This window comes from Cucurbita pepo, chromosome 2 (assembly GCF_057944985.1).
Source record: "Cucurbita pepo subsp. pepo isolate OVF chromosome 2, ASM5794498v1, whole genome shotgun sequence".
Lineage (NCBI taxonomy): Eukaryota > Viridiplantae > Streptophyta > Magnoliopsida > Cucurbitales > Cucurbitaceae > Cucurbita > Cucurbita pepo.
In genome coordinates, this window is record NC_141799.1 from 10,689,270 (window position 1) to 10,977,627 (window position 288,358).

At 37.8% G+C, this 288,358-nt stretch overlaps 17 protein-coding genes, 9 non-coding genes and 9 pseudogenes across 46 annotated transcripts in view; 22 read left to right on the forward strand and 13 right to left on the reverse strand.

The window, feature by feature from the left end:
• Positions 1-7,544, forward strand: part of ATWHY2 (WHIRLY 2) — a 16,264-nt gene extending 8,720 nt beyond the window's left edge. For both annotated transcript variants that reach the window (XM_023668077.2, XM_087121390.1), the window contains one exon: positions 7,207-7,544. In XM_023668077.2, the coding sequence (XP_023523845.2) occupies positions 7,207-7,326 (120 nt within the window). In that variant the 3' untranslated portion in view covers positions 7,327-7,544. The remainder of the gene's footprint in view (positions 1-7,206) is intronic.
• A 468-nt stretch (positions 7,545-8,012) lies between these two features.
• LOC111787969 (RING-H2 finger protein ATL7) lies at positions 8,013-9,903 on the reverse strand. The gene is made up of 3 exons (XM_023668086.2): positions 9,175-9,903; positions 8,997-9,079; positions 8,013-8,659 (listed from the first exon to the last, which is right to left on the reverse strand). The coding sequence occupies exons 1-3, from the start codon at positions 9,412-9,414 to the stop codon at positions 8,389-8,391; spliced, it is 594 nt and encodes a 197-aa protein (XP_023523854.2). The 5' UTR covers positions 9,415-9,903; the 3' UTR covers positions 8,013-8,388.
• Positions 9,904-32,105: 22,202 nt separating this feature from the next.
• LOC111787958 (putative carboxylesterase 18) lies at positions 32,106-33,421 on the reverse strand. Its single transcript, XM_023668071.2, has one exon. It carries the CDS (start codon positions 33,264-33,266, stop codon positions 32,238-32,240), a length of 1,029 nt encoding a protein of 342 aa, XP_023523839.2. The 5' UTR covers positions 33,267-33,421; the 3' UTR covers positions 32,106-32,237.
• A 5,982-nt stretch (positions 33,422-39,403) lies between these two features.
• LOC111787934 (dynamin-2A) lies at positions 39,404-51,754 on the forward strand. 2 transcript variants are annotated; one of them, XM_087121465.1, is made up of 22 exons: positions 39,404-39,884; positions 40,796-40,846; positions 40,964-41,084; positions 41,341-41,433; positions 42,505-42,566; positions 42,779-42,896; positions 43,185-43,527; positions 43,893-44,040; positions 45,014-45,115; positions 45,193-45,312; positions 45,761-45,844; positions 46,087-46,214; positions 46,562-46,646; positions 46,728-46,866; positions 48,032-48,108; positions 48,586-48,642; positions 48,973-49,123; positions 49,244-49,404; positions 49,709-49,822; positions 49,937-50,004; positions 50,171-50,337; positions 51,113-51,754. In XM_087121465.1, exons 1-22 carry the CDS (start codon positions 39,732-39,734, stop codon positions 51,343-51,345), a joined length of 2,775 nt encoding a protein of 924 aa, XP_086977591.1. In that variant the 5' UTR covers positions 39,404-39,731; the 3' UTR covers positions 51,346-51,754. The 2 variants fall into 2 exon arrangements, with proteins under 2 accessions (XP_086977591.1, XP_086977592.1); XM_087121466.1 differs by lacking the exons at positions 39,404-39,884; positions 40,796-40,846; positions 40,964-41,084 and having other exon boundaries at positions 41,346-41,433; positions 42,784-42,896.
• Positions 51,755-52,696: 942 nt separating this feature from the next.
• Positions 52,697-56,872, reverse strand: LOC111787947 (SUN domain-containing protein 3). 3 transcript variants are annotated; one of them, XM_023668056.2, is made up of 5 exons: positions 56,770-56,872; positions 55,859-56,073; positions 53,619-54,892; positions 53,455-53,540; positions 52,697-53,129 (listed from the first exon to the last, which is right to left on the reverse strand). In XM_023668056.2, the coding sequence occupies exons 2-5, from the start codon at positions 56,019-56,021 to the stop codon at positions 52,898-52,900; spliced, it is 1,755 nt and encodes a 584-aa protein (XP_023523824.2). In that variant the 5' UTR covers positions 56,022-56,073; positions 56,770-56,872; the 3' UTR covers positions 52,697-52,897. The 3 variants fall into 3 exon arrangements, with proteins under 3 accessions (XP_023523824.2, XP_023523826.2, XP_023523822.2); XM_023668058.2 differs by lacking the exon at positions 56,770-56,872 and adding an exon at positions 56,430-56,681; XM_023668054.2 differs by lacking the exon at positions 56,770-56,872 and having other exon boundaries at positions 55,859-56,681.
• Positions 56,873-57,876: 1,004 nt separating this feature from the next.
• LOC111787946 (pentatricopeptide repeat-containing protein At2g21090 pseudogene) lies at positions 57,877-60,426 on the reverse strand (annotated as a pseudogene). 2 transcript variants are annotated; one of them, XR_015419759.1, is made up of 2 exons: positions 58,428-60,426; positions 57,877-58,200 (listed from the first exon to the last, which is right to left on the reverse strand). The product of XR_015419759.1 is annotated as a pentatricopeptide repeat-containing protein At2g21090 pseudogene, transcript variant X2 (transcript). The 2 variants fall into 2 exon arrangements; XR_015419758.1 differs by having other exon boundaries at positions 57,877-58,204.
• A 5,881-nt stretch (positions 60,427-66,307) lies between these two features.
• LOC111787950 (putative nucleoredoxin 1) lies at positions 66,308-68,771 on the forward strand. The gene is made up of 4 exons (XM_023668061.2): positions 66,308-66,552; positions 66,763-67,242; positions 67,316-67,795; positions 67,919-68,771. Exons 1-4 carry the CDS (start codon positions 66,469-66,471, stop codon positions 68,561-68,563), a joined length of 1,689 nt encoding a protein of 562 aa, XP_023523829.2. The 5' UTR covers positions 66,308-66,468; the 3' UTR covers positions 68,564-68,771.
• Positions 68,772-70,393: 1,622 nt separating this feature from the next.
• LOC111787951 (putative nucleoredoxin 1) lies at positions 70,394-73,429 on the forward strand. Its single transcript, XM_023668062.2, has 4 exons — positions 70,394-70,701; positions 70,937-71,416; positions 71,890-72,369; positions 72,493-73,429. The coding sequence occupies exons 1-4, from the start codon at positions 70,618-70,620 to the stop codon at positions 73,132-73,134; spliced, it is 1,686 nt and encodes a 561-aa protein (XP_023523830.2). The 5' UTR covers positions 70,394-70,617; the 3' UTR covers positions 73,135-73,429.
• Positions 73,430-74,823: 1,394 nt separating this feature from the next.
• Positions 74,824-87,318, forward strand: LOC111788424 (TMV resistance protein N). Its single transcript, XM_087121372.1, has 5 exons — positions 74,824-75,495; positions 75,606-76,689; positions 76,783-77,058; positions 77,154-78,254; positions 85,973-87,318. Exons 1-5 carry the CDS (start codon positions 74,975-74,977, stop codon positions 87,299-87,301), a joined length of 4,311 nt encoding a protein of 1,436 aa, XP_086977498.1. The 5' UTR covers positions 74,824-74,974; the 3' UTR covers positions 87,302-87,318.
• LOC147793646 (putative L-type lectin-domain containing receptor kinase VI.1 pseudogene) lies at positions 80,571-82,907 on the forward strand (annotated as a pseudogene).
• Positions 87,319-88,145: 827 nt separating the features above from the next.
• On the reverse strand, positions 88,146-93,385 carry LOC111787967 (uncharacterized). Of its 4 annotated transcripts, XR_015419798.1 has the most exons (6): positions 93,230-93,385; positions 92,301-92,512; positions 91,471-91,544; positions 91,370-91,401; positions 88,766-88,944; positions 88,146-88,444 (listed from the first exon to the last, which is right to left on the reverse strand). XR_015419798.1 is itself a non-coding variant. In XM_023668085.2 (5 exons), the coding sequence occupies exons 1-5, from the start codon at positions 93,264-93,266 to the stop codon at positions 91,069-91,071; spliced, it is 537 nt and encodes a 178-aa protein (XP_023523853.2). In that variant the 5' UTR covers positions 93,267-93,385; the 3' UTR covers positions 90,751-91,068. The 4 variants fall into 4 exon arrangements, 2 of the variants coding, with proteins under 2 accessions (XP_023523853.2, XP_023523852.2); XR_015419797.1 differs by having other exon boundaries at positions 91,370-91,544; XM_023668085.2 differs by lacking the exons at positions 88,146-88,444; positions 88,766-88,944 and adding an exon at positions 90,751-91,250.
• Positions 93,386-97,266: 3,881 nt separating this feature from the next.
• On the reverse strand, positions 97,267-100,097 carry LOC111787952 (endoglucanase 9). The gene is made up of 6 exons (XM_023668063.2): positions 99,752-100,097; positions 99,024-99,527; positions 98,774-98,923; positions 98,161-98,272; positions 97,909-98,072; positions 97,267-97,804 (listed from the first exon to the last, which is right to left on the reverse strand). Exons 1-6 carry the CDS (start codon positions 99,965-99,967, stop codon positions 97,475-97,477), a joined length of 1,476 nt encoding a protein of 491 aa, XP_023523831.2. The 5' UTR covers positions 99,968-100,097; the 3' UTR covers positions 97,267-97,474.
• A 4,705-nt stretch (positions 100,098-104,802) lies between these two features.
• On the forward strand, positions 104,803-111,544 carry LOC111787935 (Tetratricopeptide repeat (TPR)-like superfamily protein). Of its 5 annotated transcripts, XM_087121197.1 has the most exons (5): positions 104,853-104,987; positions 107,916-107,934; positions 108,530-108,571; positions 108,667-109,811; positions 110,219-111,544. In XM_087121197.1, exons 3-5 carry the CDS (start codon positions 108,566-108,568, stop codon positions 110,967-110,969), a joined length of 1,902 nt encoding a protein of 633 aa, XP_086977323.1. In that variant the 5' UTR covers positions 104,853-104,987; positions 107,916-107,934; positions 108,530-108,565; the 3' UTR covers positions 110,970-111,544. The 5 variants fall into 5 exon arrangements, with proteins under 5 accessions (XP_086977322.1, XP_023523804.2, XP_023523806.2 ...); XM_087121198.1 differs by lacking the exon at positions 107,916-107,934 and having other exon boundaries at positions 104,899-104,987; XM_087121196.1 differs by lacking the exon at positions 107,916-107,934 and having other exon boundaries at positions 104,803-104,987; positions 108,530-109,811.
• Positions 111,545-112,469: 925 nt separating this feature from the next.
• LOC111789029 (SCY1-like protein 2 A) lies at positions 112,470-131,031 on the reverse strand. 7 transcript variants are annotated; one of them, XM_023669641.2, is made up of 16 exons: positions 130,364-130,498; positions 126,541-126,655; positions 125,969-126,004; positions 124,538-124,642; positions 123,963-124,073; positions 123,330-123,512; positions 121,750-121,876; positions 121,351-121,412; positions 121,142-121,228; positions 120,180-120,266; positions 118,691-118,804; positions 115,108-115,236; positions 114,731-114,793; positions 114,103-114,264; positions 113,880-113,998; positions 112,470-113,746 (listed from the first exon to the last, which is right to left on the reverse strand). In XM_023669641.2, exons 2-16 carry the CDS (start codon positions 126,589-126,591, stop codon positions 112,795-112,797), a joined length of 2,388 nt encoding a protein of 795 aa, XP_023525409.2. In that variant the 5' UTR covers positions 126,592-126,655; positions 130,364-130,498; the 3' UTR covers positions 112,470-112,794. The 7 variants fall into 7 exon arrangements, with proteins under 7 accessions (XP_023525409.2, XP_086977555.1, XP_086977553.1 ...); XM_087121429.1 differs by lacking the exon at positions 126,541-126,655 and adding an exon at positions 125,463-125,599 and having other exon boundaries at positions 130,364-130,466; XM_087121427.1 differs by lacking the exon at positions 130,364-130,498 and adding an exon at positions 127,724-127,746.
• A 5,559-nt stretch (positions 131,032-136,590) lies between these two features.
• CNX7 (co-factor for nitrate, reductase and xanthine dehydrogenase 7) lies at positions 136,591-139,393 on the forward strand. The gene is made up of 2 exons (XM_023666714.2): positions 136,591-136,737; positions 138,794-139,393. The coding sequence occupies exon 2, from the start codon at positions 138,849-138,851 to the stop codon at positions 139,155-139,157; it is 309 nt and encodes a 102-aa protein (XP_023522482.1). The 5' UTR covers positions 136,591-136,737; positions 138,794-138,848; the 3' UTR covers positions 139,158-139,393.
• Positions 139,394-141,993: 2,600 nt separating this feature from the next.
• LOC111789066 (uncharacterized) lies at positions 141,994-144,648 on the reverse strand. 2 transcript variants are annotated; one of them, XM_023669707.2, is made up of 3 exons: positions 144,316-144,648; positions 143,310-144,199; positions 141,994-142,397 (listed from the first exon to the last, which is right to left on the reverse strand). In XM_023669707.2, the coding sequence occupies exons 2-3, from the start codon at positions 144,162-144,164 to the stop codon at positions 142,266-142,268; spliced, it is 987 nt and encodes a 328-aa protein (XP_023525475.2). In that variant the 5' UTR covers positions 144,165-144,199; positions 144,316-144,648; the 3' UTR covers positions 141,994-142,265. The 2 variants fall into 2 exon arrangements, with proteins under 2 accessions (XP_023525475.2, XP_023525474.2); XM_023669706.2 differs by having other exon boundaries at positions 144,312-144,648.
• Positions 144,649-148,263: 3,615 nt separating this feature from the next.
• On the forward strand, positions 148,264-150,802 carry LOC111788791 (uncharacterized). The gene is made up of 4 exons (XR_015419851.1): positions 148,264-148,496; positions 148,544-148,597; positions 148,867-148,918; positions 150,509-150,802. It is a non-coding gene; the product is annotated as an uncharacterized LOC111788791 (transcript).
• A 785-nt stretch (positions 150,803-151,587) lies between these two features.
• Positions 151,588-157,201, forward strand: LOC111788790 (uncharacterized). Its single transcript, XM_023669293.2, has 7 exons — positions 151,588-152,169; positions 154,505-154,557; positions 155,465-155,557; positions 155,641-155,864; positions 155,947-156,013; positions 156,154-156,267; positions 157,019-157,201. The coding sequence occupies exons 1-7, from the start codon at positions 151,746-151,748 to the stop codon at positions 157,040-157,042; spliced, it is 999 nt and encodes a 332-aa protein (XP_023525061.1). The 5' UTR covers positions 151,588-151,745; the 3' UTR covers positions 157,043-157,201.
• On the reverse strand, positions 157,106-157,900 carry LOC111788792 (succinate dehydrogenase assembly factor 1, mitochondrial). Its single transcript, XM_023669296.2, has 2 exons — positions 157,489-157,900; positions 157,106-157,387 (listed from the first exon to the last, which is right to left on the reverse strand). The coding sequence occupies exon 1, from the start codon at positions 157,865-157,867 to the stop codon at positions 157,493-157,495; it is 375 nt and encodes a 124-aa protein (XP_023525064.2). The 5' UTR covers positions 157,868-157,900; the 3' UTR covers positions 157,106-157,387; positions 157,489-157,492.
• Positions 157,901-168,667: 10,767 nt separating this feature from the next.
• Positions 168,668-169,334, forward strand: LOC147793647 (pectinesterase inhibitor pseudogene; annotated as a pseudogene).
• Positions 169,335-175,536: 6,202 nt separating this feature from the next.
• Positions 175,537-176,149, forward strand: LOC147793648 (pectinesterase inhibitor-like). Its single transcript, XM_087121764.1, has one exon. It carries the CDS (start codon positions 175,585-175,587, stop codon positions 176,059-176,061), a length of 477 nt encoding a protein of 158 aa, XP_086977890.1. The 5' UTR covers positions 175,537-175,584; the 3' UTR covers positions 176,062-176,149.
• A 6,247-nt stretch (positions 176,150-182,396) lies between these two features.
• Positions 182,397-182,492, reverse strand: TRNAY-GUA (transfer RNA tyrosine (anticodon GUA)). Its single transcript has 2 exons — positions 182,456-182,492; positions 182,397-182,432 (listed from the first exon to the last, which is right to left on the reverse strand). It is a non-coding gene; the product is annotated as a tRNA-Tyr (tRNA).
• Positions 182,493-184,287: 1,795 nt separating this feature from the next.
• Positions 184,288-184,361, forward strand: TRNAN-GUU (transfer RNA asparagine (anticodon GUU)). Its single transcript has one exon. It is a non-coding gene; the product is annotated as a tRNA-Asn (tRNA).
• A 7,212-nt stretch (positions 184,362-191,573) lies between these two features.
• LOC147793651 (pectinesterase inhibitor pseudogene) lies at positions 191,574-192,227 on the forward strand (annotated as a pseudogene).
• Positions 192,228-214,286: 22,059 nt separating this feature from the next.
• On the forward strand, positions 214,287-214,360 carry TRNAN-AUU (transfer RNA asparagine (anticodon AUU)). Its single transcript has one exon. It is a non-coding gene; the product is annotated as a tRNA-Asn (tRNA).
• A 5,428-nt stretch (positions 214,361-219,788) lies between these two features.
• LOC147793653 (pectinesterase inhibitor pseudogene) lies at positions 219,789-220,387 on the forward strand (annotated as a pseudogene).
• Positions 220,388-226,521: 6,134 nt separating this feature from the next.
• TRNAY-GUA (transfer RNA tyrosine (anticodon GUA)) lies at positions 226,522-226,615 on the reverse strand. Its single transcript has 2 exons — positions 226,579-226,615; positions 226,522-226,557 (listed from the first exon to the last, which is right to left on the reverse strand). It is a non-coding gene; the product is annotated as a tRNA-Tyr (tRNA).
• Positions 226,616-228,410: 1,795 nt separating this feature from the next.
• TRNAN-GUU (transfer RNA asparagine (anticodon GUU)) lies at positions 228,411-228,484 on the forward strand. The gene has a single exon. It is a non-coding gene; the product is annotated as a tRNA-Asn (tRNA).
• A 7,675-nt stretch (positions 228,485-236,159) lies between these two features.
• LOC147793656 (pectinesterase inhibitor pseudogene) lies at positions 236,160-236,471 on the forward strand (annotated as a pseudogene).
• A 12,852-nt stretch (positions 236,472-249,323) lies between these two features.
• LOC147793657 (pectinesterase inhibitor pseudogene) lies at positions 249,324-249,863 on the forward strand (annotated as a pseudogene).
• An 8,848-nt stretch (positions 249,864-258,711) lies between these two features.
• TRNAN-AUU (transfer RNA asparagine (anticodon AUU)) lies at positions 258,712-258,785 on the forward strand. The gene has a single exon. It is a non-coding gene; the product is annotated as a tRNA-Asn (tRNA).
• A 5,428-nt stretch (positions 258,786-264,213) lies between these two features.
• On the forward strand, positions 264,214-264,812 carry LOC147793659 (pectinesterase inhibitor pseudogene; annotated as a pseudogene).
• Positions 264,813-271,015: 6,203 nt separating this feature from the next.
• Positions 271,016-271,109, reverse strand: TRNAY-GUA (transfer RNA tyrosine (anticodon GUA)). The gene is made up of 2 exons: positions 271,073-271,109; positions 271,016-271,051 (listed from the first exon to the last, which is right to left on the reverse strand). It is a non-coding gene; the product is annotated as a tRNA-Tyr (tRNA).
• Positions 271,110-280,643: 9,534 nt separating this feature from the next.
• On the forward strand, positions 280,644-281,300 carry LOC147793661 (pectinesterase inhibitor pseudogene; annotated as a pseudogene).
• A 6,354-nt stretch (positions 281,301-287,654) lies between these two features.
• On the reverse strand, positions 287,655-287,748 carry TRNAY-GUA (transfer RNA tyrosine (anticodon GUA)). The gene is made up of 2 exons: positions 287,712-287,748; positions 287,655-287,690 (listed from the first exon to the last, which is right to left on the reverse strand). It is a non-coding gene; the product is annotated as a tRNA-Tyr (tRNA).
• Between the last annotated feature and the right edge of the window lie 610 nt (positions 287,749-288,358).

Below are 288,358 nucleotides of genomic sequence, written 5' to 3' on the forward strand. Positions count from 1 at the left end.
GATGATCTAGCCACCTCATTTTGCTTCTCCATGTTATTAAATTACCTCCAAGAAAAGTACAATACCCCGTAGCAAATCTTCTGTCCACTATTGAATCATCATAGGTAGCATCAGAGTAAACTTCCAATGCAAGAGAATTGTTCGATTTGAATAAAATTTCTTTTCTTCAAGTTCTTTTTCCATTTGAACAATATTTTTATAGTGTTCATCTTCACAACTTGGACAAATGTCTCTTGGTAATCTATATCGTAAGTTTGAGTGTATCCTTTAGCTACTAACCTTGCATTGTACCTTTCTAATCTTTCATCAACCTTGTACCGTAAAAAGTCACCTACACCTAACTATATTTTTTTCTTTGAGCCTATCTGCAACCTCCCTCATGTTATTCTTTTCTAGAGCATGCAGTTCTTCTTTCATGGTATCCTACCACTCTTTTGGATAAAGCCTCAGGAACTGTGTTAGGTAGAACTGAATTTAGACTCACCATAAAACTCTTGTGTGATGGAGATAGTCTTTCTCAAGAGAGATATAGTTTGATAGGGAGTAAAAGTGTTGTTTTGTGCGTTCTTTAGTAGCTTTTCGAAAAGCTGGGTCTATCATCTATTGGTACTTGTGTTACATCCTCATTTTGAGTAGAGTTGGTTGTTTGGACTTATGTCAATTCGAGAATATACTTGAGAGAACAAGGGATTTGGCAATGGAGGTGGAGTGTATGGTTCAGTTGGTAACTTTGCAGTGGTAGGATTTGACTTATAATTAGAATCAATAGTAGGCATGGACTCAATAATAACTCATTTAGTGTATCCAGGGGTTCAATAGTTCCGCAAGGAGGACTCTCTTCAATCTCCATGTTCTACATCTGAAGAGAGACCTTAGAGAAGAATATCACATCAATTTAAGGGTAAACTTTCTAGATGTAGGGTTTTTACATTAGTTCCCCTTTGTGGTTGAAGACTATCCTAGAAACACATTTTATTGCTCTCAGATCAAGTTTTTACCTCTCTGAGTGTTATGAACATAAACAAAGTTGGTGCACCCAAATATACGGGGTGTGAGACCATCTGATGTTTGAAAGTAAGGATGAAATTGGTTAAGAAATTATTTTGGGCTTAGATTATTCAGGACACGAGATGGGAGGCGATTAATCAAGTGAGTTGTAGTAAGAACTACCACTCCTCTGTAAGTTGTTGGCATGTTTTCGTGGTCAGTTAGTGTTTAAAAGGTGTCCATTTTTCCTGTCAGCCACTCCATTTTGTTGCGGTGTAATAACACAAGAAAAATCATGAATAATGCCTTATTCTTGAGATTGGAAATATGGGGATAAAGTTGGATTGAGATTGACTCCAAATTGAGTCTGAATCATTGAGTGGAAGGTAGGAATAATATTACTAACCTTTGATTTTTGTTTGAGAAGAAATAGTCATGTGACTAGAGTATAATCATCATTAATGTGAGAAACCAACGAGCCCCATAAATACTTGGAACAGTTAGGGTTCCCATATTGGATCTATGAATCAAATGGATTCCCATATTGATCTATGAATCAAATGGATAGAGTTTTTATTTTGGCTTATGGGAAAAGATATACGAGTATATTTGGTGAATTCACATGTATCACATTGAAAACTAGAGACTTGGATTCTTTGAAAGGAATTTAGAAACATAATTCTCAAAACTTTAAATAGGATGACCGTGCAAAAGTGATGTAACCAAATCACATTTTTATTAGAGGAACCATGAAATGACATAGGTGTAGGGTGTCACGGTCGTGCATTTTTCAACCGTGGCATCGTGACCTTGACACTTACGACCAGCCTTGGAACTCAAGTCCCACATTCATTTTTTGCCTGGATTTGTGGCTTCGTTGGACCTTTAGGCGAGGTTTGTCTTCGCCAACCAAACACAACTTGTGTGGAATCCAAGCTTGTTCAGCCACACACCTTGCTCGTACGTACATGTTCAGTTGTCTGTGACTCTAGTCGACTTGCCTCTACAGTAGGCCAAGTCATTCGGCTCGACCTTGCCTCTACTTGGGGCCGAAGTCTCTCAACACAACATCGCATCTCAATGTCATCTCAATTCACAATTAGCATGGCCCACATGTCTTGACGCCATCGTAATTCATGGGGTGTCGACCATCATAGCTTGCTTAGTTATGCCATCAAGAAAGGGTCCATGTGTCGTTCATAATATCAAGACATTCCTAACATCCATCCATCCAGGTTCTATGGAGGTATTGAACCTTTCCATGTCCATGCCATATCCTTTACGAATTCCGTACCGGATAGCAGTTGTATGATCCAACCTCCGACACATGGGCTGGGGTGCAATGTCGGCACATTTGTGATGTCGAACACTGTCCTTAAAAAACCCATTTTAAAGAAAGGTATTCAAGATACTCGTCTCACAATGCTCTCCCTCACTGTGACACACGAATGTGCCTCATGGTAGCTTGTTTAGACCACAGCGCGCCTAGGGGTAGTGGAGAGCTGACCTTCCCCTAAGGTACATTTTGAGGCATTTTGATATGAACCACGACCAAGGAATTTCTATACCTCAAGGTCTAATTATAAGGACGAGAGCCAAGAAGCTACAACAAACCTTTTTCACTTATATTCAAGCTATGGTGAGCTCATCAAAGGAAAATCTAGAAGACGTTGGAGACCTTCATTATTTGTTCTGCAAAGTTGAACTTCAAGAAAGAGTTCATTAAATGCACTTTGCATTTAATGAACTCAATTAAATTTATGAAACTAGTCTAAAGATAACTAATAAGTACATCTTATTTATTGCACTATTTAATTATAATTTAAATATTTGTTTGTTTTTCATATAGGAGGTATATTGTAACTATTAACTAGCCATTTTAATATGGAGGTTATGGATATTTCTCATTTACTAGCCAATTTAATTTGGGAGTTATGTGTCATATAGGTTAAAGTTGTAAAGGCTATATAAAGCCTTCTTTTCTTTGACTATGGGAGTTATGTGTCATATCGGTTAAAGTTGCAAAGGCTATACAAAGCCTTCCTTTCTTTGACTATTCTTTTCTTTGACTATTTAATTTGGGAGTTGTGTCATATAGGTTAAAGTTGTAAAGGTTATATAAAGCCTTCTTTTCTTTGACTAGAGACATCACATTTTGGAATTAGAGAAGAATAAAGAATAGAATTTCTATTTTTTTTAGCTGTGTTGAGAGCTAAAATTTTCTTTACAAATTCTTGTGTGTAGAACTTGCATGCTAGAGTCATTCAAGTGGTATTGATCAAACCTCTTGTGGAGTGATTTGAATCATGAGTTTTCTTTACTCTTGACCTTGATCTTGATCATCAAGGTAATCCGTTCCATACTTTCCCTTGGGTTGATTCCATATCATTTGAGTAACATATCAGAGTTACATATAACAATCAAGAGGAAAAAAAGAAGACATTTAACCGTAAGTTTTTTTTTTTTTTTTTCCTTTTTTTCTCTTCCTTTCTTCGGTTTACCAACAAGAAAATTGATTTAGAAGATAAGGAAGAACAAAGTGTTGATAAAAGATCCAGATCTAACACTTTATAAAATATGTTAACATGAAGCACAAAAATAATGTTTTTTTTTTTTGCTATATAATTTTTTAGTCAGAATGTCAACATGCTACAGAAACTGAAAACAAAAATATATATAGATGAGAATCAAAAGAGACAGACGCAAGAAAACATATATCCGATCTTGAGCTTAAAACTCTGATACCAAATGATATGGAATCAATCCAAGGAAAAGTATGGAACAGATTATCTTGATGATCAAGAGTAAAGAAAACTTATTTCTAAACTCGTGATTCGAATCACTCCACAAGAGGTTTGATCAATACCACTTGAATGACTCTAGCATGCAAGTTCTAAACACAAGAATTTGTAAAGAAAATTTTAGCTCTCAACACAGCTAAAAAAAATAGAAATTCTATTCTTTATTCTTTAATTCCAAAATGTGATGTCTCTAGTCAAAAAAAAAAAAGAATTTATATAGCCTTTACAAGCTTAACCTATATCACAGATAACTTCCAAATTAAATTGGCTAGTAAATTAGAAATACTCATAACCTCCTTACAATAGCTAGTTAATGGTGGAATATGGTAACTTATGAAAAACAAACAAATATTTAAATTATAATTAAATAGTGCAATGAATGAAATGTGCTTGTTAGTCATTCTTGGACTAGTTCCATAAATTTAGCTGAGTTCATCAAATGCAACTTAAAGTGCATTTAATGCATCTCTTTCTTGAAGCTCAACTTTGCACACCATATAATAGAGGTCTCCAATGTCTTCTAAAATTTTCTTTGATGAGCTCACCATAGCTTGAATATAAGTGTACAAGGTTTGTTGTAGCTTCTTGGCTCTCGTCTTTGTAATTGGATCTTAAGGTATGGAAATTCCTGGTCGTGGTTCATATCACATTACTGTCTTGTCTTGACCCTCGCGTGGCCTATTGGGCGCCTCTTTGTGTTGCCACATTGTCATGATTGCACGTGAGAGTCATAAATTACTTTTTTCATAGTATGGTTGGGACATTCTGCCCCACTTAAACTAGTCATCGTCTTTGATGACTCTCTCGTGGCACAATCACTCCATGGATTGTGACACTCTCCCCCACTTAATCTCGACATCGAGGACGATGACAATCCGAACTTTGGATTGGCTGTCAACTTGACCCACTGGAACTGATCATGCTACAAGCATATGACTACTCTTTTATCAAAATGCTTATCTTACTAATGCCTTGTGGTCAGCTTGGGGACAACCTTGCCCCAACTTCAACATTGGCACTTCTCGTAAACAGTACACATATTCTCTCTGAGCAGTTGAACGGTACACCCCTCAGGGTGAGTCTCACAAGCCAACCACAAAATTCCTCTTTGTGGCACCAACTCTTACAAAAGCAGAGTCTAGATTGCTGCTAATTGACTTGTTGGGAAATCGTCGTACATCAGAACAAATATGGGACTTGCACACTACTTATGGACTTCCACTAATAGACCTTCCCTCGATCTCCAAAAGTCGCAGCATAAGCACGACAAAACAACTTGCCAAATGGTTTGTGAGCTATCCCACTTGAGGCCTCCTTCACCTTTCTCTCGGACTCAGCCGATGGCAAAACTAACTAGCGTCGGCATATCCTCACATGAGCTAGGGAGCGCGCCCCAAATAGGGCCACCTTGGCCTCACCCTCACTTAGAAGCAAAGTCAGAGCGTTTCACACAGCCTTTGTTGGCACTGCACTTTAGCCAACTCTCACTAGCCACCTTCATGTAGCAACGCTACCTTGACACTTCTCTGGTCTCACTAGCCACCTTCATGTAGCAATGCTACCTTGACACTTCTCTGGTCTTGCTCATCTCTATATGTCCACGTCTGCTCGCTGGTCTAGACCCTCTTGTGAAGTCAAATCTTTGCAACTCACAAGGTCCTAACCTCCATCTCACAATCTCCCCAGAATGCATGTTACCTAGGCATGCTCTTAGACCATGTTTTATACCCAAAAAAGAAAAAACAACACGCTCACAACAAACATATGATGCATAACTCAGATAACCCAAGGATACATCATGCTATCATCACACAACCATAGTACAATATTACACAATTCATCATGCTCAACATAAACATAACAAATCATGGAGAGATATATCTTTCGCTTGATATAGTAAACAAGAAAAGGAGTGTTCTAAATGAAACCTTACCATCCAATCCTTACCAAGTTATAGGTGATTGTTAGAAGTGCCCAAGCAACATACCAAGAGCATCCGAGGATTAGAAAACGATCTCAAGTGCTTAAAATTAAGTTCAGTACGGCTTGAACAGAACTTTACTGCCTTAAACTTACCCAGAACGGATTCAATCCCTCGCTGAAAGGCGTTTTAGAGTGTTCAAATTGATCTGAAACTGCAATTAAAATGCTCTCGGAGCTGAAAAGACTAAACCACACACTTAAAGAGGATCCAAAAGTGTCCAAGGAGTATCAACACTTATCAAACCTCTAAAACAGAATTGAATATGTGCTGGCTAGTGCTTTTGGAGTTTGATTATGCGAACCCGAGCCTTACTGATCACTGGTACTTCGATTGAAGCCTAAATGGAGCGTGCATCATTAAACTAAGGTGATTCAAGACCTGATATCAAGTGGGGCTTGCTGGAAATAGTGATTTTGGCCACAACCAATGCGAATCTAGGTTCAAGTGTCAAAGAAATCGCATGCTGTAGGTGTGGTCAGAATGGTGCCAGCAAGTGCTTCTAGTAGGAATAAGTGGCAAGAAACTCGCTAGTCTCAGTTATTGTTATTCTTAAGGGAAGCTCAAACTTAAGACATGTAGCATTACAAAATTCTTTTAACCCCGAACTCTCTCTAATGGTTTAGAATTAGAACATGCTTTGAAAACTAATATTTGGTGTGTCATCCTTGAAATCACTCATTTCCATCTATACCTAACAAATTAAAACAAAAGGCAAGGCTAAAGAAAAACGCATAACCAAGAAACCAATGCAAAAAGAGTAGTCACTGATGCCGGGTCTGAGAAAATTAGAATTGTTAGTGGTCACTATCAATACCGGTGTTGGGGAAGATAGAAACCAAGAAAGGGCAGAGCGACAGTCAACTGAACGACACTGTGAGTGCCACAACAGTGGGGTAGAGCGACTGAGAGGAGCAGCTTGGTGAGTTAGAGGGTGATTTTGAGACATGAGCAAGCGCGACGTAGCAATGGCCGAGAGGTAGACCAGCAACCTAAACCTAACTACTTAAAGATATGTTGAGCTTAAAAATAATGAGCTGCTGGGCACAAAATAGAAAATAAAATGGCATTGGGTTGGTTTGGTTCGACTTGATATTTAAGGCCCTCAACCCGAGTACTGAACCGACCTCCTCGGGTTTACAAGAAAGAAAAAAAAAAAAATCAAACCAAACCATATTTTTGAACACCCCAGAACTGAGGTTGACTTTCCTTTTTTCCTTTTTTTGTTTTCTCTACTCAAATAAACTCTCAATTAAAAGCCCAATTAAAATTCTAAAATCAAACTCGTGTTATCTTGGCTGTGTTCATCAAATTGCTACTAGATTTGAGTGTACATGTCTTCTTTGTTAGATATTTTCTTCCGTCTGTGCTAATCATCATTTGGGTTTAATTCATTTGATAACTTATTTCTGTTTTATTGTTTTGACGTTTTCATAGTTTGCCCTGCCTCACATTCTTGGTTGGGATCGGCTGACAAAACCCAGTCTTGGCATGGAAAAGGGTTTTCAACCAAACAAGGTGAATCGTGAAGGATTGAGTTTAGAGTGGAAAAGATGAATCTTCATAGAAGATGTGCTGAATACTGATGATGTTATTTGCTTTTAGAAATTTATTTGATTACGTTACACTCTTCACAATCCATCCATGGATTCTCGGAGCTAGAATTGGTTACACAAATCCATTCATTTTGTTGGCTCCCTACTATCACAAGTGATGGATGTGTTCGTACAATCTCCCTTTCGAATCAGAAACACTAGTTCGTGTTGAATACTAAATTGTTGTTGGTATAAGTATCTAAGAGGAACTTTGTATTTCCAAAAAGCATGACTTGAGTATCAATCGCACAAATTTGAGTATTTGGTTACGGTTCATTCAGTTTATACCTACATAGGACAGGAACACGCAAATCAACTATTCACACGAGCGTTATATACTTCGTGAATAGGTCATAACCATTGTTCTAAATGGACTCTATGTATGCTAATCTAAACCTGAAGTCAAATGGATAACATTATGATAATATGAACTTCCAAGTCTAAAAGTCTCCATCAGTTCATGGGCGGGCAGTAAGGCAATGACAAGCCCATTATTTAATCTGTTGATATCTTAAAAGATATATTAGCCACACCAACAAGGAAACTTCTTCATCCAATTACCAGATATGCCTCCAAAAATAATAATAACTTACAAAAAAAACATCTTTCTGTAGTGACAAAGACAGTTCCAAACAACACCAAGACAAATAGTCAAATGAAACCTTATCACAATCTGGAAATTATTTATATATTATGAATACATAGATTACATGTCTGGTCTTGTAGGGTCTGTTCTGCCAGGTTGGTCCCAATGAGCTCAAAAACAAAGAATTGATTTAACCATTTTTCTAAATGGTGTTGCTAAGAACAACAAGAGCTTCCTGCTCTGTTTGGATATGGAACGAAGTACTTTGAAGTTGTCATGGTCCTAAAAAGAGGGTCGATGGCATTGATAATTTGCAATCGAACAGCTATTTACGTACCAAGTTTTCCCTCGGGTCGTCTCCTCTCGATGAATTATCCAATGATGCATATCCCTTTTTAATGCAGCAATGAATGATTCTTCCCCCTCTCCAATGTAGTCTTACACCGGAGATGTTGTATGTTGACAAGCTTGATTACTGTCTGGGGGAGTTGCTTCTTCGTGTTGTTGTTCATTCGATGACTCGAGTCCCATATCGATCTGAACATGTGGTGTTTGAGGCAACGGAGAAAGGACGGAGTGGCGACAGAGCGGGCAAGTAGTGTGGTTGGATAGCCAATGATCAATGCATTCAAGGTGAAATACATGCCCACATGATGGTATCTTCTGAAGCTTATCTTCTGTTTTGTATTCCCCTAAACAGACTGAACATCTGCAGCAACACACAAACACAAAAACAATATCCCTTTAATTATCATCAACACCAAACTCTCTTCATTATTCCAAACTCAAACAGCACATTTTCATAATCTTGTGATTTTCAAATTCTCCTTTGAAAGCAGATCAACATTTTTACTATACGACACGAAACCTAAACGAATCAACGACCGATTTAGAAACTGAAGTGATACTATCCATTTAAAAAGAAACTAGTGCTGGTTCCCTTGCTCTTCAATTCATTCTAAGTTCACAAACAAGACATATCAGAAGAATAAGGACAACAAACAACCAGAATACAGAAACCAGACATAAGAAAAAAAGCCACTCACTGTGTGTCAGTGACAAAGAATGACTCATTGTACACAATAATGGGAAGCATCTCCCTGAATTCCTTCTTCAACCCAACTTCAGCCTGCTCCAACAACAAGGGAAAGATCAAAATCATTAATAATTAAGAACAAAGCAAAGAACACACACAAAAAAAAAAAAAAAAAAAAAAGACCATACTGTTGAGATGTCATTGTTGTTGACTGCAGTAGAGGTTCGCATTCGGATGGAGCTCCAATCAGCCCTTCGGCGACGAAGGTAAAGGAGATAGAACAGGAGGAGAATAATGAAAGTGACAACAATTGGAATACAGAAAACAAAGAACTGATAGATCTTCATTTCAGATGCAGGCTTTGAAGCTGGACCTGGCCCAGAAGCAACTGAATAGCCTTTTGATGGATCCAAATGGTCGTAAGCCATGTTCACAAAAAAGAAAGGCCCAATGTGCTAGATCTCACAAACCCAGAAATAATTTACAGATTTGGAAAAAACCCAGAAGCCAGAACAGAAAATTTCAGCTATATTATCGATAATCAGCAATACCCAGATCCAGAAAAACAAAAAGAAACCCTAATAAAATGTGCTCAACAGCGAAATCAAGAGATCAAAGCAAGAACAATGGAGACATTAGCAAATCTGGAGGAATTTAAGGATTTCAACGAGGGAAATTACAAATTAGATGAACCCAAATAAGAACAAAATCAGTAGAAGAAGTAGAACAGAGAGTGAGGAAAATAAAGAAACGAGAAATGAGTATGCGGCGAAGGGGCAGCGTTGGGTTTGAACGGCCGCAAAGGTGTAAAGGGCGAAATGGGGAAGGAAGTTAGGTGGGAAAGAGCAAAAGGATTTGGAATGGAAAAATGAGAAGGCTAACGAAGGCTTATAAGTAAAGGATTTTGTATAATATTATAATGAAAATGAAGGGGTTGAAGATAAACATCATTTCTTTCTCCTTTTAATACTAAACCAAATAATATCCGACATGGTTGAATATCTTTTTGGAAGTCTTGCTAAATGGAACATGGAAATGGTTTTAAATATTTTCAATGGAAGAATTTGTCATTTTCTTTGAGCAAATGACAACAAAAATGGAATATCTAATCGCAATAAGAACATGCTTAGTTGGCCTTTCTTCAATGAACAACACATTCATAGCTAACAGTCCATTTATATTCATTTCCTTAGCGGCATGGTTTGTGCTTAATTAGCCTTTCAGTTTGGCCTTTGAAAGAGAGTGAGATCTTTGGGTATATGCTTTTAATCGTTTATAAGTGCCGCATGCCTTGTGCTGAAAGATAATAATATGTATTTTTGGGCATTTTAATAAAATGAAAAAACCTTTTTTTCCTAATATATGACGGACAACAATGCCGTATATTATTGTCATCTCCGTTCTCAACAACACAACTCATACATCGTGATGTCGTCCCATGTCTCGGAACACATCGATCATCTTGACTTGCTCGAACACATCTGTTGGGAACTGGTCCATATGTCGATCATCTCATTGGGACATCCCGAACGTTCATCCATCTGGGTTCTCTTGAGTATCAGACTCACACATGTCCATGCTAAACTATTTACGACATATGTTTCATATAGCGGGTGCATAATTCAACATCTGGCACGTGGGTTGGAGCGCAATATCGGCACACATGTGTCGTTCAATACTGTCCTTGAAAAACTCATTTCAAAGGAAGTCGTCTGAGATACTCGTCTCACTATGACACACGCATGTGCTACAAGGTAGCTTGTTTGGGCCATCATACATCATGAATTTAGAGTATAAATTCATACTTTAAAAGTACAACTACCCTATGTTTGTGTCATAGTCTCGAATTGCGATGTCGTTGTTAACCGCACAGGGATGCCTTGCATTTACTGGAAATAGAAGTAGCACATGGCTTGACTCGGTAAGTGACCACCTACCGGGGTTAAATGTGACCACATGCAAATCATGAGTTTGATCTATCATATCAGTCTATTTTCCTACAACGGCTATCCTAAACAGGTAATTGAATTTGTACTTAATTTTCCTACACACGGTTCACACGTGCGAATATGGACCCACCAGCCGGTTCACACACCTCCTAGACTCCTTTCTGGTCAAGCGAGCATTCTTTAGTAGCTATTGATGTCAGACACTCATTAGGAATAGCAATCATCTTGGCATCATTATGGTAAACATAACGATCATTTTCCTACCTCGTAGCGTACCCGTCCGTACTATCGTGAAAGGAGAAGGGGTATCCCCCAATGCATAAACACACAATAATGCATAAGGTCCCAACATTTTTCCATTTTCATTATCATATACTACAACCCCACTAGCATATTGCTCCATATTATATCATTTTTATCATATCTTCCATGTGTGTATCAGAATTGTATTTCATGTCAATCATATCATATATCATTCATGTTGCACATATCTCATATCATAACATTTTCATGTCCTTGCACGTAACAATTCACATCATGCACATATCATATCATATCATATACCGTAACAGTCACATAACATAACTCGAGCATGCCTTCAACATATCATATCAAAACATATCAATTTATCGCATACATCATAAAATTCACGTAACATCTCATATACATATCATTTCATAACAGTTTACATATACGTCATATGACACATCCACAGACACATATCATCATTCAGTACACAATTATAACCAAACAACGATAGGGTCACTTATTTGATTAGCCTTGGCCAATACTACTATGACCCCTTGACGTTATCTTAACACTGATCTCTAAATTTTAATTCTACAAACCAGTACAACAATCATAAATTAAAATTACACAGTAGAAATTGGGATAAAATAGTTTAAACTTACTTCAATTTAAAAGTTAATGAAATAATATGAAAAGTTGAAGGGCGTTGGAAACTAAAGGGTCAAATTAGAAGGTAGAAAAATAAAGAAAGAAGAAGATAGTATGCGGCGAAGGGGCAGAGTTCTTAAGGGCCAAATATGGAAGGAACATGAAGAACATTAAGGCATTGAAGATAAACATTGTTTATTTATTTATTTATTTATTTATTTTCCTTCCTTGATTATTATTAAATCAATATTATGTGATATTGTTGACTATGTTTTTCAGGGTCTTCCTAAATGAAATGTGGAAATGGTTTTAATATTTAGAATGGACCAATTCTTTAGCCATTAATTAAATATCTAATCTAAACACCAACTTAGCTGCCTTCTCTCTCCTCCTTTAAATCTTATTATATTTTCTAATCTTAACTAATAATCCATCCATTGAGTTTACAAATCTTATATAGCTTAGTCGGCTCCTTTAAATTTAGTCTGTGTGTGAGCTTGGAGAAATCTTTTAGGCTAATTCGAAAGTTTGGGTTAGTTGAATGGGTGACTCGAACAACGCGAATATATTTCACAACTCAACCCAAACCAGTCTTTTTGAGTTCTAAAATCTCATAAAATTCAGATATAAACATTTATAAGTCACAATGCATCACTAACATCGATTATAAATGTCAAATATTATTATTTTTCATAATAATCTTAAAAGTCGAGTAAGGATGAATTATAACTCTATTTTCAGGTTAGTCGGGTTGACCTAATAAACAAATGTCATATGTGAATGACCCAAATTTTTTGTTTGCCTAAAATTCAATTCAATCGAACTTTTATGATTTAGGTTGAGTAGTCTGATCGAAACGGTGTTAAAATTTAATCAAATAGATTGGATAGTTGAATAAGTTATTAAATAGTTTGAAAAGGTTTAGTACGTGTTAAGATACAACCTCGATAATTTAAAATGAAACGTGTATTATTATGGAGGGTATTTTTTTAATAGGAAAAAAAGAGAGGGAAGCAACAAAACATTATACCTACTGGCAAATTATATTAATTTCCCAAGTTATAAGCATGGTTTATGCATAAAGCCTTTGCAATTTGACATTTGAAAGGCATAGGGAAGAAGATAATGAGATCTTTGGGTATATGCTTTCAATACTCATAAAATCTTTTTTTTTTTTTCTTTTCTTTTCTTTTCTATGTTGGGTTGAATATTGCAATGTGGCATGTCCATATATAGAAAGATAATGATTTATATATGGAGGACCTTGTTATTAAAATAAACATTAGAAGATAATTTTGACTTACAATCCCACCTAATTTTGTCCCGAAAACAATATGACCTTTCCAACGTTTGCTACGTGTTTTTGTCATTCTAAAATGTGTTGATTAAAATATGAAACTCGAACATTATGCCCAATCCCTAGTTTTTATGGTCTGCTAAAGCTCTCCAATCAATTTCGAGGTTTTTGTTGTAAGTTGTCTTGAAGATGTATTGTCATAATTCTCATTTAATTCATAACCCTTTTGATTCATATTCTTATTTATTTTGGTCCATAACCCTTTTGATTCATATTCTCATTCGATAGATGAATCATCTTGATTCATGTATGATAATTAACCTTGTTATGTTTATATAAAGGCTTGTTTAGCATTATTTTGAAGTGTGGAGTCATTGTCATTTTGTATTTGTCTGGAGGCAACTGAGAGAAACTTTGTAGTATGAGGTGTGATACATCCACTATGTAAACACTTTGGTTATAGTGATTGGCTACCACTCGTGGATGTAGGAGAATTTCTTCTCTCCGAACCACGTAAATCTTCATGTCTCTCTTTTAATTTCTATTTGTCGGTGTGTGAGTGTGATCGATGTTGCTTTCGCTTCCTCTTTCTTTATAAGATGTAGTTCAGAGACGAACGAAAGCAGAACCTAGTGGATATGCAACATCCGAAAAATTAAGTGTTTCCTCATTATATTGTATTGGAGTGAGATAAGTTATTTGGGAGTAATTTGTAAAGTGGGTTGTTTGAAGTGAAAGGCAGCCAAGTTTAGACAAACACCACACCACGTAACATCCTTAAACGCACAACCAGACAGAGGATGGTTGCTTGGAGACTTATGTCCATTGTTTTTGTCATGAGAAGGTAGCCTCGTAAATTGAGTTGTTGTTTAACTGTGGGCGGAGTATTGGTAGTTTACTTCATTCCATTCCACCTCTCCAATCCAATCCAATTCTATGGGCGCCAACGTACGTAAATCTCGGTGTCTCTCTTTTAATTTCTTGAAGGTTCGAAATTTCAAAATTTTATTGAGAATTTTAAAGACCGACTTTCAATAGGGTGTAAACGAGGAGAATGGTCCTTTCGACTCCCTTTCCTAATGAAGGGCGTGTGAAGGGCGGAAATTAGATTTTAAGGAGGAAGAAAAAGAAAAGGAGGAGATATAGTTAGGGTTTGAGAGAGAAAAATTTAAAACAGATAACCGTTGGAGAGCTCTTGGTCCTCTTGGTCCGACAAAACCTTCTCGAAACCTTTTGAAGATCTAGTTTGGACACTTGAATCATTCAAAATCATATTGAACCGGGGAAGAACAAGAGGTAAGTTTAGAATTTTTTTCGTCATCGATTTTTTCTAGACATTAGAGATTGAAGAGGAATTGCGTTCTCAAATTTTGATATGTTATTCTTGTAAGAATTTCACACAACTTTCATGAAAAAAGTTAGAGTAGAATCAAACTATTGTTTTGGTCGGAAGAATTGTTTTGTGTATGACAGTGCCAGTAGCCCCTACATATATCATACGTGTGATATACCTTGATATTTGATGTTATGTATATTCTGCTGTATGATATGCCAAATAATATTATAATATAATCGAAATGGCATGCTATATAACGATAAGTTATGTTATATTATGACATGTCATGATATGTTAGGTTATGCTATGACATGTCATGATATGGTTTGAAATAAGGAAATCTATTATGCACAACTTCCCTATGTCATAACATATAAAAATTATGTACGCACAATTACTGGATTTAATATGTCATGCAAGAATGGAGGTTGAAATACACATTTTATTATGCCATGATGGAAAGTATGGGAACCTCATGCATAACTGTTCATGTGCATTAGCATACTTCTCCGTTATGTTATGTTAGTATGGATGCATACCTTCGATTTTATGTTCTTCATGATATCATGTAATTCAAAGTCAACGAACAAATATGTCATTTAGCCCCTCTAACCATTATGGGGTCCTTGAAGCCCTAGCACAATACGTGAAAAAAAAAATTAAAAACAAAAAGTGAGAGAAATGTTGAGAGAAGGAGTCAAGTTCTGAAATCTTGATATGTTCATCTATGAGGAATTCTCCACACGATTTGTGAAGAAACCTAGCCGAAATCTTGATTCGAAGGTGGAGTTCCTCAAAATCGTTCCAAGAAAGGTAATAAAAGGTAGTGAACCGACTTTTGACGCTCGTAACTCCATCAATATTTCACAATTGAATACAAGAAAAATATTAGGACATATCCAGAACTATGAAGTATAATTGTTGAGATATATTATTTATAGAATATATCTTAGATATTGTATCTTAATATTCTTTCCTTTATGATTTGATTTAGAGTATATTTTATTTTATTCTCAATATTTAATTAGTTTATATTTTCCTTGGAGTTTGTATCATATTTAAAGGATATCAATATCAACAAGAATACACACCTTCTCAATTGTATTTTTATTTCTATTTCTCATTCTTAACAATAATATTTTAGAAGTAAATATTTCGAGCTAAAAATCTAAAATTATGAAAATGAGAAAACGAAGAAAAATTGATCGGGTAATAGAGTTTCCTCAGTTAGGAGGAGAGAGAAAACATCGGCATGTCACGTGTCAACCAGTGAGAGGCTCTGCACACACCACTAGACGGAGGACACGCGTCAGGCGTTGGGTGGAGCAACGCGATTCCAGCCAGATCACGACCACGATCTCTGCAGCCCTATACCGACCCGATTTGACCCACTACCCATTAACCTGCGGTCCACCCGAGCCAACCCAAACTGCTACTCAAACTGGAACATGACCTGTGACTGCAGATTTTTGAATCACACGTGAAAGTCGTGAGTAAGTCTTCCCTCGGTGCGTGGAAGCACGTGTCGACGCGTGTAAGTGAGTTTACGATCCGTTCGACTCCTGTTTACTCGATTGTCATCCCAATTCCAATTCTAACCATATTTTTATTTAATTTAGGACGTAACCGAAGAAAATCACACTTTTTAGACACTCTATTTGTGTAGAAACGATAAATGAAGGGCACGCTTCAATCATGTAAGTCACCCCAACAAGATTTAGAAAGCAAATTTGTTGGATTCGTTGCATGCATGCAAGTTCATTTACCTTACGTGGTTAGCTTTTCCATGAAATGAGTTTAGATAATATGTATATCAAGTGTATGGACGCATAATATGAAGTAGTTTAGATAATCTGTTGTATATGTATGTGTTTAATTCATGCTGAATTTGTGAATCTGCGCTTCGGGTGTTTGATGGATGTTATCGTCCTATTGAACATGTATATTTAATTTACCGAGAACTTTCCTCATTAATTGAATTCCCTCAGCTGCAATGCTTTGAATTCTGATTTGTCGTACTCTCCTCCATTGTCAAACCTTAGGCATTTGATCTTCAAGCCGATCTTATTTTCAACTTCAACTTTTCACTTCTTGAAGGTGGCAAACACATCGACTTGTGTTTCAGGAAATAAATCCATATCATCCTGCTGAAATCATTAATGAAGGTGATGTAGAACTCCTCCATTATCAGATCTTAGGCATTTGATCTTCAAGCCGATCTTATTTTCAACTTCAACTTTCCACTTCTTGAAGGTGGTAAACACATCTGAATGTTTCAAGAAATAAATTCATACCTTCCTGCTGAAATCATTAATGAAGGTGACATAGAACTCCTCCATTGTCAGACCTTAGGCATTTGATGTTCAAGTCGATTTTATTTTCAACTTCAACTTTCCCCTTATTGAAGGTGGCAAACACATCTGACTTGTGTTTCAGGAAATAAATTTGTACCTTCCTGCTGAAATCATCAATGAAGGTGACGTAGAACTTTGATCTGCGAAGTAATGGAATTGGAGATGGTCCTCAAACATCTGTATGGACTATTTCCAACTGAACTCTTCAATTTTCTGGCATTCTTTGTGAAGTTGACTCGTTTCTGTTTGCTCATAACACAGTTCTCACGATGACTCATATCAACAGTTTCAGACCTTCCAAAACTCTTTTCGCACCCAACATCTTCATTCATTCGACACTCATATGTCCAAGTCTATTATGTCATAGACTTAAATTTGAAGCACTCTAAGCAACAACAGTCATGTTCATACACCCTGTGGTGTATAAGGTTCCAGATATTGTGTCACATTTTACACCCTGCAAGCACAACTGGATCTCCGCATCGTAGATGCCTCGTTCTTTTATATGTCCCTTCAAAGCCAAGCCTGATTTTCGTCTCAGAACTCAAGCCACAGGAAAACTGATGGTGGTGGTGTTAATATAACACATGTGGAATCAATTTGGATCTTAGGCACTTTTAGAACATCAATTATAGTAAATAACTAGCATGTTCATAAGTATTAAAACTCAAGGTGTTTGAGAACTAACCTTTTGTACTTCAAATTCTTTTTTTCTCACGAACCGGTTTCGAACCACCACTAATGTCTTCTCCACTATTCTCCGGCCTTAGAACGGGATTGTGGAATCCGGTGAGTGACTAAACTTGGGAGGGATTTAGTATACATGAAAAGAGAGTTTATGAGAGTTTTTTTTCAAGATTTTTCCAAGGGAGAGGTTCCCTGACACTCAAAATTCCACTCAAATGTTTGGGATTATGTGGCAAACATGCAAGTTTGAGTTAACTAAATGTTGACACTCAAAATTTCACTCAAATTTGTGCGGTTTATTTGATAAGCATGCAAGTTTGGTTAAACCAAATTTTGACACCTCAAAATTCCACTAACTCAAACATGGATTTTTCCATGAAGTCAATATTTTAACTTTCTTCATTTTAATTCAACAATTAATTTTAATAATTAGTTTCAAATTAAAGTAATATTAAATGATTAATCTAATTATTTAATTAATATTTAATATTAATTCAAATGTCAATCCCAATCAATTCCGACACATATTTGATTAAAATATTTAAATCTTATTTAAATATCTCAAATTCTCTCTTTTTGTTTAAGTCGTAAATAAAACAAAAATGTAGTTAAATATATCGTATATATGTAGCGCATATTCCCTAATATGAATTTGAACACTTCGAACTCACTCGTCACATTGTTCTATGGTTTAGTCCGATATGAGCTAGTAGATGGACCTAATGGACCTATAGATCATGGGCTCCAACGATCCAAGATTAACCGATTAAACTCATTAACCTTGTTAACCAACACTCGTTAACTACTAGGACACTCCACTATAGCCTAGTATTTGCACTCCCCTCACTATAGATATATTTCTGTCCATTTGATATAACCATGATTAGTAAGTCGATCCTTCACAAGTTGTTCGTAACTAGAGCTGGGTCAATTAACCGTTTTACCCCTAAAGTTACTTCTTGTACCTTATGTCCCACTGATTCTCTAATGAACAATTGGTTTGTGGTCCAACCAGTAAACTGAATCCCTCTCAGGCCAATGAGAGGGTGGGGCCCCTTGTTCAAGACCTGGAATCAATACTTAAGGGAACTACCTCTCTTCTATCCCTAAAAGTGGGTAGGAGCGAATTCCATCTTGCACCCCACGTCCCCAGCCATTCACCTAGTCTTACCCCTGAAATGGGAGGCCTATTGAGTCGGCGAACTCGAGCCACTCTCACCCATGCAAATCTAAGGATAATTTCGAATAAACCGGAGTTCATGGTTAGCTCAGGATTAAGATCGAGTTACCTAGGTCATCGAATGAAAAGAAAATCAGTCTCAACAGTAAACGACATTATAAAGTGAGAGTGATTTTCTTCATGGTCCGATCTTATGCAATACTCATTGCATAGGACGCCCCCACTCACATGCCTCTGCTTGTACAATTTAGTGATCATATTGTTTATGTCATATACAAAAGTGGGTCGTATCCATAGTGTCCCCAGGATAAGGTACTCGGCCTTATCCCAGATCATTTTGACTATATACTTGAACTTGCCACTCTTATGTCTCTACATATAGTTCAAGTAATCATACTATAGTCAGAGTATTCTTAGTTTATTGGATTTAGATTAACGATCATAAAATTCACTTTATTCAATAACAATCTTTACTGAATAAACATCAATAATAACTTTATTGAAAATAGAATATGTTTTTATTTATAAACTATGAGTTTTAGGACACAAAACCTAACCGATGGAAGACCCTCACTACCAGCTCTTTACCTGCTTAAAAGCAGCTCTCCTTTGGGACAGAGAAAGAGATGACAGTCGTGGTGCATTGCCTGAAGATGTGGAGGCACTACTTGCTAAGAGTCTTTTTTAGTCTTCTTTCCCTTTTTATTACCTCTTTCTATCATCAGAGAAGAAAGCGTTTTAAGTGACCAGATATGAACAGAAAGCGGGGAATGAAAGACTCGAAAAGGATCAGGTTTCTCATATCATATATAAAAACATTGATTCTAGCTCCTCACCCATGGGGAATCTGGGCGAAAGAAGAAAGTAGAGAATAGTAGGTAGGGTAACTAGTTTCGTTCTTTTGACTATTCCAAGGCCGGCCAAGCCAGTTCATTTTAGATTGGATTACGCTTTGAGGTGTAGCACCTAGTTAAGACAAACCGAGTCTTCGTCACAATAAAAATGGAATTCAAATGAGAGATATAGAAGAGAAACCAAGACGCGGTGCTCTATGGTTCTTGATTTAGCCTGGTAATCACTATAGGCATTTATCAAAAGGATCTCTTCTATATTCTATGAGAGTCTTCTATAGATATAGCTTGTCTAGTATTCTAATCTTTATAAGTTCATTTCATTACGTCCCTCTCTTGGCACTAGTTTCATTCCCGGGGATACGAAAGCCCGATTTCATAAATGCTTTCTTTAGACATGGGATTCCCGAACCCGACTTCAAGTGAACGTCTTTCTGCTTTATTCCTCCCGCTCAACGCCCTTCCATGCTCTAGGGGTGATTTTTCTTATATCATCCGACCTTCCGCTATCTACTTTTGTTCTTTTTAAAGTCAGAAAAGGACTTAGACCATCCACAAACCGGCACCAGCCTGCCCAAAACGGAACCGCTGGGGATACTCATTTGAAATCTGACTCAGATAGCTTTCACTGTCAACTAAAGTACTGTGCAGTACATGGGCAATCTCGGTAATAACCTCTTTCGTTTCGAGTGTCTAAGCTCTATAATTGAGATGATTTAGGTAGGAGAGTCGATTGATAAAGACTACCGCAACAACATATATAGTTCTTTTCTCTTTACAAGGAAGATAATTTATTAAAACTTTTTCCCGCTCGGTAAGAATATAGCCTACTGTCCTACGGGAGTGCAAGAGAATTCCCTAAGAGACCCAGAGCCGACAGAAGGAAGCAAGCATCTGACTTTCTCGCCCACGTATCAAAGGTAGTAGAAAAAAATGCCTTTATCGATAGAACAGAATCGGATTCGTCTTTCCCGTTCTTCTGTCCAAAGGGAGGTTTTTTTTAACAGCTGTGTACCAAAGGATTTGATTTGCATTTTTCAACCCGGGACAAAAACTAGACAGTCGACTGATCTTCGGGAGGGGAATCCATCTTCTTTCTTTATAATGTACCCGCTATGGAATGGTAATTGCTTAACGCACAACTGGGTAAAGGCCATCTTCTTTCTTTGCTTCACTTATGGGCAAACCCTTTCTCTTGACGGACCACAGGGCAGGGGTAGCGAAGCTAAGAAGGCTAGAAGCCGGAGGCAAAGGAGGCATATACACTCACTAGACTGGAAGATTATTCCACTTCAACCAAGCTCCCTTTTTTGTCGCCTACCTCTGCTAAAAAGCAATAGAAAGAAAAGGCATTAGTTAATCTTAGCTATTCATATTCCATCAACTATATACTTTTGGAATTCCAACGAGGATTGAAGTTTTCTTATCATCCCACAATCTTCCACGAACTCTTCTTAAACTCTGTTGCATAACCTGTGCTATCCAACTAACTAATAGAGATCAGGTTCGTGCTATCCAACTAACTAATAGAGATTAGGTTCTTCTTGAGACCAAGAATATATCTGACATTTTTTAATGTCCACTGATTTCCTGATGGAGTTTTTATGCAAACATCCCCATTTCCTTCAATCTCCAAGGTTTTGTTGTCATCAAGATTCGCCTTCTTAAAATTTTCAGACTTGAAATTCCGGAACAGCTCTTTATTTGGAGAAGAATGAGTAGATGTACCTGAATCTAAAATCTAGGAATTAACCAGACTGTCCACACTAAGGATTAGAGCATCCTGAATGTCTTCTGCTGAATTTAATGAATCATCATTATCTTCAGATTTGTGATCCTGCTTCCTCTTTGGTTTGTGATTCTACTTCCTCTTCGGTCTAGTACAATCTGTTGGAAAGTGACATTTTTCTCCACAATTCCAACACATTAAGCTTGGCCTATTTGGATAATTTTTAAGGTTCTTTGATTTTGGTCGACCTTGCTTAGCCCCTTCCATTTACTTCTTCCCTTTTTTCAACATTGAGAACACCACAAGATGAATCTCCAAGTTCTCGTTTGCAAATACTATCGTTGAGAACTACATCTCAAATTCATCGAACTTCAGCTTCTCAATCCTCGAGAACTGTTGATCGCGGCAACAACAATATCCCACGAATCAGGTAAAGATGACATCAAAATCAGTGCCTCAATTTCATCTTCGAAATTAATTTCCACCAAACTCAGTTGACTTACAATCATATTGAATTCATTTATATGATCCGCAACAGATCCACCTTTAGACATTTGTAGATTAAACAACATCTGCATCAAATACACTTTGTTCATAGCTGACGATTTTTCATACATATTCGACAACGCCTTCAATAGGTTCGACGTCGTCTTCGCCTTGATGATGTTGAACAATACGTTTAAGGACAACGTTAACCGATCAACCCTATGGCCTAATGATCCTTAAGCTTCCACTGCTCTGTAGTATGGTATCTGGCTTCACCACCAACAGAGGTTCGTGAAGATCTTTGTACAGATAATCTTCAATTTGCATCTTCTAGAAACCGAAATCGGATTCATCTAACTTCTCAATTGCAATATTTGAACTTTACATCTTCACAGATGGTGAATTTCTCCTAGCTCTCATACTAGTTCTTAGGATCGCACAACAACGCATACGCTCGATCAAGATGAACACAAAGAAATAGGAGAGACAAAATGCAAACAGGAATATTGGCTAAAGGCTATATTGATAACTTCAGATATGTACACCAATAGAGAATAAAGAAAGTACATATTGAAAGCACTGTCTAGTAGGATATATATATATATATATATATATATATATATATATATATGGTTTCAGTTTACTAAATATAGCTTTAACAAATTTAACCACCTATTAAATATCTACCGTATATATCTCTCCCAGATTTTTTTAATTATAAATAGTCATCAAGCTCCATATCCCTACAGTGGGATCCCAAAAGATATTGTCTCCAGACTCTAAGGCAATGGATGATGGCAAGTATTTCCTTTTCGAAGGTAGTGTACCTTCTTTCTGCATCGGTCAGCTTCCAACTTCCATAGGTGATGGGGTGCACTTATTGGATAAGGACACAACCAAGAGCAAAGTCAGATGCATCTATCTCTATTTCAAAGGGCTTCGAAATGTCTACCAAGCTGAGGACAGGGCCTCTCATCATGGTTGTCTTCAAATCTTCAAAGGCCCTTTGACATTCATTTTACCACGAGCAAGGGTGGTCTTTCTTTAAGATTTCTGTTAATGGGGTGGCTCTTCGTAAAAACCCTTCAACGAACTGCTTATAGTAGTTTGCCAATCAAGGATCGTATACCGGATACTGAAGTAGGAGTTTTTCAATCTTGGATAGCTTTTATCTTATCATTATCCATGCTGATTTGTCTACATCTAATGACATGTTCGAGGAAATTTATGCATGTTTGTGTGAATGCACATTTTTCTTTCTTGACATATAACTGATTCTGTCGTAGCTTGTCACACACTAGCTTCAGATGCAACTTGTGTTCTTCTAGTATTGCGTTGTATACAACTAATGTCATTGAGGTATACAACAATGAATTAATCTAGATACTGGTGGAAACACTAGTTTATCAACGTACAAAATGTAGTTGGGGCGTTCATCAGGTCGAAGGGAATTACTAAAAACTTAAAGAGCTCATATCTTGTTACGCACGTGGTTTTGGGCTCATCTCCCTCAGCAATGCGTACTTTTATAGTACCTTGATCGTAAGTCCAACTTCGTGAAGTATTTGGCACTGTGAAGATAGTTAACAGGATGGATATTATCGGCAGGGGGTACTTGTTACGTACAATCACCTTGTTTTAAGCTCTATAGTCTATGCACAGACGTAATGACTCATCCTTCGTCTTTTAAAATAGTACGGGGAGGACGGAAGGTGCCTTTGCGGGGAAGATGAATCTTGCAGCCAACAACTCGTCTAGTTGCTTCCTCAGTTAGGCTAGCTCTGGGGGAGCCATCTCATATGCATTCTTCACTCCAACATAACTATCTAGGACATCCCTAACTTCACTCGAAATAGTTTCGGCAGTGGTCACATCTTCCATCAAAGGTATAGCCATAAATGTGGGCTCCTCTCGTGTGAGCCCTCATTTCACCTGCATAGCAGAGATCATTCAAAGATTAACTGGTTGTTTGATGCTCGCAGGGATTACTGTGGGATTGCGATCGATAATCACTAGGCATTTCGCTAATGAAATTGGGATGACTTTGTGTTACAGAAGAAAGTCCATTATGTTGTTTTTCGACAATCGGCAAGGGAAATCCCTTTTCACAATTGGTGTGAGAGAAAATCGTTTGATGGGAAGAGAGAGGAAAGTTGTTAGAAGAAAATAAAAACGCCTAAAACTAAGAGAGAAAGAGAGAGAAAGAGAATTGCACTTTGACTTTTCTTAAAAAGAGGTGATTTTTTTTCTTTCTCAACAGATTCACCTATTTAAATAATTAACTTATCCTAAAAATGGCCCGAGAATGGCCAACTAAATCTGTGTCATTTCCTTCAAAAATGGCCACCTAAAAAGTTAGTAATCCATTCGACATGTTTGTCAAATGGTCAAAGGAAGATATTCAATCAACTAATTAAAACGTGTAAAGCAAAATAAGAAAACCTCACGCTTTTATCTAACAATCTCCTCCTAAAACCTGTGGTATATCTACCTTATTATTTGAACTCCGATCTTTGAACGTAGTTCCTCAAATTTTACCCATGCTAGAGACTTGGTGAAGATGTCTCCAAGCTGTTCCTCTGTTCGGATGAAGTCAATCTTGATAAGCCCCCGATCTGTACACTCCCGAATGTAATGGAACCTGATCCCTATGTGCTTGCTTCGGTCGTGGAAAACCAAATTTTTTATCAGGGAGATCGTAGCTTTGTTGTCCACATAAAGCATTGGTGGATCGTCTTCTTTTCCGATGAATTCCTCCATCAGTCGCACAAGCCAGACCCCCTCTGTTGCTACCGTCGAAGCGGCAATGTACTCTGCTTCGCAAGAAGATAAAGAAACTATCTTTTGCTTAGTTGATTGCCAGCAAATCGCGCCACCTGAGAGGAAGTAAATCATCCCACTCGTGCTCTTACGATCATCAACGTCACCGGCCATGTCACTATCACTGTAGCCGACCAGCTCAAGCTTCTCCTTTCCTCTCCCTGCGCAGTATCTTACACCCAGCCTCTGGTTCCGGCTACATAGCGTAGGATGCGCTTGACAACCACTAGATGCTTCTCCCTAGGTGCTTCCATAAACCTACTCACGTATCCAACGGAATAAGCAAGATCAGGGCGAGTGAATACCAGATAGCTCCGACTCCTGACAATGTTGCGGTAATTGGTGGAGTCGACAGCCGTCGTAGTGCCGGCCTTCCTCAGCTGGAGTTGAGCCTCCTTTGACGTCCTTGTAGGGTTACTATCTGCTAGCCCAGCAGTATCCAACAGTTTCTTTGCGTACGCACTTTGACAGATGGTGATGCCGGCAGTACTCTGTTGCACTTCGATGCCGAGGTAGTAGCTGAGTACGCCGAGATCGCTCATCTTGAAGTTCTTTGACATCTCCCTCTTGAATCTACCAAGGACTTCCATGTCGCCTCCAGTGATTCTGAGGTCGTCGATGTACACTCCCACAATCAGTCGCTGCTCGCCGTGGCCGTGCGAGTACATGCCATGCTCAAAGGCACAACACTTGAACTTCAATGAAAGTAGGGTACTGTCGAACTTCGTGTTCCAGGCTCGTGGTGCTTGCCGAAGCCCGTAGAGTGCCTTGTGCAGACGTAGTACCTTACCAGGGTTGTCGTTGTCTAGAAAGCCAGGTGGTTGTCGGACGTAGACGATCTTCTTCAGCTCTCCGTTAAGGAAAACGGACTTCACGTCCATGTGGTGGACCTCCCAAGAGCAATGTGCCTCGATTGCCAGCAAAAGGTGGACGGATTCTAACCTTGCCACCGGCGCAAATACCTCTTCGAAGTCCACACCTTGCTTCTAGACGTAGCCCTTTGCCACCAGACGGGCGTTGTGCTTCATAACTTTTCACTTTTCAATGCGCTTCAGTTTGAAGACCCATTTGAGCCCTATGGCTCGGTGTCCCAGTGGCATATCCTCTAGACTCCATGTCTGGTTCTTGGTGATGGATGTCATCTCCTCCTGTATTGCCTTCAGCCAGCACGGGTTCCTTTCTACTTCGACGAAGGTGTTCGGTTCATCTGCGCTGATGGCATGTAGTTTGGCCACCTCTTGTTCGAGTTCGTGCGGCACTAGTCAAGGTGGTTCACCTCCTCCCACTAGGTCTTCCATCTTCTGATACCTGGCCACCAGATCATCATCGTGATCGACATCCAACGTCGAATCCGCAGTCCATGGTGTTGCGAACTCCACTGGTTCAGGGGGTGCAGCTGCTAGCGGCAGTGACGGTTCCTGATGCTGGGCTCCTCCTTCTTGCCGCTCGGTGACGAGATACTCCGCCGTGAATTGATTTGGGTTGTGGTCTCCCTCGATCACGTCGTTCCACTGCCAGAAGGTGCTTTCGTTGAAGATGACGTCGCGAGACACGTGAGCTCGCCCTCCGCAGGATCATAGAGTCTGTACGTCTTGCTCCGGGGTTCATAGCCAATGAAGACAACTTTCTACCCCCTGGGATCGAGCTTGGCGAGGTGGGGACGCGCTACCTTCATGTATGCAACGTAGTCGAACACTCGGAGATGGTGTATCGCTGGCTTCTTGTCGTACCAGGCCTCGTGTGGCGTCTTTCCGTCGAGGCTTCGTGTTGGCGAAACATTGAGGAGGTAGACTGCCGTCATTACCGCCTCTCCCCAGAATCTCCTAGGCATCCCGGCCGTCATCAGCAAAGACCTTGCTATCCCAACGATGGTCTAATTTTGGCGCTCCACCACTCCGTTCTGTTGGGGGGAGTAGGGCGCCGTTAGGTGCAGTTGTATGTAGAATTCGTCGCAGTACTTACCGAAACTTGTCGAGGTGAATTCTCCACCTCGGTCTGTGCGCAGCACTCGTATCTACTTCCCGCATTCGGCTTCTGCTCGCGCTTGCAATAGGATCAGCGAAGTGGCTTTTGTCATCGACCAGCAGGAGGACGAGGGTCTTACTGCCTGGGGTCGCCGGCTTGATGGGCCTGCAGATATCGTCGTGCACGAGCTCCAATGGCTCATCGACGCGATAGGATGCCTGAGATGGAAATGGGGTGCGACTCTATTTGCCCATGAGGCACCCGTCGCACAACTTGTTCACGCCTTTGATTGCCGGCAAACCTTGCACCATCTCCTCCTTGTGTAATTTTTGTAGAGCAGGAAAGTTTAAGTGCCCGTACCTTCCGTGCCACCTCCAAGATACCTCTACAGTCTTGGCCGAGAGGCTGACGGGTTGCTCTATCTCCAACTCCAGGATGTAAAGACGGTTTGTTGTGCACCAAACTTGCATGAGCAGCCATCGTTGATCATCACAGATTTTGAGTAGCCCGCGCTCGATGGAAATGAAGCAGCCGGCCTCATCGAGTTGACCCAGGCTCACAAGGTTAGCCTTGAGCCTCAAGATGAAGTAGACATCGGTCAGCTTGCAGTGCTCGCCTCCCTTGTTGATGAATAGGATGGTGTCGCACCCTTCGATCTCGACAACATAGTCGTCGCCGAATTTTACCGTCCCGTAAATTCCCGAGTTGAGCTCGAAGAACGTAAATCTAGCCCCGGTCATATGGTTTGTTGTCCCTGTGTCGAGGACCCATCGTTGGTGCTCATGCAGCTCGTCCCTCTCGCCGATTTGAGCGAACACTCGCTCCTCCTTTAGTTGAATTGGCTCCCCAGCTGGTGCCTTTGCTACGCCCAGCTGGAGCTCTTCCTCAAGTTCAACGCTCACCAGAGGAGCAGTTACATCGTCATTACCTCCACCTCCGTGGATTTGGAATCAAAACTGGGGACGTCGAATAAGACTGGATGCACTTACCATGAAGAGAGTTGGCTCGTCCTCCTCGGATTGAGCCACATGGGCCTTCTCGGCCTTCTTCTTGTTCCTGAGCTTGCTCCAGCAATTCGTGCTCAGGTGATCTCTCTTCTCACAATTCGAGCACTATTCTTACTCAGGTGACCTCTCTTCCCACAATTCGAGCACTCGATCGGCCTGCCATCGATCGACTCCTTTTTTTTATCACCATCTAGCCCCGGTCATATGGTTTGTTGTCCCTGTGTCGAGGACCCATCGTCGGTGCTCATGCTGCTCGTTCCTCTCACCGATCTGAGCGAACACTCGCTCCTCCTTCAGTTGAATTGGCTCCCCAGCTGGTGCCTTTGCTACGCCCAGTTGGAGCTCTTCCTCGGGTTCGACGCTCACGAGAGAAGTAGTTACGTCGTCATTACCTCTACCTCCGTGGATTTGGAATCAAAACTGGGGACATCGAATAAGACCGGATGCACTTACTATGAAGAGAGCTGGCTCGTCCTCCTTGGATTGAGCCACATGGGCCTTCTCGGACTTCTTCTTGTTCCTAAGCTTGCTCCAGCAATTCATGCTCAGGTGACCTCTCTTCCCACAATTTGAGCACTATTCTTGCTCAGGTGACCTCCCTCCCCACAATTCGAGCACTGGATCGGCCTGTCATCGGTCGACTCCTTTTTTTTATCACCATCTTTCCCGCGCGTGCACCCGTGAGATTTCTATGGCTTCTTACTGCCTTTGCAGCTGGAAGGCCCATTGCTCTCGCCAGTGTTGTTGCGGAGCTTTAGGCGTGCAAGTCATTCCCTCTCTTCCAACAATTCGAGCACTGGATCGGCCTGCCATCGATCGACTCCTTTTTTTTATCACCATCTTTCCCGCGCGTGCGCCCGTGAGATTTCCATGGCTTCTCACTGCCTTTGCGGCTGGGCGCGAAAAGATCAGTGAAAGCAAGAAGGTGTAGGCCCATTGCTCTCGCTGGTGTTGTCGCGGAGCTTTGGCGTGCAAGCCATTCCTCCTCAGTGAGGAGTAGACGACCCCTCCTTGTTGACAGCTGAAGCGGTATTTTTCTTCCGATGATCGACGTTACGCAGTCTTCCGATCACCTCTTCCATCGTTAAGTCATTCACGTCAAGCAATGTCTCGATTGAAATCACGACTTGCTCGAGGTGATTGGGGATGACCTGCAGCATCTTCTTCACGATTTATGTCTCACTGATGCTCCCACGAGAGTGGTGATGCTGTAGGCGAGCCCCGTGATCCGCATTGAAAAATCATCAACCCCTCCGAGGTCGATTGCTTCGAGCACTGGATCGGTCTACCATCGACCGACACTATAAGCGGTATTTTTCTTCTGCTGCTCGACGTTACGCAGTCTTCCGATCATCTCTTCCACCGTTAGGTCATTCACGTCAACCAATGTCTCGATTGAAATCACGACTTGCTCGAGGTGATTGGAGACGACCTGCAACATCTTCTTCACAATTTATGTCTCGCTGATGCTTCCACGAGAGTGGTGATGCTATTGGTGAGTCCCGTGATCCGCATTGAAAAATCATCAACCTCTCCCAGGCCGATTGCTTGGAGTACTGGATTAGTCCCAATCTTCGAACTTCTTAGTCAACAATGAAATTATGAGTCGCGCCTGAGTCTATCAATGTGCTCTTGCTCGGTCACGAGTTTTTTGTCGCATCTATGAACATCAACCCCTTCTCTATTACTTTCTTCGGGTCAACCTTCCTTTGAATGGCTAACAGGAACTTAAGCGCACCCATTCTCGGGTTGTCTTGGTCTTTCCTTTTTTCTATTGCTAGCTCCACTCTCGTGTCTTTGCTCCCTTGTATGGACACTTAGAATGCACAAAGGGACGCTCGATGAAAGCAGTAGGACAATTTGTAGGGGTCTTTACACAACAGATACTGTAATGGCGCCGAGTTCAAGTTCTACAACTCTTTCGATCGTTCGTCGAATAGTTCTTTTAAGGATAGGGTTTTCAAGATGGTCCAACATTAGTATTCTGAGGAGGTCTATCCATTTCCCCATTTGATCTGTCATTGCCTCCATTTGATCTATGGGACCTTCATTCCACTGTCTTGGTGGCTTATACGATTTGTTCTCGGTGCTTGTGGTTTGTTTATTCTTTTTTTGAAAACCAGTTTCTCCCCAAAGTCTGGGAGTCTTTTTGCACCGACGATTGCAGTGGCTAAGTATTCAACCTTTTGTTCATATTTTTTTTTTTTTTTTTTTGTCTTGGCCCATGGTTGCAATCCGTCTCTAAAGTAGAATATTTTATCTTTTTTTGACATATAGCTAATATCTAGCATTAAAGTGAACGGTTTAACGTAGTCCCTTATGCCTCCAGTCTGTCTCAGTTCTCGCAGTTTTCCTTTTGATATGAATTCAACATTTTCGGGGAAGAATTGAGTCTACAACTCTTTCTTGAGCTCTTCCTATGAGTCGATGGTGCATAACTCATTTTGGATATCGTTCAGCTTCAAACACCACCAAAGTTTTGCATTGTCTACAAGATGTATTGTGGCTACCGTAACTTTTATGTTTTCGATGCAAGCTCTTGTAGCTTTGAAGTACTATTCTACGTCAAAGATAAAGTTTCCAATTCTTTGGCATCTCGATTCCTTTTAAAGGCTCTTGGAACCAGGAACTTCAGTTTGTTAAGTCTTGCATGAGTTTGCCCTGGGTGAAATTCTCCACGACCCTCATTGTCATACTCATTCGGGTGTTCATATCAGCCATCTCTCCCTTGATGTAATCGACCGTTGTTCTGAATTCATCAGCTAATTCATTGAACAACATCATCATGGTCTTTTGTTACTTATCGAGCTCTTTGCCACGTCCTTCCTTGTGTGCGACAGAGTTGTCAAGGCTACCAACAGGTCTTGAGCTACTTTGTTGGGTGACTCTTTCTTCTAGCATGTCCACCCTAAACATCAGTTCTTTTATCGGCACCCATCCAGGTGATTGCCCATTGCATTGATTCTCTCGAATTTTTCATTCAATTTTGTCACTCGTCGTTCCATGAAGCGGGTAGTATTAGGGACTCCTTTGAGGAACAACATTTCCTCCTCTATCAAGATAAGTTGGTCGGCTTGTGATTTGGGTGTCGATTTTTTCGTCGACATTGTTTTGGTCTCAATGCGTCAAGAAACTAACAAAGCTCTAATACAACTTGTCACAATCTCAATTTTCTTGGAAGCGAACTTTGCGATTGTGCAACACTCACTCCCAACACCAAGCGATTCAAGCCAATTTGTATCTGTGTCGCCTACGGTCGGGTAATGTATGCTCAAGCCTATGACCCCGTTTGAAAAGAAGATTTTAGAAACGAGGGCATAGAGATATTTGAAAGCGAGTTTGAAAGTAAGAATGAGAGAAGATTTGAAAACAATGTTATATAACTATAAGTAAAAGGCAACACACTGGCTTAGCTAGCATATAACTTTTTGGGTAAGAAGAATTTGACAACCAGTCACATCATTGTAGTACATTTTGAAGTGATTCACTTCTGGCAGGCCTAGACGTGATTTCGCTGAACCCTCATACAAAATTAGGGGATGAGTTGAGAACTAGTCACACCCTCATACAAAATCAGGGGATTTTGAGGTGATTTAGGTCTAACATGCTTAGACATGAATTCGCTGAGAAGTCATACATACAAAAAATACAATAGTAAGGCAATACAACATGAAATTAAATAAAGAATTCGAAGTGACATGAGATGCGCCTATGAGCAACACGCCCTGGACAAGCATGACCTTGACACTCATTACGCAACACATAACATTCGCTCGTTTGCTCCTCAGAGCCTTGCTACATGCATTCGAATCCTTGCAGACATAATTCCTCACAATTTTTATTATGTCGACACGGTCGTCGCTAGTACCCGACGCGTACATCCCCGCCCCACCTAACACATGTCCACAACTTCGCCTGACGCATTCATTCCTGCCCTATCTGGTGCGTGTCACATACTTTTTTGAGTTTCATGAATTATTTCATGTGTTTCCTAATTTCTTCCAATGTTTGTATCCTTTTAGATGTAATTCAATTTAACTCAATTGGTTCACCAAAACTGAAGCTTTAATCTAGATTTCCAACAAATCATAACTCACCATTCTTGAGGTTCAATTGGAACTTCGATTTTTAATGAGTTTCACTTCTAGATTTCTTCACAAAAGTAGTACGAAAATACTTTCTAAAATATTTTAATCTAATTTCAAGATCTAATTCATCAACAAACTCATGAACCTAGAGAAAAACCATGAAATGAAAAATGATAGATATACAACTTTGATTATTTAATAAAAAGAAATCATAAAATAAAAAACATAATAAATATACAAATAAAAAGGTAACAACTAATAACTCCACGTTTATCTTGCATTATATGCAAGATTGTCAACAATACTTTTCATGTAATAAATAACGTTAAATTGTAAACATAATAATTATGAAAATTAAAGTTTTAAACGTAAATGTCAACATCAATTATACCATGTGAGCCCTAATTTGAATCACAAAAGTATACAATAATTTTTAAAATCTAATATATTAATTAAATACTGAAAAAAAAAAATAAAAAAAAATGGAGATATAATTGAGAGGATCCACCAATATTATAGATCAAAGAGAAAGTAATAATAATAATAAATTAAAATAAAATAGGAATAACGTGCACTGACAGTAATGCGACGACACATGAAATTTATTAAATTACGAGTCCTTCCTTTTTACAGTTTTGCCATTGGGCGGCGATGAAGTCCCTCACCGCCTGAATCATGGAGGAATATTCCGGCAGATCGGGGAAGCAAAAGAAGCCATGAATGGCGTTTGGAAGCTCCACCATCTTCACTTCCTTTCCCATTCTCTTCAGCCCCTCGTAATACCTCCTCTGCCCATCCTGCAGCAAATCAAACCCTCCCACTAGCACCACCGTCGCCGGAAACCTCTCCACTCCCGAAATGTCCCTTCCGTTCGGCCCGAAAACATTCGCCGCCGCGTGATCTCGATCTGACCCAACTGGCAAAAACGCCTTCCAAAACCAATCTGTAAGTTTCAGACTCAACGGCGGCTGATTGCATAGCCTAATCTCCGACTCTGTTCTTTCCTCTGCTCCGAAGAACGGCTGCGTCGCTATAAACCCAATTAATTTCACTTTCTTGAATGCGTACTCGCTCGCTCTCACTGCCACGTGGTGCCCCAGATTCCCCCCGGCGCTTTCCCCCAAAATGAAGCTACGCCCCAAATCTGCACTCGCCGGTAATGTCCCATCATCGATTTCGTCTATGAATTTCAATGCGTCGAATCCGTCATCGTATTGACACGGGAATCGGAACTCCGGAGCGAGGCGGTAGTTAACGGAGATCACGACGGCGCGTAGTTGTTTGGCGAATTGGTGAGCGGTGGTGTGGTAAAGAGATGAATCAGCGTAAGAGAAAGCGAAGCCGCCGCCATGGTAATAGAAAATCACCGGGAGGGATTGAACATCGTCGATGGGGGTGAAGATTCGAACCCAAAGGTTGTGGGATTTGTCGATGAGGAGATCGTAAGAGGAAACGCCGTCTATTGGTATGGAGGAGGGGGGGCTTCTCCGGTCAAGGATTCCGGTGAGCCAACGGTTGATGGTGAAATCGGATCGGCAAAAGGTGTTGGTGGCTATAGTACCGAGACGGAGAATTAGACGGTGCTTCCATGGAAGACGGAGCGTTGAGGTTGGAATTTCAGGGGAAGACGACATTTTGGTTTGTTTTAGGCTATGAGTGTATTTGTGTGTTATAAAGGGAATTCATTCATGTGGGTCGTGCCAACCATTTTGACTACCAGACAAACTCTTTTGGAAGAATGATCGTAGGTGGATGATCAAAGATTGATGTGGTCGGGAGACAAGTGTGGTAGTCGATCACTCTAACAAAGTGCTTACAAGTGTATCTCTCACTTCAAAATCTCTCTTACAACTTTTCTCCCAATTGGGTCTGTACTAATTCAAAATGATAATACTTCACATTTCAAAATAATATTAAACAAATCTCACCATCTTTGAGTATCTTTCAGTGGAGTTGATGGTTTTTTATGATTCTGGTACTAAAGAATTTTTTTTGAGAAAATCTACCAGTGGAGTTATGGTTGATTGGAACGAGAACAAGCCCATAAATGCAAAGAAAACGAATTCAAAATCTAAAAAATACATGCATTGGAGTTGGAGGTTGAAGATGATGACGTGACTAGTTCAATTGAATCAGTTTCATGTTTGAGTATTTTGGTCTAATTTGAGTTATTTTAAGTTGATTTTTCAGCCAATTTAGACTATTAAGCTATGAATAGAAATTTTTACTATGAATTTGACTTATATGGATTGAAATTGATTAACCAATGATTCGAGTTGTTAATGAATAGTTTAGGACCGACCATGCTATGATAGAGCAAAACGAATTATAGTAAGGATGGTTTTACTAGATACCGTGTAAAATTAGGTGATTTGTGAACGTGAAAGTTGATGGGTTATCCAAATTGCTATACTTTGCTTTGTGCTACTCGATTGTATCATAAAATGAGATGCTTTGAGATACTCACCGCCATGTGGTCTCGATCTTCGTCATCTAATCTGACATTCTCCTGCATTCCATGCGACATAATCTTGTTACTTACTTCTCACTTCTAAGGGTAGAACTATCCTCACAGACCAACATGGATCCTTTTCACATACATCTTAAGTAAAGATCCAAGAGGTCACCCAACATAGAAATTCACACTTAACTCTAGAGTTCTTATGATTAGGTCACCGAAAAAGAAAGTACACCTTATTGGTATAGACAACGTTTAATAATTTAAAATTTTTTATTAGGCATCCTAAAATCAAGTAAAATTATAATGATGGATTGAAGCTTTTAGAAGAACGGGATATAATAATAGATGGTGAGACTCACATGACACGTGCAATCTTTTTCTTTCATGACAATGCTTTTGCTCGTAGAATAAGATCGTCATGCACGTCATTTAAAAAATAATTCATATAATAATAATAGTATCATAGAAATAATATAGTTAAAGACCGAAAATATAACATCATTCTTCAAAGTTTCGAAAGTGATGTTATTGATGTGTTCTAACATAAGAACTATAACTTAAATTAATGCGGAAATCTAACCATCATAACTTTGTTTCCATAGCATCCTCAGCCGACGTTATCATCCATACATGTGAGCCTTACAAGCAATTACATGCAATCATAGTTCACGGGGGAATCTATTTTTCATGACTATTCCTTGGGCTCTACTTTCTTTTATGGACGGGTTGAATGCATAATATTCTCTACACACAGTTCACGCACATGAACTCACTAGGAGGGAATGTATACGTACCCCTAAGCCTGATCATGGACTAGAGCACGCTTACACTGCGGGAAACTAAAAAAGAAAGGAGAGTGTTTCATATCACGTACATAACATACTGAGAAAGTATCTCATGCTCGTGACATACATCATGCATGAGATCCCACATTTTCAAATCATGACATACATCATGCATGAGATCCCACATTTTCAAATCATGACATACGGTTATGATGCCTATCATACTTCTATTACTTTTCATAACATAACTCTCCTATGAGACATGCACACGTGTACACGATATATCTTTCATCAATATCATACATCACTCATCAATATCTCATAGGCATGATGTGTATATGGTACAATGACATACGGGAAGTGCATGCATCACATATCAATTCATAGCGATGTTTGTCTCAAGTCTTGCAAAAAAACGAGTCGGTATACGGGTTTTTCAACTTTGTAAGAAATTTATTGTTTGGCACGACATTATTCATATCTTTCGGTACAATTATCTTCTTTGGTAGAGTTGATAATGGTGTCATTATTGTTCATCTACCTACGTTTTGCATGTAACAACCTCATTTTCTATGCACACTATTTATTTTTCCTAGATCTTATAATAATGTTCCTCCAAACTTCGACCATTGTACAACACTACAGCTTGATAATGTTATTTTTCTTCTCATTTTGATGCCTCGATTTTACTAGGCATTGTGTCGAAAGGTCAACTTGATACCGACTACTCCCACTTGTACCTCTATTTCTTGGTTGAAGGGGTTAGACTCTGAAATATTTCATTTTGCATGAGTTAGACGATTAGTTGATTTGTTGGCTACCATTGAAAGTAATTGTGTTGTTATGATTCTACGTGACAATAAAAATTGAATTAGTAGTTTAACTAGAAGTCAAAGTGTTCGTAGGTTGTTAACCATTCCTCCATCCATAACGGATTCAAGTATGGATTATTTTGACCTTGTCCATTTTGAATTTTCCCTACATAGCATATAGATACATGATTTAATGGACTCGAACCATTTACCGATATTGTCTTTTAACATATTCATCCGTTAATATGTTCATCGCATTGGGCTATACTGTTCTAGTTTTCTTGTGGTCACTTAGAAGCTATCATCATCATTCACAAATTCTATAAGATCAAAGGCGAATGAACAAAATACAAACCAATACAAACCAATACATCCTCAAAAAGATCAAAGGCGGACAAATGACTCAAGTAGACAAGCCATCTATGGTCATGCAGCTCCCGACCACTCTCCATCTCAACTAGCTACGTAGGTATCACCTACAAGAAAAAGTAATAACTAAGGTACATATAAAAATACTCCGTAAGTAACTTACTTGTAAACTTGTAATGGCATCTTGAACCTAACTACCTACCACAGGCTTAGTTCTAAGCTCTAAGAAGTTCAGACCTAGGTTTTACAGTTTAGCTAAGCTTCTGGTAGATCATGAAGTTCCTAAGACATAGTTCTCATGCATGTAATAAACCCAATCAAGCTTCGTGGATAGTTCATCTAAGTTGTTGCCACATGATCTCGCGAACAGCCTAAATGAGTTATGGAGTGAGCTAATATTTATGTTCATAGCTTGCTTACATTATCTTGGAAGTGAATCCTTAGTATCTATGAATCTGAGAGGTGACCTCATAAAAGTTCCAGCACATGAAGGACAATATGGTATCGTGAATGGGTATTGAGCATCATCTCTGAAAGGTTATCTTGACCCCTAGAGAGCAACCCCGCGTGCCAATTAACTAGTTGAGTTTGTTTGTGTGATCCTTTACCCCTTTCAATGCGAATTTATGGAATGGAAGCCCCATTAAGATGCTTCTAACTATTTTCACACACGATAATAAAACTAAATGGTACTCTTTCATAGGCGTACCGTTTGGGATAAGGGTTCTACTAGATCTAATCGATGTTCCTAATAGTTCTAATAACATACTAGAGGAAATAGAAAGTGGTCTTGGCTCTAGTGATATCATTCACAATTCCTAGTAGACATGTTACGTTATCTTAGGTTTTTCTTAGTATCGTAGTGGTAAACTAGGTTCCTGAGAGAGATCATTGAGTTCTTGTTTCCAGAGTTTTTTAGACTAGCTCCCGGGCTAATCTTGTTGAGAGTACTAAAATTCAGTCTTGTAATCATATCTCATGATTCATGAGTGTTGGGTTCACTAGAAACATCATGATATGGTAATCGTGAAATCGTTCATAGTTTTTTGTTCCATAAACTTACTTGTCATAGATCTCATCAACTTTCTTTTAAAGGGATTTAAATTTAGATCATTGATGCTATTAGACAAATTAATTAAGCCCTTTAAGATTGAATTGGATTATAAGGAATAGATTTGGACTAGCACTAGAAATAATTAGTAAGTCCAACTTAAGTCGACCAAGTAAGTTTAAGTAATCAATGTTATGAGGCGAATTAAGCCCTCTAATGTGTTCTTACCCGAAGTCGTGGCCCATATAGATTGATATGCTTGATTGGATGAATAGAATGAAGTATGAATGACACGTGCTATGTGACCCTCCATGTGCTATATTTTATGATTGTTTGACATATATATTTGTTATGTTACGTTGCAAGTTATGCTATGAGATGTTTTTGTCATGGTATCGAACTAGTTATGACTTACATGTTGTATGATACATAGTACCTCTATATGATATGACATGCACAGTAGGTTAGCATGATCACTTCTAGATTATGCAATATTATTAAGCCAAGTATGTATTCATGAACGTTATATTTATGAAAGAACGAATGTATGTCTTACATTATATGTTGATGTCATGATTTAAAGTTATGGGGGTTTCATGCATTTTTTTAATGTCATGTTCATCCGGATATTTTTTCGTTATAATGAGTACAAAATGGGTACATTACGATATCTATGTTCGCCATGATATTATGAGGGCTCTTTCCCTTCGTGGCTCGACACATGAGCATGCATTAGTTGAAGGGCTGACCCAAGGGGCATGTATACTCCCGCCTGGTGGGTCTATGTGTGGTACGTGAATCGTGAATCGTGTATAACGACATAAAGTTATAATTAATTAAAATTTTCAATCAATCAATTTTATTCCTTAACTATAGGTCACTATAGACGTATAGTTGCACTCTTATGTACTATTGGATAAATTGTGTCAATGAATATCATCATTATAGGCAACTTAATCAAAAAGTTTGATGCCCATATGAATACATCTTATACCTTAAATGTCACTGATTGTCTAATGAATGATTTTTTATGATCCAATTATAAACTAAGTCTCTATCGGACGAGTGAGAGGGTGATGCCCCTTGTTCAAGTACCAAAATTAGTATTTAAGAGAACTGCTCATCTACTAACCTATTTACGAGAATTAGAGAATCTCTTCTCGTAAAGTTATGTTCTTTAGTTTCTTGTTTGGTCAAATTTCCAAAATGGTAGACATGTTGAATTGATTCAAAGCTAACGACAAATTCTCCCAAAGACAGTAATTCATAACTCATTTAAGATTAAGATTAAGTTACATATGATCATCTTATAAAATATTAAACTTCTCGGTCACCGAATTTAGAAGAAGAGATTAAATATTTTATAGTATAAGCTTATATAAACTGGTTGTGTTAGATCCTGCTCATATGTTGGTATTGGTACTATCTAAATAATAACCATCTCCATTTTTACCCCATATAAAACAACCATTTATTTTATTAATAAATTGAAAATATCTAATAGCAATTTAGTAACACCAACACTTCAGGCCAAATCCTAAATCAAGCTAAAAAGCGCTATGCCTAGTATTAGGTCCTTGGTCAGGTAAAGGCTAACCAAGTCGATGATTTTCTCCATATTCTGATCTCACTAGGGAAACAAGCTAGGGTTTGAGAATTAAAGCATGAGCATCTGCAACTAAGAGGAAGTCGTAGATCGTCGATTGAAGAGCTAGGTCAGTCAGTAAACTTCTATTGATGAAAGATTATAGGTCAGAGGCTCCTAGCAACAAACTTGTATGAAGGACCTCGATGGAGACACAGAAGATGTAGGAACCACCAACGGGATCAACCCAACAATAATAGCCCAGGATAAAGTGACTTCGCTCCTTCACCTCTCCAACTTAGTAAATTAAAAACGTCTCAATTTGATCGACCAAGCCTCGGGTGGAAATTACAATCAACTACCTTGCCCACTAACTCTCGGACAAAGACTCCTTTCCATATAAAACAATGTATTCACAAAAAAGAAAAAACTCGAGTAAAACAGTACTAAACTACAAGCTTCTCCCTCACTTCTTACCCCGACAAGAAGTCAATCATACAAGACTTTCACCCGGGCCGGAACAACTAAAAAAAGTTAAAATTTTGAATTCAAAAAAAAAAAAAAAAAAAAATCAAAGTGGGAGAGCACCCACCGCCGAAATAACTACACAAAAACTTTATTTAAAAATATAAAAAAGAAAAGAAAAAAGAAAATTCAAATATGACGTCAGAGCAAAGAAGGCTAAGTAAATCAGTTTCAATTACCATTTCAAAACGCACAGAACAGTGACGGTGAGAGAGAGAGAGACAGAGTCTTTTAGAGAGAGAAAGGGGAACTTTCTTCCTCTTCTCCTTCGTTCTTGTAACCCTCGTCTTCTCAAACATTCAACTTCACAGCTTCTTTGTTCCTTCAACTTCAAGAATCTTTCACACAGACACATCTACCTTCTCCTACATCTCTCTTCAACTGTTCTCTAATCGATCTCTTTGTCTACCTCCACTTTCAATTTCTACTCTCATCTCTTTGCTCCCGATTACTTCACTTCGCTTTTTCCGTGTTTTAGATCCTTGATCTTTGCTAGCTTTCTATAGATTCAATGGACGCGATCGAGGAGTTGGGTGAGTTGTCCGAATCGATGCGCCAAGCGGCTGCTTTGCTTGCCGATGAAGATGTTGACGACAATTCTACCTCTGGCGGTTCTTCTCGTAGGGCTACGACTTTTCTCAACGTTGTTGCGTTGGGCAATGTTGTGAGTTAGCCGTTTCTTTCTTTTTCTGTATTTCTTACTTGGCTTTTAATGTTGGATCGGTTTTGTTCTGTGTGTTTTGTCTTGGAGACGTGTTTCTAGATTTAAGTTTTTGAACTGTTAGTCTTAGGCGGCAGATCTTTGTGTCTATTTGAGTCTCCCAACTTGTTGGAACATTCTAGAAATGGAAAGATGTGAAAACATTTTGAATTTTTAGTTGCAGTAGAAGAAAATTACGAAGCTCCCTTGTGATGGGACACGTTGCTGAATTAATTCTTTTGCTAATTAGCAAATTGTTGTTGCGCGATTTGGAAGGCGTGTTTCATGGATTGACCGTTGTAACTAAGACTTACTGCTTGTAGTGTGACAGTAATATCTGGAGTACGGTGCGATGGATTATTTATTTAGATCTGTCCTGAGAGTTGCAAGAGTTTGGTTGGCTGTGAAAACTCTACAGTATGATCAAACTTGTACAATTTGGGTTTTTTTTTATTAATCATGGTTTGCAGTGGAGTTGAATTTCACGAAAAACTTAAGCTTTTTTTCAGCCGATAATTCTGTATTGGTTGTGGTATTCAGTTTGTATTGATCGTCTGCTTCACAATTCACTGAGTTCTTATTTCTTTCCGAATCTGAAATCTGGACAAAAGCCTCAAGCTCTTGCCAATTATGATGGAAATTCTTTTGGCTAAGTTTACATTTTATGAATGCAGTTCTCAAATAAAGTGTGAATGTAGATGAGTATAGAATTTTGAAGTACATATGCTCGTAAATCATGACTAGCTGCTTGAAAATTTACCTTGATTGGAAAAGTGCAATCCATCTGCCCTAGTTATTTATTTGTTTCTTCTTATTGTAGATGTGCTTATTTTATGAAGATATCATAATTTTATTTCTTTGATAAAATATCTCAGGGTGCCGGCAAGTCTGCAGCTTTGAATAGTTTAATTGGGCATCCTGTTCTGGTAAGTTGAATTTTACTTGGTTATCTCTTTCCTTCTTTCCTTCTCTCTTTGGATCTACAGAACAATTGTATGAATACCCTATTCTTTTGTGTAATTTGTTTTCTATTCTATGCTCAGCCAACTGGTGAAAATGGTGCTACACGAGCTCCAATTAGCATTGATTTGCAGAGGGATGGTTCTTTGAGTAGTAAATCAATTATTCTGCAGATTGATAATAAATCTCAGCAAGTTTCTGCAAGTTAGTAACTTTACTAAATGCCCTTGTGTTTTAAATCATGCTGTACATTTTTTTTCCGCTCTGTATGAGAACTTTACATGTGTGGATCTTCCCTTGGTTGTAGAATGGCTTTTACCACGTTTTCTTTTGTATGCTTTTGGTTATATATGACCTATGCTATACTTTTAGTGTAAGAGGTGATAATGTTTCAGATATTAATGGTTATTTAGCTAAACTCCTGTATTAAATGTCAGCACTAATTCCAATTGTTCTTTAGGTGCTTTGCGACATTCTCTACAGGACAGGTTGAGCAAGGGTTCTTCAGGAAAGGGCCGAGATGAAATATATCTAAAGCTTCGCACAAGTACAGGTTAGTTCGTTCATTTGGCCTTTGTAGTATGGAGTAAAAATCTTAATTTTTTCTTATAAATAGTTTATAATTTAATATGTAATCCTTCAATATAACTCTTTTAAAAGTGTAACTTCTGAAGATTTTGAAATGTGTGCACTGCGTGTGTTATTGGTGGTAAAAACTGTTATTGGAATAGCTTATATCTAGTATTTTTTAATCAAGTATTTTTTTCATTCTTTTTTATGCTTCATCCCTTTGCATAAACGAAGATCTCATAATTAAATATTTATTGTACATATTGTGTGAATTGGTTAATCTCGTATGTAATTATCTGGTAGCTTCTTAATGCACTTTTCCTACTTCTAGCTTCCACATGTGAAGTTCTTTTTGTTTTAGCTCACTGGGATCACTTCATGGTTAGTGTTCTTCTAATAGTGGAGTGGGAAATTTTCTTCCTTTCAGTTCTTAATTGTATTAATGTTTTTCTAATAAGTATATATATCGTACTGTTTATCATTTATTTGCATATGGAAAAAAAGCATGTTGATGTTAGTTATTTTAAAACTAATCTTGTTCTTACATTGAAACACTGAAACGTTGATAATCTAACCAACATAGAATCTTGTAAAATGAAATGTTTTGAAGATTGATAAATACGATTATCCAGGAATATATAGGGAATGCCAGTATTACACATTCTTTTTCTGGTCGATAATAAAGAAAGTCTTGTATTTGCTCTAGAAAAATGATATTGGGTGTTAGTTAATTTGCATGTCCATTGGATGCTCTGTAATTCAATTTGTCATTACTCAGCTACTATAAGTTGTTTAGGCGAATAACTGCTGTGCAAGGAAATCTTTAGTCTGTAAAGGCAATGAATGAAGCCAGTTCACTAAAATGTATTCAAAGCATGTCCAAGACAAAAAAAAAACTAAAACCTGCTGCTCCCTATATAGATAGGATTTTATGTCAGGTTCTTACAACATCGATCTTTTTCTTTATAAAAATTAATTATCAGCTAATTTTATCTATTTCATTCAGTTATTTGTTATTGTTTCTTAGATTTTCATTTAAAAATTTTCATTTCAGCACCTCCACTGAAGTTGATTGATTTACCTGGGCTTGATCAACGGGCAATGGATGATTCTGTGGTAAGTAGCTGTTCATGGACTGGCTCATATACTTGATTAAAAGATTTATGAATTAGCGTTTCTTTTTTGGATGAATGCTTTTAGACAATATCTGAATCCATTATCCATATAGATGGTTTGTGTATTTTTTTCTTAACCAAATGATAGTCTGGTATTGTTTATAAACTGTTATTAATGGTATAAGTAATTATATTTTGATGGTTTTTGCATAGGTTAGTGAATATGCTGAACACAATGATGCAATTTTGCTAGTTATTGTACCAGCTGTTCAGGCTCCTGAAATTGCTTCATCTCGAGCCCTACGAACTGCGAAGGAATTTGATGCAGATGGTAATTTGTTTCACAGTCATCGTCACATTTCTATTTTAAGTTTGGTGTAATGTTATTTGTAAACCTGGGGAATAAGTTCTAATTACTGGGTTTTGTCTTTTATGTTCACCACCACTATCATTTATCATGGATTCTTGTTTCTTCTTTCATGTTTTGCTTTGTTAAGTTTATAGGGATAATTTTCAATGCTGAAATTTCAATTTTATGTTAGATTTCGAATTATGCATTTTCTATTCTTTCTTTTCAACTGCATTAGGTGATTAAATTTGAAAATTATCCTCAACATAGGTACCAGAACCATTGGTGTAATTAGCAAAATTGACCAAGCTTCTTCAGACCAGAAGTCTCTTGCTGCAGTGCAAGCTCTCCTGTTAAATCAAGGGCCAGCACGAGCCTCAGATATCCCATGGGTTGCTATAATTGGTCAATCGGTTTCGATAGTTACTGCACAGTCTGGATCTGTTGGCTCCGAGAATTCCATGGAGACTGCATGGAGAGCAGAGAGTGAAAGTTTAAAAACTATACTACCTGGTGCCCCTCAAAGTAAGCTAGGTAGGCTAGCTTTAGTTGATGCATTGTCCCAACAGATCCGCAAACGAATGAAAGTCCGGCTTCCTAATCTTCTCTCCGGGTAACTGTTTTCCCAAATTTTACAAGAAACCTTTATTTACAAATTGCTGTGCTTTTTTTTTTTTTTTTTGCCCCCAGTAATTTCTATTGTACTCAGGGAAAGTTTTTGTATTAACAAATAGATAACCTATTTCTCACAATATATATCCTATGTAAAAAAATCATGGAAGACTAGTCTTAGGTGATCGATGTTGAATTCTATTTTTGAGTTGAATGAGGGTCTGTTGACAAGAATGGAGTCTGCCATATTTGTGGTTTCTGAGTGGCAGATTTATCTGACAGGATTTTAAATGGATAAAATATGTATTTTTAATACGTGGGAGGAAATTAACATCTTATTGATTTTTATATTTTACTTTATTAAAGGTTACAAGGGAAGTCGCAAATAGTTCAGGATGAGTTAGTTAGGCTTGGTGAGCAAATGGTCAATGGTGTCGAGGGGACTAGAGCTCTAGCTTTGGAACTTTGCCGTGAGTTTGAAGATAAGTTTCTCCAGCACATAGGCTCTGGTGAGGTAGGTCTTCTATTTTATTTATATACTTTTTTCATGGTTCTTTTCCTGCACGACAAGTTGGTATCCTTTGTTTTTAAAGTTGCCACAGTATTTATTCTGTAATCTTTCTACATAAAATTGTGTTAAGCAGGATAGAGTTTTCTTCTGTGCATATATAAAAAGAAATTCTAATAATTTAAGTTTTATTATTATTATTATTATTTTTGTTAATCCCCCCTCTGTTTTCTCTTGTATTTCTTATTTTTCTATTTTCTGTTTTTTAAACTCACTTTGAAGGTGATTAGCACTTGTAGAGCATGTAGTTTTCTTCCTAAGGAGAACATAAAGTCCCAATAGTTTATATATATATAATATATAAACAAGCATAATTGCTTAGCTCAGGAATCGAACTCAAGCTGTTTGAGAATACAGCCGCACAGGTGGCAATTCGGCTGGGAGAGTCTTTCAAGTCCTGATTGTAAAAATTGATTTCTTTTGTGTTTGTATGTTTGATGATCCTGGCTAATTTCCTTTTGAAGGATGATACAAAACAATTTGTACGAACTGTGAAATCTTCGTTAGCAAGGAGTTCTCTTGATATGCATGGAAAATACTTGGATAAGTTAGAAAGATGATTATAATGAACCTCTTGGTGTAAATTGTCAAATCTCTTTGCTTCATATAGTTATCCCTCCCTATTAACCAACTGGAAAAGCTTTTTTGTAATATTCATGGACTATGCATCCTTTTTGCAAATTCCATACATCCATGAAATTGTTTCTTACATAAAAAAAAAAAAAAAAATCAATATTGATGATATGAATTGATAATGAAATAATTTTTCTCCTCAATACTTATCTAGTCAGACTTTATTTTGAGCATTTCTGCAGTCAGAAAAAACTAACCCGTGGACAAAATCTGAGTTTATTGATAATTTAATTGCAGTGAGGGTTTTGATTTCCAAGTCTTTAACATTTCTTACCTCGCAAATCAGGGTGCAGGCTGGAAAATTGTTGCTAGCTTTGAGGGTAGTTTTCCAAATCGAATTAAGCAATTGCCTTTAGACAGACACTTCGATATTAATAATGTGAAGAGGGTATGTTTAACTTCTTTTTTTTTTAGTAGTTTATGTTTTATTAGGCTGTAGATTCATTCTTGACTTCGTTGTAACAGATTGTATTAGAAGCTGATGGTTATCAGCCTTATCTTATATCACCTGAGAAGGGTTTGAGATCTTTAATAAAAGGTGTTTTGGAGCTTGCAAAGGAACCATCACGTCTCTGTGTTGATGAGGTAAAGATAAGCATAAGGGCATGAAATGTTCAGCTTCTTAAATTTTGGAGCACTAAATTCATCATGGAATATTTTTTTTTGTTTTTTTTGAGATCTCTTTTAGAATTTGAGCCTTAGCTTATCAGTTTAGTTTGTTTTGCTTAAATTTTGTTACCACAGAAAAATGGAAAAGATGTGTCATCCTCATATACTTCAAAACCAGAAGTGATTTTGAAGAGGCTCTTCAATCTAAATTATTAGGCAAAATAGGGAATAATTACAAAAAGTGAAATTAATAGTCCGAGGAGACCATTTAGAAGGCCAAAAGTATAGAATTTGGGATAACAAAAATATTTTTACTCTTAGCCTCATAATTTCTCAAACTCCTTAAACAAGCAGAAGGATCGTTTAATTTTTTTCTTTTTATTGTTAATGAAATCATGTTGTTTCTGGTTTGACAAAAATATAGGTGCACAGAGTTTTGATAGATATTGTTTCTGCTGCTGCTAATGGCACCCCAGGTCTTGGAAGATATCCACCATTCAAAAGAGAGGTGAGTGGCTTTTTACTTTTTTCTTGATTACATCGTTTATCCTTTTAGCTTTTCATAGTTTACAACTTTATTTTGTTTTCTTTTGTAGTTTGCATCTTAACTTTTTTTTTTTCCTGCTTAAGTTTTTATATTATAAGCTGTAGTTCTTCGAAAAGGTTTTCTTGTTCTTTCAAAAATAATGTTTCTTGTAAGGGAGCTCTAAATAGCTGTTTCCAACCCTCTAAAACCGATTATTTTTCTAGGTTGTGGCCATTGCAAGTGCTGCCCTGGATGGGTTTAAAAATGAATCAAAAAAGATGGTTGTGGCGTTAGTTGATATGGAGCGAGCATTTGTCCCACCACAACACTTTATACGTCTTGTACAAAGAAGGTAAGCTTAGGAAAATCTTCTACTGCTATGCCTTTTGGGGTATGAAATTGGCTGCTGTGAGAGGGGGGGGGGGGGGGGGTGGATCCTACACGCATGATGAAATTTGATATTGCTAATGTGTGTTTACTTTTTCTGCGGCGTGTCCTTTTGGAGCCTATTGCTGTATTAATTATTGTGTCTGTGTGAAATTGTAAGATCTTGAATGTCCTGTACATTCCAATAAAAATCCTCCCACACCCACACACCACCCATGCATAATTATACTATACAATTTTTGGTCCCAAAAATTTTAAATTTCAATAGTAAAATTGGTTGTATATGAGATCACTTTCTCCTTCTCAACTTAGGATGGAAAGACAACGCCGGGAAGAGGAAGTGAAAACTAAATCATCAAAAAAAGGGCAAGAGGCTGAACAAGCGGTGTCGAACAGGGTGAGTCATTTGAGTTAATGCAGGGCTGCTGACTCTCATTTTTGTTTGACTTTCTCACTTGCATAGTTTTTGTCCCCCTAGGCAAGTAGTCCTCAAACAAATAGTCAGCAAGCTGGGGGAAGCTTGAAATCAATGAAAGAAAAACCTAGTAAAGAAGATAAGGAAGTGCAGGAGGGTTCGGGTTTGAAGACAGCAGGTGCTGATGGAGAGATAACAGCTGGTATGCACGCAATATTATTTTATTTATAAAAAAAGGGAATGCTGTTACTGGGTTTTAACTTTCAGCTGTTTATGAAGGCATTTTAAAATTTGTTTTAGAAGACTCTTTCTTGCCTTTTAAATTAATATGAGACCCTTAATCATCTGTCGCTATTTTCTCTCTCTCAAATCTGGTGTTGAATGAATTGTGTAGAGATTTGTAAACTTGGTTCTGATTTGTTTGGAGTTAGTATTCTGGTAAGTCCCCCAAGCTGAAACGTGTTCAGACTCTTGAATATACAGCATCCAATAATGCACATGCAACACAATTAGTCCGTTACATGTGAATGGCAGTTTTATTTTGGGTGTCATCCACGAGCTTGGCAGTTGTTGAGCTTTGGATCAAGTTGGACACTCAAACTATATTCTTGACTCTTCTGTAACTTTGTTTTTTTGACACTTAGTGATGCTTGGACACCCGGATTGAAAAGGAAAAAAAAGAACCTAAATCAATGATTAGCTTTGGACTAGGCCAATGGAATAATTGTTATGCATATAATTGAAGACACATTTGGTTTTTGGATTTTGTTTTTAACCCTTTGTTATTATTTATAATATATTGATCCGTTTACATATGTTTATTGGTTTGGAAGTCCGTTTAATGCTGAGTCATTTTGAACATGTAGAAAGACTGAACATTTAATATAATGTTACTCTACTATACATTTTATTATAATTTTTTGAAGAAACCATCAGACTAAATTCAAAGAAAGGAAAGGAAAGTCATCAGGGCTGGGGAAGAGAGAACCCCCACCCAAAGAGCTACTTACAAAAGGCCTTCCAATCATTAACAATCAGAGAGAAAGGGAAGTTACGAAAGAATTTGCTATTGAAAGTTATGACTCCACCACGAAGCATTAAGCTGTTTGTATTTGTACGTTTTATGTTTTTCAATTTCAATGATTATTTGTCCGCACATCCATGCTGCATTGTACTCATGTCAAACTGTCTGTATCTATCTCTGCAATTTTAAAGCTGACTACTGTTATAAAGTTGGAAGTCTGTATGATGGCTTACATCGTAGTTTGAGTTCAATGGTTACAAAGTAAAGCAATTTGTTTTGAAGTAAACTTTAAGGAGACTATTAAACTTACAGGTTTATTTTTGAAATTTTGTTCATTTTGTAGGTTTCTTGTTAAAGAAAAGTGCAAAAACTAATGGATGGAGCAGGCGATGGTTTGTTTTGAATGCGAAGACTGGAAAGGTATGTAAAATTTTGTGGAATTCTACTCTAATGGTCAATAGAAATGGGTGGTTCCTGATCCCTCAGTACGTAGTCAGTTAGATGGTATACCATTTGTTCTTTTCTCGTGCGTTTCAGCCTATCATCCCTCAGTATTAGTTTCCTATATTGAGAAAGAAAAATCTGAGTAGGTTATAGGCATATTTCTGGTGATTATTAATTCATGCTTGGTGATCATATACCCATTACATAACTGCCGAGTATCTCATAGTAGCTTCACTGTTCTTTGAGCATATAAGACGTGTATGTTAATATTACATCTGAAGGTTGGGTAAATAAGTTCACTTAAGCATTTCAGCCATGCCATCTTCATGCGTTGACCTGGGGAGATGTTTGTACATTCTGGTTTCATTTGTCTCTATTTACCTATATTTTTATTTGTATTAGGCAACATGTGTCGATACCTTTATTTACTTCTATTCTATCCTCGTTGTGCAGCTTGGATACACCAAGAAGCAAGAAGAGAGACACTTTCGTGGTGTCATTACTTTAGAGGTAGAGCATTATGTTTTTCCTGATCTCAGTATGGGGACAACTCCCCACAACGTCTTTTTGTAATTATGAGCTTCATCTGTTTCTGTGGTTACGTTCCAACTCTTTCTGTTGATGCTTGTTCATGAAAGCGCAGTTTCTTACAAAAAGGAAAACAAAAAATCACATATAATTATTGGTTTTTCTTTTTCAAGTTTTTTTCCGTATATTCTCAAGAACAATCATTTAAGACAATAAGATGTACTGGAATCGTCTTGAAATTTAACAATGATTCTGTCATATATTCCTGTTGGTTATCTGAATGGCCACATTGACTTCTGAATACATTTACAGGATTGTAATATTGAAGAAGCTACAGATGAGGAAGAGTCTCCACCTCCAAAGAGTTCAAAGGATAAAAAGGCTAATGGGCCCGATTCTGGAAAAGGATCAAGTCTTGTGTTTAAGATTACCAGCAAGGTTCCATATAAAACCGTTTTAAAAGGTAAGGTTACATAAGGTTTTTGATCTTTTAAATGTCGTAGTATTAGTTTATAAATGTTCCAAATTTGATACCTCCATGTTGAAAACCTGTTTGCTAACTCAATTGTGCCATGTTCTTCAGTTCATAGTGCTGTTGTCTTGAAGGCGGAGAGTGCTGCGGACAAGGTGGAATGGATAAACAAGATACGCAATGTCATTCAACCGTCCAAAGGAGGACAGATGAGAGGTGTATCCTCCGAAGGTGGTCTTACTATGCGGCAGAGTCTATCTGATGGTTCTCTAGTATGTCATTGAAACCTATTATTGTCTTGCTTTTTTCTAATTTTGACATACACTCACATTTAGATAATTGGTCTACATTCATGGGGATTTGTGTTTACTGGTTGGAATGTGCATAGGATACATCTATGCCCTCTTTTCTTGTAGCTTTATTTTACAGTTCCATTTGTTTCTAAAATTTTAACGAAGCTAGTTTCTTTGTGAGAATGTGTCTAAACTAACCACTTCTCATGCACTTCAAATTTCTTTTACTTGTTTTTTATTGTGGTTTGCAATTAACATTAAAGAATTTATCCACCTTTATTAGGATACTATGGCTCGAAAACCTGCTGATCCTGAAGAAGAGCTGCGGTGGATGTCTCAAGAGGTTCGTGGTTATGTTGAAGCAGTGTTGAATAGTTTGGCTGCAAATGTTCCCAAGGTAAGTTTTGAATTGTTTGGCTAGGTTGAAGATTGCGTTCTAATTATTATCCCATCTAGTTTATATCATTCTCTCCAACAAGTTTATTTCATTAGTGAGTTGTTCATTATGCAGGCTGTTGTACTTTGTCAAGTTGAGAAGGCGAAGGAAGACATGCTAAATCAATTATATAGCTCGATCAGGTAGAGTTTAGCTTCCATGTTGGTATGGGCTTGCTTTGTTGGTATTGTCTTTTTAGAAATATTTTCATTAATGTGTCGACCGTTGATTGAAAGATCTGTATCAATAAGGTTTGAAAAAAAGTTACTTTGGTAGAAATCCAACTTATTATATGCTCATGCTGAACAGTGCCCAAAGCTCTGCAAAGATTGAGGAGCTTCTTCAGGAGGATCATAATGTAAAACGGAGGCGAGAACGTTATCAAAAACAATCCTCTCTCCTTTCCAAACTGACACGCCAGCTCAGCATTCATGATAATCAAGCATCTGCTGCTAGTTGGTCCGATGGTAGTCCAGGTAATCTTAGTCATTAGTTCCTGCTTTCACTATTTGTATGCATGTTCTGCTGCCCACCGTTGGACTAGGTTTCGTTGTTAGGTTTGATGTTGATCTGTCTTAATTTATGTAGAACTGGTAAAGAAACAACATTATTTTGTTTCTCCTGATTAGGCAACTTAATCATAGGGTGTTGTTGATTCATTCTAGTCAAGCTCTAAGAAATGAAGTTTCTTCTAGCATTCAGCCCACACAACTTTTTGTTCAATGTTGTACGTCATGGAAAAATCTTAGAGGGTGATCTTCTAGTCAATTTAACAACATCAGTAGCCAACCCACGCAATTTTGGTACCGGAAGAGTCATTCATAGGGCGACTCTTCTCGTTGAAGTTTAACAAAGAAAATTTGCCAAAAATTCAACCAGACAGTTCTTTACGCAGGAAGATTCTTAAATGATTCCTTCTGGTCAACGTTTAACTAAGAAAATTTCTTCCTGCATTCATTCACCCAGACATCTCTGCCGAAAATTATTGGAGTTGAATGCTACAAGAACCACTTTCTCTAAGTACTTTCATGTATTGGCTGTACGCCTGAACCCAGCCAAATGATTGAAGAATGAGTACACATCCATTCATTTGTTAGCAAATAGCTGAATAAATTAATTTGGCGTTCCCATTTCCTTGGTCATTCGGTGATTTTAAAGTTGGTTGTTTGATAGTCTGCCACTTCTCAATGTTATGAAAGAAATTCATTTCCCCATTTTCTTGACGTTTTGTAATATTTTAAACCCTTGCAGAAAGCAGTCCCAAAACTAGCGGACCACCTGGAGGAGATGACTGGAGATCTGCATTTGATGCTGCTTCTAATGGCCGGGCTGACTACAGAAGATCTTCTTCCAATGGTTACAGTAGATCTATCGATCCCGCACAGAACGGTGACATAAACTCAGGTTCCAACTCTAGCAGCCGTCGCACTCCTATCCGGCTGCCACCAGCACCTCCGCAGTCTTCTGGTTCCAGATACTTCTAGCATGGCAGCAGATATTACTTGATGATTTAGTCTCTGCAACATTGGGTTGATATTAAGGTACACTTGATGGTTCATTTAGCGATCTCTTCAAGTTCATATTTCTACTACAAACTTATAAGTGGAGAAAGAGGTTTGTGTATATACAACATTTCTCAGTGCCAGGTTATACTGCTTTCTTCATCAATATAACACTAGATTCGAGGTATTCTTGATATCCTTTGTTTTTCCTCCCCTTTTTAAGGTTTTGTTCTACCATTGGCCCCATTCTTTTTTGGACAAGAAAAATGTATTTGCATGTATTAGTTCTGATCTTGTATGTGCTATATCATCCATCATCCATCGTCCATCTCTGATGGGTATGTATAATATTCAGTTATTTCTAGCGGAGAGTTTTGGATTGTCATTTGAATGGTGATCTGTTTTTGCTTCTCTTCATTGTTAGTTTTCTGTTTAAGTATTTGGGGTGTAATTTTTTGCTTGAACCTATTTTAATATTTAATTATCAAATACAATAAATATATGTTTCTCTTTTTATGTTTAATACATTTTGATATATTAAATATTCATTTGAAATATATATTAAATATACTAATTTGAATACTTCAAGCTAATTATATTTTTCTCTAGTTACATTTAATATGTTTAATATTAGTTAAACAATTCAAACTAAATATATTTTATCCTTTATATTTAATATATTTAAGATATTAAATATTAATTTTAACACTTCAATTTTTTTAACTATATTGAACATTTTAGGAGCTGGGAACTTGTGAACTTTCAGATTGTAATCTCTAATCATACAAAATTTATTATAATCTCTAATAATATGATTATAATAATACAAAATTATTATAATCTCTAATAATACAAAATTAATTAACTTATCGATTATAAGCTCCAATGATATAAAGTTAATCAACTTATATACTATAAATTTCAATGGTACAAAACTAATTAATACCTATAGGGGTCACTTCACTATACATCTAAAATATACATCTAAAATTGCACTCTTGTACATTCGTACCAATTCTACCATAAGTATGGAGTTGCACTCTTATGCATTGTAAGTTAAATTGTGTCAATTGATATAATTATTATAAACAAATCTAATCATTCCCAAATTGATATAATTATTATAAACAAATCTAATCATTCCCAAGTGGTTTGTAATACAACTAATTTGAATTTTTTTTTACAGCAAATTGAAGTAGAGTATTCAACCTTCGTCAGTGAGTTTATGGGTTTAGAGAGGAGAATTTCGAAGAGAAATAAATTTAAGAGGGATAAATTTTAGAAGGAAAAGTGGTAGAGAAATGGACAGAACATTTGGGGAGAAAAAAAAAAGTAAACAGAAAGAGTTTATTTTGAATGAAACATCAGAAACTCAAAAATGGAATCTTTATTTTGAATGATGGGGGAGTGGAAAAGGAGAGGGTGTTTTGTGATGTCCGTCATCAAGTGAATCCCAAAGCCTGAATGATGAACACAACACCTCATTTATTTAAACTAAATATATATCTGGGATGAAGATCGTCCTTTATGATTATTAAAGCGACTCTATGAAAACAATAATGCAGCAGCTGAAGAGTAATAGATACCAGGAAGGGCTTACGCAACAAAATTTCCTGCAATTATTTGTTCTCTCATATACACTAAGAACAATCTGTAAACATAGCCTAACTGTAGCAAATGATGTAAATATGAGGCACGCAACAAAAACAACTATTCCTTTGTTTTCCAGACAACTCTGATTCTTCTGAACCCTTTCAATCTCAGATCTGCATCATAATACCAAAACGGAAGCTTTTTAGCTTTTTCACCACTTTTCACCTTTTTTTTTTTTTTTTTTTTTGAAGTAACTTCTACACAACAACATTGCTATCTAAGCTTTAATCTTTCTCCCTTTCTTCTCCAAACGAAGTTTTTGATAAATAAAAAGGTGTTGGTCAGATCAATGAACAAGTAGGATTTATACTAGAAATAGGATTTAAGGAGAAAAACAAAGCTTCTCACTCCATTTCTCTTCCTTTTTTTTTTTTTTTTTTTTTTTTTCCCTTTTGCTAGTGCTAGTGCGTGTGGGTGTGGGTGGAGAAAAGTCAAAACCTGAGAACAGCGTTATGCCTTTGCAGACCATCCAACTGCATGGAAGCAATGGACTTCCAAGAAATGAGATCACGAACATCTTTATCCTGCATTCACAACAAACCAGTGTTAATAGCCATTGTTATAGATAGGAGATGAATTGAAAGAACAAGTGTATGACGTACTGCGCTGTCCTGGATTTTAAGAATATTTCTTATATCCTCTCGGGTTTTCACAATGAGTAGATGATTATTTCCTATATCTTCGTCTAATCCTTCGAGTATATTGCCATATTTGGAAGTCAATTCCTCCAGATACCGCTCCAAAACAGATAAACTTAGGTCTAATGAACGAACTTTCTGAGTCAGAATTTTGAGAACAGTATCACCAGGCATTCTGCCAGGTTGTTGATGGTGCTGTTCTTCGACTGGATCGATTATATTACTATTTGAAGGTTCTAAAATCACATCATCATCACTTTCATCAGTGGCTAGAGATTGCAACTCTCTACCATGTTGTCTTTCATCATTGGATCCGGACTGGGAGGGAATTGCTCTCTTATCATTAGTAGCTTCATCTGATATAACAGAAGGTTTATGTTGAGCTATTAAATCCTCCAGCATCATCTCAACTGCATCCATTCCATAAACTTCAACCCTGCTGAGCGTGCAATAAAATTCTGAACCATAATGAGTAAGAAGGTTCAACTTTAAATATCTCACCCATTTTGGGTCCTTGAGAACGAACTTATGTGCCTGCTTTGCATTTGGAGCGGTGAAATTCCCAAGCTTGAACCAAACATCCGTTGGATAAACCAAACTTCCATGTAGCTCAAATTCTTTTAAGTTAGAGGAATGGAGCTCGAAATTAGCAATTTCAATTGTAACTACTAAGGTTTCTTCTGACAGTTCTATGAGAACAAATTTCTCTTCAGCAGAACATGGATTTCTGAGGTATTTATCTTTGTCCCTCCCTAAAATATTAGAAGCTCCCTTTGCTTCCTTGTTGAAAGCCAATACCTTTGCTCCCTTTGAAGCTGAAGCGTAATTGTACTTTGCACCACCAGGCTCTACTCTATGGATACTATTCCCAGTCTGCCCAGTTTCGGACTTGCTTCTGGATATGAAGGCTCTGCTTTTGAATTCTTCAAGGCCCAACAGAACGGTATCGGATGAGATACCTTCCTTCAGAGGTTTGCTTTCCGATTTCACTCCAGTGCTAGAGCTCCCAGCTTCAGGAAACCCCGTAGCAGTTCGTATATGACTACTACTTTCTTCACGTGAAAGTTCTTCATTGTTAGAACCATGGCTTGTAGCATCAATTGAGCACGAATCCTTCAGATGACTGGGACAATCGTTTTCCCCCTTTGGAGGAACATGTAAAAGATCAGAGTCCTCGTTATTTTCCAATTTAGATTCATTTGAAGTAGATACACCAGCAGGTAGTACAACAGATCCTTCTGAAACCCAAAGAAAAGAAGGGCATAGATAATCAGTAATATTATCTTGTCTGGTATTAAGTCAATGAATTGGTGTAGAAAACAAAGATGGTGTAAGACAAATTAATTCATTCTATTAATGTAGAAAATCCTTTTCTAATATTTAATTTTAGCCATTTTGGTGGTTAATAACAAAGCCAGACCAATTCAACAGTTTAAAACTTAAGATAAAACAAAATAAACAAAATAAACAAACTAAGCAAAGGAAGCCTACTACTTCGGGTACTCCATTGGAGTGCCAACTAAGAAGCGTTCATATAAATATAATTTCAGGGAACAGAGTACTCTATTATATCCTTTCAACTCAAGGAAGTGGTACAGCTTATTAAATAAATCATGTTCAAGTCAGTTCATTACTACGCTTACTCTATTATTTCCACGCATAATGAGCTTGATTTCATCATGCACGAACTTCGTTCGTTAGAGAAGGATTGCACAGCATTTGACCAATTATGATTTATTGTTTTCTGTGATAAATAACTACAATAAAAATCAATCAAATGATTGTATTTCCCTCTGATTTTACCCTGATAGCAATTTTAATGAAGTGTTCAAGCATGAAAACACAATTTTTGTTGTTTCCTTTTCTCTAATGTAAGAGTACAGAACATCATATGTAAAGTTGAAATATAAATCAATTAAAATCTTGAAACTGTCAGCGTTAAGAATATTCACAGCCACCAGAATGTTCGTTGCATTTCAAGGGAAACAAATTTGAATCTTATAAAACCAACAAATTGAAAAATAAAAGAAGGGTTGATAGAATAGGAAACACAGAAGCAGCGAACAGATAAAAACCAATTGAAAACAGCTCGGTCAGAGATCACAAGAGAATGGTGTAATGAAATGGAGCAATCAGTTTGATTACACTTCTAAATTCAAATAAATATTCACTTAAGAAATCAAAATGATATGATCAAAGCATACCTTGGCAGCCATCCCCACGGCTGAACAATAAGCTAAAGAGGAAGGTAAATCCCCACAGAATAAAAGCCAAAGACAGAGAAACTCTATACAAGTGATTCCTTCCACTAATAGGCAGTTCAGCAGTTCTTCTATCACGCAGAAGAGCTCCGATACGCCACCGCATTGCACATCAATTCGAACCACTGATTGATCGACAACTCGAAATTGATGCCTCCCTGCATCAGAAAAAGGAGGGGCAAACCTTCATCACGACCAAATTCCAAAAACCAAAACAAAAACAATAATTCATATTAAGAAAGAGTAATTTCCGGTTTCATACAAATCAGAGCCCCAAATTCCCACCCAGAGAAAAGGAAAAGAGAGCAAACAAAGCAGCAGATCTCACTGAAAACGATTGAAATCTCCACTCAAGTACCTAAAACCAGATCCATTTAAAACTAGAGGAAAAACATATATACAGCAATGCCGAGAATGTAAATCAAAGACATGTATCCAATAACAAGGAATCAAAATGAAAGAAAGAAACAGAGTTTCAAAATCAGTCCGAAGCAATTATATGTGAAACAACAACCAGAGAATTTTGCAGATAGAGAAGGAAGAAGCAGATTAAGTTTTCCAAAGAAATAACAAAATGATAATAAATGGAAGAAGCAGATTCAGGGTGAAGTGCAATGAAATGACGCAGTTTGAGGCAAAATTCCGCATCGTTGCCTCAACATTGAGGAATGGTCAACCATTAGAATACTGTTTCCTCCTTTGTCGCAAATTTCGAAATTAAATTAAACAGTGTTCGTTTCATCCGACGAATGTCTGCTTCCTTTAATTACACTTTGATGCTATTTAGACAAAGAAATGAGGATTTAACGCTTCGGAGTTCAACATTAATGCAGAGAGAGAGAGAGAGAGAGTACCTTTGGATGAAACTCGAGAGAGTGTTCTTCCTTCGTGGAGCGTTGAGATTTGGGATCTCCGAATTCTGATCTCTGAATCTGTTTGGATGCTTTACAATGCGGACGATCAATAACTATGAAAGCTTATGAATTCAAAATTATTGAAATCAAACTATAATTAATTAATTAATTAATTAATAATCCGCTTACATTATGACTTAATTATTATTATTATTATTATTATTATTATTATTATTATTATTATTATTATTATTATTATTATTATTCTTGTTTAGTCAATAAAGTTAAAATCTCAAATTACAAAAAATTAAAAATAAAAAATAATAATAACAATAATGTATTCTAAATTTAGTCAAAATTCAAATTCAAAATTGACGGGAAAAATTCAGTTTAAACGTTTTTTTTATTAGTAAAGTTAATAGTATTTAATTTTAAATTAGTTATGTTAAAACATATTTAATCTACGGATTACTGATATTTTAAATAAAAAAAATATTTTATATTCAATATACACCTTGTCATATAAAATATTTGTTTTTATTTTCTATGCAATCCTTTTTTTCTTTTTTTTTTTTTTTTTAATCCCATTATTTCCCCAGGATAGAAGTTCCCTTTAATTTTTATCTATAAACTTTTTATATTTTTATATTTAAAATATATATATATATTTATATCAAATAAATTTTCTATTTTTTTTATTAAAAATATAAAACATCCTAATAAATCCAATAATATGCTATAAACAAAAATATAATCCTACTAACTTCATTTATAAAAAAAATTAAATTTAAATGTTACTATATAGTATTCTAACTTTAAGAACGATATTTTTATTTATAAATATGTAATAGGTTAGTTTTGTGTATTAGCTCTTTTATATATATATATATATATATATATATATATATATATATATATATATATATATATATATATATATATATATATATATATATATATAAATAAGTAGAGGTAATAGAGAGATTTCTGTTAATTATATAGAATTCTCATTCTCCGCACTACATTGTCTCTTGTCTGCCCATGGATTCAGTAGCAGTTTACTACATTGTCTCTTGTCTGCCCATGAATTCAGTAGCAGTTTACTACATTGTCTCTTGTCTGCCCATGGATTCAGTATTGTCTCTTGTCTGCCCATGGATTCAGTATTGTCTCTTGTCTGCCCATGGATTCAGTATTGTCTCTTGTCTGCCCATGGATTCAGTAGCAGTTTAAAAAGTTGACCTATTCTGTAGCAGTTCAACTCCCATATATATATATATATATATATAAGGATTCTGCTAAGTTAATATAGAAAAATCTCTTTCGTCCTCTACTTCTTTGTTTAGGTTATTGGCATCTCTACTTTACGTTGCTGACGAAGGTACGAGCAAAAGCATTTTGAGGTACTGACACCCTTAGCGACTTTTCCCTCTTGCTTCAATCATGGAAATATAGGTCAAAGGCCAAATTTTATAGCACAAACTAAACACGAAAAATGAACTCAAAAACTAACTCGGGCCATAATTATTGATTAATAGCGAGATAATAAACAAATTATATGGATTAAGACCCAAAGGTTCAATATGGAGCATTTTATCATCCTATATGTAAGATCACTTGTGTGAAATATCCCAACAAAAATAACAATAATAATGTACCTTAACAACCTCTTTTCAATGATTGAAAATTGTTCTTCTGTATGGGATGTGCCTATCTTCCTTCAATGAATGTGATCTGCAATGAAAGAATGTACCTTATTTTCAATGTCATACCAACTAATTGCACGCTCCTTCTTCACCAATCTCTCTTCCAGTTCTTCCCTCACCTTTTCTACTGACTCCCATTTCCCTAGAAAAGCATACAAACTTGCAAGAGATTCACGAGCTGCACAAGATTGATGATCCACCTCCATTACATGCTCACCCACTTTTCTTCCTAGCACCATACTACCATGCATTCTACACACACCAAGTAACGCATTCCATACTCGATCATCCGGCTTACATGACATCTTCTCTAGCTCGTTTACCAACTCGTTAAAACATCCCGCTCGACCCAAGAGCTCAATTAACCATGCATAGTGTTCTTGATCAGGGAGAACGCTGTGATCATACGTCATGGCCTTGAAAAACCGATGTCCCTCTCGCACGAGCCCTGAATGACTACACACGCTAAGGATCACGATGAACGTGATCCTATCAGGCTTCAATCCTGATTTAACCATGTCATTGAACATCTGCATTGCTTTCTCCCCATAACCATGTTGAGCTAGGGAAGATATCATTGTATTCCACAATACAACATCCTGCTTATTTCCCATAAGGTGAAAAACACGGTAGCCTGCTTCTAACATGCCACACTTTGAATACATGTCAATGAGAGAGCTGACGACTATTGTGTTGCATCTGAAGTTCGTTCTTATCAAATACGCATGTACTTGTTTACCATGCTTCAGTGCAGCAATACCGGCACATGCGCAGAGACAACTACTAAATGTATATTGGTCGGGATGAATTCGAAACATCATCATTTTTGTGAAGTAATCGAGTGCGTCGTGCCCCAAACCGTTCCTTGCATAGCCTGATATTAAAGCTGTCCAGGAGACAGGATTCTTTTCAGGCATTTGGTGAAACAATTCGCTAGCCAAATTCATATCACCCCCTTTAGCATATCCAGATACCATAGTAGTCCACGCGAGGATATCTTTCACAAGCATTTCATCAAACAATTTCCGCGCACATCCCATCTCTCCACATTTTGCATATGCATCAACTATTGAACTAGAAAGCACTACATTAGACAAAAATCCAACAACCAATACCTGCCCATGAACCTGCTTCGTGAGCTGCAATTCCCTCAGCTTCACACAAAGAATCAAAACACCAGCAAAACTAAACTCATTGAGACCCATCTCCAGTCTCCTGAAGTCTCTGTATAACCCAACAACTTCACTGAAACACCCTTTCTTAGCATAAGCAAGAATCATTGTATTCCAAGAAACAACATCCTTCTCCGTCATTCCATCAAACAACTTCCTAGCTTGATATACATTCCCCAACTTAGCATACCCAGCAAGCATATGATTCCAAGAGTACAAATTCCTCACAGACATTTTATCAAACACCTTACGTGCATCAATCTCATGGCCACATTGGAAGTACATACCAATCAAATGGTTGGCTACAATAGTCGTGGGGCGTTTAAACCCCGTATGTTTCAAATGCAGATGAATACATTTACCACCTTTGAGAGACTTGGCTTTGGCACAGAGTCGCAAGAGGTGGACGAAAGCGCTAGAGGGCAAGCGTATGCCTCTTTGGGCCAATGGGTCGAGGTAAGAAAGGGCCTCCGAGAGGTTCCCTCGAGAAGAGAGGCTGAAAAGGGACTGAACGACACATGGGCGAGTGGAATCTGGGCATTGCTTGGATTTGGGGCGAACCAAACCAGGTTTTCTGAGAGGTTGAGAAGAGAAAGAAGGCATTTTAGAGCGGCGCCATGTGAGATAGAAAAGCCATTCAGCAATAGAGGGCTAGCAGCAGCGGCAGCGGCGGCGGCGGCGGTGGGGGCAGCGTTGAAGCAGCTCATCGCAGCCTCCGAAAAGAGAATTCGGGTAAGATCCAGAGATCGTAGTCATTTGAGTTGGGGGAGACGGATCCGGGTCGTTAATAGTGAGCCATGTCATCTTAGTAGAAGCCACTGAGAACTTGCCATGTCAGCACTAGATAGTGGGACCCTAAAGTTTTGTTTAAAATGGAATAAAATTTTTGGTATCTATTACATTAAAAATTAAAAATATTATTAATAATATTTTTTTACAATTTTATTATTTTACTTAATTATAAATAATAATTAATTGTGTTACCTATTTTATTTCTTTTAAGTTAAATTATTAAAATAAATTTAAATATTTAAAATTTTAAAATTTAGGTTATTATGGAATTTATTAAGGAATGTTTTCTTTATTAATTATCCTAAAATAAATAATTATAATAAAATTATTTAACAAAAAAAAAAATGGATGAAATTAAAATTTTAGAACAGAAAATGACGTTCCTCATTAAGTTCATAAAATTATTGACACGAACATTACTTTTAGTGGCAATCGTAACTATTTCATACCAAAATTGAGATGTTTTTCAAAAACTTTTAAATCACTTATCTAATGTTTCTAAAATAGATGAATTATTGATTTACCCATTACATTATTGGGTGATATGATGGGTCGTAAGTTTTTTGTAGTTGTAATATAATTATACTCGTTATATACGCGGTGATTCTAATCCTTCTTGGGAAGCTCACGTAAAAAAAGTGAGATAACTTCGGACGCCAGATTCGGCTAAAATCATTCCATTCCTGTTTCCTCCTGTATGGGTCTTCTCTACTGTAGCTTGTATCATCGCCTCAATCTCCATCTTTACGAGAGGCTTCTCCATGGAGACCACTGAGCGAGAATAGTCTAACTCTTCAATAGGAGATTCATAAGCGAATCACTTTCGAGACCTCTCGGGTTGTCCATTCATGAAATAAGGTGCAGGAGTTCTTTACATCCGTAGAGGAGGCTCATCCATAATTGGGAATCGGAATGTGGGTACTTGACTGGATGTCCCTCTCGTGATCTTGGCTTGCTTCATTGCATTCATTCATTTTTTGTTTGATTCTTAGGGCTTCTGGCCTATTAATGGTAATATTTTTTTTTCCTTTTTTGGTTTTTATATAAAGTTGATTTGACTCATTCTATGATATCAAGTTTCGATGTTGGCGGCTTTTAGAAAGTATAGCGTTAATGTAGAAACCGTACCCATGTTCATTTCAAAAGTATCGTTTAAGTATAAATATTAGTAAATCAACATCACTCAAGAGATTATTATCGAAAACCTTAAGATTTTACCAAGTTGATTAGAGTGTTGATGATGTTTATGTCATAGATATCATTGACTCGATATTATGATTTTTTTTTTTACGAAACACTCTAAATTAACGATATTTAATCAAAATAATTGTTTTTAATACGCTGCCTATTTAATCTTTTGTTTTGGGTAATCAAATGATTAATATTCTCTTTTTATCAATTTTATAGGCTAAATTAATAAAAATTAACCCGCAAACTCTTAAAAAAGTTTCAAAACTACTTTTATTTTTATTTTTATTATTATTATTTCTTTTTTTTTTGCAAAAATACATTAAATGTTTTAAAAATACTCTTTAATTTTAAAAAGTTTTATTAATACCCTTCAACTTTTCTAAAAAAAATAAAAATATATATATTATTAATGGATAATTTATGGACGAAAATAGTCTACTATCTCATTGATTATCTATAAATTTTTTTATTTTTTATTAAGCGTTTAAGGGTATTATTGTTATTTTTTTGAATTTTTTTAAAATTTAAGAGGATATTTTAAAGTTTAAAGATATTTTTGAAAATAAAAATATCCACCCATTTAAAAAATCAATTCTTTTTTTAAATTTGTTTTTGAAAATATAGATTAAAGTGGTAACAAAAATCAGCTCCAAAATTTACGCACATTTTAAGGAGATAATGAAATACCAAAATTGCCCCTAAATTGAAGAACACAAATCGATCTTTCTTCTCTCGATTTTACGGTCTCCCTCGACTCGAGCGGCTTCTCAGCCTCAACAATGTAGTATCTTCAATGGACTCTTTTCTCTCGTTTCTCTTGATCGCTTCCCTGGTTTTTCAGGTACTTCTTCTTTTATGTTCGTGTTTTGAGTTTTCTGTTTTCGATTTGTGTAATTTCGTTTCGATTTGTGGAATTTCGTTTCGATTTGTGGAATTGGTTCTGTGAAACAGATGATTGAATAAATTAATTTCAGTTTTTTCTAAACGATTATTTTCCTCAATTCTCAAGTTCTGTGAATATATATTCGAAATAGAGAGCAGAGAGTGTGAGCGATTTATAATACTTCCTTTTGTTCTTCTCTACCATGGATCCTGTAGGCGCTCGGGTGTCTCCTTTGTTTTCGCTTGATCTCTATATTTTCTGAGAGTTTTTTTTTTTTTTTTTCTGATTTCCTTTCAATTTACATGATCGAAAAAAATTGAAAGAACACAAAATGTCTGTGAGTCTAAAATTTCTTGTGAATTCTTTTGATAGAACATCAAAGTATTTCCATATTTCTCTAATTTCTTCATTTTTCCTGTTTTGAGGTCTGTTTCTAAAATTTCTTGTGAATTCTTTTTGGTTTTGTAGTGTTCTTAACTCTAAAATTCCATGATCTGTTTCTTTGTTGGGATTTTTGATTACTTGGAATGGTCTGGGATTTATGTTCTGTTTGAGTTTTTTAAGTTAGATTAATGGAGTTGGGAGTGATGCAACAACAAATCTACTTTGAGTTGTCTACCGTGAATCGGTTTTTCTAAAAGATCTCGTATCAACAAAGATAGCTTCCTTACTTATATACCTATAATCCTCTTCCTATTAATTATGTAGGAATATAAACTGTAGTTCCCTCGAATCATGACGACTCCTTTTATGGAGTCTTTGAACAATGTATATTATTGAGTCTCTCCTTAAAATCTCCTTAAAATCTCACCTAACAAGGTATATTATTGAGCCTCCCCTTAAATAGTCACCTATCATCCGACCCTATTCTTGACGACTCCTCTTCTCTAGAGCACATTGCTAATTCAATGTTATTTGTGCTGTCCACATCGTGCATTTGTGCTGCATATTAAATGTGTTTGTCTTGGACGTGTTATTTGTGGCTGCCTACTCGTTCTAGTAAAGTGTTGTCTGCCATGAGTTCTCCTTGCAAATCGTGAAACTCGATGTCTTACCGTTAGGCTCGTCACCAAAATCATCATCTTTATACTTGAGAGGAAGAAACAACGACCATTTGCTCATGTGGAACCATTTGTATAACACGACTCCTCTTCTCAATGTATATCATCAAGACTCATAAATTCTTTGTTCGACACCTGAGTAACATTATAACTATACTCTTGAGGCTCATAACGTTTTTGTTCGACATTTAAGGATTCTATTGTCATGGCTAAGTTAAGACTTACCTTTGATACCACAAATAGGAACAACAAATTTCCATAATGATATAATATTGTCAACTTTGAGTATAAGCTCGGGTGAATTTGCTTTTGGTTATCTCAAAAGATCTCATATCAATAGAGATAATGTTACTTATATACCCACGAGGGTTACAAACCTACTCTCTTCCTAGTATGGTTGTGATATTCTCGTCCGCTTAAACTAGTCATTGTCCTCGATAACTTTTTCGGGGCACAACCAAATTCTACTCTCTTCTTAGTATGATTGTGATATTCTTGCCCGCTTGAACTACTCATTGTCATCGATAACTTTTTCGGGGCACAACCAAATTCTACTCTCTTCTTAGTATGATTGTGATATTCTCGCCCGCTTGAACTACTCATTGTCCTCAATAACTTTTTCGGGGCACAACCTAACTCTACTCTGTTCTTAGTATGATTGTGATATTCTCGCCCGCTTGAACTACTCATTGTCCTCAATAACTTTTTCGGGGCACAACCTAACTCTACTCTGTTCTTAGTATGATTGTGATATTCTCGCCCGCTTGAACTACTCATTGTCCTCAATAACTTTTTCGGGGCACAACCTAACTCTACTCTGTTCTTAGTATGATTGTGATATTCTCGCCCGCTTGAACTACTCATTGTCCTCAATAACTTTTTCGGGGCACAACCTAACTCTACTCTGTTCTTAGTATGATTGTGATATTCTCGCCTGCTTGAACTAGTCATTGTCCTCGATAACTTTCTCAGGGCACAACCAAATTCTACTCTCTTCTTAGTATGATTGAGATATTCTCGCCCGTTTAAACTAGTCATTGTCCTCGATAACTTTCTCGGGGCACAACCAAATTTCACGCTTCTTCCCGTGTGCTCTTTCTTTAGAATTTTGCAATTGTTTTCATAATGAAATATTTATTTTCTTTCTCATTTTTGTGTTACCCATTATTTTTGGGCTTCATATTCTAGTAACTCTGCCACAGTTGTGACAACTAATTTCGGATAACCATAGCTGTCATTGCAAACTAGCTGTCTCAATGTATTATTATATTCAAAATAAATAAATACAACACGTTTATCTTACATTAAATAACAAATCAATTACAACTAAAAAAAAAAGTTAATAATTATTATATTATATAATATAACGAGATCTAATATTGTAACGAGACTTTTCACACACATACAGGTCAACCGATTCTCAAAACTTTCGATTTTCTAATTTAGAATAAAATCATGCTTTAGGTATTTTTTTTAAAAAAAAATATATATATATTTAGAACGTATGCAATTTGATCAAATAGTTCTTGCAGTTCAAAAGTACCATTGTTTCAATGACATAGTCAAGGTTGTAGAATAACGAGTAGAGAATTAGTCGAACACACCGCACCAAAGAATTGTTGTCATCACCCTAAGGTAATTATGGTGGCAATTACAAAATCACTAACGTGTAAGCACCACCAAATCGGTATAATCCCTAAAGGTGACTTTGATGTAATTATGAAAAAATCAATGTGCAATCACTCGTAAATCGTTATCATTATTCGACTATGGTGGTAATTGTTAGACGAACACGACTCTCTACAATGGTATGATATTGTCCACTTTGAGCATAAATTCTCGTGCTTTGCTTTTGTTAGTATTCCTCACTTATAAACGTTCATTTCCTAAATTAGCCGACAGACTTTCATCATCCAAACAGTTATTACAAAACAAATAACTACCAAATCTTTATCATTATCCTACGCTCTACTGTGATAATTACAAAATAACCAATGTACAATCATCAAAAAAAATTATTAGTTGCATAGCAACAATCATATCACATATAAAATAAGTCCCAAAACATTTTATAAATATGTTTTATAACATATCATAGTTCATATTTGACTTATTTTAAAATCTGATACAAGTCGAACAAGTTGAAGTGGATGCATATCTAATTATTTTAAAATAATAAAAAAAAAACATTTAGATCCAATAGAAAGGTCTCTTATTAGTGGGTGTGGCTTTCCTTAGCAATCTCCTTCTATGGTCCACACCACAACAACGAGGGGTGAGTGGACCATAACAGCGAGGGGTGAGTCCGACTAGACGACACTAGCAGATAATCAGGATGAATGTCCTGAACTTTTCCTACGTGCTACATGAGAAGAAGAAGGCTCGATGGCTACAACAATTGAACTTTTCCTACGTGCTACATGACTGTGAGGAGAGGGGCTAGATTCTATTGGATGAATGTCCCATGTCGGCTAATTTAGAGAATGATCATGAGTTTATAATCAAAGAATATTCTCTTCATTGGTACGAGACTTTTTAGGGAAGCACAAAAAAAAGTATGAGAGCTTATACTAAAAGTGGGCAATATCATAATATTGTGGAGAGTCGTGTTAAATCACTTAAAAAATAATATAAAAAAATGAAATGTGAAAGAGGCAGGAGGACAGGACAAAATTACTTGACTACATTTAACATGGTCGGTTCTATAAATAAAAACTAAATTAAAACAAGCGAAGACTTCAGGACGACTAGAATGATTCCTTATCATCGAGAATTTGCTTGCTGCCTAAGCTTCTGATTTCTATATATTATCACCAATTTCTTTGATTTTTATGCATCCATCGTTGCTAATTTCCTTCAACAGCACAACAGTAATCAAGGATTTCTGAAGGATTATGGCTTCTCCCGCTGTGCACGATCTGAACTCCATTATTTCGTCTGAGGGGAGGGACTTTCTCATCCGCAACAATGGCGATCAGGTACGTATTGTTTCTCAATGATATTGCTTCAGTAGGACGATGATGTTAAATTCATAGTTTAATTTCATTTCAATCTGTTGATTTCGTGTTAGATTACTGAATGATTAACTTACCCTAGGAAGATTTGAACTGTTGTTTGAAGATTTGGGAATCTGTTGAAGGAAATTAGTGAAATCCTCTTATCGGTTGTCAGTTTCGGTTTTTGAACAGGTCAAGATCAGTTCCTTAATCGGAAAGAACGTGGGATTGTATTTCTCGGCATCATGGTGCCCTCCCTGTCGTCGTTTCACCCCGATTTTTGCTGGGGTTTATGAGAAACTAGCATCTAAGGGCGATTTTGAAGTCATCTTCGTTTCTTCTGATAGAGATGATAACTCATTCAAGGATTACTTCTCTAAAATGCCCTGGTTGTCGATTCCATTTTCCGATTCGGACACCATAAAACGCTTGAAGGAACTCTTCAAAGTGAGGGGAATTCCTAACCTTGTTGTTCTTGATGCCAACGGGAAGGTTTCAACTGATCAAGGAGTGAGAATGGTGAGCGATCATGGTGTTGATGCCTATCCTTTTACTTCTGAACAGATCCAACTCCTGAAGGAGAGAGAGGAGGAAGCGAAAAGGAACCAGACCATAAGTTCCATTTTGGTTTCGAACTCGCGCAATTATTTGATCTCGAATGATGGAAATCAGGTATAATTTCTTCAACCTTTTGTTTGTAGATTATTTTCTGGATTAATGTGATAACTATAATCTTATGCTGTAGATTCCTGTCTCTGAGCTTGAAGGGAAAGTGATTGGTCTGTACTTCTCAGTGTATGGCCATGGAGCGTGTGACGAATTTACGCCTATTTTGGTTGATGCTTACAAGAAACTGAAAGAAAAGGGACAGAACTTTGAGATTGTGTTGATCTCTTTCAATGATGAAGATGAGGAATTCAAAGAAGCATTAAAATCAATGCCTTGGTTGGCATTGCCATTAAAGGATGAGAAATGTAAAGAACTCATTCAATATTTTGAGCTTAGTGAGATTCCTACTCTTGTCATAATTGGGCAGGACGGCAAGACTTTGCACCTGAATGCAGTGGAACTCGTCGAAGAGCATGGTTCTGATGCCTACCCTTTCACTCCCGAACAACTTGAGAAACTTGCTGAGATTCAGAAGGCAAAGCTCGAGTCGCAGACTCTGGAGTCTCTTTTAGTTCATGGAGAAAATGATTTTGTTATTGAGAAAAGTGGTGCACAGGTAAAGTTTCCTGTTGCTACTTCTCAGCATAATCTAATGAGTTAAGCCACCATGTGCTGTGTTATACTCTTGAGCTGTTTCTGTATGTTTATGTTTGTGTTTGATTGCCTTTCGTTTGAGCAGATCCCAGTATCTGAACTTGTTGGCAAGAACATTTTGCTCTACTTCTCAGCACATTGGTGCCCTCCATGCCGTGCATTCTTGCCTAAGCTTACCAAGGCATACAACGAAATTAAGCAAAAGGACAAAGAGTTCGAAGTCGTTTTCATCTCAAGTGATCGAGACCAAGATTCGTTTCAAGAATTCTTTTCAGGAATGCCATGGTTAGCCCTGCCATTTGGGGATGAAAGGAAGAAGTTACTGAATCGCAGGTTCAAAATCCAAGGCATTCCTGCACTTGTAGCGCTTAACCAAAGCGGTCGCACAGTCTCGACAGAAGCCCGGAAGCTGATTTCAGCTCATGGTGCAGATGCGTATCCGTTTACAGATGAACGTCTGAAGCAATTGGAGGAGGAGCTAGAAGAAGAGGCAAAGGGGTGGCCTGAGAAACTGAAACATGAACTACATGAAGCTCATGAACTTGTTAAAACACGTCGTTCATATGTTTGTGATGGGTGCGATGGAGTGGGATCTGGTTGGTCCTTTCACTGTGCGGAATGTGACTTTGATTTGCACCCAAAATGTGGTTTGAAAAAGAAAGAGGAAAGCAAGGAGGAGGGGAAAGAAGGGTGGGTTTGCGAGGGAGACGTGTGCCGCCGTAAAGCGTAAGTGTTTGTTCATATTTAGAAAGCAAATAAAATGGAAGCTTATGATGGTATGTGCTTAGCTTGGTTTGCAGTATGTGACCTGTTGTGTTCTGCAGCTATCGTGTTGGTTCAAGCCATCGTCTGTAATGGTTTTCTTGGATATTGTAATTTGAGATAGCCTGAGCTATATCCCTCTCTTGGTCTTTAATAAAATCTTTTTTACCTTGTAATTTTTATTTTACAATGACATAATTTGATCGAGCCCCGCGACATTCATCTCTTATCTCTGACCGAAGATAGAGACTGCTTCATGTAGTTTCAACATTTTCTTTAATGGGTCTTTTTTTCATAACCCCCTTTGAAAAACGCTTTGGCTTTCGCCCTCCTAGCGTTCACCAGATTGCTTTTGCTTTAGCTTTAGCACTTAGGTGAAGGTGTGAATGATGATATGAGTAATGAGAAATTCCATGAAAAACACAATCACTAGCCAGTGGAAGGCCAGCTGTGATGGAGCGGGATGGGACGAAAACAAATAATTTTCATTCCCATTTATTTCACGAGAAGAAATCTCTCTCCATTTAGACAGAGATTCTCCTCTCAATTTGAGGTGGAATTCTGATCCTGTAGGATAAATTAATATTTACCAGAGATTCTCCTTTCTATTTGAGGTGGAATTCTAATCCTGTAGGATAAATTAATATTTACCAGAGAAATTTTTTAGTTCCAAGTGAAAATGGATCGAATCTTTCACTGATATGAGATGGAAAACTATGGCCTCGAATTAGTGCATTTGCATCACGTGATTAACTTATTTAATTGTGCTGTGGAAGCAAATTAACACATTCCATGTTAGTACAGTTTTCTTTGGAGGGGTTGTAAACGAAGCTTCGATAGTTTGTATTTATTTGTTCGATAAGACTTAAATCCTTAAATTTTTACTAACTTTCTATTTTATATATTCAATATAAGTTCGAATTTTTTTAATAGAAATCTAACTTATCAAATACTCTTGTAAAAATGTGAGATTTTTTGACGTTATCGTTTCTCTTAAACCCATCTTTGTCGACGATGTTATTACACATTCTTAAAACCATACTAAACTCGTTGAGTTCGCCCTCATCTTTCCAGACTAATGATCATGTTAATCTTCTGCATGTTTGCTCGTATTTCGTTTGCTAGATCGAAGGTCTCTGTTTCGCCAGCTTTGATGTCCGACGAGACAAAACCGTTCGTCTTCCATCATTTTCTCTCATCATTTCGTGTTCCATTTCCTCACAGGTGAAGTTTGAGGGTTTGCTGAAGTGTAGAACTTCAGGTATAATCCTGGGTTCATTGGAGGTGCGGGTTCTCCTACCCTTCGCGAATTTTCTCATTCTTGGTCTCTATTCACACTGACACATCATATGCTTGTGTGGATATCTACTGAGGCACGCAACTCTTTATAGATTCGGAGCATGAACTTGGTGGTTGGTGGTGTCCATTCATTCAATTAACATCAGTACAGGGCACGGCGACGCGCTCGGGACAAGATTGATAAGCATACATACCTAGCTCAGCCATTAGAGTACCCGCGTTTTTTCGGTGACTACGAAAAAATATATTTTTTTTAATCCTTACACAACATAGTTAATTTTGATTTTTTTAATTACTAAGTTAAGAAGGGCAAAAATTAATGATAAAACATTATTAAATAACTCCAAAAGAAAAAAGAAAAAAAAAACGTTTTAATTCAATATTTTAGCATGTCAAGAAAGTTGACTACTTTTTACCTAAAGGAAGTCCTGGCGGCTAGGAAGGGCAATATGGTAATTCCAGACCCTCAAAAAGCCGTAAGAACGCAAGGGAGATGGCGGTGAGGAATTTTGTTGTGAACGAATATCTTTACAACCGAGTCGAATTCGATGCTTTTTTCCCTCGTCCACTTCCAAGTCTTCGTGTTAGCAATTTTTATAATTTCCATGTTACTTGCTCCCGAAGCTTCTGATTCGCTTTATTAAGGCCATTTCTTTGATTTTGATCTCATTCTTCATTGTTCATCACTGTTAATTACGCACAATCTTGGATTATCCAACACTTATGGCTTCTGATGCTGTGCACGATCTCAGTTCCCTCTTCTCCTCTGAGGGGAGGGACTTTCTCATCCGGAATAATGGCGATCAGGTATGTATGTATCTTTGCTCAATTAGTATATTCAGACGCTAACTGTTCATGCAACTGTAATTTCATAATTTTAATTTTGTTGTTTTTGTGTTGTGTTGCTGGATATTTAACTAGCCGTAGAGAAATCTGAAATGGTGTTTTCTGTTTTTTCACACTTTTCGGAGAAATTTTGGGAATCTGTTTTAGGAAATTAATGAAATCCTCTTATCGGCCATTGATTTGGGGTTTTGGACAGGTGAAGATCAGTTCCTTAATTGGAAAGATTGTCGGATTGTATTTCTCGGCGTCATGGTGCCCTCCCTGTCACCGCTTCACTCCGATATTTGCAGGGGTTTATGAGGAATTAGCTTCTAAGGGTGATTTTGAAGTTGTCTTTGTTTCTGCTGATAGCGATGACGAATCTTTCGAGGATTACTTCTCTAAAATGCCATGGTTGTCCATTCCATTTTCTGATTCGGCTACCAAAGAACGTTTGAATGAACTTTTTGAAGTGAGGGGAATTCCTCATCTTGTTGTTCTCGACGCCGAGGGGAAGGTTTCGACTGATGATGGAGTGAGATTAGTCAGTGAATATGGGGCTAATGCTTATCCTTTTACTTCGGAACAGATCCAACTTCTGAAGGATAGAGAGGAGGAAGCTAAAAGGAACCAAACCATTAGTTCCATTTTGGTTTCGAACTCGCGTAATTATGTGATCTCGAATAATGGTAATCAGGTATAGTCATCATTCCATTTCTTATAATACTGAACTTTTCATTGGAATTGGGAGGTCTCACATAGGCTGGAGAGGAAAACGAAGCATGTCTTATAAGGGTGTGGAAACCTCTCCCTAATAAATGTGTTTTAAAAACCTTGAGGGGAAGCTCGAAAAGGAAAGTCTAAAGAGGACAATATCTGCTACGGTGGGCTTGAGCTCTTACAAATGGTATCAGAGCAAGACACCGGATAGTGTGCTAGTGAGGACGTTGGCCCCCAAGGGAGGTGGATTGTGTGATGCCATATTGGCTGGAAAGGGGAACAAAGCATGCTTTATAAGGATGTGGAAACCTCTCCCTAATAGATGCGTTTTAAAAATCTTGAGGGGAAGCTTGAAAGAGAAAGCCCAAAGAAGACAATATCAGCTAGCGGTGGATTTGGGCTGTTACATGAATGATGTGATAACACAATGTTTGTTTGTTTGTGCTGCAGATTCCTGTCTCTGAGCTAGAAGGGAAGGTGATTGGGCTCTACTTCTCAGTGTATGGCCATGAAACTTGTGATGATTTTACACCTCTTTTGGTTGATGCTTACAAGAAACTGAAAGAGGGGAAACAGAACTTTGAGATTGTGTTGATCTCTTTAGACGATGAGGATGATGACTTCAATGAAGCATTCAAAACCATACCATGGTTGGCATTGCCGTTCAAGGATGAGAAATGTCAAAAACTCATTCGATATTTTGAGCTTAGTGATATTCCTACTCTTGTCATAATTGGGCAGGACGGCAAGACTTTGCACCCGAATGCAGCGGAACTCATCGAAGAGCATGGTACTGATGCCTACCCTTTCAATCCCGAAAAACTCGAGAAACTTGCTGAGATTCAGAAGGCAAAGCTCGAGTCACAGACTCTGGAGTCTCTTTTAGTTCGTGGAGAAAATAATTTTGTTATTGGAAAAAATGGTGCAAAGGTAAAGTTTCTTGTTGCTACTTCTCAGCATAATCTAATGAGTTAGGCCACCATGTGCTGCGTTATACTCTTGAGCTGTTTCTGTATGTTTATGTTTGTGTTTGATTGCCTTTCGTTTGACCAGATTCCAGTATCTGAACTTGTTGGCAAGAACATTTTGCTCTACTTCTCAGCACACTGGTGCCCTCCATGCCGTGCATTCTTGCCTAAGCTTATCGAGGCATACAACGAAATTAAGCAAAAGGACAAAGAGTTCGAAGTCGTTTTCATTTCAAGTGATAGCGATCAAGATTCATTTGAGGAATTCTTTTCAGGGATGCCATGGTTAGCTCTGCCATTTGGGGATGAAAGGAAGAAGTTCCTAAATCGTAGGTTCAAAATAGAAGGCATTCCTGCACTCGTAGCCCTTGATCGAAGTGGTCGTACTGTCTCAACAGACGCTCGGAATCTCATATCATCTCATGGAGCAGATGCGTATCCGTTCACAAAGGAACGTCTGGAGGAATTAGAGAAGCAGCTGGAAGAAGAGGCAAAGGGGTGGCCTGAGAAACTGAAGCATGAACTACATGAAGAACACGAACTGGTTCGAACACATCGAGCTGCGTATAATTGTGATGCCTGTGATGAATTGGGATACGGTTGGTCGTTTTACTGTGAGGAATGTGACTTTGATATGCACCCAAAATGTGGTTTGAAAAAGAACGAGGGAGCTGAGGAGCAAAAAGAAGAGTGGATATGCGAGGGAGACGTGTGCCGTAGAGCCTAAGAAGACATATTCAGAACTGCAAAGAATATGAAAGCTTGTGATCATGGTATGTCGGTTGCCTGTTGCCTTCTATGATGCTCTGGTGTGTGCTATGTCCTGCAGCTATGTTGTTTCAAATCATCTAGTCTGTGATGTGATTTCTTTTCTAGTCCAAATAAATTAAAAGAAGTCTGTAGTTTCAAGCATTTTATGCCTGCCTTTTTTTGGGCATTGTAATTTGATAGCCTTAGTTAGTTCTCCCTGCTATCTCCCCCTCTTTAATAAATAGAATTCACACCTCTAGCAACTTCAACTATATCTACCTCTCTAGTCTCATCTATACGATTTATCTCTCTATACACGTAAGATTTCTTATCTTAATCATATACTCACCTTGGTAGAGAATGACCAGAAACGTCCACCTCTATCGATTGCAAGGGTATTTCTGTATCCGACTCCTGGTTGCTTGCCTCTAATTTTTGGTGTCATGGTAGGGAGAGCATTGGCATGACCTCGGTGTTACAATTTCACTCTTGGAGACAATGGTTGTGCGGTACTTATTCAAACCTAACGAACAAATCTCAGACTTCGCAGATAATATCGACATATGATTGACCCTTGTGTCACATTTGAGAAAAATGTTTGAAAATAATTTTAAAGAAATCAATGTTATAAGCTAAAAGCAAGTAAGTAACAACAACGGCTTTGATAGTATATAACTCGAATAGGAAGAATTGATAACTTGGGGGCATTTTAACTTTGGCGGGTGTAAACATAATTTTGGTGACTGGTCATATAGACACGACAGGAAATAGTAAAAACATATCTAACATGAAAGCAGGTAAAAGGGAGTTTGGAATGAGCATGCGACTATAGACAACATGTCATGAACAAGCATGACCAAGACATCTGACATACGGCTACAAGCAACACTCCTTGGACAAACATGACCATGACATCCTCCCCCACTCAATTGGTTGAGGTCTCTGTTAATCGACCCTTGACGAACTCAACGATGTAGGGTGAGGCCAACTTCAGATATTTGCACGTGCTTCCAAGTGATCATAGCATTGATGTAGGGTGAGGCTAACTAGTTGGAGTCTCTTCCAAGCAGGGCAATTGTTCTTCCTTTGCCTCTGCATTGTCATGTCTCTTGTCCCCCACCAGCATGCTTCCTCAAACTCTGCATCTATCTCGACATCATTTACTTATATATTCATGAATTTAAAAAATATTATATTTATTTTACGAGTAAGTTATTTTTGGCCGATTTTTTTTTTTTTTTTTTTTTTTGTAATTCTTAAAAATTTATTTTGTGAATTTTTTTAAAAAAATTGTAAACAAAAGTTAAACAAGGAAAGAGAGAGAAAGAAAGAATAATTAAAAAAAATAACAATTATTACTGTAACGAATATTAAAATTAAAATAAAAAATATTGAAATTAGTCAATACCATGGTTAGGTTTAAGAAACACTAAACCCAACCTATCAAATAAACAATTCCTTAATTATTTTTTAAAAAAAAAATTGGTCTAAAATAAATTACAAAAAGACGTATTCGAATAGAGACAAGAAATCTGTTCTATTTTTATTATTTGTTTCAAACTACATTGTTTGTTTGTTTAATTATTTTATATAATAAAAAATAATAAAATAATAAAATAATAAAAAGAATATTTAAGAAAAAGAAAAAAGAAAAATGGTCAGCACTTCAAACTTCAATCGTCAGTCGTCTGATAGAGCGGAACGGTGGAAAAAGTTTCTGAAAATCAATGGAAAGTCCAGATTTCGTAGCATTTTCCATCTACTTCGAATGCTTCTCTTCCTTCTAATCCTTCTCCGGCACGGCGATCAGGTTGTGAATGGCTGCTTCTTCTTCTTCTTCTTCTTCTTCTTCTTCTTCTTCTTCTTCTTCTTCTTCTTCTTCTCCTAGATGGTCGTATGACGTTTTTCTGAGCTTCAGAGGCGAGGACACTCGCAAGACCATTACCAACCATCTTTACGAAGCTCTCAGGCGACAAGGCATTGTGGTTTTCAGAGATGACGATGAGCTCGAGAGAGGGAAGGCCATTGCCGACGTGCTGATCAAAGCGATTGAGGAGTCACGCTCCACCATTGTTATTCTATCTCAACGCTATGCGGATTCCAAGTGGTGCTTGAGGGAATTGGCTAAGATCGTCCACTGCAAGAACACATTAGGTCAAACAGTTCTCGTGGTTTTCCACAAAATTAATTCCTTCGATGTCATCAGTCCTACTGGAATTTATGAAAATTTCTTTATTGACCACGAGAGTAACATCAAGGAGAATTTCGAAGAGGTTCAGAGCTGGAGGTATGCCATGAGACAAGTTGGAGGGCTCTTTGGATGGCATGTAAATGACGAGTATGATTCCTTGCTCCTTCTCTCTTATACATCAGTATCAAAGTTCTCATGTCCCTTGGAAATTGAATTTAGAACTTGAAATTGAATTTAGGTGGTTGTATTATGAACAGGACCGAAACAGAGAAAGTCCAAGAAATTGTTAAGCATGTTTTCAATCATCTGCGTCCTGATTTACTTAGCAATGATGAAAATTTGGTTGGCATGAACTTGAGGTTAAGCAGAATAAATATACTTTTGGGCATGGGGCTGGATGATGTGCGCTTTATTGGGATATGGGGGATGGGTGGAATAGGCAAAACAACTATTGCCAGAGCTCTTTACAAAATTGTTGCCCGTGAATTTCATGGAAGTTGCATTCTGCGGAATGTTAGGCAAGCTTTAAAGAATGTTGGAGGCTTGGTATCCTTGCAGGAGAAACTTCTTTCCATGACTCTATTAAAAGGAAAAGTTCGCATTAAAGACGGTGATGGAGCTGCAATGATAAAGGAAAACCTACAAAATCGAAAAGTTTTTGTTGTTCTTGACGATGTTGATCGTGTGAGCCAGGTGAAAGAACTGATAGGAGGAGAAGAATGTCTTGGTTTTGGAAGTAGAGTCATCATTACAACTAGAGATGAAGGTTTGCTTGTTTCTCTTGGAGTTGATAGGCGATACAATGTTGAGAGTTTTAATGATGAAGAGGCTCTTCAGCTCTTCTGTCATGAAGCATTTGGGGTCAAGTCTTTTAAGAAAGGTTATTTGGATCTTTGTATGCAATTTATAAAACATGCTGAGGGCCTCCCATCAGAAATTAAGGTTCTTGGGTCTTCATTGCACGGTAGATTGGTTCCGTCATGGGAAGATGCCGTAAAAAATTTAAATGTTTCTTTAAACAGGGAAGTCTATGAAAACTTGAAAATTAGTTATGATGCACTTGAAATTCAAGAGAGGAGAATGTTTTTGGATATTGCTTGTTTTCTTACAGGAAGGAGCAAAGACCAAGTCATTGACACGTTCAAGAGTTTTGGAATTGATGCTGCTGACGGACTAAAAATTTTGCAGGAGAAATCCCTCGTAACCGTGCACGGTAACAAAGTACAGGTGCATAATTTACTGAAAAAATTAGGTCAAGAAATTTTTCTTGAGGAGTCGTCAGGAAAATGCTGTAGGCTGTGGCGTCGAAAGGATGTCAACCATGCTTTGAGGCATAGTCAGGTAAAGCTTCAATAAAGAATGTAAGCAATGTTACTCTTAGTTCAGAAACAAGCGTTTTTTGAACTTTGAATTCACCTCCGTGCATATTCTTAGGGAGTAGAAGACATTGAATCCATAGTCTTGGACTTGGACGAGCATGGAGAGTCACACTTAAATGCCAAGTTCTTTTCGACAATGACCGGCCTGAAAGTGTTGCTTGTTCATAATGTGTTCCTTTCTGGAGATCTTGAGTATCTCTCAGATAAGTTGAGACTTCTTAGTTGGCATGGATATCCTTTAAGACATTTACCGTCACGTTTCCAGCCGAGTGAACTATTGGAACTCAGTTTACCGAATAGCTGCCTTGAAAATCTTTGGAAGGGAGCAAAGGTACGTCACTTTTATCAATAGCATTGTTTAATTTTCTTCAACGGTTGAATTGATAATATCATGACATTCTTGTAGCCATGTCCTTTTTTTAACAGAGGTTAGATAAATTGAAGATAATAAACCTTAGTAATTCTGAGTTCTTGATCAAGACCCCTAATTTGTCAATGGTGCCAAATCTTGAGAGGTTGGTCTTGAATGGTTGTATAAGACTGCAGGAGCTTCATCAATCTGTCGGTGCTCTGAAACATCTCATCTTATTGGATCTTAAGGATTGCAAATCTCTCAAAAGAATCCCTTTTAATATTTGTTTCGAATCACTAAAGATTCTCGTTCTTTCTGGTTGTTCAAGACTTGAAAATTTTCCAGAGATCGTGGAAAACATGAAACTTATGACAGAGCTTCATTTAGATGGCACTGCTATTCGAGAATTGCATCAGTCGATTGGAAAACCCACTGGCCTCGAATTGTTGGATCTTAGACACTGCAAAAATCTTCTTACACTCCCAGACTCGATTGGTTGCATGACATCGCTTAAACATCTTGCATTGGGTGGCTGCTCAAAGCTTGATCAAATTCCAGACAGCTTGGGAAACATTTCTTGTTTAAAGAAGCTTGATGTGAGTGGTACTTCTATTAGTCATGTCCCATTGTCTCTACGACTTCTGGCGAACCTCGAAGTATTCAACTGCGAAGGCCTGTCCCGAAAATTCTGCTATTCGTTCTTCCCATTTTGGGATACACCAAGGAATTATAATTCACATTCATTTGGTTTGAAGTTGATGACTTGCCTATCGAATTTTCATTCTGTAAAAGTTCTGATTTTTAGTGATTGCAAGCTGGTAGATGGAGACCTACCCAACAACCTCAGCTGTCTGTCTTCATTGCAGTTTCTGGATCTAAGCAGGAACTTTTTCGCCAACCTGCCTAATACTTTGTGTCAGCTTATCAATCTCAGATGCCTTGTCTTGGACAACTGCAGTAGGCTCCAGTCATTACCGAAGCTCCCGCTCGGTTTACGTTATGTACTTGCTAGGAATTGTGTGTCACTGAAAGAACACTATAACCAAGAAGATCACAGGCCTATAAGTGAAACAGAAGTAATGATTCTTAGTTACCCCACATCAGCTGAACACCAGAACTCCAAAATGGCTAACTTAATGCAGTCAAAAATATACACAGCTTGGGAGAATGGGCGTTGAAGATAGTATGAGGTACTTTTCCTTTTTCCTTCTCACGTGTTAATTTCCTTTATGATACACTCACCACACCAAATTAGAGTAAAGATAGCTCTTGATGATAACATTTAATACAAAAAGTTATTAAAACAAAAGAGAAGCGGGAAAAAATCAGTGCCTAAAATATTCCCACCTTATGAACGTTTTGTTTTCTTCTTTTCTTTGATTCGCTGGTTAAGCAAGTTGACCCTCGCTGTTTTCTTTTGATATCTTGACTGAGATTCGTGGCTTTGGTTTATATTCTATCTGGTCCATGCATTTGCGTTGAACTATGTTGACCCTTCTGTGAAATTGATTCTTGCTGGTCCATGCTTTACCAGGTTCGAGAACTTGTACTGAGAGCTGGTATTCTATGTGCTGAACCTCAGTAGAAACTGTTGTATATAATGTTCATTCTCTTCTAAGACCCAACATGTCAAATTTAAATGAAATATCCTTTTGGGATATTGTTCTGTTCTGAACAATGATGATTGTATCTACCAAATGAATCTAACCTCAAGATGTATCCAATAAACTTCTTAAATTTGGCCTTTTCAATTTGTTCATGTCGATGAATTAAGTTTATTAGGTCTGAAACTTAATTCTCTTCCATCTTTCATAGAGGCACTAGGCTTCGTAAAGATATTAGCTACTTGGTCTTCCCTTTTCACATGCACTAGCTCTATCTCCTTTTCCTTCATATGCTCTCGAATAAAATGGAACTTCAGATCAGTATGCTTGCTTCTTTCATTGTGAACCGGATTCTTCGCCAATTCGATAGCAGATGTGCTATCCAAATAAATTTGGGTAGCCTTCTATCGGTTATTTCTTTGAAAGTCACGTAAATACTGTGTCCCCCAAAAAGAACATGAATCCTAATGTACTCTTCCGATCATCCACATCGCTACACCAATCACTATCAGAATATCCATCTAGCATGAACTTTAGTGTTGAATAACCCGAAGGATTCAGTCCCCCAAATATACCGTAAGATTTTCTTCATAACTTTTAGGTGCATGTAGATGATCGGAATACCCTTTCTGCATCGTACATATTTAACAAGTTGGGCAATGCCATCACATTCGTTGCATCTTGTAGGGCATACTTGACATTCTGTCGAGATTTCTTAGTGTGGTGCTAGGCTTTGGCAATCTCATTTGAAGTACTTTTTCCAATACCTCTTGAAGTCTTCGTCTCCTCGTACAACACATTAATCCCTGTGCTACCCACGGTTGCACTCTCGTAGAACTTGTTCCAGTACCCATAGTTAGTGCAACGCAAAGATGTTGCATGCATGAAGTGGTTAAGCAGCCTGTCAGTAAATTATATGGCGCATACACACCTAACATGCAAAAGGAAACATTCAAACAGTGGCGGCTTCGTGGTGGCTTTCAAGTGGTTGAAATCTTATATAAAGAGAGGAGTTTGCTTCGATATTAAGGGGACTTGCGGAACATAATATTAGAGAGCGTTTAGTTTGAATAAGAACGCAACTCCAATCCTAATGACCACAAAGTTGGAAAATTAGAGCCAATGCTCGAAAAACTCACTTTGAAAAGTCTCATTGGTTTCCTATTGTTGTGACCAATCTTCCAATTAATGACTTCATCTTTTCTATTGAAGTTTTATGCACAAATTTAGTTCAGCTAGACCTACATGAACTCAACCTAGAAACGGGATGAAGAAACAATGAATTTAACACCAGCATAGTACTTAATCATACACACTGTGTGACGCGTGAATCAATTAGGATTTTGTGAAAGGTGGGATACGAACTAGGATTTAGTGAGCATATCTTGTTGTGATGTCCCACATTGGTTGGGGAGGAGAACAAAACACCCTTATAAGGGTGTGGAGACCTTTCCCTAGCAGACGTGTTTTAAAGCCTTGAGGGGAAACTCGAAAGGGCTGCCCAAAGAGGACAATATCTGCTAGGGGTGGATCTGGGCCATTACACTTGTAGGCGCATTCTTCCATGATATATAGGATAGAAATACGGTTTCAAGTGTGCACTTTCGAGGATAGACTTGACTTAGGCTAGCATGGTTAGCACGACTCAACTCGACTTGCCTAACCCAGTTTGACAAACTTGGCTCAATTAGTTCAACTCAATTGACTTGTTTTGATGTTGACATCTCACTGATAACAAGAAAACAATCTCTTGAATTTTTCAAAAAGACTTTTCAGAATCTCTTATTTCTACGTCAGTTTTTCCAAACAACCGAGAAAATTCACAAGTTCATTTACTTTTGTGTATTATTCAGAAATTAATGTGTGGTATTAGTTTTTGTTTCTTAGAAGAAGATTCATTTGGGTCTGAAGCTTTGAAATTTCAGTAACTTCCTCATCAAACCATTCAGTGTTCACACGGCTCTCCCATCCCCATCAGTGGTCCATATAAGTCTGGCTTCCAATTGCGACCAATTCAAAGCTCCCTTCATTTATATTAACAACGGTGTTCATTCATATGGATAGCCATGTTTTTTTCTTTCTTTTCTGGAGCTGATTAGAGCTTTCTTCCAAAGGCACATGGCTCTTCCAAATCCTTTAGCTTTTCTTTTCATCTTCTTGCATATAGCAGCTTTCTCTGCAGAATCTTCTTTATTATACAATGGATTTAGCCAAGGAAAAAGATTGGTTCGCGATGGAGCCGCAGTTGTGATGCCATCTGGTGCATTGAGGCTCACCAACACTTCACAAAATGTCATAGGCCATGCATTCTACCCTGATGCCATTCACCTGATTAATAACACTTCTCTTTCATCTTTCTCCACAACTTTTGTGTTTGCCATTAAACCATCCAGCCCCGGCCATGGCGGCCACGTCTTTGCATTCACCTTGGCTCCATCAACCAAGTTTGAAGGTGCTGAAAGTGGGCACTTCCTTGGATTATTCAATCGTTCTAACGATGGAAGCGTATCCAACCATATATTTGCTGTTGAATTTGACACTGTTAAAGGACATGATGAGCTCAAGAACTCCAGAGGAAACGATGTTGGGATTAACATCAATGGTGTTGTATCTGTTTCCTCCCAACATGCTTCTTATTCCTATTTTAATGATACCATTTTGGACCATATCTTGATTGATTCCGGTGACCCAATTGCTGTTTGGATTGAATATGATGGTTCCAGAAAAAGTGCGAGTGTTTATATAGGCCTTTTGACAGATCAAAAACCAGAGAAGCCACTCCTTTCCTGTCCCATTGATTTAACTCCTGTTCTAAAGGAAAAAATGTACGTTGGCTTCGCTGCGTCAACCGGAATCGAAACAAGCTCTCATTACATTCTGGGATGGAGTTTCGCCGTGAATGCACCGGCACGGCCGCTGAGGTACTCTCTCCTTCCCATAGAACCAGAACGGCAGAGCCATCCTCGTGCATCCAATCCCCAGTTTATGGTTATTGTATTAGTTTCATCGATTCTGGTCATTGTGGGAATTGTTGTCTTAGCCTTCTTGTTTAGAAAAATGAGGAAAGCTGAGAGCTTAGAGGACTGGGAAAAAGATTGCCCTCACAGATTCAGTTACAAAGACCTCTACACAGCAACAAATGGATTTAAAGACAGCCAGCAAATCGGAATCGGAGGATTCGGGTCGGTATATAAAGGCTCGTTACGTTCAACTGGAGCTGAGATTGCTGTAAAGCGAGTAAAAAGAAACTCGAGCCAAGGATTGAAGGAATTCGCAGCGGAAATCGAAAGCTTGGGAAGATTAAGACACAAGAACTTGGTTAATCTTCAAGGATGGTGCAAGAAAAACAACGATCTTCTCATAGTTTACGATTATATCTCAAATGGGAGCCTTCATTCTCTTTTGTATCATCCAATTCAAAACTTCGTTTTGAATTGGGAGCAAAGATTGAACATCCTCAAAGGCATTGCTGCAGGATTACTATATCTCCATGAAGATTGGGAGCAAGTGGTAATCCACCGAGATGTAAAGCCGAGCAATGTTCTAATAGACGACGACATGAATGCTCGATTGAGCGATTTCGGTTTGTCGAGGCAATACGACCACGACCAAGTATCGCACACGACGAAAGTTGTCGGGACAATCGGCTACATACCGCCGGAGTTGTTTCGAACGGGGAAGGCATCGAAGAGCGCGGATGTGTATGCGTATGGAGTAGTGGTGCTGGAAGTGGCATGTGGAAGAAAGCCTCTGGGATCAGGGCAGTTTGTATTGGTGGATTGGGTGATGAAGTTGTATGAAACGGGTAATGTTGTTCATGTGGCTGATCCGAAGTTGGGTTCGGATTATAAGGTGGAGGAGATGGAGATGGTGCTCAAACTTGGGCTTCTCTGTACTCAGTGGAACCCAGAAGCTCGCCCCTGCATAAGGCAAGTCACGAGGTTCCTTAATGGAGAAGACCCACTGCCAGCACTGGAGCCATGGGCTGGCTATCAAGCTCTGTTCGAGTCTAGTTCAAGATCCATGGCGAAGGAGGTTTCAACAATGTGGAACAGTTCTTCGTCCATGTCGGTCGGCCCCATCTCTTCTGCCTCCATAAATATAGGAAGATAGTTCGTTTCTGTCTTTATTTTAGAACCCATACTTCATGATGTTATAACAATTTTCATTATTTTATTTGTAATTAAATATTATCGAATATATAAAGAAATAGGTTCATCGGTATCTATGGAAATATTATGTAACGAGAATATTATGTAATGAGTTTGTATAACACTAGATCAATAAATATTTTATCTCTTTATAAATTAACTGATTTGTAACATTAATATTTTACGGAATAATTATAGGACTTGATTTTAATTATTATTGAATTATGAACTTTGAATGCTTGTTCTCTTTGTTGTATGGGTGAAAATGGCTTTTGTAGCCGATTTTATGTGTCAAACATTAAGATGCTTAACCAATAAGAAACGGAATTCACTCCTATGATGATAGTTTAAGTGTCAATTTTATGATTTAAATAAATTATTGGTTAGAAAATTGATTGTATTTAAGGTGTGATAGGGTAGGGATAAAATGGACTTTTGATTCATCTGTAATTAAAAATAATTCACGAAATGATCGACTTACTTGTAATAATTATACAAATATGCACTAGTTGTTATAAAGTACATAAGAGTGTGGCTCTAGGTTTACACGGGAGTGACTTAAAATTAACAAACGAAAATTGATTAATTAAAGAAATTAGAAAAAGAATATAACTTTTCAAAACTACTCTAAAATATGAACAAAAAGTCGTTGATGGTACCCCCGATGTTGAACGAAATGAAAATTGGTCGAGAGCAAAAACAATTTTTGGTGTTGGTTGCTAATCACGTATCAAAACCATCATATTTAAACGTTATTTACAGTGGAAGATTTGAAAAAATATCGACCGTAACTCAAGGTTTTCACCGTGTTCTTCAAAGGCCCAATTATGGCTTCCAAATTTGAGTTTCGGTTTTAAGCGCCTGTCTATAGTGTTATAGGCTCCGATTCTTCTAAACTCAAGTCCTAATATTGTTTCCTATGAAGATGGTTGAAATATTAGAAAAAGAAAGTAACTTTTTAGAACTAACCTAAAGCACGAACAAAATGTCGTCGATAGTATCCTAACATTGAATGAACCGAAAATTCGCAAGAGCAACAAAAATTTGTAGTGTGTGTTGTCGATCATACGTGTCAAAACCATCAAATTTGAACATTTCTCATAGTAGTGTCGAAAACTATCTAGTTTTTCACCATGTTCTTCAAAGGCCTAATTAGGGTTTTCAAATTTGAGTTTCGATTTTAAGCACCAATATATACTGTAATAAGCTCATTTTCTTCGTTAGTATTTCGTAGGGAAATTGTTGGGATATTAGAAAGAGAAAGTATCTTTTCCAAATCACCCTAAAACACGAACAAAAAGTCGTTGATGGTATCCCGACGTTAAACGAACCGAAAATTCTCCAAACTTGAAATTCCATCATGAAGCTGTGCGGGCTATGATGGAAATCAAAACAATGAAATGAGATATAACATTGCATTTGAAGGACATGAGCCTAGAGAAGAGGCAAGGTTGAACCATAAGACTTGGTCTATGGTAGAGACAAGACAACTAGAGTCGCGAGCACATGAACATGCATGCACGGGGAGCGTGCATGACCGAACAAAGTTTAGTTTCCCCATGAGTTGTATTCAATCGACGAAAGAGAACATAGCCTGAAGTCTGATGAAGCTGGAAAGCCGGATGAAAAAACTATAATGGAACTTGAGTTTTCCTTAAGGCTTATCATAATTGTGTTACGATCATGACGTAGCAAGATTCGAAAAGTACGACCGTGACACTATGCATAGAACGACAATTTATTTCAAGATTAACATCACCGACTATCATATTTGAATTAAGCCAAAGGACAACAAGGCACAAACAAATAGAAGGGGACACCACCTAAAACCAAACATTAAAAATTTAAAATAAACTTACTAAAAAAAAATAGTGTGAAACCAACATTAAATGTATTTAAAATTAATTATAATTAAATAACGAGCTAAAAACAATTGTCCTAAAAAAACTCTCAAACAAGTTTTTAAATATTAGGAACAATAAAGGAAAGAGTTAAATTAAAACGTGAGAATAGAGTTTTTAGGATATTATTGAAACTTTAAGTTTAAAAGTTTTTTTGTTTTAACCTAACAATGATTGTGCCCCGACGTAAGTCATTGAGGACGGGGGAGAATGTCACAACCTAACTATGAAGAGAGTAGATTGTGACTATCACGTTGCAACAAGAGAAGCAGCGACCCTCAAGTGGCGTCCATCCGGTCACATGAGGGCCTAGACGAGTGTCATGATGCCACCAAAGAAAACAGTGCATCATCTAACACACCACACACATAAAATAGTATTTTTGTTAATTGAGCGGACACAAAATTTGACCTAAAATATAATGTAAACATAAAAGAATTGTGTTTAGTGGATGATGAATGGATCCCAGCTCCCAAGTTGTTGTCTTTTTTAAGAGTGCATACATCACAAAGTATCTTCCATGGGAAGCAAACCAACACATAAGGCGTAGAGGGAGAGAAAGGAGACTACGAGGGCAGCCGGAGTGGACGAGGATAAACCGTTTCGATAAATCGAGGTACTCGTGAACAAGATCGAAAACTCTGGTAAGATCTCTCTCGACCTTGACATCAAGGACTATACGTAACAGTCGAGTAAAGAAATAAGAAGGGTATTCTTAAGTTGACGTAATTGACATCGATTATGTTCCATTTGTTTCTTAATGGTTTCAGGTTGCTGCTAAATCGTATTGTTGAAGTCCTTAAAGGTTTTGGAGTATGAACCAATTTAAGTACGAGAGATCAGAAAATGACTTAGAACATTGGCTCCCAACGGAGGTGAGATATTTGAAATGGGATAGATTTCCCTTGGAATTTCTGCCCTTGAGTTCTCAACATAAGCTTAAGCTCTCATGGGATAGATTTCCCTTGGAATTTCTGCCCTTGGAATTTCTGCTCTTATTAGTTAAATGTGTTAGACGAACACGACTCTCCACAATAGTATGATATTGTCCACTTTAAGCTTAAGCTCTCATGGCTTTACATTGGGTTTTCTCAAAAGGCCTCGTACCAATAGAGAGTGTATTCTTTAATTATAAACTCATGATCATTCCCTAAATTAACCGTTGTGGGACACTTTCATCCAACAAAATGGACATCTCGAGCTATTATCGAACTATTATTATGTGATCAATTTGTGACAGCATCTGAAGAACTTGAAGTATATCAATCTAAACCACTCTAAGAACTTGACAAACACTCCAGATTTCGAAGAAATTCCAAATCTCGAGAGATTGGAGCTCGAAGGCTGCACCAGTTTGATCATCATTCATCCATCCATTTTCGCTGCAAAAAACCTTATTTTTCTGAATCTGAAAGATTGCATCAATCTCACCAATCTTCCAACCAAAATTAACATCAAATCCCTTCAAGTACTGATTCTTTCGGGCTGTTCAAAGCTCAAGAACATCCCACAATTTTCCGGCAACACAAATGCATTACTCCAACTCTGTTTCGACCACACCTCCATAACAGAGCATGAACAGAGCCGATGTGATATCATGACACGCCTGTTCCTTTGTCTTTGCAGAGCTTCAATGGCCGATGATTCTCCAATTGGGGTCCCGTTATTGGCCACTCTGTTCTCTCTGACCAAACTGAATCTCAGCTACTGCAACCTCAAATCCATTCCAGAAGGGATTGAGTGTTTGGTTTCATTAACAGAGCTGAATTTGAGTGGCAATAAATTCAGTCAGCTTCCGACAACAATCTCTCAGCTGAAAAACCTGAAAAGATTGAATTTGAATCGATGCAAGAAGCTTTTGTGCATCCCCGAGCTGCCACCGAGAATTTTAAGGATCTTGTCGAAGGATTGCGGCTCGCTTGTATCCATTCCAGAGATGTTAAAAACAGAGCAATTGTATTTCATGACAGAGTTGAATCTTATGAACTGCTATCAATTGGGTGGCAATAAAAAGCTTCAGACATTGATCGTTTCCTGGATGCAGAGCATGTTGTTTCGAAATGGTGCATTCAATGTCGTGATTCCGGGAAGTGAGATTCCTGATTGGTTCACCACAAAAATGGGGTCTTCGATTACCGTCGAATGGGATCCGACCGCGCCGAATTCTAATTTGATTCGCTTTGCTCTATGTGTCGTGTGTGGCGGCGGCGACGGCGGGGGTGATGTTTCCGGCTCCATTATTGCTTCTGTCGCCGGAAGGAGCCCAGATGAGGGGAATTTGAAGAAGGGAGATGTTATTGTTAATGGGTTGACGATTTCTGGGATGAGGAAAATGGATCATATTTGGTTGTTTGTTTTGGCTCGAACCCAGTTGCTGAGGAGGAAGATGAAGGGATTTAGAGAGATTGAATTTCGGTTCTTGTTACAAGTTAACTATGGCGGATCTGTTTCGAGGAACATTGAATTGAAAAGGTGTGGAGTTGGGTTCATAAATATGGAGGAAGAGGAGGAAGCCATGAAGCGTTATGCGGCTTGTATTATCTTGAAGAACAAGATGAGGATGTGAAGAACCCATAATTTTGTACGTTTACTTGTCTCCACATGAGCGATCTAAATCAAATCATTTGTAACTATTACAAATTAAGTTATATATTAAAGTATCTAACCAGATATAATGTAATACATATCATTTAATATGATCTTCTTATATGTTAATTATATATTGTTGAAAATTATATTAATGACTTTATATATTAATAATGGACAAGGTTAAGTTGCTAATAAATTAAGCAAAATTATTATTAAAAAATTAAATAATCAATTACTAGGTTTTATGAAATAAATCTTAGCAATCTCCCACTTACACTACCGTTAGTGAGACATGTGTCTTTAGGTATACTCTATATCCAATATATTCTCGGCTCATTTTCTCTAGAGAAGATCCCGAGACATGTGTCATAGTGTTTGACATTTTAGGTGATGCTCAAATACTTTGTCCTAAAAGTTTTTATACAGATCAAAACGATTGACATTAAAGCAATCTTGATCACTACCACGATTGATTTCCCCTTTAATATAAGTCCCTGTACATTAAGCCTTTGCACCACTATTATCATATTATCATAACAAATAGAGATAGACTAAATTATACTTCAAACACGAGCTACACAAGTTTTTTTTTTTTTTTAATTATTTCTTTTAAAAATAAAAGTTTTCTAAGTTTAAATAGTATTTTTACACAAACTTGAATGCATATTTAAATTTTAAATTCTGTGTCCCATCATGAATAGAAATCTCGAAAAGCTGGTCAATACATTTTAAGTCTAGGCATCATTTATAAAATTATTTAACATAACTTCTTACATATATTGGACATCATACATATAGTAGCGTCTCTAATTATTAAAAAAAAAAAAAACAGGATTTTAATAGAATTGTTGCATATAATTTCAATAAAAAATTTACATTTAGATAAGAAAGTTCTAAAAAGTATTTTTTTTTTTTAAAAATAAATAAATAAATGTTTAATAGGCTAATTGAATGGGTTACCTCAAATCGGACCCAAACTTGATGTAATGAGACAAGTCCAAGAGGTAGGCCATGTGATTGCGATTGAAAGTAGACCCTCAATCCGAGCCCAAAGTGTCTTGCGCCAGCTAGACTTGGACTTGGACTTGGACTTGGACTTGGACTTGTACAAACCTTAAACCTACAAGTTTAAGATCATGTCAAGTCAAAGCTAACCCAAAAGTCAACTTCCTTCAAAAGCCAAAGAAACTTATCCCCCTAATGAATGCATCTCTGACATTTGAAGCTTCAAATCTCATTCCTTATATTTATTGTATTAAGAAAACCCAAACTTTGAATCTAACCTAATTTTCAACATTTTATCCCAACAAATGGAAATAAGAGACCAACTATTCATTGTCTCAAGAGTTAACCTTCATTCAAATGCTACTTGCTCATATAAATTGAAATACATGATTTCCATTAAAAAAAGAAAACGTATGATTAATAAATCATAAATTACCCATATGCTTTGCTTTACATTCCATTGTACTCTTCACAAATAGTTTGTATCTCAGCTTTCTAAGCTTCTGCTCATGCCCGTGACCAATCCGAACAAGCTTCTTCAACCATACCTATGACCAATATAAGCTCGAGATTTTCTTTGTAATCATCCAACGAGCACAACCCTCCTGTTGCTGCCTTTGAAGTTGGATGGTTAACAAAGAAAAACAATTCTAAATACAATTATAGAGAAGATGCCAGAAATGTAATCCTTTCGGACAGAAAACCACGGCTTACCCACTGTCTTGCCTAATGAGCTATATGCTATACTAATTACAGTTGAAGGGGCACCTCTCCTTCAATTCAAATTCTATGTGATTGCACAAAATCAAATACAAAACAAAACGCCTTATTCCACCACAAAAGCAATCAAATTAGCCTATTTGCTTCAATCTCGCCATCCATCTTCCATATTCTCTGTTCTTTCACCATCCTTTCCAAGCTCCATATTTCCGTCAGATTACCACCATTCTCCAACTTTATTGACAAGGCATCATATATAAATTCAAAACTAAAAATATATGCCTCTAGAAGCAAACTTAAGCACTAGGATTCAAACCTATACCACCAAAGGTTTAGAAGGCCTTTAGGATGTACTATCCATTGGGACGTGGATGCTTTTCATTACACTTCCACTTCTTGTTTGAAAAAGCAAATGCAAATCCTTAGACAGCACTTAATCGATGTACTTTTCTCTACTAGTGCTTCATACAAAAGGATTTCACTCAAAAACACTACATGCTAACTAAAGCTATATGACTGCATCAAACTTATCCAAAATCTTACAACGCAGCCAAAGAAAGATCATTTATAATACCCATACAAACAAACGTATTACACATCAAATAAAGATTTCACAACCAACAAAACGGGAAGAAATGAGGAAATGCACAAATTCATATTATAAAGAATGGAAAATTAATGGGCAACTCCACACAAGAACTTTGGGCCCAAATAAGAGGAGCCATTTAGATTCTTGAATGTTGATAGAAACCACTATTGATCCTCGGATAGAGCTGCCACTAACCTGATCACCAAATGTTTTATCTACTATCGAATAACGAATGGCTCTCAAGACTAGTACAAACCTATGTTTCTCAAAAAACTAATTCTTCAAACATTAAATCTTTTCAAAAAGCTATTACGTCAAGAAATTTTCAAGCATGCCATACATATTTTTCAGATTACGCAGCACTTTAGAATATAAGAATCAGAAGTCTAAAAAGATAAGAGGACTAGACAAACAAAAGGTTACCAGACATCGAATTTTCTTCTGCTTCCAAAATTATGCTTGTTACAAACAATGAGCATGCTTTAATTAACTATCGGAAATGTTTCCAAAAAGTTAAAGCAGCGCTAAATAGTTTTCAGATTTCATTTTTCAATTTTTTTCAGAATTCTAGCATGTTCTAAACTGAAACACTAAACAATGAAATTATAGATAAACAAACGTAAATCTGAAAAATATATATTCAAACAAGGATGCTATGAACTAGGTCTACAAAATGCAACAAAAGCAGTCATATCAATTCTCATTTTGGAGCTTGGCTTTTCCTTCTTCCCAGAAGGAAGTGAACTTTTCTAGGTTCTCTTGTGCATTATAGTGAGGGGGGCAGGTCAAAGCTAGATCATGCCACCTTACAATTTAACCTACCAAGTATTAGAGTACTGGCATACCCAGAGGCAGAAATGACAATAAACACAAACAAAAATGCCAAGGATAACAAGTAGTTTAGCTTCCACTTCACTGAAAAGTAAACCAGTCTGGTCGACAATTTTTCCCATTGTCTTTAAATAAAATTAACCAATTCTAAAAGGGCGACATGATAAAGCCACCACCAATAAGTATAAACATTAGTAACATTCACACATTGGATCAAGTAAAACACTTCAAAGAAAAATAAATATTCAATATACACAAAACAAAAAAATAAATATTCAATATACACAAAACAAAAGGCTATTCCTTGCAGTCACCATGAAAAATATCATTTATACTCCCATTACATTAAACTGGAGTTGAAGAAAATCTGACTATTTAATCAAATAGATTACAATACTTTAATTAGAGCATCAACTATAACAACACAGCTAAATCATACAAATACATACACCTACAAAATGACAATATATTGAACCAGAATGCCCATAGCAAATACCATGTCATTTCTACTAAACCTTCTGCATCCAACTAAGAGATCCAACTTATCCTAAGACTTAGGACACCATTAAGATTAACCAAAATGGTATGCGCTAGCTGCCTTAGTTCAAAAGTTCATAAGGAGGATAGTGTACTGGATAACTCGTATCATGGCGGCGTGATTTAGGATGGTTAAAGCTATCCAAATTTGTCCCAGAATATCTCTGACTGTATTGGTTATTGTGGTGATCCGAATTTGATCCATACCCATTAGATTGGTTAACTAACCCAGGGTAAGGAGGCGCTGAATAAAAGAAATACAGATTCGTTGAACCAATGTAGGAAAGGCACGTGAAAGCATACACAACTTCTTAGCAAACTAACAAAACAAAGACAAAAATAAAGGAAAATCAGGAAAATCACCTTCTAGATGGTTCTCTGGGTATGCAGAAAACCTGCACGAGTTTGACAAGCGATTGGAATATGAAGATATTTCATTAGAATAACCTGGAACAATCTGCGACCTTGATTTATGAGATATATTTGATGATGAAGTGATTGCACTACTACTAGGTGAAGGCTTGTCTTGCCCAGATACCTGTTTGCACGTCAAAAATTATGCATCATTCCCATAACTTTAAAACTCACCACACAATCAAAACTGATGCAAGAAGATTGCACAGTCGTCTGATTACAAAATTGGAATACGAGACAGCACAGTATATAATTGTGTATAAAAAAATATCATCTATTAAAATATAAAAGAAAAGGAAACTTTATATCACTATGTTCCCCTTCATTGTTGTTTATATTGCTACTATTCTGTCCAAAATAAGACTTAAAAGATACAACTTTATAGAAAACTAATAGATATCATTTTAATAAATGAAATTATATGTTCAAACTTGTTTTTGGTTTTTCAAGAACGTTTTAGTTTGTCACTTAAACTTGTGGTGATATAAACTAAACTGGATTAAGTCTATCACTGTTAGATAAACTATGACGTTTGATCCATGAATTATCTTGGTTCTTCCCATTGATTAATTATGATGACACAAGGTTGTTTCTAAATGCAAACTATGATTTGGAAATAACTAGAACAAATAGGTATAATTGGAATGTGGTTCTAAAACTTCAGAAAAGTTAGGCAATATGCCACATAAGGTATATGAATGAATACAATTTTTAGATTATTTTAAATTGTTACAAAGATAACTTCACCAATTAATATATACTTAGTACATGAAACTTTAATATAAAAACAAAACATGTATAAGTTAGGAAACAAATTTGATCAAGAAAAACCAAGATAACAGAAAAAATTGCGTTGAGAATGAAAAAATTAATAACATACTGCAAACTTTAGGGTACGATTATGTAGAGTCACGAGACCAGAGAAAAGCTTAACAGCATAGTTGGTAATCTCCTCATTTTCATATTCTGCAAAAGCATAACCCCTGGGCCTGCCGGATTCCTTGTCCCGAGGAATGTGCAAGTCCACTACCCGCCCAGCTTGAATTAGAATGTCATACAGAACTCTATCACTTACCCTTTCATCCAAATTACCTATAGAAGGTGGAGAGTAACAAAATCAGACTCAGAAGAAGGTGTAGCATCTAAACCGTAAGAGGATGGCTGCATCCTTAAAATTTAATGTATGATACTATATCAGAAGATAAGAGGGGGGAATAAAATTTCCCCGGAAGAATACATGCGCAGAGTATCCAGTTATTAGAGAATAAGAGGAAAATCTACATAGAAGCAGATCAAAGACGGTGGGCAAAGTGAAATCGACATTGAACTAGTTAAGCATAAATGAAATTTAACTAAGAGATGTAAGTGAAACAAACACAAAATAAGGCCAACTTCCAATCTTCTTCACCCCACAAGCAGCAAATCAAGTATGCTTTTTAGCTTTATCAAATCAAGCATGCTATAAACAGGAATCAAATACATTTAAAAGAGAGCAAAAAAGTTGAGGAAGAAATCCAGCACACGATCCAATCCTTTCTGTTCAACCACCAAAGAAAATCAAAGCAGAGCTTTGTAAGAGAATCGATAAATATGTCATTATGTCCTATACATCCATTGGTAGCACATAATAGATGGAAATAAACACAATTCTTAGGAAAATCCAGCACCGAAAGGCCTAATTTACATACGGAAGTTCACGGAAGGAAGGAAGTAAAAACATAGCTTAAAACGCAAACAACAGAATCCTGATGAAAGGAAAACGAAAGAGTTAAAACGAAAGATGAAAGAGAGAGATAACAAGGAACAAACCTATGTAAATAGTGCAACCATTTGATCTTCCTGACATGATTGTTCTGCGAGTTCAGATGCAAAACCCTAACCCTAAGTTTCAGAAAGCAAGCAAAAATAAATTGAGTAAAGGATAAACAAGAGAGAGAAACGACAGCTAAGTCAGTGTGGCGATTGACCTGTATTTCTTATGGCTTCCATTTGCCACGTCGATTTCTATTTTCTTATTCCACTCTTTATTTGAACCGTACACGTGGAATGATGGAAATTAATCATTTTATTGCTTTTTATTTCACTTAGATATTTTATAGGTCTCGATTGTATGTCTTATAGATATTTTATAGATCTCGATTATATATATTACCCGCTTGGTGTTTAAATAGATTTGTTAATTTAAATTATGAATTTTTCGACAAAAATTTAAAATTTTAAGGATCTATCGAGAACTAATCACTTATTAAACAATTTTAAAGGTTTAAAAATTAATTGCCTTTTACTTGTTAAATATGCAAAAACACACCGTGCATCAAAGCTCTCTCTCAATTTTGAAGGATATCGTCTAGCTATGATCAATTTTTGTGAATTTTTATCGACTCTCTTCCATTTGTTTCATGTCATTGTCACATACAGACTTATTGAATGTCGTTTGAAGGCCGAACAGCTCATTAAGGAACGAATCGTCACAGGCTAAGGTAGATATTTGTTGATCTCCCTTGAGTTCAAGATCGATTTAGGGTCCATTCGAGAATTTTCTATAATTTTAGGCCAATTTAAGGATTTTCTTATGCTATTGGTCCAAATTGGTCTAGCTCACACCATTATAGGTTGGTTTCCTTCTATTTTAGTGGGTTCAATAGTTTTTATTGTCGTAGGTTCAAGGTTATTTTAGCTTTTCTAACATGATCGATTAGTTACGCCTGCAGCCACGCGACCCGCGAGCTGACCCGAAACCACGTCTCGACCTGAGAAGCAACGACGTCATGTCGTTTCCCCTGAGCGACACGTGTAGACCTATAGCAAACAGAAGCCCTAGGCTTCACGCAATCCCTTGGCTTAAAAACGTCGGAGGCGGCTCGATTTAGCAAACTGGACCTCATTCCCTATGTTTTTTTATCCTTTCAAAGCTGATTTTGACCCCGATTAAGGTAATTGAGATCATTTTAATGTCGTATTTCACAAATGTCAATTGAAATTATTATTATTTGTGAAATACTAATGAAAGGTGATGAACTATCTAATAGAAAACGAACTCCAACGATGATTAGAGCAACTTTGGAGGAACGAGAGCTAACGTTATAAATTTATGGAGGACGCCAGCTAAGGCCAACCAAGTAAATGGTCTTACTATCGGACAGACTTGAAACTTGTATGAATTATGATGTATGATATATGAGCTATGACGTAGAATGTCGTGTGATGACGTATATTAATTATGTGATGATGTATGATGATGAGTTACAACGCATGATGATGTATATGAGCTATATGATGATGTATGTTAATACTTGATGATTATGATGTATTTGATGGCATTATGATGATGAGTTATGATGATTATGATGCATGACGTTGTTACCTCAATATGATGATGTTTTCCATATTAAGCATGTTGTATGTGATGAATGTCATGTTGCATCATGTCGAGAAATCGGCCTAGGACACAACCCTAAAGAGCCTGAATAACGATATTAACATAAATATCTAATGAGCATGTATTACTAAAAATAAGATAGAGATAAGATTAGGGTTGTATCAAAAAGATATTTTAAGATGAAAAATAGAGAGACCTCATGCATGTTGTGTGTACATAAGCATCGGGATACTTCCCCTTTTATGATGATGAGTGCGGACGCACATGTTATGATGATGATGACGGTGATCATGTTGAGCATGACACCCAGGGGTTTGCTGACCTTCAGACGTCGCTATAGACAACTTGCTTGACGATGATGGGTCAAGGGAGGGTGCGACCCACCTAGAGATTCACACTCGCACGTGGGTGTCGTGTGTATGAAAGTATTACACATCCAAAGTTACTTCGGACAAGAAGCCACCACTAGGATGAGTTAAGAATAGGTCCCTAGAGCATGTTTGCATATGTTTGCATTTTTGCATGACCCCTATAGTTGGGTCACTTATTAAGTATTTTTCGAAATACTCAGGCCGTGTGTCACATCATTTTTCAGGTAAAGGTAAGCCGCCCATATACAGATGTGGCAGCATCACAAGCAGAGACCATAACACGTAAGACTATAACGGTGTTTTTCAAAGATGAAGTTGTTTTAATTTCTTCGAAATTCATGTTATCAATGTTGTGTTTTTAAGAGTTGTATTTCGGCATATAAGCTTAGCATGAGACGTTAGTAGCAATTTTGAGTAAAAATTTAAGGTCATTACATGCAGTTTACCTATATGTATGCACGAGAACTATCAACTACTCATCTCATGTGCTATGACCCTCGAGTTTGCCATCTTTTGACGTAAATTATGCATATTTTCCCGAGTATTTTCAATATTTAGCCTTTCTAAAAAAAATTGAGGTAAGAGCAAGGTGTGTATAGGTCCTGACCGGAGATATTGTTAGGGAGACTATCATCGTGCTTTTGAACAGATATTTGATAATGAAATCGAGTTAGATCTAAGATTTTAAAAGTCGAGGGTGAATGATTAAATATTATAATATTCTCTTTTTTTTTTTCAGGTAATTAATGATGGATTTTGTATAGTGAAATACTTGAAATTTTAAAATAAAAATAATAATAATAATAAAAAAAAAGTAATACAAAAAAACAAAGGTCCTCGAATAAATTCTAGAGTGGTCTCAAATCAAACCTTCCACTTTTCTAAAGCAACAAATCTGATATTTAAGTAATAAAATTAGACATTTTTTTAATGAAAAATAATGTCGGTCCATAATTATCACATGCCGGGTGGAGAAAATTTTCTATTTATTTTTATAGATATTGAAGCCGAGATTTCAATAATTTGTATGAATGAGATTCACGAGATTTTTCTTTTTCCACTTTTTTTTATATTCTTTTTAATTAATTTTTTTGTGGACCAAACCATGGGAAGGTTTTGATTCCAAATGATATGGAAATCACTACAAGATAAGTAAGATTCGGATTATCTTGTTGATCGAATATCTCAAGACAAGAACACTTGTTTGAGATTCGAATCACTCCACAAGCAAGATCGATCATGTCTAGCTTGAATGATTCTTTTAAATCAAATATCTCAAGACAAGAACACTTGTTTGAGATTTGAATCACTCTACAAGCAAGATTGATCATGTCGAACTTGAATAATTCTACATGCAACCTAAATTACGTAGAATTGCAAAGAAATTTAGTCATTGGCTAAATGAAAGCACAAATGCTTCTTTTACCACATTTTACAAGTCTACTTACAAATACAACATACATGACTTTATATAGCCTCTAAATGACCCTGTTAAAGGCATTCCAAGAGTGGTAACATTCATAGTTTATGACAATAATTAACCTGATGTAAATGTAACCTAAAGTAAATAAGAAGTCTTAAAATACATTAATAAAATACAATAACTCTAAATTGTAATCCATCCACAATTTTAAACCATGAATCTCCATTCTTCTGAGAGGTATGAATTGAAATATCTTTTGACAATTTCAACAACATTTTCTTCACATCTTTATTGAAATATATTGTATGATTGATGTCTCTCAGTTCATATCAGTAATCTTCGTCTCCGTCGTTATTTTATTACCCGAGAGTTCCCTATCCCGTTTGAAGTAGGTCTCCATGGAGCCCCAACCCTACGATAATTGATCCTTATCTAGTTAGTTGGGAGGGTAGATAAATATTTAATTTTAAGTATATAATATAACAGGTCTTAATCATAATTATATTTTAATTGACTTTTTAAGTAAATAATAGACGCCTTATTCATGTAATTATATTTTATAAGTGTATCATAAATAAATACAATTTTATGTAAACGTAGGTAACTAATTGACTTGACTTAATTTTTTTTTTAGGTCGAGTTAGTTATAGTGGATAAGTTGAGACAGTCATAATAGACAATTATACATACATTTTGATTTGATTTGAATTTCTTAAGAAAAGCTTCGAAGTTTTAATTCAATTCGTCACTTTATCACCATATTTTTTTGGTGGTATGACAAGCTACGAACACATTTAGAAAAAGAAAAGAGCTATTTTATCCGCACGTTCGGGGATCAATCTAGCTATATTCACGTAGTTATAACATAAGATCTTATCGAATCATTTAGTCTTGCCAGAGAAGAAGGCAAGGGGGCCAACAAGGGCGGCGTTGATGTACGTGGCGGGCTCGGAGTGGCTGTAATCAGAGCGGTCGTCGGGAAAGCCATCGTTCTGATTGGGGCCACCAACGACGGCGCCGGTTAAGATGTTGGGGTTGGGGTTGTAGGAGTAGAAAAAGGGCTGAAAACCGCCGTCGCAGCCGATGGCCTGAGGGTGGCTGGCCTTGGACGGCAGCGAAGAGCCTCTGTGGTGGATTCTTTTGGGGAAGGTTTTGCCAAACCCCACCATGTATGACATCTTCAATGGGTTCACTCCCAATATATAATCAACCTGAATTGCATTATCAATTTGAATTAATTTATTTAAATTGTTAAATTAATTAAAAAGTGTTGTTAAATTGAGCCCAAAAACGACGGCGTTTGGTAGTTAGTTACCTGTTGCTTTGCTAGATTCTTGAGGGATGTCGGAGTGACAAGAACGCCGCCGCAGTTGAAGGTGTGCTTGGCGGCGGACATGTACTTGGAATATGTAGTCAGCAAAAATGTTATGGATGTCACATATTGGAGGTTACTTTGTGGCAACTTGAACATCAATCCCCCTACACAAATCCAAAGCTTTTTAATTCTCGAGCTTAAATTATGAACCACGGATTGAATTATGCTTAAACCGGACGGAAAATAGCATACCTTGTGTGTATTGAGTGCTGGAATAGGGAGAATTAGGTAGAATCCGACACATGAATGACTCAGCTTCTTGTTGGTAGGAATCAAAGTTCTTGTCATTGTTCAGTAATGCTCGCTGCACCAATAGAAACCAACCATTTAACACGAGTGGATGTACACAAGTTGGGTTGGAGAAATCTTTTGAACCATCCCGAAAATTCAAGTTAGTGACTCGAACAACCAAGTAGTGTTCCATCTATTTTAACCAGTTCAAGAGTTGTAAGTCCAAGGGTTGGGTCGTCCTATTGTTCTTTTTTTAATTACTTAAAAAAAAATTCCACTTTTCTACAATACACGTGACATTAATAACTAAAATACCATAAAACTCAAATATCAAACGTAAAACATTTTTAATTTTCATAATAATATTAAAATTATGGTATGTTTGAATTGGGTTACAACTCATTTTTCGATTGATCCGACCAATAAAATGTCAACCGACAAACCAACTCAAAATTTTCAATTTTTCAAAAATTGAACGGAACCCAACTCAACCCGAACGATTTTTATGAATTGGGTTGGATAATTCAAATTACTCGGATTCTCGAGGCGTTAGAGAGGGAAGAACGATATTTACCCGGGAGAGAAGAACATGAGCACCAGCATATTTGTTGTCCCAACTAAAGATGTCAGGGACATCGTCGCCGCCCAATGACTTCAACAAATTGAAGTATCGAACATCATTTGTTGCTCTTAGTAGCCATGTCGCTCCCCACACAAGCTCATCCTATTTTTCATATAAAAAAAATATTTAATATCATAAATTTTTTAATTATTCAATTTAATTCAAAAAAAAAAAAAAAAAAAAAAAGATTCCGAATCTTTACCTTATACCCAGAATAAGAGCAATAAAACGGACAAACAGCCGATCCAAGCGAATCACTGTACGACCCTCGATGCTCAACGGCAAACTGAAACACCTTCTTCGCCGTCGCCAATAGCAGTCCGGAGTACTTTCTGTCTACCCGCCGGAACACCAACGACGCGGCGGCGAGAGCGGCGGCTGTCTCGCCGGCCACGTCAGACCCGGGGTTTGCGGCAGAGACAGAGTAGACAGTCCTAACTGTATCCATGTCCTCCGGTCGTTCCCAGCATTTGTGGTCCACGTTGGGGTCGCCGACGCCGACGTAGAGCTTGCCGGGTGTGGCGGTTGCGCACTTGAGAAGGTAGTCCGTGGCCCAACGGATGGCGGCGCGTGTGTTGGGTAACTCCGATCCCATACGCGCTCCGTACTCGAGTGCTCCCCATGAAAGCATTGTGGTTGTGAATGCCATCGGTAAGTTGAATTTGACATTGTCGCCGGCGTCGTAGTACCCGCCGGTTAAATCCACCTGAGAATTGCCCAACGATTCGATTTTGGTAAAGTTCGAATTTTTTAAGGAAAAAAAAAAACAAAACAGTAATAATTTAATTTAATTCCATTTTTTTCTCTTTTTCTTTTAAAATATATTAATAAAAATTTTGAAAATGGTAAAAAATTAAAACATTGGTTATATTATTTAAAAAAATTTAAACGGTAAAAAAGCAAGAACATGTCAAAACTTTTAAGACATACATGAGCGAGTTCACCGTCATAGAGACCAGAGTTGGACCTCCAAGCGATTTGTTGACCATTTGGGATTCTACCAGAGCGTTGTCCTTGGAAGAACAATAAGGACTTAGCCAAGGCGTCTCGATAATTGGGGTTGGCTCGAGCGGTATAGAACGAGAAGGAAGACGAGAGGAGGAGGAGGAAGAAGAAGAACGTGGGAGCGTTTGTGGTGGCAGCCATAGGAGAAGCGGGTAATGAAAAAAGAGGTTAATGTTTGAGTTTGAATTGAAGATGATGCAAAGGGAGTATGGGGTTTATAAAGAGTGGCATAGTTTATGAGTAGCGCAATTTGAGGCTTTTGTTTTGGAAGTCAATAACAATTGTGGTTTTTAATACTCACACTTCAAATTTGCATGCTTCTTTCTAAATTAAAGCTTCCCCCTTTTTATGCCTTCTACCTAAAATCATGCTCCAACTTCAACTCTCCCTTTATAATGCTTCAAAACCTACCATTTACTTCACCAATTACGAGTGTTCGTATAGCTTGATAGCTCGATTAGTTCTGACTATCTAACTCAAACCATAAAAATTCGAGATGGGTCGGGTTTAAATTTATTTTTTTCGATTTGGGTTGAGTTGAATTTTTGAAAAATCGAAAAAAATTGAGTCGGTTTGTGGGTTGACTTTTTTTTGTCGAGTCAACTAGACCAACCTGAAAATAGGGTTACAACTCAACTCTACTTTTAAGATTATTATGAAAAATTAAGAGCATTTGAGGTTGTAACTGATGTTAGTGATGTATTGTGACTTATGAATGTTTGATAAGTAAAAAAAAGAAGAAAAAAAACCGACAGCCCAATCTAGCTGGAAATAAAGAGAGTTGGTTAGGTTGTGAACGTTATTCGGATTACTCGGGTCACCGACAGCCCAACCATTCGTGACATTATAAAGTTAATAAATGATAATGTTTATTGGCTTCAATTTCTCTCCCTTTTATAGCAAAGGTTTTCCATTTTTGAGAGCATTTTATTTCCATTTTTGAGAGCAATTCAAGGCTTTGTTACCTTTTTCTGAATATATGAAGCCATAAATCAAATATAAACCCGAAAGGAAAAAAATTTATATGGATCGTAATTAACTAAATGGGGTCGGGATAAAAATTATATTCTCCATTTGCTATATGGGGTCGGGAAAAACTTCTCCATCTCCGCCCTGCCTCGTGAACATCTTTAGATATTCTTGACAACTACGTAGAAGATTAAGATCGTTTTTACTCTTTATTTCATCTCGAAAGATATCGTCAAAGTCATGTGCAATATTTTTTTCACACTGTTTACGTGAATGATTATGTAAATGATGTCGACATGTCTTTTAATTTTTATATACTAGCATCCACGTCAATGCACCAATTTTTTTCGTTCATTAGTTTTTGGAATGTTCCGGTGGGAGAGAATAATGGGAAGGAGAATTTGGCATTTATATTATCAGTTGTAACGTCTCGAGCCCAAAATTCAAAATCCAAGAATCAGACACATGCATCTCTAGTAACTGTGGACACGTTACTTCTTTCTTACTTATGAGAGTAAAAGCTATCTCCACAAATTAATACAAAAGGTCACCTAACATAAAATTGTTCCAAGTAAAACATACTTAAATTTGGAGTCGCAATGATTGAGCCACCGAAAAGAGACCAGCACAAATCAAGAGGTAATTTGACATAGAATTATTCCAAGCAAAGCATACTTAATTTTGGAGTTTATATGATTGAACCACAGAAAAGAGACCAACGTATATCAAAATGTCACTCAATATCGAATTGTTAAAAATAAAACATGTGTTATTTTGAAATTCTTATAATTGAGCTATTGAAAAAAGATGGATCACGGGAGTCTTCAAATAATTTAAATATAGTCTCAGCTTATTCATATACTCCCTTTTTAACTAAAACATATAAATATTAAATAGTCAGTTAAGAATGAGAAACATAGGTGGGATCAAAAGTCCAAAAAAACATAAGTGGGACTCATTCTTAACATAGTACCTGAACATGAGAAGAGAAAGGACAGAAGAAACATGTCTGAGATCAAAACATAGGACGATGTATGAATTGAAATCACCTTCCACGAGATATATCATCATCCTTTTAAGTCTACTTCTCTTTTTCATTCTTAACATGGTATCTTGTTATATTTGGGTGGTGGGGAGGCACGAAGAGGAAGCACTTTATAGGAAAATGAATGGGTGAAAGTGCTTCGGCCTATGCCCGACCTTTTCATGCCCAAAAAACAAGGTCTCCTTTATGAGCAAACCAAATTCCATGATTTTGGGTAACCCAAAATCCCATCATTTTTTTTACATTTTAATACCATTTCAAAATTCATTTTGAGCTTATTATATTTTTATCATTCAACTCACATTTATACCCAAAAATTTACTCCTTAAATAACGCAATTACTATACCATATGAGATTTACAAAATCATTCGCATTTGATACATTATCAACAGACATAATATTTTATTTAACAGACCAAAAAATTTAAACGCAAAATACAAATTATCGAAAGTGAATATTGAGAATATGAAATAAAGCGTTGAAAGAAAGAAGAGTAAGTAGAGATTGGGTCAAAAAAAAAATCAGGTATAATTATAATTATTTTTATTATGATTTTTAATTTTAAAGAAAAAAGGGGTCATAGTATAATTAGAAAAGTGGAAAGGGAAAGGGCGCAAATGGCGCAAAAATAATTTGAACAAAATGGAGGGGCCTTGGATTACGCTAAGAAATCGGCGCCCAAAGCGTTGAACTAATCAAAATTGGGGCCAAAATGCAAATTATAAGAAAGTTGGGGGTGGGGGATGCATAATATTTAAAAGAATCTTTATTTTATTTTATTTTATTCCCTCCAGATTCCTTCCCAACAAAGAATTTGATTTCATTTCATTCCCTTTACTTCCATTCTTATCTTCTTATTTTTTTTTTTTATATTAGAATTTCATATAAATAAATAATATTCATTTTATCAGATTAATGATTATTAGTTAATTTAATTTAAAAACAAAAATTACTTTCTACTTTTAATTTTTAATTTTTAAAAGTTAACTTAAAAATGTCGATAAGAAAATAAATTAATTTACGAGTTTAATTTTAAAAATAAAATTAGAAATAATTGGGGTTAGGGCATGCGAGACAGACAAATTGAGTATATTCACAATCTTAGAGAAAAGGATTGGAATGAAGTGATAATCAGCCAAAAAGTGTGGATTTGTCCAAATAATTCACTACAAATCTTCCAAATTTTGAGGCTTTTTCCATATTCCAAATTTGCCCCTCATATCTTTTTACTACTTTCCAACTTTCTCCCGTTCTCGGTCTATTTCTGGCATCATATCCATAGTGAGTGGCGCATTCATCATAGTTAGAAGCTCCAGCTCCGTATCAAGATCACTGTTGATATCGGTATCGTCACTATCATAAATAAGAAAATCCTTAGAGTTGTTATTCGAGAACTTGTTCAGAAATACTGTAATGAAAAGAAGATAAGAGTTTGTCACTAGGTATTTGACCAAATAGGATCGTCTTAGTTCCTATACAACCTATCACTAAAACACCCTTACGGGAGATAGAGCTAAGTGGAGCGAAAAGGGTTTTCCATGAGATGGGTAATTCAAACTATTAGCCGTACACGAAGTTTGTGAAGAAAATATCACTACTGTATAAACAAATAGTTTTAGAGTAAGCATTACACAGTCTCGAAGATTATTTTTTTTAAGAGAATAGATTTTCTATCTTAACCTGTTTTGACACTCAAAAATGTACTAAAAATTACAGGGTCGTTCAATAGTCTGTAGTAGACCAAACACATTTGCAATCAGTGTCAAACCTTTTTTATTTGATTCAATTTGCGGCATCAATCATTTGCTTCGTTTTGCCCTTTTTGATGGTGTGGAACTCAAGATTAGTTAATTAATTAATTCGCTCGTAACGAACCAGACATGATACGATATAATATATATTTAAATGAATGATGTGGGAGATACTTATCGAGTAAAAATGAAATTAAATGATTAGCATCCGTTTTAATATGTTCAAGAAAACTGAAATTTTTTCGATTTAATGACTAAAATTTAAAACTACGGTTGGTATCACCCTGATGAATATATTTTACAGTAAAGAACTCGAAAACTTCGAGATTAAATTGAGCTTGATTTTGGAACCATCCATGTCGATGAAAGTTTGGGTTATAAATAAGAAGTTACGGGACTTTTCTCGAATTTCTTCTATATTTGAGGGTTATGGTTTACCATTTTCACTCGGACCAATTTCTACACGTTTTAAATGAGCTCCCGAACAAGTTCTATGAAAGACAGGGAGTTGAAAGTGGCTCAAACATGTTTGCCCAATCCAGTTTGAGTTTTCTAGCTAACGGAGGGAAGAATTGTTAAAAATTCAATCCGAGCCTACAAACAAATTAGTCCTATTCGTTTCTCGAGACACAAAATAATCAAAGAAAGTTCTAATCATGCTCGTTCCTTATGAATTTGGAAAAAGAAAAAAAAAAAAAAAACTCCAGGTTGAGCACCAAACTCACAATTAGCAACCCACACGCCAAACACACATGATACCAAGTTAGATGAACACGACTCTCCACAATAGTTGATATTGTCATAAGCTGTCATGGCTTTGCTTTGGGCTTCACCAGGAGACATTGTACCAATAAAAAAAGTATTATTTAATTATAAATACATGAATATTCACTAAATTAGTGATGTGGATCGTCCAACAACATAAACTATTATTCTTGGATCTAAAAAAAATAAAAATTATAAAATTGATTTCTCGACCTTTAAATTTATATTTATTCGATTATTTAATAATTTACTAAATATAAAATAAAAAAAATGTGAGGTTTCATTAAATAAAACTCAAATCTATATATTATAAATGAATTAGTTCATAATTTATTATATAAATAGATATATTAAATATTTATAATACATAATAATCAAATAGGATAAAAAAAAATTGTAATTTAAATCGAAAAAAAAGAATTTAGGGTAATATGAAAATAAGCAAGTTCCAAACTACAATCGATGAGAAACATGGGTTCAGATTCCTCTGCCTCCACATGCTCCACCTTCTCCCTTTCAGCATCTCAGTGTCGCCGCCGCCGCTGCCACCGCCGTCTTTCTTCCGCTCGTGCAGCCGCAGGCTCCCTCCTTGCGGCTTTGCTCTGATTTTCTACTCTGTTGTTGTAACTGGTATTCTCCCCATCTCCATCTCTGTCTTTTCTAACTTGGAAGTCATAAATTAGGATTTGTCTTATGAATGAATGGAGGAGTTATTTTGATCTATTTATTTTTAGTAACAACAGCCGAATTGCATAATAATAATCATAAGAAATAACAGTCGCTTTCAATTGAGGCCTTGATCGTTTGTATATCGTTATGGTATCTGCTGAAATTGCCTTGATTCTTCGACCATGAGTATTCAAGCTTCTCTCTTCAATGTATGTTAGTTGGGAAGGAGTCCTTGAGTCTTTTTTCAAATTTGAAATTCTCCCCCTCAGATTAACCAGTAAATAGCTCTAGGTGATGGGATATAGCTTTTGGTTTCGTTTTGAGCTTCTAGGAATCTTTCCATATGAAACATTTTGGCAATCTATTATCTGGGAAATTCAAGGACTTTGATGGACATCATCCAACATACAGCTCTTCTAAGGGAAGGGTGTGTTGTTGAAGATGAATTGAGATTTTTTAGAATGTGCCAATGTTGAAAGTCTTTATACAAACTCACTTTAATGCCACCTGATGTACCTTGTCCCAAGAAACGGAGAATTGTAGAAGAGTTTTTCATCATTGATTCTAAGTAGGACAACATTGCCTCTTTGAGCTTTATGTATAACAGAGCATATTGTTAAAGTGACCGTTGGTATATCCTGAAGATGGTTTCCCCTCATATGCCTGCTGGGCGGCTGCATTCCAACTAAAGTTATCCTTCTTCGACTACTAAGCCAAAGGAAAGGTTAGAGTTCTATTACTGGTCACAAATTTTCGATAATACCCTGTTAAACCAAGGAATCCCCGTGACTATATTATGTTTCTGGGCAGTTCCCATTTCTCCATAGCCTATAATTTAAACGAATCAACTGCTACTCTCTTTGATGACACTAAGTGACCCAAGTACTCTATTCGAACTTCCGCAAAATGACATTTTTTAACATTAGCCACCAACTGATTCGTTATTCTCAACACAGTAGCAAGGTGGAAGGTGTGTGAACTCACTATTGGGCTATAGATGAGGATATCATCACAGAAGACTAGCACAGATTTCCTCAAATATGGCAGAAACAAATAATTCATAGTTGATTGGAATGTTGACAGAGCGTTCCAAAGACCAAATGACTTCACCAAAAACTGTATTGATCCTCATAAGTACGAAAAGCTGTTTTTGGAATGTCCTTTGAAGAAATCCGAATCTGGTGATAATCCAACTTGAGATCTAGTTTTTAAAATATTGTAGGGCCGTACAATTCATTCAACATTCTCAATAAACAATCAGGGACAATGGCTCAATTCAAATCTTAGTAATCAACACATAAATGCCAACTCTTTCTTTTTAACTAACAGCATAAGGCTTGAACATGTTCTTGACGGCTGTATAATACCTGCTAGCAACATTCTTTCACAAGATGTTCAATTTCATCCTTTTGAAACTGAGGATTACAGTAAGGACACACATTTTCAAGGACAAATCAGCCTCCTTCGATTTCAAATCGAGGGTCTCGAATGTTGTTGCCATCCCCTCCAAAATTTCTCTGTCAATTGACGCTTCATTTATAATTTCCATTTCTTCATCCAAGTGCAACAAGACTTCAAGTTCTTTCTTTTCTTGTACTTATGGCCTTGAACGTTTTTCTAGTCATATTTGAAACAAAACCGTTTTTCATACTTAACCTTCAACTCGCTTTTTGTTAAGCGTTCATTTCCATTCACAAGTCGCTTACTGACCGAGTCAAGTGGGGTTATAGGGATTGAAGATATGTTTGAAGTCATTGAAGTGCTCGCATTTAAATTTTGGGTTGGACTTCACGATATGGTTCGGGCTGCTTGACCCAAGTTCCCTGTAGCAGATGTGGATTTAGGGCTTGGATTAGGACTCATTCCCAACCTGCATTCTTGCATCTTCCCATTGGTTCCAATCGAGAGCTTCTCCCTCCAAGCACAAAACCACTGCATCCAATTTATCCTTCTCCCTTAATTGATTTACAACAAAGTATCTCTCTACTCAATGTAGCCAACTCTAAGGGTCTTCTTCATCTTATCCTTTAAAGATCAGAATCTCCAACTTCCTCATACGCATATCAAACAAAGGGACTTTACATGACCACACAGGATTTCTTAGGAGAACAGTTTCTTGTCTTCTTGACCAAATCTCAAGTGCTTGCTCTAACTTTTGCTCCATTATCCGACCAAGTCCTTCACTAATTTGTGCAAATTCTCTTGCGATCTTATCCTCTCCGCTCAATTGCTTCTAAAAAAATCACTGAATCACGTCAAATCACTGATCAAAACACTCTTCCATTCCAATCTGCATTGTTGAAATCCTTTCTTCCAAGGCTGCCACTTTGCTAGGAATGGGGTTGTGATACCAAAGTGATAAACCTCAAATTATGTATTCACTATTTTTGGCAATCGTCAAGGGAATTTTGGGAACTCCTCCCTTTCCAAAATGCCCAACAAAGGCTACAATTAAGCCAAATGCCAAAAAGATGCCTTCTCCCTACTTAGACAGCCTTTAAGTACTCCTCTGACTAACTGACACAAATATAACTAACTGTATGAAGTGGCCCCACAACAATACAACACCCCCCTCTCGAAGGGCAACCTCATCTCACTTTCAATTAATTACATCACTTGGTCCGTCTGTTTTTCCTTTTTTACGTGTATAAATTTTTGTAGTTTGGGATCTATCGCTATCTACATAGCTACCTAGCTGAAGAAGGGAAAAAAATAATTTTCTAAGGTTGATTAATTTTTGTTTTGCTTCTTAGGTATCAAACTCCTGATTCTAATTAGTAGATATGATCTATTTTTATTTTCAATTATTATGCGTTGTGTTGTACTAGCTAACCAACAGTTCTAATAGTATTTCCTCTTTTGTTGACTACTCAATTGGTTAACATGCAGGGTCGAGGAAGACTTTTTGGTAAAGTTAGCTGTTCTATTCAGTTCATTCACAATAGATCATCCCTCTTTTAAATCTCACTTGAAACTCTGTACAGGTTTAGTTATTTAGCAATATGAAACAATGTTGCCTCAGAAACCATTTGTTTGGAGATTCGGTTTTCTTTCCTGTACCTCTATGTTCCCCATGCTTCCTGTTTTCAGTAGACAACGGATAGAGTCTTTTGCCACTTCGGAGTTGAACTCATTGGGCCCATCACAAGTTTGTCCACCATATTCTTTGACCTTCCTTTTAGAATCTGCAGACTATGTTAAGCTGGTTCAATCAGCTACTAAAACTGGGAACTTGAACCATGGCCAGCTTGTTCATGCCCACATGATCAAAACTTTTTTCAAGCCTTGCCTATTTTTGCGGAACAATCTTCTTAACATGTACTGCAAATGTGGGGATATACAATCTGCTGACAAATTGTTTAATAAAATGCCAAAACCAAACATCATAACTTTCAACTCTTTGATTTCTGGATATATTCAGATAGGAACCCTTGACAAGGCCATGATTTTGTTTAATAAAGCAAGAAGACTTGGTTTGAAACTTGATAAGTACACTTGTGCAGGCCCTCTTACAGCATGTAGTCAAAGTGGGGATCTTTATGCGGGTAAGATGGTTCATGGGTTAATTTTAGTTAGTGGGTTAGGCTCCCAAGTTGTTCTGACCAATTCCCTTATTGACATGTATTCAAAATGCAACCAGGTTGATCATGCAAGGATGTTGTTTGACCATGCTAATAATTTAGATGGTGTTTCTTGGAATTCGTTGATTGCTGGTTATGCACAAAATGGAAAATATGAAGAGCTATTGACAATTCTGATGAAAATGCATCAGTCTGGATTGACTTTGAGTACTTATACTCTAGGAAGTGCCCTGAAGGCTTGTAGCTCAAACTTCAATGGTTCAAAAATATTTGGGACAATGCTTCATGGCCTTACAATCAAACTTGGCCTACATCTGGACGTTGTTGTTGGGACTGCATTGCTTGATATGTATGCAAAAACTGGAAGTTTGGATGATGCTATTCAAATCTTTGACCAAATGATGGACAAAAATGTTGTGATGTATAATGCAATGATGGCTGGTTTGCTCCAACAAGAGAAAATTGAAGATAAATGTGCGTACAAAGCCCTCAATCTTTTCTTTGAGATGAAAAGCTGTGGAATAAAACCGTCCATGTTTACATACTCAAGCTTACTTAAAGCTTGTATTGCTGTTGAGGATTTTGAATTTGCAAAGCAAATTCATGCTTTAATATGCAAGAATGGCCTTCAGTCGGATGAGTACATTGGAAGTGTTCTTATTGATTTGTATTTTTTGTTAGGCTCAATAAAGGATGCTTTTTCATGTTTTAACTCTATTCATAATTTGACTATAGTCCCGATTACTGCCATGATTGTTGGTTACCTTCAAAAGGGAGAATTTGAACGTGCATTGGCTTTGTTCTATGAACTTTTGGCATCCAAAGAGAAACCTGATGAGTTCATTTTGTCCACGATCTTGAGTGCTTGTGCAAATATGGGCATGTTAAGATCTGGAGAACAAATCCAGGGTTATGCAAATAAAATTGGCATCTCGAGATACACCATCTTTCAGAATTCACAGATTTGGATGTATGCCAAGTCTGGAGATCTATATTCAGCCAATCTAACCTTTCAACAAATGGAAAATCCCGATGTTGTGTCTTGGTCAACAATAATTTGCAGCAATGCACAGCATGGGCATGCAATCGAGGCTTTGAGATTCTTTGACCTGATGAAGAGTTGTGGAATTGAGCCTAATCACTTTGCCTTCCTTGGAGTTCTAATCGCATGTAGTCACAGAGGGCTTGTTGAAGAAGGATTAAGGTGAGTCATGAATCTCTACTTGTCATTCAATACCAAATTTTTACATGTTGAAAGGCTTGGGGATATAAGATTATGACAGGTGTTGTGAAGGCATTAGCCTAATCCAAAATCACTTGACCCTATAATAATTTATGTCAGGATTTGCTATTTGGGCTGTTATTTATTTATTTATTTTCGGTCTCTGCTCCCTCAAGGCTTAATCAGGGTTTGGAGGTGTATACTTCTGCCTCGTACTCCTTTTAGCCATTTTCCCTTAAATTCAATCCTAAATGCTATGTTATATGGTTACTTTTCGATTAAAAAATGTGAAGATCTCTTTAGCCGTCTACTGTTTTAGATGGTCTGTCTCAGTCTTATGCTTGACTATGTTTCTATATAATCCATCCGTCCGGTTTTGCTGGTGACAGGTACTTTGATACTATGAAGAAAGATCACATTATGACGAGTCATGTCAAGCATTGTGCCTGTGTTGTTGATCTTCTTGGTCGAGCTGGAAGGTTGGTCGATGCAGAGAGTTTAATTTTGGACTTAGGTTTCGAGCACGAACCAGTGATGTGGCGAGCTCTACTAAGTGCTTGCAGGATTCACAAGGATACATTCACTGCAAAACGTGTTGCAGAGAAAGTAATTGAGCTTGAACCTTTGGCATCTGCATCTTATGTGCTTCTCTATAACATTTATATGGATGCTGGAAACAAGCAAGATGCCTTAAAAGTCAGGAAATTAATGGAAGATCGGAGAATTAAGAAAGAACCTGGTCTAAGCTGGATAGAAGTAGGAGATAAAATGTACTCATTTGTTTCAGGTGATCGCTCTCACAAAAATAGTGAACTGATTTATGCGAAGTTGGACGAAATGTTAGCAAAGACTAAGAGTTTAGATTTGATGAAGGATGAATTTGATTACAAAATTGAGTATGAATCCATGATCAATGTGTTGGTGAACTATCACAGTGAAAAGTTGGCTGTGGCTTTTGGGATTATCCATTTGCCAGACTCAGCTCCAGTGAGAGTGATGAAGAACCTGAGGATTTGTTTAGATTGCCACAGGGCGATGAAGCTCTTCTCGATAATCGAGAAAAGAGAGATAATTCTTAGAGATTCAGTTCGTTTCCATCATTTCAAAGATGGGCGTTGCTCTTGTGGGGACTATTGGTAGTTGATATGGCGATGGTAAAAGGATCTGCAAGTATGAAGCTCTAGGAAACTTTTTCGTGCAAGTCTTTTATGTTCATAGATAGCCCTCAATGAGATAGCCAAGGGATTTTCAATTATCAGGTCTCAGAAAGTAAGTTATTCGAGTCACCATTGGTGGGCAAAGCTAATACCTTCAAAGTTGTGCAGACTGCAGAGAAGTTAGTTCCTAGCCTTTGTCGCCTATCCGAACCGAGGCGTGTTGTTGTGCAGTAACAGCAGTGGAACGAGGATCATCTATTAATTTAATTCCAAATTGTTGGGGGTAAGTGTATAAACGCTTTAGAGCTCAAAGTTGGCTTACTCCATGCATTAGAAACGTTATTACGATGTTGAGAAAGGTTATCGTCCTAAGATGCCAAATCGATGCCAAGAATGGTTGCTAAAGTGGAAGGATGAACTCGAACTCGAACTCCAATAGAAGATTGTTCACGTTGGGCTCTTTAGATGGCATATTTTTGTTGAGTTTATTGTATCTTTGGATTTATTATCCCCACTTCTTTAACCTCTTTTAGAATAATATATTATGATTCTTAATTATTGGTACAATAATTTAGGGTTTCTTCAATGCCACAAAGAGATGGGAAAAGCAAAAAAGTTGTTGTGAAGGGCCATAGAGAAAACCTTCTTGGGTGACCTTTTGTAGGTACAAATTTTGTTTGTCGATGTTGGTTACTATTTTTGCGAAGGTTATTTATCACTATTTAGGCTTAATTTAAAATAATTAACTAATATTATTCCTGATGAATGATCTCCAAGTTTAATAATTTTAATGCATGGAATGATACATATTGAAGTTGAGATTAAGCGATTGTCAGCTTACAAAAGTTTAAGACTTACGGGTTTAGTTGAATAAAATTATTGTTGCACGAATAACATATACCCTATAGTCTTGTTTATAATGTTGTTAAATTTTGATGATATTCGTATGAATTATGTGATGTATGTGCCTTCCATTTACACTTAATTATATGACTCCGAAATGATCATGTTTATGTTGTACTTTTGAAAATTGGTCAATTTAGTTCCTTCATTTTTTTCGATAATAATTTAAGCATGAAATTTTACTTGCTACATTTTTTGAAATGTAGACATTGATATGTATGGAAGAGTTTCAATAATGTATAAAACCTACGCTTTACGAATAGAGATAAATTGATAACTTTTTAAAAGTATTGACATCAAAATGAATCAAAAGTACATGGACCAAAATGAACTAAAGTAAAAACTAGAAATTATTAAACCTAAAATCTAAAAATTGGTTGTGAATTTAGTGATATGGGAAGCTAGGAAGTCCCGAAAATTACCAAGTTTTGGTAGAATATATAAACTATTTGAACTTTGAAGGGAGCATAGGAAGAGCACGATGAGTGGGTTGAAGAAATGGCATCATATGTGATATCAATTGACAAAACGAGGGAGAGAGATAACTGAAGAGGCATAAACCCTTATGAAGCATTGGGGAGACATGAATCAACTTCCTTTATTGTCATTCAAAAACTAGTCACAAACTGGGAGTGGAACTTATATATGAATGAATAATACAACTTTGAGAGGCATACAAAATTTCCATTATAAACTAGTTCAAAATTTTGATTATAAACAGAAAAAAATGCATTTACCAAAAATCAACTCGCATTCCCAACTCACGCTTTACTTGCAAGGGTCAAAAAAATGTACTCATACCTGATATGCAGTTCCTCAGATCCATCTCTGGGTGCCACAAGATCGAAAATCTACAAAAGGCAATCTGTATCTTCCAAATATTTCTGATACAGAGAATCCACCCACTACAGCAAATCCATCAGGGGAGGTTGCCCAGATGATGATTTGTTTTGAGTAGAACGAAGTGTTGAGGAAACCCCCCTCCCTCTTCCTCTTCCTCTACCAATAGCAGTTGTGGGGGGTGGGGCAAGTCTAGGTGCAATATTATGATCACTCTTACTTGGCGCAAATATGGATCCAAGATCAGTGGATTTCTTGTCGGCATCATAAGTAACCTGGGATGGTATTCCCTGATTTTGCTTCTGGAATCCAATAGAATTTAGGGAATTGATGACTCCACTCCCCGGACTGCTTGAATTGAAAGTCGAAGTTCCATGATTTTGCATTGGTTCACTAGTATTTTGGTTGTTGAGGGTCCAACTAGCATTGTCGTTTGTTTGAAAGTTCAAACTGTTCGGTGTAGTCATGGATGAACCAGTTCCATATTTGTTCTTGGATGGTCCGACCACTCCGTTGTTTGAAGCTCCTGATGCACCAGCTAATGATCCACTGGGACGTGGAGGCCAGTCAGCAAAAGGGTCCTCGCCATCCAAGCTTGAAGTGGATGATGATCCTGTAGTTGCTTGCATCCCAGAATCAGCTATTATGGGTGTACTACTGGTAGAGTTCTGAGGAGGCCACTCAATATCAACTGGAAGGCAGGATGCAACAGTTTGATTACTAGACAGAGATGTCGTCACAACAGAATTTGTTTGTATAGAATTTCCAGCTATGGATTGACCACCAAGAACAACAGGAGCAGACAAGACATTGCCAGTAGAACTTTGTGAGGACGCAGGTGTCTTAGAAGTCGGGCCCCAATCTTCGTCCCAAGCAGGTCGACTTTTTATTGTTGGAACCGAGACATCACTTGCTGTGCTTGATGATTGTGACTGTGAGCCATTAGAAATCAGAGAGGGTTTTATTCCTGATACTCCAGAATCAGAAACAGTGACTCCTCTTTTCTCTTCTATTTTCCTGTGATGGATAAATATCGTTAGAATCAGAAATATACTGCTAAGAGTAACCTCTCCAAAAGGATGAAGCTACATTAACGTGCGTGCCCTCAATCATGCATACAGATTTTGGTTGTAGTGTTTAACAATATTACCTGAGAATGTCCTTGACAAAAAGCATATATTTAGCAAACTGCTGAACATTTAATTGTTGGGCTGTAAGAAGAGGTGCGAGTAAAGGAAGAACATGCTCCGCAACAAATTCAATTCCATACTGACAAAATGAGTGTCAGAAGGCAAATTGGTTCAAGTAGTGCACAAAAGTCTTTTGCAAGAGTATCCTTCCAAAAACAGATTGAACTAGATATGGTAAGGTACCTGCTTAAGGATTGAATTTGCTACCCCAAGGGTACACATGAGAGTAGGAGCAGAACGGTCAACAGCTGTACAACGTTGAATTGTTTGCAAGATTTCTAGAACTGCGTGTTTATCAAGCATCGGAACCAATTCTCCAAAGCAGAGCAAAGCATTGACTCTGACCTGTACGTAGGAAGGAAAGCCCAAATTACCACTCACATTTTTACATATGTAAAACACATCACACAATTGAGCAGAAAGTGCCTAATCAATAGTCAATAGTCAATAGAGAAATAGGAAGATGCTAATTTACCATTCCAAAATCACTTAGAAGGCACCATCAATAATGCACCTCAATCAAAATGAAGCAGGAATCTCTCGTAAGTAATTCATGTCAACATCATTATTATAATTCTCTCAGGTGCACTCAAGGATATAGAAAGGTTAACAGATGAATGCCTATAAAAAGCAACCACGTATCAATCAATTGTAATTACCTTTTTTTTTTCCTTTTCTTTTTTTTGGATAGGAAATGGTACTTTACTTTCATTAGAAGGGAGGAATTACAAAAAAGATGACAAGACACCAAACAAATAGTAAAGAACTTCAAAGAACGAAGAATCAAATAGAACTGCAAGAACATACTTACCGCAGCAACTGTCGTCTTTAGAGCTAAGGTGTGAACACGGGGCAAAATTGTTTGTTTCACCAACTGTAAGAACACGACGATTTAAGCAAATGTGAATGCAAGGGTGGTGCATACCATAAAAAAGGTCAAAAAAGATAATATTTGATAGTTCGAAACTTGTTGAGACAACCTAAAACTACTATTTCTTAATTAAAAAAGGCTTCAAGAAAAATAAATGAATAAAGAAAAGAGAGAGAGACAGCTAACAAAGTATGTGTACATCTAGCATCACTTCTCTGATGCATTTGCAGACTAACTATCCCACCTTCATGAAAAGGAAGAGGGTTTGAGGGGATAAACTAGAAAGCGATCATAAACACAAGATATGGCGCTCTCACCTGTGTATCAAGTTGCTTGGCAAGGGAAACTGATTTTCTCAGACCTTCCTCTTGTATGCGAGCATCATTATCATCATAAGCCCGAACAATCAATGGCAGGACACTTGTTATTAACGCTTCTTGATTGGTCTACAAAAATGTCAGACTGGTTGAATGAGAAAAGTTGCCCTTGAACATGCTATCAAATAGAACTGAAAAACAAAGGAGGGAAAAGGAATACATAAACTGATGGCTGAAAAATCAGCCAAATGTAGTAAATGTTATTCAAGTGTCCACAATGAAAAAAATTCATGCGAACATTTTCAAAGATTAAATTGGACAGAACAGTTATAAGTTCAAATAAGATACCAAGATTTCTTGAATACTGAGACCTAGTATGAATTCATGCATAGTCCCACCACGACCAACATCAAGTTCTCTTGTGCTTTTCCTTTCAGTTTCATTGTCCGCCGCAACAAGATCCCGACAGCCAAACTAAGTGACAATACAACAACTTCCATCACATCATGGGCTCCTTAACCACCTTGGTTCTCTCTTGTTAACAAGTAGTCATTCCTGATAATATTTATCCTTGTGCCAAAATGCAATCCTTTCTCCCTAGTAGTTTTGTTGTAGCCTTCCAAACCAGTCCCAAAGCTAACCCCTATCACATCACTTTTTTCTTCCAAACGGACAAGGTATATTTTTTTAATTATATGAATTTGTTTGGGTGAAAGGCTAGGTTCAAAAGAGCTCCCACCTCCATGGCCTCCCTCTTGAAGTATATCTCCCTTGCTTTGAGGGTCACTTCCTTGATTGTTGGCCAAAGTCCACCAATTTCAAGACCTGGAGCTTCACGTAACAGTTCAACAGTGCAACCAACCAACACCTCAAATTGCTTGATACGCTCACACACTTGTTTCTTAACAGAGGGATGAAAAGCATTCATATATGGAGCCCCTCCCATGCAACTGGAATCATTTAATCAATGTCTACCTAAATTCCTCCCAACAATATGCCAATTCCTCTTCTCGATTCATCAGAACCAAGCTTAGCACATTGCCTGCCATGCACAGAGAAATTGCTTCCATCTTGGCTGTTTCCATCAAATGGTTAACTTTGTAAAAAACTCGGTCTGAAAACATATATACATGAGAACCACTCCCTTCGAAGATCAGCAACGTCAACATCCTTGGTGAGCACTTCAAATTCATTTGTTCAATTTTTTGTCCTTCACCAAACTCCCCTAACTTGGTGGTTTTAGGCTTGGTCCTGACGGCTTCACTATAGCCTTCTTTTAGGATTGTTGGGATAGCATTAAGGAGGTCTTGTGGAAGGTTTTCTGTGAGTTTCGTGAGAGGGGTATTATTGATTCTAGAAAGAATGAAACCTACGTGTGTCTCATTCCTAAGAAAGAGAAAACAAGGTAAAAGATATTAGACCCATGAGCCTTGTAGCAAGTTTGTATAAGATTATTGCTAAGACCTTAGCTGATAGATTGAGGTGAGTGCTTCCTAGTACTATCTCTAGTTCTTATGGAGCTTTTATTGTAGGGCAGAGAACTTTGGATTGGATCAAGTTCTTATTGCTAATGAAGCCATCAAGGACTATAAGGAGAGAAAAGAGGAAGAAATGATCTTTAAGATTGACTTTAAGAATGCGTATGACCATGTGGATTGGAATTTCCTAGATATAGTTTCGGGAAGAAGGGTTTTAGAACAAAGTGGAGAACTTGGATGTGGAGTTGTGTCAGATCAGCAAATTTCTCTATTTTTCTTAACGGGAGACCTAAAAGCAATATTTATGCACAAAGGGAATTTGGCAATGTGATCTGTATCGCCTTTCCTTTTTCTCTTAGTGGTGGCATCAGGCTTGTGACGACAGAAGTGGAAAAGAATGTGATAAATGGATTTAAGGTGGATAAGGAAAAGATATTTTGTTGTCCTTCCATGTTAGCATTTATCGGCCATGACAATGGGATGTGACGTTAGCCAGCTCTCTTCTACTTATTTAGGGCTCCCTTTCAGTGGTAATCCTAAAAGCCATGTTTTTTGGAATTATGTATCGGAAAAGTTCCTAAAATAGTTGTCGAGTTGGAAGAAGGTTTTTTTCTCCCAAGAGGGGAGACTTGCTCTTATGCGGGCAGTCTTAAGTGAGATTCTCAACTCTTCTTGTCCTTGTTTAGGATCCTAGTCACCATGAGTAAAATGCTTCAGAGACTGAGGAACTTTGTGGGAGGGGGAAGATCCCATTTGGTAAAGTGGGAGATGGTATTGAAGCTTGTTGAGCGAGCAAGTCTGGGCATTGGGAGCTTGAGAATGCACAACAAAGCTCTTTTGGACAAAAGGTTGTGGCGTATCCTTTTAGAATATTGCACTTTCGGGTATAGAATGACTGTGAGTGGGCATGGCTCCCATGCTTCTGAGTGGATTTCAAGTGGGGAGTTTCGGGATCTTAGCGAAAACCTTCGGGAAGCTTTTTCTTCTTGTTCCCCCCTTTTCTGAATTTATCAAGTGTTATGTTGAGGAAGGATCACGAGTTTCTTTTTGGGAGCATCCTTTGGGATAGCAGTAAACCTTTGTTCATCCTTTTTCCTTGTCTCTAAGTCTTTATTTCCTTTCGAATAAGAGTTGCATTAGATAGTCTTAGTGTTGTCTTTTCCTGATCTCTCTTCTTCGATCTCCATAGGGTCTTGTCGCTCTCTATCGATACAGAGGAGATCGGTGTGGGATGGTTTCTTTATCCTTAGAGATCAAGTAATCACTCTTGGGAAAAGATGCTAGGGTATGGATCTTGATCAACGTTTCTCTGGTCATTCCTACTTTTAGTCTATCTCTTTCTTGCCTCGTTAACTTTTTCTTGAGGCTTTTGTTTTCGCCTCTCTCGAGAATATTAAATCTTCGGGATAATTTTTTTTTTCTTTTTTTTGAAAAGGACTCCAGAGTGAACATTGAATCTTGGTAATAGTTATTTCAAGGTCTCCTCCTAACGCCTCCACCCTGGTCATTGAAGACTTCGATTTCTTTCTTCCCCTATATGCCAAAAGATTTTCCCTTCACCAGTTTTAACCTAATGATTTTTGGCATTTTTTATAATATCTGACCAGAAAGCATCTAAACACACATCTCCTTCATGTAGCTGCTAGCTACTTAAATTAGGATTGTACTCCAATCCAATCTCCACTTTCAGATAATTTGAAATCTCCAAAAATGGTCCCTACAGTTAACTAGCTTCTGTAGCCGCAAGGAACTTTCCCCCTGTATTCCTGAAGAGCTTTTCCACTGGAGCTGCGATAATGGTTTCCTTCATTCTTTTTTCGACCAAAGACTCTGCATCCATCCCCCTTATATCACGAAACCTTCCCATCTCTACTCCTCTAAATTAATTCCTTAATTCCTTGGTCACGACTCATAATCGAGTGGTATCAAGAAGCTTTTATGTTCCACTCTACACTCAAAAAATTATTCACCTCTCCCTTGACATCACGGTATTATAAAATAAAGATAGATGTGGAATTAAAGCACTATATATAATTTGTGACATTTTAGCATGTAAAATTACCAACTAGCATCACCTCACAAAAAGCATAACTACTTGACGTTACCTTGTTAATAATAAGATCGGCACGCTTCACAAGCAGCAATAATGTGTCACCTGAAGCAGTACTCAGGACAGGAACAAGAGATGGCAAAGTTGATAGCTCAAAATCATGTTTATCCTGCAAGATTTAAGAAATTAATCTTATATTCCAAAAATATAATCCCACAAAACCAAATAGTAAATAGATGAACCGCAGAAGAAATGGAAGATAAAACAAGTCACAACTAACTAGTAAATACACGAACAGCGGAATATACTAAAAAAAAGGCCCTCCAATTGATAAAAATAAGAACCTCTGATTGTGGTCTTAGGAGGGTCATATCACACTCATACCATCATTTATATATAGAAAAAAGATTTTAGTACAGCTCCTTGATGTAGGGGTATATAGTTTTCATATTTTACATTTCATCCCATCAATGAAAGATTATATTTCTCAAAACAGAGAAGAGGAAGGCATCAACCAAGGAGAGAAGCTAACAATATGTCAGCCAATTAAACATCAGTTCCTCCCTTGTAAATGAACCATGAAGTGTCTCTATTTTTTATTATAAGACGGATAGATAAGGCAACAATATAGTCCAGCTGAAATATACAAATTGAACAACAACAAGATTCAAGTCATTAAATCCATTCCTAAAAAATTCCAGATTCTACATATCAATCTAGACGAAGTCGCAACTTCTTGGCTTGTTTAACACACCTCAGACCCAAAAGTAATGCAGAAAAATAAATAAGTAAATAATAAAAAAAATCCATGCATTACGAAGTCCAGGTTCAAGCAACACAATCTTAGAAAACTCATATATACATTTATATAGATATGAATGTGTGCATGCATGCATGAACATGTATATATATGTGTGTGTGTGTTAATATAAGGGAACAAATTGATCAATACCATCACTAGTGTATATTCAGAACATGTATTTACCATGTCCACATACGAAAAAGAAAACCGGACAAACTTGAAAGAAAGCAACTAAAATGCATGAGTGATATATACATTTATATACATATCTGTGTATGTATTTGTGTATATGTATTCATATCTATCTATATATATGTTTAAATACGGGAACAAATTAACCAATACCGTCCTTAATTTATCCATCATTAAGTTATACTCAGAACCAAACATGTATTTACCAAGTCCACCTACGAAAAAGAAAATTGCACATCTTAAAAGAAAGCAACAAAAATGTGTGTGGTGTGTCTACATATATACGTATGTTTAGCATTTAGGAACAAATTGAGATATGCTATATTTTATTAATTTTTAGTACCATACACCTACCAACTTCAGATTTTTAGTGGAACTGCAGTATGCCAGGAAATCTCATTAGAAAAAAAAAAAATGGAAATAAAGAATATAACATGAAATTAATAAACTTCATAGGGCCCCCATCAATTCTGTAAACTTCAACGTCAACTTTTGCATGATACCTTAGTAAGATTAATAAATAAATAATGAAACCATGGAGGTTTTGTACCTGAGACTCTGCTATTGTGAATACCATGGGAAGAATTATAGGTTGTATAACCATATTACGTAATTCTGCACAGAGAGGTGGAAGGACCTGCAAAAGACCCAACGAAACCCTCAATGGGAGATCCCTACTCTTTTAGTACATATATATATTTTAAGTTGGGAAAGCACAAGATTACTAGTAAACTCCTCGTCTTATAAATGTGTGTGAGCATTTGATGGACTTATTTATATTCTTACTCCGTGGAGTAATTACTAATTGGAATGCAAGCTGAGATAACTTGTAAGTAAGCAAAGCACCATGTCCAAGACAAGGGTGTTGCTGGAAATTGCGTTATTAAGTGTAATCAAATAATTCAACCTAAGAAAAAAAAACAAAACAAAACGGAGGGGCAACAATTGCAATCCATTAGTTGTTCATCACTGAGGATTCAACTTTGATAAGGCTGACTTTTGCTTCAAAAAATAGCATCTAGTATCTTTGGTTCCTTTTGTAGTTGCATCCTAAGGAGTTTTTTCAACTGTCGTCCGTCCTTCATTTCTACAAACTGGGGAAGTTTATCATAAATCGTTGGCTGTTCCTGTTTCCCCCCCCCCCCCCCCCCCCCCCCCAATTGTAAGCATTTAGACTAGTTTACGTGTAGTCTCATCTACCTCAGAGAACAACCATTTTAATCCTATAAAATTTGGCAAAAGAGAGTTGGGTAGGTGGTGGCCACATAATTTAAACCCATGCGTCAAAGACATGGTTTACGGCTTTTCACCATGTCCCCTTGGGCCTTGACCACTGGGCACTTAGTCAACCAACAACGATTATCTTTAGCTTGTTTTCTATCACCTAACATGTTTCATTGAATCAATGAATTTTTGTATCTAATAAAAGAAACAAAATTTTATAATGTAAGATCAGAAAGCATGACAACAACCAGAAAATTCATAGATAAATATGCCAGAAGAAACTCAAACCTTATAGCGCAATATACGGGAATCAAAATCTTTCCACATATCAGATAGAGCTTTCAAGAAGTCAGACTTTTGCATGTTATCTCTTTCCTGAAAAGTATTAATATAAAGTAACAAATTTCCAATTTCAACTATCCTTTGTTATTGTAAGTAACTGCTGGATAACACTTCAGCGAAACACAAATCAGTAAAGTTGAAATGGAAAGAATTACAAGCATGTGGTCAAGAAAGCGAATAGCACGCAGCCTTGTGTCATCCCGAAAAAATGGGGAATCTGCAAGAAAATCAAATAAATGTAGATTTGAACAGACTATAACCAGCACAAACAATGGAAAAATGACTAATATTGTGCTTTTTTCTGGGGGGAGTGCTTTAGTCAGAATCACAAAGGATCTAACATTAAGCATACTTACAAGTGGCATGATCAACATGAAAAGGATAATTCGAATCTCATATTATATTTCATCAAAAGCATGTAATTTGTGCAATCGTTTCTATTTTCCAACTTCGGTGGACGGTACCGAATATCCAATGTTACAACTTAATCAACATAATTTCCCTTGAAGCTGAAGGAGGATGTATCAGTTAGATGGAATTCCCAATTGTATTACCTGTGAACGTCATTGCTGTTGGCCGGAGAGACTCATTTGATGAGAGCATTCTTTGCAAATCAGGAACTAACTCCCGAGGAATTGAAGCAAACGACTCAGTTGACAGGTAAGTTAAGGAATTCATGTACTAAGGGGGAAGGAACAGAAAACCAAAAGAAAAAAATAACAAGAATTAGGAACTTCGATAAATGGTATGATTTACAAGAATATTTGTGCCAATTCCTTTAACTTTCATATAATAGTTTTTCCAACAGGTATATTATCCTCAGTCTATACCTTTAAGAATTCAGATAGAGAGATGAAAAGTAACTCTATAACAACTACTAAGCACAACAATAAAGCTTTAGTGCACCATGTACACATCCTTAAAAGAAAAGCTAATACATGTCCAAAACCAACCAATATATGGCAACATTATCAAGCTTCCAGCATCATAATACATAATGTGGTTTAAATACATAATTCAGCATACAACATTTCCAATTCACTTAAGTTGAAAAGAATAGCTAATTGATTTGTGTACCATGCATAACGGGTAGTGGTACAGTAGCACACAGTTGAGGACACTAAAAGCAAGCCTTTGTAATAGCATGCTATTTTCCAATGCATACTAATACTTTATCGCTTTACAAGTTTTAGGACCAGGAATCTTAATCACTCCCGGACCTCAACGCTTACAGGCAGACTAATTGAAGCTCAATAACAAGTGCTACAGGGCATCAGCTGGAACTTTTAGTGTGTTCTTAATAAAATTACAGTAGAGCTCTCAACACCTTCATTAACACCAGTCATAATCATAAAGGTCTGCTAGCCTCAAGAAAAGAAAACAGGAAAAATGTACTAATTTTATACGCTTGGCTAATAAATTCACATTAGAAACACCAGTGATTCTTAATTAACTAAACTAGAAATCAGAGAGAGTTTTGTACTTGATTTCTTCCGCTGAAGACCAAGAATATGGTTTTACTTCTACATCAAGCCATTTAAGGAGACTCAAACTAATTGAAATATGTAAGGAAAGACCAGAAAAACAAGAATCTCCTATCATGAAAATCAAAATTATCTGGATAAGACTTTCCCATTAGTCAAATATATTAGCATTAATTTAGGTCATGAGTTAGTATCCAAACTAAGAATGATTGATATCTATTACTCAGCTTGAACGGAGTGTCGAAGGTTATTTATGTAATCTCATTAAACAAGGGATGTACTGGAACTCCCTAATTTATCTGGTTGGATTGATTTAAATTTAATTACCTAATATCTAAGGGTTATTATTTAGATTTAGTTATCTAGTATCTAGGAATTATTATTTAGATCTATTGTGACATAGTAATTAGAGATTTGATTTATAGTATTTAGGGAACTTAGATTATCTATTGATTTAGATTTAGTCGGTCTTTCCCTATAAAAGAGACATGTCATTGTTTGGAAGAAAAAAAAAAAAAAAAAAAAAAAAAAAAAAAAAAAAAAAAAAAAAAAAAAAGCAAGTAAGATGATTTAAACTTGCAACAATAAGCATTGTAAGCAAATTAGTCAGAAAAGGTGATTAAGTTCAGAGAGAATGAACTTGGAAATACCATTTTAACATTGTTGAAGCAGTCAAACAGAGGCTTTCTAGCAACCAAATGGTAAGCAAGGCATCCAAAGCTGAAAATATCAGAGGAACTTCCAGCCAAAGATGATTTACTTTTGACCAACTCAGGAGCAGTATAATTCAGCGATGGCTGAAGAGGTAGCACAGAATCTTCAACGTCATACTCCTGTGCATTTTAACAAAAATTAACATAGAAGTCTCAATTAGTTTTGGTGACGATGATCTTCAATTCATATCATAATATTGTATGAGCAAAATCTGTATAAAGAGTGAAAATTATAGGAAGCTGGCTAGCTTGTCCATTAACATGAGGATAAAAGCAACGCCCAGTATTCATAGATACAAAACACACTAATAAGGATGTAAAATTTATGACTAAACTGAAGGCTGGAGCATGAAACTGAAACAGGATTTTCTTTCTTTCTTTTTTACAAACCAATGGAACAGGATTACAGAGTGAATAAATCATAAAAGAATGAAAATGCATATAAATGGAAAGTTCCATATCAAAAAGACTTGACCTCCTTTTCAGATCACAACTGCCTGACAAAGGCTCCATCCAACAGATTTTATAACGTTTAAAATTTAACAAGCAACCAGTGGATGTCGAACTCACAGAGTAGTGGAAAGTCTGCATGGCAGTCATGTCACTCGAAGTCTGATCGACTGGAATTGCAAAGCCAAATCCAGCAAGTTTCCAAGCTCCATTTGAAGTGATGAGGACATTCTGCAAAGTCATAATTTCAAGTTACATAGACAGATCAAATGTATTAGGAACTGACAGAGTGGATGGGTGGGGAGTTGTATCTAGTTTCTGTTCGTGGTTCAAATTATCGGCAGCTATTGAATCATGAATTGAGTCTACATGTTTGAGGATCTGAGACCAATAAAATAGAAGATACTCTAAGATGGGAGCTTTTCTGCAATCTTCTTTGTTATTTTGAAGTGGGGGGTATTTCTCTCAACAACTCTACTGAGTTTGTATCATTCAACACTTCATCACTTGTGCCTTTTCAATTCTCAATGAAGCAAAAAACCAATTTCACATAATCTCAGGATTTTTAAAAAACGGTTTTAAGCTACCAAGAAAATGAGGTACTAAACAGAGAATAACTTTTTTTAATCAAAACGATTTTCACCAATTAACTTAGCCTGATCCCAAGCAAGGAAAAAGTTGAAATAAAATTGTACCTCAGGAGATATAGCACGGTGAATGAGATGTGCATTGCTATGAAGAAAGTTCAAAGATTCTGCTATCTGAAGCAAACCATGCTTTATTTCCAGTAATCCCATTTCCTGTGAAATGTAGATGAAGAACAAGCTGATGAGAGCAGAGAAGCCTTTAAGCAAGCTACAAGCATCACATGATTAGAGATTCAACCGTATATATAATCATGCATATGCCACATATGAGAAATATAAGTCAGAATTGATTTTCTCAATCAATGAAGAAATGGGTTTATGGATAGAATAGAAGCTCTTTCTCAACACTAATTTATTAGTAACACATTTGACACTTAAAACTCATAATTATCCACAAAACACTTACATTTACAAATGGAAAACCAACAAAATAAACACTTTTACAAAAGAATGGGATGAATTACAAATAACACACACACACACACACACACACCAAACAAAGACAACAGAAATCAGACTTAAGAATCTCATACTACACAACCCCAGACTTGTTAAAACGGTGAGCCAAATCATCATCTTGAAGTGAAACCCAAAACATTTAGTAAGCCTCCACCAAAAAAAAGGTTAAAAAATGACCTCCATCTACCGTGGAAAAAAAAAAAAAAGGAAAAGATGACCTCCATCTACCGTGGAAAAAAAAAAAGGAAAAGATGATCTCCATCTACAGTGGTTTCTGTTTTTTGATCAATGGAGAAAGGTCTAGAGTGATCGGGTGCCTAATGTGTCATCACCAGTTATAACATCATCAACATACACATCCAACGGAATGACACCACTATCAAATTGTTTATAAAAGACAAAATGATCTGATGTGCTTTTCCACATTCCAAAGTTTTCAATCACCTAATTTAATTTTCCAAACCATGCTTGTGGTCTCTTTAAATCCATACAAGGATTTAAGAAGGTGATATACCATTCCATTCTCCCCATGAGCAATCTTGTGGTTGCTCCATATACACCTCTTCTTGAAGATCACCATAAAAAAAGGTGTTTTTAATATCAGGTTGATGCAAGAGCCAACGATGAATGGATGCTAATGGAACAAATAACCTGACAAAAGCCAATTTAGCAACCGGAGAAAAAGTATCAGAATAATCGACACCATAAGTTTTTGCATAGTCTTTGTGTTACAAGACGAGACTTCGACCGAGCTACAGGTCCTCTGGATTGACATCGACTGCTTGCCCATGTACAATTGATAGCTTATTTCCTACCAGAAGAGAAATTAAATTCCAAGTACAATTCTCATCTAAGGCAATGCTTTCTACTATTGCAGCACACCATCTAGAATGAGACAAAACTTCATGAACAGTTTTAGGAACGCTTACAGATTTCATGGATGCAATGAAAAAACATGTAGAAGATGACAAAAGGTTATATGAAACAAAAGAGGAAATGGAATAAGTGTACTGGCGTTACCTTTAAGAAGAGCAATAGGAAGATCATCGTTTGTTCCTGAATCCAAGGACAAAGAAACCTTTAGTACAAGGCATTTAACTAAGGGAGGTGGTCGTCGAGAATAAACTTGAGTAGCAGGTGGGTCATTAGAAATAGGTATAGATGGAGATGGATGGTTAGAGGACTCAAAAGAGGAAACAAATATGTAGACAAGAAAATCATCATCTTCCTCTAAATGATCTCCTAACTCTTAGTTGAAGGTGAAGAAAAGAAATAAATTTTTTGAAAGAACGTGACATCAGAAAGACAAAGTATCGATCAAGACTGAAAATAACGCCAATACCCTTTTCTGAACACGAGAATAACCAAGAAATATAAATTTTAAGAACTTCGGATCTAGTTTTGTGAGTTGGGGGTGAATTTCCCAAGAAAGGAAGTACAACTAAATAGTTTGAGTAAAAGAGAAAACAAAGGTTGTCTGAGACACAAAATATGACAAGGTATCTCACCCTTAAGAACTTAGGAAGGCATGCGATTTATTAAGAAAAAAGCCCGTCAAAACAACGTCAGACCAAAAATACTTTGGAACATACATCTGAAACATTAAGGCTCTTGCAATTTTGAGGAGATGGCAATTCTTTCATTCTACAACTTCATTTTGAGATGGAGTATCAACACAAGAGGATTGATGAAGAATTTCATGTTCACCTAAATAAGAACTAAGAGCATGAGAAAAGTATTCTTCAACATTGTTACTTCGTAGAACTTTAAGAGAACCACTAAATTGAGCAAATTTCAACATGGAAGTTACAAAAATGAGAAAAATAACTCTACAGCGACTTTTCATTAAATATAACCAAATTGCAGAGAATAATCGTCTACAAAGGAAACAAAATACCAAACTCTCTCTTGGACCCAATAGGACACTGACCTCAGGCATCAAAATGGGCAAACTAAAAAAGAGCTCTAGCTCGTTTATTGACCCTAGGGTACAGACTTAGAAGATGAAACTTAGCAAACTGGGAGGACTCACAATCTAAAGAAGACAAATGATTACCTAAAGAAGACAAATGATTATCTAAAGAAGACAAATGATTACACTACGGACAAAGAATGTTAATGTTAGGATTTGCATAGACATAATTAACATTATTCCCTCAATACTCCCCCCTCAGGCTGCAAAAGAGATATCATCCATATCCAACTTGGACCGGATAGGATTATATACAATATTGATCGCACAACTTTGACGACACGACTTCAACAGTAGCTATGAAGGCTCTGAATAAATTTGGTTAAGGTGGAAGATTGGTAGCTATAAAGGCTACACGATTAATCATACCTCTCAAAATAGAATGATTCTGATACCATGTTAAAAAAAGTTTAAATTATCTTACTCACGTCACTCCTTAACTGGACCCCTAGATACTAAGTAAACACACACACATACATACAAAAAAAAAAAAAAAAAAAAAAAAAAAAAAAAAAAAAATCTAACTAAATTCTTAAATACTAGATAACAATATAGATATAATTAAGGCCAGGATTAACATAGATATAATTCAGGTCATTCCTTCAATAAATCATAATAGACCTTTGCATAAGAAGTAGAGGTAACATGTAAAAATTGAAACCACTAGCTCTTATTCAACAGTTTCCTGCAATCACATTTCATATGTTTAGGTTTGTGACAATAGTGGCAAACAACTTCTCTTGAATTTGACTTCTGAGTATTGGGATTTCCTCAAGACATGTTCGATCCTACCTCTATATTACCTCTATTCACTTAGATAATAGACTCAAATGGAAAAATCACTTGCAACTTCTCTGTGCAAAGACTTCAAATATAATCGTCTTCCAACAATGAGATGCTTGAACTAGAAAGAACTTAATCTATAGCCGTATCATATTTAGATGCAAGGTAAACTAGGAAACTCATAAATAATTGTTCATGCTGGGCAGTCTTTACTTTTACATCAATACTAATCAATAGCAAATCATCAAAATCTACAAATGTTATCTTGCACTCCATAAAATAACCCATTGGAGGTTTATCACCTTGATCAGGTTGAAAAAGAGTTTTGCACGCATCAAACACTATACTAATGTTTCCTTTCCTTGAAAAAGGAAATTCCAAGAGTTCCAATAGCCCTTAACCGATTCACAGTGATAACGAGCCCAACTATCTCACTCTCAATTAAGTTCTTTATCCGTAGAATCGCCCTTTAACCAAGCAATTCTAGTATCATCTATCTATGGTGCTTTTGCAGTCAAATGATCCTCCATATCAATGCTCTAAATATAATGACTAACGCTAGTCCGCCATGCATAAAATTGGTTTCATTCAGCTCTTTTCTTTTCTTTTGTTTTTTATAAGAGAATGAAATTGTCAAAAGAGATGTAATATCCATGATGATTACAAAAGACCTTCCCAACTTACAAGAAGGGAAGTATAACTATAGGAGTAAAAATATTAGACAGCTTACATCAAGATATAGCTTGGTAACCACATTGTTGAAGAGTTTTGTATAAGTCTGTGTTTTTTCCACGAATATCTTTTTATTTCTTTCTTTTCACAAATTCCAAAAGAAAGTCATGATGAGGCTTTTCCGAGTAGGCCTTTTGCATTCTTGAATGGGTGGTACGTTAAGGCAATGTCCAATAGATCCTTTACCTCCCTAGGAAATGTGAGATGTCATCCGAATATACTAAGAATTGTTGTCCAAAAGTTCTGAGCGTATGTGCATTGCATAAATAAGTGGCTTTGTCATTTCTTTTCTTTCTTGCATAATGGACACCAATCTGAAGAAAGAGTAATGTAAGCATTCTTCTTTGAAAATTTTCGCTTGTGCTAATGACTCATGTGCTATTTCCCAGAGGAAGATTCACCTTTTTAGGGTGATGTCAGTTCTATACTCTCTTTACTAGCGTGGGATTTATTGCTTCTACTTTTTTCCTCATGTCCATCATCAAGAATTTTGTAGAGAAGACCCTGTCGGCACTAGGGAGCCAAGTAAATGGGTCTGCTTCGTTTGACAATACCACTAAAGCACGATCAAGGCTTAATTCGACCCATTCCATTGCTTCATTATCTTTTAAATTTCTACCAAGTTTCAAGTCCCAAAATTTGTTGACAACATTCTTTTTTTTTTTTTTTTTTTCATCGTGGCTTTTTTGCAATGAGAGAGCCTATACAAAAGTGGATACCATAGGGCTAGCGTGATATTTTCAATCCATGGGTCGGTGATGTGCTTCCTCCATCACCCACCCTACGGCGAATTCGGTTGGTGATGAGGTTTTGATGTTCCTTTATGTACTTCCAAGCCCTTTTGCAGATGAGGGAGGGGGTGGATACCACATTTAGCTCATGTTTTGTAATCTTGGATGTCATCAAAATGATCTCGAAAATATTACTACTACTTTCTTTTCAACTATAACCTCAAATAGACCAATATCTAGCTTAACAGAAAACGATAAATTGTATCTCAAGAAACCATAATATTCCCAAACAAGGATCCACCAAATACCAAATACCAAAAAACCGAACACGGTATGACCAAAACCAACACACCAATAGATTGAGGATAATATGGTGAGCAAACCTACGGAAGACAAATCACAACCAGCAGAACACGCGCCCTCACGCATCAGTGTGTGGTGGTGACACCAATGTGTGAGCCTCACACACTGCACCGATCTAGACTGAATTTTGGGGAAACAATGATCAACGACTAGGCTTTCGAATGATGTGGTCAATGAGACAAAACGGCAACAAAAAGGAACCAATTGGTTGACAAAACCATAGGTCAAAAGAAAAATAAAACCTTAATTGACCTAAAGCTCTAATACCACATAACTGCAAAAGGTTTGAGAAAATCAGAACCCTCTATTTCACTTGCAAAAGAGATATATGCATAGGTACAAGATAAATCAAAGTAGGAGAAAGTTAAAAAATTAAAAAAAAAAAAACATTAAATAACAAGGCCACTAATATATTTACAGAAAACATAACAACTCTAACATGAATTTTTCATGTCTTTAACTTATCAATGGAAAGCTTTTCTCCCATAAAAAATGTACACAAGTTAAATTGACAATACAACTCAAGCTTGTAATCATTACCCTTCCTCTTCAAAGCAAGTGTAACGAAATTGGAAACTTATGAAGAAGTTGACAATAAATATTACGTCGAGTGATTATTGTATCCACACAAATTGCAGCAAGCAAATGACTATAATATTTTGGCATCAACTAGATTACCCAATATCACAACTTTCAGACCGATAATTCAATTGAATAACATAAGAGGCTCCTCAAACTCAATCTGGTTTCGCATTTACTATACTAACCCAGATTGGAAAACACCTTGGCAAAAGAAAAAATAAAGAAAATTGAGGGAAATGGGGCTCTACATACCAAATCTTTGAGCTCATTAGGAACCTTAGCAACATTCTCCAGATTCCCAACAACATTTGCCACCGAAGCAAACAGCGGCTCGGTAACCATAGCCATGGCATTCTTATTCTCATCCAACGCCTGCACCACATGAACTACTCCCGGATGCCTCAGCTTCACCAACCGCCCCGCATCGGATCGAATCAGATCCAAAAACGAATCCTCAGCAGACTTCGACAACCCCGCGCGAGCCCTAGCCTCCGATAGAACCCTCTTATCCAAAACCCATACGCAAACAGCGGGATATTGCTGAGACCGCGAAGAATCACGAGCCTTCGCAGAATACAATTTCCAAGCCATGCCAGGACCGGCGGAGCCGATCTGATCGATAAGATCGTAATCCTGAAGGGGCCTGGGTCCGGTGACCTCCTGGACGGTGGTCTGAACGGTTTTCTCAATCACCGCGGCGGTCTTGGCCAAGGCTTGGGTGAGAGTTTTCATATTCAACGCCATTTTTGTGCTTCTTCACCGAACTGTGTAAGTTTACATACCAAAAATGTCGAAGAATTGTGGATGAAGATGATGATTTTGGGGGAATGGAAGAAGGATAGAGGAATTCGGAAGGATCATGGCAACAGTGTTTGGGGTTCTTCCATTTCTCTGTTGCAGTCTACGCGTGGTTTGGTTTCCTTAATTTTTCTTAGTTCATTCATTTTCCGTTTACCGTTGAAAGGTTAATTACTATTTTACCCTTCCAACTTTTCTTTTTAGATCACCATTTTTGTCCACTTCCGTTTTTTTTTTTTTAATTGGAAATTCATTTTTTCCATTTTATCAAATTTAACCTTTTTTCTTAAATTGCAATCTCCACTCTCCATCCAATTTTTTTTAATCCACCCAGTAATTTTAACAAAAAATAATAAATTAATAAAATAAAATAAAAAATTTACCAATAATTTTGTAAAAAATGTCACCCATTTAAATATAAAAAATTAGTTCTAAAATATTTTTTTTTAAAAAAAAATTTAAGGGTATTAATGAAAAATTTAAAAGGGTATTTATGACATTTTCTTGTAGTATTAAAGGTTTCACCCCCAATATTTCAATGGATAAAATAATTATTTTTAAATGGTGTATGGAATGAAAATTTGTGAATGTTGTAGAAGGAAAAGAAGAAGATGATAAAGAAAGAAATAAAAATAATATTCAAAAATTGAATTTAGAAAAATAGCCCTCAAAGTTCTAAAATTGGAAAAGTAGTCCCAAAAGTCAAAAAAACACTAATAGCCTCATAAGTTAGAAATTTTGAAAAACAACCTCGATTATATTGAGTTTATGCAAAAATAGCACTCCATAAAGATAATTCTCTAGACAATGATGTACAATATAATTCAAATAGAAATTATCTTTCCGAGAGATGGCTGAGTGGTTGATAGCTCCAGTCTTAAAAACCACTATCGCGGGTTCATTTGTTTCTTTATTTTATTGGTTTTGCCCGGCTCAATATCACAAAAGGGAATGGCTTGGCTAGGTGGGATAGCCGAGCCAAAATAGAAAAACAAAAAAAAGAGTAGATAGAAATGAAGATTATGTTGAGTTTATGCAAAAGGAGCTCCATGTCGTCAAGCTGTTAGAGGTTGCTTCGAACTTAAGTTTTATACCAACCTCTTTCTACAAGTATAATAAGCATTTCTACTAAAGGAGTCGACCGCCTCTTTGGTCTTAAGAATGCTGGTTTTAAGAATGAGTGATTGCCCTTCTCCGACCCTTACTGCCCAACCGGATAGCGGACAACTAATGCGTTCCACTTATTGAACAGGGTTCTATGGTCGGTCCACGACCCCTGGATACCGAAGGCGTCCTTGGGGTGATCTCGTAGTTCCTATGGGATTTTGAATTTGACACTAGACAAATTTGAAGGAGTATATTATCAAGTAAGAAAACGAGTTGTTTTTAAAAGTCGAGAAATTCATCTCCAGCACTTGATCTCGTTGGACGGAATTAATTCCTTTAGCTTCGTAGTGATGTGAGGAACAGGTTTGATGGTGAGAACGAAAGCTGAGGTGCTCGAGATTAAGCTACACAATAGGTTGCCTTTTATTGTTGATGAAAAAACTCAAAAACGTATTCTTTTGACTAAGAAATTCAAGCTTCACACTAAAGTCGTTCCTTAGACCATTTTCTATCGGTTACCGCTATATAAAATATATTCTATAACTAAGTTTATATCATAAATCAAATTTCTTAATTCTCCCTTCAAGTTCGGTGTGATTGAGGTACATTCTCTAATTCGAAGGGAGTATTAAGACATTTTTAATATAAACATATTTATAGAATATATTTAATATATTTTATACGGCTGCAATTAGTTAGGATTTTTCCATTATTTTTAGAAATGGGTTAGTATTATATTTTATCTTTGGTCTGAAATTTGGTTAATAATATATTTTATCTTAATACCTGTATCGGTTTCTCTTCTTAATATGGTATCACGAGAAGAGGAAGAATAGAAGAAAAGTGACAGAGATCGAAACAGAGGACGGATGAATTGGGATGACAAGATATATATCTTTTTAAGCCTACATCTCAAAAGTTTTAATTACGGGTTTCTATAGTCATTGTTCCTCAGTGCAAATCATCGATATATTTCCTCTCAACAATAAAATAAAGAACTTGATGCTTAGAATAACTCATGCGCATACATGAGAGTGATTTAAGGGAAAAACAGAACTTGGTGTTTTTAAATATCAAAATTTCCTTTGGGGCGGAATCAACCAAATCTAGCTTCAAAACGGTCGGATGTTAATTTAACACATCCTTATTACATTCATCACTTTGATAGCCAAGATATTCACGTGTTCGAATCAAATTAAATAGAACAATTACCAACTCGGGAGGAAATCATTTATGCATCATGAACGAAAAAGCAGCTATTCGAGTTCTCAGATACATCAAATGCAATCTATTTATGGGTTTTGCATATTTATGTAAAATTCAATAATTTCTTGGAAGTCTAAAAATCAAACCGATGTGTCCAGATCATTTGAGTTTATGATCTTTGCATCTTACTCGTAAATTCAATTATTTTTTAGAAGTCTAAAAGGCAAACCAATGTTTCCATTTTGCATTTTCACGTGAAATTCATTTATTTATTGAGAGTCTAAAAAGCAAACAAGGTGTCTAGATCATCAAAAGTTGAGCATCGAGCAATTGGCCGATGTTTTCACTCCAGCTATAACAATTTGATTTTTTATTCCTGATATAAAGTTAGTTATGAAATATATTTTATACTGAATTAGATTTAATACCTTGTTTTTTCGTATATTTTGTATATTTTATCTTATTTTCAAGTATTTTGTATATTTGATCTTATTTTCAAGATTTAGTTGATAGATTGTATTCTATTCAAACGTTGTGAATATTAATTAAGATTGGACTTTCATGTCACTTATGTTTTTCATTCGGGATTGAAAGTTCAATTTTCATTAATGTTCACAACGTTTAAATAGAATACAAGCTATCAACTAAATTTAGAAAATACAATTAATAAGATAATATATATATATATATATATATATATATATATATATATATATAACTGACTCTACATAAATCAAATTTCTTAATATTCCCTCTCCAGTCGTAAAAACATCTGCCAATTGCTCGATGCTCGACTTCTGAGGATCAAGACACATTGAATTTAGCACAAACATGGAAAACCCACAAATAGACCACCTTTGATGTATCTTATAACTCGAAGAGATATTTCTTGGTTCATGCATAAATGATTTAGTCCAAGGTTGATAATTTGTTCCATTTAATTTGATTGGAACAACTGAATATCCTAACTGATCAGAATAGTGAATGTAATAAGGATGTGTTAAATCAACATCTGAAATTTCGAAGCTGGTTTGGCTGATTCCGCCAATAAGGAAATTTTGATATTTAAGAACAACATGATCAATGTTCCTCTTGAATCACGAGAGATTTATGTGCATATACAAGTTCTTGATTTTATTATTGAGAGAAAAAAAATATTATGATTTGAGGTGCTGATTGACAATTGCTATGAGACGAGAAATTAAAACTTTTGAGACGTGGGCTTACAAGGATTATATATCTCGTGGAAGATGATCTCTCCTCTGTTCTGATCTTTGTCACTTTTCTTCTATTCTTCATTTCTCCTGTTGTATACCACATCAAGAATGAGAAACATAAGCGAGATTGAAAGTCTATTTTTCATTAATGTTCCCGAGGTTTAAATAGGATACTATCTATCAACTAAATCCAGAAAATATACTAATAACAAAACCCTGAAAAATTAAATAAAATATACTAAATATACTGTTAACCGAACAAATCTAACTGATTCCGTATAAAATATATTTCATAACTAACTTTACACCAACAATCTTGTCGGCTCTTAAGATTTATGTTCATGTCATGGTTACTTTTGCATTGTCCTAGGTCACATAACGTGGAAATCTTTCGCTATGTTCATTCATAGTCCACCTCGACATATTCAAGATTCATCAGGGTTCTGAAAATTCAAGCTAACTTATTCTAAGTGCACCACATGGCTTTCGTCTAGTCCAAAGCTAGCCAATATCTTTGAACTCTTCTACACATGAATTGTATGTCCCTTATATGGTTCTTACCAACTCACTTGAATTGGCCACGTCACCCAAAAATGGACTCGAGTGGTTTATTTACCTAATTTTTCCTATTCAAGATGGGTTCCAAGAGCTACTGATTATTGAGTTCAATCTGGAGAAGATCAAGAATAAATAGTTCAACCCGAGTTCAAGAGTGAAAGAAATCGGGGACAAGTGATTGAGTTCTGTCTCATTCATCTTTCGTTTCGTCTTTCCTTACAGTTCACTCTAATTACCCAAATACTTTTGGTTCCCTAATGTTGATACCCTACAGGTCCTATACAAAAAAAAATTGGAGACGGTTGAGTATCAGGGTGCGAGATCCGAGGCCCCAAACACAACTGAGCAAGTAAGTAGCCACTTTGGTCTTTCTTCAAAAAATATTTGTAGGAATAGCTTGGTGTTACCTCATGACCTTCAAGTTAACTCAGAACTAAGTAGATTTGAAAGGATTGGGCTAGACCACGAGTTAAAGACCCAAATTTAATGTTTTTAATGGATAGCCTAATATCTTATAATTAGGATGTACGCAAAATTTGATAGACATAGGATCGGGTTTAGGACCTAAACCAATGATAAGGGTAAAATGACCAAAATGCCTCTACGGTGTCCTTACGATGTTTTATGGTCAGTCTTATAAATAGAGTAGTACCTGACACTTAGACTGCTAGATACTACTCTATTTAGACCCGCCTTATGTCCTAAGTGACCTTAGACCACCCGATACATAGTACATTATGATCATATATTGTTCTCGCTTTAGTGGGTTGCCTTGCTCAAACTCTTTTCTAGATGCCCTACTTCGTAGGATGCCATAACCTAAACTATGTCGCGAGGGACACAAGGGAATGTCGGGACAACCATGACCCAAATTTAAATTTTGTATTCTTGTGCAAATCTCGTGCACAAGTTTTATGTTGAGATTTATGTTAGTTACTTCTCATGTGACCTAAAACATCCTCTAGAAGGAGTGTTTTAGGGTCCGGACATGCATTGTGTATGAAGTGGAAGTGGACAGCCCGATGAGATCCACTCTCCTTATATCCATCCAAAGACGAGGTATCATATAAGTGCATAAGTCAGGCCTAGGCACCAGACTAACAAAACCTTATGAACTTAAGAACCCTGTGGTCTAAGACCAAGGACCTTAGTACAAAAACCGTGTTATGCCTTTGGTCAAATTTTAGGGTATAGTATCCCTAACATCCACCATAGACACGATTAAGAGCCTATAAGTAGACTGCTTGCGAACTTATATACTCACTCTAGTTTTTGCATATATTTAGGTAACAACTAGAAGCTAGTCGAGGACATGAACGAATATGGAGCAGGTGCCATAGAGAGCCAAACCTAGGATATGAGCGAATGTGGAGCAGGTTTTTTGTCGTTTTGTCTCGATTTTATTTTGTATTTCGTCAGAAAAATAATCAATTTTCTCCTTTAAAAAATACAAAATTATTTTTAAATGGGTTTTTAGAATATAAATATTTTAAAAACATTTATATCTAAAATCTATTAATTTAAATTGATATTAAAGACTCATTTTATGAATTTTTTAAAAAATAATATTAAAATGTAAGGCATGGCGGACAAAAGACAGACTAGTATTGTATTCCGAATTAATTAATAATTAATAAAACAGTGAGTCAGACATATCCTTTCCTCTCGAAGCTCTTCTTTGGTTGCAAGCGTTGTCGATGCTCTCTTGATCTTCGGTCCCGTTTCCGCCGCAAGTTTCGTGTAAGTGTTTTTCGATTTTTGTAAATTTCGTTTTTCGATTGCAAATTTCTGGAATTTTCTTTCGATGTTTGATTCCGGTGTTCCTTGGCTTTAATTCTGATCGAGTTTCTGATTAGGAAAAACACCGAAAATAGGGGTTGAACTCGTTCCTGGAACCTAATCTGCGGATCAAAAATTCAAATATTATAGTTTCTGATTCTTTGGCTGTTGAACGATTTCGTTTCAGTTTTGCACTATAGGCTATGAGGTTGAATTGGTAGTAGACAAGATTAATCGGTAGGACTGCTATGTTAATCGAAATTTCACATTACTTTCTGGAGAAAGAAGAATCCTTAGCGAGTAGCATCGGTGAGAGAGTATTTATGGACATGCATGTTGACTATTACGAATGAAATCTGTATCATCTGGTAAATACTAAAGATGACTTTTCTGAATCTTGTAAATGTCATATTAGTTTAATTAAACTCATTTTCATTGTTGGTTTCTGAATCTTGTAAATGTCATATTAGTTTAATTAAACTCATTTTCATTGTTGGTTTCTGAATCCTTGGTTGGAGCCTGGATATAGCTGACGTTTGAAGTGTTTATTTGTCACCTTGAATCTTGGATGCGTTTTTCATTCCAAATCCATTGTCCAAACCTAACATCTTCTGGCCCTCTATCCCTTTGTAACTATATATTTGACCAAAAGTTTCAAGAAATCTATCCCAAAATTTCATAAGATATTATCCAGTTCTCAAGCAGCAGACCTACACTACACTCATACGGAAGAATATTGGACAAGTTGCATGTTAATTCTCCATAAATTGGCAGACGAGATTCCGAGGGATTTTTAGCCTTCCGGTGAAATAGAGCACAAGGGATCTGATTGAGCCATCCAAAATGAGCAAATAGAGATTTACCAGAAAATGCAGTAAAAATTTGAGAGTCCACCTATGAAGATCATTATTTATTCAATGATTATTTGAAAAAAAGAAAAAGAAAAAGGTGCAGAGTCCTTTTCTAACAAAAAATACATGAATGAAGTTGTTGGGACACAAAATATAGCAGCAAATGGCTTTCTAATGAATTTTGAAGGCGCCTTTAGCCACAATAGTCGTCCCACCCGTGGACTCATAGCCATACTTCTTCTTAATGATCCTATGCCATAACGCATTTGAATTTGAAGGAAATCACCAAAGCTTAGCAACCAAGAGAGAAAAATCCTTACTGGAAAAAATTTACCCTACCCTACCTTTGCTACACCACTTAGAAACAACCTCCTACCCAACAGATGAGATTATCCATACTTCTCATCATTTTCCTACCAAAAACTCCTCATCACTCTTACTAAAATGGAGCACACTAACGAGGGAATCCTAAACAAGGATAGTTAAGTAGATAGGGATTTAGTAACATCCTATTGGTTTAATTTTATTAACTTCCTGTTCTTAGAGAAACAACTTTCTTCTAAGAAGAAGGATTTTTCGATTTCTTCTACGAGTGGGTCCAAAAGGAGTAGGCTGAGGAAAGTTATGTCCCAACCAAAAGAAGTTGTAGTAATGTTGTAAGTTTCCAAGGAACTTCACAAGCAGCAAAGTGAGTTCGCCTCTTAAGTTTATCTGGATCAAGATAAAGACCAGCAACAAATTATTCCTCCTCCCTACATGATACTAATAACAATATGGTCTCGAGAACTTCTGTTAAAGTTCAGAATGAATCCTCCCTTCTGGAACCAAAATCTAATGTTACCATCATCAAATTACAAATGAGTAAGATGGTAACTTTCTAGGAAGCTCCTATTTATGCATCTAGTAAACTGTAGTCCACTGTGAAAAAGGTGACCTGGATCTGATGAGCAAAATCTTACCACTACCTTTGCCATCGATCACGATAGATATTGGTAATGCTACCAACATCCATTGCAATAATTTCATTCACAGTGAACTGCATATTTTGATTTGGATCACATTTTCCCATTATCGACCAATTAGCTCACATGGTTTAACATATCTTTCTCGGTCCATTGTGTGTCGTTGGAGTAAATAATCATCATTTCATGATATGGCTTCTACAGTTAAACCGTTCACACTTGTGAATTCATCACGTGGGTATTGTCCAAAGAGGAAGACATGAAAGGACAAGAAGATAGATTTGGAACATCAGACAGTTCTGGGGAAAAGGTGGAGCATCTGGTTCAAATCAAGGCCTTGTTTTTTGCTAGAGCTCGAGATCTTACGGGCCTAAACGACATGGTATTGGATGTCCCTTCAGGCAGTACTGCCAAGGATTGTTTGAACAAGATTGTAGGAAAATTTCCAAGGCTAGAAGAGATCATTGGATGTGTGGTTCTTGCTCTGAATGAGGATTATACAACTGAGTCAACAATTGTTAAAGATAAAGATGAGTTGGCAATTATCCCTCCCATAAGTGGTGGCTAACGTTTCTTCTGTTGCCACCAAAGATATTTCCCCTTTTTCTTTTTGGTGCCTTTTCAAATGTGGGACTTAATAAGAGCTCAAACATTTCTTTTGGTTTAAAACATCTATTGTAAATTAAACGTTCCCTTTCCTTCTGAACCTTGGTAAGTAAAAAAAAAATATTCCCATAGGAATTTAGAACAATATTGAGGAAGCTAAAATTTTAATTCGAGTTAAATATGTACTTTCTGTACCAATGTTTTAACTCTCTTATATTATCATCATTATGAAGATTATTAACTAAATCGAAATTGCACATGTTCAAGGCTGAAAATGGATTAAGAGTACAGAATTGGTTGAGACTTTTATGCATGAAAGATCGAATGAAACTAACTATTAGAAGATCATGGACAGTAAAGTTGAAAAGTAACATGTGCATCAAAGATAAAGCTATATGAATGGTGTAAAGATAAAGTTGTATATGTTTAGGCCTAAAATAAAATTGACAAAATGAATTTCACCCATATGCATAAAAGATAAAGCTATATTCAGGCCTAAAGATAAAGTTGTATATCTTTAGGCCTAATGGACTCCATGTTTGTACATTCTTTGGCCGATGGAAAGAAATGCTAAAAAAAATCTTTTTATTTTATTTTATTTTATTTAATAGTATTTGAAAAGTCATTTCAAACATTCGTGAGCACGAAAGAGACAAGCAACGTCTGTGAAAGTATTTCAAAAAGAGTGAACATAAGAGAGGCAAACAACGTTCTTGGAAGTGTTCCAAGTGAAGTGAGCATGACAAAGACAAGTAACACCCGTAAAAATGCTCTTAAAAGAATCAAAGAGAATCAAGTAATGATCGTGAAAATGCTTCAAGAGAAGTAAGCACGAGAGAGACGAATGACACCTATAGAAGTGCTTCAAAAAAAGTGAGTAGGAGAGAAAGTGCTCTAAGAAAATAGTTTGCAGAGTTATGTACTCTCATGACTCTAACTAATAGATATGCAAACAAAAAAATTTCAAAGCCTAATCTACTCGAACATATTGGTTTCACTTAAAAAAAGGACATATATAAGATAGAAACATGTTTGATAATTCTTTCATGTTTTCAGTTCTCTCCGATATTAAATTATTAACAAAATAAAAATTTACATAAAAATTAATTTTTTAATGAACAAATGTTAAGTTATTTTACTTCAAATTCAGTAATACTCTTAAAAGTGTCAAATTCTAAAATTTTTAGTTTTATGTCTAACGAATCTCTAATATTTTTATTTTTTGAATTTATAAATCTATTAAAATACCCATATGAAAGTTTAATATTATATTAACACAAAACTCAATTTTATATCTAACAAATAAGTTGAAACATTATTGAAATCGTTGTAACAACATATATTCACGGGATTTCGTACTTGAAAAGGTAGTGAAACCTAATAGAAGATACTAGTCCACCAAACTAGATGATGTGAACCGAGCATATAAAATAATTTTTTGAGAGACTCAAGCCACGTACAGTTATGTATTGACTTAAAACTTATGAAAGACATGAGACAATAAATAATTAGAAAAAATTTCTGCGTGTGTATATATATATACACACACTCATACATATAAATTACTTAAAGTAGTTGAAGACAAATGGTACGATATAGCCAATAGCTAAAACAAGTTAACACAAAATACAACAATACAAAAGGAAGACTCGGGCCTAAATGGTCCTCTAGAAATGCAATTTTGGAATGCTCCTACTCCCCACTAACACCTCATTTTACCATCTAAAATACACAAAATAGCAAGAATGAGTATAAAAATATACTCATTGAGCTACTTGCAAGCTCTATATCGAATACAACTTTAATCTAAAACCACATGTCTAGATTGTAGATTGTCGGGGTTAACCCTAAATCTGAGGGCTTACAAGCTCCGGTTTTGGATGTTTAACCCAAAAGTCCTTTCATATTCTATCTCTATCAAGGTCTTGAATAGTTCACCTAGGTTGATGCTATACATACTCATGGTTGGAATAGTTCTAAAGTCCAGAACTCTAAGAATAGACTAGAAAAAATTGCAAAGGTAACCCTAAAAGTTGATTTTATGTATGGTCTGCTTATAGATATTTTTCCAAATCAATGACTTTTAGCTTTTCACATCTCTCCTAATCGTGCCTACATCCTATAAGGAGTTGCCACAAAATGATCCAACGACTCTGATTGGCCACAGGTTAGAAGAAGATTGAATTGATTCTTGTTCCTATCCATCCGAGGAAGATTGCACTTGAGTTTGAATGTAACTTTCAATGTTTAGGGTCGAATTAAGGACAATTAGGTATTCATAACTCTATGGATGAGTTCTAAAATCGATGGCATGATTGATTTGAATATCATAGGTGAAGTTCAACCCTATCCAGGCTGAGTTGACGGTTCACTTCTGGATACTTAAGAAGATCAAATTATGCTTATAGTGTAAGTTCAGAACTTACATCGGGAATATCTAACCTTGACTTTTTTGCACATCATATTATTTGAGTAGTTTTCTGTTCCGCCAGCTTTTGACAGCATAAGTATATGCTTGCCCATAGTTAATCCTAGGGAGTACATCAACAAGTTCATCTAGTGGGTTCACGTGTATATGCATAGACTATGAAGAGAAGTACTATGCATCATGATATTATTCGTGTACTTTTTTTCTGCCAACTTTTGACAGCATAAGTGTGTGCTTGTCCATAGTCATCACTAGGGAGTACATTAACGAGCTCATCTAGTGATCCACGTGCATATGCATAGATTGTATATAGAAAGTACTATGCATCCAACCCAAAGTACAACTATGATTAGGCCCCAACAGTTACATATTATACGTGAAACTTGATCCCGATAATGAGACTACTTGCCGAGCTATGCATTCATCAATATAAACACAAAATGGAATATCTCAAAGGGAAAGAAAAAAAGAAAAGAGAAGTCAGTATCTGAATTCACTTTACAGACAGCTGATGCTGAAAGCATCTTGTATTGGTGCATAACATAGATAGAAACCTGTGGAATATTACATCTTTTAGATAAAGAGAGGGACAGAGAAACACCATCACTTTTACTTTATTCGCATCTCGTGTGGGAAGAATCCTCAACTCATGCTCATTGCAGGCCATGGATTTATCCCGGCACCAGGGAGAGCAGGTCGAACAACTGGGACACGCCTCACAATCGAAAAGGCTTCGTTAAGACGAGCAGCTCGACTCTTGAGTGGAGATCCCTTCTGCAGGTAATAATTAGTTCATAGGGTGTCAAAAAATATAATCCCAACTTTGAAATGATGCCGAAAATCGACATCTCAATAGAGTATTTGAAAAGGGGGAGGGGGAATTGCTGCCTATGTTGCAGAATATCAGCCACATAAAGCAGACTAGCTCCTACCCGAGTTTCTCAAGGTGTCGTTTTCATCTAATTGAATGCTAAACTTGAATAAATGGGAAAGTTCCCGAAAGGAAAACCAAGCAATAAATGCCCTAACTATAAATGTTCAACAAGAAAGTGTTCACAGCAAGCCAACTAACAGCAGCAGTATTAAACTTGGTTCACATTTTGGCACATCAATGAGAAGGAGCTGAACTGCCCCAGCACCGAGCCTACCGAGCCTACTGGCCTAAACAACCGAATCATCACTCACATAAGCTAACAACAAGCTCAAGCTCGAGCCAACCGACCTAAGCAACTGAATCACCACTCACACAAGCTAACAACAAACTCAAGCTCAAGCCTACTGACCTAAACAACCGAATCACTACTCACATAATAAGCTAATAACAAACTCAAGCTCGAGCCTACTGACCTAAACAACCGAATCACCACTCACATAAGCTAACAACAAACTCAAGCTCGAGCCTACTGACCTAAACAACTGGATCACCAATCATATAAGCTAACAACAAACTAGAGCCATGCCTATTAAACTTGATTCGTGTTTCACTACAAAGAAAAATACTGGATTTTCACTCAAATTGTTAATATACCAAGTAAAATGACAACAAATATGCAGCACAATAAACCCAACAATCAACAACTTCCAGAATTTCTTCACAGTGAAGCAATTAGTTAATCTAAGACAAAAGTTCAGTATCAACAGTTCATCATCTAATTTGTTTGCTGTATAAATTCTTAGTGAATTTACCTTCTCATTCAGGATAACCTTCAGGTGCAAGCTCTGGCTCTTCCTTTTCATTTTGTAGAGCTTCCTCCCAAGAATAATGAATCCCATTACAGCAGCTGCTAATGAGAATGACCAGACAGGGCTTGCCTTAAACATGCAATGCTTCAAGACATCAAATGGGACTTTCCACCAAACTACTTTCCTTTGGTCTCCAACCTCACTGCCAGATTCTGCATTCACTTTTGTTTCTTCAATTTGGAGATTCTTGTTCTCCTCCAAATGTTCTTTGCCTTCTTCTTCTTCCAACTTCCCAACTTTTAAGCCACTTTGATCTATATTCCCACCAGAATCAGACAAGAAATTGTTCAAATCCTTGCTTTGGGGTTGGATTTCTTCAGATTCTTCAAAAGCTAATCCAACATGTGATTCTAAACTCTCCAATTCTCGATTCTTACCGCTCATTTCCTCGTCGCCTAGCAGAAATTCTGCAATTCCAGACTCAGTTTTCAAATTGAATTCGCTAAATTTACGATCATCAGACCTATCACTACCAGAATCGGACCACAACTCTCCCGAAATTACCCCACTATGCCGATTCTCCGAACTCGGATCAATCCAACTAGGATTATCGGATTTAACCGAATCCTCCTCTTCGCTAAGATCACGCTCAGGAATAGTTTTCGCTCGCCGTCCCAGATTATCAAGAGAGAAATAATCGGATTTGATCATGCTATCGGAATCGGACACATCCTCAGCTCCGCCGAAACGGGTCGGTTTCTCCCCGGAAAACTCAGCGGCAGTCAGGGGAGTTTCAGCGTTCGAATCATGGAGCAGCACCTCCCAATCCTGAAACTCAGCACCCACAGCTCCTTCCATAGCAGCCAATAATAGAAAGTTCCTCAACCTACGAACTGAAAACGAAAAAGGGGAAAACTACAATAAACAAGTTGAATACAGAAACAAGCAGCCAAAACACAAAAAGGGCAAGAAATCAAACAAAAGCAGTAAAAAAAGGAATCCAACCCACTGAGAAAGAGAGAAAACCAACGACCCCCTCGAATCAAAATCTGACCCAAATTCGTCGAATCGTGGAATTCAACAACAGAGTATCAAAAACCAGAGGCGTAGAGGAGATTTATGCGGGCAATGGGGAGAGGTGAGAACAGGGGGTTTGAGGAGAATCGAAATATGGAGAAAAAGACGATGGAAGATGGGATTGAATACGGATGAACTCACTGTCGGCGTCTGAAGTAAAACCAGAACACTCCAATCCTCAAGAATCGGTTATTCAATAAATGTGTTTTCGCACATCAAACATTCTTCTCATTTTCATTCACTCTTCCAAACCTCTCCTTCTCTTCAAAAATATTTTTTTAATTTTTTTTAAATATTAAAATATATATAATTTTAGACGTTAATACTTTATTTAAAAAATGTTAAATACGTTTAAAAAAAAAACACTTTTTAAACGTTTTTTTAATTTAAAAATACTTTTATAATTAATTTTTAGATTTTTCTTTAAAAGTTCAAATGTTTTTTTTTTCGGTGTATTTCGAAACAAAATATTAATAATTTTTATCTAATTTTTTATTAAAATAATGTAAAGATATTATTAAAATTTTAAAAATATTTTGAGATAAAATATAAAGGTAGGGTATTTTTATGGACTATAATCGCATTTTTTAAATTAACTAAGGAATAATTAATAATTAAAACGTTAAAACATAAAGCAACTAAATTGAAATTTCTTTTTAACAAAACGGAAAAAAAAAAAAAACGCAACAAATTTTAATGATAAAATTAATTTTGAGGTTGAGAACTTTATAAAAATAAATAAATAAATAATTGCTACACGCAACAAATCGGTGAAGAAAATGGCCTATTAGATCAAATGGACGGAATGTCTTTCATAAGAAATCGGATGAAAAATCGAAAGTAAATTTAAATTGCTAATATCAATATAGCTTAAAGCGTATTTTGACATCTTCTCTCTTTGAGGTCGGATGTTTGAATCCTCGTACCACATATTTATATAACTTAAAAAGAATAATTTAATGTTGTATGGTTTCCAAAGCAACATCGTATCTCATTATCTTGGTTTCCAACAATACGACTCATGCATTATGATGTCATCTTAGGACAACTCGGGCATCTTGGCTTGCTCGGACATGCTTATTGTGAATTGACCCATGTCGATCATATTAGCGAGACATCTTGAACATCCATCCATCTAGGCTCTACTGGGACATGAATCCTCCCTTATTGATACCATGTCATTGACGGATTCTGTATCGGATATCAGGTGCATATACCAACCTCCAATACATGAGATGGGGTACAATGTCGGCACACCCATGTCATTCGATAATGTCCTTAAAAGACTCATTTCAAAGGAAGTCATTTGAGATGCTCGTCTCGTAATGCTTGCCCACACTACAACACACATATGTGCCACTGGTTAGCTCTCTCAGGCCATAAGGTCTAGGAGTGGTGGAGAGCTAACATCATGTCTCCCCATATATTACATTTTGAGACATTTCTAATCTTTCTAGAGTATACGTGATTTTGGCAAGTGGTCACACAGTCTCATGAAGTGTCCATCGGGTGTCCGATTAACACCAAATTTGACGAGGTTTCATCTTTCATATAGACGGACTTAACTTTAGAACCACATACCAAAACTCAAATCGAAATCTTGACTTTTGAAGTTATGGCTCGGAGCCATACCCACCCCTCTCTAAGCTTAATATTATCAACCCCAATTAGTTTGGGCCTAAATTAATTTATGTCGCCATTATTAATATTAATATTGTAATAAGAATTATTAATTATTAATAATTGAGTTAAGCTGTGAGAGTGGTGATTCATGCCTTAACCAATTCAATAATGTTTCAACCTGCCTTCTAGATATATTGTTGATTTTTTTTCAATTATTTTTAGCTTTAATTATATTTTAACTAAATTAATAAAAATATCAGTTTTAATAATACCTTTAAATTAAAAAAAAATAAAAAAAAAAATCTAAAAATGTAATGGATAATGTTTAAAAAAATCTCAAACTTTAAATTTTTTTTTATTAATATACTTCAATTTGTTACGAGTAATCTAAGATTTCAATCTAACATAAAATGATGGCTTTCTGTCAATTTCAAATGAATGATTTGGAATAACTCGTTATATCCTTAAGTAGAGATTTTTAGAACAGATATTACCTTCATTTCAAACATCTGATATTGATAAAAATTATGGGTGAGGGTAAGATTGTGAAGTCACGCTTAAGTATTGTTCTAGTGCATATACTAATGTTTTTTTTAACTCGTAGGGTCATCCAAATGCAAAAAGGTACGTAAAATAAGTCATTTTCTCATTACTATGACTTGATAATCGTGTTTCCCAGATCCACCGCTAGCAGATATTGTCCTCTTTGGGCTTTCCCTTTCGGACTTCCCCTCAAGGCTTTAAAACGTGTCTACTATGGAAAAGTTTCCACACTCCTATAAAGGGTGATTTGTTCTCCTCCCTAACCAATGTGGGACATCACATGAACATTGAGACCCTTGTAGAGACGATATCAAACCATTTTGAGCCGATGAAAAATGATGTCTAATTGAGTTCACAAAAATATTACGTACTGGAATCACCACCCTTCAACACTACAAGAGACAATGGAAGAGGTAGAAAATGCCGATCAATGACATCTGGAACGAGAACATCTTCACAACGAAGTAAAAGGAGGAAAAAAAAAAAAAACGTCCTTCTACCCATATGTGATTGATGTTGTATAGACAATGAATATGCAAACAACTCAACTTCAAAATCTCGTAGAGAAAGGTTAAGAAGAGAGATGTTCGGCTTGGTTGGAGGGCTTGTCTAATGTATGACGACACGTGCCCAGTGGAACTTGCACATGTCATTTAGAATTTACGTTATATGATGATGTGATATATACATGATGATGATGCATGAAAACATGATGATTAAAATGTATGATGATGAGATGACTTAATATGATGGTATTTCATATTAAGATGATGTGCATGTATTAAATGTCATGATGCATTATGACGACGAGATTTTTAAGACACAACCCTAATTGATGTTAATGATGATGAACGTATGAAGGCCAATGTGTTCATGTTATCTAGGATAATGTGTGAATGATGTATAGGGTTGTGTCATAAGAATGATTTAAAGATGAAAATTATAGGAACCTCATGCATTATATCGGATTACTTCCCCATTTATGATGATTAGTACGAATGCGTACACGATGATGATAATGATGATTATGCCTCGCATGACACTCAAGGGCCTGCTGACCTCCGAACGTCGCTACAGACAACTAACTCGACTATGATTGGTCTAGGGGGTACGAACTGCATGGAGACCCAAGCTCGCATGTGTTGTCGTTTGTAGGGAAATACTACACATCCAATTTGTCTGGACTGGAAGCCACCCCTATGATGGTTTTAACGATAGATCCCTAATCATGAATTTCATGTGTTTACCTTCTCGAACTCCAATAATGTAATGAGGTCACTTATGGAGTATTTCTTAAAATACTCAAGTCGCTTGATATTTCTATTTCAGTTAAAGGCAAGAGACTCATGTACGGTTGACGATGACATCGCAAGTCGAGACGAATGACACATGCATATGATATGTGTATTTATTTTCTTAGACTTCGATTAGAATAAAGTGTATTTATCTTAATGTTTATTTATTTTATTTAGAAATTTGTTATGCTGTCTCAAAAACGTTTTTGAACACCTAAGTCCACAACAGTGTTTTATGGTGAAGTTTTTAAACGTTTATTTTCGCATAAGAGAATATGTTATGATGACGGTAACGACTTTAGGTTAATAGAAATCTAAGGTCGTTACAGGACCAACTTGATATATATTTCGATCATGAACATCTATTTATCTCGATACGGAGATATTGCATGCTTCATCTAAATAGATAGGTAGGAATGAATGATGAACTCTTCTTCCACGACTCTACTTATATAGAATCATGACTTTTGCCATTTAGTAATTAAATGTATTTTGGAAAACATGTGTTTTTGGGAAGGGTGAAGCAGTATCCATTTCTAGGCCGTTCCACGGCGTTGAGGGGTGGGTAGAAGATGGATAAAACTCTTACGGAATCCAAACGCCTTCTGTTCGATCGTCGCTATCTCCCTGCCTCGATTGCAGTTTCCTTTCTGTAAATTTGTGATTTGAATTTTGGCGATGTTTCTCTTTGTTTCGCAGGATTGATGAATGGAAAGACCCTGCGGAAGAAGCTTTGGCAGGCGGCCGAGGAATGTATGTTTATGTTCTTCATTGCATGTATATCCATCAGCGTTGGCAGTTGTTCTATCTGTTCTTTCAATTTTCAGTTGTAGAAGAACGAGAGAGAGGCTTCTTTTAGCGATTTTTTGGCTTGATTCTTCTTTGTTATGTTTGTTAAGTACATTTGTGCTTCCTAGGTCTCTTCTTGTTTTTGTTTATCGTCTAGTTACCATAGCTTCTTGTTTATTAAGCAGATAATAGCAATTTTAGACTGATCTCTTTATCCTATCTTATCTTTTTAGGTTTTGCATAGTGCCCCTCGCGAAAACTCTGGTTAACTCATTCACACAGATGGTATGGTTCTAACCTTATCCACTACAGTTCTTGCTGCTGCTGCTGCTGTTATTGTTGTTTTTATTTTATTTTTCTTTGCAAAAGAAACAACTGAGTTAGCTCAAAAGAACTGTGGAAAAAAACTTGGCAATCAATGTTAGGAAACTGCAATTGTAAATGAACTGTGGCTTGATAGAATTTGGGGTTCTTAGGTTACATTTTTTCAAATGATTTTACACATTTTATGCATATTAGATCTTGTGAGGCATTGAATCTTCAATGTACATAATTATTTGTGTTGTGATTCAGTAGGTGAAGTTAAGTTCAATGTCGATTGAGAAGTTTCGAAATCCATTGTTTAATCAGTTATCAAGTGGTCTAGCTTGGCCTGGTTCGTTAGTTTTGCCTCATTCTGTTCTTTCTTCCTTTTCTGAACCTAGCTCTAATTTTGAGACCACAGGTCCATGTTTTTGTTATATTTGTAAATAAGATGCTCGTTAAGAAGAGTGAAAGAGTTGAATGGAAGCAACCCAAAAAAGCAATGCCCCACCAACAAAGGGGCAACTAAGAGGACAATCAAAATTGCTAGAAGGAGATCCACTTGTTGGCAATTAAGGAAAGAGGAAGATTACAAAAAAAGATTAGATACATGTGCCCAAGTAGATGCATGAAAGCGGGCTAGATCTAGAATATCCTCCTAAGATCCCTCTAACACCCAAAGAACTACTGGCGTCCTTATCTTCTTTTGTAAGAACACTTCATGAAATAAAATTCCTATTTGATTCACATTCATTCACTGAATCCTGGTTGCATACAGTACACCAATCGGGACAAAGAACCGTAGCTGAGGATAATATCAGTGGAGTTAAAATAGAGAATTTTAGTAGTTGATGCCAAAATATTAAAGCATTCTTTATAAAGGTGTGGAAACCTATTCTTTATAAGGAAAATCCGAAAGGGAAAGTCCAAAGAGGACAATATCTGCTAGCAGTAGGCTTGGACGGTTACATTTTCTTTTTCTTTTTATGAATTGACGATGAATAGTATTAAGAAGTGGGAATAAGCCACTTATTAATCTGCCCTTTCTGTGCAGGGTAGAATCATTTATCCACCTCATGGCTGCCTAACAGTGAGGTCAAATTAGGTTTATGATCAGTAGTACTAGGAAGTTGGAAAAAGCCACTTATCAGTCCACGCTTTCTACTAGCTACAATCTTTTTTTTTATCTCCCCTCATGTCTACCTATTGGTGAGACCAAAGTAGGCATTGTTGTGGATTAGATATTCAGCCTTGGGTTTGATTACGCCTCAGATCATACTTCAATTTAAGCAGAGATCCTTGATAGTGGGTTTGTGCAATTAATTTCTTCTACCAGTCACAATTCATAATATGTAGCAAAATTCTTTCTGTGATTGTGGGCATACATTAACAGGTTTAAGAGAAGGGTTTCATTTTCTTGGGTGCATATAACATGTTTAGCATTCTTAACCCAATGGACATTAGGCTGCACAATTCCTTCAGTATAAATCATGTAGCACTTTTGGATGTTTTCTGAATAGACAGACTGCTAGACCTCTTACTCGAATACTCGTGATTTTCGTCCCATTGCAGTTTAACATTGCAGCAACATCTGCAGTGAAAGCTCTTGAAAAGCCAGAACTACTTTCACCTCAGGTACTACAAGCTGGTCCATGAAAGGGTTGAGAAATTCATGTTGAACGTACAAAACTCTGCATTCCACTGTGGCTTGCAGAAAACAAATTCTCCTTCTCCCGCCACTAGTTCCTTGGATCTACATGATGAAAGAATGGATCACTGAGTGTAAATGATCCTCATACACTTGAAACTTGAGAGATTAAGGTAGAAGGAAATTAAATTTGATATGCCTTTTTTGTTTTTCCTCCACTTTCAGACAGTGGTCTGGTTTAGTTTCTCAAATTTTGGCCCAAGTTATATATAGAGATATGTTGATTGAACTAACATACAAATAAAAACTAAAAAAGAAAACTTGTAATATTATGACATAGATTTTGTTCTTGCGTCGCCTACGTCCAAACGAAGTATACTCGAGCCTCTTGCCCCGGTTCAAGAAGAAAGTTTTAGAAAACGGGGGAAGAGAGATTTCAAAAGAGAGTTTTGAAAGCAAGATTTGAGAAATTGAAATTGGTGTTATATGGGAATGTAAGCAAAATACAACAACAACTGTGCAGGTGTAGACACGATTTTGGTGAATGGTCATACACAAGACTTATCTAGGATGAAAGCATGTACATGCAACCATGGACAACACGTCCTAGACAAGCAAGACCAGGATTATCTGTCATGTGGCCATTGACAACATGCCTTGGACATGCATGACCGTGACATCTTCCCCCACTCAATTGGTTGGCGTCCCTGTCAACCGACTCAGACAAGCAAGACTGAGACATTTGTCATGCTTTAAGCAAGCATGATCGTGACATTCCCTGTCAACCAACTCGGACAAGCAAGACTGGGACACCTGTCGTGCTTTAGGCAAGCATGACCATACCAACGAACATGAAGTTTGGTTTATAGTAACAAACATAACCCAAATTTTTTTTTTCTTTTTTTATCATTCCCGAAAATTGAGTTATTTTATATGTTCTATATTGCCCCACGTCCATAAATCCCAAATCTCCTTCGTTTCCCCCCCCCCCCCCCCCCCCCCCCCCCCCTTTTTCATTTCCATCCAATTAATAAAATAAACAAAACAACACAGAAAATCACAGCAGCAGAAGAAATAGGAAAACTTCCTTGTTCTTCCTCTTATCCCACAGAGCTCCATTGATGAGCTGATCAGCTTCCACACAATTCTTCTCTCTTCTTTATGATGCGCGCCCATCTCACCTTATGGCCGTCATCTTCAAACCCATCGCCTTATCTTTCTTCTCTCCATTTCTCTCCTCCTCTCTCCTCCTCCTCCTTCCTCTTCAGCTTCACACCCAACAAGCGCTTCCACTTCCTCAAGACCTGTTCCTCTCTCAAGCAATCCAAGAAGCCTTCTCTTCAGAAGACTCCCACTACCGCCCCTCAGAGTTTCAAGTGGCTCTTTAGCCCCAAGTCCGACGACGATGACGCCGCCGCCGCCGCCGATAAAGGGAATAAGGACGCCGAGGACGATACTGCTCTTAAGGGTACCCTTTTGGCCGGTGTGTTGCTTCTTGGGATTATTGGTGGATTTGCATTTGCTGGATATGTTTACAAGGATCCGATTAATGCGTTCTTGAATCAGTTCTCCACGTTTATTGACGGTAATTTTGTGATTATTCATGGATTTTTGTTGTTTTCTGTTTTTAGTTTTGAATTTGGGAGTGGATTGATTATCATTGTGCTTGTTCTTCGTTGCTGTTTTAATTGGTCGTAAGTATGACTTGTTTTATAGGCTTCCCTTCAGTTTTCTTTTAAAAGTATGCTGAATTTCTGGAGTTATTTGAACTTGATCATACTGTTACTAAGAAAAAAGGAGAACAGCTGAAAGTCTTGAAACACCAATAGTGTTTGGAGTTATATGATTGTATCCTACTTTTAACTTTCTGAACTATTTACTAGGAACTTGTTTAACCAGTACATGACTATATAGAGATAGAATATTTGTGTTATCATAAGGGAACTGGAAGTAGCTGACTTCGCTAATTTGGTTGGATTTGTTTAGATTTAGTTACCGATTATTATTGAAATAGTTATTTAGATTATCTAGTGATTACCCCTTCTCCTCTATGAAAGGATATATAATTCTCTGCAAAACAATAAAAACACAGCAGTTTGATTTAGACTTCCAACGTGGTATTAGAGATTTTTTAGAAAATCTGATTAGAACCAAAATCCTAACTTAATCGGTGAAGCCTTCATCACTACCGATCATCCATCGTGATCACATTTCATTCGAAGCCTTCATAGCTTCCGTCACCGTGACCAATTTCCATTTAGATTGTGAAGAAAAGGAAACAAATTACTACCCTACTGATTTGTTTTTGCCAATAGAAAAAAAAATTCAAGTCGTTCTTCCAATCATCATCACAAAACATCAAATTTCGAGATTCATATTTGAAGTATTCAATAATGGAGGGAACCAAAAGCGTCGGAGGAAGAAAAGGAGGCGACAAAACTAAGATCTCTCAATTTTCAAGGCTGGACTCCAATTCTCGAATGGAAGAATCAAACGGTACCTTAAGAAAAGTTGCTACGAAAAGTCTACTGTCGTAGATTATTAGTTCACCCCTGCTACCGCAAAGTTGCCAACTAAACCATTCACTCCAAAGAAGTGACCACGAGAGAGGCAGACAATGCCTATTAAAGTGCTCCAAGAGGACAGTATCCATAAGTTATGTGCTCTCATGGCTTCAACTGACGTATGTGCTGACAAAAGAACTTCATAGCTACCGATCTTCCGCTTGTTCTTCCATCTTAACCGAATTTATTTAGAGCCTTAATAATTCTCGAATGGAAGAATCAAACGGTACCTTAAGAAGAATTGCTACGGAAAGTCTACTGTCGTAGATTATTAGTTCACCCCTGCTACCGCACCGCAAAGTTACCAACTAAACCATTCACTCCAAAGAAGTGACCACGAGAGTGGTGAGCAACACCCATGGATGTGCTCCAAGAGAAGTGAACATGAGAGAGGCAAACAATGCCTATTAAAGTGCTCCAAGAGGACAGTATCCATAAGTTATGTGCTCTCATGGCTTCAACTGACGTATGTGCTGACAAAAGAATTTCATAGCTACCGATCTTCCACCTGTTCTTCCATCTTAACCAAATTTATTTAGAGCCTTAATAGCTACCGTTGACAAATTTATTCGGAGCCTTCATGGCTACCGTTGACAAATTTATTCGGAGCCTTAATGGCTACCGTTGACAGATTTATTCCGAGCCTTAATGGCTACCGTTGACAAATTATTTTGTCGGAGCCTTCATTGACAAATTTTGTTCGGTGCCTATTGACAAATTTATTTGGAGCCTTCATAACTGCGGTTGACAAATTTATTCGGAGTCCTTACCTACTATGATTATCTAGTGATTTAGATTTAGTTAGCATTTTTCCATATATATATAATTCTTTGAAAATTAATTAGAAAACAACGATCCAATTTAGACTTGCAACAAATTTGATGTCAGAGTTTTGAACTAGGTTTAAGTTGTTTATTTGAACGACCAATGACACGTGAATGAGAATCACTAAAATAGTTTCTGATGCAAAGTTTAGGAGTTGAAAGTTTAGTGACCAAACTAAAGTTAGTATGAAAATCTTAGTAACAAAATAGGATTTAAACACAGTTTTTATGATTTTATATGTATTCATGGAAGCTGGATTGATGTGTTCATTGATCATCTATCTGCATCTGCAGCTAGCTTCTTTCTAATTGTTGTTCCCGAAATCTAATAATGGTCTTATTCAGGTAAAGAGGATTTTGTACAATGATAAATGAATCCTCTTTAATGCAGCTACTATTTTTTTCCTTTTTTGTAACATAGCATCATTACCAAATAAAAAGGGATAGATATTGAATGGCTGAGGAGGTCTCCATTTGTGTGAAGGATCTCTCTCAATCATGCAATTCATAACATAGAGCTTTTGATGAACAGGATATGGTCCAGCAGGATATGCTTTGTTCGTAGCAGTGTATGCAGGATTGGAGGTACACATATTTTTGCTTTAATACATGTATCTGGAATTTGCCTTTTACATCTATAGATGTGGCCTTTGTGGTGAGGACTAGGTGGTGTGCCCCAATTAAGCTGGCCCCCAAAAGGGAAGGATTGTGAGATCCCACATCGGTTGGAGAGGGGAACAAAGCATTCCTTATAAGGGTGTGGAAACCTCTCCCTAACAGACGGGTTTTAAAACCTTGAGGGGAAGCCCATAAGTGAAAGCCCACAGAGGACATTATGTGCTTAGATGAGAGTGGAGTTCCTTCACCACCTCCAATTGCTTTCTTTCCTCTCAACCTCGAACTCCCCAAAAAGCAAATCCGAGTCTTGGCAGTGAAAGTGAAAGTTGATTATAATAGCCGATCGATGGTGGGTTTGGTCCGTTACATTGTTATTATCCTTAATGACCCTTTAGGTCTTATTGTGAAGGATGGAACCCTTTTTTGTATAGTTATCTGTCAGTCTCCTTAGGCGTGGGTTGGTTTTTTTGGTATGCTTGTGTTCCTTTTCTTTTATATTTCAATTAAACGTGATTTATGGAGCTGGGTTCATGAGTACAATGCAAGTAGTGGACGATACTTTTAGATGAGTTGAGAGGGATCATAGTGTTGTGTGGTCTCTTGTGAGGTTCTATTAAAGATATCCCTTCGTAGGGACCTGCTCCGAACGGGGTGGAGAATTTCCATTTAAAAGATGAATCGGAGAGGGAGCGGAGAGAGTTTTCTCCCCGTTCTGTACTACCAGGCTTGGAAGATCCATAACCTTTATGCTGAAACTATGAAAACTGTTTCCCTGTGTTACTTGTTTTTCACTTTTGGCTGATACTTCCATGGTACCGGTTTCAATATTTTCCATCTGTTATGAAATTTATGGTATATTTTTCTTCCCTTCTAGATCCTTGCAATTCCCGCCATTCCATTAACAATGTCAGCTGGACTCCTGTTTGGCTCTGTAATTGGGACGGTTATAGTTTCTATTAGTGGAACGGTGAGTGATTTGTTCAAGTAAAACAAACAGATGGAATAGCATATGGCCGCTAATTATCAGCTCATTGTCTCCAAATATTTCAGGTTGCTGCAAGTGTTGCCTTCTTGATTGCTCGGTATTTCGCTCGTGAGCGTATTCTTAAGCTGGTAGAAGGAAACAAGAAATTTGCTGCCATTGATAAAGCCATTGGAGAAAATGGTTTCAAAGTAGTCACCCTCCTACGTTTGAGCCCTTTGCTTCCATTTTCTCTTGGAAACTATTTATATGGACTCACATCTGTCAAGTTTGTCCCCTATGTGTTAGGAAGGTCAGTTTTCAATTCTCAATTAACCTTACAAAGTTTAATCTTGGCTTTTGTTCTTGACGTTTTTGATTCTCCTTGAATGCAGTTGGCTGGGGATGCTTCCGGGAACGTGGGCTTATGTGAGCGCGGGTGCGTTTGGACGAGCAATTCTTGTAAGTTTCCAATTTGGTTCATCCCTTAAAGATGATTTGAATTCTTAGTTGAGTTTATGATCTTTCATTTCAATGTTTTTGAGTTGTCATGTTTATTGTCCAGTTTGTGTCCGCTGTTAATTTTACTTGGGATGTTTCAGCAAGAAGAATCTGAAGTTGGTTTGCTAGGAGGAAATGGTCAGCAGCTATGGACGCTGGGACTCGGATTGTTAGCAACCGCGTTTGCTGCTGCATACGTTACACGATTAGCCAAGGTAACGTCACTTTTTTGTGTAAATACTTGCCCTTTTCGGTATACTTTCCCATTGCTACCACGTACTTTATGAACGATCTACTCAAATCTGAAATGATCATGATCATCTACTCTTAGAGTAGTGTAACAATCTAAGCCCACCACTAACAGATATGGTCCTCTTTGGACTTTTCCTTTCGAGCTTCTTCTCAAAGTTTTTAAAACGGTCTGCTAGGGAGATGTTTCCACTCTCTTATAAAGAATGTTTCATTCTCCTCCCCAACCGATATGAAATTTCACAATCCAACCCCTTCGGGGTCCTGTGTCCTCATTGGCACTCGTTCCCATCTCCAATCGATGTGGGATCTCACAATCCACCCTCATTCGGGCTCAACGTCCTCACTAGCACTCATTCCTCTCTCCGATGTGGGATCTCACAAGTAGTTTATAAGTTGATAAGTTCATGTCAATCTAAGCATAATTCAGTTGGTTAAAATATTTATCTTCCACCGAGGGGTTAGAGGTTAGAATTCCTCCACACTATTAAGTCATAGTTTAGGATACCAAAATTTTGAGTGTTGATATTAAATGTTTTATGATATTGATCAGAATACCTGTAAACTGAATAGACAGATAGGACTAGATATTTCATGATTGTCAATATAAAATGTAACTGGATTAAGCAATCTTTTCACAAGATTAGTTGAGATACATGTAAACAACTATTATGATCGATCAGCGGATTTTGAAAGGTGATTCTAATGTTATTGCAGGATGCTATGAAGGATATTGAGTAGACATGTCCCCTTGAGGAATGTAGTAGGTATAAATTAAAATTCATAATTGAATTTTTGAAGAAATTGGCTAATTCTCTGTATATTTTGTACTTGTCCAATTTTCCTGCTGCTCATAATGTACAATATTTACCATAATCAATATAATTAACTAATCTCTAATTGCAATCTTAATATATTAATTTTTGTAACACTAAATTCATACCTAACCTTGAATTATGGATTCTATTCTACTACCGACCGTTCTGCAAAATTGATCGTCACTGGAAAGCAAGATAATGGAGGACAAAATTCAGTATCCAGCAAATGAAATGTGAAATTAATCGCATGGGATCGCGAATCTGAGATCTGAGATCCAAACGGAAAGAAAGCAAATCAATCGCGCAGATTATTTTCTAGGGTTCAAAATCTATCCCAATCGAGAACAGAATCGGAAGCAATGTACATACAGTTTCAAGGCTCAGAATCTTGCGTTGGAGACGAATTGAGAGTGAGCGATGACAATCCAACAGTTGCAGGGCTTCTAAGTTGATCCAATTGTTTGTTACCTCGACGAAGAAGGTACTCGATGTAGATGAAATTCTTGCGATCGATTAGCTTGGCGTTTCGGCGGAACTCGGCGGAGACAACCGATTCAATCTGGCGTCGATCTTCGGCGGATTTGGAACGAGCCGCTCGGAGAAATGCTCTGTATAGACTGAGCACTTGCCTTTGCATCCCTGAGAGCTTCGGCGCCGATGAAACCCCCATTGAGCTTCTACCAGGTAGTTGCTTCTCTCGATATTCTCGGCACCGCTTGAACATTATGGCAATATTATTTTGAAACATTTATGTGACATTTTGCATGCATGGATTAACGTGGATTGTAGGTTAAAAACTTAGATGAACACAGTAGCCAGGTGTCCCATCCGTAAGAGCAACTCCAAGAATAGCCTCAAAAGCAGTCAGTACGCAATCAACACATCCCTAAGATGTTGGCATTTGTGAGTGTCCTAAAGTGTAGTTGTTGGATGTCATGATCGTATATTTTCAACCGTGCGACATTGTGATCTTGACACGCTTATAACAAGTTTTGAGGAGATTCCAAGTTCCATATTCTTTTTTCGCTTGTTTTTGTAGCTTCATTGCACCTTGAATGAGGTTTATCTTGGGCAACCAAACACAGTGTGTGCGGAATCCAAGTTTGTTCGCCACACAAACTGCCTGCGCGTGCATGCTCAATCTTCTGCGACCCAATTGACTTGCTTCTACACTAGGGCAAGTCATTCTGCTTGATCTTACATCTACTCGGGATCAAGGTCTCTCATGTACAACGTCACATCTCATCATATCATCTCGATTTCCAATCAAGATGACCCACATGTCTTGACACCATCTCAAGTCCCGGGATGTCATTGTCCATCATAAGCTCGCTTGATCATGATCATTGAGTACGGACCCATATGTAGTTCATGTCATGGGGACATCCCGAACGCCCATCCATCTGTATATCGAGGCATTGGACCCTCCCGTGTCCATGCTAGTTCATTTACAAAATCCGCTCAAGATAGCAGATACTAATCCAACTTTCGTCACATGCGCATGAACGCAATATTGGCACACTCGTCTTGTAACGCTTGCCCTCACTATGGCACATGCATCTGGTATAGGGTAGCTTGCTTAAGCCACATAACTCAGGGTGGTGAAGAGCTGACACCATGTCTCTTCCTAATGTGCATTTTGAGGCATTTCCAATCTAACCGGTGTAGACATGATTTTCGCAAACGGTCATGTAGTTTTCATAGAGTGTTCATCTAATATCCGATTGACACCAAATTTGGCGACCTGTCATATTTCATATGAATAGAGCCCAAATACCCTTCAGAACCTCAACTTTTGAGGTCAAGGCCTGAGCCCTACCTAGCCGTTCAACGAAGTGCCTGTCTTTAACACTTTTGTCTACTTTTTGCCCCTATCTTGCCTATCATCTTCTCTTCAATGCCCACTTTATACGGTGTGTTGGATGATACATCGTCCTCTTGAGTCACATCATGACACTCGCGTGGCTGGATAAGCGCCACTTGAGGGTTGTCACTTATCTTATCTCGACGTGAGGGTCACAACCTATTCTCTTCGTAGTATGGTTGTGACATTCTTCCACTTAAACTAGTTATCGTCCTTGATGACTTTTACGGGGGCACAATTACTCTATGGATTGTGATACTCTCCCCCACTTAAACTCGGTATCATCCTCAATGACGATCCAACTTCGGATTGGTTGCTAAAGGACCTGTTGGAAATACGTGCTTTAGAATGAATACGAAAACTGCGCAAATACTTATGAAACTATTCCACTGTTGACCCTTCTTTTATTCTCGATGAAATAATATCTTATTCAAATTATACTTTGGTGTAATAAGATATTCCAATAAATATTTAACTAATTTGAATCTCATTAAAATTTAAAGGTATATTTTTATTTAATGCATCTCATATACATTAATTATATTTTAATACGTAATGTATCACTACAATAAATATATTTTTATCTTTTAATATATATAATATACTAAATATTAATTTAAATTACATATTTTTTTTTGATGGTATTAATATAACACATGCGGAAGCAATTTGGATCTTAGGCATTTTTAGAACATCAATTATAATAAATAACTAGCATGTTCGTAAGTATTAAAACTTAATGAGTTCGAATACTAACCTTTTGTAGTTCAAACTCCTCTTTCCTCACGAACCGGTTTCGAACCACCACTAGTGTCTTTTCCACTATCTTCCGGCCTTAGAATGGAATTGTGGAATCCGGTGAGTGACTAAACTTGGGAGGGATTTTGTATATATGAAGAAAGTGTTTGTGAGAGGTTTTTCTCATGGTTTTTCACCAAGAAGAATAAGACCTTCCATGTACCATGATCACTCTATTTAAAGAGTCATATTTGCATGTTCATGCAAATTTGAGATCACCAAATTTTGACACTCAAAATTCCAGTCAAATGTTTGGGATTATGGGGCAAGCATGCATGTTTGAGTTAACCAAATTTTGACACCTCAAAATTCTACTAGATTTTTCCATTAAATGAAGTCAACATTTTGACTTTCTTCATTTTAATTCAACAATTAGTTTGAATAATTAATTTAAAATTAGAGTAACATTAAATGATTAATTAAACTATTTAATTAATATTTAATATTAATTCAAATGTCAATCCCAATCAATTCGACACATAATTGATTAAGATATTTAAATCTTATTTAAATATCTCATATTCTCTCTTTTTGTTAATTCGTAAATAAAACAAAAATGCGGTTAAATATATCGTATATATGTAGCGCATATTCCCTAATTTGAATTCGAACACTTCGAACTCACTCGTCACACTGTTCTATGGTTTAGTCCGATATGAGCTAGCAGAGGGACCTAATGGACCTATAGATCATGGGCTCCAACGATCCAAAATTAACCGGTTAAACTCATTGACCTGGTTAACCAACATTCGTTAACTACTAGGACACTCCACTATAGCCTAGTAGTTGCACTCCCCCTCACTATAGATATATTTCTGTCCATTTGATATAACCATGATTAGTAAGTCGATCCTTCACAGGTTGTTCGTAACTAGAGCTTGCTCAATTTACCGTTTTACCCCTGAAGTTACTTCTTGTTCCTTATGTCTCACTGATCTTCTAATGAACAATTGGTTTGTGGTCCAACCAGTAAACCGAATCCCTCTCAGGCCAATGAGAGGGTGGGGCCCCTTGTTCAAGACCTGGAGGGAACTACCTCTCTTCTATCCCTAAAAGTGGGTAAGAGTGAATTCCATCTTGCACCCCACGTCCCCAGCCATTCACCCAGTCTTACCCCTGAAATGGGAGGCCTATTGAGTCGGCGAACTAGAGCCACTCTCACCCATGAAAATCTAAGGATAATTCCGAATAAACAGGAGTTCATGGTTAGCTCAGGATTAAAACTGAGTTACCTAGGTTGTCGAATGAAAAGAAAATCAGTCTCAATAATAAATCACATTATAAAGTGAGAGTGGTTTTCTTCATGGTTCGATCTTATGCAATACTCATTGCATAGGACGCCCCCACTCACATGTCTCCACATGTATAATTTAGTGATCACATTGTTTATATCATATACAAAAGTGGGCCGCATCCATAGTATCCCTAGAATAAGGTACTCAGTCTTATCCTTATACTATAGATCATTTTGACTATATACTTGAACTTGATCCACTCTTATGTCTCTACATATAGTTCAAGTAATCATACTATAGTTACATACCCAACATCTTATGTAGACTCTTCTAGAAGTGCGAGGTGAACCTTGTTTCCTGATCTCACGTGATGAAAATTGCAGTAGCGTGATGATGGGCTATCTCTTTAACATACAACTGAGTGTACCTGTCCACTTGGTATGTGATTTTTCTAGGAATGAAGTGAGTTGTCTTGGTCCACCTATCTACGAATGACCCAAATGATTGTGTAATTCTGCTTGGTGTTTGGCAAATCCAAGATAAAGTCAATAATCACGTCTTCCCACTTCCATAGAGAAACATTAGCAGTTGCCACAACCCCGAAGGTCGCTATCTCGGTTTATTTACCTATTGAAAGGTCAGACATTGACCTACGCACTCAATTATTCTTCATTCCTTGCCACTAGTAAGTAGTTTTTAGGTCCTCATACATCTTCATACTTTTAGGGTAGAACGTATAAGACATATAGTGGGCTTTAGTGATAATATCCTTCCAAATTTCCTCATCCCATGGTATGCATAGGCGGGCTTGCCAAACAAATTGTCATTTTACGAGACGTAAACCCCTTTGGCCTATCAGTCTCTTACTATTCCCAGATCTTTTTGAGGTACCACCTAGGCTTGACTATGGCCAAGCGTATCTTAAGCTACTAAAACCCAACGAAAGAGAAAGATACGTGAATAATAATGTAGGTGTATGTGTCTATATATTGCATAACTGGAGAAGTAATATATGATCATAGTTCAGTGAGATTATGCATATAATACTTGCATACATAACTTGACTTCAATTCTTTATGAGTCGAAGATATATACTCATAGTATTTTGATCATATTGATAGTACATTTTATATCATGATATTTCATAAGGCATAACTGTGGTCATAAAATCATATTAGCCATACTCAACATACATGGAAGTATATACATCACATCAACCTACATTAACATAAAAGTTTAATAACATGTACATAAATATCACGTATTGTTATTCATACAACATACCCAACCATGCTCAAGGCAATCCAATTGTAAATTTACTTACGATTTTAGGCTTAAGTAGGTGCTCTTAAGCTCTCCTTATTTAATCATTCAAAGGTTTAGCTTTGATGTGATCCAATTTAAATAATCTTAATTGGCCAAAATAGTAGTTCATGACATTTTCGAACTTTAAATAGGTTCAAAATGCTTATGATCTAAAATAGGTAAATCAAGCCACAATTGGCCATGTCGAGCAAAGGAGAGTCGGTTGGAGCCACCAAGTCGAGTGCCAGGGGAAATGGCTATTGGAAGTTGTACACAAATTATAGCCTAGAGCTGCATGCTTATTGCATATGATAGAGGCAGCTAGGAGCATATAGAGGGATGGGTTGCAGCCATTTAGTTATGAGCATGCATCTGCAATTTTTTGGGCTTGCTTCGTGGATTAAGGTACGGTTGAGCGCACTCAGATTGGACCGTCTAAAGAATTCGTGGACATGGGGCGAGGCTATTAGGTTGAGCATCTGTCTGCATTGTGGGTTAATTGAGAGTTGGATGTCATAGTGATGCTTGACAAGGGTGTTGCCTCATGTCCATTCTAAACCCTTTTACCATACTTCAATGTAAGTTAGTTATTTATTATTTTATCATTTTAATTTATGTGTATGTCTACACTTGTCCAAGTTGATTGGTCTCAAAATGTACTATAGGGAGATACGAAGGTTGTCAATCCTTCCTGCCCATAATATATGCTATGAATGTTGTTATTGTTCCTTATTGCTTGCAAGCTTATAAAGTTACTTTCTCAAATTGATTTTAAGATGTTTTATTTAACTTTCTCTGACCTCGCTTTTTTTAATTTGTTTTTTAAGAGTGGGGTTAGAGACTTGATGGTTGTTTTTTAAATTTGTTTTTTAAATTTGTTTTTTAAATTTGTCTTTTTTATTTTTTATGTTTTTAAACTCTCTAATTATTTTTTTCTCTCTTATCTTCTTTTTCTTATTTGAATGCATAAGCAGCTGGCAATAAAACTCTTTTCATAGATCTCAGTTACATGCAATCTGAAAGAGGAGAATTGAACTCGGCTTCCGTTACGTCATTAGTTGGGATTCTTTCTTCATTGACTCTATCAATGGCTTCGTAGCTTCGTAGGTAAGATGATTAAAACCTCTAATTTTTTTGTTTCGTCATGTATGTGAATGAGTTAAGTTTGACTGATCGTCCATTGCACCCACATTGAGACTGAAGGAAGAGTTGCGAGATCCCATATTGATTGGGGAGGAGAACGAAACACCCTTTATCATGTGAAAACCTCTCCCTAACAGACGCGTTTTAAAAATCTTGAGAGGAAGCCCGAGAGAGAAAGTCCAAAGAGGGCAATATATGCTAGGGACGGATCTAGGCTGTTACAGTTAATAAGTTGGTTCAAGGTGAAACCAATAAATAGCTAACCATTTAATTTGAGAGTTAAATGAATCATAATCACAGTCATGAATTGGATAAGCCTCGTCATAGTGAGCTTAATTGAACAACAAGTTGCTATATTAGATATACTAGACAATAAATTGGAAGGTTTATTATTTTCTAATTCATGAAACTTAATGAGAGAAAATAGATTGTGACTAAGCTTTCTCACTCATTGCCATTGGAATACAATTATAGAAGGAAATACAAAAGACACAAAATAGGAAGATGAGCTAACATTTCAGAATGACCCTGTGTGACCAAACAACTCTCAAATGCTCCCTACCTCAATTCCAACCTACAAACACCTGAAAAAAAAGAAGGAAAATGGGTAAGTATAAAAAAAACTCGATAAGCAATCTACTCGTAGGCTCTTATGGCATCCTCATCCTGGTAGGTATCCATGGATTTTTCTCCGTGCTCTAATAAGTTTAATCCTGGTCTCTACTGCTATTTGAGCATCTGAGGTGCTTCGAAGTTTTATGTGGTTCTCTAGTTACTCATGAACTTACTCTGGGTTCGAGGAAGTGGTCTCCTAATTCTGGTGTTGTGAGTTTACGGGGCGATAAATTTCATCTTTAGGGTAAAAAAAACTTTTATGTTCTTATATTTATATAGCTTGCTATGCTCTTGCAGTGAATGTCCAACGCCTTGGATTGAGGTGCTACTTCATAAAGTTTTGATTGGGCAGTAAGGTGTCTTCTAGTCTAAACCTCATTTATGGGAGGTTAGTTGGCGGACCATCCCACAGGACCATAAAGTCACCAGAGTCTGGGGGAAGCGACCCTTGTGTGCCGGCCAACTATTGGATTAACCTACATGATCCCATGCACCCATCTCAAGAATAGTTTTACATCTAAGTGGTCTTGTTCAAGAGACATTTGACAATTTCCACAAAGTTGGGACACCTAATTGCATACTCTTGCTGACCTATACTTGGCTCGATAGTACAGTATCGAATTAAAAACTCAACGGTATGGGTACTGGAGTGGAAACGGTAGCGGAGACCCTATTAACACCATACATATTGTTAACAACTTGAAAAAGTTACCTTTGTTATTCTTAGATATTGTGGAAGCTTACTGGGTTCTTAAGGGCATCTAGACAATTTAAATCTTGTCTCTCGTTTTCAAGATGTTTAGGACTAACTCCTCGAGTTATTCCATTCTCTGAGTGCACACAGGTTTAGGCCTTGATTACTTTTACTATGTTACATGATTAGAAGGGGTACTTTTGACAAAATATGCTAGATGACAAAATATAGTACACCAAGAAATGCTTCATTTGCCAAGAGGGCAAAGTTAAAAAGGCCAAGATCTCAGAACTCGTCGAACCCTTGCTGGTGCCGACAAGACCTTGGGAGAGTGTGTCACTAACCTTTATCACACACTCAAAGGTTGGCAAACATGAAGTCAGGTCATCGTCGACTGATTCTCGAAATATGTCGCGTTCATACTCATGCCCAAGATATGTTCAGACGAATTGGCTGACCAACTATTCTTCAAACATATTTATCAAGACATTTTGGACGAATTAATTCGAGTTCTTGAATGCAACTTCGAATATCTCATTGAGTTACCATCTCCAGAATGATGGATAGACCGAACGATTCAATTGTTTGTTGGAGGAATATTTGCGACACTTCGTTTAGGCATGTAAAAACAAATTGGATGCAACACTAGATGTGGTCCAATTTTCTTTATTTGCCAAACTAGTTCCTCGACCGGGAGGAATTCTTCTGAAATTGTGAGCCGAAGGCAACCATCCCTATGCCATATCATTAACCACCCACATGTAGGGAAGAATCCTCAAGCCCAAAACTTCAAAAATGGAAGAAGGAAGTACTGTCCCGTCACATTTGTGGTAGAAGACTAAGTTCTCATCAAGTTTATTCTAGAATAGATCAATTTCCGTAGCACAAAGGACTAGAGGCTTGTCTAAAAATACGAAGGACCCGGTGAAGTTCTTAAGAAAATTGGAGTTACATCTTATAGGGTGACATTGCCCACCTGGATGAAAATCTATGATCTTAGTGATTACAAACGATTAAATACAATATAAACTATCAACTAATACAAGGAAAATATAGGATACAAACTATCAACTAATACAACTGCTAAATTTTGTAAATAAGATAAAATATACTATTAATCAAATCATAAGATAAAATATACTACTAACAACTCCCAAAAACAAAGAAAAAATATTAACGGATATCTAACATATGCTCCATAACTAATTATTAAAACATATTCTCCAAATATCATATCTTAATACTCCCCTCAAGTTGGAGAGTGTATGTCAATCACACCCAACTTGTCCTTCAAAAGATCAAACTGATGTCTTCCGAAATCTTTAGTGAAAACATCTGCCAATTGCATTTTAGTCGAAACATAACACGGTTTGGTGATTCCAGCTTGTAACTTTTCTCGAACTATATGGCAATCTATTTCAATGTGTTCCGTACGTTCGTGAAAGACTGGATTGGCTGCTGTATGTAATGCTGCTTGATTATCACAATATAATAATGCAAGGTTCGGACAGTGGAACATTCAAGTCTTGAAGAATGCATCTTAACCAAGTTAACTCTAAACAAGTATTTGTCATAGCTCGATACTAGCCTTCTGCGAATGATCTGGACACATTAGTTAAGACTTCCAATAAATAATTGAATTTCCGAAGAAAATGCAGAACCCAGAAATAGACCGTCTGGAGTTCGACAACCACCCCATTCAGAATCACAATATGCTTGTAATCTTAAATTGTTTTCAGATGGTAGTAGGAGTCCTTGACGAGGAGTACCTTTGATGTATCTCAGAACCCGAAGAGCTGCCTCCCAATGTGGTTTTCTTGGTTCATGCATAAATTGACTAAGCATACGAACTGAATAAACTATGTCAGGCCTAGTAACGGCCAAATATATTAATCTGCCAATCAACCGTCTGTATTTACTTTCATCATCCAACACCTCCCCTCGAGCAAAGTACGCCTCCCCTTAATCGAGGCTCGACTTCTTTTTCTTTTGGAGTCTTAGTTCTTTTTTACTATGCCTTCAAGGAGGCTCGGCTCCTTTTCTTTTGGAGTTCTTTGTTCGACATTTGAAGATTTACCAATCTATTGGTACGACCAAGTTTAGGGCATGACTCTGATACCATTGTGGGGAGGTGGATTAAATCTAAGCGCACTCATGGAGGTGGAAGGACATGCGCCGACCCTATGTTAATTGAAGGAAAATCGATGAGGCAACATTTTGCGAGACTTGAAGGTGTGCTTTTGGAGGACACATGCCACACCAAGAAAAAATAAGAAAATACTAATGCCTTACGTCGCCTGGACTCGAAGCCAAGAACACTCTGTGTCGTGAGTGGGGTGGGTGTCAAGTAGTGAAATTGTTTTTGGGAGTTTAAGTTAAATTATTCTTAAATTGAGCGCCAATAGCGACTGGCCGTGGTATTTGCACGTGAGCCCGTTGCGAGTGGAATCATGCCTTGAAGCCTTTCCAGCCACGCATGGGGCGCCTGAAGGTGTGTGGAAGGTGATCTTTTGACTATTTTACACCCATACTAATCCTAAAATGACTTGAATTATGACCATCTAGTGAAATTTTTGAAGATTTAGAGAACAGAAAATGACATACCAGAAGAGTAAGCTGTCTTTCTACTCAACATATCGGCCACTATGTTAGCTTTACATGGGTGATAAAGGATCTTTGTATCATAATCCTTCACAAACTCCAACTATCTCCTTCGTCCCATGTTCAACTCTTTCTACCTGAATAAGATACTTGAGGCTCTTATGGTTTTACTATCTGTACCTTTTCACCATACAAGTAATGTCACCATATTTTTAACGTGAACACCACAGTTGCTAACTCCAAATCGAGGGTTAGGTAGTTACGCTCATATTTCTTAAGCTATTAGGAGCCATATACAATCACTTCTCCATTAACACCAACACGCAGCCCCAATCCTTTTCTCGAGGCATCGTTGTACACCATGCTTGAACCATAAAATAGTGCTGGCATTAGCGCATACATAAAAAACTCCTTAAGCTCTAGATTAACTTTGTCAAGGTTTGAATAAGTCCTAAAAAGAAACATTCCGTAGTAGTTCGCTAACTCCAAAAAACTTTTAAGTTCTCGGACTGAGGATGGTCTGGGTTATCTCATGATTGCATCTGTTCGACCAGAAAATCCCCGGTTGAGTTATCTCATGATTGCTTCTAACAAACTTGCAGAAAATTGTGGGCTGAGGTTTGTCTCCCTTATCTCATGATTGCCCCAAATGTTCCATGATTACTAACTTCTCAACATCCCATGATTTTAGCCAAGTCGAGCTTGTTGACTTACTAACTTCTCAATGCATGATTCCCACATCCATGATTTTAACCCACTCGAGTTTATTGACTCACATCCCTTACGTCAAAACACACAATCATGGCAAGGACTACTTTTCGTGATGCCAACAAAAAATATTGGCAAAACAAATATTGGTCGACGTATTAGCACTATCCATGTACTATATATTCTTTAGGTTATTTATTAAATATTATCCTCTCCATGAAAACTATGGTTCAATATTACATTAATAACCTTGTTTTTTTAATTTTTTTTTGTAAAATAAATATTATTAATTTAAGCCGAGGAGAACGGTTATAATCTTACTAACAAGAGAGTAAAGTTATGACTCTTATGTGTAGTCAGTCAAGGTTAACACGAGAGTGGTACACTGAGGAAGACGGTGTATTGTCTAAAAAAGTGCATAATAACTTAGCCAAATTTGTGATTGGGTTTAGAGAGAAAAAAGCTTAACCTATTCCGTCTATTTTTGTTCGTTTTTCTTTTAATAGGGTTTTACTTAAATTTATAACGTGAAAGCTATTAAAAGGAATATTTGTGAGTGTATAAATATGTGAACCCTCTCTCCGAATTAATTGAGCAAAACAGACAGAAAAATCAAAATAAAAAATGGCATCTTCTAGTTTTCTTGCAGTCTTTAGGATTGTCCTTTTAGTACTGTTCTTCAATGGGATGGTGCCCATGCATGCGGCTTCCCAAGACGACATCGTTTCCACCATCTGCAAGAAAACTAGAAACCCTTCTTTTTGCTTTAACGTGTTGAAATCTGCTGGCACCAGAGACCTAAAAGGGCTGGCCACCTTCACCCTCAACCTCGCCCACGACAAGGTTGCTCAAACTCGTGCCCTTGCCCAGTCCCTGGCGTCCAAGGCAGCCGATCCCAAGCTTAAGGAGCGATATGCCACCTGTGCTGAACAGTACGACGATGCCGCCGACGACATCGAGGATGTGAAGAACGACCTGAGGGAAGGTGACTACAATGGCGTCAACATTAAGGCGTCTGCAGCCATGACGGAGGCCGGCGACTGTCTGGACAGCTTCACGCAGCCGCCGAAGGACCCATCGGCGCTGTCTGGCAACGGGAAGACTGTGGAAGATATTTGTAGTATCATCTTGGTTATAGCCAATCTTCTCCTTGGGCGTGCCTAATTCATTTTTCTTCAACCTTTCTTCATTTTATCGTACATGTACTTGGAATGCCATGAATCAATAATATGTCTGTTTTGAATCCTATAAATTTGGACATCTACTCCTTCACATTTTAATAATCTAACTAATCTAGGGTCACTCTATAACTCTTAGTGCTCTCCAATTTTAAAGGTCACAGGGTCTAGTTCGTGAGTCAATAGCGACACATAATTTCATGTTAATCAGTTATAGGCCTCCTCGGCCCACAATGAAGCTAAAGAAACTAGTTTGAATCAAAGTGAGTGTGGAGGGAGAGTTGCCCAATTTTTTCAAAAGCTTACTAGATTTCATTTTCTTTTCTTCTCAAATTTTCATTATTCATAACTTTTTTGGTTAGGTTGGTTTGTTTTGATCTTTTTGGATTCGAGTCCGTTTGGGTTGGTTTCAAGTTTATAGGCACAAAAACTAGGTCTGGTTTCAAGTTTATAGGCACAAAAACTGGGTCATGAATCGACCCAATTTCATTAAAAAAAGGCTAGCGGAAGGCCGAACGTTTCCTGTCCCAACGACCCTCCCTCTAATCATAACCTTTTCAAGCCCAACGGAAGGAAGAAAACCCTCATTTATTGCAGGAAGGAGCATGTCACAACATCACTGACATGAAGTAGATTGTGACCTCCACACAAGACAGAACGGGGGTGACCCTCAAGTGACATCTATCCGACCACATGAGTCCCAAGATTATAGATTGTGACCTCCACACAAGACAGGCAAGGGGCGACCCTCAAATGACATCCACAAGACAGACAAGGGGCGACCCTCAAATGACATCTATCCGACCACATGAGTCCCAAGATTGAGAAGTGTCATCGAGAGGAGGACCAAGATTGAGAAGTGCGAGAGGAGGACCAAGATTGAGAAGTGTCATGATGCGAGAGGAGGACAGTGCATCATCCAATACACCAAGAATGTGCACTGAAGCTAAGACATCATCCAATATCATCCAATACACCAAGAATGTGCACTGAAGCTAAGGCATCATCCAATACACCAAGAATGTGCATTGAAGCTAAGGCATACAAGGCATCATCCAATACACCAAGAATGTGCATTGAAGCTAAGGCATACAAGGCATCATCCAATACACCAAGAATGTGCATTGAAGTTAAGTCATACGCTAAGTTCGAGAGAGAGATGACACGAGTGTCAAAGACAAGCTCGAAAAACAATACACCAAGAATGTGCATTGAAGCTAAGGCATACAAGGCATCATCCAATACACCAAGAATGTGCATTGAAGCTAAGGCATACAAGGCATCATCCAATACACCAAGAATGTGCATTGAAGTTAAGTCATACGCTAAGTTCGAGAGAGAGACGACACGAGTGTCAAAGACAAGCTCGAAAAAGGTCGAGGGCTCCAAACAATAACTTCAAAAGTCAAGATTTCGATATGAATTTTTACATGTGGCCTGTTTTAATTAACGTGGTTGAGATCTCATGTTTATATTAGTGTTAGTGATAAAAAAAAAAAATCATTTTTTTTTTTTTTTTTTTTTGTAAATCGGTTTTGATATTTATTTAAGAAATTAAATATAGAGAGTTATTTAATTTTTCGTGAAGTGAGACAAATTTTTTTGTGAGAACTTTTTAAATTGAAGTACCCGTAAATTTATGAGATGGAAAAATATTTTTTTTTCCAACATGTACAACATTTTTCACTATCTTGCATATGTATATATTTTTTTCCAATTGGGTAGTATATGTACTATAGGTAGGGTTGCTAAATTGATGACTTTTATTTTAGTATATCTTGATGCTATAATATATTGCTTCAGTCTCTGTCATGAAATTGTGTATAGTATATTGCTTCTGTCTCTGTCATGAAATTGTGTATGATGGTCATAGTTCTCTTAGCTGATACAGGGTTAATTCATGTCTTGTACATAAGACCTTACTCTTCCATCTCTCCCACTATGTTTTGAAGTAAGGGGGCTTCCATGTAAGAGTTTTCAATGCTTTCAATTGGCGATGTTTCAACTAAAGTCATCTCATATTCAGCTAATGAATTCACCAAATTTAACGTGGAAGGCATAAAGAGTGGCTCTTAGTGAGCATTCAGACACTCGATAGGTCCTTCTTACATATAAAGAAGAACGAGGATGTTAAGGATTATTGGGAGGAGTAGTCCCACATTGGCTAATTAAAGGGATGATCATGGGTTTAGAGGTAAGAAACACCATCTTCATTGGTGTGAGACTTGGTAGGGAAACAAAAAGCAAAGTCAGGAGAGTTTATGCTAAAATTCGACAATGTCAATAGAGTCCTAAGTGTTGAATAAAGAAGTTGTGAGCCATTTGAAAGTGTAGTCAAAGTGGTCAAATTGGCTTAAGTGTCGAGCAAAGGGGGAAGGGACCTCAGAGGAGGCTCTATGGTGTATTCCTCCATGTGGGCAATAGAGTCCGTCGAGCTACCCTCACACTCATGCCACCGATTCATATGACTTTATTTGACCCACGGTCCCAATCGTGGGCATCAATTCTTGGATGGGTATCTCATCTAGGTAGCCAGCTAACTATCAATCTTATCAACTTTTGTGACATTCTCACTCATACAAGATTCCAAAAATCAAAGATCGTCAAAGACTTCTCATCCACATATGCATGGATAAACTGAGCGGCTGAACTAGATTCTAGAGAACATGTTGAGGACATTGTGTTATAGACTTTGCTGGTTGTTGGGATGAACACTTGTACTTAATGGAGTTTGCTTATAATAATAGCTACATGTGACGGTGTAGATTGCCCCCTTAGAGACTCTTTACGAGTGTAGGTGTCAAACTTCTATCTTCTAGGAAGAGGTAGGTGAGCAACAACTTCTAGGGTCGGAGTTGGTTTAGATTATTAATGCAGCAGTGCAAAAAATCAGATAAAGAATACTGAAGGCACGAAGCGGGCAAAAGCACTACGAAGGCACTCGTAGGAAGGAATTTGAGTTTGTTACTCGTGATCATGTCTTTTTCAAAGTTGCACCTATGATACGTGTGTTGAAATTTGGGAAGAAAGGACAAGTTGAAGACAAGATTTGTAGGTCTCTTTGAGATCTTAGAGAATATAGGACTAGTGGCATACAATTTAGCACTACCACTTACATTTGTCACCGTGCATAACGTGTTCCATATGTTTATACCGTAGAAGTATACCCCAGACTCTTCATACGTTATCGAACATGAGTCACTTTTCTTTAGAGAGGATTCTTCATATGGGAGAAGTCGATAAAGATACTAGTTAGAGATGTGAAGTTGGTGCATAACAAGCAGATTGTCTTGGTCATGGTCTTATGATGGAACCATCGGAATGATGAAGCCGGTTAGAAAAGAGAGGATGAAAAACACAAAGAAGAAAACAGAAAGAGAAAAGAAGAGGTTAGGATTTTGGAAAGAAAGTTAAAAGAAAACAATATTCCACCACTAGATTCCATGGCTTGGAGTCATTTTTTACCAAGCTTTCTTCATGAAAATTTCTCAGAACGTATTGGTCTAATGATCTAGACTTTTGAATCACCAGAATGTGTTAAGAAAAATACGATAAAACAATTTTGAAAATTTAAAAGATAAAATCAAATATATTTATTATTTTGGAAGGATTGTTTGAATATTAATATAAAATCGGGGACCAAGGTAGGAGATACCAAACAAACTATAGCCAAGATACCAAAAGAACTGACTCTCTAGAATGACCTTCCTTTGTGGTCGCATAACTCCCGAATGCTTCCCACGTCAACCAATCAGCTAACCACTTGAGAAAAAAAAGTAATATCTGGTGAGCATAAAAATATACTATTAATCAAATTATAAGATAAAATATACTACTAACAACTCCCAAAAACAAAGAAAAAATATTAACGGATATCTAACATATGCTCCATAACTAATTATTAAAACATATTCTCCAAATATCATATCTTAATACTCCCCTCAAGTTGGAGAGTGTAGGTCAATCACACCCAACTTGTTCTTCAAAAGATCAAACTGATGTCTTCCCAAATCTTTAGTGAAAACATCTGCCAATTGCATTTTAGTCGAAACATAAAACGGTTTGATGATTCCAGCTTGTAACTTTTCTCGAACTATATGGCAATCTATTTCAATGTGTTCCGTACGTTCGTGAAAGACTGGATTGACTGCTGTATGTAATGCTGCTTGATTATCACAATATAATAATGCTGGTTCGGACGGTGGAACATTCAAGTCTTGAAGAATGCATCTTAACCAAGTTAACTCTAAACAAGTATTTGTCATAGCTCGATACTAGCCTTCTGCGGATGATCTGGACACATTAGTTAAGACTTCCAATAAATAATTGAATTTTCGAGGAAAATGCAGCACCCAGAAATAGACCGTCTGGAGTTCGACAACCACCCCAGTCATAATCGCAATATGCTTGTAATCTTAAATTGTTTTCATATGGTAGTAGGAGTCCTTGACGAGGAGTACCTTTGATGTATCTCAGAACCTGAAGAGCTGTCTACCAATGTGGTTTTCTTGGTTCATGCATAAATTGACTAAGCATACGAACTGAATAAACTATGTCAGGCCTAGTAACGACCAAATATATTAATCTGCCAATCAACCGTCCGTCTGTATTTACTTTCATCATCCAACACCTCCCCTTGAGCAAAGTACGCCTTGACGAGGAGTACTTTTGGAGTCTTGGTTCTTTTTTACTATGCCTTCAAGGAGGCTCGACTCCTTTTCTTTTGGAGTTTTTTGTTCGACATTTGAGGATTTACCAATCTATTGGTACGACCAAGTTTAGGGCATGGCTCTGGTATCATTGTGGGGAGGTGGATTAAATCTAAGCGCGCTCATGGAGGTGGAAGGACATGCACCGACCCTACGTTAATTGAAGGAAAATCGATGAGGCAACATTTTGCGAGACTTGAAGGTGTGCTTTTGGAGGACACATGCCACACCAAGAAAAAATAAGAAAATACTAATGCCTTACGTCGCCTGGACTCGAAGCCAAGAACACTCAGTGACGTGAGTGGGGTGGGTGTCAAGTAGTGAAATTGTTTTTGGGAGTTTAAGTTAAATTATTCTTAAATTGAGCGCCAATAGCGACTGGCCGTGGTATTTGCACGTGAGCCCGTTGCGAGTGGAATCATGCCTAGAAGCCTTTCCAGCCACGCATGGGGCGCGTGAAGGTGTGTGGAAGGTGATCTTTTGACTATTTTACACCCATACTAATCCTAAAATGACTTGAATTATGACCATCTAGTGAAATTTTTGAAGATTTACAGAATCGAAAATGACATACCAGAAGAGTGAGCTGTCTTTCTACTCAACATATCGGCCACTATGTTAGCTTTACATGGGTGATAAAGGATCTTTGTATCATAATCCTTCACAAACTCCAACTATCTCCTTCGTCCCATGTTCAACTCTTTCTACCTGAATAAGATACTTGAGGCTCTTATGGTTTTACTACCTGTACCTTTTCACCATACAAGTAAGGTCACCATATTTTTAACGTGAACACCACAGTTGCTAACTCCAAATCGAGGGTTAGGTAGTTACGCTCATATTTCTTAAGCTATTAGGAGCCATATACAATCACTTCTCCATTAACACCAACACGCAGCCCCAATCCTTTTCTCGAGGCATCGTTGTACACCATGCTTGAACAATAAAATAGTGCTAGCATTAGCGCATACATCAAAAACTCCTTAAATATTATCCTCACATCTGTTACGTCAAAACACACAATCATGGCAAGGACTACTTTTCGTGATGCCAACAAAAAATATTGGCAAAACAAATATTTGTCGACGTATTAGCACTATCCATGTACTATATATTCTTTAGGTTATTTATTAAATATTATCCTCTCCATGAAAACTATGGTTCAATATTACATTAATAACCTTGATTTTTTTTTTTTGTAAAATAAATATTATTAATTTAAGCCGAAGAGAACGGTTATAATCTTACTAACAAGAGAGTAAAGTTATGACTCTTATGTGTAGTCAGTCAAGGTTAACACGAGAGTGGCACACCGAGGAGGACGGTGTATTGTCTAAAAAAAGTGCATAATAACTTAGCCAAGTTTGTGATTGGGTTTAGAGAGAAAAAAGCTTAACTAATTCCGTCTATTTTTGTTCGTTTTTCTTTTAATAGGGTTTTACTTAAAATTCTAAAGTGAAAGCTATTAAAAGGAATATTTGTGAGTGTATAAATATGTGAACCCTCCCTACGAATTAATTGAGCAAAACAGATAGAAAAATCGAAATAAAAAATGGCATCTTCTAGTTTTCTTGCGGTCTTTAGGATTGTCCTTTTAGTACTGTTCTTCAATGGGATGGTGCCCATGCATGCGGCTTCCCAAGACGACATCGTTTCCACCATCTGCAAGAAAACTAGAAACCCTTCTTTTTGCTTTAACGTGTTGAAATCTGCTGGCACCAGAGACCTAAAAGGGCTGGCCACCTTCACCCTCAACCTCGCCCACGACAAGGTTGCTCAAACTCGTGCCCTCGCCCAGTCCCTGGCGTCCAAGGCAGCCGATCCCAAACTTAAGGAGCGATATGCCACCTGTGCTGAACAGTACGACGATGCCGCCGACGACATCGAGGATGGGAAGAACGACCTGAGGGAAGGTGACTACAATGGCGTCAACATTAAGGCGTCTGCAGCCATGACGGAGGCCGGCGACTGTCTGGACAGCTTCACGCAGCCGCCGAAGGACCCATCGGCGCTGTCTGGCAACGGGAAGACTGTGGAAGATATTTGTAGTATCATCTTGGTTATAGCCAATCTTCTCCTTGGGCGTGCCTAATTCATTTTTCTTCAACCTTTCTTCATTTTATCGTACATGTACTTGGAATGCCATGAATCAATAATATGTCTGTTTTGAATCCTATAAATTTGGACATACTCCTTCACATTTTAATAATGTAACTAATCTAGGGTCACTCTATAACTCTTAGTGTTCTCCAATTTTAAAGGTCACAGGTTCTAATTCGTGAGTCAATAGCGACACATAATTTCATGTTAATGAGTTATAGGCCTCCTCGGCCCACAATGAAGCTAAAGAAACTAGTTTGAATCAAAGTGAGTGTGGAGGGAGAGTTGCCCAAATTTTTCAAAAGCTTACTAGATTTCTTTTTTTTTTTTCTTCTCAAATTTTCATTATTCATAACTTTTTTGGTTAGGTTGGATTGTTTTGATCTTTTTGGATTCGAGTCTGTTTGGGTTGGTTTCAAGTTTATAGTCACAAAAACTAGGTCTGGTTTCAAGTTTATAGGCACAAAAACTAGGTCATGAACTGACCCAATTTCATTAAAAAAAGGCTCCTGTCCCAACGACCGGAAGAAAACCCTCATTTATTGCTGGAAGGAGCATGTCACAACATCACTGACATGAAGTAGATTGTGACCTCCACACAAGACAGACAAGGGGTGAACCGGGGTGACCCACACAAGACAGACAAGGGGTGAACCGGGGTGACCCACACAAGACAGACAAGGGGTGAACCGGGGTGACCCTCAAGTGACATCTATCCGACCACATGAGTCCCAAGATTATAGATTGTGACCTCCACACAAGACAGGCAAGGGGCGACCCTCAAATGACATCCACAAGACAGACAAGGGGCGACCCTCAAATGACATCTATCCGACCACATGAGTCCCAAGATTGAGAAGTGTCATGATGCGAGAGGAGGACTGTGCATCATCCAATACACCAAGAATGTGCACTGAAGCTAAGGCATCATCCAATACACCAAGAATGTGCACTGAAGCTAAGGCATCATCCAATACACCAAGAATGTGCACTGAAGCTAAGGCATCATCCAATACACCAAGAATGTGCACTGAAGCTAAGGCATCATCCAATACACCAAGAATGTGCACTGAAGCTAAGGCATCATCCAATACACCAAGAATGTGCACTGAAGCTAAGGCATCATCCAATACACCAAGAATGTGCATTGAAGCTAAGGCATACAAGGCATCATCCAATACACCAAGAATGTGCATTGAAGTTAAGTCATATGCTAAGTTAAGAGAGAGAAGACACGAGTGTCAAAGACAAGCTCGAAAAAGGTGAGTACTCCAAACAATAACTTCAAAAGTCAAGATTTTGATATGAATTTTTACATGTGGCCTGTTTTAATTAGCGTGGTTGAGATCTCATGTTTATATTAGTGTTAGTGATAAAAAAAAAAAAAAAAAAAAAAAAAAATCATTTTTTTTTTTTTTTTTTTTTTTGTAAATCGTTTTTGATATTTATTTAAGAAATTAAATATAGAGAGCTATTTAATTTTTCGTGAAGTGAGATAAATTTTTTTGTGAAAACTTTCTAAATTGAAGTACCCGTACATTTATGAGATGGAAAAATATTTTTTTTTTCCAACATGTAAACATTTTTCACTATCTTGCATATGTATATATTTTTTTTCAATTGGGTAGTATATGTACTATAGGTAGGGTTGCTAAATTGATGACTTTTGTTTTAGTATATCTTGATGCTATAGTATATTGCTTCAGAAATTGTGTATGATGGTCATAGTTCTCTTAGCTGATAGAGGGTTAATTCATGTCTTGTACATAAGACCTTACTCTTCCATCTCTCCCACTATGTTTTGAAGTAAGGGGGCTTCCATGTAAGAGTTTTCAATGCTTTCAATTGGCGATGTTTCAACTAAAGTCATCTCATATTCAGCTAATGAATTCACCAAATTGAACGTGGAAGGCATAAAGAGTGGCTCTTTGTGAGCATTCAGACACTCGATAGGTCCCTCTTACATATAAAGCAGAACGAGGATGTTAAGGATTATTGGGAGGAGTAGTCCCACATTGGCTAATTAAAGGGATGATCATGGGTTTAGAGGTAAGAAACACCATCTTCATTGGTGTGAGACTTGGTAGGGAAACAAAAAGCAAAGTCAGGAGAGTTTATGCTAAAAGTGGACAATGTCAATAGAATCCTAAGTGTTGAATAAAGAAGTTGTGAGCCATTTGAAAGTGTAGTCAAAGTGGTCAAATTGGCTTAAGTGTCGAGCAAAGGGTGAAGGGGACCTTAGAGGAGGCTCTATGGTGTATTCCTCCATGTGGGCAATAGAGTCCGTCGAGCTACCCTCACACTCATGCCACCGGTTCATATGACTTTATTTGACCCACGGTCTCAATCGTGGGCATCAATTCTTGGATGTGTATCTCATCTAGGTAGCCAGCTAACTATCAATCTTATCAACTTTTGTGACATTCTCACTCATACAAGATTCCAAAAATCAAAGATTGTCAAAGACTTCTCATCCACATATGCATGGATAAACTGAGCGGTTGAACTAGATTCTAGAGGACATGTTGAGGACATTGTGTTATAGACTTTGCTGGTTGTTGGGATGAACACTTGTACTTAATGGAGTCTGCTTATAATAATAGCTACATGTGACTGTGTAGATTGCCCCCTTAGAGACTCTTTACGAGTGTAGGTGTCAAACTTCTATCTTCGAGGAAGAGGTAGGTGAGCAAAAACTTCTAGGGTCGGAGTTGGTTTAGATTATTAATGCAGCAGTGCAAAAAATCAGATAAAGAATACTGAAGGCACGAAGCGGGCAAAAGCACTACGAAGACACTCGTAGGAAGGAACTTGAGTTTGTTACTCGTGATCATGTCTTTTTCAAAGTTGCACCTATGATACGGGTGTTGAAATTTGGGAAGAAGGGCAAGTTGAAGACAAGATTTGTAGGTCTCTTTGAGATCTTAGAGAATGTAGGACTAGTGGCATACAAATTAGCACTACCACTTACATTTGTCACCGTGGATAACGTGTTCCATATGTTTATACCGTAGAAGTATACCCCAGACTCTTCATACTTTATCAAACATGAGTCACTTTTCTTTAGAGATGATTCTTCATATGGGAGAAGTCGATGAAGATACTAGTTAGAGATGTGAAGCTGGTGCATAACAAGCAGATTGTCTTGGTCATGGTCTTATGATGGAACCATGGGAATGATGAAGCCGGTTAGAAAAGAGAGGATGAAAAACACAAAGAAGAAAAAAGAAAGAGAAAAGAAGAGGTTAGGATTTTGGAAAGAAAGTTAAAAGAAAACAATATTCCACCACTAGATTCCATGGCTTGGAGTCATTTTTTTACCAAGCTTTCTTCATGAAAATTTCTCAGAATGTATTGGTCTAATGATCTAGACTTTTGAATCACCAGAATGTGTTAAGAAAAATACGATAAAACAATTTTGAAAATTTAAAAGATAAAATCAAATATATTTATTATTTTGGAAGGATTGTTTGAATATTAATATAAAATCGGGGACCAAGGTAGGAGATACCAAACAAACTATAGCCAAGATACCAAAAGAACTGACTCTCTAGAATGACCTTCCTTTGTGGTCACATAACTCCCGAATGCTTCCCACGTCAACCAATCAGCTAATCACTTGAGAAAAAAAAGTAATATCTGGTGAGCATAAAAATAGTTGGTAAGTAGCCTACCCGTAGGCTTTTAGACATCCATGACCTAGTAAGTTACTATGAGCTTTAATTTGGCTCTAGGAAATTCAGGAAGTTCATGCATAAGCTCGTACACCTAATGCTCCTAAACCTATCTAAGCTTCTGGATGGTCTAGAAGTTCCTAAGTCAGTTTTCGTGTGTATTACAAACCCAATAAAGGTTTGGAGGTTGTTCACCTAACCTAGTGTCGCACAATCACCTGAACGACCTAACTAAGCTTTGCGGTAAACCAACTTGTTTGATCTTCTTATTTAGCCGCTTATATTGATTAGGAAGTGAATCACTGGTATCCTAAGTTGAAGAGGAGCAACATGAACAAACATGCTGACTTGAACGACGATATGGCATCGTGAGACCTGAATATCATTTGTGAAAGCTTAGCTAGCAACCCCTCCACAAGACCATAACATCACACTGAAGTGGGGGAGCAACCTCGTGTGTTGACTAACTACCGAGTTTACCCGTGTGGTCCATAGCACTTGTGACGAGTTTATGGAACAAAGACCTTGTTCAGAGATCCCTGACTATTGCTACACCCGATAAGGCACTAGAGAAATTGAGACAAGCTTGACATCACTGAGTTGTACTACAAGAAATTAGAAGTGGTATGGACTTTGGTGATATCTTCACGACTACTAATAGACATGGTAAGCTACAACAATTTGTGGGTGTGTGAGTATGATTGATCTTGCTCCCACTTCCGCTACTACAATTTGTATTAGAGCATTTTGGTTGTGGCATTAGGGTACCACAATTAGTATCAACAGAGCCAAGTTTGGACATTTGTGGTATTGTGAAAGACTTAACCTCATCGACCACCAGACGTGCTCAAACTCAGCATCAATTGTCGAAGATAAGTTTCTTATTGCAAGCTTGCTTATTTGTTTTTCAGAATTTGTTTTTGGAAATCATACTTTCAAGAATGGTGAATATCTCCATCCATTCAAATTTTGTTGGTTTTGGTTGCTTAATTTAATCTTCAGCTTGCTTAACTTGATATAAAAACGATTTTCTTGCATGGAGATTTGGAAGAAGAAATATATACGACACAGTGAGTTGGTTTTCGAGTAGTGTAGATTGAAGAAATCTTTGTATAGGCTGAAACAATCTCCTCGTCAATGGTATATGAATTTTGATCACTTCATGGTGGAGCATAAGTACACTCACATTGTATGCTAGTGTTGCTTTGATTCATGTATGAGAATTATATTGCTATGTTTATATAAAAATTTGTCTAACATTGTTTTAAGACGTGGAGTCATTGTCATTTTGTATTTGACGCGAGGCAATTGGGAAGAACTTTGTAACAGAGAATTTGTAGTGTGAGAGTGTTAGATACACTTGTAAACACTTTGGTTAGTGATTAGCTATCACCCGTGGATGTAGGGAAATTTCTTACTTCCGAACCATGTAAATCTTTGTTTCTCTTTGTTTAACTTATATTTGTGGGTGTGTGAGTACGATCGATCTTGCCTCCGCTTTCGTCACAACAATTGATACCAAAGAATTTTGGTTGTGGCATTTTTACGAATGGTTTACAATCTTGATAATTCTTAAAAATAATATAAGGGTAGACTTAATGAATCACAATCCACCCCCTTTTGGGGCAAGCGTCCTCGTTGGCACGGAGAGGTTTCCGTACCCTTATAAGAAATGTTTGGTTTCCCTCTCCAACCGATGCGAGATCTCACAATCCACCTCATTGGTACGGAGAGGTTTCCACAAGAAATTCTTGGTTCCCATCTCCAACCGATGTGGGATGTCACAATCCACCTTGATGGTGCAGAGAGATTTCTACACCCTTATAACGAATGTTTGATTCTCCTCTCCAACCAATGTAGGATCTCACACTCCACCCCCCTCGGGACCCTGCGTTCTCGCTGACATAGAGGAGTTTTCACACCCTTATAAGGAATGTATGGTTCCCCTTCCCAACCGATGTGGGATCTCACAAAACACCCCCTCAGGGGCCCAACATCCTCGCTGGCACACTGCCCGGTTTGTGACTCTGATACCATTCGTAACAACCCAAACCCACAACTAGCAGATATTTTCTGCTTTAACCTGTTACGTATCAGCGTCAGCCTCATGGTTTTAAAACGCGTCTGTTAAGGAGAGGTTTCCACAGCTTTATAAGGAATGTTTCATTCTACTCTCCTCTCCAACCGATGTAGAATCTCACAGCTAAACACCAAACTTTATCCATATACCATAAACCCATTAGATTATTTCTTGAACATGATCCACTTATTTGTAACCTACATATTGTTCGAAATTACATTAATAACCTTAGATTTATCATATAATAAATAGTGTTAAATTCCATATAAAATAATCAAAATAATGTTACGGGTGTACATGGGTCGGGTCGGGTTGGGTTGAGAGAATTTTTTGGAACAACCCAAAAGTTCGGGTTGGTTGGATTAGTAACCCAACCTAAGCCGAAAATTTTGACAACCTAGCCCTTTATTGGATTCAGGTCGTTCCATTTGTTAAAAAAAAAAAAGTAAAAAGAAAAAATTAGTTAATTATCTATAAGTTACGGACATATAATTAATTATCTATATTCAAAATATATAATCATTCAACAAAATACTTATATCAATAGTACATACATATTAAACTTTTAAAAACTCCGACCTGCCGGATTTGAACCGGCGACCTAAGGATGAGACTTTGGGATTCTTCAACCACTACAGTCCTCCGCTCTTCCAACTGAGCTAAGGTCGGACTTGTATAAAAATCATATACCATAATATAAACAAAATCGAAAAAATTAATATACAAAAAAAAAAAAAAAAAACTAAAGTAATAAAAATATCGAAGCAGCCACCGGTACGAAATTCAAAAATTCCAACATCATTTTGGTCGTGGCATTTATACAACATTTGGAACCTCCCATTGAAATTTTTTGCTTTCATAAAGAACTTGATTTGTATTGGGTTTTACAATTTGAAACCCACTTAGATCCAAACATATGATTTCTTAAGGTGCCTTCAATGTGTTTGAATACATATGCGTAGGTGCCAAATTCTCATACATATGATAATACAAGAGCTTTAATCCATTCTTGAAGAATTTGTGCAAGAACCAAGGTAGGAAGGTGAAGTTAGATAGGTTGTAGCTCGCCCTAAGAATTTGTTCAAGAACCTGGTTTGACACACACATAGGCTTTGGGCCATGTGTCGGGGCGCTTGTCCTTCAAGACATGCTTTGTGTTGGATGAACACAACTCTCCACAATGGTATGATATTGTCCACTTTGAGCATAAGCTCTCATGGTTTTTCTTTGGGCTTCCCCAAAAGGCCTCAAACCAATGGAGATAGTATTCCTTGATTATAAACCCAGGATCATTCCCTAAATTAGCCGATGTGAGACTTTTATCCAACACCTCCCCTCGAACAAAGTACGCCTCCCCTTAATCGAACCTCGACTCCTTTTTCTTTTGGAGTCCTTTGTTCGACATTGAGGATTCTATTGACATATCTAAGTTTAAGGCATGACTCTGATACTATGTTAGAATGAACACGACTCTCCAGAATGGTATGATATTGTCCACTTTGAGCATAAGCTCTCATGGTTTTACTTTGGACTTCCCCAAGAGGCCTCAAACCAATGAAGATAGTATTCCTTGATAATAAACTCATGATCACTCCCTAAATTAGGGGACGTGGGACTTTCATCCAACGCTTTGCACCTATAGGACTCGTTGCTTCACTATGGATGTTCAATATATAATATGACTGGATTTGTTCTGCCATATACTTGGAGATTACTAGATATATAGTAGGCATACACATAATAATCCTATGCCACATAGCATTAAGCTCTAAGAACCACGGCCGAAGGGGCAACCAATGTCAATGTCGACGAGGAAATTAGAGAATCTTATAGTAATATTTTTCCAACTCAACCTCAAACAATTAAACCATTTTTTAACCATACTTCTCTTCGGTTCTTGAACTTCTCGATAGGAACAATCCACCTCCACAATGATATGATATTATTCATTTTGAGTATCAGCTCTTCGGACTTTCTTTTGGTCTTTTTTTTTTTTTTTTTTTAAATAGTGTTTCTCAAATATACTCATGATCTTTCCTTTAATGAGCTAATGTTAGACGCTAACAATTTTCAACACTTCTGCCTTATTATATTATGTTGAAGGTGAGAACATCCTATGTAGCACGAATACGTCGTAAATTGCCTCGACATGCCTTTGACAAGATCAACTTTGCAAGCCCCTCAACCCGGTCTCTACTTACGTGGACTCGAATTACGAAAATCAACCACCATCTCCACCTGAGCTATTGTTCTTCCTTCCACTTCTTGTACCATGAACTTGCCTCTACTCATTTTTGTTCTTATCTAACCATGTTTTGCAATTGTCATCCCAACATCATCTTTCACTTCAAATCTCGGTGTCTCATTGAAGCTTACCAATGCTGCTTTAGACCTTGAATTAATAATCCTAAACAAAAAAAAAATAAATTTTAAATTAATAAATTCAAAATACAATGAACAATTAGCTGGAATAGATCAGTTGGTTAGAGCGTGTGGTTGTTAACCACAAGGTCGGAGGTTCAAGCCCTCCTTCTAGCGATATCTTTTGTTACTTTTTATGTTTTTAAACTCTCTAATTATTTTTTTCTCTCTTATCTTCTTTTTCTTGTTTGAATGCATAAACAACCGGCAATAAAGACTCTTTTCATAGATCTCAGTTACATGCAATCTGAAAGAGGAGAATTGAACTTGGCTTCCGTTACGTCATTAGTTGGGATTCTTTCTTCATCGACTCTACCAATGGCTTCATAGCTTCATAGGTAAGATGATTAAAACCTCTAATTTTTTTTTTCGTCATGTATGTGAATGAGTTAAGTTTGACTGATCGTCCATTGCACCCACATTGAGACAAAAGGAAGAGTTGCGAGATCCCATATTGATTGGGGAGGAGAACGAAACACCCTTTATCATGTGAAAACCTCTCCCTAACAGACGCGTTTTAAAAATCTTGAGAGGAAGCCAGAGAGAGAAAATCTAAAGAGGGCAATATATGCTAGGGACGGATCTAGGCTGTTACAGTTAATAAGTTGGTTCAAGGTGAAACCAATAAATAGCTAACCATTTAATTTGAGAGTTAAATGAATCATAATCACAGTCATGAATTGGATAAGCCTCGTCATAGTGAGCTTAATTGAACAACAAGTTGCTATATTAGATATACTAGACAATAAATTGGAAGGTTTATGTGACTAAGCTTTCTCACTCATTGCCATTGGAATACAATTATAGAAGGAAATACAAAAGACACAAAATAGGAAGATGAGCTAACATTTCATAATGACCCGTGTGACCAAACAACTCTCAAATGCTCCCTACCTCAATTCCAACCTACAAACACCTGAAAAAAAAGAAGGAAAATGGGTAAATATAAAAAAAACTCGATAAGCAATCTACTCGTAGGCTCTTATGGCATCCTCATCCTGGTAGGTATCCATGGATTTTTCTCCGGGCTCTAATAAGTTTAATCCTGGTCTCTACTGCTATTTGAGCATCTGAGGTGCTTCGAAGTTTTATGTGGTTCTCTAGTTACTCATGAACTTACTCTGGGTTCGAGGAAGTGGTCTCCTAATTCTGGTGTTGTGAGTTTACGGGGCGATAAATTTCATCTTTAGGGTAAAAAAAACTTTTATGTTCTTATATTTATATAGCTTGCTATGCTCTTGCAGTGAATGTCCAACGCCTTGGATTGAGGTGCTACTTCATAAAGTTTTGATTGGGCAGTAAGGTGTCTTCTAGTCTAAACCTCATTTATGGGAGGTTAGTTGGCAGACCATCCCACAGGACCATAAAGTCACCAGAGTCTGGGGGAAGCGACCCTTGTGTGCCGGCCAACTATTGGATTAACCTACATGATCCCATGCACCCATCTCAAGAATAGTTTTACATCTAAGTGGTCTTGTTCAAGAGACATTTGACAATTTCCACAAAGTTGGGACACCTAATTGCATACTCTTGCTGACCTATACTTGGCTCGATAGGACAGTATCGAATTAAAAACTCGACGGTATGGGTACTGGAGTGGAAACGGTAGCGGAGACCCTATTAACACCATACATATTGCTAACAACTTGAAAAAGTTACCTTTGTCATATGAACCAAGAGACATCAATCATACAATATGCTTTCTTTCTTTCAATGGTTTTTTTTTTTTCTTATTGGCACAATCTAACCAATTTACCAACAAGAAAATTGATTTAGAAGATCTTAAAGAAGAATAAAGTGTTGATAAGATCCAAATGTAACACTTTAAAGAACATAAAAAAAATGTATATATATATATTTTTGTGATAGAATATGAACATTCTACACAAACTGAGACAAAAAAATAATAAGAGAATTAAAAGAGATAAGGGCAATGCAAATGATAAGATAAGGAATCAACTACAAGGGGAATAAGATTCGGATTACCTTGTTAATCGAATATCTCAAGGCAAGAACACTTGATTGAGATTCGAATCACTCCACAAGTAAGATCGATCATGTCTAGCTTGAATGACTCTTGTTGATCAAATATCTCAAACACTTATTTGAGATTCGAATCACTCCACAAGCAAGATTTATCATGTCAAGCTTGAATGATTCTACATGCAACCTAAACTACAAAAAATTGCAAAGAAACTTAGTCATTGGCTAAAGAAAAGTACAAATGCTTCTTTTACTACATTTTCCAAGTCTGCCTTACAAATACAACATACATGGCTTTATATAGCCTCAAAATGAAACTACTAAAGGCATTACAAGAGTTGTAACATTCATATTTAATGGCTATAATTAACCATTATTTTATTGTAACCAAGTAAATTAAAAGTCCTAAAATACATTAATGAAATACAATAACTCTCAATTGTAATCCACCCAAAATTTATAATATGAAACTTCATTCTTCTTCAATGTGGCGTGAATTGAAATATCTTTTGATAATTTCAACAATATTTTCAACATATCTTTTGATAATTGAAATATCTTTTGATAATTTCAACATCTTCAGTGAAGCATATTGTATGATTGATGTCTCTTGGTTCATATCACTTTGTTATTCTTAGATATTGTGGAAGCCTACTGGGTTCTTAAGGGCATCTAGACAATTTAAATCTTGTCTCTCGTTTTCAAGATGTTTAGGACTAACTCATCGAGTTATTCCATTCTCTGAGTGCACACAGGTTTAGACCTTGATTACTTTTACTATGTTACATGATTAGAAGGGGTACTTTTGACAAAATATGCTAGATGACATAATATAGTACACCAAGAAATGCTTCATTTGCCAATAGGGCAAAGTTAAAAAGGCCAAGATCTCAGAACTCCTCGAACCCTTGCTGGTGCCGACAAGACCTTGGGAGAGTGTATCACTAACCTTCATCACACACTCAAAGGTTGGCAAACATGAAGTCAGGTCATCGTCGATTGATTCTCGAAATATGTCGCGTTCAAACTCACGCCCAAGATATGTTCAGTCGAATTGGCTGACCAACTATTCTTCAAACATATTTATCAAGACATTTTGGATGAATTAATTCGAGTTCTTGAAGGCAACTTCGAATATCTCATTGAGTTACCATCTCCAGACTGATGGATAGACCGAACGATTCAATTGTTTGTTGGAAGAATATTTGCGACACTTCGTTTAGGCATGTAAAAACAAATTAGATGCAACACTAGATGTGGTCCAATTTTCTTTATTTGCCAAAGTAGTTCCTCGACCGGGAGAAATCCCTTTGAAATTGTGAGCCGAAGGCAACCATCCCTATGCCATATCATTAACCACCCATACGCAGGGAAGAATCCTCAAGCCCAAAACTTCAAAAATGGAAGAAGGAAGTACTGTCCCGTCACATTTCAGGTAAAAGACTAAGTTCTCATCAAGTTGATTCTAGAATAGATCAATTTCTGCAGCACAAAGGACTAGAGGCTTGTCTAAAAATACGAAGAACCGGGTGAAGTTCTCAAGAAAATTGGAGTTACATCTTATAGGGTGGCATTCCCCACGTGGATGAAAATCTATATCGTAATTCATGTGAGCAATCTAAAGTCTTACCTCAACAATATCCAGAGCAGCCGCAATATCATTGCAAAACCTAGAATAGACCTCAAACAAAGAAGTCAAGGTAATCCTAGCTAAGAAAGTTAGGAAAGTTAGAAGGTCTGTACAGAATGTTCGAGAATTATTTGACAAATGGAAGAACCTCCCTACAGAGGAAACAAACTGAGAACGTGCCAAAAATCTGGACTCTGTCATGACCCACATTGTAGATTTTGAACTTCGTTAGTTGACAAGGACGTCAACCAATTAGGCGGGCGAGGATCTCATGGTCATGTTTGTCCAAGACATATTACCCATTGCCGCATGCTCCTGACATGCCAAAGCCTTTCTACTTGCTTTCATGTTGTGTTACTTTCTTATTACATTTTATGTTGTATGACCATTCGACGAAATCATGTTTACTTCTTTCAGACCGCCTTAAAATGTACCATACCGGGACAAAGTAATCGTTAAACCTCTCTGGACCAAGTATTGTAATCGTTCTTAACTTTCACAATGCTTTCTTTCAACTCGCTTTCAATGATTTTTCTCGTCCACATTTACTAAAACCTTTTCTCTCAAAACGTGGCTCGAGGCTCGACATAAATAAGTGATATTCGATAATAACAATGATCTAATAAGACATTCAAATCATTACAACAAAAATAACTTAATAAAAACATTTTAAACTATACGAGTTCAATTAATAAAAGTAAAACATATATAAATTTCACTGAACAGTTAACGCATACGTCTCTGTTGTACCTTCTGTATGCACGATAAAATCCCCATTGAAACAACACCAATGCCAAGAGTAAGCGGCAGAACAGCGGTGACTCGGGGCATCATCGGCTCCGGCGTCAAAGCTTTTACCGACGACACATAAGACGAGAGCATGCCGCTTAATGCGAAGAACAAAGTGAAGTACAGAGAGTTCCTGGAAACTGATGGTGTGTTGGCAGGCAACTCATTCAATAGCGCTATAAATTGCAACATTGAAACTATCATGCACACTGTTACGCCAACGATGAAATTGGTGAACTCAGCTGGGAATTTTGTGGCCATTATCGATGTCCCTGCTACATAACTTAGGGACACACAAAATTTTGTCACAAAAAAAATTAGGTTTCCATAGGGTTAAGAATGAGAAATAGAATTGGGATCGAAAGTATGATCTTAGTGATTACAAACGTTTAAATACAATATAAACTATCAACTAATACAATGAAAATATAGGATACAAACTATCAACTAATACAACTGCTAAATTTTGTAAATAAGATAAAATATACTATTAATCAAATCATAAGATAAAATATACTACTAACAACTCCCAAAAACAAAGAAAAAATATTAACGGATATCTAACATATGCTCCATAATTAATTATTAAAACATATTCTCCAAATATCATATCTTAATACTCCCCTCAAGTTGGAGAGTGTATGTCAATCATACCCAACTTGTCCTTCAAAAGATCAAACTGATGTCTTCCCAAATCTTTAGTGAAAACATCTGCCAATTGCATTTTAGTCGAAACATAACACGGTTTGATGATTCCAGCTTGTAACTTTTCTCGAACTATATGGCAATCTATTTCAATGTGTTCCGTACGTTCGTGAAAGACTGGATTGACTGCTGTATGTAATGCTGCTTGATTATCACAATATAATAATGCTGGTTCGGACGGTGGAACATTCAAGTCTTGAAGAATGCATCTTAACCAAGTTAACTCTAAACAAGTATTTGTCATAGCTCGATACTAGCCTTCTGCGGATGATCTGGACACATTAGTTAAGACTTCCAATAAATAATTGAATTTCCGAGGAAAATGCAGAACCCAGAAATAGACCGTCTGGAGTTCGACAACCACCCCAGTCATAATCGCTATATGCTTGTAATCTTAAATTGTTTTCAGATGGTAGTAGGAGTCCTTGACGAGGAGTACCTTTGATGTATCTCAGAACCCGAAGAGCTGCCTCCCAATGTGGTTTTCTTGGTTCATGCATAAATTGACTAAGCATACGAACTGAATAAACTATGTCAGGCCTAGTAACGGCCAAATATATTAATCTGCCAATCAACCGTCCGTCTGTATTTACTTTCATCATCCAACACCTCCCCTCGAGCAAAGTACGCCTCCCCTTAATCGAGGCTCGACTTCTTTTTCTTTTGGAGTCTTGGTTCTTTTTTACTATGCCTTCAAGGAGGCTCGGCTCCTTTTCTTTTGGAGTTCTTTGTTCGACATTTGAGGATTTACCAATCTATTGGTACGACCAAGTTTAGGGCATGGCTCTGGTACCATTGTGGGGAGGTGGATTAAATCTAAGCGCGCTCATGGAGGTGGAAGGACATGCGCCGACCCTACGTTAATTGAAGGAAACGATGAGTCAACATTTTGCGAGACTTGAAGGTGTGCTTTTGTAGGACACATGCCACACCAAGAAAAAATAAGAAAATACTAATGCCTTACGTCGCCTGGACTCGAAGCCAAGAACACTCAGTGTCGTGAGTGGGGTGGGTGTCAAGTAGTGAAATTGTTTTTGGGAGTTTAAGTTAAATTATTCTTAAATTGAGCGCCAATAGCGACTGGCCGTGGTATTTGCACGTGAGCCCGTTGCAAGTGGAATCATGCCTAGAAGCCTTTCCAGCCACGCATGGGGCGCGTGAAGGTGTGTGGAAGGTGATCTTTTGACTATTTTACACCCATACTAATCCTAAAATGACTTGAATTATGACCATCTAGTGAAATTTTTGAAGATTTAGAGAACCGAAAATGACATACCAGAAGAGTGAGCTGTCTTTCTACTCAACATATCGGCCACTATGTTAGCTTTACATGGGTGATAAAGGATCTTTGTATCATAATCCTTCACAAACTCCAACTATCTCCTTCGTCCCATGTTCAACTCTTTCTACCTGAATAAGATACTTGAGGCTCTTATGGTTTTACTACCTGTACCTTTTCACCATACAAGTAATGTCACCATATTTTTAACGTGAACACCACAGTTGCTAACTCCAAATCGAGGGTTAGGTAGTTACGCTCATATTTCTTAAGCTATTAGGAGCCATATACAATCACTTCTCCATTAACACCAACACGCAGCCCCAATCCTTTTCTCGAGGCATCGTTGTACAGCATGCTTGAACCATAAAATAGTGCTAGCATTAGCGCATACATCAAAAACTCCTTAAATATTATCCTCAAATCCGTTACGTCAAAACACACAATCATGGCAAGGACTAGCTTTCGTGATGCCAACAAAAAATATTGGCAAAACATTTGTCGACGTATTAGCACTATCCATGTACTATATATTCTTTAGGTTATTTATTAAATATTATCCTCTCAATGAAAACTATGGTTCAATATTACATTAATAACCTTGATTTTTTTTTTTGTAACATAAATATTATTAATTTAAGCCGAAGAGAACGGTTATAATCTTACTAACAAGAGAGTAAAGTTATGACTCTTATGTGTAGTCAGTCAAGGTTAACACGAGAGTGGCACACGGAGGAAGACGGTGTATTGTCTAAAAAAGTGCATAATAACTTAGCCAAGTTTGTGATTGGGTTTAGAGAGAAAAAAGCTTAACTTATTCGGTCTATTTTTGTTCGGTTTTCTTTTAATAGGGTTTTACTTAAAATTCTAAAGTGAAAGCTATTAAAAGGAATATTTGTGAGTGTATAAATATGTGAACCCAACCTACGAATTAATTGAGCAAAACAGACAGAAAAATCGAAATAAAAAATGGCATCTTCTAGTTTTCTTGCAGTCTTTAGGATTGTCCTTTTAGTACTGTTCTTTAATGGGATGGTGCCCATGCATGCGGCTTCCCAAGACGACATCGTTTCCACCATCTGCAAGAAAACTAGAAACCCTTCTTTTTGCTTTAACGTGTTGAAATCTGCTGGCACCACAGACCTAAAAGGGCTGGCCACCTTCACCCTCAACCTCGCCCACGACAAGGTTGCTCAAACTCGTGCCCTCGCCCTGTCCCTGGCGTCCAAGGCAGCCGATCCCAAGCTTAAGGAGCGATATGCCACCTGTGCTGAACAGTACGACGATGCCGCCGACGACATCGAGGATGGGAAGAACGACCTGAGGGAAGGTGACTACAATGGCGTCAACATTAAGGCGTCTGCAGCCATGACGGAGGCCGACGACTGTCTGGACAGCTTCACGCAGCCGCCGAAGGACCCATCGGCGCTGTCTGGCAACGGGAAGACTGTGGAAGATATTTGTAGTATCATCTTGGTTATAGCCAATCTTCTCCTTGGGCGTGCCTAATTCATTTTTCTTCAACCTTTCTTCATTTTATCGTATATGTACTTGGAATGCCATGAATCAATAATATGTCTGTTTTGAATCCTATAAATTTGAACATGACTCCTTCACATTTTAATAATCTGACTAATCTAGGGTCACTCTATAACTCTTAGTGCTCTCCAATTTTAAAGGTAACAGGTTCTAGTTCGTGAGTCAATAGCGGCACATAATTTCATGTTAATGAGTTATAGGCCTCCTCTGCCCACAATGAAGCTAAAGAAACTAGTTTGAATCAAAGTGAGTGTGGAGGGAGAGTTGCCCAAATTTTTCAAAAGCTTACTAGATTTCTTTTTATTATCAAATTTTCATTATTCATAACTTTTTTGGTTAGGTTGGTTTGTTTTGATCTTTTTGGATTCGAGTCGTTTGGGTTGGTTTCAAGTTTATAGGTACAAAAACTAGGTGATGAACCGACCCAATTTCATTAAAAAAAAGGTTAAAAAAGGCTAGCGGGAGGCCGAACGTTTCCTGTCCCAACGACCCTCCCTCTAATCATAAGCTTTTCAAGCCCAATGGAACGAAGAAAACCCTCATTTATTGCAGGAAGGAGCATGTCACAACATCACTGACATGAAGTAGATTGTGACCTCCACACAAGACAGACAAGGGGTGACCCTCAAGTGACATCTATGCGACCACATGAGTGACCTCCACACAAGACAGACAAGGGGTGACCCTCAAGTGACATCTATGCGACCACATGATTCCCAAGATTATAGATTGTGACCTCCACACAAGACAGACAAGGGGCGACCCTCAAGTGACATCCACAAGACCCTCCACATAAGACAGACAAGGGGCGACCCTCAAGTGACATCCACAAGACAGACAAGGGGCGACCCTCAAGTGACATCCACAAGACAGACAAGGGGCGACCCTCAAGTGACATCCACAAGACGGACAAGGGGCGACCCTCAAGTGACATCCACAAGACCCTCCACACAAGACAGACAAGGGGCGACCCTCAAGTGACATCCACAAGACAGACAAGGGGCGACCCTCAAGTGACATCCACAAGACAGACAAGGGGCGACCCTCAAGTGACATCCACAAGACAGACAAGGGGCGACCCTCAAGTGAAATCCACAAGACAGACAAGGGGCGACCCTCAAGTGACATCTATCCGACCACATGAGTCCCAAGATTGAGAAGTGTCATGATGCGAGAGGAGGACAGTGCATCATCCAATACACCAAGAATGTGCACTGAAGCTAAGGCATCATCCAATACACCAAGAATGTGCACTGAAGCTAAGGCATCATCCAATACACCAAGAATGTGCATTGAAGCTAAGGCATACGAGGCATCATCCAATAGACCAAGAATGTGCATTGAAGTTAAGTCATACGCTAAGTTCGAGAGAGAGACGACACGAGTGTCAAAGACAAGCTCGAAAAAGATCGAGTAGGGCTCGAGACAATAACTTCAAAAGTCGAGATTTTGATATGAATTTTTACATGTGGCCTGTTTTAATTTTTCGTGAAGTGAGACAAATTTTTTTGTGAGCATGGAGGGAGAATTGCCCAAATTTGTTCAAAAGCTTACTGGATTTCATTTTTTTTTCTTCTCAAATCTTCATTATTCATAACTTTTTTGTTTTTATCTTTTTGGATTCAAGTTCCCGTTTGGGTTGGTTTCAAGTTTATAGGCACAAAAACTAGGTCATGAATCGACCCAATTTCATTATAAAAAGAAAAGAAAAAAAGAAAAGGTTAGCTGAAGGTCGAACGTTTCTTGTCCCAACGACCCTCCCTCTAATCATAAGCTTTTCAATCCCAACGGAACGAAGAAACCCTCATTTATTGCAGGAAGCAGCATGCCACAACATCACTGACAAGAAGTAGATTGTAACCGCCACACAAGACAAACAAGGGGCGACTCTCAAGTGACATCTATCCGACCACATGAGTCCCAAGATTATAGATTGTGACCTCCACACAAGACAGACAAGGGGCGACCCTCAAATGACATCCACAAGACAGACAAGGGGCGACCCTCAAATGACATCCACAAGACAGACAAGGGGCAACCCTCAAATGACATCTATCCGACCACATGAGTCCCAAGATTGAGAAGTGTCATGATGCGAGAGGATGGTGCATCATCCAATACACCAAGAATGTGCACTGGAGCTAAGGCATCATCCAATACACCAAGAATGTGCATTGAAGCTAAGGCATACGCTAAGTTCGAGAGAGAGATGACACAAGTGTCAAAGACAAGCTCGAAGAGGGTCGAGTAGGGCTCCAGACAATAACTTCAAAAGTCGAGATTTTGATATGAATTTTTACATGTGGCTCCTGTTTTAATTAACATGGTTGAGATCTCATGTTTATATTAACCTGTTAGTGATATAAAAAAAATTAAAAAAAAATACAAATCATTCTTATTCTTCTTCTTTTTTGTTTTTTTTTAAATGGGTTTTGATATTTATTTAAGAAATTAAATATAGAGAGTTATTTAATTTTTCGTGAAGTGAGACAAATTTTTTTGTGAGAACTTTCTAAATTGAAGTACCCGTAAATTTATGAGATGGAAAAATATTTTTTTTTTCAACATGTACAACATTTTTCACTATCTTGCATATGTATATTTTTTTTTTTTCAATTGGGTAGTATATGTATTATAGGTAGGGTTGCTAAATTGATGACTTTTATCTTTCGTATATCTTGATGCTATAGTATATTGCTTCAGTCTCAGTCATGAAATTGTGTATGATGGTCATAGTTCTCTTAGCTGATACATGGTTAATTCATGTCTCGTACATAAGACCTTATTCGACTGACTCTTCCATCTCTCCCACTATGTTTTGAAGTAAGGGGGCTTCCATGTAAGAGTTCTCAATGCTTTCAATTGGTGATGTTTCAACTAAAGTCATCTCATATTCAGTTAATGAATTCACCAAATTTAACGTGGAAGGCATAAAGAGTGGCTCTTTGTGAGCATTCAGACACTCGATAGGTCACTCTTACATATAAAGCAGAACGAGGATGTTAAGGATTATTGGGAGGAGTAGTCCCACATTGGCTAATTAAAGGGATGATAATGGGTTTAGAGGTAAGAAACACCATCTTCATTGGTGTGAGTGACTTGGTAGGGAAACAAAAAGCAAAGTCAGGAGAGTTTATGCTAAAAGTGGACAATGTCAATAGAATCGTAAGTGTTGAATAAAGAAGTTGCGAGCCATTTGAAAGTGTAGTCAAAGTGGTCAAATTGGCTTAAGTGTCGAGCAAAGGGTGAAGGGGACTTCAGAGGAGGCTCTTGGTGTATTCCAAAATGTGGGCAATAGAGTCCGTCGAGCTACCCTCACACTCATGCCATCGGTTCATATGACTTTATTTGACCCACGGTCTCAATCGTGGGCATCAATTCTTGGATGTGTATCTCATCTACGTAGCCAGCTAACTTTCAATCTTATCAACTTTTGTGACATTCTCACTCATACAAGATTCCAAAAGTCAAAGATCGTCAAAGACTTCTCGTAAATAGAACTGTCAGTTCTTCAATCTCACCCAACCATCAACCTGGGACTTGCTCTGTTTCATAGCGCACATGTTTGTTAATTTGAATACCAGGAGAAAACTTGACTCTCATACCAAGGATCACAATCACGTTCTTTAAGGACACAACGTGATCGTTACGGCATTTACTCTTGTCCTCGAGTAAGTAAGGCTACTAAAACTTAGGTTGTCGTTGGTATAGATGACCTATGCTCAAGTCTCTAATCACACTCTTAAAAAACAAATTTAAAAAAGCGAGGTCAGAGAAAGTTAAATAAAGCATCTTAAAATCAATTTGAGAAAGTAACATTATAAGCTTGCAAGCAATAAGGAACAATAACAACATTCATAGCATATATTATGGGCAGGAAGGATTGACAACCTTCGTATCTCCCTATAGTACATTTTGAGACCAATCAACTTGGACAAGTGTAGACATACACATAAATTAAAATGATAAAATAATAAATAACTAACTTACATTGAAGTAAGGTAAAAGGGTTTAGAATGGACATGAGGCAACACCCTTGTCAAGCATCACTATGACATCGAACTCTCAATTAACCCACAATGTAGACAGATGCTCAACCTAATAGCCTCGCCCCATGTCCACGAATTCTTTAGACGGTCTAATCTGAGTGCGCTCAACCGAAACTTAATCCACGAAGCAAGCCCAAAAAATCGCAGATGCATGCTTAGAACTAAATGGCTGCCACCCATCACTCTATATGCTCCTAGCTGCCTCTATCATTGCAATAAGCATGCAGCTCTAGGCTATAATTTGTGTACAACTTCCAATAGCCATTTCCCCTGGCGCTCGACTTGGTGGCTCCAACCGACTCTCCTTTGCTCGACATGGCCAATTGTGGCTTGATTTACCTATTTTAGATCATAAGCATTTTGAACCTATTTAAAGTTCGAAAATGTCACTGAAATACTATTTTGGCCAATTAAGATTATTTCTCATTGTTTAGGCTTGACTTAGGTTAAGTAACATGGTGGAAGACAGGTGAAATTGGATCACATCAAAGCTAAACCTTTGAATGATTAGATAAGGAGAGCTTAGGAGCACCTACTTAAGCCGAAAATCGTAAGTAAATTTACAATTGGATTGCCTTGAGCATGGTTGGGTATGTTGTATGAATAACAATACGTACATGTTATTAAACTTTTATGTTAATGTAGGTTGATGTGATGTATATACTTCCATGTATGTTGAGTATGGCTAATATGATTTTATGACCACAGTTATGCCTTATGAAATATCATGATATAAAATGTACTATCAATATGATCAAAATACTATGAGTATATATCTTCGACTCATAAAGAATTGAAGTCAAGTTATGTATGCAAGTATTATATGCATCATCTCACTGAACTATGATCATATATTACTTCTCCAATTATGCAATATATAGACACATACACCTACATTATTATTCACGTATCTTTCTCTTTCGTTGGGTTTTAGTAGCTTAAGATACGCTTGGCCATAGTCAAGCCTAGGTGGTACCTCAAAAAGATCTGGGAATAGTAAGAGACTGATAGGCCAAAGGGGTTTACGTCTCGTAAAATGACAAGTTGTTGTGGCATGCCCACCTATGCATACCATGGGATGAGGAAATTTGGAAGGATATTATCACTAAAGCCCACTATATGTCTTATACGTTCTACCCTAAAAGTATGAAGATGTATGAGGGCCTAAAAACTACTTACTAGTGGCAAGGAATTAAGAATAATTGAGTGCGTAGGTCAATGTCTGACCTTTCAATAGGTAAATAAACCGAGATAGCGACCTTCGGGGTTGTGGCAACTGCTAATGTTTCTCTATGGAAGTGGGAAGACGTGATTATTGACTTTATCTTGGATTTGCCAAACACCAAGCAGAATTACACAATCATTTGGGTCATTCGTAGATAGGTGGACCAAGACAACTCACTTCATTCCTAGAAAAATCACATACCAAGTGGACAGGTACACTCAGTTGTATGTTAAAGAGATAGCCCATCATCACGGTACTGGAATTTTTATCACGTGAGATAGGGAACAAGGTTCACCTCGCACTTCTAGAAGAGTCTACATAAGATGTTGGGTATGTAACTATAGTATGATTACTTGAACTATATGTAGAGACATAAGAGTGGATCAAGTTCAAGTATATAGTCAAAATGATCTATAGTATAAGGATAAGGCTGAGTACCTTATCCTGGGAACACTATGGATGCGGCCCACTTTTGTATATGATATAAACAATGTGATCACTAAATTGTACATGTGAAGACATGTGAGTGGGGGCGTCCTATGCAATGAGTATTGCATAAGATCGGACCATGAAGAAAACCACTCTTACTTTATAATGTCGTTTACTGTTGAGACTGATTTTCTTTTCATTCGACAACCTAGGTAACTCGGTTTTAATCCTGAGCTAACCATGAACTCCTGTTTATTCGAAATTATCCTTAGATTTGCATGGGTGAGAGTGGCTCTAGTTCGCCGACTCAATAGGCCTCCCATTAAAGGGGTAAGACTGGGTGAGCATAAAAAATAGTTCGCCGACTCAATAGGCCTCCCATTTCATAAAAAAGTAATATCTAGTGAGCATAAAAATAGTTGGTAAGTAGCCTACCCGTAGGCTTTTAGACATCCATGACCTAGTAAGTTACCATGAGCTTTAATTTGGACTCTAGGAAATTCATGCATAAGCTTCTACACCTAACCTGGACTCTAGGAAGTTCATGCATAAGCTCATACACCTAATGCTCCTAAACCTATCTAAGCTTCTGGATGGTCTAGAAGTTCCTAAGTCAGTTTTTGTGTGTATTACAAACCCGGTTTGGAGGTTGTTCACCTAACTTAGTGTCGCACAATCACCTGAAAGACCTAACTAAGCTTTGCGGTGAACCAACTTGTTTGATCTTCTTATTTAGCCGCTTATATTGATTAGGAAGTGAATCACTGGTATCCTAAGTTGAAGAGGAGCAACCTCAACAAACATGCTAACATGAACGACGATATGGCGTCGTGAGACCTGAATATCATTTGTGAAAGCTTAGCTAGCAACCCCTCCACAAGACCATAACATCACATGAAGTGGGGGAGCAACCTCGTGTGTTGACTAACTACCGAGTTTACCCGTGTGGTCCATAGCACTTGTGACGAGTTTATGGAACAAAGACCTTGTTCAGAGATCCCTGACTATTTCTACACCCGATAAGGCACTAGAGAAATTGAGACAAGCTTGACATCACTGAGTTGTACTACAAGAAATTAGAAGTGGTCTTGACTTTGGTAATATCTTCACGACTACTAATAGACATGGTAAGCTACAACAATTTGTGGGTGTGTGAGTATGATTGATCTTGCTCCCACTTCCGCTACTACAATTTGTATTAGAGCATTTTGGTTGTGGCATTAGGGTACCGCAATTAGTATCAACAGAGCCAAGTTTGGACATTTGTGGTATTGTGAAAGACTTAACCTCATCGACCACCAGACGTGCTCAAACTCAGCATCAATTGTCGAAGATAAGTTTCTCATTGCATTCTTGCTTATTTGTTTTTCAGAATTTGTTTTTGGAAATCATACTTTCAAGAATGGTGAATATCTCCATCCATTCAAATTTTGTTGGTTTTGGTCGCTTAATTTAATCTTCAGCTTGCTTAACTTGATATAAAAACTGTTTTCTTGCATGGAGATTTGGAAGAAGAAATATATACGACACAGTGAGTTGGTTTTCAAGTACTGTAGATTGAAGAAATCTTTGTATAGGCTGAAACAATCTCCTCGTTGATGGTATATGAATTTTGATCACTTCATGGTGGAGCATAAGTACACTCATAGTCAATTTGACAATTGTGTGGTTTGTTTATCTATTTGATCTTGTATGTTGATGATATGTCAATGGCGAAGGGCCATGGAAATCTTGAGGACAGTCTGTAGTGTCGTAGGCGCCTGTTGGATTCTTTTGGGTTCATAGTTTTCCGATTGTTTCCTCTAGTTCTCTATTGATTACTTCTAGGCTAGGTTGTCGTAATTGTTTTCCTAGGTATGAACTGCTTATATTGATGAATGCATTATCGTTATTGAGACTGTCCCACGTGAACTCTTGTCCTGTTGATTTGACGAGTATAAAGTAACGTCACTAATTAGGGTAGAGAAAATTAGGGGCGTTACAGTTGGTATTAGAGCCCTAGGTCACAGATCTTGTAGACTGGTCTACGATGTAGGCCTAAGGCATTTCCAAGGTCCTCCAGCAACCACACCGTCACTGTCAGGTATGTGTATATAGTGTAAGAGAGAATTACGGATGTACGCACTTGTTCTGATGTTGATATGTTCCATGATGTGCCAGATTTATGCTTATGTGTGTGTCCGGCTAATGCCATTGCATGTGTACGCGAATTATGCCCTTGTGATTGTTCATAGAAGTGGGGAGAATAGTATGTAACCTCATCGCTATTGCTAGGGGTAGATATGACACCCAAGAGGCGAACCTCAGTTAGGGGTAGGAGCGTGAGGAGACGGGGTCCCGACCGCGAGGACACCAGGGAGGGGCCCGATGTAACGGTGACATGCTCATGGCCAGCGACACCCCAACCCGCCTGAGACTCAGCGGTGGAATTGGTCGACGTATTGCGGGTCGTAGTACGAAACCTGTCTGGTGGCCAGCCTGCGAATAACTCCGCCTCCACTAGGGATGCCAGGTGCCTACGGGATTTTAAGCGAGGTGACCCACAGACCTTCAAGGGGACCTCTAACGACCCGACCGAGGCACAGTTGTGGCTGAGTTCCATAGAGACCGTATTCAGGCTGACAAACTGCCCCGAAGATCAAAAGGTGGAATACGCAGCATTCATGCTGCGTGCCAATGCTCAGGTATGCTGTGTGCCGATGCCGAGCTTATTAGACCCAGGGGGGCGGAATTTCATGGACAGAATTTAAGGAGACCTTTGCAGAGGCGTACTACCCAGAGGACGTCTAGACCCGCAAGCATCAGGAATTCACTCACCTAAAACAGAGAGGGCGTTCGGTTATTGCCTATGCCAGAGAGTTCGCCAAGTTGAAATGCTTCGCCCCAGACTTGGTGGACACCGACTACAGGACAGCCCACCAGTTTATGCTGGGGCTGGACCGGAAGATACGTAACGTGGTTGAAGCGATAGCACCTACGACTTACGCTGACGCGCTGAGAGTAGCACGGGCCATGGAGGGGACCGATGGACCGAGCGAATCCTACACGTCGACCCAGAGACGGAAACGACACAGTGACCGAGATGACTGCGTGGGTCCCGCTCACCAACCGAGAGACGGAGGCGACGCCGTGACTGGGGTGACCGCCGCGATTCATCCTCATCGCCACCACCGCGGCGACCAGCCAAACGGCGCCGTGATTCATCCTCATCGCCGCCACTGAGACGACCAGACAGACGGCGCCACGATCCTAGGCGGGGCCAACAGGGAAGAGAGGGCAGGGCAGACGATCGACCCAAGTGCAGCGAGTGTGGGAAGACCCATTGGGGGCGGTGCCTAGCTCGCTCCGGGGCCTGCTTCCGATACGGGAAGGAGGGTCACTTAGCCAGAGACTGCCCAGTGTTGACTCTGGCAATTCAGAGGAAAATGTCGACGAAAACTGGTCGAAGGTTTCTTCGAAAGAAAAAATAGCGGAAGTAAAAGGAGAGAGGGAGAGAGATTCGCTGAGATTTGCTGAAGACTCGATGTTTTATTTCTTTTCAGTTGAATCGTTTAAATAACAAATCTAATTACAAAAATAGAAAAACAAATTACACAAAAATAGAAAAGTGGGTGAAGACTTCGCCCAAGTTGGCCAAAAAAATGGCAACTAGAATTACGCTTTTCCATTGGCATGAATTCAGAAGTTTTGAGGTAAAAACAACCTAACTAAATAAGAAACATAGCTTTTATTTAACAATCTCCTCCTAAAAGCTGTGCTATATCTATCTTATTATTTGAACTTCAATTTTTTAGCGTAGTTCTTCAAATTTTACCCGCGCCAGGGACTTGGTGAAAATGTCTCCAAGTTGTTCCTCTGTTCGGATGAAATCAATCTTGATGATCCCTCGATCTGCACATTCTCGAATGTAGTGGAATCTGATTTTTATGTGCTTGCTCTGGTCGTGCAGAACTGGATTTTTTATCAGGGAGATCGTAGCTTTGTTGTCTACGTATAGCATTGGTGGATCGCTTTCTCTCCCGATGAGTTCTTTCATTAGTTGCGCAAGCCAGACCCCTTGTGTTGCTGCCATCGAAGCGGCCATGTATTCTACTTCGCAGGAAGACAAAGCAACTACCTTCTGTTTTGTTGATTTCCAGTAGATCGCGCCGCCTGAGAGGAAGTAGATCATTCCGCTGGTGCTCTTACGATCATCAACGTCACCGGCCATGTCACTATCACTGTAGCCAACCAGCTTGAGTTTCTCCTTTCCTCTCCCTGCGCAGTATCTTACACCCCAGCCTCTGGTTCCGGCTACATAGCGCAAGATGCGCTTGACAGCCACTAGATGCTCCTCCCTAGGTGCTTCCATAAACCTGCTCACATATCCAACAGAATAAGCAAGATCAGGACGAGAGTTTACCAGATAGCACAGACTCCCGACAATGTTGTGGTAATTGGTGGAGTCGACTGTCGTCGTAGTGCCGGCCTTCCTTAGTTGGAGTCAGGTCTCCATTGGCGTCCTTGTAGGATTACTGTCCACAAGCCCAGTTGTGTTCAGCAGCTTCTTCGCGTATGCACTTTGGCAGATGGAGATGCCGGTAGAATTCTGTTGCACTTCGATGCCGAGGTAGTAGCTGAGAACACCGAGATCGCTCATCTTGAAGTTCTTTGACATCTCCTTCTTGAACCTTCCGAGTACTTCCACATCGCTTCCAGTGATTATGAGGTCGTCGACGTACACTCCCACGATCAGTCACTGCTTGCCATGGTCGTGCATGTACATGCCATGCTCAGAGGCACAGCGTTTGAATTTCAGTGACAGTAGGGTACTATCGAGCTTCGCGTTCCAGGCTCGTGGGGCTTGTCGAAGCCCGTAGAGTGCCTTGTGCAGGCGCAGTACCTTATCGGGGTTGTCGTTGTCCAGGAAGCCAGGTGGTTGTCGGACATAGACGGTCTTCTTCAGCTCTCCGTTAAGGAAAGCAGACTTTACGTCCATATGGTGAACCTCCCAAGAGTAATGTGCCGCAATTGTCAGAAAGAGACGAATGGATTCTAACCTTGCCACTGGCGCAAATACCTCTTCGAAGTCCACTCCTTGCTTCTGGACGTAGCCCTTCGCCACCAGACGGGCCTTGTGCTTCACAACTTCTCCTTTTTCGTTGCGCTTCAGTTTGAAGACCCATTTGAGCCCTATGGCTTGGTGTCCCGGCGGCATATCCTCTAGACTCCATGTCTGGTTCTCAGTGATGGATGTCATCTCCTCTTGCATTGCCTGCAGCCAGCACGGGTTCTTTTCTGCTTCGGCGAAGGTGTTCGGTTCATCTACACTGATGACATGTAGTTCGGCCACTTCTTCGAGCTCACGCGCTGCTAGTCCAGGTGGTTCACCTCCTCCCACTAGGTCTTCCATCCTCCGGTACCTAGCCTCTAGATCAGCATCGTGATCGGCATCCAGCGTCGAATCCGCAGTCCGTGGTGTTGCGAATTCCACTAGTTCAGGGGGTGCACCTGCTGGCGGCGGTGACGGCTCCTAATGCTGGACTCCTTCTTCTTCTAGCTCAGTGACGAGGTACTCCACCGTGAATTGATTTGGATTATGGTCTGTCTCGATCTCGTCATTCCACTGCCAGAAGGTGCTTTCGTCGAAGACGACGTCGCGAGACACGTGAGCTCGCCCCCCTACAGGATCATAGAGTCTGTACACCTTGCTCCCGGGTTCATAGCCGATGAAGACGACCTTCAGCCCCCTGGGATCGAGCTTGGCGAGGTGGGGACGTGTTACCTTCATGTATGCGACGCAGCCGAACACGCGGAAATGATGTACCGCTGGCTTTTTGTTGTACCAGGCAACATATGGCGTCTTTCCGTCGAGGCTTCGGGTTGGTGACCGATTGAGGAGATAGAAGGCCGTCATTACTGCCTCTCCCCAGAATCTCCCAGGCATCCAGGCCGTCACCAGCAATGACCTCGCTGTGCCGATGATGGTCTGATTTTGGCGCTCCACCACTCCGTTCTGTTGGGGGGAGTAGGGCGCCGTTAGGTGCCGTTGTATGCAGATCTCGTTGTAGTACTTACCGAAACTTGCCGAGGTGAATTCTCTGCCTCGGTCTGTGGGCAGCACTCGCATCTTCTTCTCACATTTGGCCTCCGCTCGCGCTTTAATGCGCTTCACCGCCTCTGCCGCCTCACTTTTCGCTTGCAGCAGGGTCAGCCACATGAAGCGGCTTTTGTCATCGACTAACAGGAGGAAGAGACTCTTACCGCTTGGGGTTGCCGGTTTGATGGGCCCGCAGATATCGCTGTGTACAAGCTCCAACGGCTCATCGGCGCGGTAGGATGTTCGAGATGGAAAGGGTGTGCGTCTCTGTTTGCCGATGAGGCACCCGTCGCACAGCTTGTTCGCCTTTGATTGCCGGCAAACCGTGCACCAACTCCTCCTTTTGTAGCTTTTCTAGGGCAGGAAAGTTTAAGTGCCTGTACCTTGCGTGCCACCTCCAAGATACCTCTTCGATCTTGGCCGAGAGGCTGACGGGTTGCTCTATCTCTAACTCCAGGATGTAAAGACGATTTGTAGCTTTTCTAGGGCAGGAAAGTTTAAGTGCCCGTACCTTGCGTGCCACCTACAAGATACCTCTTCGGTCTTGGCCGAGAGGCTGACGGGTTGCTCTATCTCTAACTCTAGGATGTAAAGACGGTTTGTCGTGCGCCGAACCTGCGTGAGCAGCCGTCGTTGATTATCGCAGATTTTGAGTAGTCCGCGCTCGATTGAAATAAAGCAGCCTGTCTCATCAAGTTGACCCAGGCTCACAAGGTTAGCCTTGAGCCTCGGGATGAAGTAGACGTCGGTCAGCTAGCGGTGCTCGCCTCCCTTGCTGACGAACAGGATGGTGTCGTGCCGCCCTTCGATCTCAACGACGGAGCCATCGCCGAATTTCACCATCTCGCAAATCTCGAGTCGAGCTCGAAGAACGCAGATCTAGCTCTAAGCATATGGTTTGTTGCCCGTGTCGAGGATCCATCGCCGATGCTCGTGTTGCTCGTGTCCATCTCGCCGATCTGAGCTGCCCGCCCCTCCTCTAGTTGAATTGGCTTCCCAGTTGGTGCCGCCTTTGCTACGCCCAGCTGGAGCTCTTTCTCGGGGGTTCGACGTCGTCGTTGATTACCTCCACCTCCGTGGATTTAGAATCAAGATTGGGGATGTGCATGCACTTACCATGAAGAGAGTTGGCTCGTCCTCTGGGCCTTTTCGGCCTTCTCCTTGTTCCTGAGCTTGCTCCAGCAATTCTTGCTTAGGTGACCTCTCTTCCCCACAGTTCGAGCACTGGATCAGCCTGCCGTTGGTCGACTCCTTCTTTTAATAATCCCCATCTTTCCCGCGCGTGCGCCCGTGTGGGACTTCCATGGCTTCTTGCCGCAAAGGCGGTTGCTCTCGGCCCTCCTTGTCGACAACTGAAGGAGTATTTTTCTTCCGCTGCTCGATGACGTTACGTAGTCTTCCAGTCACCTCTTCCACTGTTAGTGTCGTTCACGTCAAGCAATGTCTCGACGCCAGCATCTTTGGGGGCACAAGATCGTAAAAATATGGCGGCGAACGCCAGTCGATCCTCTCCCGGGTACTCGATCATTTCTCCTTCCTCTGGCTCGACAGCGTGCCATAACCCTTACGCCTGTAAGTTGACGCGCATCAACAAGGCCCACTCGTTATAGTTAGAAATTGTCAATATCGGGTAACTGAACGATGGCGGTCGATGTCTCCCTAATCACTCGCCCAACAACAACTCGACGCCCGTCATCATGGCGTCGGCCTCTTTGTTGTGGCGAGGGAGATGTCGGCACACGGCGGCAACGTGGAGGAGTGAGTGAGCTTGCCCGAGATGGACCCCACAATGTGTGTGTTTTCACGCTTTGCATTTTCTTCACAACTCGAACTTTGAGACCTGTGTGTTGTTAGGTCGACGCTCTAACCACTTGAGCTATTCAACTTGATTGCTGATAAGATTAGCTCTTCTATAATGGTATACTACCGATCGCTTCAACGAGGCTCTAATACCACTTGTTGGCTCTGGCAATTCGGAGGAAAATGTCGACCAAAAACTGGCCGAAGGTTTCTTCGAAAGAAAAAATAGCGGAAGTAAAAGGAGAGAGAGAGAGAGATTCGCTGAAGACTCTGATGTTTTATTTCTCTTCAGTTGAATCGTTTAAATAACAAATCTAATTACAAAAATAGAAAAACTAATTACACAAAAATAGAAAAGTGGGCGAAGACTTCGCCCAAGTTGGCCAAAAAAATGGCAACTAGAATTACGCTCTTCCATTGGCGTGAATTCAGAAGTTTTGAGGTAAAAACAACCTAACTAAATAAGGAACATAGCTTTTATTTAACAATCTCCTCCTAAAAGCTGTGCTATATCTACCTTATTAAGGCGCAACTGGCTCGACTAACGATGCAACCCACCCTTCGGCAGAGAATCATTGAGGCGCAGGCAAGGGACTCCAGTTTAGCTAGGGCACTTAACGAAATGGAAACAGAACCAGCGGGTGGATACTCCAAGGCAGCGGATGGTTGGTTACTGTACCACAGTCGCTTGTGTGTACCAGCGATAGAGAAATTGAGGGGTGAAATCCTGAGTGAAGCGCATAACTCCCCATTTGTCATGCACCTTGGTGGCACGAAGATATATTAGGAACTCAAACCCCACTTCTGGTGGTGTGGTATGAAGAAGGATATCGCGAAGTTCGTCAGCAGATGCTTGGTTTGCCAACAGGTTAAAGCACCCAGACAGAGACCAACAGGATTACTACAGCCCCTCAACATACCGGAGTGGAAGTGGGAGAACATCGCCATGGATTTTATAGTGGGCCTGCCCAAGTCACTAAAGGGTTACACGGCCATATGGGTGGTCGTGGACAGATTAACGAAGTCAGCACATTTCCAACCCGGCAAGGCCACCTATACAATGGACGTGGGCACAACTGTACATGAAGGAAATCGTCTGGTTGCATGGGGTCCCTGTGTCGATCGTATCAGACCGAGACCCACGGTTTACTTTGGCATTTTGGCATGGACTTCAGAAGGCGTTGGGCACTCGACTGGACTTCAGCACATCGTATCACCCACAGACTGATGGCCAAACGGAACGCTTGAACCAAGTTCTAGAGGACATGTTGCGGGCCTGTGTACTGGATTTCTCTGGGAGTTGGGACTCGAAATTGCACCTTATGGAATTCGCTTATAATAACAGCTACCAGGCAACAATCGGTATGGCACCGTACGAGGCATTGTATGGAAGGCGGTGTAGGACACCATTATGCTGGGGCGAGGTAGGAGAACGGGAACTGATGTGTAACGTTTCAGATTTTTCATTTTTACCTTATTTGGTTGATTGTTATTTTTATTTTTATAGATGACAAGATATTATGTTATACATTTATTTCCGTCGTAAAAGGTGCAATTTTAAACAAGGAAGTTATTAGAAATTGTAACGGTTTGGGTTTCTAGAATAAAATCAAATCAAATAAAAATAGAATAAACCCTAGAATGCAAATGTCTTCTAGGGTTTATTCTAATAGAAACATTCCTATTTCTCTAAATTTCCTTATCCTAAAACCCTAGAATGCAAATGTCTTCGTATTATTTTTTATATTCCTATGCCCAACCTTTTACCTCCCTTGAAAACGATTTTCTCTCCAAACTTTCCTCCGGAACGTTGGGGTTGCTCTTTGGAGTAAGAATCGAGTAGAAGTAAGGCATTGATGTTGGGATCATTGTGTCAAAGAAGGTTGACTGTCGGAAATCGGTGTTGAGGACGTTGTGGGATTGTCGGCGCGTCGCCGGAATCGGGGAGGCGGAAACTAGAGTTTCGTTGCTTGTCGAGTAAGGAAGGCAAGGTTTTTGGAATAGGGTCGAGCCGCAGACACACACCCAGCAGCTCCGGCAGCTTCGCACGCGTACACAGTGCGGGTCGGCTCGCACGTGTACGAAATCGGCTCGGTTCCGTCAATTCCCGCAGCTCGACTTGGCGGCTTAGTTGGCCGGCTTGGCAACTAGGCTTAGCGGCAAGATATCACTATAATATATCGATTCCAAGGTTTTTGGCCCTTCCGAAGCAGTTTCTGCCCTCAGTTTTACCATCCAAGGTCAGTATGATCCCTAAACGTTAAAGACAGCTTAGGTCGGGGGTTTATTTTGATAAATAGCATGAGGTTTAGCTAGGGTATGTTACGAAAGGTTCTAAGTTTTCATGTGGTTATCATAGGACATATTTAACCGCTGGGATTAGCTCGTTGTGAGTGCCTTCAACCAAGACCATCGAGGTAAGTGACCTTACTGTTGAGGTTAGCTTACTACGTGTTGTATGATGGTGCGTGCCCCGTGACCCCTGCATGCACCATATTTATGTGATATGATTATGTGATGGATAGATTGTGTTGACTGTGGATTGTGTATGTTATGTGATGTATGAACTATGTTGACTGTTGACTGTTTATATTATGTGAAGTTATGAATGAGATGTTTATGCAAGGAATGTACTGGAATGTTTATGTAATATGTCATGTAATGCAAGTCATGTGAGACGCCATGTGATGTAAGAAACGTAAATGCGATGTTAGCACTGCTTATGTAATGCCATGTTAGATATGTTAAGGAACCTCATGCATATATGTATGTCACGTGCATCGGGATTCTTCCCCTTTATGATATGAAAGAATGAAATACGATATTTATGTTCGCCATGATATCATGTGGGCCCTTTTCTGTTCTGTGGTGTCCAGCGACGTGTAGTACGTTGTGCCCGACCAAGTAAGGCCCAGGGGGTATGTTTACGAGCCCGCCTGGTGGGTCCATGTACACGTATATGGATCGTGTGTGAAGGAGTACCACACACCCAACCCTACCCAGAATAGAAAAGCGCCCAAGGCTGTGAAAAGTTTATGAAAAGTTAGATCCCGCTCATATGTTGCATGTGTTTGCATTCCTAACCCCAACAGTGGGGTGACTTACTGAGTATTTCTTAAAATACTCAAGCCACGTGCTACCTACATTTTTCAGGTAAAGGCAAGGTGTCAATGTACAGTTGACGGCGGAGCTGAGGACACTATAGAAGTTGGAGAGGGAATATTTTTTTTAGGAGTTTACTTTTATTGGACTGTTTTAAGTTATAGTATTGAGTTTTGTTTTATTTGGATTTATTTTGAATTCAGTTATTGAAGATTTATTTTCGGAGATAGGTTTTGTTTTGGATTTATGAACCTTTATGAAAGACTCTTCCAAGGTTATTTATGATGAGCTTCCGCTTAATGAGTTATATATGCATGGGTGACGTCACTAATTAGGTTAAAAAAATTAGGGGCTTTACATGATGGGTCCGGAGCTGGTCCAAGTCACGAACAAGGCGATGCAGCAGATCAGGGGGAGGATGCGCACTGCTCAGAGTAGACAGAAGAGTTACGCAACTCGAGACGAAGAAACCTGGAGTTCGAAGTGGGTGACATGGTATTCCTGAAGGTGGCCCCCATGAAGGGCGTTCTAAGGTTCAGACGCAAGGGCAAATTGAGTCCACGCTTCATAGGACCCTTCGAGATTTTGGAGCGAATCGGACCTGCTACATATAGGTTAGCCCTACCCCCGTCTCTCTCATCCATACACAACGTGTTCCATGTATCGACCCTTCGCAAGTACTTAGCGAACCCCACGCACGTGATAGATTATTCGACTCTGGACGTGACCGAAGACTTAAGCTACGAGGAGAAACCAATGGAGGTCCTAGCTCGCAAGGTAAAGACCTTGCGCACCAGGGAAATTGCATTTGTCAAGGTGTGGTGGGGGAACCAGTCAGCAGAGGAGGCCACCTGAAAACGAGAGGATGAGATGAGGGAGAAGTACCCAAGTTGTTTGTAGATGCCAATCCTTTCGAGGACGAAAGTCCTTCGCAGGGGGGAGTGATGTAACGATACACCTTCTGAGGAGAGAGGAGAGAGAGAAAAAAAGAAAAAAAGGGGAAAGCCAGCTGAAAATCACGAGATTTTCGGCAGGATCTACTCAGGCTCTCGTAAACCCTAGGAGTGGACGCCTCCTTTAGGGAGAAGGGAGCGCCAGTGTGGTTCAAAGCAAGAGCAAGCCGACGCGCCACCGGAGAACGGACGAACGACGACGCATCCACCAGCGACAGTAGCCAAGCTCTGCGATTAGGACCTTCGGGACTTCCGGACGAGGAAGACGCAGCGCAGGCGTGGGTCGACCCTCGGCATTCCGCGAGACGTCTCAGCCAGCGTGCAGCCAGCCCGTCGCAGGCCGCGTTCGGACACCACCCCGGAGCCTCGTCCCCTTTATGGCCCAAACCGGAGGCGCGCCAGAAACCCTGCGCCGGTGGTGTTCATCGCAGCCATCGGTTTCTGCTCCATCGGCGGCTTCGCGAACCTTCGGCTCGACATCCGAATAGTATACCAATTCCTAGGTTTTTGACCCTGCCGGAGCCATTCCCACCCTCGTTTCAACCATCTGAGGTCAGTATAACTCCATTTTGACAAATAGCTTGCGACAGGGACGTACCTTGGTAGCTAGGCACGAGGGATAGTTGTGAAAGCGCTCTAAGTGTATCATGTTATCTTATAGGAGGTAGTTAGGCGCTGGAGTTAGCGTTGTGGGTGACTTCGGCCAAGGCCAAGGAGGTAAGTAACCTTACTGTTGGCGTTAGTTATGTATGTATGTTGGTGCGTGCCCTGTGACCCTTGCATGCACCATATGTTGTTGTTGTATGCTAGGTTAGATGTTTCTTGCCGTGAAATGCTATGCATGCTATCATTATGTATGTGATTCTTGCAGTGAATTGCTATGTATGTCATGTTTATGAATATGATGTTGTGACGCGGTTTGTTGCCCTATATGTATGATGAGCTTGATTGACATGTCATGATTGTAATGAGAACCCCACATGCCATGAATGAGATGACTAGTATGCTATGATATGTTTGCTCAATATGGACCCGGTTATGCTATGATATGCTTGCTTAATGTGAACCTGATTATGCTATGTAATGCGGCGAGGGGATGGAGCGTTGTACGTATAATGCCATGGAGGTAAACCTTAAGAACCTCATGCACGCTATGGTTATGTACCTGGGGCACTCCCCCGTTATGCTACTGATGGTATGGATGCGTAAATTCGATATTGTGTTCGTCACGATATCATGCAGGCCCTCCTTTGTCCGTGGCGTCCGGTATTGTATGTCATACATACCCGACCAAGCCAGGCCCAGGGAGTTCGCTTGCGAGCTCGCCTGGTGGGCCCACAGTCACACACGTGGGCCATGTGTGGGAAATTACCATGCATCCACCCCCGCCCGGACAAGGAATGGAAGACAGACCCCTCTCTCAGCTTCGTTCTTCTAACACTGTGCGGCATGTATGGTTATTATGTGCGGCATGTTATGGTTATTATGTGTGTCATGTATGGTTATGATGTGCGACATGTATAGTTATTATGTACGACATGTATGGTTATTATGAGCGTTATGTATGTATCATGTGCTATAGGTATGGCTGTTATGTGCGACATGTATGGGTATTCTGTGTGACATGTATGTGTGTTGTGTGCGTCAGGTATGTGTATCGTGTGCGACATGTAGATGTATTGTGTGCGACTGCTTGCATCCGGATGTATGAATATATGCTTAACCCCAATAATGGGGTGACTTACTAGGTATTTTATATAATACTCAAGCCACGTGCTACAAATATTTTCAGGTAAGGCAAGGCTCCCATGTACGGCTGACGGTGGATGATGCGAAGGGCCATGGAAATCTTGAGGAGAGTCTGTAGTGTCGTAGGCGCCTGTTGGATTCTTTTGGGTTCATAGTTTTGGATTGTTTCCTCTAGTTCTCTGTTGATTACTTCTAGGCTAGGTTGTCGTAATTGTTTTCCTAGGTATGAACTGCTTATATTGATGAATGTATTATCGTTATTGAGACTGTCCCACATGAACTCTTATCCTGTTGATTTGACGAGTATAAGGTAACGTCGCTAATTAGGGTAGAGAAAATTAGGGGCGTTACATAAACACCAAACTTTATCCATATACCATAAACCCATTAGATTATTTCTTGAACATGATCCACCCATTTGTAACCACATATTGTTGAAAATTACATTAATAACCTTAGATTTATCATATAATAAATAGTGTTAAATTGCATATAAAATAATCAAAATTATTATTAAAAATAAAATAATTAACTACGAGATTTTATGGCATAAAGCCCAACCGATCAGATAAGTTACGGGTGTACATGGGTCAGGTCGGGTTGAGTTGGGTTGAGAGAATTTTTTGGAACAACCCAAAAGTTTGGGTTAGTTGGATTGGTAACCCAACCTAACCCGAAAATTTTGACAACCTAGTCCTTTATTGGATTCACGTCGTTAAATTTGTTAAAAAAAAAAAAAAAAAAAAAAAAAAATTAGTTTTGAATAATTGTATGGATATTATGACCTACAAGTCCTATCAATAGTACATACATATTAAACTTTTAAAAACTCGGACGGGCCGGATTTAAACTAGCGAATTAAGGATGGTTTGGGATTCTTCAACCACTATAGTCCTCCGCTCTACCAACTGAGCTAAGGTCGGACTTGTATAAAAATCATATATCATAATATAAATAAAATCGACAAAATTAATATATATATATAAAAAAACTAAATTAATAAAAATATCGAAGCAGCCACCGGTACGAAATTCAAAAACTCCAACATCATTTTGGTCTTGGCATTTATACAACATTTGGAACCTCCCATTGAAATTTTTTGCTTTCATAAAGAACTTGATTTGTATTGGGTTTTACAATTTGAAACCCACTTAGATCCAAACATATGATTTCTTAAGGTGCCTTCAATGTGTTTGAATACATATGCGTAGGTGCCAAATTCTCATACATATGATAATACAAGAGCTTTAATCCATTCTTGAAGAATTTGTGCAAGAACCAAGGTAAGAAGGTGAAGTTAGATAGGTTGTAGCTCGCCCTAAAAATTTGTTCAAGAACCTGGTTTGACACACACATAGGCTTTGGGCCATGTGTCGGGGCGCTTGTCCTTCGAGACATGCTTTGTGTTGGATGAACACAACTCTCCACAATGGTATGATATTGTCCACTTTGAGCATAAGCTCTCATGGTTTTTCTTTGGGCTTCCCCAAAAGGCCTCAAACCAATGAAGATAGTATTCCTTGATTATAAACACAGGATCATTCCCTAAATTAGCCGATGTGAGACTTTTATTCAACACCTCCCCTCGAACAAAGTACGCCTCCCCTTAATCGAACCTCGACTTCTTTTTCTTTTGCAGTCCTTTGTTCGACATTTGAGGATTCTATTGACATATCTAAGTTTAAGGCATGACTCTGATACTATGTTAGAATGAACACGACTCTCCAGAATGGTATGATATTGTCCACTTTGAGCATAAGCTCTCATGGTTTTACTTTGGACTTCCCCAAGAGGCCTCAAACCAATGGAGATAGTATTCCTTGATAATAAACTCATGATCACTCCCTAAATTAGGGGACGTGGGACTTTCATCCAACGCTTTGCACCTATAGGATTCGTTGCTTCACTATGGATGTTCAATATATAATATGACTGGATTTGTTCTGCCATATACTTGGAGATTACTAGATATATAGTATGCATACACATAATAATCCTATGCCACATAGCATTAAGCTCTAAGAACCACGGCCGAAGGGGCAACCAATGTCAATGTCGACGAGGAAATTAGAGAATCTTATAGTAATATTTTTCCAACTCAACCTCAAACAATTAAACCATTTTTTAACCATACTTCTCTTCGGTTCTTGAACTTCTCGATAGGAACAATCCACCTCCACAATGATATGATATTATTCATTTTGAGTATCAGCTCTTTGGACTTTCTTTTGGTCTTTTTTTTTTTTTTTTTTTTTTTTTTTTTTTTTTTTAAATAGTGTTTCTCAAATATACTCATGATCTTTCCTTTAATGAGCTAATGTTAGATGCTAACAATTTTCAACACTTCTGCCTTATTATATTATGTTGAAGGTGAGAACATCCTATGTAGCACGAATACGTCGTAAATTGCCTCGACATGCCTTTGACAAGATCAACTTTGCAAGGCCCTCAACCCGGTCTCTACTTACGTGGACTTGAATTACGAAAATCAACCACCATCTCCACCTGAGCTGTTGTTCTTCCTTCCACTTCTTGTACCATGAACTTGCCTCTACTCATTTTTCTTCTTATCGAACCATGTTTTGCAATTGTCATCCCAGCATCATCTTTCACTTTCAAATCTCGGTGTCTCATTGAAGCTTACCAATGCTGCTTTAGACCTTGAATTAATAATCCTAAACAAAAATAAATAAATTTTAAATTAATTAATTCAAAATGCAATGAATAATTAGTTGTAATAGCTCAGTTGGTTAGAGCGTGTGGCTATTAACCACAAGGTCGGATGTTCAAGCCCTCCTTCTAGCGATATCAAAGACTCTTTTCATAGATCTCAGTTACATGCAATCTGAAAGAGGAGAATTGAACTCGGCTTCCGTTACGTCATTAGTTGGGATTCTTTCTTCATCGACTCTATCAATGGCTTCGTAGGTAAGATGATTAAAACCTCTAATTTTTTTGTTTCGCCATGTATGTGAATGAGTTAAGTTTGACTGATCGTCCATTGCACCCACATTGAGACTGAAGGAAGAGTTGCGAGATCCCATATTGATTGGGGAGGAGAACGAAACACCCTTTATCATGTGAAAACTGATCCCTAACAGACGCGTTTTAAAAATCTTGAGAGGAAGCCCGAGAGAGAAAGTCCAAAGAGGGCAATATATGCTAGGGACGGATCTAGGCTGTTACACTTAATAAGTTGGTTCAAGGTGAAACCAATAAATAGCTAACCATTTAATTTGAGAGTTAAATGAATCATTATCACAGTCATGAATTGGATAAGCCTCGTCATAGTGAGCTTAATTGAACAAGTTGCTATATTAGATATACTAGACAATAAATTGGAAGGTTTATTATTTTCTAATTCATGAAACTTAATGAGAGAAAATAGATTGTGACTAAGCTTTCTCACTCATTGCCATTGGAATACAATTATAGAAGGAAATACAAAAGACACAAAATAGGAAGATGAGCTAACATTTCAGAATGACCCTGTGTGACCAAACAACTCTCAAATGCTCCCTACCTCAATTCCAACCTACAAACACCTGAAAAAAAATAAGGAAAATGGGTAAGTATAAAAAAAACTCGATAAGCAATCTACTCGTAGGCTCTTATGGCATCCTCATCCTGGTAGGTATCCATGGATTTTTCTCCGTGCTCTAATAAGTTTAATCCTGGTCTCTACTGCTATTTGAGCATCTGAGGTGCTTCGAAGTTTTATGTGGTTCTCTAGTTACTCATGAACTTACTCTGGGTTCGAGGAAGTGGTCTCCTAATTCTGGTGTTGTGAGTTTACGGGGCGATAAATTTCATCTTTAGGGTAAAAAAAACTTTTATGTTCTTATATTTATATAGCTTGCTATGCTCTTGCAGTGAATGTCCAACGCCTTGGATTGAGGTGCTACTTCATAAAGTTTTGATTGGGCAGTAAGGTGTCTTCTAGTCTAAACCTCATTTATGGGAGGTTAGTTGGCGGACCCTCCCACAGAACCATAAAGTCACCAGAGTCTGGGGGAAGCGACCCTTGTGTGCCGGCCAACTATTGGATTAACCTACATGATCCCATGCACCCATCTCAAGAATAGTTTTACATCTAAGTGGTCTTGTTCAAGAGACATTTGACAATTTCCACAAAGTTGGGACACCTAATTGCATACTCTTGCTGACCTATACTTGGCTCGATAGTACAGTATCGAATTAAAAACTCAACGGTATGGGTACTGGAGTGGAAACGGTAGCGGAGACCCTATTAACACCATACATATTGTTAACAACTTGAAAAAGTTACCTTTGTTATTCTTAGATATTGTGGAAGCTTACTGGGTTCTTAAGGGCATCTAGACAATTTAAATCTTGTCTCTCGTTTTCAAGATGTTTAGGACTAACTCCTCGAGTTATTCCATTCTCTGAGTGCACACAGGTTTAGGCCTTGATTACTTTTACTATGTTACATGATTAGAAGGGGTACTTTTGACAAAATATGCTAGATGACAAAATATAGTACACCAAGAAATGCTTCATTTGCCAAGAGGGCAAAGTTAAAAAGGCCAAGATCTCAGAACTCGTCGAACCCTTGCTGGTGCCGACAAGACCTTGGGAGAGTGTGTCACTAACCTTCATCACACACTCAAAGGTTGGCAAACATGAAGTCAGGTCATCGTCGACTGATTCTCGAAATATGTCGCGTTCATACTCATGCCCAAGATATGTTCAGACGAATTGGCTGACCAACTATTCTTCAAACATATTTATCAAGACATTTTGGACGAAGTAATTCGAGTTCTTGAATGCAACTTCGAATATCTCATTGAGTTACCATCTCCAGAATGATGGATAGACCGAACGATTCAATTGTTTGTTGGAGGAATATTTGCGACACTTCGTTTAGGCATGTAAAAACAAATTGGATGCAACACTAGATGTGGTCCAATTTTCTTTATTTGCCAAACTAGTTCCTCGACCGGGAGGAATTCTTCTGAAATTGTGAGCCGAAGGCAACCATCCCTATGCCATATCATTAACCACCCACATGTAGGGAAGAATCCTCAAGCCCAAAACTTCAAAAATGGAAGAAGGAAGTACTGTCCCGTCACATTTGTGGTAGAAGACTAAGTTCTCATCAAGTTTATTTTAGAATAGATCAATTTCCGTAGCACAAAGGACTAGAGGCTTGTCTAAAAATACGAAGGACCCGGTGAAGTTCTTAAGAAAATTGGAGTTACATCTTATAGGGTGACATTGCCCACCTGGATGAAAATCTATGATCTTAGTGATTACAAACGATTAAATACAATATAAACTATCAACTAATACAAGGAAAATATAGGATACAAACTATCAACTAATACAACTGCTAAATTTTGTAAATAAGATAAAATATACTATTAATCAAATCATAAGATAAAATATACTACTAACAACTCCCAAAAACAAAGAAAAAATATTAACGGATATCTAACATATGCTCCATAACTAATTATTAAAACATATTCTCCAAATATCATATCTTAATACTCCCCTCAAGTTGGAGAGTGTATGTCAATCACACCCAACTTGTCCTTCAAAAGATCAAACTGATGTCTTCCGAAATCTTTAGTGAAAACATCTGCCAATTGCATTTTAGTCGAAACATAACACGGTTTGGTGATTCCAGCTTGTAACTTTTCTCGAACTATATGGCAATCTATTTCAATGTGTTCCGTACGTTCGTGAAAGACTGGATTGGCTGCTGTATGTAATGCTGCTTGATTATCACAATATAATAATGCAAGGTTCGGACAGTGGAACATTCAAGTCTTGAAGAATGCATCTTAACCAAGTTAACTCTAAACAAGTATTTGTCATAGCTCGATACTAGCCTTCTGCGAATGATCTGGACACATTAGTTAAGACTTCTAATAAATAATTGAATTTCCGAAGAAAATGCAGAACCCAGAAATAGACCGTCTGGAGTTCGACAACCACCCCAGTCAGAATCACAATATGCTTGTAATCTTAAATTGTTTTCAGATGGTAGTAGGAGTCCTTGACGAGGAGTACCTTTGATGTATCTCAGAACCCGAAGAGCTGCCTCCCAATGTGGTTTTCTTGGTTCATGCATAAATTGACTAAGCATACGAACTGAATAAACTATGTCAGGCCTAGTAACGGCCAAATATATTAATCTGCCAATCAACCGTCTGTATTTACTTTCATCATCCAACACCTCCCCTCGAGCAAAGTACGCCTCCCCTTAATCGAGGCTCGACTTCTTTTTCTTTTGGAGTCTTAGTTCTTTTTTACTATGCCTTCAAGGAGGCTCGGCTCCTTTTCTTTTGGAGTTCTTTGTTCGACATTTGAAGATTTACCAATCTATTGGTACGACCAAGTTTAGGGCATGACTCTGATACCATTGTGGGGAGGTGGATTAAATCTAAGCGCACTCATGGAGGTGGAAGGACATGCGCCGACCCTATGTTAATTGAAGAAAAATCGATGAGGCAACATTTTGCGAGACTTGAAGGTGTGCTTTTGGAGGACACATGCCACACCAAGAAAAAATAAGAAAATACTAATGCCTTACGTCGCCTGGACTCGAAGCCAAGAACACTCTGTGTCGTGAGTGGGGTGGGTGTCAAGTAGTGAAATTGTTTTTGGGAGTTTAAGTTAAATTATTCTTAAATTGAGCGCCAATAGCGACTGGCCGTGGTATTTGCACGTGAGCCCGTTGCGAGTGGAATCATGCCTAGAAGCCTTTCCAGCCACGCATGGGGCGCGTGAAGGTGTGTGGAAGGTGATCTTTTGACTATTTTACACCCATACTAATCCTAAAATGACTTGAATTATGACCATCTAGTGAAATTTTTGAAGATTTAGAGAACAGAAAATGACATACCAGAAGAGTGAGCTGTCTTTCTACTCAACATATCGGCCACTATGTTAGCTTTACATGGGTGATAAAGGATCTTTGTATCATAATCCTTCACAAACTCCAACTATCTCCTTCGTCCCATGTTCAACTCTTTCTACCTGAATAAGATACTTGAGGCTCTTATGGTTTTACTATCTGTACCTTTTCACCATACAAGTAATGTCACCATATTTTTAACGTGAACACCACAGTTGCTAACTCCAAATCGAGGGTTAGGTAGTTACGCTCATATTTCTTAAGCTATTAGGAGCCATATACAATCACTTCTCCATTAACACCAACACGCAGCCCCAATCCTTTTCTCGAGGCATCGTTGTACACCATGCTTGAACCATAAAATAGTGCTGGCATTAGCGCATACATAAAAAACTCCTTAAGCTCTAGATTAACTTTGTCAAGGTTTGAATAAGTCCTAAAAAGAAACATTCAGTAGTAGTTCGCTAACTCCAAAAAACTTTTAAGTTCTCGGACTGAGGATGGTCTGGGTTATCTCATGATTGTATCTGTTCGACCAGAAAATTCCCGGTTGAGTTATCTCATGATTGCTTCTAACAAACTTGCAGAAAATTGTGGGCTGAGGTTGGTCTCCCTTATCTCATGATTGCCCCAAATGTTCCATGATTACTAACTTCTCAACATCCCATGATTTTAGCCAAGTCGAGCTTGTTGACTTACTAACTTCTCAATGCATGATTCCCACATCCATGATTTTAACCCACTCGAGTTTATTGACTCACATCCCTTACGTCAAAACACACAATCATGGCAAGGACTACTTTTCGTGATGCCAACAAAAAATATTGGCAAAACAAATATTGGTCGACGTATTAGCACTATCCATGTACTATATATTCTTTAGGTTATTTATTAAATATTATCCTCTCCATGAAAACTATGGTTCAATATTACATTAATAACCTTGTTTTTTTAATTTTTTTTTGTAAAATAAATATTATTAATTTAAGCCGAGGAGAACGGTTATAATCTTACTAACAAGAGAGTAAAGTTATGACTCTTATGTGTAGTCAGTCAAGGTTAACACGAGAGTGGCACACGGAGGAAGACGGTGTATTGTCTAAAAAAGTGCATAATAACTTAGCCAAATTTGTGATTGGGTTTAGAGAGAAAAAAGCTTAACCTATTCCGTCTATTTTTGTTCGTTTTTCTTTTAATAGGGTTTTACTTAAATTTCTAACGTGAAAGCTATTAAAAGGAATATTTGTGAGTGTATAAATATGTGAACCCTCTCTCCGAATTAATTGAGCAAAACAGACAGAAAAATCAAAATAAAAAATGGCATCTTCTAGTTTTCTTGCAAGTCTTTAGGATTGTCCTTTTAGTACTGTTCTTCAATGGGATGGTGCCCATGCATGCGGCTTCCCAAGACGACATCGTTTCCACCATCTGCAAGAAAACTAGAAACCCTTCTTTTTGCTTTAACGTGTTGAAATCTGCTGGCACCAGAGACCTAAAAGGGCTGGCCACCTTCACCCTCAACCTCGCCCACGACAAGGTTGCTCAAACTCGTGCCCTCGCCCAGTCCCTGGCGTCGAAGGCAGCCGATCCCAAGCTTAAGGAGCGATATGCCACCTGTGCTGAACAGTACGACGATGCCGCCGACGACATCGAGGATGGGAAGAACGACCTGAGGGAAGGTGACTACAATGGCGTCAACATTAAGGCGTCTGCAGCCATGACGGAGGCCGGCGACTGTCTGGACAACTTCACGCAGCCGCCGAAGGACCCATCGGCGCTGTCTGGCAACGGGAAGACTGTGGAAGATATTTGTAGTATCATCTTGGTTATAGCCAATCTTCTCCTTGGGCGTGCCTAATTCATTTTTCTTCAACCTTTCTTCATTTTATCGTACATGTACTTGGAATGCCATGAATCAATAATATGTCTGTTTTGAATCCTATAAATTTGGACATCTACTCCTTCACATTTTAATAATCTAACTAATCTAGGGTCACTCTATAACTCTTAGTGCTCTCCAATTTTAAAGGTCACAGGGTCTAGTTCGTGAGTCAATAGCGACACATAATTTCATGTTAATCAGTTATAGGCCTCCTCGGCCCACAATGAAGCTAAAGAAACTAGTTTGAATCAAAGTGAGTGTGGAGGGAGAGTTGCCCAAATTTTTCAAAAGCTTACTAGATTTCTTTTTTTTTTTCTTCTCAAATTTTCATTATTCATAACTTTTTTGGTTAGGTTGGTTTGTTTTGATCTTTTTGGATTCGAGTCTGTTTGGGTTGGTTTCAAGTTTATAGTCACAAAAACTAGGTCTGGTTTCAAGTTTATAGGCACAAAAACTAGGTCATGAACTGACCCAATTTCATTAAAAAAAGGCTAGCGGAAGGCCGAACGTTTCCTGTCCCAACGACCGGAAGAAAACCCTCATTTATTGCTAGAAGGAGCATGTCACAACATCACTGACATGAAGTAGATTGTGACCTCCACACAAGACAGACAAGGGGTGAACCGGGGTGACCCTCAAGTGACATCTATCCGACCACATGAGTCCCAAGATTATAGATTGTGACCTCCACACAAGACAGGCAAGGGGCGACCCTCAAATGACATCCACAAGACAGACAGACAAGGGGCGACCCTCAAATGACATCTATCCGACCACATGAGTCCCAAGATTGAGAAGTGTCATGATGCGAGAGGAGGACAGTGCATCATCCAATACACCAAGAATGTGCACTGAAGCTAAGGCATCATCCAATACACCAAGAATGTGCACTGAAGCTAAGGCATCATCCAATACACCAAGAATGTGCACTGAAGCTAAGGCATCATCCAATACACCAAGAATGTGCATTGAAGCTAAGGCATACAAGGCATCATCCAATACACCAAGAATGTGCATTGAAGCTAAGGCATACAAGGCATCATCCAATACACCAAAAATGTGCATTGAAGTTAAGTCATATGCTAAGTTGAGAGAGAGAAGACACGAGTGTCAAAGACAAGCTCGAAAAAGGTCGAGTACTCCAAACAATAACTTCAAAAGTCAAGATTTTGATATGAATTTTTACATGTGGCCTGTTTTAATGAACGTGGTTGAGATCTCATGTTTATATTAGTGTTAGTGATAAAAAAAAAAAAAAAAAAAAAAAAATTTTTTTTTTTTTTTTTTTTTTTTTTTTTTTTTTTTTTTTGTAAATCGTTTTTGATATTTATTTAAGAAATTAAATATAGAGAGCTATTTAATTTTTCTTGAAGTGAGATAAATTTTTTTGTGAAAACTTTCTAAATTGAAGTACCCGTAAATTTATGAGATGGAAAAATATTTTTTTTTTCCAACATGTAAACATTTTTCACTATCTTGCATATGTATATATTTTTTTTCAATTGGGTAGTATATGTACTATAGGTAGGGTTGCTAAATTGATGACTTTTATTTTAGTATATCTTGATGCTATAGTATATTGCTTCAGAAATTGTGTATGATGGTCATAGTTCTCTTAGCTGATAGAGGGTTAATTCATGTCTTGTACATAAGACCTTACTCTTCCATCTCTCCCACTATGTTTTGAAGTAAGGGGGCTTCCATGTAAGAGTTTTCAATGCTTTCAATTGGCGATGTTTCAACTAAAGTCATCTCATATTCAGCTAATGAATTCACCAAATTGAACGTGGAAGGCATAAAGAGTGGCTCTTTGTGAGCATTCAGACACTCGATAGGTCCCTCTTACATATAAAGCAGAACGAGGATGTTAAGGATTATTGGGAGGAGTAGTCCCACATTGGCTAATTAAAGGGATGATCATGGGTTTAGAGGTAAGAAACACCATCTTCATTGGTGTGAGACTTGGTAGGGAAACAAAAAGCAAAGTCAGGAGAGTTTATGCTAAAAGTGGACAATGTCAATAGAATCCTAAGTGTTGAATAAAGAAGTTGTGAGCCATTTGAAAGTGTAGTCAAAGTGGTCAAATTGGCTTAAGTGTCGAGCAAAGGGTGAAGGGGACCTTAGAGGAGGCTCTATGGTGTATTCCTCCATGTGGGCAATAGAGTCCGTCGAGCTACCCTCACACTCATGCCACCGGTTCATATGACATTATTTGACCCACGGTCTCAATCGTGGGCATCAATTCTTGGATGTGTATCTCATCTAGGTAGCCAGCTAACTATCAATCTTATCAACTTTTGTGACATTCTCACTCATACAAGATTCCAAAAATCAAAGATCGTCAAAGACTTCTCATCCACATATGCATGGATAAACTGAGCGGTTGAACTAGATTCTAGAGGACATGTTGAGGACATTGTGTTATAGACTTTGCTGGTTGTTGGGATGAACACTTGTACTTAATGGAGTTTGCTTATAATAATAGCTACATGTGACTGTGTAGATTGCCCCCTTAGAGACTCTTTACGAGTGTAGGTGTCAAACTTCTATCTTCGAGGAAGAGGTAGGTGAGCAAAAACTTCTAGGGTCGGAGTTGGTTTAGATTATTAATGCAGCAGTGCAAAAAATCAGATAAAGAATACTGAAGGCACGAAGCGGGCAAAAGCACTACGAAGACACTCGTAGGAAGGAACTTGAGTTTGTTACTCGTGATCATGTCTTTTTCAAAGTTGCACCTATGATACGGGTGTTGAAATTTGGGAAGAAGGGCAAGTTGAAGACAAGATTTGTAGGTCTCTTTGAGATCTTAGAGAATGTAGGACTAGTGGCATACAAATTAGCACTACCACTTACATTTGTCACCGTGCATAACGTGTTCCATATGTTTATACCGTAGAAGTATACCCCAGACTCTTCATACTTTATCGAACATGAGTCACTTTCTTTAGAGATGATTCTTCATATGGGAGAAGTCGATGAAGATACTAATTAGAGATGTGAAGCTGGTGCATAACAAGCAGATTGTCTTGGTCATGGTCTTATGATGGAACCATGGGAATGATGAAGCCGGTTAGAAAAGAGAGGATGAAAAACACAAAGAAGAAAAAAGAAAGAGAAAAGAAGAGGTTAGGATTTTGGAAAGAAAGTTAAAAGAAAACAATATTCCACCACTAGATTCCATGGCTTGGAGTCATTTTTTACCAAGCTTTCTTCATGAAAATTTCTCTGGTCTAATGATCTAGACTTTTGAATCACCAGAATGTGTTAAGAAAAATACGATAAAACAATTTTGAAAATTTAAAAGATAAAATCAAATATATTTATTATTTTGGAAGGATTGTTTGAATATTAATATAAAATCGGGGACCAAGGTAGGAGATACCAAACAAACTATAGCCAAGATACCAAAAGAACTTACTCTCTAGAATGACCTTCCTTTGTGGGCACATAACTCCCGAATGCTTCCCACGTCAACCAATCAGCTAATCACTTGAGAAAAAAAAGTAATATCTGGTGAGCATAAAAATAGTTGGTAAGTAGCCTACCCGTAGGCTTTTAGACATCCATGACCTAGTAAGTTACTATGAGCTTTAATTTGGCTCTAGGAAATTCAGGAAGTTCATGCATAAGCTCGTACACCTAATGCTCCTAAACCTATCTAAGCTTCTGGATGGTCTAGAAGTTCCTAAGTCAGTTTTCGTGTGTATTACAAACCCAATAAAGGTTTGGAGGTTGTTCACCTAACCTAGTGTCGCACAATCACCTGAACGACCTAACTAAGCTTTGCGGTGAACCAACTTGTTTGATCTTCTTATTTAGCCGCTTATATTGATTAGGAAGTGAATCACTGGTATCCTAAGTTGAAGAGGAGCAACATGAACAAACATGCTGACTTGAACGACGATATGGCATCGTGAGACCTGAATATCATTTGTGAAAGCTTAGCTAGCAACCCCTCCACAAGACCATAACATCACACTGAAGTGGGGGAGCAACCTCGTGTGTTGACTAACTACCGAGTTTACCCGTGTGGTCCATAGCACTTGTGACGAGTTTATGGAACAAAGACCTTGTTCAGAGATCCCTGACTATTGCTACACCCGATAAGGCACTAGAGAAATTGAGACAAGCTTGACATCACTGAGTTGTACTACAAGAAATTAGAAGTGGTCTGGACTTTGGTGATATCTTCACGACTACTAATAGACATGGTAAGCTACAACAATTTGTGGGTGTGTGAGTATGATTGATCTTGCTCCCACTTCCGCTACTACAATTTGTATTAGAGCATTTTGGTTGTGGCATTAGGGTACCACAATTAGTATTAACAGAGCCAAGTTTGGACATTTGTGGTATTGTGAAAGACTTAACCTCATCGACCACCAGACGTGCTCAAACTCAGCATCAATTGTCGAAGATAAGTTTCTTATTGCAAGCTTGCTTATTTGTTTTACAGAATTTGTTTTTGGAAATCATACTTTTAAGAATGGTGAATATCTCCATCCATTCAAATTTTGTTGGTTTTGGTCGCTTAATTTAATCTTCAGCTTGCTTAACTTGATATAAAAACGATTTTCTTGCATGGAGATTTGGAAGAAGAAATATATACGACACAGTGAGTTGGTTTTTGAGTAGTGTAGATTGAAGAAATCTTTGTATAGGCTGAAACAATCTCCTCGTCAATGGTATATGAATTTTGATCACTTCATGGTGGAGCATAAGTACACTCACATTGTATGCTAGTGTTGCTTTGATTCATGTATGAGAATTATATTGCTATGTTTATATAAAAATTTGTCTAACATTGTTTTAAGACGTGGAGTCATTGTCATTTTGTATTTGACGCGAGGCAATTGAGAAGAACTTTGTAACAGAGAATTTGTAGTGTGAGAGTGTGAGATACACTTGTAAACACTTTGGTTAGTGATTAGCTATCACCCGTGGATGTAGGGAAATTTCTTACTTCCGAACCATGTAAATCTTTGTTTCTCTTTGTTTAACTTATATTTGTGGGTGTGTGAGTACGATCGATCTTGCCTCCGCTTTCGTCACAACAATTGATACCAAAGAATTTTGGTTGTGGCATTTTTACGAATGGTTTACAATCTTGATAATTCTTAAAAATAATATAAGGGTAGACTTAATGAATCACAATCCACCCCCTTTTGGGGCAAGCGTCCTCGTTGGCACGGAGAGGTTTCCGTACCCTTATAAGAAATGTTTGGTTTCCCTCTCCAACCGATGCGAGATCTCACAATCCACCTCATTGGTACGGAGAGGTTTCCACAAGAAATTCTTGGTTCCCATCTCCAACCGATGTGGGATCTCACAATCCACCTTGATGGTGCAGAGAGATTTCTACACCCTTATAACGAATGTTTGATTCTCCTCTCCAACCAATGTAGGATCTCACACTCCACCCCCCTCGGGACCCTGCGTTCTCGCTGACATAGAGGAGTTTTCACACCCTTATAAGGAATGTATGGTTCCCCTTCCCAACCGATGTGGGATCTCACAAAACACCCCCTCAGGGGCCCAACATCCTCGCTGGCACACTGCCCGGTTTGTGACTCTGATACCATTCGTAACAGCCCAAACCCACAACTAGCAGATATTTTCTGCTTTAACCTGTTACGTATCAGCGTCAGCCTCATGGTTTTAAAACGCGTCTGTTAAGGAGAGGTTTCCACAGCTTTATAAGGAATGTTTCATTCTACTCTCCTCTCCAACCGATGTAGAATCTCACAGCTAAACACCAAACTTTATCCATATACCATAAACCCATTAGATTATTTCTTGAACATGATCCACTTATTTGTAACCTACATATTGTTCGAAATTACATTAATAACCTTAGATTTATCATATAATAAATAGTGTTAAATTCCATATAAAATAATCAAAATAATGTTACGGGTGTACATGGGTCGGGTCGGGTTGGGTTGAGAGAATTTTTTGGAACAACCCAAAAGTTCGGGTTGGTTGGATTAGTAACCCAACCTAAGCCGAAAATTTTGACAACCTAGCCCTTTATTGGATTCAGGTCGTTCCATTTGTTAAAAAAAAAAAAGTAAAAAGAAAAAATTAGTTAATTATCTATAAGTTACGGACATATAATTAATTATCTATATTCAAAATATATAATCATTCAACAAAATACTTATATCAATAGTACATACATATTAAACTTTTAAAAACTCCGACCTACCGGATTTGAACCAGCGACCTAAGGATGACTTTGGGATTCTTCAACCACTACAGTCCTCCGCTCTACCAACTGAGCTAAGGTCGGACTTGTATAAAAATCATATACCATAATATAAACAAAATCGAAAAAATTAATATAAAAAAAAAAAAAAAAAAAACTAAAGTAATAAAAATATCGAAGCAGCCACCGGTACGAAATTCAAAAATTCCAACATCATTTTGGTCGTGGCATTTATACAACATTTGGAACCTCCCATTGAAATTTTTTGCTTTCATAAAGAACTTGATTTGTATTGGGTTTTACAATTTGAAACCCACTTAGATCCAAACATATGATTTCTTAAAGTGCCTTCAATGTGTTTGAATACATATGCGTAGGTGCCAAATTCTCATACATATGATAATACAAGAGCTTTAATCCATTCTTGAAGAATTTGTGCAAGAACCAAGGTAGGAAGGTGAAGTTAGATAGGTTGTAGCTCGCCCTAAGAATTTGTTCAAGAACCTGGTTTGACACACACATAGGCTTTGGGCCATGTGTCGGGGCGCTTGTCCTTCAAGACATGTTTTGTGTTGGATGAACACAACTCTCCACAATGGTATGATATTGTCCACTTTGAGCATAAGCTCTCATGGTTTTTCTTTGGGCTTCCCCAAAAGGCCTCAAACCAATGGAGATAGTATTCCTTGATTATAAACCCAGGATCATTCCCTAAATTAGCCGATGTGAGACTTTTATCCAACACCTCCCCTCGAACAAAGTACGCCTCCCCTTAATCGAACCTCGACTCCTTTTTCTTTTGGAGTCCTTTGTTCGACATTGAGGATTCTATTGACATATCTAAGTTTAAGGCATGACTCTGATACTATGTTAGAATGAACACGACTCTCCAGAATGGTATGATATTGTCCACTTTGAGCATAAGCTCTCATGGTTTTACTTTGGACTTCCCCAAGAGGCCTCAAACCAATGAAGATAGTATTCCTTGATAATAAACTCATGATCACTCCCTAAATTAGGGGACGTGGGACTTTCATCCAACGCTTTGCACCTATAGGACTCGTTGCTTCACTATGGATGTTCAATATATAATATGACTGGATTTGTTCTGCCATATACTTGGAGATTACTAGATATATAGTAGGCATACACATAATAATCCTATGCCACATAGCATTAAGCTCTAAGAACCACGGCCGAAGGGGCAACCAATGTCAATGTCGACGAGGAAATTAGAGAATCTTATAGTAATATTTTTCCAACTCAACCTCAAACAATTAAACCATTTTTTAACCATACTTCTCTTCGGTTCTTGAACTTCTCGATAGGAACAATCCACCTCCACAATGATATGATATTATTCATTTTGAGTATCAGCTCTTCGGACTTTCTTTTGGTCTTTTTTTTTTTTTTTTTTTAAATAGTGTTTCTCAAATATACTCATGATCTTTCCTTTAATGAGCTAATGTTAGACGCTAACAATTTTCAACACTTCTGCCTTATTATATTATGTTGAAGGTGAGAACATCCTATGTAGCACGAATACGTCGTAAATTGCCTCGACATGCCTTTGACAAGATCAACTTTGCAAGCCCCTCAACCCGGTCTCTACTTACGTGGACTCGAATTACGAAAATCAACCACCATCTCCACCTGAGCTATTGTTCTTCCTTCCACTTCTTGTACCATGAACTTGCCTCTACTCATTTTTGTTCTTATCTAACCATGTTTTGCAATTGTCATCCCAACATTATCTTTCACTTCAAATCTCGGTGTCTCATTGAAGCTTACCAATGCTGCTTTAGACCTTGAATTAATAATCCTAAACAAAAAAAAAATAAATTTTAAATTAATAAATTCAAAATACAATGAACAATTAGCTGGAATAGATCAGTTGGTTAGAGCGTGTGGTTGTTAACCACAAGGTCGGAGGTTCAAGCCCTCCTTCTAGCGATATCTTTTTTTATTTTTTATGTTTTTAAACTCTCTAATTATTTTTTTCTCTCTTATCTTCTTTTTCTTGTTTGAATGCATAAACAACCGGCAATAAAGACTCTTTTCATAGATCTCAGTTACATGCAATCTGAAAGAGGAGAATTGAACTTGGCTTCCGTTACGTCATTAGTTGGGATTCTTTCTTCATCGACTCTACCAATGGCTTCATAGCTTCATAGGTAAGATGATTAAAACCTCTAATTTTTTTTTTCGTCATGTATGTGAATGAGTTAAGTTTGACTGATCGTCCATTGCACCCACATTGAGACAAAAGGAAGAGTTGCGAGATCCCATATTGATTGGGGAGGAGAACGAAACACCCTTTATCATGTGAAAACCTCTCCCTAACAGACGCGTTTTAAAAATCTTGAGAGGAAGCCCGAGAGAGAAAATCTAAAGAGGGCAATATATGCTAGGGACGGATCTAGGCTGTTACAGTTAATAAGTTGGTTCAAGGTGAAACCAATAAATAGCTAACCATTTAATTTGAGAGTTAAATGAATCATAATCACAGTCATGAATTGGATAAGCCTGGTCATAGTGAGCTTAATTGAACAACAAGTTGCTATATTAGATATACTAGACAATAAATTGGAAGGTTTATTATTTTCTAATTCATGAAACTTAATGAGAGAAAATAGATTGTGACTAAGCTTTCTCACTCATTGCTATTGGAATACAATTATAGAAGGAAATACAGAAGACACAAAATAGGAAGATGAGCTAACATTTCAGAATGACCCTGTGTGACCAAACAACTCTCAAATGCTCCCTACATCAATTCCAACCTACAAACACCTGAAAAAAAAAGAAGGAAAATGGGTAAGTATAAAAAAAAATCGATAAGCAATCTACTCGTAGGCTCTTATGGCATCCTCATCCTGGTAGGTATCCATGGATTTTTCTCCGGGCTCTAATAAGTTTAATCCTGGTCTCTACTGCTATTTGAGCATCTGAGGTGCTTCGAAGTTTTATGTGGTTCTCTAGTTACTCATGAACTTACTCTGGGTTCGAGGAAGTGGTCTCCTAATTCTGGTGTTGTGAGTTTACGGGGCGATAAATTTCATCTTTAGTGTAAAAAAAACTTTTATGTTCTTATATTTATATAGCTTGCTATGCTCTTGCAGTGAATGTCCAACGCCTTGGATTGAGGTGCTACTTCATAAAGTTTTGATTGGGCAGTAAGGTGTCTTCTAGTCTAAACCTCATTTATGGGAGGTTAGTTGGCGGACCATCCCACAGGACCATAAAGTCACCAGAGTCTGGGGGAAGCGACCCTTGTGTGCCGGCCAACTATTGGATTAACCTACATGATCCCATGCACCCATCTCAAGAATAGTTTTACATCTAAGTGGTCTTGTTCAAGAGACATTTGACAATTTCCACAAAGTTGGGACACCTAATTGCATACTCTTGCTGACCTATACTTGGCTCGATAGTACAGTATCGAATTAAAAACTCGACGGTATGGGTACTGGAGTGGAAACGGTAGCGGAGACCCTATTAACACCATACATATTGCTAACAACTTGAAAAAGTTACCTTTGTCATATGAACCAAGAGACATCAATCATACAATATGCTTTCTTTCTTTCAATGGTTTTTTTTTTCTTATTGGCAAAATCTAATCAATTTACCAACAAGAAAATTGATTTAGAAGATCTTAAAGAAGAATAAAGTGTTGATAAGATCCAGATCTAACACTTAAAAAACATAAAAAAAATATATATATATATATATATATATATATATATATATTTTTGTGATAGAATATGAACATTCTACACAAACTGAGAAAAAAATAATAATAAGAGAATTAAAAGAGATAAGGGCAATGCAAATGATAAGATAAGGAATCAACTACAAGGGGAATAAGATTCGGATTACCTTGTTAATCGAATATCTCAAGGCAAGAACACTTGATTGAGATTCGAATCACTCCACAAGCAAGATCGATCATGTCTAGCTTGAATGACTCTTGTTGATCAAATATCTCAAACACTTATTTGAGATTCGAATCACTCCACAAGCAAGATTGATCATGTCGAGCTTGAATGATTCTACATGCAACCTAAACTATATAGAATTGCAAAGAAACTTAGCCATTGGCTAAAGAAAAGCACAATGCTTCTTTTACTACATTTTCCAAGTCTGCCTTACAAATACAACATACATGGCTTTATATAGCCTCAAAATGAAACTACTAAAGGCATTCCAAGAGTTGTAACATTCATATTTAATGGCTATAATTAACCATTATGTTATTGTAACCAGGCATTCCAAGAGTTGTAACATTCATATTTAATGGCTATAATTAACCATTATGTTATTGTAACCAAGTAAATTAAAAGTCCTAAAATACATTAATGAAATACAATAACTCTCAAATGTAATCCACCCAAAATTTATAATATGAAACTTCATTCTTCTTCAATGTGGCATGAATTGAAATATCTTTTGATAATTTCAACAATATTTTCTTCACATCTTCATTGAAGCATATTGTATGATTGATGTCTCTTGGTTCATATCACTTTGTTATTCTTAGATATTGTGGAAGCCTATTGGGTTCTTAAGGGCATCTAGACAATTTAAATCTTGTCTCTCGTTTTCAAGATGTTTAGGACTAACTCCTCGAGTTATTCCATTCTCTGAGTGCACACAGGTTTAGACCTTGATTACTTTTACTATGTTACATGATTAGAAGGGGTACTTTTGACAAAATATGCTAGATGACATAATATAGTACACCAAGAAATGCTTCATTTGCCAATAGGGCAAAGTTAAAAAGGCCAAGATCTCAGAACTCCTCGAACCCTTGCTGGTGCCGACAAGACCTTGGGAGAGTGTGTCACTAACCTTCATCACACACTCAAAGGTTGGCAAACATGAAGTCAGGTCATCGTCGATTGATTCTCGAAATATGTCGCGTTCAAACTCACGCCCAAGATATGTTCAGTCGAATTGGCTGACCAACTATTCTTCAAACATATTTATCAAGACATTTTGGACGAATTAATTCGAGTTCTTGAAGGCAGCTTCGAATATCTCATTGAGTTACCATCTCCAGACTGATGGATAGACCGAACGATTCAATTGTTTGTTGGAAGAATATTTGCGACACTTCGTTTAGGCATGTAAAAACAAATTGGATGCAACACTAGATGTGGTCCAATTTTCTTTATTTGCCAAAGTAGTTCCTCGACCGGGAGGAATCCCTTTGAAATTGTGAGCCGAAGGCAACCATCCCTATGCCATATCATTAACCACCCATATGCAGGGAAGAATCCTCAAGCCCAAAACTTCAAAAATGGAAGAAGGAAGTACTGTCCTGTCACATTTCAGGTAAAAGACTAAGTTCTCATCAAGTTGATTCTAGAATAGATCAATTTCTGCAGCACAAAGGACTAGAGGCTTGTCTAAAAATACGAAAGACCGGGTGAAGTTCTCAAGAAAATTGGAGTTACATCTTATAGGGTGGCATTGCCCACCTTTATGAAAATCTATATAGTAATTCATGTGAGCAATCTAAAATCTTACCTCAACAATATCCAGAGCAGCCGCAATATCATTGCAAAACCTAGAATAGACCTCAAACAAAGAAGTCAAGGTAATCCTAGCTAAGAAAGTTAGGAAAGTTAGAAGGTCTGTACAGAATGTTCGAGAATTATTTGTCAAATGGAAGAACCTCCCTACAGAGGAAACAAACTGAGAACGTGCCAAAAATCTGGACTCTGTCATGACCCACATTGTAGATTTTGAACTTCGTTAGTTGACAAGGACGTCAACCAATTAGGCGGGCGAGGATCTCATGGTCATGTTTGTCCAAGACATATTACCCATTGCCGCATGCTCCTGACATGCCAAAGCCTTTCTACTTGCTTTCATGTTGTGTTACTTTCTTATTACATTTTATGTTGTATGACCATTCGACGAAATCATGTTTACTTCTTTCAGACCGCCTTAAAATGTACCATACCGGGACCAAGTAATCGTTAAACCTCTCTGGACCAAGTATTGTTCTTAACTTTCACAATGCTTTCTTTCAACTCGCTTTCAATGATTTTTCTCGTCCACATTTACTAAAACCTTTTCTCTCAAAACGTGGCTCGAGGCTCGACATAAATAAGTGATATTCGATAATAACAATGATCTAATAAGACATTCAAATCGTTACAACAAAAATAACTTAATAAAAACATTTTAAACTATACGAGTTCAATTAATAAAAGTAAAACATATATAAATTTCACTGAACAGTTAACGCATACGTCTCTGTTGTACCTTCTGTATGCACGATAAAATCCCCATTGAAACAAAACCAATGCCAAGAGTAAGCGGCAGAACAGCGGCGACTCGGGGCATCATCGGCTCCGGCGTCAAAGCTTTTACCGACGACACATAAGACGAGAGCATGCCGCTTAATGCGAAGAACAAAGTGAAGTACAGAGAGTTCCTGGAAACTGATGGTGTGTTGGCAGGCAACTCATTCAATAGCGCTATAAATTGCAACATTGAAACTATCATGCACACTGTTACGCCAACGATGAAATTGGTGAACTCAGCTGGGAATTTTGTGGCCATTATCGATGTCCCTGCTACATAACTTAGGGACACACAATTTTGTCACAAAAAAAATTAGGTTTCCATAGTGTTAAGAATGAGAAATAGAATTGGGATCGAAAGTATGATCTTAGTGATTACAAACGTTTAAATACAATATAAACTATCAACTAATACAATGAAAATATAGGATACAAACTATCAACTAATACAACTGCTAAATTTTGTAAATAAGATAAAATATACTATTAATCAAATCATAAGATAAAATATACTACTAACAACTCCCAAAAACAAAGAAAAAATATTAACGGATATCTAACACATGCTCCATAACTAATTATTAAAACATATTCTCCAAATATCATATCTTAATACTCCCCTCAAGTTGGAGAGTGTATGTCAATCACACCCAACTTGTCCTTCAAAAGATCAAACTGATGTCTTCCCAAATCTTTAGTGAAAACATCTGCCAATTGCATTTTAGTCGAAACATAACACGGTTTGATGATTCCAGCTTGTAACTTTTCTCGAACTATATGGCAATCTATTTCAATGTGTTCCGTACGTTCGTGAAAGACTGGATTGGCTGCTGTATGTAATGCTGCTTGATTATCACAATATAATAATGCAAGGTTCGGACAGTGGAACATTCAAGTCTTGAAGAATGCATCTTAACCAAGTTAACTCTAAACAAGTATTTGTCATAGCTCGATACTAGCCTTCTGCGAATGATCTGGACACATTAGTTAAGACTTCCAATAAATAATTGAATTTCCGAAGAAAATGCAGAACCCAGAAATAGACCGTCTGGAGTTCGACAACCACCCCAGTCATAATCGCAATATGCTTGTAATCTTAAATTGTTTTCAGATGGTAGTAGGAGTCCTTGACGAGGAGTACCTTTGATGTATCTCAGAACCCGAAGAGCTGCCTCCCAATGTGGTTTTCTTGGTTCATGCATAAATTGACTAAGCATACGAACTGAATAAACTATGTCAGGCCTAGTAACGGCCAAATATATTAATCTGCCAATCAACCGTCTGTATTTACTTTCATCATCCAACACCTCCCCTCGAGCAAAGTACGCCTCCTCTTAATCGAGGCTCGACTTCTTTTTCTTTTGGAGTCTTAGTTGTTTTTTACTATGCCTTCAAGGAGGCTCGGCTCCTTTTCTTTTGCAGTTCTTTGTTCGACATTTGAGGATTTACCAATCTATGGGTACGACCAAGTTTAGGGCATGGCTCTGATACCATTGTGGGGAGGTGGATTAAATCTAAGCGCGCTCATGGAGGTGGAAGGACATGCGCCGACCCTACGTTAATTGAAGGAAAATCGATGAGGCAACATTTTGCGAGACTTGAAGGTGTGCTTTTGGAGGACACATGCCACACCAAGAAAAAATAAGAAAATACTAATGCCTTACGTCGCCTGGACTCGAAGCCAAGAACACTCAGTGTCGTGAGTGGGGTGGGTGTCAAGTAGTGAAATTGTTTTTGGGAGTTTAAGTTAAATTATTCTTAAATTGAGCGCCAATAGCGACTGGCCGTGGTATTTGCACGTGAGCCCGTTGCGAGTGGAATCATGCCTAGAAGCCATTCCAGCCACGCATGGGGCGCGTGAAGGTGTGTGGAAGGTGATCTTTTGACTATTTTACATCCATACTAATCCTAAAATGACTTGAATTATGACCATCTAGTGAAATTTTTGAAGATTTAGAGAACTGAAATGACATTCCAGAAGAGTGAGCTGTCTTTCTACTCAACATATCGGCCACTATGTTAGCTTTACATGGGTGATAAAGGATCTTTGTATCATAATCCTTCACAAACTCCAACTATCTCCTTCGTCCCATGTTCAACTCTTTGTACCTGAATAAGATACTTGAGGCTCTTATGGTTTTACTACCTGTACCTTTTCACCATACAAGTAATGTCAGCATATTTTTAACGTGAACACCACAGTTGCTAACTCCAAATCGAGGGTTAGGTAGTTACGCTCATATTTCTTAAGCTATTAGGAGCCATATACAATCACTTCTCCATTAACACCAACACGCAGCCCCAATCCTTTTCTCGAGGCATCGTTGTACACCATGCTTGAACCATAAAATAGTGCTGGCATTAGCGCATACATAAAAAAACTCCTTAAGCTCTTGATTAACTTTGTCAAGGTTTGAATAAGTCCTAAAAAGAAACATTCCGTAGTAGTTCGCTAACTCCAAAAAAACTTTTAAGTTCTCGGACTGAGGATGGTCTGGGTTATCTCATGATTGCATCTATTCGACCCAGAAAATCCCCGGTTGAGTTATCTTATGATTGCTTCTAACAAACTTGCAGAAAATTGTGGGCTGAGGTTGGTCTCCCTTATCTCATGATTGCCCCAAATGTTCCATGATTACTAACTTCTCAACATCCCATGATTTTAGCCAAGTCGAGCTTGTTGACTTACTAACTTCTCAATGCATGATTCCCACATCCATGATTTTAACCCACTCGAGTTTATTGACTCACATCCCTTACGTCAAAACACACAATCATGGCAAGGACTACTTTTCGTGATGCCAACAAAAAATATTGGCAAAACAAATATTGGTCGACGTATTAGCACTATCCATGTACTATATATTTTTTAGGTTATTTATTAAATATTATCCTCTCCATGAAAACTATGGTTCAATATTACATTAATAACCTTGATTTTTTAATTTTTTTTTTGTAAAATAAATATTATTAATTTAAGCTGAGGAGAACGGTTATAATCTTACTAGCAAGAGAGTAAAGTTATGACTCTTATGTGTAGTCAGTCAAGGTTAACACGAGAGTGGCACACGGAGGAAGACGGTGTATTGTCTAAAAAAGTGCATAATAACTTAGCCAAATTTGTGATTGGGTTTAGAGAGAAAAAAGCTTAACCTATTCCGTCTATTTTTGTTCGTTTTTCTTTTAGTAGGGTTTTACTTAAATTTCTAATGTGAAAGCTATTAAAAGGAATATTTGTGAGTGTATAAATATGTGAACCCTCTCTCCGAATTAATTGAGCAAAACAGACAGAAAAATCAAAATAAAAAATGGCATCTTCTAGTTTTCTTGCCGTCTTTAGGATTGTCCTTTTAGTACTGTTCTTCAATGGGATGGTGCCCATGCATGCGGCTTCCCAAGACGACATCGTTTCCACCATTTGCAAGAAAACTAGAAACCCTTCTTTTTGCTTTAACGTGTTGAAATCTGCTGGCACCAGAGACCTAAAAGGGCTGGCCACCTTCACCCTCAACCTCGCCCACGACAAGGTTGCTCAAACTCGTGCCCTCGCCCTGTCCCTGGCGTCCAAGGCAGCCGATCCCAAGCTTAAGGAGCGATATGCCACCTGTGCTGAACAATAAGACGATGCCGCCGACGACATCGAGGATGGGAAGAACGACCTGAGGGAAGGTGACTACAATGGCGTCAACATTAAGGCGTCTGCAGCCATGACGGAGGCCGACGACTGTCTGGACAGCTTCACGCAGCCGCCGAAGGACCCATCGGCGCTGTCTGGTAACGGGAAGACTGTGGAAGATATTTGTAGTATCATCTTGGTTATAGCCAATCTTCTCCTTGGGCGTGCCTAATTCATTTTTCTTCAACCTTTCTTCATTTTATCGTACATGTACTTGGAATGCCATGAATCAATAATATGTCTGTTTTGAATCCTATAAATTTGGACATCGACTCCTTCACATTTTAATAATCTAACTAATCTAGGGTCACTCTATAACTCTTAGTGCTCTCCAATTTTAAAGGTCATAGGGTCTAGTTCGTGAGTCAATAGCGACACATAATTTCATGTTAATGAGTTATAGGCCTCCTCGGCCCACAATGAAGCTAAAGAAACTAGTTTGAATCAAAGTGAGTGTGGAGGGAGAGTTGCCCAAATTTTTCAAAAGCTTACTAGATTTCATTTTCTTTTCTTCTCAAATTTTCATTATTCATAACTTTTTTGGTTAGGTTGGTTTGTTTTGATCTTTTTGGATTCGAGTCTGTTTGGGTTGGTTTCAAGTTTATAGGCATAAAAACTAGGTCTGGTTTCAAGTTTATAGGCACAAAAACTAGGTCATGAACCGACCCAATTTCATTAAAAAAAGGCTAGCGGAAGGCCGAACGTTTCCTGTCCCAACGACCCTCCCTCTAATCATAACCTTTTCAAGCCCAACGGAAGGAAGAAAACCCTCATTTATTGCAGGAAGGAGCATGTCACAACATCACTGACATGAAGTAGATTGTGACCTCCACACAAGACAGACAAGGGACCTCCACACAAGACAGACAAGGGGTGAACGGGGGTGACCCTCAAGTGACATCTATCCGACCACATGAGTCCAGATTGTGACCTCCACACAAGACAGGCAAGGGGCGACCTTCAAATGACATCCACAAGACAGACAAGGGGCGACCCTCAAATGACATCCACAAGACAGACAAGGGGCGACCCTCAAATGACATCCACAAGACCACATGAGTCCCAAGATTGAGAAGTGTCATGATGCGAGAGGAGGACAGTGCATCATCCAATACACCAAGAATGTGCACTGAAGCTAAGACATCATCCAATACACCAAGAATGTGCACTGAAGCTAAGGCATCATCCAATACACCAAGAATGTGCATTGAAGCTAAGGCATACAAGGCATCATCCAATACACCAAGAATGTGCATTGAAGCTAAGGCATACAAGGCATCATCCAATACACCAAGAATGTGCATTGAAACTAAGGCATACAAGGCATCATCCAATACACCAAGAATGTGCATTGAAGTTAAGTCATACGCTAAGTTCGAGAGAGAGACGACACGAGTGTCAAAGACAAGCTCGAAAAAGGTCGAGGGCTCCAAACAATAACTTCAAAAGTCAAGATTTTGATATGATGTGGCCTGTTTTAATTAACGTGGTTGAGATGTCATGTTTATATTAGTGTTAGTGATAAAAAAAAAAAAAAAAATCATTCTTTTTTTTTTTTTTTTTTTAAATCGGTTTTGATATTTATTTAAGAAATTAAATATAGAGAGTTATTTAATTTTTCGTGAAGTGAGACAAATTTTTTTGTGAGAACTTTTTAAATTGAAGTACCCGTAAATTTATGAGATGGAAAATTATTTTTTTTTTCCAACATGTACAACATTTTTCACTATCTTGCATATGTATATCTTTTTTTTCAATTGGGTAGTATATGTACTATAGGTAGGGTTGCTAAATTGATGACTTTTATTTTAGTATATCTTGATGCTATAGTATATTGCTTCAGTCTCTGTCATGAAATTGTGTATAGTATATTGCTTCAGTCTCTGTCATGAAATTGTGTATGATGGTCATAGTTCTCTTAGCTGATATAGGGTTAATTCATGTCTTGTACATAAGACCTTACTCTTCCATCTCTCCCACTATGTTTTGAAGTAAGGGGGCTTCCATGTAAGAGTTTTCAATGCTTTCAATTGGCGATGTTTCAACTAAAGTCATCTCATAGTCAGCTAATGAATTCACCAAATTTAACGTGGAAGGCATAAAGAGTGGCTCTTTGTGAGCATTCAGACACTTGATAGGTCCCTCTTACATATAAAGCAGAACGAGGATGTTAAGGATTATTGGGAGGAGTAGTCCCACATTGGCTAATTAAAGGGATGATCATGGGTTTAGAGGTAAGAAACACCATCTTCATTGGTGTGAGACTTGGTAAGGAAACAAAAAGAAAAGTCAGGAGAGTTTATGCTAAAATTGGACAATGTCAATAGAATCCTAAGTGTTGAATAAAGAAGTTGTGAGCCATTTGAAAGTGTAGTCAAAGTGGTCAAATTGGCTTAAGTGTCGAGCAAAGGGTGAAGGGACCTCAGAGGAGGCTCTATGGTGTATTCCTCCATGTGGGCAATAGAGTCCGTCAAGCTACCCTCACACTCATGCCACCGGTTCATATGACTTTATTTGACCCACGGTCCCAATCGTGGGCATCAATTCTTGGATGGGTATCTCATCTAGGTAGCCAGCTAACTATCAATCTTATCAACTTTTGTGACATTCTCACTCATACAAGATTCCAAAAATCAAAGATCGTCAAAGACTTCTCATCCACATATGCATGGATAAACTGAGCGGCAGAACTAGATTCTAGAGAACATGTTGAGGACATTGTGTTATAGACTTTGCTGGTTGTTGGGATGAACACTTGTAAATAATGGAGTTTGCTTATAATAATAGCTACATGTGACTGTGTAGATTGCCCCCTTAGAGACTCTTTACGAGTGTAGGTGTCAAACTTCTATCTTCTAGGAAGAGGTAGGTGAGCAACAACTTCTAGGGTCGGAGTTGGTTTAGATTATTAATGCAGCAGTGCAAAAAATCAGATAAAGAATACTGAAGGCACGAAGCGGGCAAAAGCACTACGAAGGCACTCGTAGGAAGGAACTTGAGTTTGTTACTCGTGATCATGTCTTTTTCAAAGTTGCACCTATGATACGGGTGTTGAAATTTGGGAAGAAGGGCAAGTTGAAGACAAGATTTGTAGGTCTCTTTGAGATCTTAGAGAATATAGGACTAGTGGCATACAAATTAGCACTACCACTTACATTTGTCACCGTGCATAACGTGTTCCATATGTTTATACCGTAGAAGTATACCCCAGACTCTTCATACGTTATCGAACATGAGTCACTTTTCTTTAGAGAGGATTCTTCATATGGGAGAAGTCGATGAAGATACTAGTTAGAGATGTGAAGTTGGTGCATAACAAGCAGATTGTCTTGGTCATGGTCTTATGATGGAACCATCGGAATGATGAAGCCGGTTAGAAAAGAGAGGATGAAAAACACAAAGAAGAAAAAAGAAAGAGAAAAGAAGTGGTTAGGATTTTGGAAAGAAAGTTAAAAGAAAACAATATTCCACCACTAGATTCCATGGCTTGGAGTCATTTTTTACCAAGCTTTCTTCATGAAGAAAACAATATTCCACCACTAGATTCCATGGCTTGGAGTCATTTTTTACCAAGCTTTCTTCATGAAAATTTCTCAGAACGTATTGGTCTAATGATCTAGACTTTTGAATCACTAGAACGTGTTAAGAAAAATACGATAAAACAATTTTGAAAATTTAAAAGATAAAATCAAATATATTTATTATTTTGGAAGGATTGTTTGAATATTAATATAAAATCGGGGACCAAGGTAGGAGATACCAAACAAACTATAGCCAAGATACCAAAAGAACTGACTCTCTAGAATGACCTTCCTTTGTGGTCGCATAACTCCCGAATGCTTCCCACGTCAACCAATCAGCTAACCACTTGAGAAAAAAAAGTAATATCTGGTGAGCATAAAAATAGTTGGTAAGTAGCCTACCCGTAGGCTTTTAGACATCCATGACCTAGTAAGTTACTATAAGCTTTAATTTGGACTCTAGGAAATTCATGCATAAGCTTCTAAACCTAACCTGGACTCTAGGAAGTTCATGCATAAGCTCGTACACCTAATGCTCCTAAACCTATCTAAGCTCTGGATGGTCTAGAAGTTCCTAAGTCAGTTTTCGTGTGTATTACAAACCCAATAAAGGTTTGGAGGTTGTTCACCTAACCTAGTGTCGCACAATCACCTGAACGACCTAACTAAGCTTTGCGGTGAACCAACTTGTTTGATCTTCTTATTTAGCCGCTTATATTGATTAGGAAGTGAATCACTGGTATCCTAAGTTGAAGAGGAGCAACATGAACAAACATGCTGACTTGAACGACGATATGGCATCGTGAGACCTGAATATCATTTGTGAAAGCTTAGCTAGCAACCCCTCCACAAGACCATAACATCACACTGAAGTGGGGGAGCAACCTCGTGTGTTGACTAACTACCGAGTTTACCCGTGTGGTCCATAGTACTTGTGACGAGTTTATGGAACAAAGACCTTGTTCAGAGATCCCTGACTATTTCTACACCCGATAAGGCACTAGAGAAATTGAGACAAGCTTGACATCACTGAGTTGTACTACAAGAAATTAGAAGTGGTCTGGACTTTGGTGATATCTTCACGACTACTAATAGACATGGTAAGCTACAACAATTTGTGGGTGTGTGAGTATGATTGATCTTGCTCCCACTTCCGCTACTACAATTTGTATTAGAGCATTTTGGTTGTGGCATTAGGGTACCACAATTAGTATCAACAGAGCCAAGTTTGGACATTTGTGGTATTGTGAAAGACTTAACCTCATCAACCACCAGACGTGCTCAAACTCAGCATCAATTGTCGAAGATAAGTTTCTTATTGCAAGCTTGCTTATTTGTTTTTCAGATTTTGTTTTTGGAAATCATACTTTCAAGAATGGTGAATATCTCCATCCATTCAAATTTTGTTGGTTTTGGTCGCTTAATTTAATCTTCAGCTTGCTTAACTTGATATAAAAATTGTTTTCTTGCATGGAGATTTGGAAGAAGAAATATATACGACACAGTGAGTTGGTTTTCGAGTAGTGTAGATTGAAGAAATCTTTGTATAGGCTGAAACAATCTCCTCGTCAATGGTATATGGATTTTGATCACTTCATGGTGGAGCATAAGTACACTCATAGTCAATTTGACTATTGTGTGGTTTGTTTATCTATTTGATCTTGTATGTTGATGCTATGTCAATTTCTTCCAAGAAACAAGTGGAGATTGATAAGTAACGATCAATTACTGGTTATCTGTCCACTATGGCTAGTGGACCTATTTGTTGGCATTCAACATTGTTGTCTACTGTTGCTGAGCATATGACAGTCACTCCAATATTGGTACATTATCTCATATTGGTACTTAAATCATCTTGATTTATGTATGCTAGTGTTCCTTTGATTCATGTATGAGAATTAGTATTGCTATGTTTATATAAAAATTTGTCTAACATTGTTTTAAGACGTGGAGTCATTTTCATTTTGTATTTGACGCGAGGCAATTGAGAAGAACTTTGTAACAGAGAATTTGTAGTGTGAGAGTGTGAGATACACTTGTAAACACTTTGGTTAGTGATTAGCTATCACCCGTGGATGTAGGGAAATTTCTTACTTCCGAACCATGTAAATCTTTGTTTCTCTTTGTTTAACTTATATTTGTGGGTGTGTGAGTACGATCGATCTTGCCTCCGCTTCCGTCACAACAATTGATACCAAAGAATTTTGGTCGTGGCATTTTTACGAATGGTTTACAATCTTGATAATTCTTAAAAATAATATAAGGGTAGACTTAATGAATCACAATCAACCCCCTTTTGGGGCAAGCGTCCTCGTTAGCACGGAGAGGTTTCCGTACCCTTATAAGAAATGTTTGGTTTCCCTCTCCAACCGATGCGAGATCTCACAATCCACCTCATTGGTACGGAGAGGTTTCCACAAGAAATGCTTGGTTCCCATCTCAAACCGATGTGGGATCTCACAATCCACCTTGATGGCGCAGAGAGATTTCTACACCCTTATAACGAATGTTTGGTTCTCCTCTCCAACCAATGTAGGATCTCACACTCCACCCCCCTCGGGACCCAGCGTTCTCGCTGACATAGAGGAGTTTTCACACCCTTATAAGGAATGTATGGTTCCCCTTCCCAACCGATGTGGGATCTCACAAAACACCCCCTCAGGGGCCCAACATCCTCGCTGGCACACTGCCCGGTTTGTGACTCTGATACCATTCGTAACAGCCCAAACCCACAACTAGCAGATATTTTCTGCTTTAACCTGTTACGTATCAGCGTCAGCCTCATGGTTTTAAAACGCGTCTGTTAAGGAGAGGTTTCCACAACTTTATAAGGAATGTTTCATTCTACTGTCCTCTCCAACCGATGTAGAATCTCACAGCTAAACACCAAACTTTATCCATATACCATAAACCCATTAGATTATTTCTTGAACATGATCCACCCATTTGTAACCTACATATTGTTCGAAATTACATTAATAACCTTAGATTTATCATTTAATAAATAGTGTTAAATTGCATATAAAATAATCAAAATTGTTATTATAAAAAATAATAATTAACTACGAGATTTTATGGCATAAAGCCCAACCGAACTGATAAGTTACGGGTGTACATGGGTCGGCTCTCTAACAGATGTAAAATCTCACAGCTAAACACCAAACTTTATCCATATACCATAAACCCATTAGATTATTTCTTGAACATGATCCACCCATTTGTAACCTACATATTGTTCAAAATTACATTAATAACCTTAGATTTATCATATAATAAATAGTGTTAAATTCCATATAAAATAATCAAAATAATGTTACGGGTGTACATGGGTCGGGTCGGGTTGGGTTGAGAGAATTTTTTGGAACAACCCAAAAGTTCGGGTTGGTTGGATTGGTAACCCAACCTAACCCGAAAATTTTGACAACCTAGCCCTTTATTGGATTCAGGTCGTTCCATTTGTTAAAAAAAATAAAAGTAAAAAGAAAAAATTAGTAATTATCTATAAGTTACAGACATATAATTAATTATCTATATTCAAAATATATAATCATTCAACAAAATACTTATATCAATAGTACATACATATTAAACTTATAAAAACTTCAACTTGCCGGATTCGAACCAGTGACCTAAGGATGACTTTGAGATTCTTCATCCACTACAGTCCTCCACTCTACCAACTGAGCTAAGGTCGGACTTGTATAAAAATCATATACCATAATATAAACAAAATCGAAAAAATTAATATATATAAAAAAAAAAATAATAAAGTAATAAAAATATCGAAGCATCTACGGGTACGAAATTCAAAAACTCCAACATCATTTTGGTCGTGGCATTTATACAACATTTGGAACCTCCCATTGAAATTTTTTACTTTCATAAAGAACTTGATTTGTATTGGGTTTTACCATTTGATTTGTAACATTCATATTTAATGGCTATAATTAACCATTATTTTATTGTAACCAAGTAAATTAAAAGTCCTAAAATACATTAATGAAATACAATAACTCTCAATTGTAATCCACCCAAAATTTATAATATGAAACTTTATTCTTCTTCAATGTGGCGTGAATTGAAATATCTTTTGATAATTTCAACAATATTTTCTTCACATCTTCAGTGAAGCATATTGTATGATTGATGTCTCTTGGTTCATATCACTTTGTTATTCTTAGATATTGTGGAAGCCTACTGGGTTCTTAAGGGCATCTAGACAATTTAAATCTTGTCTCTCGTTTTCAAGATGTTTAGGACTAACTCCTCGAGTTATTCCATTCTCTGAGTGCACACAGGTTTAGACCTTGATTACTTTTACTATGTTACATGATTAGAAGGGGTACTTTTGACAAAATATGCTAGATGACATAATATAGTACACCAAGAAATGCTTCATTTGCCAATAGGGCAAAGTTAAAAAGGCCAAGATCTCAGAACTCCTCGAACCCTTGCTGGTGCCGACAAGACCTTGGGAGAGTGTATCACTAACCTTCATCACACACTCAAAGGTTGGCAAACATGAAGTCAGGTAATCGTCGATTGATTCTCGAAATATGTCGCGTTCAAACTCACGCCCAAGATATGTTCAGTCGAATTGGCTGACCAACTATTCTTCAAACATATTTATCAAGACATTTTGGACGAATTAATTCGAGTTCTTGAAGGCAACTTCGAATATCTCATTGAGTTACCATCTCCAGACTGATGGATAGACCGAACGATTCAATTGTTTGTTGGAAGAATATTTGCGACACTTCGTTTAGGCATGTAAAAACAAATTGGATGCAACACTAGATGTGGTCCAATTTTCTTTATTTGCCAAAGTAGTTCCTCGACCGGGAGGAATCCCTTTGAAATTGTGAGCCGAAGGCAACCATCCCTATGCCATATCATTAACCACCCATACGCAGGGAAGAATCCTCAAGCCCAAAACTTCAAAAATGGAAGAAGGAAGTACTGTCCCGTCACATTTCAGGTAAAAGACTAAGTTCTCATCAAGTTGATTCTAGAATAGATCAATTTCTGCAGCACAAAGGACTAGAGGCTTGTCTAAAAATACGAAGAACCGGGTGAAGTTCTCAAGAAAATTGGAGTTACATCTTATAGGGTGGCATTCCCCACGTGGATGAAAATCTATATCGTAATTCATGTGAGCAATCTAAAGTCTTACCTCAACAATATCCAGAGCAGCCGCAATATCATTGCAAAACCTAGAATAGACCTCAAACAGAAAGAAAACAAAGAAGTCAAGGTAATCCTAGCTAAGAAAGTTAGGAAAGTTAGAAGGTCTGTACAGAATGTTCGAGAATTATTTGACAAATGGAAGAACCTCCCTACAGAGGAAACAAACTGAGAACGTGCAAAAAATCTGGACTCTGTCATGACCCACATTGTAGATTTTGAACTTCGTTAGTTGACAAGGACGTCAACCAATTAGGCGGGCGAGGATCTCATGGTCATGTTTGTCCAAGACATATTACCCATTGCCGCATGCTCCTGACATGCCAAAGCCTTTCTACTTGCTTTCATGTTGTGTTACTTTCTTATTACATTTTATGTTGTATGACCATTCGACGAAATCATGTTTACTTCTTTCAGACCGCCTTAAAATGTACCATACCGGGACCAAGTAATCGTTAAACCTCTCTGGACCAAGTATTGTAATTGTTCTTAACTTTCACAATGCTTTCTTTCAACTCGCTTTCAATGATTTTTCTCGTCCACATTTACTAAAACCTTTTCTCTCAAAACGTGGCTCGAGGCTCGACATAAATAAGTGATATTCGATAATAACAATGATCTAATAAGACATTCAAATCGTTACAACAAAAATAACTTAATAAAAACATTTTAAACTATACGAGTTCAATTAATAAAAGTAAAACATATATAAATTTCACTGAACAGTTAACGCATACGTCTCTGTTGTACCTTCTGTATGCACGATAAAATCCCCATTGAAACAACACCAATGCCAAGAGTAAGCGGCAGAACAGCGGTGACTCGGGGCATCATCGGCTCCGGCGTCAAAGCTTTTACCGACGACACATAAGACGAGAGCATGCCGCTTAATGCGAAGAACAAAGTGAAGTACAGAGAGTTCCTGGAAACTGATGGTGTGTTGGCAGGCAACTCATTCAATAGCGCTATAAATTGCAACATTGAAACTATCATGCACACTGTTACGCCAACGATGAAATTGGTGAACTCAGCTGGGAATTTTGTGGCCATTATCGATGTCCCTGCTACATAACTTAGGGACACACAAAATTTTGTCACAAAAAAATTAGGTTTCGATAGTGTTAAGAATGAGAAATAGAATTGGGATCGAAAGTATGATCTTAGTGATTACAAACGTTTAAATACAATATAAACTATCAACTAATACAAGGAAAATATAGGATACAAACTATCAACTAATACAACTGCTAAATTTTGTAAATAAGATAAAATATACTATTAATCAAATCATAAGATAAAATATACTACTAACAACTCCCAAAAACAAAGAAAAAATATTAACGGATATCTAACATATGCTCCATAACTAATTATTAAAACATATTCTCCAAATATCATATCTTAATACTCCCTTCAAGTTGGAGAGTGTAGGTCAATCACACCCAACTTGTTCTTCAAAAGATCAAACTGATGTCTTCCCAAATCTTTAGTGAAAACATCTGCCAATTGCATTTTAGTCGAAACATAACACGGTTTGATGATTTCAGCTTGTAACTTTTCTCGAACTATATGGCAATCTATTTCAATGTGTTCCGTACGTTCGTGAAAGACTGGATTGGCTGCTGTATGTAATGCTGCTTGATTATCACAATATAAAAATGCTGGTTCAGACAGTGGAACATTCAAGTCTTGAAGAATGCATCTTAACCAAGTTAATTCTAAACAAGTATTTGTCATAGCTCGATACTAGCCTTCTGCGGATGATCTGGACACATTAGTTAAGACTTCCAAGAAATAATTGAATTTTCGAGGAAAATGCAGAACCCAGAAATAGACCGTCTGGAGTTCGACAACCACCCCAGTCAGAATCGCAATATGCTTGTAATCTTAAATTGTTTTCAGATGGTAGTAGGAGTCCTTGACGAGGAGTACCTTTGATGTATCTCAGAACCCGAAGAGCTGCCTCCCAATGTGGTTTTCTTGGTTCATGCATAAATTGACTAAGCATACGAACTGAATAAACTATGTCAGGCCTAGTAACGGCCAAATATATTAATCTGCCAATCAACCGTCCGTCTGTATTTACTTTCATCATCCAACACCTCCCCTCGAGCAAAGTACGCCTCCCCTTAATCGAGGCTCGACTTCTTTTTCTTTTGGAGTCTTGGTTCTTTTTTACTATGCCTTCAAGGAGGCTCGGCTCCTTTTCTTTTGGAGTTCTTTGTTCGACATTTGAGGATTTACCAATCTATTGTTACGACCAAGTTTAGGGCATGGCTCTGATACCATTGTGGGGAGGTGGATTAAATCTAAGCGCGCTCATGGAGGTGGAAGGACATGCGCCGACCCTATGTTAATTGAAGGAAAGTCGATGAGGCAACATTTTGCGAGACTTGAAGGTGTGCTTTTGGAGGACACATGCCACACCAAGAAAAAATAAGAAAATACTAATGCCTTACGTCGCCTGGACTCGAAGCCAAGAACACTCAGTGTCGTGAGTGGGGTGGGTGTCAAGTAGTGAAATTGTTTTTGGGAGTTTAAGTTAAATTATTCTTAAATTGAGCGCCAATAGCGACCGGCCGTGGTATTTGCACGTGAGCCCGTTGCGAGTGGAATCATGCCTAGAAGCCTTTCCAGCCACGCATGGGGCGCGTGAAGGTGTGTGGAAGGTGATCTTTTGACTATTTTACACCCATACTAATCCTAAAATGACTTGAATTATGACCATCTAGTGAAATTTTTGAAGATCTAGAGAACCGAAAATGACATACCAAAAGAGTGAGCTGTCTTTCTACTCAACATATCGGCCACTATGTTAGCTTTACATGGGTGATAAAGGATCTTTGTATCATAATCCTTCACAAACTCCAACTATCTCCTTCGTCCCATGTTCAGCTCTTTCTACCTGAATAAGATACTTGAGGCTCTTATGGTTTTACTACCCGTACCTTTTCACCATACAAGTAATGTCACCATATTTTTAACGTGAACACCACAGTTGCTAACTCCAAATCGAGGGTTAGGTAGTTACGCTCATATTTCTTAAGCTATTAGGAGCCATATACAATCACTTCTCCATTAACACCAACACGCAGCCCCAATCCTTTTCTCGAGGCATCGTTGTACACCATACTTGAACCATAAAATAGTGCTAGCATTAGCGCATACATAAAAAAACTCCTTAAGCTCTTGATTAACTTTGTCAAGGTTTGAATAAGTCCTAAAAAGAAACATTCCGTAGTAGTTCGCTAACTCCAAAAAACTTTTAAGTTCTCGGATTGAGGATGGTCTGGGTTATCTCATGATTGCCTCTATTCGACCCAGAAAATCCCCCGCTGAGTTATCTCATGATTGCCTCTAACAAACTTGCAGAAAATTGTGGGCTGAGGTTGGTCTCCCTTATCTCATGATTGCCCCAAATGTTCCATGATTACTAACTTCTCAACATCCCATGATTTTAGCCAAGTCGAGCTTGTTGACTTACTAACTTCTCAATGCATGATTCCCACATCCATGATTTTAACCCACTCGAGTTTATTGACTCACATCCCTTAGGTCAAAACACACAATCATGGCAAGGACTACTTTTCGTGATGCCAACAAAAAATATTGGCAAAACAAATATTTGTCGACGTATTAGCACTATCCATGTCATATATATTCTTTAGGTTATTAATTAAATATTATCCTCTTCATTGAAAACTATGGTTCAATATTACATTAATAACCTTGATTTTTTAATTTTTTTTTTGTAAAATAAATATTATTAATTTAAGCCGAGGAGAGCGGTTATAATCTTACTAACAAGAGAGTAAAGTTATGACTCTTATGTGTAGTTAGTCAAGGTTAACAGAGTGGCACACGGAGGAAGACGGTGTATTGTCTAAAAAAGTGCATACAAATTTGTGATTGAGTTTAGAGAGAAAAAAGCTTAACCTATTCCGTCTATTTTTGTTCGTTTTTCTTTTAATAGGGTTTTACTTAAATTTTTAACGTGGAAGCTATTAAAAGGAATATTTGTGAGTGTATAAATATGTGAACCCTCTCTCCGAATTAATTGAGCAAAACAGACAGGAAAATCAAAATAAAAAATGGCATCTTCTAGTTTTCTTGCAGTCTTTAGGATTGTCCTTTTAGTACTGTTCTTTAATGGGATGGTGCCCATGCATGCGGCTTCCCAAGACGACATCGTTTCCACCATCTGCAAGAAAACTAGAAACCCTTCTTTTTGCTTTAACGTGTTGAAATCTGCTGGCACCAGAGACCTAAAAGGGCTGGCCACCTTCACCCTCAACCTCGCCCACAACAAGGTTGCTCAAACTCGTGCCCTCGCCCTGTCCCTGGCGTCCAAGGCAGCTGATCCCAAGCTTAAGGAGCGATATGCCACCTGTGCTGAACAGTACGACGATGCCGCCGACGACATCGAGGATGGGAAGAACGACCTGAGGGAAGTTGACTACAATGGCGTCAACATTAAGGCGTCTGCAGCCATGACGGAGGCCGGCGACTGTCTGGACAGCTTCACGCAGCCGCCGAAGGACCCATCGGCGCTGTCTGGCAACGGGAAGACTGTGGAAGATATTTGTAGTATCATCTTGGTTATAGCCAATCTTCTCCTTGGGCGTGCCTAATTCATTTTTCTTCAACCTTTCTTCATTTTATCGTACATGTACTTGGAATGCCATGAATCAATAATATGTCTGTTTTGAATCCTATAAATTTGGACATCGACTCCTTCACATTTTAATAATCTAACTAATCTAGGGTCACTCTATAACTCTTAGTGCTCTCCAATTTTAAAGGTCACAGGTTCTAGTTCGTGAGTCAATAGCGACACATAATTTCATGTTAATGAGTTATAGGCCTCCTCGGCCCGCAATGAAGCTAAAGAAACTAGTTTGAATCAAAGTGAGTGTGGAGGGAGAGTTGCCCAAATTTTTCAAAAGCTTACTAGATTTCATTTTCTTTTCTTCTCAAATTTTCATTATTCATAACTTTTTTGGTTAGTTTGGTTTGTTTTGATCTTTTTGGATTCGAGTCCTTTGGGTTGGTTTCAAGTTTATAGGCACAAAAACTAGGTCTGGTTTCAAGTTTATAGGCACAAAAACTAGGTCATGAACCGACCCAATTTCATTAAAAAAAGGCTAGCGGAAGGCCGAACGTTTCGTGTCCCAACAACCCTCCCTCTAATCATAACTCAAGCCCAACGGAAGGAAGAAAACCCTCATTTATTGTAGGAAGGAGCATGTCACAACATCACTGACATGAAGTAGATTGTGACCTCCACACAGACAGACAAGGGGTGAACCGGGGTGACCCTCAAGTGACATCTATCCGACCACATGAGTCCCAAGATTATAGATTGTGACCTCCACACAAGACAGGCAAGGGGCGACCCTCAAATGACATATATCCGACCACATGAGTCCCAAGATTGAGAAGTGTCATGATGCGAGAGGAGGACAGTGCATCATCCAATACACTAGCATCATCCAATACACCAGCATCATCCAATACACCAAGAATGTGCACTGAAGCTAAGGCATCATCCAATACACCAAGAATGTGCACTGAAGCTAAGGCATCATCCAATACACCAAGAATGTGCATTGAAGCTAAGGCATACAAGGCATCATCCAATACACCAAGAATGTGCATTGAAGCTAAGGCATCATCCAATACACCAAGAATGTGCATTGAAGTTAAGTCATACGCTAAGTTCGAGAGAGAGACGACACGAGTGTCAAAGACAAGCTCGAAAAAGGTCGAGTAGGGCTCCAAACAATAACTTCAAAAGTCAAGATTTTGATATGAATTTTTACATGAGGCCTGTTTTAATTAACGTGGTTGAGATCTCATGTTTATATTAGTGTTAGTGATAAAAAATCTTTTTTTTTTTTTTTTTTTTTTTTTTTTTTTTTTTTTTTTTCTTTCTTTCTTTCTTTCTTTCTGTAAATGGGTTTTGATATTTATTTAAGAAATTAAATATAGAGAGTTATTTAATTTTTCGTGAAGTGAGACAAATTGGGTAGTATATGTACTATAGGTAGGGTTGCTAAATTGATGACTTTTATTTTAGTATATCTTGATGCTATAGTATATTGCTTCAGTCTCTGTCATGAAATTGTGTATGATGGTCATAGTTCTCTTAGCTGATACAAGGTTAATTCATGTCTTGTACATAAGACCTTACTCTTCCATCTCTCCCACTATGTTTTGAAGTAAGGGGGCTTCCATGTAAGAGTTTTCAATGCTTTCAATTGGCGATGTTTCAACTAAAGTCATCTCATTCAGCTAATGAATTCACCAAATTTAACGTGGAAGGCATAAAGAGTGGCTCTTTGTGAGCATTCAGACACTCGATAGGTCCCTCTTACATATAAAGCAGAACGAGAATGTTAAGGATTATTGGGAGGAGTAGTCCCACATTGGCTAATTAAAGGGATGATCATGGGTTTAGAGGTAAGAAACACCATCTTCATTGGTGTGAGACTTGGTAGGGAAACAAAAAGCAAAGTCAGGAGAGTTTATGCTAAAAGTGGACAATGTCAATAGAATCCTAAGTGTTGAATAAAGAAGTTGTGAGCCATTTGAAAGTGTAGTCAAAGTGGTCAAATTGGCTTAAGTGTCGAGCAAAGGGTGAAGGGGACCTCAGAGGAGGCTCTATGGTGTATTCCTCCATGTGGGCAATAGAGTCCGTCGAGCTACCCTCACACTCATGCCACCGGTTCATATGACTTTATTTGACCCACGGTCTCAATCGTGGGCATCAATTCTTGGATGGGTATCTCATCTAGGTAGCCAGCTAACTATCGATCTTATCAACTTTTGTGACATTCTCACTCATACAAGATTCCAAAAATCAAAGATCGTCAAAGACTTCTCATCCACATATGCATGGATAAACTGAGCGGTTGAACTAGATTCTAGAGGACATGTTGAGGACATTGTGTTATAGACTTTGCTGGTTGTTGGGATGAACACTTGTACTTAATGGAGTTTGCTTATAATAATAGCTACATGTGACTGTGTAGATTGCCCCCTTAGAGACTCTTTACGAGTGTGGGTGTCAAACTTCTATCTTCTAGGAAGAGGTAGGTGAGCAACAACTTCTAGGGTCGGAGTTGGTTTAGATTATTAATGCAGCAGTGCAAAAAATCAGATAAAGAATACTGAAGGCACGAAGCGGGCAAAAGCACTACGAAGACACTCGTAGCAAGAAACTTGAGTTTGTTACTCGTGATCATGTCTTTTTCAAAGTTGCACCTATGATACGGGTGTTGAAATTTGGGAAGAAGGGCAAGTTGAAGACAAGATTTGTAGGTCTCTTTGAGATCTTAGAGAATATAGGACTAGTGGCATACAAATTAGCACTACCACTTACATTTGTCACCGTGCATAACGTGTTCCATATGTTTATACCATTGAAGTATACCCCAAACTCTTCATACGTTATCGAACATGAGTCACTTTTCTTTAGAGAGGATTCTTCATCTGGGAGAAGTCGATGAAGATACTAGTTAGAGATGTGAAGCTGGTGCATAACAAGCAGATTGTCTTGGTCATGGTCTTATGATGGAACCATCGGAATGATGAAGCCGGTTAGAAAAGAGAGGATGAAAAACACAAAGAAGAAAAAAGAAAGAGAAAAGAAGAGGTTAGGATTTTGGAAAGAAAGTTAAAAGAAAACAATATTCCACCACTAGATTCCATGGCTTGGAGTCATTTTTTACCAAGCTTTCTTCATGAAAATTACTCAAAAGGTATTGGTCTAATGATCTAGACTTTTGAATCACGAGAATATGTTAAGAAAAATACGATAAAACAATTTTGAAAATTTAAAAGATAAAATCAAATATATTTATTATTTTGGAAGGATTGTTTGAGTATTAATATAAAATCGGGGACCAAGGTAGGAGATACCAAAAGAGAAATACTCCTATTCATTCTCCTTCACGTATTCTTTCACTGATCTTTTTTCTCCTTATTCGTGTTGAAAGACTCCTTATTCATTCTCCTTCCCCTCTTTTTGGGGAGAAAATCGATGCTTTCCCCTATTTTTCGGGAGTCGAGCTCTTTCACCCCTCTCCAACTCGGTTTCATGTCTTCGAGGGAGGTTTGAAACTCGAATCAGATCTTCATCTTAAGGGCAGATGAGATAGCCTTTTGCCGACTGAGCCGACTCGCTCATCCTTATTTCTTCATCCTTCTCTTTCTGTTAATCAAGGAAAGATTGTGAGAACTAAAGATTAATTAGTTGCGCTTTACAGTAGAGTAAGTAAAAGAACTCTGTAACCGTAAGCGAACTATAGCCAAGATACCAAAAGAACTGACTCTCTAGAATGACCTTCCTTTGTGGTCGCATAACTCCCGAATGCTTCCCACGTCAACCAATCAGCTAATCACTTGAGAAAAAAAAGTAATATCTGGTGAGCATAAAAATAGTTGGTAAGTAGCCTACCCGTAGGCTTTTAGACATCCATGACCTAGTAAGTTACTATGAGCTTTAATTTGGACTCTAGGAAATTCATGCATAAGCTTCTAAACCTAACCTGGACTCTAGGAAGTTCATGCATAAGCTCGTACACCTAATGCTCCTAAACCTATCTAAGCTTCTAGATGGTCTAGAAGTTCCTAAGTCAGTTTTCGTGTGTATTACAAACCCAATAAAGGTTTGGAGGTTGTTCACCTAACCTAGTGTCGCACAATCACCTGAACGACCTAACTAAGCTTTGCGGTGAACCAACTTGTTTGATCTTCTTATTTAGCCGCTTATATTGATTAGGAAGTGAATCACTGGTATCCTAAGTTGAAGAGGAGCAACATTAACAAACAACCTGACTTGAACGACGATATGGCATCGTGAGACCTGAATATCATTTGTGAAAGCTTAGCTTGCAACCCCTCCACAAGACCATAACATCACACTGAAGTGGGGGAGCAACCTCGTGTGTTGACTAACTACCGAGTTTACCCGTGTGGTCCATAGCACTTGTGACGAGTTTATGGAACAAAGACCTTGTTCAGAGATCCCTGACTATTTCTACACCCGATAAGGCACTAGAGAAATTGAGACAAGCTTGACATCACTGAGTTGTACTACAAGAAATTAGAAGTGGTCTGGACTTTGGTAATATCTTCACGACTACTAATAGACATGGTAAGCTACAACAATTTGTGGGTGTGTGAGTATGATTGATCTTGCTCCCACTTCTGCTACTACAGTTTGTATTAGAGCATTTTGGTTGTGGCATTAGGGTACCACAATTAGTATCAACAGAGCCAAGTTTGGACATTTGTGGTATTGTGAAAGACTTAACCTCATCGACCACCAGATGTGCTCAAACTCAGCATCAATTGTCGAAGATAAGTTTCTTATTGCAAGCTTGCTTATTTGTTTTTCAGAATTTGTTTTTGGAAATCATACTTTCAAGAATGGTGAATATCTCCATCCATTCAAATTTTGTTGGTTTTGGTCGCTTAATTTAATCTTCAGCTTGCTTAACTTGATATAAAAATTGTTTTCTTGCATGGAGATTTGGAAGAAGAAATATATACGACACAGTGAGTTGGTTTTCGAGTAGTGTAGATTGAAGAAATCTTTGTATAGGCTGAAACAATCTCCTCGTCAATGGTATATGAATTTTGATTACTTCATGGTGGAGCATAAGTACACTCATAGTCAATTTGACAATTGTGTGGTTTGTTTATCTATTTGATCTTGTATGTTGATGCTATGTCAATTGCTTCCAAGAAACAAGTGGAGATTGATAAGTAACGATCAATTACTGGTTATCTGTCCACTATGGCTAGTGGACCTATTTGTTGGCGTTCAACATTGTTGTCTACTGTTGCTGAGCATATGACAGTCACTCCAATATTGGTACATTATCTCATATTGGTACTTGAATCATCTTGATTTATGTATGAGAATTAGTATTGCTATGTTTATATAAAAATTTGTCTAACATTGTTTTAAGACGTGGAGTCATTGTCATTTTGTATTTGACGCGAGGCAATTGGGAAGAACTTTGTAATAGAGAATTTGTAGTGTGAGAGTGTGAGATACACTTGTAAACACTTTGGTTAGTGATTAGCTATCACCCGTGGATGTAGGGAAATTTCTTACTTCCGAACCATGTAAATCTTTGTTTCTCTTTGTTTAACTTATATTTGTGGGTGTGTGAGTACGATCGATCTTGCCTCCGCTTCCGTCACAACAATTGATACCAAAGAATTTTTGTGTGGCATTTTTACGAATGGTTTACAATCTTGATAATTCTTAAAAATAATATAAGGGTAGACTTAATGAATCACAATCCACCCCCTTTTGGGGCAAGCGTCCTCGTTGGCACGGAGAGGTTTCCGTACCCTTATAAGAAATGTTTGGTTTCCCTCTCCAACCGATGCGAGATCTCACAATCCACCTCATTGGTACGGAGAGGTTTCCACAAGAAATGCTTGGTTCCCATCTCCAACCGATGTGGGATCTCACAATCCACCTTGATGGCGCAGAGAGATTTCTACACCCTTATAACGAATGTTTGGTTCTTCTCTCCAACCAATGTAGGATCTCACACTCCACCCCCCTCGGGACCCAGCGTTCTCGCTGACATAGAGGAGTTTTCACACCCTTATAAGGAATGTATGGTTCCCCTTCCCAACCGATGTGGGATCTCACAAAACACCCCCTCAGGGGCCCAACATCCTCGCTGGCACACTGCCCGGTTTGTGACTCTGATACCATTCGTAACAGCTCAAACCCACAACTAGCAGATATTTTCTACTTTAACCTGGTTTTAAAACGCGTCTGTTAAGGAGAGGTTTCCACAGCTTTATAAGAATCTCACAGCTAAACACCAAACTTTATCCATATACCATAAACCCATTAGATTATTTCTTGAACATGATCCACCCATTTGTAACCTACATATTGTTCAAAATTACATTAATAACCTTAGATTTATCATATAATAAATAGTGTTAAATTCCATATAAAATAATCAAAATAATGTTACGGGTGTACATGGGTCGGGTCGGGTTGGGTTGAGAGAATTTTTTGGAACAACCCAAAAGTTCGGGTTGGTTGGATTAGTAACCCAACCTAGATTATTTCTTGAACATGATCCACCCATTTGTAACCTACATATTGTTCGAAATTACATTAATAACCTTAGATTTATCATATAATAAATAGTGTTAAATTTCATATAAAATAATCAAAATAATGTTACGGGTGTACATGGGTCGGGTCGGGTTGGGTTGAGAGAATTTTTTGGAACAACCCAAAAGTTCGGGTTGGTTGGATTGGTAACCCAACCTAACCCGAAAATTTTGACAACCTAGCCCTTTATTGGATTCAGGTCGTTCCATTTGTTAAAAAAAAAAAAAAGTAAAAAGAAAAAATTAGTAATTATCTATAAGTTACGGACATATAATTAATTATCTATATTCAAAATATATAATCATTCAACAAAATACTTATATCAATAGTACATACATATTAAACTTATAAAAACTTCAACTTGTCGGATTCGAACCAGCGACCTAAGGATGACTTTGAGATTCTTCAACCACTACAGTCCTCCACTCTACCAACTAAGCTAAGGTCGGACTTGTATAAAAATCATATACCATAATATAAACAAAATCAAAAAAATTATTATATAAAAAAAAAAAAAAAAAAAAAAAAAAAAAAAAAAAAACTAAAGTAATAAAAATATCGAAGCAGCCACCGGTACGAAATTCAAAAACTCCAACATCATTTTGGTCGTGGCATTTATACAACATTTGGAACCTCCCATTGAAATTTTTTACTTTCATAAAGAACTTGATTTGTATTGGGTTTTACCATTTGAAACCCACTTAGATCCAAACATATGATTTCTTAAAGTGCCTTCAATGTGTTTGAATACATATGCGTAGGTGCCAAATTCTCATACATATGATAATACAAGAGCTTCAATCCATTCTTGAAGAATTTGTGCAAGAACCGAGGTAAGAAGGTGAAGTTAGATAGGTTGTAGCTCGCCCTAAGAATTTGTTCAAGAACCTGGTTTGACACACACATAGGCTTTGGGCCATGTGTCGGGGCGCTTGTCCTTCGAGACATGCTTTGTGTTGGATGAACACAACTCTCCACAATGGTATGATATTGTCCACTTTGAGCATAAGCTCTCATGGTTTTTCTTTGGGCTTCCCCAAAAGGCCTCAAACCAATGGAGATAGTATTCCTTGATTATAAACCCAGGATCATTCCCTAAATTAGCCGATGTGAGACTTTTATCCAACACCTCCCCTCGAACAAAGTACGCCTCCCCTTAATCGAACCTCGACTCCTTTTTCTTTTGGAGTCCTTTGTTCGACATTTGAGGATTCTATTGACATATCTAAGTTTAAGGCATGACTCTGATACTATGTTAGAATGAACACGACTCTCCAGAATGGTATGATATTGTCCACTTTGAGCATAAGCTCTCATGGTTTTACTTTGGACTTCCCCAAGAGGCCTCAAACCAATGGAGATAGTATTCCTTGATAATAAACTCATGATCACTCCCTAAATTAGGGGACGTGGGACTTTCATCCAACGCTTTGCACCTATAGGACTCGTTGCTTCACTATGGATGTTCAATATATAATATGATTCACTATGGATGTTCAATATATAATATGACTGGATTTGTTCTGCCATATACTTGGAGATTACTAGATATATAGTATGCATACACATAATAATCCTATGCCACATAGCATTAAGCTCTAAGAACCACGGCCGAAGGGGCAACCAATGTCAATGTCGACGAGGAAATTAGAGAATCTTATAGTAATATTTTTCCAACTCAACCTCAAACAATTAAACCATTTTTTAACCATACTTCTCTTCGGTTCTTGAACTTCTCGATAGGAACAATCCACCTCCACAATGATATGATATTATTCATTTTGAGTATCAGCTCTTTGGACTTTCTTTTGGTCTTTTTTTTTTTTTTTTTTTTTTTTTTTTTTTTTTTTTTTTAAATAGTGTTTCTCAAATATACTCATGATCTTTCCTTTAATGAGCTAATGTTAGATGCTAACAATTTTCAACACTTCTGCCTTATTATATTATGTTGAAGGTGAGAACATCCTATGTAGCACGAATACGTCGTAAATTGCCTCGACATGCCTTTGACAAGATCAACTTTGCAAGGCCCTCAACCCGGTCTCTACTTACGTGGACTTGAATTACGAAAATCAACCACCATCTCCACCTGAGCTGTTGTTCTTCCTTCCACTTCTTGTACCATGAACTTGCCTCTACTCATTTTTCTTCTTATCGAACCATGTTTTGCAATTGTCATCCCAGCATCATCTTTCACTTTCAAATCTCGGTGTCTCATTGAAGCTTACCAATGCTGCTTTAGACCTTGAATTAATAATCCTAAACAAAAATAAATAAATTTTAAATTAATTAATTCAAAATGCAATGAATAATTAGTTGTAATAGCTCAGTTGGTTAGAGCGTGTGGCTATTAACCACAAGGTCGGATGTTCAAGCCCTCCTTCTAGCGATATCAAAGACTCTTTTCATAGATCTCAGTTACATGCAATCTGAAAGAGGAGAATTGAACTCGGCTTCCGTTACGTCATTAGTTGGGATTCTTTCTTCATCGACTCTATCAATGGCTTCGTAGGTAAGATGATTAAAACCTCTAATTTTTTTGTTTCGCCATGTATGTGAATGAGTTAAGTTTGACTGATCGTCCATTGCACCCACATTGAGACTGAAGGAAGAGTTGCGAGATCCCATATTGATTGGGGAGGAGAACGAAACACCCTTTATCATGTGAAAACTGATCCCTAACAGACGCGTTTTAAAAATCTTGAGAGGAAGCCCGAGAGAGAAAGTCCAAAGAGGGCAATATATGCTAGGGACGGATCTAGGCTGTTACACTTAATAAGTTGGTTCAAGGTGAAACCAATAAATAGCTAACCATTTAATTTGAGAGTTAAATGAATCATTATCACAGTCATGAATTGGATAAGCCTCGTCATAGTGAGCTTAATTGAACAAGTTGCTATATTAGATATACTAGACAATAAATTGGAAGGTTTATTATTTTCTAATTCATGAAACTTAATGAGAGAAAATAGATTGTGACTAAGCTTTCTCACTCATTGCCATTGGAATACAATTATAGAAGGAAATACAAAAGACACAAAATAGGAAGATGAGCTAACATTTCAGAATGACCCTGTGTGACCAAACAACTCTCAAATGCTCCCTACCTCAATTCCAACCTACAAACACCTGAAAAAAAATAAGGAAAATGGGTAAGTATAAAAAAAACTCGATAAGCAATCTACTCGTAGGCTCTTATGGCATCCTCATCCTGGTAGGTATCCATGGATTTTTCTCCGTGCTCTAATAAGTTTAATCCTGGTCTCTACTGCTATTTGAGCATCTGAGGTGCTTCGAAGTTTTATGTGGTTCTCTAGTTACTCATGAACTTACTCTGGGTTCGAGGAAGTGGTCTCCTAATTCTGGTGTTGTGAGTTTACGGGGCGATAAATTTCATCTTTAGGGTAAAAAAAACTTTTATGTTCTTATATTTATATAGCTTGCTATGCTCTTGCAGTGAATGTCCAACGCCTTGGATTGAGGTGCTACTTCATAAAGTTTTGATTGGGCAGTAAGGTGTCTTCTAGTCTAAACCTCATTTATGGGAGGTTAGTTGGCGGACCCTCCCACAGAACCATAAAGTCACCAGAGTCTGGGGGAAGCGACCCTTGTGTGCCGGCCAACTATTGGATTAACCTACATGATCCCATGCACCCATCTCAAGAATAGTTTTACATCTAAGTGGTCTTGTTCAAGAGACATTTGACAATTTCCACAAAGTTGGGACACCTAATTGCATACTCTTGCTGACCTATACTTGGCTCGATAGTACAGTATCGAATTAAAAACTCAACGGTATGGGTACTGGAGTGGAAACGGTAGCGGAGACCCTATTAACACCATACATATTGTTAACAACTTGAAAAAGTTACCTTTGTTATTCTTAGATATTGTGGAAGCTTACTGGGTTCTTAAGGGCATCTAGACAATTTAAATCTTGTCTCTCGTTTTCAAGATGTTTAGGACTAACTCCTCGAGTTATTCCATTCTCTGAGTGCACACAGGTTTAGGCCTTGATTACTTTTACTATGTTACATGATTAGAAGGGGTACTTTTGACAAAATATGCTAGATGACAAAATATAGTACACCAAGAAATGCTTCATTTGCCAAGAGGGCAAAGTTAAAAAGGCCAAGATCTCAGAACTCGTCGAACCCTTGCTGGTGCCGACAAGACCTTGGGAGAGTGTGTCACTAACCTTTATCACACACTCAAAGGTTGGCAAACATGAAGTCAGGTCATCGTCGACTGATTCTCGAAATATGTCGCGTTCATACTCATGCCCAAGATATGTTCAGACGAATTGGCTGACCAACTATTCTTCAAACATATTTATCAAGACATTTTGGACGAAGTAATTCGAGTTCTTGAATGCAACTTCGAATATCTCATTGAGTTACCATCTCCAGAATGATGGATAGACCGAACGATTCAATTGTTTGTTGGAGGAATATTTGCGACACTTCGTTTAGGCATGTAAAAACAAATTGGATGCAACACTAGATGTGGTCCAATTTTCTTTATTTGCCAAACTAGTTCCTCGACCGGGAGGAATTCTTCTGAAATTGTGAGCCGAAGGCAACCATCCCTATGCCATATCATTAACCACCCACATGTAGGGAAGAATCCTCAAGCCCAAAACTTCAAAAATGGAAGAAGGAAGTACTGTCCCGTCACATTTGTGGTAGAAGACTAAGTTCTCATCAAGTTTATTTTAGAATAGATCAATTTCCGTAGCACAAAGGACTAGAGGCTTGTCTAAAAATACGAAGGACCCGGTGAAGTTCTTAAGAAAATTGGAGTTACATCTTATAGGGTGACATTGCCCACCTGGATGAAAATCTATGATCTTAGTGATTACAAACGATTAAATACAATATAAACTATCAACTAATACAAGGAAAATATAGGATACAAACTATCAACTAATACAACTGCTAAATTTTGTAAATAAGATAAAATATACTATTAATCAAATCATAAGATAAAATATACTACTAACAACTCCCAAAAACAAAGAAAAAATATTAACGGATATCTAACATATGCTCCATAACTAATTATTAAAACATATTCTCCAAATATCATATCTTAATACTCCCCTCAAGTTGGAGAGTGTATGTCAATCACACCCAACTTGTCCTTCAAAAGATCAAACTGATGTCTTCCGAAATCTTTAGTGAAAACATCTGCCAATTGCATTTTAGTCGAAACATAACACGGTTTGGTGATTCCAGCTTGTAACTTTTCTCGAACTATATGGCAATCTATTTCAATGTGTTCCGTACGTTCGTGAAAGACTGGATTGGCTGCTGTATGTAATGCTGCTTGATTATCACAATATAATAATGCAAGGTTCGGACAGTGGAACATTCAAGTCTTGAAGAATGCATCTTAACCAAGTTAACTCTAAACAAGTATTTGTCATAGCTCGATACTAGCCTTCTGCGAATGATCTGGACACATTAGTTAAGACTTCTAATAAATAATTGAATTTCCGAAGAAAATGCAGAACCCAGAAATAGACCGTCTGGAGTTCGACAACCACCCCAGTCAGAATCACAATATGCTTGTAATCTTAAATTGTTTTCAGATGGTAGTAGGAGTCCTTGACGAGGAGTACCTTTGATGTATCTCAGAACCCGAAGAGCTGCCTCCCAATGTGGTTTTCTTGGTTCATGCATAAATTGACTAAGCATACGAACTGAATAAACTATGTCAGGCCTAGTAACGGCCAAATATATTAATCTGCCAATCAACCGTCTGTATTTACTTTCATCATCCAACACCTCCCCTCGAGCAAAGTACGCCTCCCCTTAATCGAGGCTCGACTTCTTTTTCTTTTGGAGTCTTAGTTCTTTTTTACTATGCCTTCAAGGAGGCTCGGCTCCTTTTCTTTTGGAGTTCTTTGTTCGACATTTGAAGATTTACCAATCTATTGGTACGACCAAGTTTAGGGCATGACTCTGATACCATTGTGGGGAGGTGGATTAAATCTAAGCGCACTCATGGAGGTGGAAGGACATGCGCCGACCCTATGTTAATTGAAGAAAAATCGATGAGGCAACATTTTGCGAGACTTGAAGGTGTGCTTTTGGAGGACACATGCCACACCAAGAAAAAATAAGAAAATACTAATGCCTTACGTCGCCTGGACTCGAAGCCAAGAACACTCTGTGTCGTGAGTGGGGTGGGTGTCAAGTAGTGAAATTGTTTTTGGGAGTTTAAGTTAAATTATTCTTAAATTGAGCGCCAATAGCGACTGGCCGTGGTATTTGCACGTGAGCCCGTTGCGAGTGGAATCATGCCTAGAAGCCTTTCCAGCCACGCATGGGGCGCGTGAAGGTGTGTGGAAGGTGATCTTTTGACTATTTTACACCCATACTAATCCTAAAATGACTTGAATTATGACCATCTAGTGAAATTTTTGAAGATTTAGAGAACAGAAAATGACATACCAGAAGAGTGAGCTGTCTTTCTACTCAACATATCGGCCACTATGTTAGCTTTACATGGGTGATAAAGGATCTTTGTATCATAATCCTTCACAAACTCCAACTATCTCCTTCATCCCATGTTCAACTCTTTCTACCTGAATAAGATACTTGAGGCTCTTATGGTTTTACTATCTGTACCTTTTCACCATACAAGTAATGTCACCATATTTTTAACGTGAACACCACAGTTGCTAACTCCAAATCGAGGGTTAGGTAGTTACGCTCATATTTCTTAAGCTATTAGGAGCCATATACAATCACTTCTCCATTAACACCAACACGCAGCCCCAATCCTTTTCTCGAGGCATCGTTGTACACCATGCTTGAACCATAAAATAGTGCTGGCATTAGCGCATACATAAAAAACTCCTTAAGCTCTAGATTAACTTTGTCAAGGTTTGAATAAGTCCTAAAAAGAAACATTCAGTAGTAGTTCGCTAACTCCAAAAAACTTTTAAGTTCTCGGACTGAGGATGGTCTGGGTTATCTCATGATTGCATCTGTTCGACCATAAAATTCCCGGTTGAGTTATCTCATGATTGCTTCTAACAAACTTGCAGAAAATTGTGGGCTGAGGTTGGTCTCCCTTATCTCATGATTGCCCCAAATGTTCCATGATTACTAACTTCTCAACATCCCATGATTTTAGCCAAGTCGAGCTTGTTGACTTACTAACTTCTCAATGCATGATTCCCACATCCATGATTTTAACCCACTCGAGTTTATTGACTCACATCCCTTACGTCAAAACACACAATCATGGCAAGGACTACTTTTCGTGATGCCAACAAAAAATATTGGCAAAACAAATATTGGTCGACGTATTAGCACTATCCATGTACTATATATTCTTTAGGTTATTTATTAAATATTATCCTCTCCATGAAAACTATGGTTCAATATTACATTAATAACCTTGTTTTTTTAATTTTTTTTTGTAAAATAAATATTATTAATTTAAGCCGAGGAGAACGGTTATAATCTTACTAACAAGAGAGTAAAGTTATGACTCTTATGTGTAGTCAGTCAAGGTTAACACGAGAGTGGCACACGGAGGAAGACGGTGTATTGTCTAAAAAAGTGCATAATAACTTAGCCAAATTTGTGATTGGGTTTAGAGAGAAAAAAGCTTAACCTATTCCGTCTATTTTTGTTCGTTTTTCTTTTAATAGGGTTTTACTTAAATTTCTAACGTGAAAGCTATTAAAAGGAATATTTGTGAGTGTATAAATATGTGAACCCTCTCTCCGAATTAATTGAGCAAAACAGACAGAAAAATCAAAATAAAAAATGGCATCTTCTAGTTTTCTTGCAAGTCTTTAGGATTGTCCTTTTAGTACTGTTCTTCAATGGGATGGTGCCCATGCATGCGGCTTCCCAAGACGACATCGTTTCCACCATCTGCAAGAAAACTAGAAACCCTTCTTTTTGCTTTAACGTGTTGAAATCTGCTGGCACCAGAGACCTAAAAGGGCTGGCCACCTTCACCCTCAACCTCGCCCACGACAAGGTTGCTCAAACTCGTGCCCTCGCCCAGTCCCTGGCGTCGAAGGCAGCCGATCCCAAGCTTAAGGAGCGATATGCCACCTGTGCTGAACAGTACGACGATGCCGCCGACGACATCGAGGATGGGAAGAACGACCTGAGGGAAGGTGACTACAATGGCGTCAACATTAAGGCGTCTGCAGCCATGACGGAGGCCGGCGACTGTCTGGACAACTTCACGCAGCCGCCGAAGGACCCATCGGCGCTGTCTGGCAACGGGAAGACTGTGGAAGATATTTGTAGTATCATCTTGGTTATAGCCAATCTTCTCCTTGGGCGTGCCTAATTCATTTTTCTTCAACCTTTCTTCATTTTATCGTACATGTACTTGGAATGCCATGAATCAATAATATGTCTGTTTTGAATCCTATAAATTTGGACATCTACTCCTTCACATTTTAATAATCTAACTAATCTAGGGTCACTCTATAACTCTTAGTGCTCTCCAATTTTAAAGGTCACAGGGTCTAGTTCGTGAGTCAATAGCGACACATAATTTCATGTTAATCAGTTATAGGCCTCCTCGGCCCACAATGAAGCTAAAGAAACTAGTTTGAATCAAAGTGAGTGTGGAGGGAGAGTTGCCCAAATTTTTCAAAAGCTTACTAGATTTCTTTTTTTTTTTCTTCTCAAATTTTCATTATTCATAACTTTTTTGGTTAGGTTGGTTTGTTTTGATCTTTTTGGATTCGAGTCTGTTTGGGTTGGTTTCAAGTTTATAGTCACAAAAACTAGGTCTGGTTTCAAGTTTATAGGCACAAAAACTAGGTCATGAACTGACCCAATTTCATTAAAAAAAGGCTAGCGGAAGGCCGAACGTTTCCTGTCCCAACGACCGGAAGAAAACCCTCATTTATTGCTAGAAGGAGCATGTCACAACATCACTGACATGAAGTAGATTGTGACCTCCACACAAGACAGACAAGGGGTGAACCGGGGTGACCCTCAAGTGACATCTATCCGACCACATGAGTCCCAAGATTATAGATTGTGACCTCCACACAAGACAGGCAAGGGGCGACCCTCAAATGACATCCACAAGACAGACAGACAAGGGGCGACCCTCAAATGACATCTATCCGACCACATGAGTCCCAAGATTGAGAAGTGTCATGATGCGAGAGGAGGACAGTGCATCATCCAATACACCAAGAATGTGCACTGAAGCTAAGGCATCATCCAATACACCAAGAATGTGCACTGAAGCTAAGGCATCATCCAATACACCAAGAATGTGCACTGAAGCTAAGGCATCATCCAATACACCAAGAATGTGCATTGAAGCTAAGGCATACAAGGCATCATCCAATACACCAAGAATGTGCATTGAAGCTAAGGCATACAAGGCATCATCCAATACACCAAAAATGTGCATTGAAGTTAAGTCATATGCTAAGTTGAGAGAGAGAAGACACGAGTGTCAAAGACAAGCTCGAAAAAGGTCGAGTACTCCAAACAATAACTTCAAAAGTCAAGATTTTGATATGAATTTTTACATGTGGCCTGTTTTAATGAACGTGGTTGAGATCTCATGTTTATATTAGTGTTAGTGATAAAAAAAAAAAAAAAAAAAAAAAAAAATTTTTTTTTTTTTTTTTTTTTTTTTTTTTTTTTTTTTTTTTTTTTTTTTGTAAATCGTTTTTGATATTTATTTAAGAAATTAAATATAGAGAGCTATTTAATTTTTCTTGAAGTGAGATAAATTTTTTTGTGAAAACTTTCTAAATTGAAGTACCCGTAAATTTATGAGATGGAAAAATATTTTTTTTTTCCAACATGTAAACATTTTTCACTATCTTGCATATGTATATATTTTTTTTCAAATGGGTAGTATATGTACTATAGGTAGGGTTGCTAAATTGATGACTTTTATTTTAGTATATCTTGATGCTATAGTATATTGCTTCAGTCTCTGTCATGAAATTGTGTATAGTATATTGCTTCAGTCTCTGTCATGAAATTGTGTATGATGGTCATAGTTCTCTTAGCTGATATAGGGTTAATTCATGTCTTGTACATAAGACCTTACTCTTCCATCTCTCCCACTATGTTTTGAAGTAAGGGGGCTTCCATGTAAGAGTTTTCAATGCTTTCAATTGGCGATGTTTCAACTAAAGTCATCTCATATTCAGCTAATGAATTCACCAAATTGAACGTGGAAGGCATAAAGAGTGGCTCTTTGTGAGCATTCAGACACTCGATAGGTCCCTCTTACATATAAAGCAGAACGAGGATGTTAAGGATTATTGGGAGGAGTAGTCCCACATTGGCTAATTAAAGGGATGATCATGGGTTTAGAGGTAAGAAACACCATCTTCATTGGTGTGAGACTTGGTAGGGAAACAAAAAGCAAAGTCAGGAGAGTTTATGCTAAAAGTGGACAATGTCAATAGAATCCTAAGTGTTGAATAAAGAAGTTGTGAGCCATTTGAAAGTGTAGTCAAAGTGGTCAAATTGGCTTAAGTGTCGAGCAAAGGGTGAAGGGGACCTTAGAGGAGGCTCTATGGTGTATTCCTCCATGTGGGCAATAGAGTCCGTCGAGCTACCCTCACACTCATGCCACCGGTTCATATGACTTTATTTGACCCACGGTCTCAATCGTGGGCATCAATTCTTGGATGTGTATCTCATCTAGGTAGCCAGCTAACTATCAATCTTATCAACTTTTGTGACATTCTCACTCATACAAGATTCCAAAAATCAAAGATCGTCAAAGACTTCTCATCCACATATGCATGGATAAACTGAGCGGTTGAACTAGATTCTAGAGGACATGTTGAGGACATTGTGTTATAGACTTTGCTGGTTGTTGGGATGAACACTTGTACTTAATGGAGTTTGCTTATAATAATAGCTACATGTGACTGTGTAGATTGCCCCCTTAGAGACTCTTTACGAGTGTAGGTGTCAAACTTCTATCTTCGAGGAAGAGGTAGGTGAGCAAAAACTTCTAGGGTCGGAGTTGGTTTAGATTATTAATGCAGCAGTGCAAAAAATCAGATAAAGAATACTGAAGGCACGAAGCGGGCAAAAGCACTACGAAGACACTCGTAGGAAGGAACTTGAGTTTGTTACTCGTGATCATGTCTTTTTCAAAGTTGCACCTATGATACGGGTGTTGAAATTTGGGAAGAAGGGCAAGTTGAAGACAAGATTTGTAGGTCTCTTTGAGATCTTAGAGAATGTAGGACTAGTGGCATACAAATTAGCACTACCACTTACATTTGTCACCGTGCATAACGTGTTCCATATGTTTATACCGTAGAAGTATACCCCAGACTCTTCATACTTTATCGAACATGAGTCACTTTCTTTAGAGATGATTCTTCATATGGGAGAAGTCGATGAAGATACTAATTAGAGATGTGAAGCTGGTGCATAACAAGCAGATTGTCTTGGTCATGGTCTTATGATGGAACCATGGGAATGATGAAGCCGGTTAGAAAAGAGAGGATGAAAAACACAAAGAAGAAAAAAGAAAGAGAAAAGAAGAGGTTAGGATTTTGGAAAGAAAGTTAAAAGAAAACAATATTCCACCACTAGATTCCATGGCTTGGAGTCATTTTTTTACCAAGCTTTCTTCATGAAAATTTCTCAGAATGTATTGGTCTAATGATCTAGACTTTTGAATCACCAGAATGTGTTAAGAAAAATACGATAAAACAATTTTGAAAATTTAAAAGATAAAATCAAATATATTTATTATTTTGGAAGGATTGTTTGAATATTAATATAAAATCGGGGACCAAGGTAGGAGATACCAAACAAACTATAGCCAAGATACCAAAAGAACTTACTCTCTAGAATGACCTTCCTTTGTGGGCACATAACTCCCGAATGCTTCCCACGTCAACCAATCAGCTAATCACTTGAGAAAAAAAAGTAATATCTGGTGAGCATAAAAATAGTTGGTAAGTAGCCTACCCGTAGGCTTTTAGACATCCATGACCTAGTAAGTTACTATGAGCTTTAATTTGGCTCTAGGAAATTCAGGAAGTTCATGCATAAGCTCGTACACCTAATGCTCCTAAACCTATCTAAGCTTCTGGATGGTCTAGAAGTTCCTAAGTCAGTTTTCGTGTGTATTACAAACCCAATAAAGGTTTGGAGGTTGTTCACCTAACCTAGTGTCGCACAATCACCTGAACGACCTAACTAAGCTTTGCGGTGAACCAACTTGTTTGATCTTCTTATTTAGCCGCTTATATTGATTAGGAAGTGAATCACTGGTATCCTAAGTTGAAGAGGAGCAACATGAACAAACATGCTGACTTGAACGACGATATGGCATCGTGAGACCTGAATATCATTTGTGAAAGCTTAGCTAGCAACCCCTCCACAAGACCATAACATCACACTGAAGTGGGGGAGCAACCTCGTGTGTTGACTAACTACCGAGTTTACCCGTGTGGTCCATAGCACTTGTGACGAGTTTATGGAACAAAGACCTTGTTCAGAGATCCCTGACTATTGCTACACCCGATAAGGCACTAGAGAAATTGAGACAAGCTTGACATCACTGAGTTGTACTACAAGAAATTAGAAGTGGTCTGGACTTTGGTGATATCTTCACGACTACTAATAGACATGGTAAGCTACAACAATTTGTGGGTGTGTGAGTATGATTGATCTTGCTCCCACTTCCGCTACTACAATTTGTATTAGAGCATTTTGGTTGTGGCATTAGGGTACCACAATTAGTATTAACAGAGCCAAGTTTGGACATTTGTGGTATTGTGAAAGACTTAACCTCATCGACCACCAGACGTGCTCAAACTCAGCATCAATTGTCGAAGATAAGTTTCTTATTGCAAGCTTGCTTATTTGTTTTACAGAATTTGTTTTTGGAAATCATACTTTTAAGAATGGTGAATATCTCCATCCATTCAAATTTTGTTGGTTTTGGTCGCTTAATTTAATCTTCAGCTTGCTTAACTTGATATAAAAACGATTTTCTTGCATGGAGATTTGGAAGAAGAAATATATACGACACAGTGAGTTGGTTTTTGAGTAGTGTAGATTGAAGAAATCTTTGTATAGGCTGAAACAATCTCCTCGTCAATGGTATATGAATTTTGATCACTTCATGGTGGAGCATAAGTACACTCACATTGTATGCTAGTGTTGCTTTGATTCATGTATGAGAATTATATTGCTATGTTTATATAAAAATTTGTCTAACATTGTTTTAAGACGTGGAGTCATTGTCATTTTGTATTTGACGCGAGGCAATTGAGAAGAACTTTGTAACAGAGAATTTGTAGTGTGAGAGTGTGAGATACACTTGTAAACACTTTGGTTAGTGATTAGCTATCACCCGTGGATGTAGGGAAATTTCTTACTTCCGAACCATGTAAATCTTTGTTTCTCTTTGTTTAACTTATATTTGTGGGTGTGTGAGTACGATCGATCTTGCCTCCGCTTTCGTCACAACAATTGATACCAAAGAATTTTGGTTGTGGCATTTTTACGAATGGTTTACAATCTTGATAATTCTTAAAAATAATATAAGGGTAGACTTAATGAATCACAATCCACCCCCTTTTGGGGCAAGCGTCCTCGTTGGCACGGAGAGGTTTCCGTACCCTTATAAGAAATGTTTGGTTTCCCTCTCCAACCGATGCGAGATCTCACAATCCACCTCATTGGTACGGAGAGGTTTCCACAAGAAATTCTTGGTTCCCATCTCCAACCGATGTGGGATCTCACAATCCACCTTGATGGTGCAGAGAGATTTCTACACCCTTATAACGAATGTTTGATTCTCCTCTCCAACCAATGTAGGATCTCACACTCCACCCCCCTCGGGACCCTGCGTTCTCGCTGACATAGAGGAGTTTTCACACCCTTATAAGGAATGTATGGTTCCCCTTCCCAACCGATGTGGGATCTCACAAAACACCCCCTCAGGGGCCCAACATCCTCGCTGGCACACTGCCCGGTTTGTGACTCTGATACCATTCGTAACAGCCCAAACCCACAACTAGCAGATATTTTCTGCTTTAACCTGTTACGTATCAGCGTCAGCCTCATGGTTTTAAAACGCGTCTGTTAAGGAGAGGTTTCCACAGCTTTATAAGGAATGTTTCATTCTACTCTCCTCTCCAACCGATGTAGAATCTCACAGCTAAACACCAAACTTTATCCATATACCATAAACCCATTAGATTATTTCTTGAACATGATCCACTTATTTGTAACCTACATATTGTTCGAAATTACATTAATAACCTTAGATTTATCATATAATAAATAGTGTTAAATTCCATATAAAATAATCAAAATAATGTTACGGGTGTACATGGGTCGGGTCGGGTTGGGTTGAGAGAATTTTTTGGAACAACCCAAAAGTTCGGGTTGGTTGGATTAGTAACCCAACCTAAGCCGAAAATTTTGACAACCTAGCCCTTTATTGGATTCAGGTCGTTCCATTTGTTAAAAAAAAAAAAGTAAAAAGAAAAAATTAGTTAATTATCTATAAGTTACGGACATATAATTAATTATCTATATTCAAAATATATAATCATTCAACAAAATACTTATATCAATAGTACATACATATTAAACTTTTAAAAACTCCGACCTACCGGATTTGAACCAGCAACCTAAGGATGACTTTGGGATTCTTCAACCACTACAGTCCTCCGCTCTACCAACTGAGCTAAGGTCGGACTTGTATAAAAATCATATACCATAATATAAACAAAATCGAAAAAATTAATATAAAAAAAAAAAAAAAAAAACTAAAGTAATAAAAATATCGAAGCAGCCACCGGTACGAAATTCAAAAATTCCAACATCATTTTGGTCGTGGCATTTATACAACATTTGGAACCTCCCATTGAAATTTTTTGCTTTCATAAAGAACTTGATTTGTATTGGGTTTTACAATTTGAAACCCACTTAGATCCAAACATATGATTTCTTAAAGTGCCTTCAATGTGTTTGAATACATATGCGTAGGTGCCAAATTCTCATACATATGATAATACAAGAGCTTTAATCCATTCTTGAAGAATTTGTGCAAGAACCAAGGTAGGAAGGTGAAGTTAGATAGGTTGTAGCTCGCCCTAAGAATTTGTTCAAGAACCTGGTTTGACACACACATAGGCTTTGGGCCATGTGTCGGGGCGCTTGTCCTTCAAGACATGTTTTGTGTTGGATGAACACAACTCTCCACAATGGTATGATATTGTCCACTTTGAGCATAAGCTCTCATGGTTTTTCTTTGGGCTTCCCCAAAAGGCCTCAAACCAATGGAGATAGTATTCCTTGATTATAAACCCAGGATCATTCCCTAAATTAGCCGATGTGAGACTTTTATCCAACACCTCCCCTCGAACAAAGTACGCCTCCCCTTAATCGAACCTCGACTCCTTTTTCTTTTGGAGTCCTTTGTTCGACATTGAGGATTCTATTGACATATCTAAGTTTAAGGCATGACTCTGATACTATGTTAGAATGAACACGACTCTCCAGAATGGTATGATATTGTCCACTTTGAGCATAAGCTCTCATGGTTTTACTTTGGACTTCCCCAAGAGGCCTCAAACCAATGAAGATAGTATTCCTTGATAATAAACTCATGATCACTCCCTAAATTAGGGGACGTGGGACTTTCATCCAACGCTTTGCACCTATAGGACTCGTTGCTTCACTATGGATGTTCAATATATAATATGACTGGATTTGTTCTGCCATATACTTGGAGATTACTAGATATATAGTAGGCATACACATAATAATCCTATGCCACATAGCATTAAGCTCTAAGAACCACGGCCGAAGGGGCAACCAATGTCAATGTCGACGAGGAAATTAGAGAATCTTATAGTAATATTTTTCCAACTCAACCTCAAACAATTAAACCATTTTTTAACCATACTTCTCTTCGGTTCTTGAACTTCTCGATAGGAACAATCCACCTCCACAATGATATGATATTATTCATTTTGAGTATCAGCTCTTCGGACTTTCTTTTGGTCTTTTTTTTTTTTTTTTTTTTAAATAGTGTTTCTCAAATATACTCATGATCTTTCCTTTAATGAGCTAATGTTAGACGCTAACAATTTTCAACACTTCTGCCTTATTATATTATGTTGAAGGTGAGAACATCCTATGTAGCACGAATACGTCGTAAATTGCCTCGACATGCCTTTGACAAGATCAACTTTGCAAGCCCCTCAACCCGGTCTCTACTTACGTGGACTCGAATTACGAAAATCAACCACCATCTCCACCTGAGCTATTGTTCTTCCTTCCACTTCTTGTACCATGAACTTGCCTCTACTCATTTTTGTTCTTATCTAACCATGTTTTGCAATTGTCATCCCAACATCATCTTTCACTTCAAATCTCGGTGTCTCATTGAAGCTTACCAATGCTGCTTTAGACCTTGAATTAATAATCCTAAACAAAAAAAAAATAAATTTTAAATTAATAAATTCAAAATACAATGAACAATTAGCTGGAATAAATCAGTTGGTTAGAGCGTGTGGTTGTTAACCACAAGGTCGGAGGTTCAAGCCCTCCTTCTAGCGATATCTTTTTTTATTTTTTATGTTTTTAAACTCTCTAATTATTTTTTTCTCTCTTATCTTCTTTTTCTTGTTTGAATGCATAAACAACCGGCAATAAAGACTCTTTTCATAGATCTCAGTTACATGCAATCTGAAAGAGGAGAATTGAACTTGGCTTCCGTTACGTCATTAGTTGGGATTCTTTCTTCATCGACTCTACCAATGGCTTCATAGCTTCATAGGTAAGATGATTAAAACCTCTAATTTTTTTTTTCGTCATGTATGTGAATGAGTTAAGTTTGACTGATCGTCCATTGCACCCACATTGAGACAAAAGGAAGAGTTGCGAGATCCCATATTGATTGGGGAGGAGAACGAAACACCCTTTATCATGTGAAAACCTCTCCCTAACAGACGCGTTTTAAAAATCTTGAGAGGAAGCCCGAGAGAGAAAATCTAAAGAGGGCAATATATGCTAGGGACGGATCTAGGCTGTTACAGTTAATAAGTTGGTTCAAGGTGAAACCAATAAATAGCTAACCATTTAATTTGAGAGTTAAATGAATCATAATCACAGTCATGAATTGGATAAGCCTGGTCATAGTGAGCTTAATTGAACAACAAGTTGCTATATTAGATATACTAGACAATAAATTGGAAGGTTTATTATTTTCTAATTCATGAAACTTAATGAGAGAAAATAGATTGTGACTAAGCTTTCTCACTCATTGCTATTGGAATACAATTATAGAAGGAAATACAGAAGACACAAAATAGGAAGATGAGCTAACATTTCAGAATGACCCTGTGTGACCAAACAACTCTCAAATGCTCCCTACATCAATTCCAACCTACAAACACCTGAAAAAAAAAGAAGGAAAATGGGTAAGTATAAAAAAAAATCGATAAGCAATCTACTCGTAGGCTCTTATGGCATCCTCATCCTGGTAGGTATCCATGGATTTTTCTCCGGGCTCTAATAAGTTTAATCCTGGTCTCTACTGCTATTTGAGCATCTGAGGTGCTTCGAAGTTTTATGTGGTTCTCTAGTTACTCATGAACTTACTCTGGGTTCGAGGAAGTGGTCTCCTAATTCTGGTGTTGTGAGTTTACGGGGCGATAAATTTCATCTTTAGTGTAAAAAAAACTTTTATGTTCTTATATTTATATAGCTTGCTATGCTCTTGCAGTGAATGTCCAACGCCTTGGATTGAGGTGCTACTTCATAAAGTTTTGATTGGGCAGTAAGGTGTCTTCTAGTCTAAACCTCATTTATGGGAGGTTAGTTGGCGGACCATCCCACAGGACCATAAAGTCACCAGAGTCTGGGGGAAGCGACCCTTGTGTGCCGGCCAACTATTGGATTAACCTACATGATCCCATGCACCCATCTCAAGAATAGTTTTACATCTAAGTGGTCTTGTTCAAGAGACATTTGACAATTTCCACAAAGTTGGGACACCTAATTGCATACTCTTGCTGACCTATACTTGGCTCGATAGTACAGTATCGAATTAAAAACTCGACGGTATGGGTACTGGAGTGGAAACGGTAGCGGAGACCCTATTAACACCATACATATTGCTAACAACTTGAAAAAGTTACCTTTGTCATATGAACCAAGAGACATCAATCATACAATATGCTTTCTTTCTTTCAATGGTTTTTTTTTTCTTATTGGCAAAATCTAATCAATTTACCAACAAGAAAATTGATTTAGAAGATCTTAAAGAAGAATAAAGTGTTGATAAGATCCAGATCTAACACTTAAAAAACATAAAAAAAAAATATATATATATATATATATATATATATATATATATATATATATATATATTTTTGTGATAGAATATGAACATTCTACACAAACTGAGAAAAAAATAATAATAAGAGAATTAAAAGAGATAAGGGCAATGCAAATGATAAGATAAGGAATCAACTACAAGGGGAATAAGATTCGGATTACCTTGTTAATCGAATATCTCAAGGCAAGAACACTTGATTGAGATTCGAATCACTCCACAAGCAAGATCGATCATGTCTAGCTTGAATGACTCTTGTTGATCAAATATCTCAAACACTTATTTGAGATTCGAATCACTCCACAAGCAAGATTGATCATGTCGAGCTTGAATGATTCTACATGCAACCTAAACTATATAGAATTGCAAAGAAACTTAGCCATTGGCTAAAGAAAAGCACAATGCTTCTTTTACTACATTTTCCAAGTCTGCCTTACAAATACAACATACATGGCTTTATATAGCCTCAAAATGAAACTACTAAAGGCATTCCAAGAGTTGTAACATTCATATTTAATGGCTATAATTAACCATTATGTTATTGTAACCAGGCATTCCAAGAGTTGTAACATTCATATTTAATGGCTATAATTAACCATTATGTTATTGTAACCAAGTAAATTAAAAGTCCTAAAATACATTAATGAAATACAATAACTCTCAAATGTAATCCACCCAAAATTTATAATATGAAACTTCATTCTTCTTCAATGTGGCATGAATTGAAATATCTTTTGATAATTTCAACAATATTTTCTTCACATCTTCATTGAAGCATATTGTATGATTGATGTCTCTTGGTTCATATCACTTTGTTATTCTTAGATATTGTGGAAGCCTATTGGGTTCTTAAGGGCATCTAGACAATTTAAATCTTGTCTCTCGTTTTCAAGATGTTTAGGACTAACTCCTCGAGTTATTCCATTCTCTGAGTGCACACAGGTTTAGACCTTGATTACTTTTACTATGTTACATGATTAGAAGGGGTACTTTTGACAAAATATGCTAGATGACATAATATAGTACACCAAGAAATGCTTCATTTGCCAATAGGGCAAAGTTAAAAAGGCCAAGATCTCAGAACTCCTCGAACCCTTGCTGGTGCCGACAAGACCTTGGGAGAGTGTGTCACTAACCTTCATCACACACTCAAAGGTTGGCAAACATGAAGTCAGGTCATCGTCGATTGATTCTCGAAATATGTCGCGTTCAAACTCACGCCCAAGATATGTTCAGTCAAATTGGCTGACCAACTATTCTTCAAACATATTTATCAAGACATTTTGGACGAATTAATTTGAGTTCTTGAAGGCAGCTTCGAATATCTCATTGAGTTACCATCTCCAGACTGATGGATAGACCGAACGATTCAATTGTTTGTTGGAAGAATATTTGCGACACTTCGTTTAGGCATGTAAAAACAAATTGGATGCACACTAGATGTGGTCCAATTTTCTTTATTTGCCAAAGTAGTTCCTCGACCGGGAGGAATCCCTTTGAAATTGTGAGCCGAAGGCAACCATCCCTATGCCATATCATTAACCACCCATATGCAGGGAAGAATCCTCAAGCCCAAAACTTCAAAAATGGAAGAAGGAAGTACTGTCCCGTCACATTTCAGGTAAAAGACTAAGTTCTCATCAAGTTGATTCTAGAATAGATCAATTTCTGCAGCACAAAGGACTAGAGGCTTGTCTAAAAATACGAAAGACCGGGTGAAGTTCTCAAGAAAATTGGAGTTACATCTTATAGGGTGGCATTGCCCACCTTTATGAAAATCTATATAGTAATTCATGTGAGCAATCTAAAATCTTACCTCAACAATATCCAGAGCAGCCGCAATATCATTGCAAAACCTAGAATAGACCTCAAACAAAGAAGTCAAGGTAATCCTAGCTAAGAAAGTTAGGAAAGTTAGAAGGTCTGTACAGAATGTTCGAGAATTATTTGTCAAATGGAAGAACCTCCCTACAGAGGAAACAAACTGAGAACGTGCCAAAAATCTGGACTCTGTCATGACCCACATTGTAGATTTTGAACTTCGTTAGTTGACAAGGACGTCAACCAATTAGGCGGGCGAGGATCTCATGGTCATGTTTGTCCAAGACATATTACCCATTGCCGCATGCTCCTGACATGCCAAAGCCTTTCTACTTGCTTTCATGTTGTGTTACTTTCTTATTACATTTTATGTTGTATGACCATTCGACGAAATCATGTTTACTTCTTTCAGACCGCCTTAAAATGTACCATACCGGGACCAAGTAATCGTTAAACCTCTCTGGACCAAGTATTGTAATTGTTCTTAACTTTCACAATGCTTTCTTTCAACTCGCTTTCAATGATTTTTCTCGTCCACATTTACTAAAACCTTTTCTCTCAAAACGTGGCTCGAGGCTCGACATAAATAAGTGATATTCGATAATAACAATGATCTAATAAGACATTCAAATCGTTACAACAAAAATAACTTAATAAAAACATTTTAAACTATACGAGTTCAATTAATAAAAGTAAAACATATATAAATTTCACTGAACAGTTAACGCATACGTCTCTGTTGTACCTTCTGTATGCACGATAAAATCCCCATTGAAACAAAACCAATGCCAAGAGTAAGCGGCAGAACAGCGGCGACTCGGGGCATCATCGGCTCCGGCGTCAAAGCTTTTACCGACGACACATAAGACGAGAGCATGCCGCTTAATGCGAAGAACAAAGTGAAGTACAGAGAGTTCCTGGAAACTGATGGTGTGTTGGCAGGCAACTCATTCAATAGCGCTATAAATTGCAACATTGAAACTATCATGCACACTGTTACGCCAACGATGAAATTGGTGAACTCAGCTGGGAATTTTGTGGCCATTATCGATGTCCCTGCTACATAACTTAGGGACACACAAAATTTTGTCACAAAAAAAATTAGGTTTCCATAGTGTTAAGAATGAGAAATAGAATTGGGATCGAAAGTATGATCTTAGTGATTACAAACGTTTAAATACAATATAAACTATCAACTAATACAATGAAAATATAGGATACAAACTATCAACTAATACAACTGCTAAATTTTGTAAATAAGATAAAATATACTATTAATCAAATCATAAGATAAAATATACTACTAACAACTCCCAAAAACAAAGAAAAAATATTAACGGATATCTAACATATGCTTCATAACTAATTATTAAAACATATTCTCCAAATATCATATCTTAATACTCCCCTCAAGTTGGAGAGTGTATGTCAATCACACCCAACTTGTCCTTCAAAAGATCAAACTGATGTCTTCCCAAATCTTTAGTGAAAACATCTGCCAATTGCATTTTAGTCGAAACATAACACGGTTTGATGATTCCAGCTTGTAACTTTTCTCGAACTATATGGCAATCTATTTCAATGTGTTCCGTACGTTCGTGAAAGACTGGATTGACTGCTGTATGTAATGCTGCTTGATTATCACAATATAATAATGCTGGTTCGGACGGTGGAACATTCAAGTCTTGAAGAATGCATCTTAACCAAGTTAACTCTAAACAAGTATTTGTCATAGCTCGATACTAGCCTTCTGCGGATGATCTGGACACATTAGTTAAGACTTCCAATAAATAATTGAATTTCCGAAGAAAATGCAGAACCCAGAAATAGACCGTCTGGAGTTCGACAACCACCCCAGTCATAATCGCAATATGCTTGTAATCTTAAATTGTTTTCAGATGGTAGTAGGAGTCCTTGACGAGGAGTACCTTTGATGTATCTCAGAACCCGAAGAGCTGCCTCCCAATGTGGTTTTCTTGGTTCATGCATAAATTGACTAAGCATACGAACTGAATAAACTATGTCAGGCCTAGTAACGGCCAAATATATTAATCTGCCAATCAACCGTCTGTATTTACTTTCATCATCCAACACCTCACCTCGAGAAAAGTACGCCTCCTCTTAATCGAGGCTCGACTTCTTTTTCTTTTGGAGTCTTAGTTGTTTTTTACTATGCCTTCAAGGAGGCTCGGCTCCTTTTCTTTTGGAGTTCTTTGTTCGACATTTGAGGATTTACCAATCTATGGGTACGACCAAGTTTAGGGCATGGCTCTGATACCATTGTGGGGAGGTGGATTAAATCTAAGCGCGCTCATGGAGGTGGAAGGACATGCGCCGACCCTACGTTAATTGAAGGAAAATCGATGAGGCAACATTTTGCGAGACTTGAAGGTGTGCTTTTGGAGGACACATGCCACACCAAGAAAAAATAAGAAAATACTAATGCCTTACGTCGCCTGGACTCGAAGCCAAGAACACTCAGTGTCGTGAGTGGGGTGGGTGTCAAGTAGTGAAATTGTTTTTGGGAGTTTAAGTTAAATTATTCTTAAATTGAGCGCCAATAGCAACTGGCCGTGGTATTTGCACGTGAGCCCGTTGCGAGTGGAATCATGCCTAGAAGCCATTCCAGCCACGCATGGGGCGCGTGAAGGTGTGTGGAAGGTGATCTTTTGACTATTTTACATCCATACTAATCCTAAAATGACTTGAATTATGACCATCTAGTGAAATTTTTGAAGATTTAGAGAACCGAAATGACATTCCAGAAGAGTGAGCTGTCTTTCTACTCAACATATCGGCCACTATGTTAGCTTTACATGGGTGATAAAGGATCTTTGTATCATAATCCTTCACAAACTCCAACTATCTCCTTCGTCCCATGTTCAACTCTTTGTACCTGAATAAGATACTTGAGGCTCTTATGGTTTTACTACCCGTACCTTTTCACCATACAAGTAATGTCACCATATTTTTAACGTGAACACCACAGTTGCTAACTCCAAATCGAGGGTTAGGTAGTTACGCTCATATTTCTTAAGCTATTAGGAGCCATATACAATCACTTCTCCATTAACACCAACACGCAGCCCCAATCCTTTTCTCGAGGCATCGTTGTACACCATGCTTGAACCATAAAATAGTGCTGGCATTAGCGCATACATAAAAAACTCCTTAAGCTCTTGATTAACTTTGTCAAGGTTTGAATAAGTCCTAAAAAGAAACATTCCGTAGTAGTTCGCTAACTCCAAAAAAACTTTTAAGTTCTCGGACTGAGGATGGTCTGGGTTATCTCATGATTGCATCTATTCGACCCAGAAAATCCCCGGTTGAGTTATCTCATGATTGCTTCTAACAAACTTGCAGAAAATTGTGGGCTGAGGTTGGTCTCCCTTATCTCATGATTGCCCCAAATGTTCCATGATTACTAACTTCTCAACATCCCATGATTTTAGCCAAGTCGAGCTTGTTGACTTACTAACTTCTCAATGCATGATTCCCACATCCATGATTTTAACCCACTCGAGTTTATTGACTCACATCCCTTACGTCAAAACACACAATCATGGCAAGGACTACTTTTCGTGATGCCAACAAAAAATATTGGCAAAACAAATATTGGTCGACGTATTAGCACTATCCATGTACTATATATTTTTTAGGTTATTTATTAAATATTATCCTCTTCATGAAAACTATGGTTCAATATTACATTAATAACCTTGATTTTTTAATTTTTTTTGTAAAATAAATATTATTAATTTAAGCTGAGGAGAACGGTTATAATCTTACTAACAAGAGAGTAAAGTTATGACTCTTATGTGTAGTCAGTCAAGGTTAACACGAGAGTGGCACATGGAGGAAGACGGTGTATTGTCTAAAAAAGTGCATAATAACTTAGCCAAATTTGTGATTGGGTTTAGAGAGAAAAAAGCTTAACCTATTCCGTCTATTTTTGTTCGTTTTTCTTTTAATAGGGTTTTACTTAAATTTCTAATGTGAAAGCTATTAAAAGGAATATTTGTGAGTGTATAAATATGTGAACCCTCTCTCCGAATTAATTGAGCAAAACAGACAGAAAAATCAAAATAAAAAATGGCATCTTCTAGTTTTCTTGCCGTCTTTAGGATTGTCCTTTTAGTACTGTTCTTCAATGGGATGGTGCCCATGCATGCGGCTTCCCAAGACGACATCGTTTCCACCATCTGCAAGAAAACTAGAAACCCTTCTTTTTGCTTTAACGTGTTGAAATCTGCTGGCACCAGAGACCTAAAAGGGCTGGCCACCTTCACCCTCAACCTCGCCCACGACAAGGTTGCTCAAACTCGTGCCCTCGCCCTGTCCCTGGCGTCCAAGGCAGCCGATCCCAAGCTTAAGGAGCGATATGCCACCTGTGCTGAACAATACGACGATGCCGCCGACGACATCGAGGATGGGAAGAACGACCTGAGGGAAGGTGACTACAATGGCGTCAACATTAAGGCGTCTGCAGCCATGACGGAGGCCGACGACTGTCTGGACAGCTTCACGCAGCCGCCGAAGGACCCATCGGCGTTGTCTGGCAACGGGAAGACTGTGGAAGATATTTGTAGTATCATCTTGGTTATAGCCAATCTTCTCCTTGGGCGTGCCTAATTCATTTTTCTTCAACCTTTCTTCATTTTATCGTACATGTACTTGGAATGCCATGAATCAATAATATGTCTGTTTTGAATCCTATAAATTTGGACATCGACTCCTTCACATTTTAATAATCTAACTAATCTAGGGTCACTCTATAACTCTTAGTGCTCTCCAATTTTAAAGGTCATAGGGTCTAGTTCGTGAGTCAATAGCGACACATAATTTCTTGTTAATGAGTTATAGGCCTCCTCGGCCCACAATGAAGCTAAAGAAACTAGTTTGAATCAAAGTGAGTGTGGAGGGAGAGTTGCCCAAATTTTTCAAAAGCTTACTAGATTTCATTTTCTTTTCTTCTCAAATTTTCATTATTAACTTTTTTGGTTAGGTTGGTTTGTTTTGATCTTTTTGGATTCGAGTCCTTTTGGGTTGGTTTCAAGTTTATAGGCATAAAAACTAGGTCTGGTTTCAAGTTTATAGGCACAAAAACTAGGTCATGAACCGACCCAATTTCATTAAAAAAAGGCTAGCGGAAGGCCGAACGTTTCCTGTCCCAACGACCCTCCCTCTAATCATAACCTCCACACAAGACAGACAAGGGACCTCCACACAAGACAGACAAGGGGTGAACGGGGGTGACCCTCAAGTGACATCTATCCGACCACATGAGTCCAGATTGTGACCTCCACACAAGACAGGCAAGGGGCGACCCTCAAATGACATCCACAAGACAGACAAGGGGCGACCCTTAAATGACATCTATCTGACCACATGAGTCCCAAGATTGAGAAGTGTCATGATGCGAGAGGAGGACAGTGCATCATCCAATACACCAAGAATGTGCACTGAAGCTAAGACATCATCCAATACACCAAGAATGTGCACTGAAGCTAAGGCATCATCCAATACACCAAGAATGTGCATTGAAGCTAAGGCATACAAGGCATCATCCAATACAGCAAGAATGTGCATTGAAGCTAAGGCATACAAGGCATCATCCAATACACCAAGAATGTGCATTGAAGTTAAGTCATACGCTAAGTTCGAGAGAGAGACGACACGAGTGTCAAAGACAAGCTCGAAAAAGGTCGAGGGCTCCAAACAATAACTTCAAAAGTCAAGATTTTGATATGATGTGGCCTGTTTTAATTAACGTGGTTGAGATGTCATGTTTATATTAGTGTTAGTGATAAAAAAAAAAAAAAAAAAATCATTCTTTTTTTTTTTTTTTTTTTTTAAATGGGTTTTGATATTTATTTAAGAAATTAAATATAGAGAGTTATTTAATTTTTCGTGAAGTGAGACAAATTTTTTTGTGAGAACTTTTTAAATTGAAGTACCCTAAATTTATGAGATGGAAAAATATTTTTTTTTTTCCAACATGTACAACATTTTTCACTATCTCGCATATGTATATCTTTTTTTTCAATTGGGTAGTATATGTACTATAGGTAGGGTTGCTAAATTGATGACTTTTATTTTAGTATATCTTGATGCTATAGTATATTGCTTCAGTCTCTGTCATGAAATTGTGTATAGTATATTGCTTCAGTCTCTGTCATGAAATTGTGTATGATGGTCATAGTTCTCTTAGCTGATATAGGGTTAATTCATGTCTTGTACATAAGACCTTACTCTTCCATCTCTCCCACTATGTTTTGAAGTAAGGGGGCTTCCATGTAAGAGTTTTCAATGCTTTCAATTGGCGATGTTTCAACTAAAGTCATCTCATAGTCAGCTAATGAATTCACCAAATTTAACGTGGAAGGCATAAAGAGTGGCTCTTTGTGAGCATTCAGACACTTGATAGGTCCCTCTTACATATAAAGCAGAACGAGGATGTTAAGGATTATTGGGAGGAGTAGTCCCACATTGGCTAATTAAAGGGATGATCATGGGTTTAGAGGTAAGAAACACCATCTTCATTGGTGTGAGACTTGGTAAGGAAACAAAAAGAAAAGTCAGGAGAGTTTATGCTAAAATTGGACAATGTCAATAGAATCCTAAGTGTTGAATAAAGAAGTTGTGAGCCATTTGAAAGTGTAGTCAAAGTGGTCAAATTGGCTTAAGTGTCGAGCAAAGGGTGAAGGGACCTCAGAGGAGGCTCTATGGTGTATTCCTCCATGTGGGCAATAGAGTCCGTCGAGCTACCCTCACACTCATGCCACCGGTTCATATGACTTTATTTGACCCACGGTCCCAATCGTGGGCATCAATTCTTGGATGGGTATCTCACCTAGGTAGCCAGCTAACTATCAATCTTATCAACTTTTGTGACATTCTCACTCATACAAGATTCCAAAAATCAAAGATCGTCAAAGACTTCTCATCCACATATGCATGGATAAACTGAGCGGCAGAACTAGATTCTAGAGAACATGTTGAGGACATTGTGTTATAGACTTTGCTGGTTGTTGGGATGAACACTTGTACATAATGGAGTTTGCTTATAATAATAGCTACATGTGACTGTGTAGATTGCCCCCTTAGAGACTCTTTACGAGTGTAGGTGTCAAACTTCTATCTTCTAGGAAGAGGTAGGTGAGCAACAACTTCTAGGGTCGGAGTTGGTTTAGATTATTAATGCAGCAGTGCAAAAAATCAGATAAAGAATACTGAAGGCACGAAGCGGGCAAAAGCACTACGAAGGCACTCGTAGCAAGAAACTTGAGTTTGTTACTCGTGATCATGTCTTTTTCAAAGTTGCACCTATGATACGTGTGTTGAAATTTGGGAAGAAGGGCAAGTTGAAGACAAGATTTGTAGGTCTCTTTGAGATCTTAGAGAATATAGGACTAGTGGCATACAAATTAGCACTACCACTTACATTTGTCACCGTGCATAACGTGTTCCATATGTTTATACCGTAGAAGTATACCCCAGACTCTTCATACGTTATCGAACATGAGTCACTTTTCTTTAGAGAGGATTCTTCATATGGGAGAAGTCGATGAAGATACTAGTTAGAGATGTGAAGTTGGTGCATAACAAGCAGATTGTCTTGGTCATGGTCTTATGATGGAACCATGGGAATGATGAAGCCGGTTAGAAAAGAGAGGATGAAAAACACAAAGAAGAAAAAAGAAAGAGAAAAGAAGTGGTTAGGATTTTGGAAAGAAAGTTAAAAGAAAACAATATTCCACCACTAGATTCCATGGCTTGGAGTCATTTTTTACCAAGCTTTCTTCATGAAAATTTCTCAGAACGTATTGGTCTAATGATCTAGACTTTTGAATCACTAGAACGTGTTAAGAAAAATACGATAAAACAATTTTTAAAATTTAAAAGATAAAATCAAATATATTTATTATTTTGGAAAGATTGTTTGAATATTAATATAAAATCGGGGACCAAGGTAGGAGATACCAAACAAACTATAGCCAAGATACCAAAAGAACTGACTCTCTAGAATGACCTTCCTTTGTGGTCGCATAACTCCCGAATGCTTCCCACGTCAACCAATCAGCTAACCACTTGAGAAAAAAAAGTAATATTTGGTGAGCATAAAAATAGTTGGTAAGTAGCCTACCCGTAGGCTTTTAGACATCCATGACCTAGTAAGTTACTATGAGCTTTAATTTGGACTCTAGGAAATTCATGCATAAGCTTCTAAACCTAACCTGGACTCTAGGAAGTTCATGCATAAGCTCGTACACCTAATGCTCCTAAACCTATCTAAGCTTCTGGATGGTCTAGAAGTTCCTAAGTCAGTTTTCGTGTGTATTACAAACCCAATAAAGGTTTGGAGGTTGTTCACCTAACCTAATGTCGTACAATCACCTGAACAACCTAACTAAGCTTTGCGGTGAACCAACTTGTTTGATCTTCTTATTTAGCCGCTTATATTGATTAGGAAGTGAATCACTGGTATCCTAAGTTGAAGAGGAGCAACATGAACAAACATGCTGACTTGAACGACGATATGGCATCGTGAGACCTGAATATCATTTGTGAAAGCTTAGCTAGCAACCCCTCCACAAGACCATAACATCACACTGAAGTGGGGGAGCAACCTCGTGTGTTGACTAACTACCGAGTTTACCCGTGTGGTCCATAGCACTTGTGACGAGTTTATGGAACAAAGACCTTGTTCAGAGATCCCTGACTATTTCTACACCCGATAAGGCACTAGAGAAATTGAGACAAGCTTGACATCACTGAGTTGTACTACAAGAAATTAGAAGTGGTCTGGACTTTGGTGATATCTTCACGACTACTAATAGACATGGTAAGCTACAACAATTTGTGGGTGTGTGAGTATGATTGATCTTGCTCCCACTTCCGCTACTACAATTTGTATTAGAGCATTTTGGTTGTGGCATTAGGGTACCACAATTAGTATCAACAGAGCCAAGTTTGGACATTTGTGGTATTGTGAAAGACTTAACCTCATCGACCACCAGACGTGCTCAAACTCAGCATCAATTGTCGAAGATAAGTTTCTTATTGCAAGCTTGCTTATTTGTTTTTCAGATTTTGTTTTTGGAAATCATACTTTCAAGAATGGTGAATATCTCCATCCATTCAAATTTTGTTGGTTTTGGTCGCTTAATTTAATCTTCAGCTTGCTTAACTTGATATAAAAATTGTTTTCTTGCATGGAGATTTGGAAGAAGAAATATATACGACACAGTGAGTTGGTTTTCGAGTAGTGTAGATTGAAGAAATCTTTGTATAGGCTGAAACAATCTCCTCGTCAATGGTATATGGATTTTGATCACTTCATGGTGGAGCATAAGTACACTCACAGTCAATTTGACAATTGTGTGGTTTGTTTATCTATTTGATCTTGTATGTTGATGCTATGTCAATTGCTTCCAAGAAACAAGTGGAGATTGATAAGTAACGATCAATTACTGGTTATCTGTCCACTATGGCTAGTGGACCTATTTGTTGGCATTCAACATTGTTGTCTACTGTTGCTGAGCATATGACAGTCACTCCAATATTGGTACATTATCTCATATTGGTACTTAAATCATCTTGATTTATGTATGCTAGTGTTCCTTTGATTCATGTATGAGAATTAGTATTGCTATGTTTATATAAAAATTTGTCTAACATTGTTTTAAGACGTGGAGTCATTTTCATTTTGTATTTGACGCGAGGCAATTGAGAAGAACTTTGTAACAGAGAATTTGTAGTGTGAGAGTGTGAGATACACTTGTAAACACTTTGGTTAGTGATTAGCTATCACCCGTGGATGTAGGGAAATTTCTTACTTCCGAACCATGTAAATCTTTGTTTCTCTTTGTTTAACTTATATTTGTGGGTGTGTGAGTACGATCGATCTTGCCTCCGCTTCCGTCACAACAATTGATACCAAAGAATTTTGGTCGTGGCATTTTTACGAATGGTTTACAATCTTGATAATTCTTAAAAATAATATAAGGGTAGACTTAATGAATCACAATCAACCCCCTTTTGGGGCAAGCGTCCTCGTTAGCACGGAGAGGTTTCCGTACCCTTATAAGAAATGTTTGGTTTCCCTCTCCAACCGATGCGAGATCTCACAATCCACCTCATTGGTACGGAGAGGTTTCCACAAGAAATGCTTGGTTCCCATCTCCAACCGATGTGGGATCTCACAATCCACCTTGATGGCGCAGAGAGATTTCTACACCCTTATAACGAATGTTTGGTTCTCCTCTCCAACCAATGTAGGATCTCACACTCCACCCCCCTCGGGACCCAGCGTTCTCGCTGACATAGAGGAGTTTTCACACCCTTATAAGGAATGTATGGTTCCCCTTCCCAACCGATGTGGGATCTCACAAAACACCCCCTCAGGGGCCCAACATCCTCGCTGGCACACTGCCCGGTTTGTGACTCTGATACCATTCGTAACAGCCCAAACCCACAACTAGCAGATATTTTCTGCTTTAACCTGTTACGTATCAGCGTCAGCCTCATGGTTTTAAAACGCGTCTGTTAAGGAGAGGTTTCCACAGCTTTATAAGGAATGTTTCATTCTACTGTCCTCTCCAACCGATGTAGAATCTCACAGCTAAACACCAAACTTTATCCATATACCATAAACCCATTAGATTATTTCTTGAACATGATCCACCCATTTGTAACCTACATATTGTTCGAAATTACATTAATAACCTTAGATTTATCATATAATAAATAGTGTTAAATTCCATATAAAATAATCAAAATAATGTTACGGGTGTACATGGGTCGGGTCGGGTTGGGTTGAGAGAATTTTTTGGAACAACCCAAAAGTTCAGGTTGGTTGGATTGGTAACCCAACCTAACCCGAAAATTTTGACAACCTAGCCCTTTATTTGATTCAGGTCGTTCCATTTGTTAAAAAAAAAAAAAGTAAAAAGAAAAAATTAGTAATTATCTATAAGTTACGGACATATAATTAATTATCTATATTCAAAATATATAATCATTCAACAAAATACTTATATCAATAGTACATACATATTAAACTTTTAAAAACTCCGACCTACCGGATTTGAACCAGCGACCTAAGGATGACTTTGGGATTCTTCAACCACTACAGTCCTCCGCTCTACCAACTGAGCTAAGGTCGGACTTGTATAAAAATCATATACCATAATATAAACAAAATCGAAAAAATTAATATATATAAAAAAAAATAATAAAGTAATAAAAATATCGAAGCATCCACGGGTACGAAATTCAAAAACTCCAACATCATTTTGGTCGTGGCATTTATACAACATTTGGAACCTCCCATTGAAATTTTTTTGCTTTCATAAAGAACTTGATTTGTATTGGGTTTTACAATTTGAAACCCACTTAGATCCAAACATATGATTTCTTAAAGTGTAATACATATGCGTAGGTGCCAAATTCTCATACATATGATAATACAAGAGCTTTAATCCATTCTTGAAGAATTTGTGCAAGAACCAAGGTAAGAAGGTGAAGTTAGATAGGTTGTAGCTCGCCCTAAGAATTTGTTCAAGAACCTGGTTTGACACACACATAGGCTTTGGCCCATGTGTCGGGGCGCTTGTCCTTCGAGACATGCTTTGTGTTGGATGAACACAACTCTCCACAATGGTATGATATTGTCCACTTTGAGCATAAGCTCTCATGGTTTTTCTTTGGGCTTCCCCAAAAGGCCTCAAACCAATGGAGATAGTATTCCTTGATTATAAACCCAGGATCATTCCC

Coding starts and splice junctions, on each gene's coding strand:
- LOC111789066 (XM_023669707.2), bottom strand. CDS start 144,164: ATGGAAGGAGCTGTGGGTGCTGAGTTTCAGGATTGGGAGGTGCTGCTC. Junction 142,398..143,309: donor AGGTTATCCTGAATGAGAAG/GTAAATTCACTA, acceptor TATTACCTGCAG/AAGGGATCTCCACTCAAGAG.
- CNX7 (XM_023666714.2), top strand. CDS start 138,849: ATGAAAGGACAAGAAGATAGATTTGGAACATCAGACAGTTCTGGGGAA.
- LOC111788424 (XM_087121372.1), top strand. CDS start 74,975: ATGGCTGCTTCTTCTTCTTCTTCTTCTTCTTCTTCTTCTTCTTCTTCT. Junction 75,496..75,605: donor GGATGGCATGTAAATGACGA/GTATGATTCCTT, acceptor TATTATGAACAG/GACCGAAACAGAGAAAGTCC. Junction 77,059..77,153: donor ATCTTTGGAAGGGAGCAAAG/GTACGTCACTTT, acceptor TTTTTTTAACAG/AGGTTAGATAAATTGAAGAT.
- LOC147793648 (XM_087121764.1), top strand. CDS start 175,585: ATGGTGCCCATGCATGCGGCTTCCCAAGACGACATCGTTTCCACCATC.
- LOC111788790 (XM_023669293.2), top strand. CDS start 151,746: ATGATGCGCGCCCATCTCACCTTATGGCCGTCATCTTCAAACCCATCG. Junction 155,865..155,946: donor GTCCCCTATGTGTTAGGAAG/GTCAGTTTTCAA, acceptor CCTTGAATGCAG/TTGGCTGGGGATGCTTCCGG. Junction 156,014..156,153: donor CGTTTGGACGAGCAATTCTT/GTAAGTTTCCAA, acceptor GGGATGTTTCAG/CAAGAAGAATCTGAAGTTGG.
- LOC111789029 (XM_023669640.2), bottom strand. CDS start 130,855: ATGGCGTTGAATATGAAAACTCTCACCCAAGCCTTGGCCAAGACCGCC. Junction 123,513..123,962: donor TGCAGACTTTCCACTACTCT/GTGAGTTCGACA, acceptor TAAAATGCACAG/GAGTATGACGTTGAAGATTC. Junction 118,805..120,179: donor TCACAATAGCAGAGTCTCAG/GTACAAAACCTC, acceptor TAAATCTTGCAG/GATAAACATGATTTTGAGCT.
- LOC111787947 (XM_023668056.2), bottom strand. CDS start 56,021: ATGCGGTGGCGTATCGGAGCTCTTCTGCGTGATAGAAGAACTGCTGAA. Junction 54,893..55,858: donor CCGTGGGGATGGCTGCCAAG/GTATGCTTTGAT, acceptor TTTGGGTTTCAG/AAGGATCTGTTGTACTACCT. Junction 53,541..53,618: donor TTAAAATCCAGGACAGCGCA/GTACGTCATACA, acceptor TTGTGAATGCAG/GATAAAGATGTTCGTGATCT.
- LOC111787934 (XM_087121465.1), top strand. CDS start 39,732: ATGGACGCGATCGAGGAGTTGGGTGAGTTGTCCGAATCGATGCGCCAA. Junction 45,845..46,086: donor ATCCACCATTCAAAAGAGAG/GTGAGTGGCTTT, acceptor TTATTTTTCTAG/GTTGTGGCCATTGCAAGTGC. Junction 50,338..51,112: donor TTGGTCCGATGGTAGTCCAG/GTAATCTTAGTC, acceptor AAACCCTTGCAG/AAAGCAGTCCCAAAACTAGC.
- LOC111787952 (XM_023668063.2), bottom strand. CDS start 99,967: ATGGCTGCCACCACAAACGCTCCCACGTTCTTCTTCTTCCTCCTCCTC. Junction 98,273..98,773: donor CTCATGTTCTTCTCTCCCGG/GTAAATATCGTT, acceptor CTATTGGTGCAG/CGAGCATTACTGAACAATGA. Junction 98,073..98,160: donor CAGCACTCAATACACACAAG/GTATGCTATTTT, acceptor GGATTTGTGTAG/GGGGATTGATGTTCAAGTTG.
- LOC111787958 (XM_023668071.2), bottom strand. CDS start 33,266: ATGTCGTCTTCCCCTGAAATTCCAACCTCAACGCTCCGTCTTCCATGG.
- LOC111787951 (XM_023668062.2), top strand. CDS start 70,618: ATGGCTTCTGATGCTGTGCACGATCTCAGTTCCCTCTTCTCCTCTGAG. Junction 70,702..70,936: donor TCCGGAATAATGGCGATCAG/GTATGTATGTAT, acceptor GGTTTTGGACAG/GTGAAGATCAGTTCCTTAAT. Junction 71,417..71,889: donor TCTCGAATAATGGTAATCAG/GTATAGTCATCA, acceptor TTTGTGCTGCAG/ATTCCTGTCTCTGAGCTAGA.
- LOC111787967 (XM_023668084.2), bottom strand. CDS start 93,266: ATGTCAGGAAGATCAAATGGTTGCACTATTTACATAG. Junction 91,545..92,300: donor ATCGTACCCTAAAGTTTGCA/GTATGTTATTAA, acceptor ACGTGCAAACAG/GTATCTGGGCAAGACAAGCC. Junction 91,251..91,369: donor CCCAGAGAACCATCTAGAAG/GTGATTTTCCTG, acceptor TCTTTTATTCAG/CGCCTCCTTACCCTGGGTTA.
- LOC111787935 (XM_023668036.2), top strand. CDS start 108,037: ATGTTGCCTCAGAAACCATTTGTTTGGAGATTCGGTTTTCTTTCCTGT. Junction 109,812..110,218: donor CTTGTTGAAGAAGGATTAAG/GTGAGTCATGAA, acceptor TGCTGGTGACAG/GTACTTTGATACTATGAAGA.
- LOC111787969 (XM_023668086.2), bottom strand. CDS start 9,414: ATGGCTTACGACCATTTGGATCCATCAAAAGGCTATTCAGTTGCTTCT. Junction 9,080..9,174: donor ACAACAATGACATCTCAACA/GTATGGTCTTTT, acceptor TTGTTGGAGCAG/GCTGAAGTTGGGTTGAAGAA. Junction 8,660..8,996: donor TTCTTTGTCACTGACACACA/GTGAGTGGCTTT, acceptor GTGTTGCTGCAG/ATGTTCAGTCTGTTTAGGGG.
- LOC111787950 (XM_023668061.2), top strand. CDS start 66,469: ATGGCTTCTCCCGCTGTGCACGATCTGAACTCCATTATTTCGTCTGAG. Junction 66,553..66,762: donor TCCGCAACAATGGCGATCAG/GTACGTATTGTT, acceptor GTTTTTGAACAG/GTCAAGATCAGTTCCTTAAT. Junction 67,796..67,918: donor TTGAGAAAAGTGGTGCACAG/GTAAAGTTTCCT, acceptor TCGTTTGAGCAG/ATCCCAGTATCTGAACTTGT.
- LOC111788792 (XM_023669296.2), bottom strand. CDS start 157,867: ATGTTTCAAAATAATATTGCCATAATGTTCAAGCGGTGCCGAGAATAT.